General features: G+C 43.9%; 5 protein-coding genes across 15 annotated transcripts; 3 read left to right on the top strand and 2 right to left on the bottom strand.

Moving 5' to 3' along the window:
• The first annotated feature begins 15402 nt into the window (after positions 1-15402).
• LOC109907183 (otolith matrix protein OMM-64-like) lies at positions 15403-31491 on the top strand. 7 transcript variants are annotated; one of them, XM_031795129.1, is made up of 21 exons: positions 15403-15514; positions 16300-16361; positions 16905-16928; positions 17354-17419; positions 17528-17569; positions 18730-18765; positions 18884-18937; positions 19758-19802; positions 22648-22761; positions 23552-23584; positions 23710-23775; positions 23879-23944; positions 24173-24607; positions 24710-25378; positions 28604-28642; positions 28795-28851; positions 28973-29026; positions 29112-29171; positions 29690-29755; positions 30534-30615; positions 30710-31491. In XM_031795129.1, exons 1-20 carry the CDS (start codon positions 15504-15506, stop codon positions 30560-30562), a joined length of 2028 nt encoding a protein of 675 aa, XP_031650989.1. In that variant the 5' UTR covers positions 15403-15503; the 3' UTR covers positions 30563-30615; positions 30710-31491. The 7 variants fall into 7 exon arrangements, with proteins under 7 accessions (XP_031650989.1, XP_031650991.1, XP_031650988.1 ...); XM_031795131.1 differs by having other exon boundaries at positions 24173-24760; positions 24893-25378; XM_031795128.1 differs by having other exon boundaries at positions 24173-24811; positions 24893-25378.
• A 17497-nt stretch (positions 31492-48988) lies between these two features.
• On the top strand, positions 48989-67293 carry LOC116354484 (cylicin-2-like). Its single transcript, XM_031794952.1, has 5 exons — positions 48989-49108; positions 58444-58505; positions 64701-64736; positions 64855-64899; positions 65054-67293. Exons 1-5 carry the CDS (start codon positions 49098-49100, stop codon positions 65989-65991), a joined length of 1092 nt encoding a protein of 363 aa, XP_031650812.1. The 5' UTR covers positions 48989-49097; the 3' UTR covers positions 65992-67293.
• A 33727-nt stretch (positions 67294-101020) lies between these two features.
• LOC109907182 (heat shock factor protein 1) lies at positions 101021-126873 on the bottom strand. 4 transcript variants are annotated; one of them, XM_020504996.2, is made up of 14 exons: positions 126476-126873; positions 123373-123481; positions 121428-121564; positions 120751-120875; positions 116622-116697; positions 111177-111238; positions 110982-111078; positions 110344-110480; positions 110028-110252; positions 108858-108932; positions 108054-108159; positions 107638-107691; positions 106453-106513; positions 101021-103869 (listed from the first exon to the last, which is right to left on the bottom strand). In XM_020504996.2, the coding sequence occupies exons 1-14, from the start codon at positions 126599-126601 to the stop codon at positions 103682-103684; spliced, it is 1578 nt and encodes a 525-aa protein (XP_020360585.1). In that variant the 5' UTR covers positions 126602-126873; the 3' UTR covers positions 101021-103681. The 4 variants fall into 4 exon arrangements, with proteins under 4 accessions (XP_020360585.1, XP_020360584.1, XP_020360586.1 ...); XM_020504995.2 differs by having other exon boundaries at positions 101021-103872; positions 126476-126851; XM_020504997.2 differs by lacking the exon at positions 108858-108932 and having other exon boundaries at positions 101021-103872; positions 126476-126868.
• On the top strand, positions 125854-216860 carry LOC109907180 (ribosome biogenesis protein bop1). 2 transcript variants are annotated; one of them, XM_020504992.2, is made up of 17 exons: positions 125854-126546; positions 127142-127328; positions 127744-127998; positions 141321-141461; positions 194190-194344; positions 194495-194612; positions 197285-197386; positions 198829-199041; positions 199319-199480; positions 199635-199715; positions 200380-200449; positions 211500-211632; positions 212063-212243; positions 214389-214680; positions 214964-215048; positions 215192-215299; positions 215800-216860. In XM_020504992.2, the coding sequence occupies exons 2-17, from the start codon at positions 127230-127232 to the stop codon at positions 215951-215953; spliced, it is 2349 nt and encodes a 782-aa protein (XP_020360581.1). In that variant the 5' UTR covers positions 125854-126546; positions 127142-127229; the 3' UTR covers positions 215954-216860. The 2 variants fall into 2 exon arrangements, with proteins under 2 accessions (XP_020360581.1, XP_020360582.1); XM_020504993.2 differs by lacking the exon at positions 125854-126546 and having other exon boundaries at positions 127157-127328; positions 141324-141461.
• On the bottom strand, positions 155427-163271 carry LOC109907181 (basic helix-loop-helix transcription factor scleraxis-like). The gene is made up of 2 exons (XM_020504994.2): positions 162106-163271; positions 155427-156161 (listed from the first exon to the last, which is right to left on the bottom strand). The coding sequence occupies exons 1-2, from the start codon at positions 162703-162705 to the stop codon at positions 156126-156128; spliced, it is 636 nt and encodes a 211-aa protein (XP_020360583.1). The 5' UTR covers positions 162706-163271; the 3' UTR covers positions 155427-156125.
• Positions 216861-243121: the final 26261 nt, after the last annotated feature.

The raw sequence follows: 243121 nt of genomic DNA, 5'->3' as shown, positions 1-243121 counted from the left end.
ACTGCTCTGTTTCTGACCTGAAGCTTCCTGTGTTCTGAATACCAATCCTGGAGTCACTGCTCTGTTTCTGACCTGAAGCTTCCTGTGTTCTGAATACCAATCCTGCAGTCACTGCTCTGTTTCTGACCTGAAGCTTCCTGTGTTCTGAATACCAATCCTGGAGTCACTGCTCTGTTTCTGACCTGAAGCTTCCTGTGTTCTGAATACCAATCCTGGAGTCACTGCTCTGTTTCTGACCTGAAGCTTCCTGTGTTCTGAATACCAATCCTGGAGTCTGCCAATATGAGTCTTGAGCTTTTCTCCAGCGTAGTATTACTCTGGCATGCACTGTTTTAACGTTTCCAAACTACCTAGTGTATATATTTGACATTAGTGACCCCATTATGTGTGACTGCACAGAAAGTGGGTAACCCTACTCGAGGTTGCTTCTAGTGTAATGGGATTTTTCAGCAACCTGAAATATAGTCTGACTTTTAATCCCCACACTGAGCCATCAGAGTTATGAACCACCAATACAACAACAGCATTACCTGTTCTATTCCCTCCATAAAGGTCAAGCCATTCTCAGTCACACACTGAAGCTGATACTCACCCGCTACTGGACACCCCTGACTGTTTCCCTGTGACGTCTGCAGTCCGATACGTTCAACTTCTGGTGCCGGCACGTTCAACTTCTGACACCCGAATCCCACACCACCATGCAAGAAGGTTTAAGAGGACAAGCCTCCAAGCCTATCTTATGAGGCATTAAGACTACCTCCACTCCCCATCCTTCACTCCATCCTCACAGATCTTATATTTTCTTTGAGGGGTTTGACTTCTAATGTGACACACAAACACACACCGGCAGGACAAAACAACACTCAGCCCGGTTCCTCCAGATTCTGTCGACCTTTTATGGGTCACTGGTCTCCGGTGTCACCTTCCTTTGCTGGGTTTCCCCCTGCTTCGCTGCGACCACAAAACGGCCTGTGTTGCAGGTATATCTCAGTGAGGAGAAGGCTCTATGTTTATCTCTCTGTACCACCTCAGTGTGTTTCTTGGTTGTGTTAGAATGTTTCATGAAAGGTTGTAAAGGTTTGCAATATTTGAAAGAGGTTAACGACAAACCTATCCTGCCTTATACAGTGCATTTGGAAAATATTCAGACCCCTTTGATTTTTTCCACATTTTGTTATGTTACATCCTTATTCTAAAATTGATGACATTTAAAAAAATGTAATCCATCTAAACATAATACCCCATAATGGCACAGTGAAAACAGTATTTATGAAATTCTTGCAAATGTATTAAAGATTTAAAACAGAAGTAACTCATTTACCTTAGTATTCAGACCCTTTAGCTATGAGACTCGAAATTGAGCTCAGGTGCATCCTGTTTCCATTGATCGTCCTTGAGATATTTCTACAACTTGATTGGAGTCTACCTGTGGTAAATTCAATTTATTGGACATGATTTGGAAAGGCACACACACCTGTCTATACAAGGTCCCATGTTTGACAGTGCATGTCAGAGCAAAAACCAAGCCATGAGGTCGAAGGAATTGTCCGCAGAGTGAGACAGGATTGTGTTGAAGCACAGGTCTAGGGAAGGGTACCAAAACATTTCTGCAGCATTGAAGGTCCCCAAGAACACAGTGCCCTCCATCATTCTTAAATGGAAGAAGTTTGGAACCACCAAGACTCTTCCTAGAGCTGGCCACCCTGCCAAACGAAGCAATCGGGGGAGAAGGGCCTTGGTCAGGGAGGTAACCAAGAACCCGATGGTCACTCTGACAGAGCTCCAGAGTACCTCTGTGGAGATGGGAGAACCTTCCAGAAGGACAACCATCTCCGCAGCACTCCACCAATCAGGCCTTTATGGTAGAGTGGCCAGAAGCCACTCCTCAGTAAAAGGCACATGATAGTCCGCATGGAGTTTGCCAGATGGCACCTAAAGGACTCAGACCATGAGAAACAAGATTCTCTGGTCTGATGAAACCAAGATTAAACTCTTTCGCCTGAATGCCAAGCGTCACTTCTGGAGGAAATCTGGCACCACCTCTACGGTGAAGCATGGTGGTGGCAGCATCATGCTGTAGGGATGTTTTTCAGCGGCAGCGACTGGGAGACTAGTCAGGATCAAGAGAAAGATGAAATGAGCAAAGTACAGAGAGATCCTTGATGAAAACCTGCTCCAGAGTGCTCAGGACCTCAGACTGGGGCCAAGATTCACCTTCCAACAGGACAAAGCACACAGCCAAGAAAATGCAGGAGTGGCTTCTCGACAAGTCTCTAAATGGCCTTGAGTGATCGAACATCTCTGGAGAGACCTGAAAATAGCTGTGCAGCGACGTTCCCAATCCAACCTGACAGAGCTTGATCGGATCTGCAGATTAGGAGAAGATTAGGAGAAACTCCTCAAATACAGGTGTGCCAAACTTGTACCAAAGAAGACTTGAGACTGTAATTTCTGCCAAAGGTGCTTCAACAAAGTATTTATTTAGCAAAAAAACAAACACCCCAAAAATATTTTGCTTTATCATTATGGGGTATTGTGTGTAGATTGATGAGGAAAAACAACATTTTAATCCATTTAGAACAAGGCTGTAACGTAACAAAATGTGGAAAAAGTCACGGGGTCTGAATACTTTCAGAATGCACTGTACACTCCCTTAGAGATGAGTAGAGTTGTGCAGAGGAGCTCTAGCCCAACAGCAGCCTGTGTGGAATGGTATAGCGGTAAAAAAAAATGGTGGGTAAACTCTAATCGCCGGTCTCTGTGAAAAAAGTAACGCTTCCTCTACTTTCAATGCATTTTTCTGCAAAACGTGGGTAAACTGTTGGGCAAAACAAAAAGTGGGTAAACTGTGTTTACTTGCATTTACCCTCCACTACACCCCTGCCTGTGTTCCTTTTGTGCCCATTGACAAACTCCTCATGTCGGCCATTTAGATTGCCGGTCCTTCATAGAATCCCTTCCTCTGTACATACAGTATATGTGACAAAGGAAATCTGAGAAGAGCTCCCAAATCAATATAGGAAACAATTCAACTTTCTATCTTTGCTACGACTTGGATTAATACGTTACATCCTAAAACAGCTTTAAAGGTGAACTGACTAGCTAAAGTTACAACAGCATCAATTAAACTCAGCACAGACTCTGAACACAACAACTTTAAAGATGAACTGACTAACTAAAGTTACAACAGAATCAATTAAACTCAGCACAGACTCTGAACACAACAACTTTAAAGATGAACTGACTAACTAAAGTTACAACAGAATCAATTAAACTCAGCACAGACTCTGAACACAACAACTTTAAAGCGGTTTAAAGCTCCATCTCTCCTTTCTCTGATGTGCTGTCATTCAAAAACCTTCCTAACATGCACTAGGTGGTAGAAAGACAAATATGCTCTGTTGCTCTAGTCTTTCACTTAACTCACATGAAAAAGGATCAAATGAAAAAGTATATGTTAAACATGAACATGCTCCCTGAAGTATCACATGTCAAACTGACACAGGATCATAGAAATATCTCCTGCATGTTTGTATTTTGTCCAAGGTTTTTGTAGGGACCCAATTCTGAACTGAATTCAGAAAAGGATGTAGCTACTATAAAGTTCAGCTAGTATGTCCCATATGAAGTTTGAGTAAGCCAATCCGTACACAGTTCATCAGGTGGGGGCATCACTGCTGCCCCCTGCTGCTCCTGGGAAGTATTGCTGACAAGTAAGATAAAGTGATTCCATTCTTTCCACTGAATTTAGTAAGACAGCATTTGTTGTCCTAGCTTTTCACATCACAAACCACAGTGAATACAAATTAAACAAGGGTGAAGAACTAATATCATAATCACACATACTAAATCAAATGAAGAGCTACTGTTTTTATATTTGTATTAGGCCTTCTTAGAGACCAGGCCAAATACAAACTTCAGAAAAGTTTATTGCTCACTGAGGGCTGTAAAATATAAAAAGGCAAACCAGTTTCTCTCTGCGTGACTTCACCATCATTAAACACGGACACTGAGGTAGTTACGATTAGTGCCTGGGAGGGGGGCATTAGTCAGAACTAACTGGTAACTTATTTTCTCTCAGGCTGGAGGCATACCTCAACCACCCAACACGGTTGCTATGAACACCCAACAACAAGAACAGGGGTAAGGTGTAGTATAGTAGTGGGATGTCGACCATGTCCCAGTCAGTTAGGCCTATAGAGAAAGAGGTGGGACTCTTGTTAACCAATACCATTTATTATGTTAACTCTTCTGCGGGATCTGGGGTTTCCAAGTCCTGAGTAATCTCTCTTACTCTCATTAAGAGCAGTTTGCATGCATTCCACTGGCTTCCAACTGGGAAGAAAACAGTTGAGGAAACCGAGCAATGAAAAGAGTTTGGCTGGCTAGCTTGTGCTTTCACTGAATGTTCCCCATCTTCTAACAGAGGTGTCTGTCTTCGAGATTTACCTTTCTCTTTTTTAGTGGATCTCTCATTTAACCTCACTTTGTTGTTGTCTATTTTCTGGGTTTTCTGTCCAGGCCTGTGACTGTAGCTTTATAGGGCATGGCTACTGAAGGGTATGGCGTGCAAGCAGTCAGCTAAAGGAACAAGCCTTTCCTTATGACGCTGCACATTCACAGGCAAGGACTCTGTTTCCAAAGAGGGATTAGCTATACAGGACTGGTTTTCAAAAGAGGGATTTCTACAGCTCATATATATGCACATTTATCATTTGTTCCTGGTCTCAGCCATGATCACAGAGAGAACCATGACAATACATAATGAATTCCATAAAAACAACCACCCTTCATAGGCCACGGTGTTATTTTTAAAAGTGATAAAATATTTGGTATGGCCCTTCCAAATGGGCACAAACAATGTTCTTTCCACGTCTTTTCAACAAAGAAAAAAATGTATGTTTTTCATTCTTAGGACATTGAAACAACATGGAAAATGAATTGGATTTGCAAAAAAAATCATAATTATCGTAAAGGATGTTTTTGCATTTTTGTTTTTTATTCACCCAACTTTGAACCGAAATCCAATGACATGGTTCACATGTTGGTCGATTTCACTTTGAATATACTTTAGTTGACAACTCAATCAAATTGACGTCTGTCAATACATTATTAATACAAAGTAAATATATTGAATTCAATGCAAAAAGGTATGCTTCAACAGTATTGATGCTTAAGTAAATACACTGCATTCATTGCAAAGAGCTATACAAGAGTGCTGACTCATACGTCAATACTTTGCATTCAATGCAAAATAGGTGGTGATAAAGCTGCAATGAGTAAATTCGTTTCCTATTTGATGACATTACAACAATATATTTGAAAATGTCACAAAATAGATACAATCTGGCATGTTCCTCTCTATTTCCAGTCAACACTTGCCTAACCAAGAAGTCCCTTGACATAGTAAATTATTGTCTGACAGAGATGTGGCAAACATAGCCGCTAACATTACAATGGCTTGCAAAAGTATTCACCCCCCTTGGCATTTTTCCTATTTTGTTGCCTAACCAGGAAGTCCCTGGAATTAAAATGGATTATTGGGGGGTTTGTATCATTTGATTTACACAACAGGCCTACCACTTTGAACATGCTAAATATTTTTCATTGTGAAACAAGCAAGAAATAAGACAAAAAAACAGAAAACTTCAGCGTGCATAACTATTCACCCCCCAAAGTCAATACTTTGTAGAGCCACCTTTTGCAGTATTTACAGCTGCAAGTCTCTTGGCGTATGTCTCTATAAGCTTGGCACATCTAAGCACTGATATTTTTGCCCATTCTTCAAGGCAAAAACTGCTCCAGCTCCTTCAAGTTGGATGGGTTCCGCTGGTGTACATTAATCTTTAATTCATACCACAGATTCTCAATTGGATTGAGGTCTGGGCTTTGACTAGGCCATTCCAAGACATTTAAATGTTTCCCCTTAAACCACTCAAGTGTTGCTTTATCAGTATGCTTAGGGTCATTGTCCTGCTGGAAGGTGAACCTCCGTCCCAGTCTCAAATCTCTTGAAGACTGAAACAGGTTTCCCTCAATAATTTCCCTGTATTTAGCGCCATCCATCACTCCTTCAATTCTGACCAGTTTTCCAGTCCCTGCCGATGAAAAACATACTTACAGCATGATACTGCCACCAAGCTTCACTGTGGGATGGTTTTCTCAGGGTGATGAGAGGTGTTGGGTTTGCGCCAGACATAGAGTTTTACTTGATGGCCAAAAAGCTCAATTTTAGTCTCATCTAACCAGAGTACCTTCTTCCATATGTTTGGGGAGTCTCCCACAAGCTTTCTGGCGAATACCAAACGTGCTTGCTGATTTTTTTCTTTAAGCAATGGCTTCTTTTCTGGCCACTCTTCTGTGAAGCCCAACTCTGTGGAGTGTACTGCTTAAAGTGATCCTATGGACAGATACTCCAATCTCCGCTGTGGAGCTTTGCAGCTCCTTCAGGGTTATCGTTGGTCTCTTTGTTGCCTCTGATTAAGGGGGCTGAGAACGCACCCTTGTGGGGACCCATTGTTGAGGATCAGCGGGGTGATGTTGTTTCCTACCCTCACCACCTGGGGGTGGCCCGTCAGGAAGTCCAGGACCCAGTTGCACAGGGCGGGGTCGAGACCCAGGGTCGAGAGATTAATGACGAGTTTGGAGGGTACTATGGTGTTGAATGCTGAGCTGTAGTCGATGAACAGCATTCTTACATATGTATTCCTCTTGTCCAGATGGGTTAGGGCAGTGTGCAGTGTGATTGCGTCGTCTGTCGACCTACTGGGGTGGTAAGCAAATTGGAGTGTGTCTAGGGTGTCAGGTAGGGTGGGGGTGTTATAATGTTCCTTGACTAGTCTCTAAAAGCACTTCATGATGACAAAAGTGAGTGCTACGGGGTGATAGTCATTTAGCTCAGTTACCTTAGCTTTCTTGGGAACAAGAACAATGGTGGCCCTCTTGAAGCATGTGGGAACAGCAGACTGGGATAAGGATTAATTGAATATGTCCGTAAACACACCAGCCAGCTGGTCTGCGCATGCTCTGAGGACGCGGCTGGGGATGCCGTCTGGGCCCGGCAGCCTTGCGAGGGTTAACACGTTTAAATGTTTTACTCACGTTAACTGCAGTGAAGGAGAGCCCGCAGGTTTTGGTAGCGGGGCGTGTCAGTGGCACTGTATTGTCCTCAAAGTGAGCAAAGAAGTTGTTTAGTTTGTCTGGGAGCAAGACATCGTGGTCCGTGACGGGGCTGGTTTTCTTTTTGTAGTCCGTGATTGACTGTAGACCCTGCCACATACCTCTCATGTCTGAGCCGTAGAATTGCGACTCTACTTTGTCTCTATACTGACGCTTAGCTTGTTTGATTGCCTTGCGGAGGGAATAGCTACACTGTTTGTTTTCGGTCATGTTTCCGGTCACCTTGCCCTGATTAAAAGCAGTAGTTTGCACTTTCAGTTTTGCCCAAATGCTGTCATCAATCGACGGTTTCTGGTTGGGGAAGGTTTTAATAGATGCTGTGGGTACAACATCACCGATGCACTTGCTAATAAACTCACTCACCGAATCAGCGTATTCATCAATGTCATTGTCTGACGCTATCCGGAACATATCCCAGTCCACGTGATAGAAGCAATCTTGAAGCGTGGAATCTGATTGGTCGGACCAGCGTTGAACAGACCTGAGCACGGGCGCTTCCTGTGGAGTCGTGGTCAGATTTTCCGAAAGGAGGGCAGGGGAGGGCTTTGTATGCGTTGCGGAAGTTAGAATAACAATGATCCAGGGTTTTGCCAACCCGGGTCGCGCATTCGATATGGTGATACAATTTAGGGAGCCTTGTTTTCAGATTAGCCTTGTTAAAATCCCCAGCTACAATAAATGCACCTTCAGGATATATGGTTTCCAGTTTAGATAGAGTCAAATGAAGTTCTTTCAGGGCCATCGATGTGTCTGCTTGGGGGGGATATACACGACTGTGATTATGATCGAAGAGAAGTCTCTTGGCAGATAATGCGGTCGGCATTTGATTGTAAGGAATTCTAGGTCAGGTGAACAAAAGGACTTGAGATCCTGTATGTTGTTATGATCACACCATGTCTCGTTAATCATAAGGCATACACCCCCATAACTATAGGACTGACAAGAGCAGGGTCAAAGATCAAGCACTGATCTCTATCTCTCTAGCCAAGTTGAAAACCTTGGATCTTGAATCTGCATTAACACATTTGTCAGTATGTTTAAACTGGAAGGTTGTTGAAAACGTGTAAGGTCATACCTCACACTTGATAGTCCACACCCATGTTGGGAAGTTATCTGTTATTTCAAATTGTATTGTTGAGGACCTTTCAAAAGCCAACTAGTGAACCACTGAATATGGATAAATATGTCATCTGACACCATTGATATTGAAACCCACTTTAATCCATTCTACCACAATATCTTCATTGCTCTGTTTTGTCTAATCACAAGAGTCTGACAGACTCTATGTCGTCATTATACAACAGCATCCCTCCTCAACAGATCAGCTTGTTCCATCAAAACTGAACATTAAACAAAGACGTTTGATTGGGTCTGCTACCTCCCTTATTTACAGTTAAGCTTTTTTCCCGAGAGATTTCAATAGATTGAATTGTAATACGATGCAATTCGTTTGAAATGCCAAGCAAGCAACCTGGTAAGCAAAAACCTGAGTTCACTCCCATGTTCATTCACTGAAATGTTGTGTGACTGAAAATAACAAGGAATGAGGACTATTGAGGTGTTCTGAGAAATCTCCCGGGGGTTTCCAGGCATCGAGAATCAGGAAGAAGCAAAGGAGAAAGAGAAAGATATCAAATGCTTATTTGTTACACAGGCTAACTAATTGACTGTGTCGAAAAGCTTAGTCCTACCGCCCATTATAGGGTGGAAAAGCCCCTTCTGAAAGATAGCATCTGTACCAAGCTTATTAATGGTACTGAGTCATTTAAATGAGCCTCTACAACCTGACTATAGCTCTTTTGAATTGTCTGCAACTTAGGCCCACTAGTATAGGATGGAAAGACCCTTCTTAGTCAGATATGGAGGACTCATTGTGGGCCGTTGCCAACACAATGCTAAACTGAAGACCCAATGAAGCTAACAAAATGAAGCTAGCTAATAATCTATTATTCTGTTACACCAGTGATCTATTATCTTTATCTCAGTGATCACCTATTCACCCATTTACCATACAAACGGTTAGCATTAGCATCAGATTAGCATCTGAAACAATCCCCAATCCTCAAAAGAGTTGAATCTGACCAGACAAGTCCCATTATAATCCTGCCAGTGTGGTCTCTTGCATGTGAAAATGTCATATCTGACTGTTTTCATCAGGTTAGTAGAAGAGTTTTTTAGTTGTAACAAAGAAACGTTCTGACAAGAATGCAAGAACAGTTTCGGTTGGTTCGTTCTCTTCAAATGCGGCTTATAAAAGTTGCCTCAGAGTGTGAGTGTAAGTCTCTGATGCAACTTGTTTGGTGTGAAATGATAAGGTTGATAATGTAACATCTGTTTGTCCATAGGGATAATACTAAAGCTCTCCGTGTTTATCTTTACATCAAAGTCTTAAAACGTAGCACGCTGAATAATAATCATCACTAATGAAGTGAGAGTTGAGTGGGGGGAATAAAGTCACAGACTATCACAGAGGAGCATAACGTCTGTTAGAAGTCTTCATTAAAACCTTACAAAGCTTTAAACATGTTACAAAGCTCGTAAACATGGAAACATCAAGGCACACTATATGCCTTGATGTCTGTGTCATGTTCTCTGTTTCAACCATTATAAACCTCATGAACAGATTCTCTCTACTGCTTTAGGAAAACGAAGAAAGACTGAAGGTTTCTCAACAATATAATTTTCCCAACAAAGGATTTGAGGAAGTATTTTTTGTTGTTGTTGAAGCAACCCGTTCAACACAAACACTGAGTATACAAACATTAAGAACACCTGCTCTTTCCATGACATAGCCTGACCAGGTAAATCCAGGTGAAACCTATGATCCCTTATTGATGTCACTTGTTAAATCCACTTCAATCTGTGTAGATGAAGGGGAGGAGACAAGTTAAAGAAGGATTTTTAATTCTTTAAACAATTGAGAATTGGATTGTGTATGTGTGCCATTTAGAGGGCGAATGGGCAAGACCAAACATGTAAGACCATTTGAATGGGGTATTGTAGTAGGTGCCAGGCGCACCGGCTTGTATCAAGAACTTCACGCTCAATAGTTTTCCATGTGTATCAAGAATGGTCCACTACCCAATGGACATCCAGCCAACTTGACACAACTGTGGGATGCATTGGAGTCAACATGGGCCAGTAACCCTGTAGAACACTTTCGGCACCTTGTTGAGTCCATGCCCCAACGAATTGAGGCTGTTCTGAGGGCAAAAGGAGGTGCAACTCAATATTAGGAAGGTGTTCCTAATGTTTGGTATGCTCCATCTATATTAAATTAAAGCGATGAATCCTGTGCCATTGTTCGTTCCATAAACTTCATAAATAGCCTGTTCCTCTACTGCTATGAACTCTCAGATCAGAGGGGGACAGGGTTAGTGTGTAAGCTATGAGTGTGTGTGAAGGGCTGAGGGGCTTTAATGGGAGATATGGGGGTAGATTCAGATCAGAGGGGGACGGGGTTAGTGTGTAAGCTATGAGTGTGTGTGAGGGGCTGAGGGTTTTTAAAGGGAGATATGGGGGTAGATTCAGATCAGAGGGGGACGGGGTTAGTGTGTAAGCTATGAGTGTGTGTGAGGGGCTGAGGGTTTTTAAAGGGAGATATGGGGGTAGATTCAGATCAGAGGGGGACGGGGTTAGTGTGTAAGCTATGAGTGTGTGTGAGGGGCTGAGGGTTTTTAAAGGGAGATATGGGGGTAGATTCAGATCAGAGGGGGGCGGGGTTAGTGTGTAAGCTATGAGTGTGTGTGAGGGGCTGAGGGTTTTTAAAGGGAGATATGGGGGTAGATTCAGATCAGAGGGGGACGGGGTTAGTGTGTAAGCTATGAGTGTGTGTGAGGGGCTGAGGGTTTTTAATGGGAGATATGGGGGTAGATTCAGATCAGAGGGGGACGGGGTTAGTGTGTAAGCTATGAGTGTGTGTGAGGGGCTGAGGGTTTTTAAAGGGAGATATGGGGGTAGATTCAGATCAGAGGGGGACGGGGTTAGTGTGTAAGCTATGAGTGTGTGTGAGGGGCTGAGGGTTTTTAAAGGGAGATATGGGGGTAGATTCAGATCAGAGGGGGGCGGGGTTAGTGTGTAAGCTATGAGTGTGTGTGAGGGGCTGAGGGTTTTTAAAGGGAGATATGGGGGTAGATTCAGATCAGAGGGGGACGGGGTTAGTGTGTAAGCTATGAGTGTGTGTGAAGGGCTGAGGGTTTTTAAAGGGAGATATGGAGGTAGATTCAGATCAGAGGGGGACGGGGTTAGTGTGTAAGCTATGAGTGTGTGTGAAGGGCTGAGGGGCTTTAATGGGAGATATGGGGGTAGATTCAGATCAGAGGGGGACGGGGTTAGTGTATAAGCTATGAGTGTGTGTGAGGGGCTGAGGGTTTTTAATGGGAGATATGGGGGTAGATTCAGATCAGAGGGGGACGGGGTTAGTGTGTAAGCTATGAGTGTGTGTGAGGGGCTGAGGGTTTTTAAAGGGAGATATGGAGGTAGATTCAGATCAGAGGGGGACGGGGTTAGTGTGTAAGCTATGAGTGTGTGTGAGGGGCTGAGGGTTTTTAAAGGGAGATATGTGGGTAGATTCAGATCAGAGGGGGACGGGGTTAGTGTGTAAGCTATGAGTGTGTGTGAGGGGCTGAGGGTTTTTAAAGGGAGATATGGAGGTAGATTCAGATCAGAGGGGGACGGGGTTAGTGTGTAAGCTATGAGTGTGTGTGAGGGGCTGAGGGTTTTTAAAGGGAGATATGGAGGTAGATTCAGATCAGAGGGGGACGGGGTTAGTGTGTAAGCTATGAGTGTGTGTGAGGGGCTGAGGGTTTTTAAAGGGAGATATGGAGGTAGATTCAGATCAGAGGGGGACGGGGTTAGTGTGTAAGCTATGAGTGTGTGTGAGGGGCTGAGGGTTTTTAAAGGGAGATATGGGGGTAGATTCAGATCAGAGGGGGACGGGGTTAGTGTGTAAGCTATGAGTGTGTGTGAGGGGCTGAGGGTTTTTAAAGGGAGATATGGGGGTAGATTCAGATCAGAGGGGGACGGGGTTAGTGTGTAAGCTATGAGTGTGTGTGAGGGGCTGAGGGTTTTTAAAGGGAGATATGGAGGTAGATTCAGATCAGAGGGGGACGGGGTTAGTGTGTAAGCTATGAGTGTGTGTGAGGGGCTGAGGGTTTTTAAAGGGAGATATGGAGGTAGATTCAGATCAGAGGGGGACGGGGTTAGTGTGTAAGCTATGAGTGTGTGTGAGGGGCTGAGGGTTTTTAAAGGGAGATATGTGGGTAGATTCAGATCAGAGGGGGACGGGGTTAGTGTGTAAGCTATGAGTGTGTGTGAGGGGCTGAGGGTTTTTAAAGGGAGATATGGAGGTAGATTCAGATCAGAGGGGGACGGGGTTAGTGTGTAAGCTATGAGTGTGTGTGAGGGGCTGAGGGTTTTTAAAGGGAGATATGGGGGTAGATTCAGATCAGAGGGGGACGGGGTTAGTGTGTAAGCTATGAGTGTGTGTGAGGGGCTGAGGGTTTTTAAAGGGAGATATGGGGGTAGATTCAGATCAGAGGGGGACGGGGTTAGTGTGTAAGCTATGAGTGTGTGTGAGGGGCTGAGGGTTTTTAAAGGGAGATATGGGGGTAGATTCAGATCAGAGGGGGACGGGGTTAGTGTGTAAGCTATGAGTGTGTGTGAGGGGCTGAGGGTTTTTAAAGGGAGATATGGGGGTAGATTCAGATCAGAGGGGGACGGGGTTAGTGTGTAAGCTATGAGTGTGTGTGAGGGGCTGAGGGTTTTTAAAGGGAGATATGGAGGTAGATTCAGATCAGAGGGGGACGGGGTTAGTGTGTAAGCTATGAGTGTGTGTGAGGGGCTGAGGGTTTTTAAAGGGAGATATGGAGGTAGATTCAGATCAGAGGGGGACGGGGTTAGTGTGTAAGCTATGAGTGTGTGTGAGGGGCTGAGGGTTTTTAAAGGGAGATATGGAGGTAGATTCAGATCAGAGGGGGACGGGGTTAGTGTGTAAGCTATGAGTGTGTGTGAGGGGCTGAGGGTTTTTAAAGGGAGATATGGGGGTAGATTCAGATCAGAGGGGGACGGGGTTAGTGTGTAAGCTATGAGTGTGTGTGAGGGGCTGAGGGTTTTTAAAGGGAGATATGGGGGTAGATTCAGATCAGAGGGGGACGGGGTTAGTGTGTAAGCTATGAGTGTGTGTGAGGGGCTGAGGGTTTTTAAAGGGAGATATGGAGGTAGATTCAGATCAGAGGGGGACGGGGTTAGTGTGTAAGCTATGAGTGTGTGTGAGGGGCTGAGGGTTTTTAAAGGGAGATATGGAGGTAGATTCAGATCAGAGGGGGACGGGGTTAGTGTGTAAGCTATGAGTGTGTGTGAGGGGCTGAGGGTTTTTAAAGGGAGATATGGAGGTAGATTCAGATCAGAGGGGGACGGGGTTAGTGTGTAAGCTATGAGTGTGTGTGAGGGGCTGAGGGTTTTTAAAGGGAGATATGGAGGTAGATTCAGATCAGAGGGGGACGGGGTTAGTGTGTAAGCTATGAGTGTGTGTGAGGGGCTGAGGGTTTTTAAAGGGAGATATGGAGGTAGATTCAGATCAGAGGGGGACGGGGTTAGTGTGTAAGCTATGAGTGTGTGTGAGGGGCTGAGGGTTTTTAAAGGGAGATATGGGGGTAGATTCAGATCAGAGGGGGACGGGGTTAGTGTGTAAGCTATGAGTGTGTGTGAGGGGCTGAGGGTTTTTAAAGGGAGATATGGGGGTAGATTCAGATCAGAGGGGGACGGGGTTAGTGTGTAAGCTATGAGTGTGTGTGAGGGGCTGAGGGTTTTTAAAGGGAGATATGGGGGTAGATTCAGATCAGAGGGGGACGGGGTTAGTGTGTAAGCTATGAGTGTGTGTGAGGGGCTGAGGGTTTTTAAAGGGAGATATGGGGGTAGATTCAGATCAGAGGGGGACGGGGTTAGTGTGTAAGCTATGAGTGTGTGTGAGGGGCTGAGGGTTTTTAAAGGGAGATATGGGGGTAGATTCAGATCAGAGGGGACTTTAGAACATGAGCTGTTTGAAAACACGAAGGTGTGAGAGCCTCACGCTCAACCCTGTTTTAAACTAGTTTAATGCTAGCTGTTCTTCTGCAACGCCTCTGTCAATTCAATTCAAAGGGCTTTATTGGCACGGGATTGTAAACATAAAAATATGCCAATGCCAAAGCAAGTGAAATTGACAATAAACAAAAAGGGAAATAAACAATCATAAATTAACAGTAAACGTTACTCATAAAAGTTTTAAAAGAATATAAACGTTTCAAATGTCATATTATCACTATGTACAGTGTTATAATGATGTGCAAATAGTTAGAAAGATAAAATAAATAAACATAAATACGGGTTGTATTTACATTGGTGTTTGTTCTTCACTTGTTGCTCTTTTCTTGTGGCAACAGGTCACAAATACTGCTGCCGTGATGGCACACTGGTATTTCACCCAGTAGATATGAGAGTTTATCAAGATTATTTTTATTTTTATTATTCTTCTTTGTGGGTCTGTGTAATCTGGGTGAAATATATGTGTCACGGCTGGCTGAAGGACGGGACCAAGGTGCAGCATGGTAAGCGTACATTTCCTCTTTATTAAAAATGACGCCGACAAAACAAAGAACAAAACCAAACCGTGAAGCTTTGGGCTATGTGCCCTGAACAAGGTCAAAGTTAACTTCCCACAAAACAGGTGGGGGAAAAGGGTACTTGATTGAGAAGTATGGTTCTCAATCAGAGACAACGATAGACAGCTGCCTCTGATTGAGAACTACACCCGGCCAAACACATAGAAATAGAAAATCATATAACATAGACTGCCCACCCAAATCACACCCTGACCAAACCAAAATAGAGACATATCTCTACGGTCAGGGTGTGACAATGTGTCTCTAATATGGTCGTACATTTGCCAGGAGGTTAGAAAGTGCAGCTTGGTTTCCATCTCATTTTGTGGGCAGTGTGCACATGGCCTGTCTTCTCTTGAGAGCCAGGTCTGCCTACAGCGACCTCTCTCAATAGCAAGGCCACACTCACTGAGTCTGTAAATAGTCAAAGCTTTTCCTAATTTTGGGTCAGTCACAGTGGTCAGGTATTCTGCTACTGTGTACTTTCTGTTTAGGGCCAACTAGCATTCCAGTGTGTTCTTTGTCTGTCAGTGTGTATCTGTGGCTCACAGGCTCTGCCCCCTAGGAGCAGAGGGGGTCGTGAAAGTATAAAACCTCTTGGGCTCCCTCCAGCCAGACTGTAGACCTACTGGAAACTATAGAGACACCTGAGTGTCGCCCCACTGGCTAAACTATCCCGTCACAATGCTGTCACGGTAAGTGAGCACTAACACAAGGGTGGATTGCATTGGGTATTTGGTTTTGACTTACGTGTGTGTACTGGAACTTTTAAAATGACACAATCTATTTGGCATATTTGGACAGCTGTATTCTTGGGGGAAGTGTATTTGTTAGTCTACCTGTAGAAGGAAACTTGAGACGTTTAGACCTGCTGAGGGTATTTCAATGATAGAGAGAGGCAAACCTTTTAATTCATTGTTTTTGTGGGATCGCAATAGCTTGGCAATGTGTGTGTCATTTTTGTTGTTGTTCCAGATTTCCTTTTTTCTTGTTCAATAACAATAACTTTACAACTGATATCAATGTTGATACTGGTACAAGATAAAGGGACGGGACTCTAAATAGTCTTTAAAAAGATTTTGAGAATTTACCTTTAAAGTCAAAATAGTTCACAATAATCCTTTATTTGACTTTTCATGATATTAAAAGATGAAAAGTATATCATGTTACCAACATATCATTGATTAATTTTTTATGAACTTTTCATTGATAATTCATTATCCATAATATATATTGAACATAAGAACATCCATAAGATACATGCCATTGCTGCAAGTTACACATATTCTTATTATAATGTAATGAGCAGGAAAAAAACACAGTTCCTCCTACCTGCTTCCATTCAAATACTCTTTTTCCTTTTCCACTGCCACTATGACCTTAAGATGGCTTCTGGGAGAAGTCATTACATCTGTTTGACTAAAGTATTGTTTTAAAAGTGTACTGACCAGTTCTATCTCTGTGTTCTTCATTCTAACAGAACGTTGATTGTTCCTTTGATCTTTGCTATGGCTGGTCTTGCTCTCTCAGCCCCCATTACTGGTAAGAAAACATTCAATTAAACCTTCTGTTAAATCTTATAAATGTTGGGGAATGTATAATATTTCCATCAGTAACTACAGCTTAATAATAATGTACATTTTCTATAATAAGTGAACAAGATGTCTAGAGACGACGGTTTCCATTTTAGTTTAATTTCAGTTTCAACGCAATGACAAAACATGCTTCACCTTTCCAGTGATCCAGTCTGTAAACTACTATAAGCTACTCTAAGCTACACTGCAAACATCAAGTGAGCAAACATCTCAACCAAAATGACCATTACATTATGTTTAAGGAGGCCTTTGCAATGTATACGACAACCTCCATCCATCCCATTGAATCACAATGGGAGTCCTCTGCTTCTCCACAACGGTAGTGTAATCAGAACCCAGGTCACTCTGTGGAGACACAAAAGAGGTCTGTTCTCTTGTGCCTGATGTGGGATAGAGAGAGAAGTAGGGTGGGCCTTACATATGGTCTATTCAAATGGAGATAAATCCCCAAACCACTAATCATGCTCCCCTATGCATCTTTCATTTGCAGATGGAACAGAGGGAGATAATGATGGTAATGTATAATTTGTGTTTTATCATGACGTTCATAATTACCACAACAGTTAGAAAATTACAGGCTAATAAGCTTTGTTAATTATAAGTAGTGTATACACATGAATGTATTTGTATTTAGTCAGAAGTAATGTTTATGATGGAACAATGACACCATTCATTGTGCTGTGTTTCAGAGAGAGCTGCTGCTTTGCTAGAGCACCTTAATGTTAAGCACACTGACAAGCCCTCCAGTCAAAGCCTACACACATAGGTCACATATGGATCACTTCCGATATGTGCTTTGTCTTCTGATTTCATTTACATTCATTTACAAAACACTGGACTGAAACATTAAGATATTGAGTTTTATAGTTTGGTATTGGCTTAGCTGGGTGATCATTGGCAACTGACAAAATGGGTGCTATGATACTTTTCTGGTCTCAGGTGCCAAAGATGGCGAAGGCCCCACTGGCAGCCCGGTAGGTGCAGCAGCAGCCGGAGACTCTGTAGGTTTGTATTGACTCCAATGTATCTCCTACCCAATACCTAGTTAAACACACCAGGTATGTACCATTTCATATCGACGGAAACTAAACAGAAAACCTCTGTTGTTCACAGGGACCACAGATGCGACTGACTCTAGTAAAGAGCTGGCTGGAGGTATGAGTGGCTGGGTTTGGGGACTGGGGGAATCTGTCTTTCTATCAAGGAAGAAGTGTATGACGTAGAATCAACTCAACTCTCAAGGAAACCAACTCTGTAGATTAGAACAATAATTACGATGGTGATTCCCCCTGAAAGTAAAAACCTTAACTTCACAGTACCAGTGAAGGACGTTCAACACGAGAGAATTAAAAACTGAGCTGTTGATCGTGACGCTAATTTATTTTTAGGTAGCAGACAACATGGGCCTGCTTTGAGACTATCATGGAGACACTTAACTATCCCCAATAGAGGAACTGTAAAATTGGACACTCACATAAACCTGTATGTAAAATTGGACACTCACATAAACCTGTATGTAAAATTGGACACTCACATAAACCTGTATGTAAAATTGGACACTCACATAAACCTGTACACTATAACAACAGTACCCATGAAACATATCTAGACTATTGCTTTCTAGACCAGACATGAGTAAATTGTCAGAGTTTCACCTGTCCCCAGAGAGCGGCAGAGACCGCCCTAGAGACTATTATGACACTCAGGTGTTTTTTGTTCATAATTATGATTCCCTTTTAAGTGAGGTGTGTTTTCTGTTACCCTTTGCAGAAGCTTGATTTGTTTTCTGTGTGCATTGTCTCCTTAGTAGTTATCGAGTCTTAGTGTTTGTTGTTTTCCCAGTTTTGCATGGTACCTACTGTTGAATGTTTCCCAGTAAAGTATTTACATTTCTTCTAAACCAAGGGTTCCTCGATTGGTTCTCTTCTCTGCTCCTGGGTCCTACCTCATCATGCCCCATAAATGTGTCAGAGTCTGACTATTTGCTGTGGGGCCATGCTGAAGGTTTAGACAGTTGACAGAATAAACCAAAGGCTTCTCAAATCTAAGCCAAAGTTATATCAATTCCCCAAATCTTTTCATGCCATAAAACATTTTACTTACTGCCTTCTTCAAACACACATTCTATAACATCCACTTTAAACACTATTTGAAAGACAGTAAGCCCAATCAAAATCATTTACCAATTAAAAAATATATAGTAATATTGATCTTGTCCAGACCAATTTTATTACTGAAGAGTCCATGGCTAAAACAAGTTCAATGGCCAGAAGACGAACTCCAACTCACCCAATGTTTTCTTCTTCATTTATCAGATGTGAGTAGCAGTGATACATCCACAGACCCAAGCAGTGAGTCACCAATTGATTTGAATGGAAATGAAGCACACTGACTACTGGGGATTTCCTGATAATTACAGTAATGGTGACTTCAATAACAGCATCAAAGTCACCCGTCCTTGTCTTCTAGATGGAGATACCAGCGTGGAAACCACAGGCAGTCCTGATGCCCCTGATGCCCCAGGTGAGGCCTAGGAGTAAAATACACAAAGGTCAAATGTCAAAGATAAGGGTTATGGCCAAAGGTCGAAATCATTCAATAAGAATGAGCCGGTTGACGTTTATTGTCATGAGTCTTGTCCTGGAGGAAGAACTGAGAAATTCCCCCTTAGAGTGGCAAGCTGCAAAGTCAAAATTGGCTATATTGTAAAAATTAATGGTCTTAATTTCAGGTTAGGGTTATGCATCAGGGTTTTCATTGTGGTTAAGGTTAGGGTTAGAGTTCAAATCAGATTTTATGACTTTGTTGCTGTGCCAGCTAGTGACTATTCTGCAGAGCTGCCTCCAGAACAAGATTCATCACGAAAAATGCTAACCAGCTGGTCAAAATATGTGATGTCCCTGTTGATGATGAGGATTTGTTATTTCAATTCATGCAGTAAAATATTTTTTGCCCAGGCGAGTGCGGCATCCTGTCACGTGCTGTGCCTTGAAGTGCACATAAAATATATACATTACCGTTCAAAAGTTTGGGGTCACTTAGAGATGTTCTTGTTTTTGGAAGAAAAGCTAAAATTGTTGTCCATTAAAATAACATCGAACAAGGATATTTCTAAGTGACCCCAAACTTTTGAACGGTAGTGTATATACTGTATACTTCATCTGCATGTCCACTTTAAAGTCACTCCGAATTGGATAAAGCTGTGAGAGACAAACTTTAGCCTCATATCTATTGTCAACAAAAACAATGGCCAAAATGTTGTATAGTTGTATAATCAATAACAAGGTAAGAAATTTCACAGTATTTTCAAGCCTTCCAATAACACTAATGTTATTATGTTTAGATGCAGCTGAAGCAGCAGGCAGCCAAGATACAACTGATGCAGCTGGTGAGTGAAGCGATAATGTCATTATGTTAAGATGCAGCTGAAGCGGCAGGCAGCCAAGATACAACTGATGCAGCTGGTGAGTGAAGCGATAATGTCATTATGTTAAGATGCAGCTGGTGAGTGAAGTGATAATGTCATTATGTTAAGATGCAGCTAATGCAGCTGGTGAGTGAAGCGATAATGTCATTATGTTTAGATGCAGCTGATGCAGCTGGTGAGTGAAGTGATAATGTCATTATGTTAAGATGCAGCTGGTGAGGGAAGCGATAATGTCATTATGTTAAGATGCAGCTGAAGCAGCAGGCAGCCAAGATACAACTGATGCAGCTGGTGAGTGAAGCGATAATGTCATTATGTTAAGATGCAGCTGGTGAGTGAAGCGATAATGTCATTATGTTAAGATGCAGCTGGTGAGTGAAGTGATAATGTCATTATGTTAAGATGCAGCTAATGCAGCTGGTGAGTGAAGCGATAATGTCATTATGTTTAGATGCAGCTGATGCAGCTGGTGAGTGAAGCGGTAATGTCATTATGTTAAGATGCAGCTGGTGAGGGAAGCGATAATGTCATTATGTTAAGATGCAGCTGGTGAGTGAAGCGATAATGTCATTATGTTAAGATGCAGCTGGTGAGTGAAGCGATAATGTCATTATGCTAAGATGCAGCTGGTGAGGGAAGTGATAATGTCATTATGTTAAGATGCAGCTGGTGAGGGAAGCGATAATGTCATTATGTTAAGATGCAGCTGGTGAGGGAAGTGATAATGACATTATGTTAAGATGCAGCTGGTGAGGGAAGTGATAATGACATTATGTTAAGATGTAGCTGGTGAGTGAAGCGATAATGTCATTAGGTTAAGATGCAGCTGGTGAGGGAAGTGATAATGTCATTATGTTAAGATGCAGCTGATGCAGCTGGTGTGGGAAGCGATAATGTCATTATGTTAAGATGCAGCTGGTGAGGGAAGCGATAATGTCATTATGTTAAGATGCAGCTGGTGAGGGAAGCGATACGTTTTGAGAGATGTTCTTGCCACCCAAGGCCACAGCTTCCTCGTTCTTTTGTGTACAACAGCTACTTTTACCCCCAGAAAGTCTAAGCACAGCTGGGTACAACAGCTACTTTTACCCCCAGAAAGTCTAAGCACAGCTGGGTACAACAGCTACTTTTACCCCCAGAAAGTCTAAGCACAGCTGGGTACAACAGCTACTTTTACCCCCAGAAAGTCTAAGCACAGCTGGGTACAACAGCTACTTTTACCCCCAGAAAGTCTAAGCACAGCTGGGTACAACAGCTACTTTTACCCCCAGAAAGTCTAAGCACAGCTGGGTACAACAGCTACTTTTACCCCCAGAAAGTCTAAGCACAGCTGGGTACAACAGCTACTTTTACCCCCAGAAAGTCTAAGCACAGCTGGGTACAACAGCTACTTTTACCCCCAGAAAGTCTAAGCACAGCTGGGTACAACAGCTACTTTTACCCCCAGAAAGTCTAAGCACAGCTGGGTACAACAGCTACTTTTACCCCCAGAAAGTCTAAGCACAGCTGGGTACAACAGCTACTTTTACCCCCAGAAAGTCTAAGCACAGCTGGGTACAACAGCTACTTTTACCCCCAGAAAGTCTAAGCACAGCTGGGTACAACAGCTACTTTTACCCCCAGAAAGTCTAAGCACAGCTGGGTACAACAGCTACTTTTACCCCCAGAAAGTCTAAGCACAGCTGGGTACAACAGCTACTTTTACCCCCAGAAAGTCTAAGCACAGCTGGGTACAACAGCTACTTTTACCCCCAGAAAGTCTAAGCACAGCTGGGTACAACAGCTACTTTTACCCCCAGAAAGTCTAAGCACAGCTGGGTACAACAGCTACTTTTACCCCCAGAAAGTCTAAGCACAGCTGGGTACAACAGCTACTTTTACCCCCAGAAAGTCTAAGCACAGCTGGGTACAACAGCTACTTTTACCCCCAGAAAGTCTAAGCACAGCTGGGTACAACAGCTACTTTTACCCCCAGAAAGTCTAAGCACAGCTGGGTACAACAGCTACTTTTACCCCCAGAAAGTCTAAGCACAGCTGGGTACAACAGCTACTTTTACCCCCAGAAAGTCTAAGCACAGCTGGGTACAACAGCTACTTTAGTCAAAACAAAGATACAAAGTGAAACACAAATTCTTCAAGAGTTATTATACATTATACAAAATGGTAGTTAGAGGTGATGTTTGGATCCCCAATTTCCCCTTCCCTGATACATGTGTAAATATTGTACTATAAATTGTGCCTTTCAGTATTATACTTAGTGTCTTCAGAAAGTTGTCATACTTATTCCAAATGAGGTTGTGTTACAGCCTGAATTCAAAAAGGATGTTTTTTCTTCTCACCCAGCTACACATAATGACAAAAGTGAAAACATGTTTTTAGAACATTTTGTAAATTTATTGAAAATGTAATACAGAAATATCTAACTTACATAAGTACTCATACCCTGAGTCAATACTTTGTAGAAGCTCACCGATTACACCTGTGAGTCTTTTTGGATAAGTCTTTAACCTCTACGGGATGGTTGAGCTAATGTAGACTAATGTGATTAGCATGAGGTTGTAAGTAACAAACAAAAAATCCCGGGACATAGACATGATGACAGTGAGAAGGTGTCAGCAGAGGTTTTGGGTAAGACATTTTCTCTCTGAATTCCTTGTTCAATAACCAAGCTCTGACTTCCCTGATCATCAGAACATAGTATCATTATAACTGTAACAAACATCATCAGTGTAATAAACATTGCCATAAACATCAACAGGCAGACTTAAAATATATAATACATCTTTGTTGCTTTAAATGATTTCAGAATCAGCAGATGTGGATAAGTCTCCAGAAGATGACTCCACAGAGTCTCCAGAGAGTGATTCCACAGAGTCTCCGGACAGTGACTCCACAGAGTCTCCTGACAGTGACTCCACAGGTAAGTGTTAAAAACAGACTGATTCAAAACCAAAATCTGTAAGTTAAAGTACATGGCAGCTGGTGAAGATAAAGACAGATGAAAAACATGCCAAAAATACGAGGACAGTATGATGTGGAAAAGTGCACAGTACCCAACATTAACGTTGGAGATACAAATCTAAGAGTATTTTTCTTTGTCCATCAGATCAGTGTTTCCCAACTCCAGTCCTCAAGTACCCCCAACAGTACACATTGATTCAACTCATTGAGGTCTTGATGATTAGTTGACACATTGAATCAGATGTGCTTGTCTGGGGCTACACCAAAATTGTGTGCTTTTGGGGTTCTAGAGGACTGGAGTTGGGAAACTGCATTAGATGGCAATAAAGAAGAAAAACAGTCAGATGATGCCTCTGAGGATAAGGGACTAAAGACTTGGATTATGTATCTACAAAAATAAATACTTGGATTCTGACATTAACTAATCATAACATAACATGAGGCAGGTGAACTCCTTGCTGAGAAAGACAAAACATAGTTATCTTCACAGTATTTTCAATAGGAAGCGCTGGCAGTAAAAAAAAGTTCCTTTGTTTTGGTCGTGAAGAACTAGAACGGTCGCAGTGCAGTAGGTCATCCTCTGTCATTCCACAGACAAGGACGACAGGGACGATGCTGTAAATACCGCCGTTAATACTGTACGCCCCCCTCAAAGCATTGATAAATAGACAATACATGACCCTGTCTAATGAAAACATGATTAGGTACTCATAATAAAACACACAATGAACTTTGTGTTTCTTTTTAAGATCAAGTGTTGACAGATGTGCAAGCTGACTCTGGTAAGTATGAAGAACAACGTCAAGGTTTTCATCATAATGTCGTACTAGACAGGTTCATTGGCAATACAACGACATCAAATAATAGGTTGCGAAAGTTTGATTACATAAATCATGTGTGATTGTAGACGTGACCAGTGATGACACGGAGCAGGCCATGGAGACAGACAAAGATGACGACAAGAGTGACTCAGGTGTGCTAAATTGAAAATTCTGAACTGAATATTCATTGTCTGGGAAACTGTCATTTGAGCCATTCTACCCATCAGTTGGTCATAAACCTGTTATTTTCTTCAGCTCAAGAGGATGCAGATGGGAAGGATACTGCAGGTGAAGAAGAAATATTCGATAATGACTCTGCAGGTGAGTCTGCTCATTGAAGGTTGTGCATCTCTCACCAACAAAGGGTCATTATAGGGAAGGTCTCTCTACTGTTGTCCCCCAGGGCTCAGTACTATGACCTCTTTTGTTCTCACTACTGGTGTCCCCCATGACCTCTCTTGTTTTCAATTGGTTCAGAACTACATATTCTACGTCATATACCGTAATAATTAATTACCAGAATGTCTAAACACTGTCACTTTTCTGCAGATGCTGCCACAGACAAAGACGATAGTGATGAGGATAAGGACATTGAACTAGATGGTAAGGCTCCTGCAGAAGAGAAGGACAGCGCAGAAGACACAGAGACAGAGGAAGCGACGGACAGCGACAGCAAACAAGACGACGCAGACTCAGACACTAAGGATGACAAGCCAGACAAAGACGACAAGAAAGACAGCACAGATGACAGCAAAGACAGCGACAGCTCAGACGACCGCAAAGACAGCAGCGAAGAAGAGGCCCAGGTTCCGGAGGAGGAACCAGAGCACCAGGAAATAGAAGAAAAGGACAGAGAGAGCCAACAGGACACCTCAGAAGAAAACGACAAGCCAGACAAAGAAGATGAGAAAGACAGCGACAGCTCAGAAGAAGATGAGAAAGACAGCGACAGCTCAGAAGAAAACGACAAACCAGACAAAGAAGATGAGAAAGACAGCGACAGCTCAGACGAAAACGACAAGCCAGACAAAGAAGATGAGAAAGACAGCGACACCTCAGAAGAAAACGACAAACCAGACAAAGAAGATGAGAAAGACAGCGACAGCTCAGACGAAAACGACAAGCCAGACAAAGAAGATGAGAAAGACAGCGACAGCTCAGACGAAAACGACAAGCCAGACAAAGAAGATGAGAAAGACAGCGACAGCTCAGAAGAAGATGAGAAAGACAGCGACAGCTCAGAAGAAAACGTCAAGCCAGACAAAGAAGATGAGAAAGACAGCGACAGCTCAGAAGAAAACGTAAAGCCAGACAAAGAAGATGAGAAAGACAGCGACAGCTCAGACGACAGCAAAGACAGCAGCGAAGCGGATGTCCAGGTCTCGGAGGAGGAACCAAAGCAGCAGGAAATGGACATGAAGGAGAGAGGTGACGTGGGGGAAGAGCAGGCCAGCCCTGAAGACAACATCAAGGAGGGAAGCCCTGTAGGGAGCCAAGACTTTGAGCCTCTACAGGATTCGGAGGAGGAGGCGGAGATGGAGTCAAAGGAGGAGGGGAAGCTGGAGGAGGCGGAGAAGGAGGAGGAGGAGCTGGATGCGGAGATGAACCTAGACACAACAGAGTCTGACAGTAAGGAGGACAGTAAGGATGACAGTAAGAATGAGATTAAGGATGAGAGTGAGGATAAGACTGAGGCTGACGCAGACTCCAACAGTGAAGAGGACACTGATGATAGCATGATGAAGGAGCCCAAAGGTGCGGTTACCACTACTAAACCATAGAAATGTAGCTAATAATTAGGCCATAATGAAATGTACATATGTGATTCCCTGTAAAATGGGCTCCCTAGTGACCCAGCGGTCTAAGGCACTGCTTCTCAGTGCTAGAGATGTCACTACAGACCCTGGTTAGATTCCAGACTGTATCACAACCGGCCGCGATTGGGAGTCCCATAGGACGGCGCACAATTGGCTCAGCGTCGTCCGGGTTTGGCCGGGGTAGGCCATCATTGTAAATAACAATTTGTTCTTAACTGACTTGCCAAGTTAAATAAAGGTTCAATAAAAAAATATAAAAGCACTAAGTACCATGTTGTGAGTGGTAATGGTACCATGTTGTGAGTGGTAATGGTACCATGTTGTGAGTGGTAATGGTACCATGTTGTGAGTGGTAATGGTACCATGTTGTGAGTGGTAATGGTACCATGTTGTGAGTGGTAATGGTACCATGTGAGTGGTAATGGTACCATGTTGTGAGTGGTAATGGTACCATGTTGTGAGTGGTAATGGTACCATGTTGTGAGTGGTAATGGTACCATGTTGTGAGTGGTAATGGTACCATGTTGTGAGTGGTAATGGTACCATGTTGTGAGTGGTAATGGTACCATGTTGTGAGTGGTAATGGTACCATGTTGTGAGTGGTAATGGTACCATGTTGTGAGTGGTAATGGTACCATGTTGTGAGTGGTAATGGTACCATGTTGTGAGTGGTAATGGTACCATGTTGGAGTGGTAATGGTACCATGTTGTGAGTGGTAATGGTACCATGTTGTGAGTGGTAATGGTACCATGTTGTGAGTGGTAATGGTACCATGTTGTGAGTGGTAATGGTACCATGTTGTGAGTGGTAATGGTACCATGTTGTGAGTGGTAATGGTACCATGTTGTGAGTGGTAATGGTACCATGTTGTGAGTGGTAATGGTACCATGTTGTGAGTGGTAATGGTACCATGTTGTGAGTGGTAATGGTACCATGTTGTGAGTGGTAATGGTACCATGTTGTGAGTGGTAATGGTACCATGTTGTTGAGTGGTAATGGTACCATGTTGTGAGTGGTAATGGTACCATGTTGTGAGTGGTAATGGTACCATGTTGTGAGTGGTAATGGTACCATGTTGTGAGTGGTAATGGTACATGTTGTGAGTGGTAATGGTAACCATGTTGTGAGTGTAATGGTACCATGTTGTGAGTGGTAATGGTACCATGTTGTGAGTGGTAATGGTACCATGTTGTGAGTGGTAATGGTACCATGTTGTGAGTGGTAATGGTACCATGTTGTGAGTGGTAATGGTACCATGTTGTGAGTGGTAATGGTACCATGTTGTGAGTGGTAATGGTACCATGTGTGAGTGGTAATGGTACCATGTGTGAGTGGTAATGGTACCATGTTGTGAGTGGTAATGGTTCCATGTTGTGAAGTGGTAATGGTACCATGTTGTGAGTGGTAATGGTACCATGTTGTGAGTGGTAATGGTACCCTGTATTGTGAGTGGATAATGGTACATGTGTGAGTGGTAATGGTACCATGTTTGTGAGTGGTAATGGTACCATGTTGTGAGTGGTAAGGTATACTATGTACCATGTTGTGAGTGGTATGGTACCATGTTGTGAGTGGTAATGGTACCATGTTGTGAGTGGTAATGGTACCATGTTGTGAGTGGTAATGGTACCATGTTGTGAGGGTAATGGTAATTGAGTGGTACCTATGTTGTGAGTGGTAATGGTACCATGTTGTGAGTGGTAATGGTACTATATTGTGAGTGGTAATGGTACCATGTTGTGAGTGGTAATGGTACCATGTTGTGAGTGGTAATGGTACCATGTTGTGAGTGGTAATGGTACCATGTTGTGAGTGGTAATGTACCATGTTGTGAGTGGTAATGGTACCATGTTGTGAGTGGTAATGGTACCATGTTGTGAGTGGTAATGGTACCTATGTTGTGAGTGGTAATGGTACCATGTTGTGAGTGGTAATGGTACCATGTTGTGAGTGGTAATGGTACTATGTTGTGAGTGGTAATGGTACCATGTTGTGAGTGGTAATGGTACCATGTTGTGAGTGGTAATGGTACCATGTTGTGAGTGGTAATGGTACCATGTTGTGAGTGGTAATGGTACCATGTTGTGAGTGGTAATGGTACCATGTTGTGAGTGGTAATGGTACCATGTTGTGAGTGGTAATGGTACCATGTTGTGAGTGGTAATGGTACTATATTGTGAGTGGTAATGGTACCATGTTGTGAGTGGTAATGGTACCATGTTGTGAGTGGTAATGGTACCATGTTGTGAGTGGTAATGGTACCATGTTGTGAGTGGTAATGGTACCATGTTGTGAGTGGTAATGGTACCATGTTGTGAGTGGTAATGGTACCATGTTGTGAGTGGTAATGGTACCATGTTGTGAGTGGTAATGGTACCATGTTGTGAGTGGTAATGGTACCATGTTGTGAGTGGTAATGGTACCATGTTGTGAGTGGTAATGGTACCATGTTGTGAGTGGTAATGGTACCATGTTGTGAGTGGTAATGGTACCATGTTGTGAGTGGTAATGGTACCATGTTGTGAGTGGTAATGGTACCATGTTGTGAGTGGTAATGGTACCATGTTGTGAGTGGTAATGGTACCATGTTGTGAGTGGTAATGGTACCATGTTGTGAGGTATGGTACATGGTTTAATGGTACCATGTTGTGAGTGGTAATGGTACCATGTTGTGAGTGGTAATGGTACCATGTTGTGAGTGGTAATGGTACCATGTTGTGAGTGGTAATGGTACCATGTTGTGAGTGGTAATGGTACCATGTTGTGAGTGGTAATGGTACTATATTGTGAGTGGTAATGGTACCATGTTGTGAGTGGTAATGGTACCATGTTGTGAGTGGTAATGGTACTATATTGTGAGTGGTAATGGTACCATGTTGTGAGTGGTAATGGTACCATGTTGTGAGTGGTAATGGTACCATGTTGTGAGTGGTAATGGTACCATGTTGTGAGTGGTAATGGTACCATGTTGTGAGTGGTAATGGTACCATGTTGTGAGTGGTAATGGTACCATGTTGTGAGTGGTAATGGTACCATGTTGTGAGTGGTAATGGTACCATGTTGTGAGTGGTAATGGTACCATGTTGTGAGTGGTAATGGTACCATGTTGTGAGTGGTAATGGTACCATGTTGTGATCACTGAAACACCGCTTTCTGATACAGATTCTGATGATGCTGACAAAGATGACAAGGATGCCTCTGGTATGTCAATCTATCTTGCATGTCACTTGATCCCCTTGCTTGTTAATCAGCTGATCCATGCAGCACTGAATCAAAGAGCCTGGAGTCATTTGTATCAAACGTTCCATCATTTCATACTATTTCTCGATGTTATGCACATTTTCTTTTCATAGACTCAGAGGATGACAAATCTGAATCTGATGCAGAGCCAGGCACAGATTCACACAAAGGTTTGTTTCCTCTTATCCTGAATCATATCACCTGTGCTTTCAAATGGCTTGGTCTTTAGCTGTTGTAACGTTCTAATTCATTATTGTGGGTCAACATCATGTATATTAATCTGGTCTTTAGATGAGGATGAGACCGACGAGGATTCCCATGATGTGTCAGAGTCCATGGCGAAAGGTTAGTCAAAGCCATACAAACAAACGTTCACATTTGAATAATTGAAATAGTAAAATAAAGTCTGTTTCGTGTTTTTCCCCCTCAGATGACGATATGGATGATGATGACATGATTGGGGCAGAAACAATGGCTCTAGATTCAGAAGGTAAAGAACAAAACTGACTTACATCTTTGGGTAGTTACCAATGAAAGGCCCCATCATTCTAAGGCTTCCTCGACCAGGGGAGGAAACAGTGCATGTGTGTGCACCAACCAACTCAGTCAATGTGCCATGAAGTAAACATATCTTTTGTCCCTGTGACTTCTCTGATCAGATGTCTGTTTGTTTGAACAGAGATAATGAAGTCTGATCAGATGTCTGTTTGTATGAACAGAGATTACATTTCACAACATTATGCAGACACAAACACACATGCACACACACACACACACACACACACACACACACACAAAACACCACACCACACCACTCTTAACACTGTGCAGGGAGTTATCTGACTCATTTATCCAAACACATGAGGTACAATGACAAGTATGAGGAAGAGAACAACACAAGGATGAAAGAACGTTAAAAAAAGACATATAAACCTGCATACTGGGAGCACTTAACAGAGCTTTACTGGGAACAGTGTGGATTGGAATAAACATCCTTTTCTCCCTCAGCTGTTCCAGCTGACATTCTGGACCAACCAGACCAACAGGATTACATGACACAGGGTGCCTCTCACGGTAATGTCAGCAGAACATTATGTTCCACCAAGCCACATTAGCACATTAACATATCATATATGCAATTTAGCAGACACTTATTTTCCTCAAATAATCTGTACCCACACACATTGACTCAGTACCGGTACCTCCAGTATTTTTTTATTTAACTAGGCAAGTCAGTTAAGAACAAATTCTTATTTACAATGACGGCCTACCGGGGAACAGTGGGTTAACTGCCTTGTTCAGGGGCAGAACGGCAGATTTTTACCTTGTCAGCTGTGCGATTCAATCTAGCAACGTTTCGGTTACTGGCCCAACGCTCTAACCACTATACTACCTGCCATCCCTCCACTCTAACCACTAGGCTACCTGCCACCCCTCCACTCTAACCACTAGGCTACCTGCCACCCCTCCACTCTAACCAGTAGGCTACCTGCCGTCCCGTATATAGCCTCGTTATTGTTATATTATTAGTGTTCTATGAATTTTTACTTTAGTTTATTTAGTAAATATTTTTCTTAACTCTTATTTTTCTTCAAACTGCATTGTTAGTTAATAGCTTGTAAGTCAGCATTTCACAGAAAGGTCTACACCTGTTGTATTCGGCGCAAATACAATTTGATTTGACTTACAGGCATGTGTGCTAACATTTGAGTACATCTCGCATCCGTTTCAGACATATTTAACCCATCTGTCACTCTCTGACATAGAGAGAGATGGAGGGGATCCATTATACTGTATGATGCTTTCAGATTGTATTCACTTCTATGTACTGTATATGTCATTTTGTTTACAGGCGCTGATGCACTGGCAGCCCAGTCTTAGCCCCGTGGGTTGAGGCCACATGACGCTGTGAATGGAAGCAGACAGTTTGATAGGTAGCTAAAGGCATATCCATTGATTTGTACTTACTATAAGAGGAGAGGTACATTGAATCATTTTTTGACTTCATTCCATCTCTTTTCATTGCAGTCCCATCATGGTGAATCCCACTTAAAAACCAACAAGTCCTCCTGTAGTCATGACAACAAACAGCGTGAAATAAACTTACGTTCCTTAACCCTCTCTTGCCACTCAAAATGGTGAAGGTGTCAACGGGGATGCAATTAAATTATTCTACTGTTTTGGTGTACCTTACATTTTTACCCACTTTTTGACTGCATTGTTGTTTTTTTGGCATCTCAAGGGTAGTTTAATATTTGATCATGGAGAATATATATTTTTTCAACTTTGTTTTTTGTTAAAGACAGTTTATTTAAGTTGTGACATCATCATTATACAAGTTACACCCCTGTCTTATCAACTAGCGTGTTGATAAAATGGTCAACATGTTGCCTTACAATGCCCTTGAAAAAAACAGAAGTCTGTTTTTTTTAAGATAGCATTCAGTCGTTGTAGGTTTGCTAGGTTTCTGCAGGTTGTGGGTTACTACAGGTTTCCTCCCGCTTTCATATGATGCATTGCTGTCTCAGTCCTTGACAGAAAGCTCAATTGGCACTTTTTCCTTAACCGATAATGGCTGCTACATTTGAAAAATAACTCCTACTGGCTCAGTTCAACATTCATTTTAAAGTTATGAGTAACATAAGGTTCTTTATAAAAAATGAAGTGTACATACAATGTCTTTGATTAAGTATAATCTACATTGGATGGACAAATGGTAAAATAACAATTGCATAGACATCATGAGAATTTAATTTCATAACTGTATGCACACAGGGGGAAAATCTAATAAATATTGAGTTGTCAGATCATTTTGGGGGGGCGAGTTTGTTGGGATAAAAAGCAGTAGGTGTGTGTTTTTGTGAATGTGTAAAGGATGTGCTGATGAAACAAGAAGCAAGTAAGAAGCCTACTCACTGACTACCAGGACATTACAATAATATCAACTATAAATAATATGATAATACAATGAACAAACAAAATATAATGTCATAATAATAATCAATGGAGTTACATTGTGATACATTGACAATTGAAATACAGACACATGTCAAGTTCAATACTAGCGTACAAAGTCCTACATCCAGGGTCTGGGATAATATACCACATTAGTAACCAACACAGCAGATAACCTTTTCAGACATTGTAACACTACAACAACACTGAATAACAACACTGTAATAAAATAGATTATGCCAATGATGACATGAAGAAGAGGTTTCACAAGAACACATTTCTCCTAAATGATATCTTGAGATACCATATTCCATCAATTGTTTTTCATGTCTTCCAGTATATGCTGTTCAAAACTCCTATTTCTGACAAACTTTTCATTGTGGATGATGAGTATTTCCAGGTAATGATATTCCTTTGGCCTTTTTTTCTTTCAATTCAACAGTGTCACTGTGGCTGTTGTCTTATAAGAAAGCATCATGGTATTGCTTATTTTCTCCTTCCTTGGCCCTGTTGACAAAGCGAGCCACTTTGTGGTGGTTTCTGAAAGTGGCGCAACTGTCCCAGCGTCCTGGTAAGAGGACGGAAATGACCAGTAAGAGATAGATGTACAGAACACACGTTTATTGCAACACTCAAGACATGCACACACACACACACAGCAAACAGGATGTGGACTAGGTGGAAGTGAAAGTGTTGTAGTGTAAGAGATTTACGGTCAAAGATGCCCTAAATACCAGTCAGGGAATCCAGAAGAAGCATTGTACATGTGGATGTGAGTTGAGGTAGAGGACAGGAATTTCTTGAGGTTATTTCAACCTGTCCTTGAGACAACTTAAGAGTTCAGGGACCAGGTCAGCTGACTCTGTTCTCTGGCAACCTGGTCCCTAACACATACTGTAGTTGTGAAGTGGCCTTTCGGCAGCAGGACAATAGACTCAAGGCGTCTGCATGCTTCCCAACCGAAGCAATTCGTAGGAGTTTGTGCATATATTATGACGACGTTGATTTATATTTTTATTATCCCTTTTTCTCCCCAATTCATAGTTATAGTCTTGTTCCATCACTGCAAATCCCGTGGGGAGTCAGGAGAGCTGAAGGTCGAGAGCCATGCGTCCTCTGAAACACGACCCTGCCAAGCTGCACTGCTTCTTGACACACTGCTGTGTCGCAGCCGGCCGCAACCGGGAGACCCATGAGGCGGCGCACAAGTGACCCAGCGTCATCCGGGTTAGGGAACGGTTTGGATGTCCTTGTCCCATCGTGCTCTAGCGACTCCTGTGGCGGGCCGGGCACATGCATGCTGACATGCTCACCAGTTGTACTGTGTTTCCTCCAACACGTTGGTGCGTTGGAAACAGGAGTCGCTAGAGCACGATGGGACAAGGACATCCAAACCGTTCCCTAACCCGGATGACACTGGGTCACTTGTGCGCCGCCTCATGGGTCTCCCGGTTGCAGCCGGCTGCGACACAGCCCGGGATCGAACTTGGATCTGTAGTGACACTACAAGCACTGCGATGCAGTACCTTAGACCACTGCGCCAGTCAGGAGGCCCCTATTTTGTGACGTTTTGTCAGTGTTGGACTTCGGTGAGGCTTTTTCAGATGTTTGGGCCCGTGAAACCTGGGGGTCTTCTCACATTACAAATAAACCAAACCTGGTGGTCCAGACAGGACCCAGCATGCATGGAGAAGAGGAGGAGAAAGAGGAGGTGTCACACACTGATCTGTTTCACCTGTCTTTGTGATTGTCTCCACCCCTCTCCAGGTGTGACCCATCTTCCCCATTACCCCCTGAGTATTTATACCTGTGTTCTCTGTTTGTCTGTTTCCAGTTCATCTTGTTTGTCAAGCTAACCAGCATTTTTGTGTCAGCGCCCGCTTTCCCCAAATCTCTCCTTTCTCGTCCTCCTGGTTTTTTACCCTTGCCTGTCCTGACCCTGTACCCACCCACCTGACCACTCTGCCTGACCTGACCCTGAGCCTGCCTGCCGTCCTGTACCTTTACCCCTGTTGCGTTAATAAACATTGTTACTCCGACACAGTCTGCATCTGGGTCTTACCTTGATACCTGATAGGAAGAGATGGAAGAGGAGGTGAGGGGAAGTGAACCAAAGACAAAAGCCTCCAAACTGCTCAGAACAAAAGGTCTGTGCCCTGCCAGAAGACAAAGTAGAAGGCTACATATTTTCCTCTGTGTGAAGGGCTGGTCACCTCTAACCTGAGTGGTGGTCTGGTTGATGAAACAGAGAGTGGTGGTGGTACTGGAGCGTACAATGGGGACTACACCTGTAAAGACAGACTACATCTCCACTGGTTAACCTTTGAGGTTGATGCTGGATCAATCCACCAGCCCACCAGGCCTCTAATCTAGGCCGTTACCCAAGCTTGGCTCCAAGGCCACTTTCAGCCCACAACAGGAACCCATTGTCCCAGCCCAAGGAGCCTAGCGGTCACATGATGTGGGGAGGTGGGACATGGATCTAGCTAAGAGGAATCTTGGCAAAAGGCTGACAGGGTCCATAACATGCTGACCACACCACCTGTGTGTGAACATGGCAAAATAAATGTACACATAGATGTTATTCAATCATTGCATCCACACTCCTTGTGCACGTCAATGAGCGTCTGCGTAGCCAGGCACTAAAATTGAACTTGTTTCTGTTTGTGACGCATGATGCACTGCAAGATCCGCCTCTCCCATCTACTCATTAGGTTTTAGGAGCATATACCCACGTGGGTGATTGAAAGACAAACTGAGGTCCACACTCCAATCCAGTTGGTGGTGGTAATGCACCTTAAAGTTGGTTGCTAACCGCTATATAAAGTCAAAAGAAGAAGAAGAAGCGTGAAGGAGAAGAGATTACTAGAAACTAACTTGGTTAACCCTTTTATCTGTGAATTAATTGTCAGATTAGATGACCTTGTGCATTTCAGGTAAAATAACTACCTAATGTTTATATCCCAGGACAAATTAGCTAGCAACAGCAAGCTAGCTAGCTAAATTGCCATAAATGTTTAATGCTTTTCGACCTGTCCACAAAATAATATAGTTGGTTCAGGGTTCGTTTTGATATTTCAACCTGTATGTTCTGATGGTGTCTGGTGCGGGTGGACAAAATCAACATGCACGCGATGGCACACACCCGGTACAGTCAGCATGGAACACTATAATACGGCAGCCTTTCTATATGTTCTCCCCATCAACCCTGTTATTTTGATATCCAAAGGGAGGAAGGGTCGCATGTCCTGCAGACACACTTCCTCCCAGTACCAGTCAGTCCCAAACGTTCTAAAGAGAATTAGGCCATAGTGCTGGTTCTGTTCAGTTAAATTAGAAAATAGGGTGGCTAAATAGGGTGGCTAATAGGGTGGCTGTGCCCTCCACTGTCAGAATTAGAAAAAGTAAAGTCACGGTTGTTGCTAAATCAACATTTCAAGTAATGGGGCGATTGATTTAGAAACGTGTATAAAAAAGATATGAATCATCGTATACAGATGAAGTTTCTCTGTGCCACTGAAGTCTATAGAGTTATTGGGTTGATCAAGGGAACATTTGGTCTTATATTTCAGTGGACAACAACAGCGGTCTGTTTTAATGGCAGAGGTAATTACTTTTATTATGAAAGATATATTTATCCAGTTTATCAGGAAGAATTTATTAAACCAATAAGTCTCTGAGCCTCGAGATATTAATGACAGTGTAAAACAGTCTGTCAGCTGGCGTTGACCTGGGCTGGGACTGATGTGAATTAGCAAGATCAGCAGGAATGCAATCACCCAATACTGGAGAAGAGGGATGAATTAACAGTGGCTCTCTGGACACCATTGGGTGTAATGTACTATTCTAGTTAGCAGACAGAGGAGGGGCTAAACAGCAGTGTGCCCCACCTAAGAACAGCCCTTAGCCGTGATATATTGGCCATATACCACAACCCCTGTGCCTCAGGCTCCTGAGTGGCACAGCGGTCTAAGGCACTGCATCTCTGTGCAAGAGACGACACTGCAGTCCTTGGTTCAAATCCAGGCGGAATCACTTCCCATAGGGCGGTGCACAATTGGCCCAGTGTCGTCCAGGTTTGGCTGTGGTAGACCGCCATTGTAAATAAGAATTTGTTCTTGACTAGTTAAATAAAGGTTAAATAAAAATTGCTTCATTATAAACTGGGTGTTTTGAGCCCTGAATGCTGATTTGCTGAAAGCCCTGGTATATCAGACCATATACCAAGGTCATGACCACAACATTTATTTTACTGTTCTATTTACTTTGGTAACCATTTTATAATAGCAAAAGGCACATCAGGGGGTTGTGTTATATGGCCAGTATACCACGGCTAAGGACTGTTCTTAATAATCCCGTCCTCAGAAACACCACTGCTGAGCTTTTCACCTCTTGTCTGTCAGCGAACAGGAAATGAGAACAGAATGCAGAAGGCTGCTCTTTTTCATTTCATAAGAAGGGTGGCTGTGCCCTCTACTGTCAGAAGGGTGGCTGTGCCCTCTACTGTCAGAAGGGTGGCAGCGCCCTCTACTGTCAGAAGGGTGGCTGTGCCCTCTACTGTCAGAAGGGTGGCTGTGCCCTCTACTGTCAGAAGGGTGGCTGTGCCCTCTACTGTCAGAAGGGTGGCTGTGCCCTCTACTGTCAGAAGGGTGGCAGCGCCCTCTACTGTCAGAAGGGTGGCTGTGCCCTCTACTGTCAGAAGGGTGGCTGTGCCCTCTACTGTCAGAAGGGTGGCTGTGCCCTCTACTGTCAGAAGGGTGGCTGTGCCCTCTACTGTCAGAAGGGTGGCTGTGCCCTCTACTGTCAGAAGGGTGGCTGTGCCCTCTACTGTCAGAAGGGTGGCTGTGCCCTCTACTGTCAGAAGGGTGGCAGCGCCCTCTACTGTCAGAAGGGTGGCAGCGCCCTCTACTGTCAGAAGGGTGGCAGCGCCCTCTACTGTCAGAAGGGTGGCAGCGCCCTCTACTGTCAGAAGGGTGACTGTGGACTCCACTGTCAGAAGGGTAGCTGTGGCCTCCACTGTCAGAAGGGTGGCTGTGGCCTCCACTGTCAGAAGGGTGGCTGTGGACTCCACTGTCAGAAGAGAGGCAGCGCCCTCTACTGGCAGAAGGGTGGCTGTGGACTTCACTGTCAGAAGGGTGGCTGTGGACTTCACTGTCAGAAGGGTGGCAGCGCCCTCTACTGTCAGAAGGGTGGCTGTGGCCTCCACTGGCAGAAGGGTGGCTGTGGCCTCCACTGGCAGAAGGGTGGCTGTGGCCTCCACTGTCAGAAGGGTGGCTGTGGCCTCCACTGGCAGAAGGGTGGCTGTGGCCTCCACTGGCAGAAGGGTGGCTGTGGCCTCCACTGGCAGAAGGGTGGCTGTGGCCTCCACTGACAGAAGGGTGGCTGTGCCCTCTACTGTCAGAAGGGTGGCAGTGCCCTCTACTGTCAGAAGGGTGGCTGTGCCCTCTACTGTCAGAAGGGTGGCAGCGCCCTCTACTGTCAGAAGGGTGGCAGCGCCCTCTACTGTCAGAAGGGTGACTGTGGACTCCACTGTCACCCTTCTGGGTGGCCTCCACTGTCAGAAGGGTGGCTGTGGCCTCCACTGTCAGAAGGGTGGCAGCGCCCTCTACTGGCAGAAGGGTGGCTGTGGACTTCACTGTCAGAAGGGTGGCAGCGCCCTCTACTGTCAGAAGGGTGGCAGCGCCCTCTACTGTCAGAAGGGTGGCTGTGGCCTCTACTGTCAGAAGGGTGGCTGTGGCCTCCACTGGCAGAAGGGTGGCTGTGGCCTCCACTGGCAGAAGGGTGGCTGTGGCCTCCACTGTCAGAAGGGTGGCTGTGGCCTCCACTGGCAGAAGGGTGGTTGTGGCCTCCACTGGCAGAAGGGTGGCTGTGGCCTCCACTGGCAGAAGGGTGGCTGTGGCCTCCACTGACAGAAGGGTGGCTGTGGTCTCTACTGTCAGAAGGGTGGCTGTGGCCTCCACTGGCAGAAGGGTGGCTGTGGCCTCCACTGGCAGAAGGGTGGCTGTGGCCTCCACTGGCAGAAGGGTGGCTGTGGCCTCCACTGGCAGAAGGGTGGCTGTGGCCGCCACTGACGGAAGGGTGGCTGTGGCCGCCACTGACGGAAGGGTGGCTGTGCCCTCTACTGTCAGAAGGGTGGCAGTGCCCTCTACTGTCAGAAGGGTGGCTGTGCCCTCTACTGTCAGAAGGGTGGCTGTGCCCTCTACTGGCAGAAGGGTGGCAGTGCCCTCTACTGTCAGAAGGGTGGCAGCGCCCTCTACTGTCAGAAGGGTGGCAGCGCCCTCTACTGTCAGAAGGGTGGCTGTGGCCTCTACTGTCAGAAGGGTGGCTGTGGCCTCTACTGTCAGAAGGGTGGCTGTGGCCTCTACTGTCAGAAGGGTGGCTGTGGCCTCTACTGTCAGAAGGGTGGCTGTGGCCTCTACTGTCAGAAGGGTGGCTGTGGCCCCCACTGTCAGAGCAGTTTAACTGTTGATCTCAGAGCTGAGAGGTTAGACTAGAGGTATAGAGGTTACAGGTCATGTCAGGGGGATTCAAGGAAGGCAAGATGGTTGAGCAACCTGGCCCGTTTTCTCTCCCCTAACTAGGCTTACTCTAGTCTATCTGGCTTCATATTGAACTTTGAGATTGCTGAAATGCCAATATCTTTGGCAATGACAAGGAGTGACAAGGAGTGGAATGTTATCTACAGAGACTGGTACTCAGGATTACTCTTCATCACTGTCCAGATCTGTCCACAGTCTCACTCTCAGCAAGATCCATCAGTTAGAGACTGCCTGCCTCAGGGTTTGTTTGAATAAATTGAATGCTCATATTGGAATTACTTTTTTAAAAATGATTCCTGTTTGTATCTCTAGCTCTAATGTTAATGTGTTTTAGTAGTATGTTCACCTGTAAGGAAAGAAACCTAGCTAGGGAGTAGCTGAGCTCAATTGGTAGGGGCTGGGGTGATCCCACAAGTCCTGCCCCTTCCCAAGAAGGGGGGATGAGAGGGTATAAAACATATAGCAGGCAAGCTTAAGGAAGTCTAAAACCCCGTGTGCTACAGTTGCCTGCTGTGGTGGTTAATTTCTTAACTATGGAATGAGGAGAGACAAACTTATCACACAAGTCAGAGTTATACTAAACTAAATCTTTAATCACTTATTAATAAGGGAGCAGGTCAATTCAACGCACACATATAAAGTGAATCGATTGAGTGCTCTACGAAAATGATGGCTGGTCATGGCTGGTCGACAATTCACGCTCAGATGATTTGCTGAGAGCCCCGAGACAAAAGTACAAATGTATTTTATAGCCAAGATACACCCCTTTCAACTGACATAACGAACAACAGATATATAGAATGGGTCACAAGGTTAAGATTTATATGAAAGATACCTACAGTGCCTTGCGAAAGTATTCGCCCCCCTTGAACTTTGCGACCTTTTGCCACATTTCAGGCTTCAAACATAAAGATATAAAACTGTATTTTTTTGTGAAGAATCAACAACAAGTGGGACACAATCATGAAGTGGAACGACATTTATTGGATATTTCAAACTTTTTTAACAAATCAAAAACTGAAAAATTGGGCGTGCAAAATTATTCAGCCCCCTTAAGTTAATACTTTGTAGCGCCACCTTTTGCTGCGATTACAGCTGTAAGTCGCTTGGGGTATGTCTCTATCAGTTTTGCACATCGAGAGACTGAATTTTTTTCCCATTCCTCCTTGCAAAACAGCTCGAGCTCAGTGAGGTTGGATGGAGAGCATTTGTGAACAGCAGTTTTCAGTTCTTTCCACAGATTCTCAATTGGATTCAGGTCTGGACTTTGACTTGGCCATTCTAACACCTGGATATGTTTATTTTTGAACCATTCCATTGTAGATTTTGCTTTATGTTTTGGATCATTGTCTTGTTGGAAGACAAATCTCCTCTAACCCTAACCCTAACCCTTAAAACAACCATTTGATGCAATAAAAGTATTAGAACACATTTTTTTTGAGCAATTTTTCCACCATACTGCTCTATATTTCTGCTTCTGTGTTTCCCACATAGACCTTAACATGTTGCCACAGTGAGTAAACAATGAATAGCTGCAAATGTTGCGTATAATGAATCCTGTAATTGGTCATATTGGTAATGAAAGAATGCATATTGGTCCAGGCTTATTGTTTTGTTTTGTTCAAAGCATGAGATTTTGGTTAGGCCTTGAATATGATTATTGTTCTGTAATGCTGATGTAATTGATCAATGTATGATTTGCCTCTCTGGGTTGGTATCCATCCACACAATGAACAATTTACTGCATTGACATTTCATATGATCGAGGTAGTTGGTTTTCAAGCGCTTGAGAAATAATTGATAAAACCTAAATCCATTTTTGCTGTTGGTATTGTTTTTGAAGATGACATCATATCTGATAAAATAGATGACTCTGATTCTCAGTTCTAGTCTTGGCTTTATTGGCTTGGTTTGGCCCTCTTTCTTGATTCTTCCTCTTAATGTCATACAATTGATATGATTGCTTTGGAATACTGCGCCCTAGTGACATATGTATGCACTGAGGACATAAATATGACATGGATGTACTGTAGGTTTATGGCAAATTTATCAATCCACAATGAAACTTCACTTCCATCTGCAAAACTGTATTTCAATTTAAATCATACACTTCAGATCGAAGGAATATAATTGATCCTTGATATTAAACTGTTGATATACACTTATACATCCCTCCATCTTTTGATATACATCTTTTTTCTGCAGAAATATTTTAATTACTTCTGTGGTTGTCTTTTTGGCAACAACAATTTCAACTGCTCCCGTGGAAGGTATGGAAGAAGCTCATTGAATTAAAGTTGTATTAGTATTCATTGTGATATTTGAACAGATAATCAACTTAATACCTTCTTTCTTTAGAGAAAAAGCCGGAGAAGATAGAGATTGAGGTAGAGGAGGGTGAAGTGGAACTCTCAGAGGAAGGGGTATGAGATGGGAAGGGAGGGAGGGAGAAGGAGGGGAAGGCAGATAGTTGTGTCAGGATACCACAGGACCAGCCAGTGCTGGTGAGACGAGGATAATGCTATGCTAAATTTGACATTTTAATGCTATTAACAAACTAAAATGGTGTCCTCAATAATCCCAACAACAAACAAAATATAAAATTTAAAATCTGAATATGATAAAGTTACAATACAGGACATAAGAGTACATTTCAAGTAAATTATCACATATTCTTGGTTAAAAAAACTGTCATTAATCACATTCCTCTCCAATAGAGTATTATACCATAAGGTTTTTTGTTTGTTGTTTAAATTGATAAAGATGTAATCATATGAGTCCCTATGTGGTGAAGGGCTATGAGTTGTGTTCCCTCATGTACTTTCTGTATTGATTTGTTGTTAATAATAATTTAAAAATATAATATAAAGGGATAACTATGAGCATCTGACCAATCAGAGAATGCGTGATCAGTGCATGGACAGAGTCTGATTGGCTGAAGCCACGAGCGTGTGGGTGATCGATATCGCTCAGTAAGGAGGGAGGACGTGTACCCGCCTGGTCTCAGTCGCAGCGGTGCCCGACAAGGGTGCAGGGGCTGGAGTATGGACCGCGGTTTTGGGCTTCGTGTGTAAACGTAGCCATGGTGGCACTGAATGGCCTGAGGTGTTTCTGTCTGCTTCAGGTGGTGGAGGTGGTGAAGGACATGGTGGTAAAGGAGGACGTGGTGGAGAAGGAGGAAGAGGAGGACTTGGTGGAGGATGACGTGGTGTAAGAGGAAGTGGTGATGGTGGTGTAAGAGAAGGTGATGGTGGAGGAGATTCACATGCTTCACCCTCTGTCCCCAACTCCCATGGTAAAGCCTTGTTCTGTCATCTACTGACTATCCCCATGTTATTACCACTTTATTCTAGGCTGTCATGTTAAGTGCTATGAGGAGTTTCATTTAAACAATCTGTTTTTACTGACCTCTTAACCTCCCCTGTCTATCAGATGCTTCTTTGCCTGCACATGCAGGTTCCTCTTTAGATACCAGTATTGCAGGTAAAATGACTTTTTATATTTTGAATTATCACAGAATTAGCTTAATTAATCAAGATGTATAATGATTGAAGTGATGTGTATATTGAATCTAATAAATGATTTTGTCTTATCTACTGGAATTTTTAAAGCTGTCTTGCATTAACTTCCGCTACCTGACCCAGTCTCAGGGATGGCTAACTCTGGAGATCTCTGATCTCCACTGAGTTAGGTAAATCAGATTTTCACTAAATCAGCTTTTCACTTTCATAAATACACCCAGTCATTACAAAAGATACAGGCTTCCTTCCTAACTCAGTTGCTGGAGAGGAAGGAAACCGCTCAGGGAGTTTAAAGGCTGTGATATGAGAAAACTGGAGGATGGATCAACAACATTGTAGTTACTCCACAATACTAGCCTAAATGACAGTGAAAAAGGACTCCTGTACAGAATAAAAAATATTCCAAAACATGTATCTTGTTTGCAACAAGGCACTAAAGTAAAACTGTGAAAAAATACAAAGTGTTATATTTGGGGTCAATCCAACATCACTGAGTACCACTCTTCATATTTTCAAGCATGGTGGTGGCTGCATCATGTTATGAGTGTGCTTTTCATCGACGATGAAATATAAAAAGAAAGGAATAGAGCTATAAAAAGAAAGGAATAGAGCTAAGCACAGGCAAAATCCTAGAGGAAAACATGGTTCAGTCTACTTTCTAACAGACACTGGGAGACAAATTCACCTTTCAGTAGGACAATAACCAAGGCCAAAATTTAGAGTCCAATATACACTGGAGTTGCTTACCAATACAGTATTGAATGCTTCTGACTGTCCGAGTTACAGTTTTGACTTAAATCTAATAGAAAATATATGGCAAGACATGAAAGTGGTTGTCTAGCAATGCTCAACAACCATTTTGACAGAGCTTGACATTTTTTGAAAAGATTAATGGGCAAATGTTGCTCAATCCAGGTGTGTAAACTTCTAATCGCTGCCAAAGGTGCTTCTACAAAGTATTTACTCAGGGCTGTGAATACTTATATAAATGAAATATTTCTGCATTTAATTTTCAATAAATTTGCAAAGATTTCTAAAAACATGTTTTCACTTTGTCATTATGGTATATTGTGTGTATATGGGTGAAATGTCAAAAATATATATATTTTGAATTCAGGCTGTAACACAACAAAATGTGTAATAAGTCAGCTGTGTGTACGGCTGCATTCACATAGGCTTTGCAATAGGTGAATAACCTTATCTATCTATCGTGAGTGTTCTCACCTGGACTATACAGATGAGTGTTCTCACCTGGACTATACAGGTGAGTGTTCTCACCTGGACTATACAGATGAGTGTTCTCACCTGGACTATACAGGTGAGTGTTCTCACCTGGACTATACAGGTGAGTGTTCTCACCTGGACTATACAGGTGAGTGTTCTTACCTGGACTATACAGATGAGTGTTCTCACCTGGACTATACAGGTGAGTGTTCTCACCTGGACTATACAGGTGAGTGTTCTCACCTGGACTATACAGGTGAGTGTTCTCACCTGGACTATACAGATGAGTGTTCTTACCTGGACTATACAGGTGTGTGTTCTTACCTGGACTATACAGGTGAGTGTTCTCACCTGGACTATACAGGTGAGTGTTCTCACCTGGACTATACAGATGAGTGTTCTCACCTGGACTATACAGGTGAGTGTTCTCACCTGGACTATACAGATGAGTGTTCTCACCTGGACTATTCAGGTGAGTGTTCTCACCTGGACTATACAGGTGAGTGTTCTCACCTGGACTATAAATATTCTGGTATATTCACTTGCTTCTCCATCATTTCTTCACTTAATTGCGTATTCTCATTCAGGTATTATCGAGGCACAACTTCCTCATTGGTGTAATAGGTGAGTGTTTGTGTGAACTTATTGTTGACTTTTCTTTTAAGGTGCTTAAAGTTGGTTCTTCATCAACTGTCTGTCGTTCCAGGTAGTGTGGAGCTTCTTTATGGTCCTGATATCCATATTGACATCTCAGGTGGGTTTGTCGTAATAGCCTTTCTGTGTCTGCTTTCTGTTGAGTCTTTGCTGACCACCCATAAGTAACACTGATGGTGTTACTATAAAGAATCTGTTTTTCTTTGTTCAATCAGAAACATCTAACCAACTCTGTTCTATTAATAGATGACACTGGAATGACTTCTCAATTAGATTCAACAGGTACAGTTGAAATGACATGGAAACAATGTTGATTCAACCAGTTTTTGCCCAATGGGATTTCAGTAACGGGTGCAAAACATCTAACTAACTGATTGGATTAGTTTAGAAAAATATATGTCATGTATCTTTGTGTTGCATAATATTAATCAATCAACCAATGTACATGCAAAAACACAGGTATTATTATTATTTATATAAACAACCTGCAGTAGAGCATGCTGGGAAATATGATGATGCTAATATGGTACAAATTTGCCACACCAGTGACAAAGCCGTTAGTTCCTTTAAAGTGGCAGAAATGTATCCCTTTTTTTGAGAGTGTGATGAAATAGTCAAACAGTTTAGTATTTTCCTGTTTAAAAACATATTTTTGTCAGTGTCATATCAGACAGTGTCACGCCCTGGCCTTAGTATTCTGTGTTTTCATTATTATTTTGGTTAGGCCAGGGTGTGACATGGGGATTTATGTGGTTTGTTTTGTCTGGGGTTGTTTGTAGGTATGGGATTGTGGTTAGAGTAGTACTCTAGGTAAGTCTATGGTTGCCTAGAGTGGTTCTCAATCAGAGGCAGGTGTTTATCGTTGTCTCTGATTGGGAACCATATTTATGCAGCCATATTCTTTAGGTCTCTTGTGGGTGATTGTTCCTGTCTTTGAGGCACCAGATAGGACTGTTTTTTATTTTATTTTATTTAAAAAAAAAAAAAATTTAAGAAATGTTTTAATATATAATATAACGTTTCTTGTTTTGTAGATTGTTGTATATTCATCTTTATTAAAGATGTACAAAACTAACCACGCTACATTTTGGTCTGCCTCTCTTTCACCAGAAGAAAACCGTTACAGACAGGTCAGAGGCAGTAGTGATGACAATGCATTATATTGAAAGGTGTGTGAATCAGACCGTATTGTTGTCCTTCCTGAGCATTCTAAATGTAACTACTACTTTTGTGTGTCAGAGAAATTGAATGGAGTAAAAAGTACAGATTTTCTATAGGAATCTAGTGGAGTAAAAGTAGTCTAAAATATAAATACCCCCAAAAATTATTTTACCTAGTTACTTTACATCACTGAATTTGTTAGTTAACTTAAAACAAATGTTTGTCTAATTAGTTGGCTGTTTTCTATATGACGTATTAGATTGGACCTGATCTTGTCTTGAGCACAATTGTCTTATAGAACTAATGACTATAACGGTTTTCTTGAGTTGAAGGAGAGGCAGACCAAAATGCAGCGTGGTTACTTGTATACATCTTTAATAAAGCTGAAACCACGAACAGTATACAAAAACAAACATGACACAACCTATCTGGTGCAAACAAACACAGGAACAATCACTCACAAAACCCAACACCAAACAGGCTACCTAAATATGGTTCCCAATCAGAGACAATGACTAACACCTGCCTCTGATTGAGAACCATATCAGGCCAAACATAGAAATAGACAAACTAGACATGTAACAGAATGCCCACTCAGATCACACCCTGACCAAACAAAACATAGAAACATACAAAGCAAACTATGGTCAGGGTGTGACAGACTACCTAATAAATAACAAAACAATTTACATATGTAGCTTCCAGACAATGTCTACACACCAAGTCTAGAGTCTCATCTTTCAGAACTGAGTTGATCACCCATATTGCCTAAATCAGGTATGTAAGATTAGCTCACAGATTTCTCAGCTTCTGAGTATCACAGAAACACAACCCTTTGATTGAATAACAGACAAATGTTCATAACAAGTGGCTATGGAGGAAATTGATCAAAATATTTGTTGAAAACATTCAATTTGTTTGAAACATCAAATTTGACTATAATTGTGTGGGATTTTTAGAATATATGATATTTTAAGGAATTTAAACAATTTACCATTAATTTAGGGTCTAAAATTACCCTGTTGGTGCTTTTAGGGTTAAAAAAAAAGTATAGGGATGAAAATTCCCAGAATGTCTATCTATCAGAGTAGGCATAATGTGTATAGTATTTCCTAGTATTTCCAAAATGTTAGCCATCACCACTCACCGGTCAGTTTTTCTTTGTCCCTTTCCTGCTGGTGAACATGACCTCGTCTTTCATCACGACAACATGACAGGTGGGTCCTACCTACAGGTGTAGGATCTTCATTTTGCCTATATTGTCACAGCAAAAATAATCCTGCAGCGACAGGATATACATTTTTTGTCCATAATGTTGCTTGATCGGTGATTAGGCTATTAGCTGGCCAAAAGTAGGCTACATTAAAAGTGAAATACTGTTAATATAACCGTGTTTTAGTGTGTTTATGTAAAACACAAAGCTCATTGGGATTTCCCGCGGTGTAGGAAAATGATCAGCAACAAAAGAGTGATCAAATTAAGATCTGTAGGGTTGCAAAATTACGGCAAATTTACCAAAATCCCCTGGTCTTCCTGATTCTGGGAATCTTCGAATAGGGGTTTCTGGATAAACTGAATTTGGGGAATGTTACTGGAATTTTGTAACCCTAGTCCTACAATAATGGAATCAATGGTGCAAGGTGTCCTAGGGATTAGAGGGATCACTTTTTTACAATGCACTGTAGTTGTACTAGATTTTGCAAAATACAAAATTGTTTAGGCTATATTTAATTTGCCACGATGTTCATTTCACGACTGAATGTGTGAAGCGACGATGATGCGCCACAGTTTGGGGGTTCGCGCAGTAGGCTACGCTAATTTTGCGGTATATCAGCTTTTAGTGTGAAAGTCATAATTATGCTCTATCGGCCCTCAAACAGATACTAAAGGTAAACCACCGCCTTGAAACCTTGAGATTACAGTGAGCTTTTTAGCAAAGGCCGAGACTGTGGATCCGTCGGTAACCGCGTCACTCCACCCCCATCTCACTCCCCCTCCCTTGGAGCTCCTGGAAATATCTGTATCATGTATTTCTTTACCTCTACTTTATGCAAAACATTTTGTGGACACTGTAATAGGAATTTTCAAGGTGAATAAAAGAAAAGTTGCAAATAGTAAATCAAAATGAATCTGGTTTAATACAATTAAATCAATGTGGTTTATTACAAGTTGCAACAGGGAGACAAACTCCAGCATGAGAAAATGTCTAACTCGCCCTCTCTAAGCAGGCCCTTATATTTTAATATTCCATAAACACCCACGAGAGTCTTGTAGGAAGTCACAACATAAGCTGCTACAGAATTACACAGGGTCACAGAATGTAATAACAATCAGTGTCCTTGGTTCTTGTTCCTGGAGTCTGGCGTCAACCACTATCAACAGACACGAGAACAATCCATAACATTCAGTATCAAGTCTAGTGACCATCAACCCATACACAAATGAGTGTCTCAAAGTAAACTGGAAATCATGTGTATTATTTATTGGGTAAACCTGAAGGCACAGTGATGCCGAAACATTGGTGTTTTACCCAGTAAATTACTGGGAGTTTATATATATATATTTATATATATATATATATATATATATATATATATATATATATAGAGAGAGAGAGAGAGAGAGAGAGAGAGAGAGAGAGTGTGTGACTCTCTTTATTTATTTTTATAGCTTCCAGTTTATTAGAATCAGGGGGTAGATTCAGATCAGAGGGGGACGGGGTTAGTGTGTAAGCTATGAGTGTGTGTGAGGGGCTGAGGGGGTTTTAAAGGGAGATATGGGGGTAGATTCAGATCAGAGGGGGACGGGGTTAGTGTGTAAGCTATGAGTGTGTGTGAGGGGCTGAGGGGTTTTAATGGGAGATATGGGGGTAGATTCAGATCAGAGGGGGACGGGGTTAGTGTGTAAGCTATGAGTGTGTGTGTGAGGGGCTGAGGGTTTTTAAAGGGAGATATGGGGGTAGATTCAGATCAGAGGGGGACGGGGTTAGTGTGTAAGCTATGAGTGTGTGTGAGGGGCTGAGGGGTTTTAATGGGAGATATGGGGGTAGATTCAGATCAGAGGGGGACGGGGTTAGTGTGTAAGCTATGAGTGTGTGTGAGGGGCTGAGGGTTTTTAAAGGGAGATATGGAGGTAGATTCAGATCAGAGGGGGACGGGGTTAGTGTGTAAGCTATGAGTGTGTGTGAGGGGCTGAGGGTTTTTAAAGGGAGATATGGGGGTAGATTCAGATCAGAGGGGGACGGGGTTAGTGTGTAAGCTATGAGTGTGTGTGAGGGGCTGAGGGTTTTTAAAGGGAGATATGGGGGTAGATTCAGATCAGAGGGGGACGGGGTTAGTGTATAAGCTATGAGTGTGTGTGAGGGGCTGAGGGTTTTTAAAGGGAGATATGGGGGTAGATTCAGATCAGAGGGGGACGGGGTTAGTGTGTAAGCTATGAGTGTGTGTGAGGGGCTGAGGGTTTTTAAAGGGAGATATGGGGGTAGATTCAGATCAGAGGGGGACGGGGTTAGTGTGTAAGCTATGAGTGTGTGTGAGGGGCTGAGGGTTTTTAAAGGGAGATATGGAGGTAGATTCAGATCAGAGGGGGACGGGGTTAGTGTGTAAGCTATGAGTGTGTGTGAGGGGCTGAGGGGTTTTAATGGGAGATATGGGGGTAGATTCAGATCAGAGGGGGACGGGGTTAGTGTGTAAGCTATGAGTGTGTGTGTGAGGGGCTGAGGGTTTTTAAAGGGAGATATGGGGGTAGATTCAGATCAGAGGGGGACGGGGTTAGTGTGTAAGCTATGAGTGTGTGTGAGGGGCTGAGGGTTTTTAAAGGGAGATATGGAGGTAGATTCAGATCAGAGGGGGACAGGGTTAGTGTGTAAGCTATGAGTGTGTGTGAGGGGCTGAGGGTTTTTAAAGGGAGATATGGGGGTAGATTCAGATCAGAGGGGGACGGGGTTAGTGTGTAAGCTATGAGTGTGTGTGAGGGGCTGAGGGTTTTTAAAGGGAGATATGGAGGTAGATTCAGATCAGAGGGGGACGGGGTTAGTGTGTAAGCTATGAGTGTGTGTGAGGGGCTGAGGGGTTTTAATGGGAGATATGGGGGTAGATTCAGATCAGAGAACATGAGCTGTTTGAAAACACGAAGGTGTGAGAGCCTCACGCTCAACCCTGTTTTAAACTAGTTTAATGCTAGCTGTTCCTCTGCAGTGCCTCTGTCTATCTTTCTGTCTCTCAGTGTGTCTCTGTGGCCCTCTAGGAGTAGAGGGAGTGGTGAACGTATAAAACCTCTTGGGCTCCCTCCAGCCAGACTGTAGACTTACTGGAAACTATAGACACCTGAGTGTCGCCCCACTGGCTAAACTATCCCGTCACAATGCTGTCACGGTAAGCGAACACTAACACAAGGGTTGCCACTTTTGGGTATTTATTTTTGACTTACATGTGTGTACGGGAAATTTTAAAATGACACAATCTATTTGACATATTTGGACACCTGTATTCTTGGAGGAAGTTTATTAGTCAGTCTACCTATAGAATGAAACTAAAGATGTTTACAGCTGCTGGGGGTACTTCAATGATAGAGAGTGGTGAACAGTTGAATTCATTGTTTTTGTGTGGGTTTTTGTGTGTGATCACAATAGGTTGGCAATGTGTGTGTCATTTTTGTTATTTCAGACTTCCTTTTTTCTTGTTCAATCCTAAACTTCAATAACAATAGATTTACAACTGATATCAATGATGATACTGGTACAAGATAAAGTGATGGGACTCTAAATAGTCTTTAAAAAGATTTTGAGAATTTGGGAAAATGCTCAACTCTTAGTCAAAAAAACATCCTTTGTTTTTGACTTTTCATTATATTACAAAGATGAATTGTATAATGTACCAACTTTTCATTGATAATTCATTATCCATAATATATATTGAACATAAGAACATCCATAAGATACATGGCATTGCTGCAAGTTACACATATTCTTATTATAATGTAATGAGCAGGAAAAAAACGATTGTCTTTTTGCTTAGTCCTATTTGCTTTGCATTTTCCACTACCACTAACTACCCTAAGATGCTTTCTAGAAGTCATTATCTCTGTTGGACAAAATTACGGTTCTCTTTCAAGTAATCGTTTGGTGTCTCACAACGGGAATTTGCTGAATAAGCTATTCACTACGGAAGATCCAATCACACGACATCTGGAGTAGCTGTTATGATTTATGTTGTCCTTGATGTTTTTTGCATTGTTTTCTGTTTTCCTTAGGGGGGGGATCTTATTTTCTCGGATGGTTGAGGGGTAGCTCTTGGGGAACTGTGGGGGGGATCTGGGAGGGCCGGTGGCCTGGCGGTTGTGAGCGTGGGCCCTTGAGCAGGGTGTTGACCCTGGTTGCCTCTGTGTGTCGCTCTGAATCGGAGTCTGTTAGATGACTAATACAATGTAGTTGTTGAGCGGCTTCACAGCAAGTATATTGTATGTTTTAGCCTATAGACAGAAACTAAAACAGGAAACCCCAGTACTCAGGTCTGTCAGCTTCTATGTCAAGGCCATCAGACTGTTAAACAGCCATCACTAACATTGAGTGGCTGCTGACAACATACTGACTAAAATCTCTAGCCACTTTAATAATAAATAATTGGATGTAATAAATGTGTCACTAGTCACTTTAAACTATGCCACTTTATATAATGTTACATACCCTACATTACTCATCTCATATGTATATATTCTATACCATCTACTGCATCTTGCCTATGCTGTTCGGCCATACTCTACATTACTCATCTCATATGTATATACTGTACTCTATACCATCTACTGCATCTTGCCTATGCTGTTCGGCCATCGCTCATCCATATATTTATATGTACATATTCTTATTCATTCCTTTACACTTGTGTGTATAAGGTAGTTGTTGTGAAATTGTTAGATTATCTGTTAGATATTACTGCATGGTCGGAACTAGAAGCACAAAGCATTTCGCTACACTCGCATTAACATCTGTTAACTATGTGTATGTGACCAATAACATTTTATTTGATGTTTTAAATATAAAAAGGTGCCACGGTATTTGTCACACTCTTTCTAGCAAAGATCATTACACTCTAAGCTCTCCTCAGCATGACTTGGTCCCTGTCTACACCACGAGGTTAATGCTACCGAACGTAGGACCTCAACCTCTATATATACAGTGGGGCAAAAAAGTATTTAGTCAGCCACCAATTGTGCAAGTTCTCCTACTTAAAAAGATGACTGAGGCCTGTAATTTTCATCATAGGTACACTTCAACTATGACAGACAAAATGAGGGGAAAAAATCCAGAAAATCACATTGTAGGATTTTTAATGAATTTATTTGCAAATTATGGTGGAAAATAAGTATTTGGTCAATAACTAAAGTTTATCTCAATACTTTGTTATATACCCTTTGTTGGCAATGACAGAGGTCAAACATTTTCTGTAAGTCTTCACAAGGTTTTCACACACTGTTGCTGGTATTTTGGCCCATTCCTCCATGCAGATCTCCTCTAGAGCAGTGATGTTTTGGGGCTGTTGCTGGGCAACACGGACTTTCAACTCCCTCCAAAGATTTTCTATGGGGTTGAAATCTGGAGACTGGCTAGGCCACTCCAGGACCTTGAACTGCTTCTTACGAAGCCACTCCTTCGTTGCCCGGGCTGTGTGTTTGGGATCATTGTCATGCTGAATGACCCAGCCACGTTTCATCTTCAATGCCCTTGCTGATGGAAGGACGTTTTCACTCAAAATCTCACGATACATGGCCCCATTCATTATTTCCTTTACACGGATCAGTCGTCCTGGTCCCTTTGCAGAAAAGCAGCCCCAAAGCATGATGTTTCCTCCCCCATGCTTCACAGTAGGTATGGTGTTCTTTGGATGCAACTCAGCATTCTTTGTCCTCCAAACACGACAAGTTGAGTTTTTACCAAAAAGTTATATTTTGGTTTCATCTGACCATATGACATTCTCCCAATCTTCTTCTGGATCATCCAAATGCTCTCTAGCAAACTTCAGACTGGCCTGGACATGTACTGGCTTAAGCAGGGGGACACGTCTGGCACTGCAGGATTTGAGTCCCTGGCGGTGTAGTGTGTTACTGATGGTAGGCTTTGTTACTTTGGTCCCAGCTCTCTGCAGGTCATTCACTAGGTTCCCCCGTGTGGTTCTGGGATTTTTGCTCACCGTTCTTGTGATCATTTTGACCCCACGGGGTGAGATCTTGCGTGGAGCCCCAGATCGAGGGAGATTATCAGTGGTCTTGTATGTCTTCCATTTCCTAATAATTGCTCCCACAGTTGATTTCTTCAAACCAAGCTGCTTACCTATTGCAGATTCAGTCTTCCCAGCCTGCTGCAGGTCTACAATTTTGTTTCTGGTGTCCTTTGACAGCTCTTTGGTCTTGGCCATAGTGGAGTTTGGAGTGTGACTGTTTGAGGTTGTGGACAGGTGTCTTTTATACTGATAACAAGTTCAAACAGGTGCCATTAATACAGGTAACGAGTGGAGGACAGAGGAGCTTCTTAAAGAATAAGTTACAGGTCTGTGAGAGCCAGAAATCTTGCTTGTTTGTAGGTGACCAAATACTTATTTTCCACCATCATTTGCAAATAAATTCATTAAAAATCCTACAATGTGATTTTCTGGATTATTTTTTCTCATTTTGTCTGTCATAGTTGAAGTGTACCTATGATGAAAAGTACAGGCCTCTCATCTTTTAAGTGGGAGAACTTGCACAAATGGTGGCTGACTAAATACTTTTTTGCTCCACTGTGTATATATATATATATATATATATATATATATATATATATATATATATATATATAAACTCAGCAAAAAAAGAAACATCCCTTTTTCAGGACCCTGTCTTTCAAAGATAATTCGTAAAAATCCAAATAACTTCACAGATCTTCATTGTAAAGGGTTTAAACACTGTTTCCCATGCTTGTTCAATGAACCATAAACAATTAATGAACAGGCACCTGTGGAACGGTCGTTAAGACACTAACAGCTTACAGACAATTAAGGTCACAGTTATGAAAACTAAAGAGACACTAAAGAGGCCTTTCAACTGACTCTGAAAAACACCAAAATAAACATGCACAGGGTCCCTGCTCATCTTTGTGAACGTGCCTTAGGCATGCTGCAAGGAGGCATGAGGACTGCAGATGTGTCCAGAGCAATAAATAGCAATGTCCGTACTGTGAGACGCATCATCGGACTGAGCTTGTTGTCATTGCAGGCAATCTCAACGCTGTGCTTTACAGGGAAGACATCCTCCTTCATGTGGTACCCTTCCTTCAGGCTCATTCTTACATGACCCTCCAGCATGACAATGCCACCAGCCATATTGCTCGTTCTGTGCGTGATTTCCTGAAAGACAGGAATGTCAGTGTTCTGCTATGGCCAGCAAAGAGCCCGGATCTCAATCCCATTGAGCACGTCTGTGACCTGTTGGATCAGAGGGTGAGGGCTAGGGCCATTCCCCACAGAAATGTCCAGGAACTTACAGATGCCTTGGTGGAAGGGTGGGGAAACATGACACAGCAATAACTGGCAAATCTGGTGCAGTCCACGAGGAGGAGATGCACTGCAGTACTTAATGCAGCTGGTGGCCACACCAGATACTGACTGTTACTTTTTTTGTTGACCCCCCTATGTCCAGGGACACCTCATTCCATTTCTGTTAGTCACATGTCTGTGGAACTTGTTCAGTTTATGTCTCAGTTGTTGAATCTTATGTTCATACACATATTTACATGTTAAGTTTGCTGAAAATAAACACAGTTGACAGTGAAAGGACGTTTCTTTTTTTGCTGAGTATATATATATATATATATACAGTGCCTTGCGAAAGTATTCGGCCCCCTTGAACTTTGCAACCTTTTGCCACATTTCAGGCTTCAAACATAAAGATATAAAACTGTATTTTTTTGTGAAGAATCAACAACAAGTGGGACACAATTTATTGGATATTTCAAACTTTTTTAACAAATCAAAAACTGAAATATTGGGCGTGCAAAATTATTCAGCCCCCTTAAGTTAATACTTTGTAGCGCCACCTTTTGCTGCGATTACAGCTGTAAGTCGCTTGGGGTATGTCTCTATCAGTTTTGCACATCGAGAGACTGACATTTTTTCCCATTCCTCCTTGCAAAACAGCTCGAGCTCAGTGAGTTGGATGGAGAGCATTTGTGAACAGCAGTTTTCAGTTCTTTCCACAGATTCTCGATTGGATTCAGGTCTGGACTTTGACTTGGCCATTCTAACACCTGGATATGTTTATTTTTGAACCATTCCATTGTAGATTTTGCTTTATGTTATGGATCATTGTCTTGTTGGAAGACAAATCTCCGTCCCAGTCTCAGGTCTTTTGCAGACTCCATCAGGTTTTCTTCCAGAATGGTCCTGTATTTGGCTCCATCCATCTTCCCATCAATTTTAACCATCTTCCCTGTCCCTGCTGAAGAAAAGCAGGCCCAAACCATGATGCTGCCACCACCATGTTTGACAGTGGGGATGGTGTGTTCAGAGTGATGAGCTGTGTTGCTTTTACGCCAAACATAACGTTTTGCATTGTTGCCAAAAAGTTCAATTTTGGTTTCATCTGACCAGAGCACCTTCTTCCACATGTTTGGTGTGTCTCCCAGGTGGCTTGTGGCAAACTTAAAACGACACTTTTTATGGATATCTTTAAGAAATGGCTTTGTTCTTGCCACTCTTCCATAAAGGCCAGATTTGTGCAATATACGACTGATTGTTGTCCTATGGACAGAGTCTCCCACCTCAGCTGTAGATCTCTGCAGTTCATCCAGAGTGATCATGGGCCTCTTGGCTGCATCTCTGATCAGTCTTCTCCTTGTATGAGCTGAAAGTTTAGAGGGACGGCCAGGTCTTGGTAGATTTGCAGTGGTCTGATACTCCTTCCATTTCAATATTATCGCTTGCACAGTGCTCCTTTGGATGTTTAAAGCTTGGGAAATCTTTTTGTATCCAAATCCGGCTTTAAACTTCTTCACAACAGTATCTCGGACCTGCCTGGTGTGTTCCTTGTTCTTCATGATGCTCTCTGCGCTTTTAACGGACCTCTGAGACTATCACAGTGCAGGTGCATTTATACGGAGACTTGATTACACACAGGTGGATTGTATTTATCATCATTAGTCATTTAGGTCAACATTGGATCATTCAGAGATCCTCACTGAACTTCTGGAGAGAGTTTGCTGCACTGAAAGTAAAGGGGCTGAATAATTTTGCACGCCCAATTTTTCAGTTTTTGATTTGTTAAAAAAGTTTGAAATATCCAATAAATGTCGTTCCACTTCATGATTGTGTCCCACTTGTTGTTGATTCTTCACAAAAAAATACAGTTTTATATCTTTATGTTTGAAGCCTGAAATGTGGCAAAAGGTCGCAAAGTTCAAGGGGGCCAAATACTTTCGCAAGGCACTGTATATATATATCTGCCCCGGTCAACTGTAATTGCTGTATTGTGAAGTGGAAACATCTAAGAGCAAAACGGCTTATCCACAAAGTGGTAGGCCACACAAGCTCACAGAATGGGACCACCGAGTGCTGAAGCTCGTAAAATTTGTCTGTCCTCAGTTGCAACACTCACAACTGAGTTCCAAACTGCCTCTGGAAGCAACATTAGCACAATAACTGTTCTTCGGGAGCTTAATAAAATATGTTTCCATGGTCAAGCAGCCGCACACAACCCTTAGATCACCATGCGCAATGCCAAGCATCGGCCGGAGTGGTTTAAAGCTCACCACCATTGGACTCTGGAGCAGTGGACACACGTTCTCTGTAGTGATTAATCACGCTTCACCATCTGGCAGTGTGACACAAGAATCTGGGTTTGGCAGATGCAAGGAGAAGGCTACCTGCCCGAATGCATACAGTCAACTGCAAAGTTTGGTGGAGGAGGAATAATGGTCTGGGGCTGTTTTTCATGGTTCGGGCTAGGCCTCTTAGTTCTAGTGAAGGGAAATCTTAATGCTACAGCATACAATGATATTCTAGACGATTCTGAGCTTCCAACTTTTTGGCAACAGTTTGGCGAAGCCCTTTCCTGTTTCAGCATGACAATGCCACCATGCACACAGTGTAAATGCTTTGTCGAGATCGATATGGAAGAACTTGACTGGCATCCATAGAGCCCTGACCTCAACCCCATCGAACACCTTTGAGATTAATTGGAACGCCAACTACGAGCCAGGCCTAATCGTCCAACATCAGTGCCTGACCTCACTAATGCTTTTGTGGCTGAATGGAAGCAAGTCCCCGCAGCAATGTTCCAACGTCTAGGGGAAAGCCTACCCAGAAGAGTGGAGGCGGTTTTAGCAGCAAATGGGGGGGACCAACTCCATATTAATACCCATGATTTTAGAATGAGATGTTCGACGAGTAGGTGTCTACATACTTTTGGTCATGTAGTGTATACACTACTATTCAAATGTTTGGGGTCACTTAGAAATGTCCTTGTTTTTGAAAGAAAAGCACATCTTTTGTCCATTAAAATAACATCAAATTGATCAGAAATACAGTGTAGACATTGTTAATGTTGTAAATGACTATTATAGTAGGAAATGGCAGATTCTTTATGGAATATCTACATAAACATACAGAGGCCCATTATCAGCAACCATCACTCCTGTGTTCCAATGGCACGTTGTGTTAGCTAATCCAAGTTTAGAGGGAGGAAGTGTCTCCAAGTGTTTACTTCATAGGCATGACGCTAAGGCAAATAATTTTCAGACTAGAGGTCGACCGATTATGATTTTTCAACGCCGATACCGATTATTCGAGGACCAAAACAGTCGATACCGATTAATCTGCCAATTTTTATTTATTTATTTGTAATAATGACAATTACAACAATACTGAATGAACACTTATTTGAACTTAATATAATACATCAATAAAATCAATTTAGTAAATAATGAAACAAGTTAAATTTGGTTTAAATAATGCAAAAACAAAGTGTTAGAGAAGAAAATAAAAGTGCAATATGTGCCATGTAAGAAAGCTAACGTTTCAGTTCCTTGCTCAGAACATGAGAACATATGAAAGCTGGTGATTCCTTTTAACATGAGTCTTCAATATTCCCAGGTCAGAAGTTTTAGGTTACAGTTATTATAGGAATTATAGGACTATTTCCCTCTATACCATTTGTATTTCATTAACCTTTGACTATTGGATGTTCTTATAGGCACTTTAGTATTGCCAGTATAACAGTATAGCTTCCATCCCTCTCCTCGCTCCTCCCTGGGCTCGAACCAGCAACACAATGACAACAGCCACCATCGAAGCAGCATTACCCATGCAGAGCAAGGGAAACAACCACTGCAAGGCTCAGAGCGAGTGATGTTTGAAACGCTATTAGCGCGCGCTAACTAGATAGCCATTTAATTTTGGTTACACCAGCCTCATCTCGGGAGTTGATAGGCTTGAAGTCATAAAGCCCAATGCTTGACGCACAACGAAGAGCTGCTGGAAAATTGCACAAAAGTGCTGTTTGAATGAATGCTTGCGCCTGCTTACCACCACTCAGTCAGATACTTAGAAATTTGTATGCTCAGTCAGATTATATGCAACGCAGGACACGCTAGATAATATCTAGTAATATTTTTTATTTTATTTTATTTTACTAGGCAAGTCTGTTAAGAACAAATTCTTATTTTCAATGACGGCCTAGGAACAGTGGGTTAACTGCCTGTTCAGGGGCAGAACAACAGATTTGTACCTTGTCAGCTCGGGGATTCGAACTTGCAACCTTTCGGTTACTAGTCCAACACTCTAACCACTAGGCTACCCTGCCGCCCCGTGTGTAGTTAACTAGTGAATATGATTGCTTATGATTGATTGATTGTTGATTTGTATAAAATAAGTTTAATGCTAGCTAGCAACTTACCTTGGCTTACTGCATTCGCGTAACAGGCAGAGTCTCCTTGTGGAGTGCAACGAGAGAGGCAGGTCGTTATTGCTTTGGACTAGTTAACTGTAAGGTTGCAAGATTTAATCCCCCGAGCTGGTGAAAATCTGCCCTTCTGCCCCTGAACAAGGCAGTTAACCCACCGTTCCTAGACCATCATTGAAAATAAGAATGTGTTCTTAACTGATTTGCCGAGTTAAATAAAGGTGTATATAAAAAATATTAAAAATCGGCGCTCAAAAATACAGATTTCCGCCCTAATTATTCGGCCATTCCGATTAATCGGTCGACCTCTATTTCAGACACTGGTTTTCTATGGCTTTATATACCCCTGATTTTCACAGAAGGTCTGGGCCTCTGAGGGATGAATCTGTCCGATTATCCTGGCTTTGGAGAGCATATGGGAGTTGGCTACATCACATTGTGAGGTGGCAAACTATTATTACTTATGTAGCCCCGGTTCTCTGAGTGAGTATCTCACTGCAGTTCCCTGCTTGCAAGAGCGCAAGGAAGAGGGACATGCTTTAGAATGACCAGAGAGCAGCTCCATGGCACTTTTTATTGAGGAGGATCCCCTCCTCATTGGCCACGTGACTTATCCGTCCACGACAGACGCTGTGTGATTGGATCTTCCGTAGTGAATTGCTTATTTAACTAATTCCCATTGTGAGACACCTCTATTATCAGAGAACTGGGGTTACGCAAGTAACCTTAAGTTTTAAAAGTGGTGTGACCAGTTCTATCTCTGTGTTCTTTATTCTAACAGAAAGCTGACTGTTCATTTGATCTATGCTTTGGCTGGTCTTGCTCTCTCAGGCCACGTTACTGGTAAGAAAACATTCAATTAAACCTTATACATCTTATAAATGTGGGTGAATTTAGAACACTTCCATCAGTAACTACAGTTTAACAATAATGTCAATTTGTATAATATGTGCACAATATGTTGTCTAGAGACGATGGTTTCCATTTTAGTTTGATTTCAGGTTCAACGCAATGACAAAACAATGCATTACGGATTTCCTGCTTCACCTTTCTAGTTATCCAGTCTCTAAACTACACTACAAACATTAAGAGAGGGAATATGAGACTGTCATGGAGACACTTAACTAACCCATATAGAAGAACTGCAATGTCGGATACTCACATAAACCTGTATATACACACCTTTACTTTTTCCGCATTTTGTTGTCTAACAGACTGGATTTAAAATGGATTCGATGGATTTTTTTTGTCACACCCCATAATGTCACAGTGAAATTATATGTTCATTTTTTTGGACTAATTAATACAATATGAAAAGCTGAAATGTCTTGATTCAATAAGTATTCAACCCCTTTGTTATGGCAACTGTAAATAAGTTTAGGAGTAAGACTTTACGGAACAAGTCACATAATAAGATGCATGTGTGAAAGAATAGTGTTTAACATGATTTTTTTAATGAACACCTCATCTCTGTACCCCACACAATGCAAAATAAATGTGGCAAAGCAGTTAACTTTTTGTCTTGAATACAAAGTGTTATGTTTGGGGCAAATCCAATACAACACGTTACTGAGTACCACTCTCCATATTTTCAAGCAGATTGGTGGCTGCACCATGTTATTAGTGTGCTTGTAATGGTTCAGGACTGGGGAGTTTTTCAAGATAAAAAAAGAAACAGAATGGAGCGAAGCAGAGGCAAAATTCTACCTGCTTTCCACCAGACACCGGGAGATGAATTCACCTTTCTGCAGGACAATAACCTAAAACACAAGGCCAAATCTACACTGCAGTTGCTTACTATATTGACTCAGGGTAAAAAAAATCATTTTTTACGTTGTAGAAAAAAGAAGAGTGAAGACATCAAAACTATTAATTAACATATGGAATTATGTAGTAACCAAAAAAGTGTTTAACAAATCAAAATATATTTTAGATTTTACATTCTTCAAAGTAGCCACCCTTTGCCTAGATGACAGCTTTGCAGACTCTTGCCATTCTCTCAACCAGTTTCATAAGGAATGCTTTTCCAACAGTCTTGAAGGAGTTCCCACATATGCTGAGCACTTGTTGGCTGCTTTTACTTCACTCTGTGGTCCAACTCATCCCAAACCATCTCAATTGGTTTGAGGTCGAGTGATTGTGGAGGCCAGGTCATCTGATGCAGCACTCCATCACTCCTTCTCGGTCAAATAGCTCTTACACAGCCTGGTGGTGTGTTGGGTCATTGTCCTGTAGAAAAACATATGATAGTCCCACTAAGCGCAAACCAGATGGGATGGCGTATCGCTGCAGAATGCTGTGGTATCCATGCTGGTTACGTGTGCCATGCAGAGATCATCCGTTCACATACTTTGCGTATTACAAAGACATGGTGGTTGGATCCAAAAATCTCAAATTTGGACTCATCAGAACCAAAAGACAGATTTCCACCAGTCTAATATCCATTGCTCGTGTTTCTTGGCCCAGGCAAGTCTCTTCTTATTATTGGTGTCCTTTAGTAGTAGTTTCTTTGCAGCAATTCGACGACCATGAAGGCCTGATTCACGCAGTCTCCTCTGAACAGTTGATGTTGAGATGTGTCTGTTACTTGAACTCTGTGTAGAATTTATTTGGGCTGCGATCTGAGGTGGCGTTATCTTCCTTTCCTGGATCTCCCTTTCCTGTGACGGTCCTCATGAGAGCCAGTTGTCATTGCGCTTGATGTGTTTTGCGACTGCAATTGAAGAAATTTTCAAAGTTCTTGAGATTTTCCGCATTGACGGACCTTCATGTCTTAAAGTAATGATGGACTGTCGTTTCTCTTTGCTTATTTGAGCTATTCTTGCTATAATATGGACTTGGTCTTGGTCCAAATAGGGCTATCTTCTGTATACCACCCCTACCTTGTCACAACACAACTGATTGGCAAACACATTAGGAAGGAAATACATTCCACAAATGAACTTTTAACAAGGCACACCTGTTCATTGAAATGCATTCCAGGTGAATACCTCATGAAGCTGGTTGAGAGAATGCCAAGCGTGTGCAAAGCTGTCATCAAGGCGAAGGGTGGCTACATTGAAGAATATAAATTATAAAATGTATTTGATTTGTTTAACACTTTTTTGCTTACGACATGATTACATATGAGTTATTTTACAGTGTTGATGTCCTCACTATTATTCTACAATGTAGAAAATAGTAAAAATAAATAAAAAACTTTTGAATGGTACTGTATATACAGTGGGGCAAAAAAGTATTTAGTCAGCCACCAATTGTGCAAGTTCTCCCACTTAAAAAGATGAAAGAGGCCTGTAATTTTCATCATAGGTACACTTCAACGATGACAGACAAAATGAGGAAAAAAAATCAAGAAAATCACATTGTAGGATTTTTAATGAATTTATTTGCAAATAATGGTGGAAAATAAGTATTTAGAACTTGCACAATTGGTGGCTGACTAAATACTTTTTTGCCCCACTGTATGTATATACAGTGCCTTGTGAAAGTATTCGGCCCCCTTGAACTTTGCGACCTTTTGCCACATTTCAGGCTTCAAACATAAAGATATAAAACTGTATTTTTTTGTGAAGAATCAACAACAAGTGGGACACAATCATGAAGTGGAACGACATTTATTGGATATTTCAAACTTTTTTAACAAATCAAAAACTGAAAAATTGGGTGTGCAAAATTAAGTGCAGCAAACTCTCTCCAGAAGTTCAGTGAGGATCTCTGAATGATCCAATGTTGACCTAAATGACTAATGATGATAAATACAATCCACCTGTGTGTAATCAAGTCTCCGTATAAATGCACCTGCACTGTGATAGTCTCAGAGGTCCGTTAAAAGCGCAGAGAGCATCATGAAGAACAAGGAACACACCAGGCAGGTCCGAGATACTGTTGTGAAGAAGTTTAAAGCCGGATTTGGATATAAAAGGATTTCCCAAGCTTTAAACATCCCAAGGAGCACTGTGCAAGTGATAATATTGAAATGGAAGGAGTATCAGACCACTGCAAATCTACCAAGACCTGGCCGTCCCTCTAAACTTTCAGCTCATACAAGGAGAAGACTGATCAGAGATGCAGCCAAGAGGCCCATGATCACTCTGGATGAACTGCAGAGATCTACAGCTGAGGTGGGAGACTCTGTCCATAGGACAACAATCAGTCGTATATTGCACAAATCTGGCCTTTATGGAAGAGTGGCAAGAAGAAAGCCATTTCTTAAAGATATCCATAAAAAGTGTCGTTTAAAGTTTGCCACAAGCCACCTGGGAGACACACCAAACATGTGGAAGAAGGTGCTCTGGTCAGATGAAACCAAAATTTAACTTTTTGGCAACAATGCAAAACGTTATGTTTGGCGTAAAAGCAACACAGCTCATCACCCTGAACACACCATCCCCACTGTCAAACATGGTGGTGGCAGCATCATGGTTTGGGCCTGCTTTTCTTCAGCAGGGACAGGGAAGATGGTTCAAATTGATGGGAAGATGGATGGAGCCAAATACAGGACCATTCTGGAAGAAAACCTGAGTCTGCAAAAGACCTGAGACTGGGACGGAGATTTGTCTTCCAACAAGACAATGATCCAAAACATAAAGCAAAATCTACAATGGAATGGTTCAAAAATAAACATATACAGGTGTTCGAATGGCCAAGTCAAAGTCCAGACCTGAATCCAATCGAGAATCTGTGGAAAGAACTGAAAACTGCTGTTCACAAATGCTCTCCATCCAACCTCACTGAGCTCGAGCTGTTTTGCAAGGAGGAATGGAAAAAAATTCAGTCTCTCGATGTGCAAAACTGATAGAGACATACCCCAAGCGACTTACAGCTGTAATCGCAGCAAAAGGTGGCGCTACAAAGTATTAACTTAAGGGGGCTGAATAATTTTGCACGCCCAATTTTTCAGTTTTTGATTTGTTAAAAAAGTTTGAAATATCCAATAAATGTCGTTCCACTTCATGATTGTGTCCCACTTGTTGTTGATTCTTCACAAAAAAATACAGTTTTATATCTTTATGTTTGAAGCCTCAAATGTGGCAAAAGTTTGCAAAGTTCAAGGGGGCCGAATACTTTCGCAAGGCACTGTATATACACACAGTTGAAGTCGGAAGTTTACATACACCTTAGCCAAATATATTTAAATATATTCAGTTTTTCACAATTTCTGACATTTAATCCTAGTAAAAATGCCCTGTCTTAGGTCAGTTAGGATCACAGAATAATAGTAGAGAGAATTATTTGTTTCAGCTTTTATTTCCTTCTTCACATTCCCAGGGGGTCAGAAGTTTACATATACTCAATTAGTATTTGGTAGCATTGCCTTTAAATAGTTTAACATGGGTCAAATGTTTCGGGTAGCCTTCCCACAATAAGTTGCGTGAATTTTGGCCCAATCATCCTGACAGAGCTGGTGTAACTCAGTCAGCATTGTAGGCCTCCTTGCTCGCACACGCTTTTTCAGTTCTGCCCACAAATGTTCTATAGGATTAAGGTCAGGGCTTTGTGATGGCCACTCCAATACCTTGACTTTGTTATCCTTCAGCCATTTTGCCACAACTTTGGAAGTATGCTTGGGGTCATTGTCCATTTGGAAGACCCATTTGCGACCAAGCTTTAACTACCATATTGATGTCGCTTCAATATATCCATAAAATGTTCCTTCCCCATGAGGCCATCTATTTTGTGAAGTGCACCAGTCCCTCCTGCAGCAAAGCACCCCCACACCATGATGCTGCCACCCCCGTGCTTCACGGTTGGGATGGTGTTCTTCGGCTTGCAAGCCTCCCCCTTTTTCCTCCAAACATAACGATGGTCATTATGGCCAAACAGTTCTATTTTTGTTTCATCAGAGGACATTTATCCAAAAAGTACGATCTTTGTCCCCATGTGCAGTTGCAAGCCGTTCTCTAGCTTTTTTTATGGCGGTTTTGGAGCAGTGGCTTCTTCCTTGCTGAACGGCCTTTCAGGTTATGTCGATACAGGACTCGATTTACTGTGGATATAGATACTTTTGTACCTGTTTCCTCCAGCATCTTCACAGGGTCCTTTGCTGTTGTTCTGAGATTGATTTGCATTTTTCGCACCAAAGTACGTTCATCTCTAGGAGACAGAACATGTCTCCTTCCTGAGTGGTATGACAGCTGCGTGGTACCATGGTACTTATACTTTGTACTATTGTTTGTACAGATGAACGTGGTACCTTCAGGCGTTTGGAAATTGCTCCCAAGGCTGAACCAGACTTGTGAAGGTCTAAAAAAATCTGATGTCTTGGCATATCAGAAGCTTCTAAAGAAATTACATAATTTTCTGGAATTTTCCAACCTGTTTAAAGTCACAGTCAATTTAGTGTTTGTAAATGTCTGACCCCCTGGAATTGTGATACAGTGAAATAATCTGCCTGTAAACAATTGTTGGAAAAATTACTTGATGTTCTAACCAACTTGCCAAAACTATAGTTTGTTAACAAGAAATTTGTGGAGTGGTTGAAAAATGAGTGTATGTAAACTTACAACTTCAACTGTGTATATATATATATATATTTATAATAAATTTTGAATTTAGTCTTTAACACAACAAAATGTGGAATAAGTCAAGGGGTTTGGATACTTTCTGATGGCACTATATGAATACACTATAACAACAGCACCCCTGAAGCATAGTTTGACAAATGCTTTCTAGACCAGACATGAGTAAATGTGTCAGTCTGACTATTTGCTGTGGGGCCATGCTGAAGGTTTAGACAGATGACAGAATAAACCAAAGGCTTCTCAAATCCAAGCCAAAGTTATATCAATTCCCCAAACCTTTTCATGCCATAAAACATTTTACTTACTGCCTTCTTCAAACACACATTCTATAACATCCACTTTAAACACTATTTGAAAGACAGTAAGCCCAATCAAAATCATTTACCAATTAAAAAATATATAGTAATATTGATCTTGTCCAGACCCATTTTATTACTGAAGAGTCCATGGCTAAAACAAGTTCAATGGCCAGATGACAAACTCCAACTCACCCAATGTTTTCTTCTTCATTTATCAGATGTGAGTAGCAGTGATACATCCACAGACACAAGCAGTGAGTCACCAATTGATTTGAATGGAAATTAAGCACACTGACTACTGGGGATTTCCTGATAATTACAGTAATGGTGACTTCAATGACAGCATCAAAATCACCCGTCCTTGTCTTCTAGATGGAGATACCAGCGTGGAAACCACAGGCAGTCCTGATGCCCCAGGTGAGGCCTAGGAGTAAAATACACAAAGGTCAAAGATAAGGGTTAAGGCCAAAGGTCGAAATCATTAGAGTGCAGGATGTAGTTATTACGATTAGTTATGAGGATGCATGGCAATTTGTATTTCAATTGAATGCAGTAGAATATTTTCTCACAGGCAAGTTCTGCATGCTGTGCTGTACTGAAGACTGCATCGAGGAAAGCAGCCATGTCGGAAGCCAAGGTTGTTGGGTGCCCTGTATGGAGGCATGTTGGAAGGAATGTATGGAGCCCTATATGGATCTCTGTATGGAGCCCTGTACACAGGATTTGTCAAAGGTGTGCAACAGTAAGGGGGACATTAATGAGGACGGTAAGGGAGACAGTAAGGGAGACACTGAGGACAGTACGAGGGACGGTAAGGGAGACGGTACGAGGGGCGGCAAGGGAGACGGTAAGGGAGACAGTAAGGACGACAGTAAGAGGAATGGTAAGGGAGGCAGTAAGGAGGACAGTAAGGAGGACAGTAAGAGGGATGGTAAGGGAGGCAGTAAGGAGGACATTAAGGGAAACAGTAAGGAGGACAGTAAGAGGGACAGTAATGAGGACAGTAAGAGGGACAGTAAGGAGGACAGTAAGAGGGACAGTAAGGAGGACAGTAAGAGGGACAGTAATGAGGACAGTAAGAGGGACGGTAAGGGAGGCGGTAAGGAGGACAGTAAGAGGAATGGTAAGGGAGGCAGTAAGGAGGACAGTAAGGAGGACAGTAAGAGGGATGGTAAGGGAGGCAGTAAGGAGGACATTAAGGGAAACAGTAAGGAGGACGGTAAGAGGGACAGTAATGAGGACAGTAAGAGGGACAGTAAGGAGGACGGTGGGAGGGACAGTAAGGGAGACAATAAGGGGGACAGTAAGGAAGTCGATAAGAGAGACAAAAAGGGGGACAGTAAGGGAGACAGTAAGGGAGACAGTAAGGGAGACAGTAAGGGAGACAGTAAGGAGGACAGTAAGGGAGACCGTAAGGGGGAAAGTAAGGTAGACAGTAAGGGAGACAGTAAGGAGGACAGTAAGGGGGACAGTAAGGTAGACAGTAAGAGGCAAAGTAAAAGACAGTAAGTGTGAGTGTAGTCTAACATTGCTCTTAAGTTCCTTAGCCCTCCCTTGGCCCTCAAAATGGGGAAGGTGTCTACAGAGATACAATTGAATTATTATGCTGTTTTGAGGTGGATAACATTTTTCCCCACTTTTTGACTGTATTGTTGTTGTTTTTAACTTCCTGATGTTTTGAGATCCTCTCTAGTGTTTACAGGACATAGGGGTCTGATTGGTGAAATCAATGCTAGCAGTAATATACAGAATGACAATGTATGAGAAGTAATGTGTCGCTGCAATACTGACAAGAAATGTATCCAATTCCAATGATAATGAGTACATGATGCGTGAGATGTTCAATAAAGAATCATTTCTGTGATGTGGATTTTTGCCACTATGCACAACCTCCAGGGCTAAGCCTCTACCCCTTCAGAAGAAGGCCTCTGTCAGGTTTATTATGGGTTTTATGGTATAAAATCACATGTTTTATAATGAAGTTCACTGCTTTACTTTGAGTTTATTTTGATTTCTCGGTTCTCTTTGTTTTAAGATACTTAGTATGTTGCATTTATTCAATATAATCACTTATGACAATCAAAGTTGTAACACTTAAGATAAGAACGATTGACAGGTAACATGTTTTTTGTTTATGGTTGTTTATTGATTGTTTAAAGCTGTTCAGGATTTCCCCTTCTGCTATACAGATAATGCTATGCCTGTTCAGTGCATTTTGGTTCATGGAAGACTGTTTGCTCTCCCACTGCAAGATGTGCCCCGTTACAGTGCTGGATGAAGAGGCACGTCTGTCAATCCACTAATGAAAAGTATGGGATGTTGGATTCAAAATTCTTGGTGCCCCTTAAATTTGGTTAACCTCTCTTAGGTCAGGAGTCTTCTTCTCAAAAACCCATTGGAGGATTAGCTCAGAGGGGAGGTACCTCTGGCTTTCTTATCCAATGGGTTTTGTGAAGGAGACGAGGAAAGAGAGGAGATGACATGAAGAGTGTGCAATTGAGATCTTCCCAATGTATCCTAGGTGACCCACCTGAGTTCAAAGGCCAATGGCTGTAATTCAGCTATAGGTAGTTTCAAGTGATAGATATATCTAATATACGGTATTTTCTGACCAAGAGGGTGGACAACATTGACTAAATGTTTTGACCAGGGTCTAGGCACTTGGAGAGCAAACAGTGATAGGATGGCTTTGTAATGATGATTTTGTCCTTCAATTGTTGGGATATTGGTATGAACCTTCCAAGGAACCTGCCTGTTTCCCCATACGTATATTTGTCTAGTAAACAGTTAAACATATAGAATCTGTTTGCCTTATCCTTGTATCCGGCATTTTCCAAACCTTGAACAAATAAATTATTCTCAACAATCTCAAAGGTATTTTAATATTTGATCATGGAGAATCAAACTTTGTTTTTGTTAAAGACAGTTTATTTAAGTTGTGACATCATCATTATACAAGTTATGGTCAGTCTAAGTCATGGAAAGAGCAGGTGTTTGGTATTCTCAGTGTATTTCCACACTACGAAGTTGGAGTAATACTGTATTAATAATACTGTATTAATAATACTGAATAATACTGTAGTAATAATACTGAATAATACTGTATTAAAAAATACTGAATAATACTGTATTAGTAATACTGAATAATACTGTATTAATAATACTGAATAATACTGTATTAATAATACTGTATTAAAAATACTGAATAATACCGTATTAATAATACTGAATAATACTGTATTTAAAAATACTGAATAATACTGTATTAATAATACTGAATAATACTGTATTAATAATACTGAATAATACTGTATTAAAAATACTGAATAATACTGTATTAATAATACTGAATAATACTGTATTAAAAAATACTGAATAATACTGTATTAATAATACTGAATAATACTGTATTAATAATACTGAATAATACTGTATTAATAATACTGAATAATACTGTATTTAATAATACTGAATAATACTGTATTAAAAATACTGAATAATACTGTATTAATAATACTGAATAATACTGTATTAAAAAATACTGAATAATACTGTAGTAATATGTCACGCCCTGACCTTAGTTCTCTGTTTTCATTATTATTTTGGTTAGGTCAGGGTGTGACGAGGGTGGGTATGCTTGTTTTGTCTTGTCTAGGGTGTTTGTATATCTAGGAGTTTTGTAAGTCTAGGTAATTGTTTGTCTATGGTGGCCTGAATTGGTTCCCAATCAGAGGCAGCTGTTTATTGTTGTCTCTGATTGGGGATCCTATTTAGGTTGCCATTTTCCCTGTGGTTTTGTGGGTTCTATTCTATGTTGAGTTGCCTGTCTGCACTCGCCATATTAGCGTCACGGTTCGTTTTGTTATTTTGTTAGTTTTGTTCAGTGTTAATTCGTTAAATAAAGAAGAATGTACGCTTACCACGCTGCGCCTTGGTCTCCTCCATACAATGAACGTGACAGAGGAACCCACCATAAAAGCAGCGTGAAAAGGAGGAGCAGCGTTTGATGGAGCGGACAGCATGGACATGGGACGAAATACTGGACAGTAAAGGATCCTGGACGTGGGAGGAAATATTGGCAGAAGAGGATCGCCTACCATGGAGGCAGGTGGAGATAGCACGGGAGAAACGGCGACGATATGAGGGGACACGTTTAGCACGGAAGCCCGAGAGGCAGCCCCAATAAATGTTTTGGGGGAGGCACACGAGGAGATTGGCTGGTTGGAGACCTGAGCCAACTCCTAGTGCTTACCGTGGGGAGCGTGTGACTGGTCAGGCACCGTGTTATGCAGAAATGAGCACGGTGTCTCCAGTTCGCATTCATAGCCCGGTGCGATCTATTCCAGCTCCTCGCATTTGCCGGGCTAGAATGGGCATCCAGCCAGGATGCATTGAGCCAGTTCTACGTTCCAGATCTCCAATGCTTGTCCACGGCCCAGTGTATCCTGTGCCTCCTTCCCGCACTCGCCCTGAGGTTCGTGTCCCCAGCCCGGTACCACCAGTTCTGGCACGACGCACCAGGCCTCCAGTGCACCTCCAGAGTCCAGTACGTCCTGTGTCTCCATCCCGCACTCGCCCTGAGGTGTGTGTCCCTGGCCCAGTATCACCAGTGACGGCACCACGCAACAGGCCTCCAGTATGCCACCAGAGTCCAGTAAGTCCTGTGCCTCCTCCCCACCCACGCTGAGGTGAGTGTCTCCAGCCCGGTACCACCAGTACCGGCACCAGGTATCCAGTGCCACTCGGCAGTCCAATACGTCCTGTGCCTGCTCCTCGCACTCGCCCTGAGGTGCGTGTCTCCAGCCCGTACCACCAGTACCTGCACCACGCACCTGGTATCCAGTGCGATTCGGCAGTCCAGAGCTTCCGGCGACAGTACCCAGTCCAGAGCTTCCGGCGACAGTACCCAGTCCAGAGCTTCCGGCGACAGTACCCAGTCCAGAGCTTCCGGCGACTTTTCACAGTCCAGAGCTTCCGGCGACTTTTCACAGTCCGGAACCTCCAATGATGGGGCCACAGTCCGGAAACCTCCAACGCCTTTGCACAGTCCGGAGCCTCCAGCAACGATCCCCAGTCCGTGCCTCCAGCAACAGTCCCCAGCCAGGGGTCTCCGGCGATGATCCACAGCCTGGGATCTCCGGCGACGATCCACAGCCCGGGATCTCCGGCGACGATCCACAGCCCGGGGTCTCCGGCGACGAGCCACGGTTCAGCTCTACAAAGGCAGAGGGACCAATGTAAAGAAGGGGGGCGGCGTCCAGAACCAGAGCCGTCACCGAGGCTAGATGCCCACCCGGACCCTCCCCTGTAAGTTCAGGTTTGCGGTCGGGAGTCTGCACCTTTGGGGGGGGGGGGGCCCTGACCTTAGTTATCTCTGTTTTCGTTATTATTTTGGTTAGGTCAGGGTGTGACGAGGCTGGGTATGCTTGTTTTGTCTTGTCTAGGGTTTTTGTATATCTAGGGGTTTTGTAAGTCTAGGTAATTGTTTGTCTATGGTGGCTTGAATTGGTTCCCAATAAGAGGCAGCTGTTTATCGTTGTCTCTGATTGGGGATCCTATTTAGGTTGCCATTTTCCCTTTTGGTTTCGTGGGTTCTATTCTATGTTGAGTTGCCTGTCTGCACTCGCCATATTAGCGTCACGGTTCGTTTTGTTATTTTGTTCGTTTTTTCAGTGTTCATTGGTTAATAAATAATGAAGAATGTACACTTACCACGCAGCGCCTTGGTCTCCTCCATACAACGAACGTGACATAATAATACTGAATAATACTGAATAATACTGAATAATACTGTTATTGGCAAAGAAGGAATTCATCTGATCACTCTTCATAATATTCTGGATTATATGCAAATTGCCATTTTACAAACTGAGGCAGCAGACTTTGTGAAAATTAATATTTGTGTCATTCTCAAAACTTTTTGATTAGGTATAATCTACATCGGTTGGAAGAATGGTAAAATAACAATTATATAGACATAATGAAAATGTCATTTAAATATGTACACAGAGGGGGAAATCTAATAAAGATAGAGTTGTCAGAATTTTTGGGGGGCAACTTTGTTGGGAAAAAAAGCAGCATGTGTGTCTTTTTGTGAATGTGTAAAGGATGTGCTGATGAAACAAGAAGCAAGTAAGAAGCCTACTCACCGACTACCAGGATATTACAACTATAAATAATATGATAATACAATGAACGAACAAAATATAATGTCATAATAATAATCAATGGAGTTACATTGTGATACATTGACAATTGAAATACAGACACATGTCAAGTTGAATAGTAAGCATACAGCCAAGACAACGCAGGAGTGGCTACTTCTGTAAATGTGACGTTTCAGTTTTTTATTTGAAATAAATTTGCAAAAATGTCAAAAACCTTGTTTTTGCTTTGTCATTATGGGTTATTGTGTGTAGATTGATCAGGGAACATTTTAGAATAAGGCTGTAACCTAACAAAATGTGGAAAAAGTGAATGGGTCTGAGTACTTTCTGAAGGCACTGTATAAGAACAATACTAAAGAGTCTGCAGCCTAGAGATGTTAAGGTCAGAATGTTGTGAGGTGGTTCTACTAAGATTATCTGAAAAGAAAGCTACCGTGGGAGTGTTTGTTTGAGTTAGTTTGTCCCTAGCTGTTCTTTGTATTATTTTAGATATTGTTTTTGTGTTATGTTCTTTTATTAATCTCTTTTACCGCTTTCTGATCTACTTTATTTTAATGCTTTACGGCACTTTAATTAAAGTTTGATTTGAATTTCATTCCTCCTATTGAGATTAATTACAGACTGATATATGACCAATTGAGAGCAACTCTACTCCACTTCAAAACATCTCATCATATCCCATTACTACAGAGAATGACTCCTTAAGGAGGATCAGAGGTGGCTCGTGATCACCAGGACAACAAAAAGCCTTCACAGGATTTGAGATCAATTTGAAATGGCATGGAGTGGAGTGGAGTGGAGAGGAGGATAGATGTGGAGGAGAAGAGAGGTGGGGTGGGGAGGCAGAGAGGAGAGATGGGGAGGGGAGAGGATGGGGGTGGTGGGGAGGCAGAGAGGAGACGAGGGGAGACGAGGGGAGAAGAGGAGAGGTGGGGAGGGGAAGGGAGAGGAAGGGAAGGAGAGGGGAGTGGAGGAGAGGGGACAGGAGGCCACAGAAAACTCCATCTGAGTGTCTGTCTCTCGGTGGCTCAGGAGAACCAGTCTCTACAGATGAGTATCACCAGCTCAGTTCCATTTTCAGCAGGGGAGACACTAGTTCTAACTGCAAACAATCCACAATCCCGTCCTCACACCACTGCTGCACATTTCACCTCTCCTGTCTGTCAACAAACAGGAAATGAGAATAGAATGCAGAAGGCCACCCTTTTTAATTCCACTGTCAGAAGGGTGGCTATGGCCTCCACTGTCAGAAGGGTGGCTGTGGCCTCCACTGTCAGAAGGGTGGCTGTGGCCTCCACTGTCAGAAGGGTGGCTGTGGCCTCCACTGTCAGAAGGGTGGCTGTGGCCCCCACTGTCAGAGCAGTTTAACTGTTGATCTCAGAGCTGAGAGGTTAGACTAGAGGTAGAGGTTACAGGTCATGTCAGGGGGATTCAAGGAAGGCAAGATGGTTGAGCAACCTGGCCCGTTTTCTCTCCCCTAACTAGGCTTACTCTTCTCCACTGTCCAGATCTGTCCACATCAGGTCTCTCTCTCAGCAAGATAGAGACTGCCAGACTCAGGGTTTGAATAAATTGAATGCTCATATTGGAATTAACTATTTTTCTCTCTAATGTTAATGTGTTTTATTAGTATGTTCACCTGTAAGGAAAGACACCTGGTGTTAAGCGGAGCGACACAAGGGAACCCAAGAACAGACTCAGATGAGGAAACAGGGATGAATGAACCAAAATATTTATTGTTACACAGAGAGATATGGAGGGAAACGTCCAATATATCCAGGGAAGCTTGGATGAGTTGCAGAAAAACCAGATGTGGAGACTGAGGTTGGAGTTGGCTGAGTAGAACAGGGTAAACAGGTCCTGAGGGGAATCCAAGGTAGGGGTGGCGAGTAAAATCCAGAGCAAGGTAGTTGGGTGGTGTAATATGGAATATGAGCCAGTTGCAGAGCGATAACTTCCCCTGTACACTCTCTCTCTCTCTCTCCCTCATATGTATGCACTGAGGAGAGGATAAACAGTGTCAGGCAGGGAAACATGCACAACAGAGTAACAGGATCTTGAGTAATCATAAATGGCTAGAATCATGAACTGACTGAGCAGAGATTACAATCTGGCAGAGTGGAATTGACAGGACTGAGTATTTGTAGAGGTCTTGATTATGGAACGAGTTGCAGCTGGTAGGGATCTGCTCTGACTCCAGCACACCTGTCTCCAACCACACAGAGAGGGAGAAGGAGAGAGAGAGAGTGTACAGGGGGAGTAACTGCAGGTCAAGAAGACACCGGATGAGCACCAGAGGGCGTAGCAGGAGCAGATGTGACACCTGGCTAAGGAGTAGCTGAGCTCAATTGGTAGGGGCTGGGGTTATCCCACAAGTCCTGCCCCTTCCCAAGAAGGGGGGATGAGAGGGTTTAAAACATATAGCGGTGCCCAGTCAAGTTTAAGGAAGTCTAAAAACCCGTGTGCTACAGATACCTGCTCTATATTCCTGTTGCCACGGTGAGTAAACAATGAATAGCTGCAAACGTTGCGTATAATGAATCCTGTAATTGGCTTGGTTTGGCCCTCTTTCTTGATTCTTCCTCTTAATGTAATATAATTGATATGATTGCTTTGGAATACTACGCCCTAGTGACATCTCATATGTATGCACTGAGGACATAAATATGACATGGATGTACTGTAGGTTTATGGCAAATTTATCAATCCACAATGAAACTTCACTTCCATCTGCAAAACTATATTTCAATTTAAATCATACACTTCAGATTGGAGAAGGAATATAATTGATCCTTGATATTAAATGGTTGATATACACTTATACATCCCTCCATCTTTTGATATACATCTTTATCTGCAAAGATATTTAATTACTTCTGTGGTTGTCTTTTTGGCAACAACAATTTCAATTTCGATATTTGAACAGATAATCAATGACTAACCGTCTTTAAAAAAACTATAAAGTTATTTTTGAAGGGCACCACTCAGACCTATAACGTTAGGACCAATTTCCATCGCTCAGACCTATAACATTAGGACCAATTTCCACCACTCAGGCCTGTAACGTTACGACCAATTTCCACCGCCCAGACCTATAACGTTAAAACCAATTTCCATCGCACAGACCTATAACGTTAGAACCAATTTCCATTGCTCAGACCTGTAACTGTCACGTTCTGACCTTTATTTCCTTTGTTTTGTCATTTAGTATGGTCAGGGCGTGAGTTGGGGTGGGCAGTCTATGTTTGTTTTTCTATGATTTGGGTATTTCTATGTTTCGGCCTAGTATGGTTCTCAATCAGAGGCAGGTGTCATTAGTTGTCTCTGATTGAGAATCAAACTTAGGTAGCCTGGGTTTCACTGTGTGTTTGTGGGTGATTGTTCCTGTCTCTGTGTTTTGCACCAGATAGGACTGTTTTGTGGTTTTCACGTTTCTTGTTTTTGTAATCAGTTGTTCATGTGTACGTTTACGTATTAAAAGAACCATGGACACTTACCACGCCGCATATTGGTCCTCTGATCCTTTTCGCCTCTCCTCTTCGGAAGAAGAGGAAATCCCTGACAATAACGTTAGGACCAATTTCCACCGCTCAGGCCTATAACATTAGAACCAATTTCCACCACTCAGACCTATAACATTAGGACCAATTTCCACCGCTCAGGCCTATAACGTTAGAACCAATTTCCATCGCTCAGACCTATAAAGTTAGAACCAAGGAGGATGAGGAAGTGGAGGAGGAGGTGGTGGTGGGTGATGTGGTGTAAGAGGAAGTGGTGATGGTGGTGTAAGAGAAGGTGATGGTGGAGGAAGAGGAGGTGGTGGAGGAGATTCACATGCTTCACCCTCTGACCCCAACTCCCATGGTAAAGCCTTGTTCTGTCATCTACTGACTATCCCCATGTTATTACCACTTTATTCTAGGCTGTCATGTTAAGTGCTACGAGGAGTTTCATTTAAACAATCTGTTTTTACTGACCTCTTAACCTCCCCTGTCTATCAGATGCTTCTTTGCCTGCACATGCAGGTTCCTCTTTAGATACCAGTATTGCAGGTAAAATGACTTATTATTAACAGTTAGGGCTGTCAGAGTTTATCAGTTAACTCTAGTTAACTTTTTGTAAAACATTTTCTTTTAATTTACATAATCTATACATTTAAAAGCAACAATGCTATGTTAAAACAAGGTCAAAGAAAGTGTGTCTTATCAATTTAATAGATGTTACTAAATATTACTTATTTTTTTTAAATCAGGATGTCAATATTGTTGTAATGCTTTTGGTATAAAAAACATCTTTAATTACAGCTCAATTTCAGCAAATTAAGAATTTGGGTTTTAATTGTTATTTTTAGCATTTCAAATCTATATTAATGGTTAATTATCACACAATTACCTTAATTAATCAAGTCCTATAATGATTAGTGATTTCTCTATAGAAACAACAGGTTGTTTTACAAGCTCTGTCTGAATGGCTGTGGTTTGCCTCTATTCAAGAGATTGAACTAACAATCTCTTAGTAGGTGCAGGGAGTCATAGCAGTTCAGTGTCACAAGTGCAAGCCCTAGGTAATCTCTCTGCCTTGCCTTGGTTCAATTAGATCTGCTCAGCATTACACCTCTATAACAATAGTCCAATAATGCATTACATAAATCCTGGATAAATTGTATTGACAGTAGACCAAAAGGAATCAGAAACTTATTTTAGGAACAGTGGTTGTCCACCCAAGAACAGTGGTTGTCCTCTCAGGAACAGGGGTTTTCCACCCAAGAACAGTGGTTGTCCTCTCAGGAACAGGGGTTGTCCACCCAAGAACAGTGGTTGTCCTCTCAGGAACAGGGGTTGTCCACCCAAGAACAGTGGTTGTCCTCTCAGGAACAGGGGTTGTCCACCCAAGAACAGTGGTTGTTCTCTCAGGAACAGGGGTTGTCCACCCAAGAACAGTGGTTGTCCTCTCAGGAACAGGGGTTGTCCACCCAAGAACAGTGGTTGTCCTCTCAGGAACAGGGGTTGTCCATCCAGAAACATCGGTTGTCCACCCAGAAACTGGGGTTTTCCGCCCAGAAACAGGGGTTTTCCACTCACAAACAGCGGTTGTCCACCCAGGAATAAGTCATATGTGTCTAAATGTACACTGCTCAAAAAAATAAAGGCAACACTAAAATAACACATCCTAGATCTGAATGAATGAAATATTCTTATTAAATACTTTTTTCTTTACATAGTTGAATGTGCTGACAACAAAATCACACAAAAATTATCAATGGAAATCAAATTTATCAACCCATGGAGGTCTGGATTTGGAGTCACACTCAAAATTAAAGTGGAATACCACACTACAGGCTGATCCAACTTTGATGTAATGTCCTTAAAACAAGTCAAAATGAGGCTCAGTAGTGTGTATGGCCTCCACTTGCCTGTATGACCTCCCTACAACGCCTGGACATGCTCCTGATGAGGTGGTGGCTGGTCTCCTGAGGGATCTCCTCCCAGACCTGGACTAAAGCATCCGCCAACTCCTGGACAGTCTGTGGTGCAACGTGGCGTTGGTGGATGGAGCGAGACATGATGTCCCAGATGTGCTCAATTGGATTCAGGTCTGGGGAACGGGCGGGCCAGTCAATGGCATCAATGACTTCCTCTTGCAGGAACTGCTGACACACTCCAGCCACATGAGCATTGTCTTGCATTAGGAGGAACCCAGGGCCAACCGCACCAGCATATGGTCTCACAAGGGGTCTGAGGATCTAATCTCGGTATCTAATGGCAGTCAGGCTATCTCTGGCAAGCACATGGAGGGCTGTGCGGCCCCCCAAAGAAATGCCACCCCACACCATGACTGACCCACTGCCAAACCGGTCATGATGGAGGATGTTGCAGGCAGCAGAACGTTCTCCACGGCATCTCCAGACTCTGTCTCATCTGCCACGTGCTCAGTGTGAACCTGCATTCATCTGTGAAGAGCACAGGGCGCCAGTGGCGAATTTGCCAATCTTAGTGTTCTCTGGCAAATGCCAAACGTCCTGCACGGTGTTGGGCTGTAAGCACAACCCCCACCTGTGGACATCGGGCCCTCATGGAATCTGTTTCTGACCGTTTGAGCAGACCCATGCACATTTGTGGCCTACTGGAGGTCATTTTGCAGTGCTCCTCCTGCTCCTCCTTGCACAAAGGCGGAGGTAGCGGTCCTGCTGCTGGGTTGTTGCCCTCCTACGGCCTCCTCCATGTCTCCTGATGTACTGGCCTGTCTCCTGGTAGCGCCTCCATGCTCTGGACACTACGCTGACAGACACAGCAAACCTTCTTGCCACAGCTCACATTGATGTGCCATCCTGGATGAGCTGCACTACCTGAGTGTGGGTTGTAGACTCCGTCTCATGCTACCACTAGAGTGAACGCACCCACCAGCATTCAAAAGTGACCAAAACATCAGCCAGGAAGCATAAAAACTGAGAAATGGTCTGGGGTCACCACCTGCAATGTCTTGCTAATTGCCTATAATTTCCACCTGTTGTCAATTCCATTTGCACAACAGCATGTGAAATGTATTGTCAATCAGTGTTGCTTCCTAAGTGGACAGTTTGATTTCACAGAAGTGTGATTGACTTGGAGTTACATTGTGTTGTTTAAGTGTTCCCTTTATTTTTTTGAGCAGTGTATTTGTATAAGCATATCTCAATGGTCCTTTGCAGATTAACTTCGTATCATATTCAATGTGTTTACCTTATAGGCTCAATGGAACAAGCAGGAGGGGGCTCCACTCTCATCATCATATATGAGACTCATCCACTACATACAGCCTCACAGCTTTACCTCGTAGCTATGACCACATCACAGCCATGATAAAAAATGCCATAACACATGGACATGAGTGTATTATTGGTTTTATACAACAGGTTACCAGCATTAAAAATCAAGATTATTTTCAAAACCATCCATTTTTCAACAAAACGTGATGCTACATTCACTAAGACTTGTTGTCAAGTGACATTTTAGGCGTTCTATTGTCGTTAGCGCTATTCGTATTAACTGCCATGTAAAGCAAAACTACCCCAGAGCTGGTTGATAGTTCCAGAACCTTGGTTTCTAGGAACGCTGTCCATGGTTCTGAAAACAGCGCTGAAACATTGTAGCAAAGACATTGATACAACAGATCAGAATAGAAACCACAATGTCACATCAGTGACTGCTATGTATTTTTGATACTGAATTGCACACTTCCACGGGGCAGAGCTCCTTCCCTAGGGACTCATACACGCAGCCACAACGATTCTCTCTGTCTCTTGCCATTGGATTTTTGTGGTTCTTGGTTTCTTCATTTTTTTTAATTTTTTTTTTTATTACAAATGAGTCTGGCTGCAGTTTGCGATTTCCTTCTTTGCCACTTCGGCCAAAGCGCAACTGCAAATCAAACCACACCCTATTTAGTAGGTGGCTAGACATTCTGGAGAATATTACCCTTCTCCTGGTTTGAAACAATTGCCAGATTGATGTTTATCCCCGTTTCTAACAGCCATTCCAGAAATCACTTCACTGCCCAGTTGGTTTGTCTTGATGTAGCTAGCTTCTTCATTTTCTCCTTTTCTTTCAAAGTTGTCTATAGCAAAGTCCTCCTCCTCCTCTTCTTGTTGGAACCATTCATTAAACGTTAGTGGATAAAACAAATCAAAAGTAACTTTAAAATAATTTATGACGAGTTAGGTGGTAAGACTAGTAGTTGTAGTTGTGGTAGTGCGTTGCTTGGTAACAATGTAAACAATGCCAATTTATATGAAAGTGGCCAATGTGTTTGCTGTCTCATATACAGTTGAAGTCGGAAGTTTACATACACCTTAGCCAAATACATTTAAACTCAGTTTTTCACAATTCCTGACATTTAATCCTAGTACAAATTCCCTGTCTTAGGTCAGTTAGGATCATCACTTTATTTTAAGAATGTGAAATGTCAGAATAATAGTAGAGAGAATGATTTATTTAAGCTTTTATTTCTTTCATCACATTCCCAGTGGGTCAGATGATTACATACACTCAATTAGTATTTGGAAGCATTGCCTTGAATTGTTTAAAACTTGGGTCAAATGTTTTGGGTAGCCTTCCACAAGCTTCCCACAATAAGTTGGGTGAAATTTAGCCCATTCCTCCTGAACGAACTGGTGTAACTGAGTCAGGTTTGTAGGCCTCCCTGCTCGCTTTTTCAGTTCTGCCCACACATTTTCTATAGGATTGAGGTCAGGGCTTTGTGATGGCCACTCCAATACCTTGACTTTGTTGTCCTTAAGCCATTTTGCTTACTTTGGAAGTATGCTTGGGGACATTGTCCATTTGGAAGACCCATTTGCGACCAAGCTTTAACTTCCTGACTGATATTGCTTCAATATATCCACATCATTTTCCTGCCTCATGAGGCCATCTATTTTGTGAAGTGCACCAGTCCCTCCTGCAGCCCACAACATGATGCTGCCACCCCTGTGCTTCACGGTTGGGATGGTGTTCTTTGGCTTGCAAACCTCCCCCTTTTTCCTCCAAACGTAACGATGGTCATTATGGCCAAACAGTTCTATTTTTGTGTCATCAGACCAGAGGACATTTCTCCAAAAAGTATGATCTTTGTCCCCATGTGCAGTTGCAAACCGTAGTCTGGCTTTTTTATGGTGGTTTTTGAGCAATGGCTTCATCCTTGCTGAGCGGCCTTTCAGGTTTTGTCGATATAGGACTCGTTTTACTGTGGATATAGACACTTTTGTACCTGTTTCCTCCAGCATCTTCACAAGGTCCTTTGCTGTTATTCTGAGATTGATTTGCACTTTTCGCAACCAAAGTACGTTCATCTCTAGGAGACAAAACGCTTCTCCTTTCTGAACGGTATGACGGCTGCGTGGTCCCATGGTGTTTATACTTGTGTACTATTGTTTGTACAGATGAACATGGTACCTTCAGGTGTTTGGAAATTGCTCCCAAGGCTGAACCAGACTTGTGGAGGTCTACATTTTTTTTCTGAGGTCTTGGCTGATTTCTTTGGATTTTCCCATGATGTGAAGCAAAGAGGCACTGAGTTTGAAGGTAAGCCTTGAAATACATCCACAGGTACACCTCCAATTGACTCAAATTATGTCAATTAGCCTATCAGAAGCTTCTAAAGCCATGACATAATTTTCTGGAATTTTCCACGCTGTTTAAAAGGTACAGTCAACTTAGTGTATGTAAACTTCTGACCCACTGGAATTGTGATACAGTTAATTATACGTGAAATAATCTGTCTGTAAACAATTATGTAAACAAAAATTACAAACCAACTTGCCAAAACTATAGTTTGTTAAATCTTCTTATGGCTGGGGGGCAGTATTGAGTAGCTTGGATTAATAAGTTGCCAAAAGTAAACGGCCTGCTCCTCAGTCTCAGTTTCTAATATATGCATATTATTAGTAGTATTGGATAGAAAACACTCGAAGGTTTCTAAAACTGTTTGAATGATGTCTGTGAGTATAACAGAACTCATATGGCAGGCAAAATCCCGAGGAGAAATCAAAACAGGAAGTGAGAAATCTGACCTTGGTATGTATTCACCACAGTTCTCAATGAAATCCCCTTGAGATATTAATGATGTTGCACTTCCCAGGGCTTCCACTAGATGTCAATCGTCTATAGAAATTTGAATGAGACTTCTACTGTGTTGTGGGACTGAATGGGAGCAGAATCTATCAGGTGACTGGCAGTCAGTCATTTTCTGATCACGCACATTCCTCATGATATCCACTTGCGTTCCATTGCTCATCAAGACACAAAGGAATACTCTGGTTGGAACTTTATTGAAGCTATATGTTAAAAACATCCTAATGATTGATTCTGTACTTAGTTTGAAATGTTTCTTCGACCTGTAATATAACTTTTTGAAGTTTTTGTCCGACATAAAGCTGTCCAGAATGAGCGTTTGGATATGTATACCAAACGCGCTAACAAAAGGAGGTATTTGGACATGAATAACGGACATTATGGAACAAAACAAACATTTATTGTGGACCTGGGATTCCTGGAGTGCTTTCTGATGAAGATCATCAAAGGTAAGGGAATACTTATCATGTAATTTCTTGTTTATGTTGACGCCAACATGGCGGCTATTGTGACTATTTTTCTGAGCACCGTCTCAGATTATTGCATGGTTTGCTTATTCCGTAAAGTTTTTAAAAAATCAGACACAGCGGTTGCATTAAGGAGAGGTATATCTATAATTCCATGTGTATAACTTGTATTATCATCTACATTTATGATGAGTATTTCTGTTGAATGATGTGGCTATGCAAAATCACTGGATGTTTTTGGAACTAGTGAATGTAACTTGCCAATGTAAACTCATATTTTGATAAATATGAACTTTATCAAACAAAACATACATGTTTTGTGTAACATGAAGTTCTATGAGTGTCATCTGATGAAGATCATCAAAGGTTAGTGATTCATTTAATCTTTATTTGTGCTTTTTGTGACTGCTATCTTTGGCTGGAAAAAATGGCTGTGTTTATTGTCGTTTGGTGGTGACCTAACATAATCGTTTGTGGTGCTTTTGCTGTAAAGCATATTTGAAATCGGACACTGTGGTGGGATTAACAACAAGATATCCTTTAAAATGGTGTAAAATACATGTATGTTAGAGGAATTTTAATTATGAGATTTTTGATGTTTTGAATTTGGCGCCCTGCACTTTCACTGGCTGTTGTCATATCGATCCCGTTAATGGGATTTCAGCCCTAAGTTAACAAGACATTTGTGGAGTTGTTGAAAAACAAGTTTTAATGACTCCAACCTAAGTGTATGTAAACTTCCGACTTCAACTGTATCATGGGAAGAAGAGGCTCTAACAATATATGTAAAGTACAACACAAAACGGTACACAATTGTCATGCTTCCCTTGTTTCAATCAGGGCAGTTTTGTTTTGTTATTACAGGTGTCAGTACCCATACATGTGATGCAGCTGTCTCTAGTACTGAGGCTCCAAGTAAATTCATATTAACAATAAAGAAGCAGACACTGAATGAATGGCAAAACATCAGTTATATATATTACAATAAAGAATAACACAGGCACCCTACTGTATGTAATACTTTTACAGGTACAGGTTTTCTGGTAGCTTTCTTGCACTAACTCTTGAATTTTCTTACTACAGATGTAGGATCTTAATTTGAGCCAGTTTGCTACAGCAGCAAAATAATCCTGCAGCAACAGGAAATGTGAATTATGTGGATTATAATTCATCTGCATTTTTGTAGGGGTTGATAGATTTTCCATAAGACAAAATCAAGTCAGAAATTTCAAATTGGAAATTACAAACTTCTGAAGCCTTTTTAAACCTCATATACACTACAAGTTTGAAATGTTCTCCATTGCAGGGAAGTTCTCCTGAAACATGGTGATCAAATTAAGATCTTACATCTGTAGCACTGACTGCAGATAGCTGCTTTATTGAGTACACATTTTACTTACTATGACTGTGATATGTGGTTGTTCTACCTAGCTACCTTTAGATGAATGCAATAACTGTAAGTTGCTCTGGATAAGAGTGTCTTCTAAATGACTCTAAATGAATGTTAATATGATTGATTAGCACATGTATTGTATATGTTTCAGGAAGTGAGACTGAAATAGTTGCCTGAGTATGACATACCTGAGTCTTAACGGTAAATATCTCAGATAAGCCATTTTTCTGTTTATTTTAGCCACATCATGTACACCGAGTATACAAAACATTATGAACACTTGTTCTTTCATTGACAGACTGACCAGGTGAATCCAGGTGAAATCTATGATCCCTTATTGATGTCACTTGTTAAATCCTCTTCAATAGATGTAGAGGAAGGGGTGGAGACAGGTTAATGAAGGATGTTTAAGCCTTGAGACAAATAATACATGGATTATGTATGTGTGCCATTCAGAGGGTGAATAATATTTATGTGCCTTTGAACGGGGTATGGTAGTAGATCCAAGGCACGCCGGTTTGTGTCTAGAATTGCAACACTGCTGTTTTTTTTTTATACACTCAACAGTTTCCTGTGTTTCAAGAATGATCCACCACCCAAAGGACTTCCAGCCACTGTGACTCACTATAATCTTACATTCCTTGGTTTAATCCTACAAAAAACAGAGCTACGCACCGAAAATGTCATGGTATTTAATGGACCTCAATGTTTGTTTCCAAGGTAACGGTCACAAGCTACTGATTGGAGGAGCAGTAGACAATGGACATGCAGGTAAGGAGAAGGACTTCATTGCCCTTGATCTGAAAACATGGTAGAGTTTGGCATTTGTGATGCCATTATGATTGTAAATGTCTTTGTGTCTCCGCTATACCAGTAGTCACAGACCTCATCGAGGGCACAACTCACATGGATCCCAAAGGTAATGTAAGACGCTGCTGAGAATCCGATAAAGTTGAAGTCATGGGCTTGCTTGTTTACTGATAGGGGCAAATGAGTAGAAGATAGAATGTCTTGACACTTTTCCATGGGTTCAACATTTCAGGTGCTATGGATCCACTTGGTGTAAGTTCTCACCTGGACTATACAGGTGAGTGTCCAGGTGAGGGTACCATGTTTCACACCTGTATATTCACTGTAACTCTGAAGGTTATACTAAAATACAGAAGGGTACAACCAGGGGTAGATTATTTGCACTTGATTGGGCAAAACAAATGTCATCATTTGAGAGGCACTGAGGTTCTGAATCAGTATTGTGCTTGATATACTGAATTCATGGGGTTGTTTTATTACAATAGGCCCAAATCAAAATATACCAACGTATGGGTAGGCTATGACCATTTCCTTACCAGAGCCATCAAAGCATCTTTACAAGCCTATTTCAGCGATTTTACAAGCCTATTTGGTAGTCACAACACATTTGTCTAGTTGACAGCTGTTTGTGAACCAATGAATTGCACCCGTTCTGGTCTTATGTTATGTCTCAACCACAATTGTCTCTAAAAACTTTGTGGAAAATAAGTGTCATGATAGAAAGTAGGCTATAACAAGGCCAGTGCTGGCAAAATAAATTCCTCCATTAATATAAGGGCACAAGGCGAGACCCAGATGCAGACACAGGAGGCAGATGGTTATATTCTTATTCAAAAAGGGGTAGGCAAGAGAATGGTTGTGTACAGACAAAAGGTCAAAACCAGTTCAAAGTCCAGTAGGTACCAAAAGGCAGGCAGGCTCGAGGTCAGGCAGGCGGGAATGGAGTCCAGAAAACAGGCAAGGGTCAAAACCGGGAGGACTAGCAATGAAGAGAAAAAGGAGTATGGGGAAAAACACACTGGTTGACTTGACAAACATACAAGACAAACTGGCACAGAGAGACCCCAGCCCCCCAGGGGCTTCACCTGGTGCCCTACCTGGGCGCATACCTGGCTGACCGGGGTGTCGGGGGTGAAAAAATAATAATAATAAAACGGCGATGAGGGCCGGGTCCAGGATGTCTTTAGCAGGGAATCAGCCCCTCTTCTCCGGGCCATAACCCTCCCAGTCAACCATGTACTGGAAACCCCTGCCCCATGGTCGAACCCTCAGGAAGCGTCTCACCGTATACGCTGGCTGGCCATCAATGACCCGGGGGGGATGGGCCTAGAAACAGAAGACAAAAGGACTGTGAGACACAGGCTTAATCCTAGAAACATGGAAAGTAGGGTGAATACAGAGGGTACGGGGTAACAAGACAGCAGTGGAACTAGGGACTCTAGAGATGGTGAAAAGGACCAATGAAACGGGGGGACAGTTTGCAGGACTCCACCCAAAGGGGCACATCCTGGGTGGAAAGCCATACCCTCTGCGGTAGTGGGGAGTCTGGCGATGGTCAGAGATACCTGGAGTTGGTCTTAAGTGCCACACGAGCGCTTCTCCAGGTACGTCGACAGTGGTGGACATACATCTGGGCCAAGGGTACACTGACCTCGTGCTCTTGTTCCGAGAAGAGTGGAGGTTGATACCCCAAAGAGCACTCAAAAGGAGAGAGTCCTGTGGCCGAACAGGGAAGGGTGTTCCGGGCATACTCCACCCAGACCATTTGTCGGCTCCAGGTAGTGGGGTTGGTTGAGACCAGGCATCTCAGGGTGGTTTCTAGGTCCTGGTTGGCTCGCTCTAACTGGCCGCTGGATTGGGGATGGAATCCGGAGGACAGGCTGGCCGACGACCCAATAAGGGTGCAGAACGCCTTCCAGAACTGATGTCCACCGGGAGTCCATGGATCCGAAAGACGTGCTGCACCATAAGCTGGGCCTTCTCCTTGGCAGAGGGTAGTTTGGGGAGAGGGATGAAATGGGCGGCTATGGAGAATCAATCCACTACAGTCAGAATGACAGTGTTGCCATCAGATGGAGGGAGCCTAGTGACAAAGTCCATAGAGATATGGGATCAGGGACAGGTAGTGGCTCAAGGAGGCCAGAAGGAGCTTGCCACGGAGTCTTATTCTGAGCACACACTGTGCATTCGGCAACGAAGGCAGAGACGTCAGGAACCATTGTGGGCCACCAGAAACATTGTCGGATGAAGGCTAGGGTATGACTTGAACCTGGATGACAAGTCAGCCTGGAGGAATGAGCCCATTCCAGGATCCAGGACCGGACTGAGTTAGGAACAAATAACTGGTTAGCCGGGCCCCCTTCAGGTTCAGGCTGGGAACGTTGTGCCTTGCAAACCAAGGTTTCAATACCCCAATCCACTGAAGCTGCAAGGCATGAGGTAGGGAGAATGGTTTCGGAGACCGAAGGTGTGGCAGAGGAACTGTATATGCGGGAGAGGGCATCCGGCTTCACATTTTTGGACCCTGGGCGGTAGGAAATGGTGAAGTTGAATCGTTTGAACAATAAAGCCTGCTGGGCCTGCCTGGAGTTAAGGCGCTTGGTTGTACGGAGATATTCCACATTTTTATGGTCAGTCCAGACCACGAAGGGCTGTTCTGCTCCTTCCAGCCAATGCCTCCACCCCTCCAGCACCAACTTGACAGCCAGGACTTCTGTTGCCAATGTCATAGTTCCTCTCTGCCGGTCTGAGACGATGGGACAGGAAGGCACAGGGATGGAGCTTCTGGTCCTGGGCAGATCGCTGGGACAGGATGGCCCCCACTCCAACATCAGAAGCATCAACCTCTACCACAAATTGACGGGATGAATCCGGATGGACGAGGATGGGTGCTGTGGTGAACCGATGTTTCAGGTCCACAAAAGCTTTTTTGACCGCTGGAGAGGTACTTTGGAGAGGTGAGTGCCGAGAGGGGGGCCGCCAGGGTGCTGTAGCCCCGAATGAAACAGAGGTAGAAATTTGCGAATCCCAGGAAACTTTAACTGCTCCCTGGATGTATATTTAGGCCACTACCACTGCTTTCACTTTTTCTGGATCCATTTGGACATTTCCATCAGCGATGACATATCCCAGAAATTAGATTGTTGAGTGGTAAAACTCACATTTCTCTGCTTTCACAAACAATTGGTTCTTCAGGTGACACTGAAGGACTTGTCTGACATGAAGAACATGTTCTTGAACAGACTGGTAAAAACAGGATGTCATCCAGGTAAACGAACACGAAGCGGTTTAGCATGTCCCGGAGCACATCGTTTATCAGAGCCTGAAAAACAGCAGGGGCGTTGGTGAGTACAAACGGCATGACCTGGTACTCAATGTTCACTGGCTGTATTAAAGACAGTCTTCCACTCAACTCCTTCACGTATCTGAACCAGGTGGTAGGCATTCCGAAGGTCCAGTTTGGGAAAAAAATGGTGGCTCCCTGGAGAAGTTCGAAAGCCAGAGGAGAGGAGTGGTAGGGGATAACAATTCTTGATTGGTAAATCATTCAGACCCCGGTAGTCAATGCAAGGATGCAGGGTCATGTCCTTCTCCACAAAGAAAATACCTGCGCCAGCTGGAGATGCAGATGGACGGACGCCTCCAGTAGTAAGAGAATCCTCAATGTACTCCTCCATGGCCTTGGTCTCCGGCCCGGATCGAGAATATAGCCGACCACAAGGTGGTCTGGTGCCTGGGAGGAGATCAATGGCACAATCATGAGGACGGTGTTGTTGAAGAGAAGTAGCCCGTGCCTTAATGAAAACCTCCAGGAGGTCATGGTACTCAGTGGGGAAGGCAGAGACATCCGTGGCTTTGCTTACGTCCTGAGGGGAACGTCTCAAGGATGGCTGTGTCGCTTTAAGACAATGAGAATGACAAGACGGACTCCATCCCATCCAGTCAATAACCGGATTATGTTTCTGGAGCCAAGAAAAGCCCAACACCACAAGAACATGGGGGGTGGGGGAATAAAGAAATGTAAAAAAGGGAGGAGGAGCTGTATGGTCTCACTGTGGTTTCCCGATACCCGTATCTGAACGGGCACAGTGCTATGGATGACTCCAATAGAACGGCCATCCAGTGCCCTTGCATCCATGGGGACAGTGAAGTTGAGTGTGAATACCTACTTCAGAAACCATGATAGCATCCATAAAACTTTCATCAGCCCCAGAGTCAATGAGCACTCGGAGAGACTTCGATTGGTCTCCCCACAGCAAAGCACAAACAAAGGTGTGCGGGGAGTTAGCAATACAATGTCCTGCCTCGCCACAGTATAGACAACAGTTAGAACTCAACCTTTGTGAGCGTTCCCTAAACGATAACCGAGCTCTGCCCAGTTGCATAGGCTCAGGAGTATCCAACACCCCCGTCGTAGATGATTCACAAGGGGGCTCGGGTGGCTTTGGATCCTCTCACGGGTGTTTTGACGTAATTCAAGAAGTTTACTGGCCGCCTCTCTCCCAGATACCGGAGAATCAAATACCTTCCTCACCTCTGCCATGAAATCCTCCAGATGACAACAAAGGGTGGATTGTTGCTCCCAAACAGCCGTGGCCCAGGAGAGCGCCCTTCCCGGCATTAGCATAATAATATAGCTATCTTCAATCGGTCCGAAGGAACTGAAGATGGCTGTAGCTCAAAAATAAGAGCGCACTGAGAAAGAAAACCCAGACAGGTACCAGGATATCGCTCCGGGGGTAGGCTGTACCAACTCACCACTAATAGGAAAAAATGTACCAGGTGGTAGGGGGTTTCTCAGGGGAGGCAGACAGCCTATGCGTTAACTCCCTAATAGCGCCATAGTAGCCTTAAACAGATCGGGGTGTGATAATTAAAAAGGGTCCAGGGATGAAAATTCCCAGGAAATCCAACTGTCAGAGTAGGCCTAAAGTGATAGGCTTTTCAAAAAGGTATTTCCATGATGTTAGCCATCCCCACTCACAGGTCAGCTTTTCTGTGTCTCTTTCCTGCAGGTGAACATGGCATTGTCTCATATCATGACTACATGGCAGGTGGATCCTACCAAAAATGGAATCAATGCTACATTTAATTTGTTAAGTTAAACATTTCAGAAGGTGTCCTAGGAATTTGAGGGATCACTTGACTTTTTACAATGTTGTAATAGATTTGGCAAAATAACATTGTTTAGGATATTTATAAACGGCCTGCTCCTCAGTCTCAGTTTCTAATATATGCATATTATTAGTAGTATTGGATAGAAAACACTCGAAGGTTTCTAAAACTGTTTGAATGATGTCTGTGAGTATAACAGAACTCATATGGCAGGCAAAATCCCGAGGAGAAATCAAAACAGGAAGTGAGAAATCTGACCTTGGTATGTATTCACCACAGTTCTCAATGAAATCCCCTTGAGATATTAATGATGTTGCACTTCCCAGGGCTTCCACTAGATGTCAATCGTCTATAGAAATTTGAATGAGACTTCTACTGTGTTGTGGGACTGAATGGGAGCAGAATCTATCAGGTGACTGGCAGTCAGTCATTTTCTGATCACGCACATTCCTCATGATATCCACTTGCGTTCCATTGCTCATCAAGACACAAAGGAATACTCTGGTTGGAACTTTATTGAAGCTATATGTTAAAAACATCCTAATGATTGATTCTGTACTTAGTTTGAAATGTTTCTTCGACCTGTAATATAACTTTTTGAAGTTTTTGTCCGACATAAAGCTGTCCAGAATGAGCGTTTGGATATGTATACCAAACGCGCTAACAAAAGGAGGTATTTGGACATGAATAACGGACATTATGGAACAAAACAAACATTTATTGTGGACCTGGGATTCCTGGAGTGCTTTCTGATGAAGATCATCAAAGGTAAGGGAATACTTATCATGTAATTTCTTGTTTATGTTGACGCCAACATGGCGGCTATTGTGACTATTTTTCTGAGCACCGTCTCAGATTATTGCATGGTTTGCTTATTCCGTAAAGTTTTTAAAAAATCAGACACAGCGGTTGCATTAAGGAGAGGTATATCTATAATTCCATGTGTATAACTTGTATTATCATCTACATTTATGATGAGTATTTCTGTTGAATGATGTGGCTATGCAAAATCACTGGATGTTTTTGGAACTAGTGAATGTAACTTGCCAATGTAAACTCATATTTTGATAAATATGAACTTTATCAAACAAAACATACATGTTTTGTGTAACATGAAGTTCTATGAGTGTCATCTGATGAAGATCATCAAAGGTTAGTGATTCATTTAATCTTTATTTGTGCTTTTTGTGACTGCTATCTTTGGCTGGAAAAAATGGCTGTGTTTATTGTCGTTTGGTGGTGACCTAACATAATCGTTTGTGGTGCTTTTGCTGTAAAGCATATTTGAAATCGGACACTGTGGTGGGATTAACAACAAGATATCCTTTAAAATGGTGTAAAATACATGTATGTTAGAGGAATTTTAATTATGAGATTTTTGATGTTTTGAATTTGGCGCCCTGCACTTTCACTGGCTGTTGTCATATCGATCCCGTTAATGGGATTTCAGCCCTAAGTTAACAAGACATTTGTGGAGTTGTTGAAAAACAAGTTTTAATGACTCCAACCTAAGTGTATGTAAACTTCCGACTTCAACTGTATCATGGGAAGAAGAGGCTCTAACAATATATGTAAAGTACAACACAAAACGGTACACAATTGTCATGCTTCCCTTGTTTCAATCAGGGCAGTTTTGTTTTGTTATTACAGGTGTCAGTACCCATACATGTGATGCAGCTGTCTCTAGTACTGAGGCTCCAAGTAAATTCATATTAACAATAAAGAAGCAGACACTGAATGAATGGCAAAACATCAGTTATATATATTACAATAAAGAATAACACAGGCACCCTACTGTATGTAATACTTTTACAGGTACAGGTTTTCTGGTAGCTTTCTTGCACTAACTCTTGAATTTTCTTACTACAGATGTAGGATCTTAATTTGAGCCAGTTTGCTACAGCAGCAAAATAATCCTGCAGCAACAGGAAATGTGAATTATGTGGATTATAATTCATCTGCATTTTGTAGGGGTTGATAGATTTTCCATAAGACAAAATCAAGTCAGAAATTTCAAATTGGAAATTACAAACTTCTGAAGCCTTTTTAAACCTCATATACACTACAAGTTTGAAATGTTCTCCATTGCAGGGAAGTTCTCCTGAAACATGGTGATCAAATTAAGATCTTACATCTGTAGCACTGACTGCAGATAGCTGCTTTATTGAGTACACATTTTACTTACTATGACTGTGATATGTGGTTGTTCTACCTAGCTACCTTTAGATGAATGCAATAACTGTAAGTTGCTCTGGATAAGAGTGTCTTCTAAATGACTCTAAATGAATGTTAATATGATTGATTAGCACATGTATTGTATATGTTTCAGGAAGTGAGACTGAAATAGTTGCCTGAGTATGACATACCTGAGTCTTAACGGTAAATATCTCAGATAAGCCATTTTTCTGTTTATTTTAGCCACATCATGTACACCGAGTATACAAAACATTATGAACACTTGTTCTTTCATTGACAGACTGACCAGGTGAATCCAGGTGAAATCTATGATCCCTTATTGATGTCACTTGTTAAATCCTCTTCAATAGATGTAGAGGAAGGGGTGGAGACAGGTTAATGAAGGATGTTTAAGCCTTGAGACAAATAATACATGGATTATGTATGTGTGCCATTCAGAGGGTGAATAATATTTATGTGCCTTTGAACGGGGTATGGTAGTAGATCCAAGGCACGCCGGTTTGTGTCTAGAATTGCAACACTGCTGTTTTTTTTTTATACACTCAACAGTTTCCTGTGTTTCAAGAATGATCCACCACCCAAAGGACTTCCAGCCACTGTGACTCACTATAATCTTACATTCCTTGGTTTAATCCTACAAAAAACAGAGCTACGCACCGAAAATGTCATGGTATTTAATGGACCTCAATGTTTGTTTCCAAGGTAACGGTCACAAGCTGCTGATTGGAGGAGCAGTAGACAATGGACATGCAGGTAGGGAGAAGGACTTCATTGCCCTTGATCTGAAAACATGGTAGAGTTTGGCATTTGTGATGCCATTATGATTGTAAATGTCTTTGTGTCTCCGCTATACCAGTAGTCACAGACCTCATCGAGGGCACAACTCACATGGATCCCAAAGGTAATGTAAGACGCTGCTGAGAATCCGATAAAGTTGAAGTCATGGGCTTGCTTGTTTACTGATAGGGGCAAATGAGTAGAAGATAGAATGTCTTGACACTTTTCCATGGGTTCAACATTTCAGGTGCTATGGATCCACTTGGTGTAAGTTCTCACCTGGACTATACAGGTGAGTGTCCAGGTGAGGGTACCATGTTTCACACCTGTATATTCACTGTAACTCTGAAGGTTATACTAAAATACAGAAGGGTACAACCAGGGGTAGATTATTTGCACTTGATTGGGCAAAACAAATGTCATCATTTGAGAGGCACTGAGGTTCTGAATCAGTATTGTGCTTGATATACTGAATTCATGGGGTTGTTTTATTACAATAGGCCCAAATCAAAATATACCAACGTATGGGTAGGCTATGACCATTTCCTTACCAGAGCCATCAAAGCATCTTTACAAGCCTATTTCAGCGATTTTACAAGCCTATTTGGTAGTCACAACACATTTGTCTAGTTGACAGCTGTTTGTGAACCAATGAATTGCACCCGTTCTGGTCTTATGTTATGTCTCAACCACAATTGTCTCTAAAAACTTTGTGGAAAATAAGTGTCATGATAGAAAGTAGGCTATAACAAGGCCAGTGCTGGCAAAATAAATTCCTCCATTAATATAAGGGCACAAGGCGAGACCCAGATGCAGACACAGGAGGCAGATGGTTATATTCTTATTCAAAAAGGGGTAGGCAAGAGAATGGTTGTGTACAGACAAAAGGTCAAAACCAGTTCAAAGTCCAGTAGGTACCAAAAGGCAGGCAGGCTCGAGGTCAGGCAGGCGGGAATGGAGTCCAGAAAACAGGCAAGGGTCAAAACCGGGAGGACTAGCAATGAAGAGAAAAAGGAGTATGGGGAAAAACACACTGGTTGACTTGACAAACATACAAGACAAACTGGCACAGAGAGACCCCAGTCCCCCAGGGGCTTCACCTGGTGCCCTACCTGGGCGCATACCTGGCTGACCGGGGTGTCGGGGGTGAAAAAATAATAATAATAAAACGGCGATGAGGGCCGGGTCCAGGATGTCTTTAGCAGGGAATCAGCACCTCTTCTCCGGGCCATAACCCTCCCAGTCAACCATGTACTGGAAACCCCTGCCCCATGGTCGAACCCTCAGGAAGCGTCTCACCGTATACGCTGGCTGGCCATCAATGACCCGGGGGGGGTGGGCCTAGAAACAGAAGACAAAAGGACTGTGAGACACAGGCTTAATCCTAGAAACATGGAAAGTAGGGTGAATACAGAGGGTACGGGGTAACAAGACAGCAGTGGAACTAGGGACTCTAGAGATGGTGAAAAGGACCAATGAAACGGGGGGACAGTTTGCAGGACTCCACCCAAAGGGGCACGTCCTGGGTGGAAAGCCATACCCTCTGCGGTAGTGGGGAGTCTGGCGATGGTCAGAGATACCTGGAGTTGGTCTTAAGTGCCACACGAGCGCTTCTCCAGGTACGTCGACAGTGGTGGACATACATCTGGGCCAAGGGTACACTGACCTCGTGCTCTTGTTCCGAGAAGAGTGGAGGTTGATACCCCAAAGAGCACTCAAAAGGAGAGAGTCCTGTGGCCGAACAGGGAAGGGTGTTCCGGGCATACTCCACCCAGACCATTTGTCGGCTCCAGGTAGTGGGGTTGGTTGAGACCAGGCATCTCAGGGTGGTTTCTAGGTCCTGGTTGGCTCGCTCTAACTGGCCGCTGGATTGGGGATGGAATCCGGAGGACAGGCTGGCCGACGACCCAATAAGGGTGCAGAACGCCTTCCAGAACTGATGTCCACCGGGAGTCCATGGATCCGAAAGACGTGCTGCACCATAAGCTGGGCCTTCTCCTTGGCAGAGGGTAGTTTGGGGAGAGGGATGAAATGGGCGGCTATGGAGAATCAATCCACTACAGTCAGAATGACAGTGTTGCCATCAGATGGAGGGAGCCTAGTGACAAAGTCCATAGAGATATGGGATCAGGGACAGGTAGTGGCTCAAGGAGACCAGAAGGAGCTTGCCATGGAGTCTTATTCTGAGCACACACTGTGCATTCGGCAACGAAGGCAGAGACGTCAGGAACCATTGTGGGCCACCAGAAACATTGTCGGATGAAGGCTAGGGTATGACTTGAACCTGGATGACAAGTCAGCCTGGAGGAATGAGCCCATTCCAGGATCCAGGACCGGACTGAGTTAGGAACAAATAACTGGTTAGCCGGGCCCCCTTCAGGTTCAGGCTGGGAACGTTGTGCCTTGCAAACCAAGGTTTCAATACCCCAATCCACTGAAGCTGCAAGGCATGAGGTAGGGAGAATGGTTTCGGAGACCGAAGGTGTGGCAGAGGAACTGTATATGCGGGAGAGGGCATCCGGCTTCACATTTTTGGACCCTGGGCGGTAGGAAATGGTGAAGTTGAATCGTTTGAACAATAAAGCCTGCTGGGCCTGCCTGGAGTTAAGGCGCTTGGTTGTACGGAGATATTCCACATTTTTATGGTCAGTCCAGACCACGAAGGGCTGTTCTGCTCCTTCCAGCCAATGCCTCCACCCCTCCAGCACCAACTTGACAGCCAGGACTTCTGTTGCCAATGTCATAGTTCCTCTCTGCCGGTCTGAGACGATGGGACAGGAAGGCACAGGGATGGAGCTTCTGGTCCTGGGCAGATCGCTGGGACAGGATGGCCCCCACTCCAACATCAGAAGCATCAACCTCTACCACAAATTGACAGGATGAATCCGGATGGACGAGGATGGGTGCTGTGGTGAACCGATGTTTCAGGTCCACAAAAGCTTTTTTGACCGCTGGAGAGGTACTTTGGAGAGGTGAGTGCCGAGAGGGGGGCCGCCAGGGTGCTGTAGCCTCGAATGAAACAGAGGTAGAAATTTGCGAATCCCAGGAAACTTTAACTGCTCCCTGGATGTATATTTAGGCCACTACCACTGCTTTCACTTTTTCTGGATCCATTTGGACATTTCCATCAGCGATGACATATCCCAGAAATTAGATTGTTGAGTGGTAAAACTCACATTTCTCTGCTTTCACAAACAATTGGTTCTTCAGGTGACACTGAAGGACTTGTCTGACATGAAGAACATGTTCTTGAACAGACTGGTAAAAACAGGATGTCATCCAGGTAAACGAACACGAAGCGGTTTAGCATGTCCCGGAGCACATCGTTTATCAGAGCCTGAAAAACAGCAGGGGCGTTGGTGAGTACAAACGGCATGACCTGGTACTCAATGTTCACTGGCTGTATTAAAGACAGTCTTCCACTCAACTCCTTCACGTATCTGAACCAGGTGGTAGGCATTCCGAAGGTCCAGTTTGGGAAAAAAATGGTGGCTCCCTGGAGAAGTTCGAAAGCCAGAGGAGAGGAGTGGTAGGGGATAACAATTCTTGATTGGTAAATCATTCAGACCCCGGTAGTCAATGCAAGGATGCAGGGTCATGTCCTTCTCCACAAAGAAAATACCTGCGCCAGCTGGAGATGCAGATGGACGGACGCCTCCAGTAGTAAGAGAATCCTCAATGTACTCCTCCATGGCCTTGGTCTCCGGCCCGGATCGAGAATATAGCCGACCACAAGGTGGTCTGGTGCCTGGGAGGAGATCAATGGCACAATCATGAGGACGGTGTTGTTGAAGAGAAGTAGCCCGTGCCTTAATGAAAACCTCCAGGAGGTCATGGTACTCAGTGGGGAAGGCAGAGACATCCGTGGCTTTGCTTACGTCCTGAGGGGAACGTCTCAAGGATGGCTGTGTCGCTTTAAGACAATGAGAATGACAAGACGGACTCCATCCCATCCAGTCAATAACCGGATTATGTTTCTGGAGCCAAGAAAAGCCCAACACCACAAGAACATGGGGGGTGGGGGAATAAAGAAATGTAAAAAAGGGAGGAGGAGCTGTATGGTCTCACTGTGGTTTCCCGATACCCGTATCTGAACGGGCACAGTGCTATGGATGACTCCAATAGAACGGCCATCCAGTGCCCTTGCATCCATGGGGACAGTGAAGTTGAGTGTGAATACCTACTTCAGAAACCATGATAGCATCCATAAAACTTTAATCAGCCCCAGAGTCAATGAGCACTCGGAGAGACTTCGATTGGTCTCCCCACAGCAAAGCACAAACAAAGGTGTGCGGGGAGTTAGCAATACAATGTCCTGCCTCGCCACAGTATAGACAACAGTTAGAACTCAACCTTTGTGAGCGTTCCCTAAACGATAACCGAGCTCTGCCCAGTTGCATAGGCTCAGGAGTATCCAACACCCCCGTCGTAGATGATTCACAAGGGGGCTCGGGTGGCTTTGGATCCTCTCACGGGTGTTTTGACGTAATTCAAGAAGTTTACTGGCCGCCTCTCTCCCAGATACCGGAGAATCAAATACCTTCCTCACCTCTGCCATGAAATCCTCCAGATGACAACAAAGGGTGGATTGTTGCTCCCAAACAGCCGTGGCCCAGGAGAGCGCCCTTCCCGGCATTAGCATAATAATATAGCTATCTTCAATCGGTCCGAAGGAACTGAAGATGGCTGTAGCTCAAAAATAAGAGCGCACTGAGAAAGAAAACCCAGACAGGTACCAGGATATCGCTCCGGAGGAGGTAAGGGGTGTTCTCGGGGAACTGGGGTAGGCTGTACCAACTCACCACTAATAGGAAAAAATGTACCAGGTGGTAGGGGGTTTCTCAGGGGAGGCAGACAGCCTATGCGTTAACTCCCTAATAGCGCCATAGTAGCCTTAAACAGATCGGGGTGTGATAATTAAAAAGGGTCCAGGGATGAAAATTCCCAGGAAATCCAGCTGTCAGAGTAGGCCTAAAGTGATAGGCTTTTCAAAAAAGTATTTCCATGATGTTAGCCATCCCCACTCACAGGTCAGCTTTTCTGTGTCTCTTTCCTGCAGGTGAACATGGCATTGTCTCATATCATGACTACATGGCAGGTGGATCCTACCAAAAATGGAATCAATGCTACATTTAATTTGTTAAGTTAAACATTTCAGAAGGTGTCCTAGGAATTTGAGGGATCACTTGACTTTTTACAATGTTGTAATAGATTTGGCAAAATAACATTGTTTAGGATATTTATTTCCCCACTTTGTTGACTCACGACTCCATGTGTGAAGCGACTATAATTTGGCACAGTTTGTGAGCTTGCGCGGTAGGCCTAGGGTACACTACTATCGTGGGTATCATTATCATTTTTGCGATATTTCAGCTGTTACAGATGGCGTCACTGTTCAGCATCATGATGACGTTCACACCGTCAGCCCTCAAACAGACACCACAGGTACTTAAATATTTATGCAAAGCTTTAGCAAATCAGGTTAACATGGCGTTCTACATGTAGAGGGAAGGTGTGTAGCTAGGTCAGACAGCCCTGTTTATAGAAACATTAAACACATTATGCCTAATTCAACCAATTTCCTAAACGCTCAATGCAGGCTTCAAGGTTAAAGCGGTGCATAAATATTTAAGTTACTGATAATGGAGAAATTAAAACAGTTTTTAAAAAACAACTTCAAGTAGAGTGAAATATTCTGTGCACAGGTACACTGATACAGGTGTCAATGTGTGAACAGGTGCGACCGAAGAACTCGTAACCAGCTCACACACTCAGATCTCTGGTAAGGAATGGACTTGCATGGTACATTTCAGCCCATCTATTTACTACTATACTGTAAATTGTACACATTTACAAGATAAATCATAATCATCCCATTATTACACTGGGTGACATCTTGTAAAAAATATTTAGTAGGCTAGTCAACCAAATGGATACTCAATCAAGTCCATGTAAAGGTAATTTATTAACTCACATGTTCCTCCCTAGCCGTCACAAACACAGTGTTTTCTGGGAAACAGCATTTCACAACCCATTTCCTTAGATTTTCTCTGGAACAGTGTTCTAGAATGCTAAGAAAGTTTTAGAATAGGAACACATTCCTAATATTTTTATTACATTTTTTACAATATAACAATGTAATATCTCCTCTTATTTTAAACGGGGTTAGTTGATGTGGTTGTGGACTAAAACTCTACAGGTTTGTTTTAACCAATGACATGCATGCACACAAATAATACTCACGCGATGACACACACACACAAATGTCCAGGCGACTAAGGTGATAAGTATACCTTTTTCCCATTTAAGATTCTTGGCTTGGATTGGGACATGACAGTAGAGGTAAGGTTCCATCTACTACAACATATTAGAAGTGCTCCCCCCCTGTAAATAGTCCTTTGATCTGGGAGGGAGAGCCCAGAGCAGGGGTGTCAAACTCACTTCCTGGAGGGCTGTGTGTCTGCTGGTTTGGCTTGTAATTCCTTTCAATTAATATCCAATTAGTAAGGGAAGTTCCTAACTAATCAAATACAGTCAATCATCAATCATGTACAAGAGAGGAAAGATAACTTAGACACTAGGCCCTCCAGGAATTCAGTTTGACACCCCTGCCATAGATCAATCAATCAATCAAATTTATTTACAGCCCATTTTACAGCAACAGTTGTCACAAAGTGCTTCACAATTCATCATAGTCTAGGTAGTGATGTAATGGTGTGAAACGCCGATGAGCAGTGACATTGAAGACAGACAGCCCTGGTTGTCCTGTTCATGCTGGTCTCCCCCTGCTCTGTTTGTTGGGTCTGTGTTCATGTCATTTCTTTGTCCAAACAGGTCATCCTGGTGTAACAGAACAGCCACAACCTGCTGGTAAGCTTCATGGGAGTTCAGGTTCAAACTCTGTTACACGCCTACGTTTACACAGACTGCCCAATTTGGATCTTTTTCCACTAATTGGTCTTTTGACCAATCAGATCAGCTCTGAAAAAGATCTGAGGTGAAAAGATCTGATGTGATTGGTCAAAAGACCAATTAGTGGAAATAATGTGTAAACACAGACATATAGATGTCTCAGTAATGTTGATATCTAGCTACCTATCAATTTCACTACAACGGCTACGTTTACACAGGCAGCCCAATTCTGACCCTTTGCCAAAAGAACTGATCTGATTGGTCACAAAAACATTAGGCTGTCTGTGTAAATGCAAACAACGTCATTGAAATGGTGTAATGGATAGATGTGAAATTTAGCCGTATTAGTAAAGGTGATATTTCGCTGTACCGGCTTAAATTATTAGTAAGGCCGTTAGCTTGTTATTTAGCACAGGATTGCCACAGCTTTCAGATATTACAATGATAATCAAATCAAATAATTGTATTTGTCACATACACATGGTTAGCAGATGTTAATGGTAGTGTAGCGAAATGCTTCTGCTTCTAGTTCCGACAATGCAGTAATAACCAGCGAATAACCTAACCTAACAATTCCACAACAACTACCTTATACACACAAGTGTAAAGGCATAAAGAATATGTACATAAAGATATATGAATGAGTGATGGTACAGGACGGCATAGGCAAGATGCAGTAGATGGTATCGAGTACAGTATATACATATGAGATGAGTAATATAGGGTATGTAAACATATTAAGTGGCATTGTTTAAAGTGGCTAGTGATACATGTATTACATAAAGATGGCAAGATGCAGTAGATCGTATAGAGTACAATATATACATATGAGATGAGTAATGTAGGGTATGTAAACATTATATTAAGTGGCATTGTTTAAAGTGGCTAGTGATACATTTTTTACATCCAATTTCCATTATTAAAGTGGCTGGAGTTGAGTCAGTATGTTGGCAGCAGCCACTCAATGTTAGTGGTGGCTGTTTAACAGTCTGATGGCCTTGAGATAGAAGCTGTTTTTCAGTCTCTTGGCCCCTGCTTTGATGCATCTGTACTGGCCTCGCCTTCTGGATGATAGCGGGGTGAACAGGCAGTGGCTTGGGTGGTTGTTGTCCTTGATGATCTTTGCAGGTACTTTGCCCCCGGTGATGCGTTGTGCAGACCTCACAACCCTCCGGAGAGCCTTACGGTTGTGGGTGGAGCAGTTGCCGTACCAGGCGGTGACACAGCCCGACAGGATGCTCTCGGTTGTGCATCTGTAAAAGTTTGTGAGTGCTTTTGGAGACAAGCCGAATTTCTTCAGCTTCCTGAGGTTGAAGAGGCGCTGCTGCGCCTTCTTCACCACGCTGTCTGTGTGGTTGGACCAATTCAGTTTGTCTGTGATGTGTACGCCGAGGAACTTAAAACTTTCTACCCTCTCCCCTACTGTCCCGTCGATGTGGATAGTGGGGTGCTCCCCCTGAAGTACACGATCATCTCCTTTGTTTTGTTGACGTTGAGTTTGAGGTTATTTTCCTGACACCACACTCTGAGGGCCCTCACCTCCTCCCTGTAGGCCGCCTCGTCGTTGTTGGTAATCAAGCCTACCACTGTAGTGTCGTCCGCAAACTTGATGATTGAGTTTGAGGCGTGCATGGCCACGCAGTCGTGGGTGAACACGGAGTACAGGAGAGGGCTCAGAACGCACCCTTGTGGAGCCCCAGTGTTGAGGATCAGCACCCTCACCACCTGGGGGCGGCCCGTCAGGAAGTCCAGTACCCAGTTGCACAGGGCGGGGTCGAGACCCAGGGTCTCGAGCTTGATGACGAGTTTGGAGGGTACTATGGTGTTGAATGCTGAGCTGTAGTCGATGAACAGCATTCTCACATTGGTCTTCCTCTTGTCCAGATGGGTTAGGGCAGTGTGCAGTGTGCAGTGTGGTTACTATTGCGTCGTCTGTGAACCTATTGGGGCGGTAAGCAAATTGGAGTGGGTCTAGGGTGTCAGGTAGGCTGGAGGTGATATGGTCCTTGACTAGTCTCTCAAAGCACTTCATGATGACGGAAGTGAGTGCTACGGGGCGGTAGTCGTTTAGCTCAGTTACCTTAGCTTTCTTGGGAACAGTAACAATGGTGGCCCTCTTGAAGCATGTGGGGACAGCAGACTGGGATAAGGATTGATTGAATATGTCTATAAACACACCAGTCAGCTGGTCTGCGCATGCTCTCTGAGGACGCGGCCGGGGATGCCGTCTGGGCCTGCAGCCTTGCGAGGGTTAACACGTTTAAATGTTTTACTCACACCGGCTGCAGTGAAGGAGAGTCCGCAGGTTTTGGTGGCGGGCCCTGATAGTTTGCTGTCTTGTCCATAGACTGCTTACAGGGTAATGAAAGAAATATGTGATTTTGTTGTTTGGTTGAATTATTCCTTTAAATCAGCATTTGAAGGTAGTTGAATTGCAGGTGTCAGTCAGACTAAAATGTATCTTCACTTCTGAAGGTGCAGAAAATGTGGAACTGGAGGACATCTGCTGACTTCCGTATGAAAACTTGTGTCAAGTTTCTACGCTGCAGATTTCAGTGTACTGACCAGTCGGCAGGGCAGAGAGACAGTGATCAAGCCCACTAGCAAATCTAGTTGTTTGTGTTGGTCTATTTAAACTTAAAGATGACACTGTATGTAAACTTTTTGCGCAATTATATAGAAGTTATCCTGTACGTTGTATTTTATTTGTTGCATAAACGAAAGATAAGAGGCTACCAAAAACTGATTCAGATGAACACGGATCATCAGTGTTTTAATCCCTGTGAAAATTGTACAAAAGCTCAAACAATATATTCAATCTTTATGAAGGTTTGTTATTTTGGAATTTCAGAAAGTACTGTACTTCCAATTATAGAAAATGTGAGAAATATTCATCTCCACTGTCAGAAACGGTACATTGCTAAATGTATGTTACTTGAAAGTAAACTCTACATTAAAAGTAACATCTATTTTTCACCATCAAACTGTCTCCATATTTTTCATGTTCTGAAGGGGGAGCACTGTTTGTTCTCCAATTGCCTGTTCCACAGATTACTCAATCAATTGCAACTACAATATCACCTTAAATGCAGCAGATAATGTACAATTCATTTATTTTATTTGAAACATACCATATACAAAATATTGTTCTCATGCGTAATTTGGGATTCTCCGGCTGTGACATTGTGCTACGGTAAAATTGGTAAAAGTTCTTAACCCAAAATTCCGCACATCAATACACTCCAATAATTCCCCCTTCTCCGCCTTAATAAAAAATAAAAAAAACTAGTTTGAACAAACTCAATGACCTCCGGGGGCAGTAAAAGTAACATTTCACAAAGTTCCTCACACTTGAACCAAGATTGAATTGTTTTCCTAGAAAAGGATTTGACAAAAAAAAAAGAAAGCCTGAAGGAAACAGGCTTCCAAATGAGGACCATATGACTGAGTAGACATTGAGGGAGGATAAACATGTAATCCTGCTTTAAGTTAAACTATTTTCCAAAAAGCAACTCATAATGGGATGTGCTGCCTCGCAAATAATTCACTCGGGGATATTATGTCCGTCTCTTGTCATTAGACAGAAAGCATCCTAAAAGCAGTCTTAATTCGAGCCAGTCTTAATTCAATGGATTTGATTTCAAGACATGAATACTTGCTGTGAACAAAAGGGTTATCCACTAAGAGGGTTCAAACGCATTCCTGACTCCCCCTCCCGTTTTGGTATTTGCCCTAGAACTGCACTGCTGATTCCCTGCACTAGAACAGTGTTCCCCAACTCCAGTACCACCAACAGCACACGTTTGCTCCAGAGAATCTCACCTGATTCAACACAGAGGACTTGATGGTTAGTTGGCAAGTTGAATCAGGTGTGCTGTTGGGGCTCGCATGGTCCAACCCAGGTATTAGATGGATGTACCTAATAAACTGGCCAGTGGGTGTATATACACTTTAAAGCTAGAGTCCTTAATCAAAACAAAGCCCCCCCCCCCCGGATTCTGTATTGGTAAAAAGCTGAGGTATAGGCCTAGAGAAATGTAACCTCTCAACTTTATAGAGCTGAAGATGCAAGGACCCCAATTAGAGATCCCAATTAAGTTATTCCCCCCAATTTCGTGTTATCCAATTGGTAATTACAGTCTCATTGCTGTGACTCCCGTACGGACTCGGGAGTCGAAGGTCGAGAGTCATGCATCCCCCGAAACACAACCATGTTTTGAGGCTATATAGTGTTTGTTTACAGTTACACTGAACAACAATATAAACACAATATGTAAAGAGTTGGTCCCATGTTGCATGAGATGAAATTTCCCAGAAATGTTCCAGAAAAGCTTATTTTTCTCATTTTCTGCACAAATTTGTTAACATCCCTGTATTTCTCCATTGCCAAGATATTCCATCCACCTGACAGGTGTTGAATATCAAGAAGCTGCTTAAACAGCATGAACATTATACATGTCCAACTTGTGCTGGTGATAAAATGCCACTTTAACATGGGCAGTTTTGTCACAACACAATGCCACAAGTGTATCAAGTTTTTAAGGGAGTCTGCAATTGGCATGCTGAATGCAGGAATGTCCACCAGAGCTTTTGCAAGATAATTGAATGTTAATTTCTGTACCATAAGCCACCTCCAAAGTAATTTTAGAGAATTTGGCAGTACGTCCAACCGGCCTCACTAAAGCAGACCACGTGTAACCAGGCTAGCCCAGGACCTCCACGTCTGGCTTCTTGTCTGAGACCAGTCCCCCAGACAGCCGATGAAACTGAGGAGTATTTCTGTCTAATAAAGCCCTTTTGGGGGAAAAACATATTCTGGTGGGCCTCTACACTCTCCAAGGCCCATTCATGGCTACACCCCTGCCCAGTCATGTGAAATCCTTAGATTAAGGCCTAATTCATTCCAATTGAGTGGCTCCCTTATATGAACTGTAACCAATACAATCTTTGAAACCGTTGCATTTATATTTTGGTTCAGTATACATTGTTTACAAACAAAACAAGATTTTAATTTGGGGTTCTGATGGGGAACGGCAGTTGAAACTAAGCTCATGAGGCATTTCTAAGTTATATTCTTCTAGAATGCTTAGATGTAGCAACTAAAGGATTCTATAATTAAAACCTCAATAACTTTAAAGGTGCTGAAATACCAACAGCATTCCATTATGAATTATGCAATGAAAACATGTCAAAGAAAACACAAGATATCAAGATAATGGTGCAGTACAAATATTTAAAAACACTTAGAATTATAAAGGTACTACCATTATATCAATAGGTAAAAGAAAATAACCCCTCCTCTCCAGAAAAAATTGAAACAAAAAGATTAAGTGTTTTTTCCCTAGAAACAGTAATGTACTGGATCTATGCCCTGTGTTACAACAATTATTCTGAATACTTCCACTTTTATTTATTAAAAGGAACTTGGTGATCAATGCTTAAAACTTGACCTGGTAATGATGAAGCTTTTAGGGAGTTTTATTTAAGGCCCGCCAATAAGACCACAGATAATTCAACCCTGGAAGTCATTTCCAAGAGCTGAACAAACCATTGCAGTAATTTAAATCTGTTTCGATTCATCTAAAGCAAAATTCTTTCACTAGGAAGTTTAAGCCTTGAAATGAATGAAGCTCAATAGCTCAGAGAATAGTGAAAAACCATCATTTGGATTCAACCGGGTTGATTTGTCGTCATCTGCACATGAACACGACAAAATTAAATTAAACATACTAGTACATCCCTTTTTATAAAGTTTCTTCAGGATAATTTGGGCTTGTCTGGTGCTGCTATGTCAGAGGTGAGTGAGATGGTAGGTTCCTCTTCAGGGTCCTGGCTGAAATACAAGTCCCCCTCCAGCAGAGTGGGGAGGTCCGCCCCCCCGTTCTCATTGGTCAATGGGTCAGTCAGTAGCATTGGCTGGGTGGTGTACTGGACAAGCTGCTTCCCTGCTTTAATCAACATATGAAAACACATGAGATCATCATTATTTTTTTGCATAGGAAAAGAAGCATAATTAAATATAATAGCTGAGCATTGTATAATATAAATCAAGGAAAATTGGAAGCACAGTGTAGTTTATTTTATTGACTACTGGAGTTAACGTAATCCCTTGACAGTGATACGCTTGCTGGAGTTAGTGTTGATAACTGGAGTTGATTGAGAGGAGTACGTTTAACTCCATAAGAGTAACCAGAGACAGGGAGAGATATCCATGGGGTGAGTATCCACAGCCCCTTTACACATCTTTGGAGAATACAGCAAGAAGTTTAAGTTGCACATTTTCAGAGTTGACTCAACCGTGTGAATTTTGGCAGTATGTAGTATGTATTAAAGCAACTCGGAGAAGCGGCAGCTCCATTCTACATGCCCCATTTGCCTGCTTCCCATTCTTAAGTTTCATTTTTCACAGCTGAAGGGTTTTTCCTCGGCTTCAAACAGCTGATAATACGATATTTTTGGTTATCGAAAACATATTTCACAGTGGTTTAAATGATACAATGATTCTCTGCACTGCTTGTTCTGTCACAAACTTAAATTAGGCGAACAGTTGCGAATTTTTAGCAACCAGGAAATGTTGGGAGCAAATTCCCAGCATGCTCTTTTGCAGGTAGATAAAAAAAAGAATTCAAAGTTTGTTTTTGTTCATTGATCATTATTAACCTTATGGTATACAAAGATATATATACACATTTTTCTAAACTAACCCAATTTTTAAGTGGTTGGAATTATTGCAGCCGTTAGTATACCTGTTCTAGGTAGTCATTTAAAATGACACCTTTCAGTCTGGCAATAGAAGTGGCGGTACTATCAGCAGTAGTAGAAGTGAAAGCGGTGGTACTATCAGCAGTAGCAGAAGTGAAAGCGGCGGTACTATCAGCAGTAGCAGAAGTGAAAGCGGCGGTACTATCAGCAGCAGCAGAAGTGGCGGTACTATCAGCAGCAGTAGAAGTGGCGGTACTATCAGCAGCAGTAGAAGTGGCGGTACTATCAGCAGCAGTAGAAGTGGCGGTACTATCAGCAGTAGTAGAAGTGAAAGCGGTGGTACTATCAGCAGTAGCAGAAGTGAAAGCGGCGGTACTATCAGCAGTAGTAGAAGTGAAAGCGGCGGTACTATCAGCAGCAGCAGAAGTGAAAGCGGCGGTACTATCAGCAGCAGCAGAAGTGGCGGTACTATCAGCAGCAGCAGAAGTGGCGGTACTATCAGCAGCAGTAGAAGTGAAAGCGGCGGTACTATCAGCAGCAGTAGAAGTGGCGGTACTTTCAGCAGCAGCAGAAGTGGCGGTACTATCAGCAGCAGTAGAAGTGAAAGCGGCGGTACTATCAGCAGCAGTAGAAGTGGCGGTACTTTCAGCAGCAGAAGTGGCGGTACTATCAGCAGTAGAAGTGGCGGTACTTTCAGCAGCAGAAGTGGCGGTACTATCAGCAGTAGAAGTGGCGGTACTTTCAGCAGCAGAAGTGGCGGTACTTTCAGCAGTAGAAGTGGCGGTACTTTCAGCAGCAGAAGTGGCGGTACTATCAGCAGCAGTAGAAGTGAAAGCGGGGTACTACCAGCAGCAGTAGAAGTGGCGGTACTATCAGCAGCAGCAGAAGTGAAAGCAGCGGTACTATCAGCAGCAGTAGAAGTGGCGGTACTATCAGCAGCAGCAGAAGTGAAAGCAGCGGTACTATCAGCAGTAGTAGAAGTGACAGCGGCGGTACTATCAGCAGCAGCAGAAGTGGCGGTACTATCAGCAGCAGTAGAAGTGGCGGTACTATCAGCAGCAGTATAAGTGGCGGTACTATCAGCAGCAGTAGAAGTGGCGGTACTATCAGCAGCAGCAGTAGAAGTGGCGGTGCTATCAGCAGCAGCAGTAGAAGTGACAGCGGCGGTACTAACAGCAGCAGTAGAAGTGGCGGTACTATCAGCAACAGCAGAAGTGAAAGCGGCGGTACTATCAGCAGCAGCAGAAGTGGCGGTACTATCAGCAGCAGCAGTGGCGGTGCTATCAGCAGCAGTAGAAGTGGCGGTACTATCAGCAGCAGCAGTAGAAGTGGCGGTGCTATCAGCAGCAGCAGTAGAAGTGACAGCGGCGGTACTAACAGCAGCAGTAGAAGTGGCGGTACTATCAGCAACAGCAGAAGTGAAAGCGGCGGTACTATCAGCAGTAGCAGAAGTGAAAGCGGCGGTACTATCAGCAGCAGTAGAAGTGAAAGCGGCGGTACTATCAGCAGTAGTAGAAGTGAAAGCGGCGGTACTATCAGCAGCAGTAGAAGTGGCAGCGGCGGTACTATCAGCAGCAGCAGAAGTGGCGGTACTATCAGCAGCAGCAGTAGAAGTGGTGGTGCTATCAGCAGAAGTAGAAGCGACGGTACTATCAGCAGCAGTAGAAGTGGCGGTACTATCAGCAGCAGTAGTAGAAGTGACAGCGGCGGTACTATCAGCAGCAGTGACTGCGGCGGTACTAGCAGCACATGGTCACTCCCATAAAACACCACATAAAAATGAAATGGATATTCAGCATGATATACAGTATATTAGGAGTTCTTACCGGTGTAGTTGTCACTTCTGTCAGCCCCTTTAGGTGGATCTGATGAAAGCAAGTCCTGGATCTAGAACAACGGGGGCCACAGTGAGACTAACTTATTTCATGAACAGCAGTAAACAGCTAAAGACACAATCATCTTACCCTGCCAAAGCAGAGGGTCTATATCCATACCTCTTCCACCCCCTCAGGTCAATCACAACCAAAACCTCCCACCACCAAAACAGGTCCTTCCCTTGTATAGTGGCCCTTACCAACAGGGCCACAGTGATCTTCTCATTCATGGAGTACAGTTTACTATTCATCCACTGTCTATGCATCCTGAGTAGCGCAGTGGTGTAAGGCACTGCATCTCAGCTAGAGGTGTCACTACAGACCCTGGTTCGATCCCGGGCTGCATCACAACCGGTTGTGATCGGGAGTCCCATAGGGCGGTGCACAATTGGCCCATAAAAAGTGCTAAAAAGTGCACCCGTAAAGTGCTTTATTTACACAGTCAAATCTTAAGAACCTTGCTAATATTGAGTTGCACCCCCCGTTTTTTCCCTCAGAACAGTTTAAATTTGTCAGGGCATGGACTCCACAAGGCGTCTAAAGCATTCCACAGGGATGCTGGCTCATGTTGACTCCAATGCTTCTCATAGTTGTGTCAAGATGGCTGGAAGTCTTTTGGGTGGTGAACCATTCTTGATACACAAAGGAAACTGTTGAGCGTGAAAAACCCAGCAGCATTGCAATTCTAAACACAAATCAGTATGCCAGGCACCTACTACCATACCCCGTTCAAAGGCACGTAATTTGTCTTGCCCAATCACCCTCTGAATGGCACACATACACAATCCATGTCTCAAGGCTTAAAAATCCATCTTCAACCGGTCTCCTCCCCTTCATCTACACTGATTGAAGTGACATCAATAAGGGATCATAGCTTTCACCTGGTCAGTCTGTCATGGAAAGAGCAGGTGGTCATAATGTTTTGTACACTATGTATACATCTGTATGCGCAACTCATAATGCAGCTTAGTGTTGTCTGTAGATTTTAGCCTGATGTTCATTGTGTACATAAAGTGGATTGTGTAAATTCTGTCTGTATATTCTGTTCATTGTCGCAGCACCATTTCACAGAGTCAAATTCCTGTACATGCAAATGTATTTGACGAATAAAGGTGATTTTGATTCTGTCTAACTTACACTGTCAAGGCTCTCCAGGTCAAATTCAGAGCCAGGCAGGGAAGAACTGAAGAACTGAAAGACAAGTAGTGGAAGAAAACATTATTATCCCCTGGGGTTCAGATGAAGCAGATGAACAAAAACAAGACAGCGGAGGAATTAGAAAATAGACATGAACCATAACTCTTGTTGGTTTCATCTAGTCATTGTGCTCACTCACACCAGGTTGACCATCCAGCATCAACCTTCACAAAGCCACCGACCCTTTAAAACACACCTAGAATTGTCCAGCAGCGACAAATCTCTAATCTGACCGGTTAGTTCTCCACATAGGAAACGCCACAGCATACTGTTGTTGGGACAGAATATAGCAGCCCGATGTCGATCTGGTCCCACAAACAGATCCGGGATCAGGCTAAGAAAAAGGCAAAACTTACTTCAAAGAAGGGTGAGGACTCAAAATTGATGGACTGTGCATTCAGGATAGTCTGGAGGTTTTCCAGGCCATTGTCGATGCTGTCCAAATGGTCACTGAGCTCACTCCTACACCAAAAAGAGAAATCAACATGGTTCATATTCATCATTGAACATCTCCCTGACTAAGCACACGCATTAAAGCAAATTAGCTGCTTAAAACGAATGGTAGTTAAATCAACCAACAACTTGTTTCATTTGAGCTGCAGAAGCCATTGGAAAAGCAATGAGTGGGCCACACAATCACTGAGTTGTGAACCTGATGCCCAGAAAGTGGAATGGTTTGCCTATAGTTCACTGGGCCCGTCACATTAAAACCACTCACAGAATGATTGCCGTTTGACCTAAATGGAAGGTAGCCTTTGTGGTTGAGCCGTATGCAGTTAGATGAACATTTGGACAAACCATGCTAAATCAGCCATTTTTCCAAGCCCATGTGTGTTCAAAACATTGTTAATAATCAACCATGACACAAGTTGGTGCCAAATACTGAGAAGCACGATCCACGTGTAGACTAAGGGAAAATATTGTTACATCCAGGGATATGGTAAACTATTAGAAATGATACAAGCCTCAATAATGATTCAATATATATTTGCTCAATAGATACACAAATCACTTTGTTTATTTCTCTTACTACAGACCACACAGGCTTGACAGTTCGTTTTCTGGGCTTGTTGCTGGTGGCAATGCCAGGTACAGCAGCGGCAATCAAACATTCTGGGAGATGACAACAACAGTGTTTGTGGGCCAACTGAAATGCTAACCCTGGGATAGGTCTGAGGTGTAGAGACGAGGAGGGGCAGGGGAAGAGGCGGGAGACCTCTGACTTCTGTGTAGAACTGAAAAGATAAAAGAACAACAGCTGGAAAGAGGAGAGCAGACTACTACACACGGCACCCCATAGGTTGACTAAAGCCCAGGGGTGGGGATTACATAGGCTACGCGGCTTCTCATTGGCTGAAAATTAGAATAATGGGCATTGGGGGCACAGGGACAGAATTCACAGCTGGTTTAAAAAGGAATCCTGTAATAAATAAAAAGATGTACGGACAGTCTAGGATACATGTATTTTATCAGAGTACGATTTCAATAAAACAAACACTTCAGCAGTGACACCCAAACTGTACAAGTCATTGACAGACAACAACCCCCCCCCCCCCCCCAAAAAAAAAGAGGTAAAAAAAGAATGAGGATGTTTGAGTGAGAGATGAACAGCATCGCTAATATATCATAAATCCATCTACATGAAGATAGAGTAGATTAAGATATCCAGTATGCATTAGTTTGATTAAACATTGAGCAGTTTATTATGTACCGTTAGTAGCAACAGCCAGGATCCTACAACTAAAAAGCCAAGATGAAATGCAACAAATAAACAGAACTATGTCTAAAATGCCAAATAATCCATGTTTGGTTTGAAAGAATTAGCGAAGTCTTTGAAGTGTATACTTAGCAACACTCGGGACAAGCCAGTGGGTTTGTTTATGTAGAGCTTGTTGAACGACGGTGCTTCTTAAACTAGCATAAAGTGCTAACAGCTGCCCTATTTATCAGTGGAGAGATGCTTTGCGTCGCTAGCACATCCTCCTGATGCAATGTGACGTGATACACACAGAGATGGTGGCGCATGGGGAGAAACCTAGGGCATTAGGCTGGCTGCAGACGTCGACTGGCACGGGACAACAGAATATAAAAGATAATGAAAGGCTAGTGTGATGCAAGTGGATCGATGGACACACCCCGCGACGACCAACGGTTAAAAGCCCCGGGTGAAGTTCCTATCACAAATTTGAAATACAAGAAGTGAAAAGAAAAAAAAAAATAGAGAACTAGGCTCGTTGTGGTAACCTGTTACTAGGTGTTCGGTTGGAGGGGCTGAGGGACAGACTGGCAGTGGAACCTGGACACGGTGACATAATCTGGGGATTACTCACTTGTCTAGACAGGCGAGGCTGAGACACTTCTGCTCCGTAGGGGTCGTGGGGGCGGGGGCGGCATTAGGCTCGTTGCTCTCCTGCAGGATGGAGTTGATGAAGTTGATGGGGGACAGAGGCGTGTCAACCTGGATCCCTGCCCCCCCGATCACAACCTCAGCAGGACACACCTCCTCCAACATGTGACTGGACGGCTCCTCTTTTATGTGGACCAATGGGCTCATGCTGAAGACAGGAAGAGAAATTGACATTTTTTAAATTAGTGTATATTTGGTATAGGGTCAGGAGCTGTTCCTGAATTTTAACCGTCACTAACCTTTCCTCCATCCACTCATTGGTGACCTCCACATGGCTGGCCTGAGCCAGGTCAGTGACATCTGAGATAATGGGGCCGTTGTTAAGTGCCGACTCCGCCGTGAAGAGACCTGTACTGGTGAATGGGGAGCCCGAGGGCTGGGAGTAGGACACACGTTCACAAGAATACTAAATCTGCCCTGACATCCTAACAAGATCAGTTATGTAACAAAGGCTTAAATAACATTACACCTTATTGGTGCTCCAGCAACCACACCTCCTGGAATGCATTACCTCTGGCTGGTTAAGAGCCTGAAAAAAAAGTGACTTACAGTAGCTACATTCTCATGTCTGAGATATGAGTTGTTCATCTTTCCTGGGGAGCGTCACACTTCTTGGTAACTTCACTAGCCTACATCAAAACATGCCTTACAAATCCCTTAAATTGTAAAGTACAGCTGTATCAATAGCATAATTTGGCCTAAATATATTACTGTGAATTCAAATCAGCCTGACCCCCCCCCCCCCCTCCAAACTCACAATACAAGAAGAGTGCTTTCTATCTGATATTACTACAGTATTTCAAGAGTGCAGGCCTGTTCCATTTCTACCACCGGAAGGTGCCAATCTAGGCTAGGTTCCAGGAGAAGGTGAACTCACAGAGATAGAGGACGAGGCCTGAAGGTGTTCCAGAGAGTACTGCCTGCTGTACTTGGGCATGGAGTGGGCGGAGCTGCTGTCGTTCAGCATCAGGGGACTGTAGTACCAGAGAGACCAGACAAGAGTCAGACAAAAAAAAAAAAAAAAAAGACCACTATTTGAGTGAATGAGAGGTTGCTATTCTAAATGACTTGCATCTTTCTCTTCATCCCCAGGACTCTGTTGGACTGCACCAGGGTCACTAGGAACTGGATGAGCTGGGGGAGACATTAGCACAGTAAGCAGTTGAACAGGGTGATATGAACAAAAAAAAACATTTCACAATACATTTACTGGATTATCACAATAATGATAAATAGAATGTTAGGTTTATAACATGAATGTGAACTGAGTTAGGCTACTTGTGTATATTACTGTACCCATAGTACTACCACCACCTTTGAATATGGTTGTTAAAACCTCTTTAGGCTAGGGGGCAGTATTTTGATGTTTGGATGAAAAACGTGCCCAAAGTAAACTGCCTAAACTGATATGGCAGGCAAAAACCTGAGAAATCCATCCAGGAACTACTCTTTTCCATTGCAAGCCTATCCTCTATTTAAAGGGATATCAACCAGATTCCTTTCCCTATGGCTTCCACAAGGTGTGAACAGTCTTTAGACAGTTTCAGGCCTTTATTCTGAAAAATTAGCGAGAATGATCACATCGCGTCAGTGGATAGTCAGATGTCCTCAGATTTGTGCATGCGTGCGCACCTGGAGCGAGGCCTTTTCTTTCTATTCTGTTGAAAAGACTACCGTCCGGTTGAAATATTATCGATTATTTATTGTAAAAACAACGTGAGGATTGATTATAAAAAACATTTGACATGTTTCTACGAACTTTACGGATAGTATTTGGAATTTGTGTCTGCCCGTCATGACCACACGAGCCTGTGGATTACTGAACAAAACGCTGTGTCTCTGTGTTTGAATTAGTTCATCGATGGTGCTAATCTCAAGACGAAGTCGTTTCTCTGTGACAGACTTGGTTGACTTGACAGCATCAACTAGGGAGAGTAGTAAGTTGCCAGTGACAAACTACAGTTGAGAACAGATGTGTCAAAAAGATGGCATAGCCAATTCCATCCGCAAGAACAAGGTTTTTTCCAGCAAGTGTGCTTCGGACAACCCTTCTGTTCCGTTTTGACTGCAGATAGGTGAGAAACTTCCTCCTTCACCCATTAACACGATTATATGTCCACCTTGTGTGCCTCCATCTGTAAGGTTCCCTAGGGAAGCATCACTAAAGACAACTAGTTTCAGAGTAATCTTTTCCAACATGCTGAAACTTCAGTCACTTGTTTTGATTTCAGTTTACGAACAACTTTGTTTGCCCCATGGATGGTTTGTACAGTGGCGTGTTGTGTTGGCTGCCAAGTTGCAGTCAAACAATACACGAGACCTACTCTGTCTAGCAACCCATAGAATTTGACCTCAATTGATCAGCTTCAATTCCACAGAGAGGGGAATTCCTTTGTACGGCTCTTGAAGTATCCATGTGGATGGGTTGAAGATTCTTGACATAGCTTTCCTGTTGCATCAGTATAGTTTATTCAACTGTAATAAACTCTATGCCAACATACAGCTTTGAGGTGTGGAATCACAGTTGTCGCAAAGGTCTGTTGAGCCACCCAAGATGAAGTCATCAGCATGACCGGCAAATACTTCAGTCACATTGCAGTCTTGATCAAGCCAATAGAAGACTGCAGGATCCACCTGTGGCATTTTCCCACCTGTACTCAGCCTTGTTGCCTCGACTTTGTTGTACCAGTAGAGTGATTCATCTGCCAGGCCCCACACACACACTTATTTCGTTTCCAGGCAGAAGTTAATGTGAATTTCCCTTGACAGATCTGTTCCCTGCAAAACTGCAGATTTGATGTCTGTGGAATAAAGTTTCCATTTATTCTGGCAGATCATCGTCGGCAGCAATTGGAGTGATTCTGAGGCGCATGTCAGTGAGTCTTTTGGGAGTCCATTAGCAGCCAGCGCCTCAAAACCTCTAGCCACTAGACATGTTTTTGGCACAATTCCAGTCAAGGATTCTTTAAGGGTACAAGCCCACCTTGTTGAGTCACATTTTTGGCCAATGCCTGACTTCCACAAACACTAAATTTTTCCTCCAATTACTGAGCTCATCTAGTTTAGCGGAGTCAAATGACACGTCCTTGGTTTTAAGTATATCATTTTGAATGTCATTCTACTTTTCTCGATTTTCCATTGGTTCAATTCTGAGATGGTCTACAAGTGACAGGTCAGCTGACCCCGTTGAATTTTAATTTTACCTTTATTTAACTAGGCAAGTCAGTTAAGAACAAATTCTCATTTTCAATGACGGCCTAGGAACAGTGGGTTAACTGCCTGTTCAGGGGCAGAACGACAGATTTGTACCTTGTCAGCTCGGGGGTTTGAACTTGCAACCTTCCGGTTACTAGACCAACACTCTAACCACTAGGCTACCCTGCCGCCCCAGAAAGTGTAGCTGGTTCAGAGTACTGCAAGCTGTACCAATTCCTGTGTTTTCCTTTGGATTTTCCTGCTCGTCCAACAATTTGTCCAGTTTTTAGATTGGAACAACCATGTAACTGTTGAACGTTTTCCTAATTTGAATCCTCAACAATATTACCTGTATCATGGTTGAAGGTCTCTGCTCCATTTCCTGTGTCAGTTTCCATATCATTGGATGCGACATCTGATAGGTTTGTGTCTGATAATGTGTCGTTGTCATTTTCAGTAGGAGGCGGATTCTCAGCAACAGCAATCGTGAGTGATGCACCAGGACACTGGTGCCTCACAAATATCACCACACCATCTTGGCCAATGACTACTCTGGGTCCTTTCCACTCTTGACAGTCAACTCGTTTGTAGTACACTTTGTTTCCAGTCTCGTACCTCTTATCTGTGGATCGAAGCAGTTGACGCAGAGCCCTGCCCTCTGAACACACTGCTTCAGTGAATGCTTTTGTCACTGCATGTAGTTCTGAAAATGTGCGGTCCCATCCATGCACTCACACTGGTCCCTTCTAGTGGTGGTAGCTTGTCAACCAGTACAGAGGGAAGATTAGGGTTCTGTCCGAACACTAGTCGGTATGGGCTGTAACTACGAACATTGAGTTTCTGGCCATCAAAGCCCAATCTAAGACGGTTTTCCAGTCACACCCATTGTCTTGCTTCATTTTCAGCATGATCTCTGTGAGTGTTTGATTGTGTCTCTCCACAAGTCCATTGCTACATAGACTGTATGCGGCAGTTGTCTTTACTGCCATGTTGAATTTCTCAGCCATTTCTCTTATATCATTATTATTGAATTCTCCATTGTCACTGTACAATTTCTAGGGTGGGCCATGCACACATATCCAGGAATGAATGAAGTGCTTGAAGATTTCACTGGGTTTCTTTTTATTCACAATGCTTCCAGCGCCGAAACGTGTGAAGTGGTTGATTATGTGAAGGTTTCACACACTTGGTCCCAACTCATGTAGACCTACAGCCACTGGTTCATTGTATTTGGAAGCCAGTGGCAAACCAACAGCTGGTCTGGGCTTAGGTTTGCTGTATTTCTGTTAACTATCTGCCATAGAATGGAAGTACTCTCATCATCATTATTCCCAAAACTGCTGAGTAACTTCTGAAGTCTGTCAACTGTAGCATGTCCAAACTGTTTGTGAAGTTAACAATACTTAGTTTTTCTTCTGTGGCCATGTGCTCCGTGTCCCTCAGAATCGCCATGTGCTCCGTGTCCCTCAGAATCGCCATGTGCTCCGTGTCCCTCAGAATCGCCATGTGCTCCGTGTCCCTCAGAATCGCCATGTGCTCCGTGTCCCTCAGAATCGCCATGTGCTCCGTGTCCCTCAGAATCGCCATGTGCTCCGTGTCCCTCAGAATCGCCATGTGCTCCGTGTCCCTCAGAATCGCCATGTGCTCCGTGTCCCTCAGAATCGCCATGTGCTCCGTGTCCCTCAGAATCGCCATGTGCTCCGTCAGAATCGCCATGTGCTCCGTCAGAATCGCCATGTGCTCCGTCAGAATCGCCATGTGCTCCGTGTCCCTCAGAATCGCCATGTGCTCCGTCAGAATCGCCATGTGCTCCGTGTCCCTCAGAATCTCCATGTGCTCCGTCAGAATCTTATTCTTACACGGACTCCCCCATCTCCAAATATGAAAGCTCTGTTGTGTCAATTATATTTTGTACTTCATATTTAGTTCACTTACATAACTATCAAGACATTTTGCACCACACACTGTTGTACATACAGTATCAATAACAGCAGATCAGAAGGATTCAACTATAAAGATCTCAGTATCAGAAGCAGATTCATTTGAAAACAGTGTAATGTTACACTGCTCCATCTGTGTTCACATTTCCTGTTAGTTTAACCTGTTCATTTTTATAAGGACAGTCTTTAACCCAATGGTAAGTGCTTTGACAAATACCACATTTTGATCTGCTTCCATACCTGTCCAGTGGATTTGTGTTGGGCAATGGCGCGCTCATCTGGTTGTCTTGCAAACGTTTTAATGCCTTTTCTCTGCTGCTCAGTGTAATATGCCGCGTCACTCACTTGCATTCCATCAGTTATTGGCGTGACAGACATCGTCTCACCAAAAATCATTTTTAGTGCTGACTTGAATGACGCAAGTCAGCACAGTACAAACAGACAACTGTTTCTCGCTCCTATCCAGACAGGCAGAATATAGCAACTTGAAAACTAACACGGCATCCGGGAGAACCATGTCGTACTTGCGCATCCTATTGCTCAAGTACAAAATAAATTATGTAGTCCATTCAAAATCAATTATGTAGTCTGTCATTGCAAACACAGAATCCAGTGCCTTGATCAAAGTTATCATACCGTCATCCTTGTTCAAATCCTCCACCGATATTTCCAGTGCTGTGTGTCTCACTCTTCCCTCAAGTGATAATACCACTGCAAGTGCTTGCTTTCTGTCTGCTTTCTGTCATCCAGATTAGTAACCTGTGTCCAGATTCCAAGTTAATTTTTCTAACTTTCATACGACCTCTTCTCATCGAAGCGAGGTGGCACATTGTAGTTATTAGCCATCCTCTGCTACCAATGTTAACTCAAAATGACACAACAACTAGGTTCCAGTTTAACAATGTTTACTTCACCCTAGTACATAGTTGCCATCACACTCAGGCCAGGTCCATCTAGTCAGACTACTGGGCAGGCGTACTAATATCAGAGTGATAGCACCATAATAACAGAACTATAGGGATACTTAAAACATGAACTTAACAGTTGTTACTATCACATCTCTCTAGTACAGGCTACTTATCGTGACTTCCGATATCAACAAAACGGACTCGATAATTGGTTGGTATGGTCTGTGTTGATAATGCTCAGTTTATGGTCCCAGCTCTAGTTAACAGGAAAATATTTGTTCATTTACACTGAACAAAAATATAAAAAACACAACAAGTGTTGGTCCCATGTTTTATGAATCCTTATTAATAAATCCTTATTTCCATAGTGAACGTCATTCCAAGAGTTATCACATGAACTACTATGTTAAACATAGAAGAGCCTACTTGTTCTGGGTGGTCAGAGAAGAGGCAGGTAACGCAACTATCTTTTACCTTGTTGACGACTTTCTGTTGCTGGACGTGTTTCTGTCGGAGGCTGGCCACCTCTCTCCACAGAGTTTCATTCTCACTGGAAAGACAAAGGGGATACTCGTTTACAGATAAATAAACCACACATAACAAATCCATTGAACTTAAAATGGAATACAGGGACAGTACATTTCCCTTCCATTCCTATGACATCCTCTAAGGGTATGTCATGGATGCTTGCTGTAATGACAGCAGTCCTTGACATTGTGATGTCGTTTCCTACGTCAAAGTTGAATAGCCTAATAACCCGTTGTAAAGCATATTTGAAATAAATAAGTAAAAATCTCAGAACAGCAAGTCATCCCTAACGGACCTAAATCTCCACAGTACATGTAGCCAAGATTGGGGGGGGGGGGCTTAGGCTCTCATCTTCAAGACCCACCCATACTGTGGAACACCTATCAAGGCACAGCAGATTTTTTACTGCGCTGGTAAAGATTGGAGGAATAGTTGAGGCAGTTTATTTTGTTAAGTTAATGGCTATTGAAAGATCTTAGCGCGATGTGTTTATTCAGCTTTTTTTGTGCAGTCTATAAAGACCCTGCCCCTCCACCTGGCTCTTAAAGCCTGGCTCCTCAGACTAGTTCAGATACTTTGTAGGTGTGCTCATGGGCCTGATTCATCCATACACATGTCTCACATTAAATTACATGCCCTGGACTCGGACAACACCAAGCCCAGTCCCACATCTATTTGTGCTGTCCTGCAATCTCCTATGGTCTCGGTCCCACTGGAGTTATCAAACAGAGTAAGCAGTTCTAGAACCAGGCCAGAACCAGGCTAGACAATACCTTGGTGAAATATGTCAGATCGAGTCTTCTGGCTCCATCATAAAATATTTAAGAATCAAAATCTTTATTTGCAAAGTACATCAACATGTACCAAGAATTTGACCTGGTGAAATGGTGCTGCCACAATAAACAGAATACACATTTTTAGATATTTCAGAGTTTGTTTAGCATTTTAGTTTTATGTCTTTATTAAAGGCTACTCTCAGATTCTGCAAATGAAACTATTCTAGACCCCCCCCCCCAAAAAAAAAAATAATAATCAAAGCTTAGGCCTTACATCCTGGCATTGTTACAGAGTAACGCACGTTAACCTTAAGAACCTCCAGCACACTGATGTGATATTAAAACCGTGACCAAACCAGGGTTGAAGGACATGAGTACTGGGGTGCCATCGGAGTGCTACAGGGCCCCATACTTCCAGTGTGGGAAAGAGAGGTCCTTTATCAGCGGTCTCTGTTGCCTTGTAAACCCACTCTGCCCTGTAAAAGCCCACCATCTGTGCTGACCTCCCTGTGGGGCAGACGAACAGGGATTTATAGGGTCAGGTGTGGATTCCTCACCATAGGCCCCAACCCAGAACACCATTCTAACCAATACTGAGGGATTATTTGACATGTGAACGGGATCAGATAATTGGAAACATACCTATTACTTTTTGGCGCGTCAGATTTGTTCAAGGGTCAGAGGGGAGGTGGAATGTGGTAATAGAGAACAATACAGTTTTTTTTTCTCCCTAAGAAAGCGTGAGAGCCACCCACCTCAGGTGATGGACAGCCATCATTCTTGAGTAACATATCTTAATCAAATAGGCAAATTGGATAAAACAAGGTAAATAATCCCATCTAGTCTAAGACATGGTGAGAGACTGTCATGCTGTGCCGATGGACACGATGAATGAGGTCACAATCAAATCTGCTGTGCGTATTGCATCATGGTACCATGCAGAAAAAGTCTGGTTTATTAACCAGTTTGGGACAGGAGAGAAAGCCCTCGGTGGCAATGAAGAGTCCAAGGGTGAGGTCCAGCTGGAGAACCCAAACGCGCCTGTGTGCGCGTGTAGGAAGGATTGTAATAATGATGTGGGTTCTGACATGCACCCGGACGGGCTACAGGCAGCTGGCGAATAGCACACCCACATCATCCCAGCTGCATGAGAAGAACCTCATGCTTTTAGAATGGCAACGTGGTGTCCTGAAAGATGAGCCACCATTATATTGTCCCAGAGTGGGGCACACTGACACAACCCAATGGGTTATCCCACATAACTGCTACAAAATGGGAACTCTCCACTTTGAAACCACATCTGATGAAGACATTATAACCAATAACTAACCAGGCTGAGTTATGTCAGTATCCACATCATTACAGCTACAAAACATGGAACTCAGTCTGATCGAGTCATCCAGAAAAAGATCACACAAAACAAACCCTAATTCAAACCAAACCTGGACACACACTTGATCACAACATGGAAACAGACCAGGTCCAACTCTCAATTGAATGTTTTTTGTTTTGTAGATTAAATAAGTAATTTAGCATTTTTAAATATTGGTTTTATGTTCTACCACCATAAGAATGTATATCAATAGACACTATTAATAATTGTTTAAAGCTGGTGAAAAATGTTTTGAAAGCTATAATTTATGATAGCTCTGTAGATTTAAACAGCACACGGACATAGTCAGGTGCCAGCATTAGTGGATTCGGCTATTACAGCAGAAAATCCAGGACATAGCCATGCAATCTCTATAGACAAACATTGGCAGTAGAATGGCCTTACTGAAGAGCTCAATGACTTTGTGACGTAGAAGTCAGTCACTGGCCGCGGGCAGCATTTGGTACTTTAACCCACCCACACATTCATCACTCCTCCCCGTTCCATTATGAGATAAGTTAACAATGTGGGTCGACACACAAATTAACTTCTGTCTTAGTACATATATTTCACACTTATGTCAATGTTCATAGTTAAAATAAGCAATATGTATTATACTTATCTATGTTGTGGATGAGCGCTTTGTTTGTTTGTTCTGTTCCTCTCTATCTCTGTATCTCTGTATCTTCCGGGTATGCTGGGTAAGGACCCGAGCTAAGGGAATTGGGCCTACTTTGTAGTGCCTGTCCCAAATGGCTCATGAATGTCATTTTATAACTGTTGTTGTGATATTGTTTCATAAACACGTTGCAATTTATATACTTTAGTATGTTTAGTTAATGGAAAATGTAGGTTTGACGAGTTAATTGCTTAATTAATTGGTGTTAATTGTTCTGAGGGGAGGGGCTAGCCCTACAAAAGGAGCCTCTTTCAGTTCATGGAGAGGCCATTTTGGATTGAGCTGTGAATGGGGCAGCATTGTGTTTAGCTGGCCCATAAGGTATACGTTTGATGGCAGTACTGTTGTTTTTGTTCCGGAATCAATTTGTAAATAAACACCCTGAAGCACAGAAGAACATTTGGGGCTCCGCCATCTTTTTATTTTGACAGAAGTTAGGTTTTCCAGTATAGCCTTCTGGCCTACTCTACGTGACAGACTTTCAATGTGGCATTATCAGATGCAAGTCAGTTCATCAAATTTCTGCCTTGGTTAACTAAGTGCTGTTATTGTCAAGTGGAACCGTTTAGGAGCAACAACAGCTCAGCCGTGAAGCGGTAGGCCACACAAGCTCACAGAACCGGACTGTCGAGTGCTGAAATGCTTAGCGCATAAAATTGTCTGTCCTCGGTTGCAACACTCACCACCGAGTTCCAACCTGCATCTGGAAGCAACGTCAGCACAAGAACTGTTCTGCAACTCCACATTAATGCCCATGATTTTGTAATGAGATGTTAGACGAGCAGGTGTCCACATACTTTTTGTAACGTAGTGTGTATATACAGTACTTCAGCCTATGACAGGCCTTTCAGAATCCTGCCTCATGCAGCCTAATCATCAGCTTTAAATAAACTGGCTTACACCGCCTTAATGGAGCATGGTAGGCTACTGCAGCCCTATAGGGACACACAGTATGCATACTTGCTAATATAGCAACATGGCAGCAAGGGGGTGGGGGGATGAGAGAATATCTAATTGTGTGGAACTTAAAGGGTAAGCTGGTGAAGAACATTTTTGCATCATTCAAGGGGCAGTCAATTCTGAAACTGTTTTTGAATCTTGCATCTATGTGGACTTGGGGGTTTGTACTTTGTACTATGGTTTGTTAGACATGGTTTGATTTGGTTCCCTTCAATGTATTAGTTAAGCTGAGTCGACCGTCTAATATGCATGAGATTGAATCAGAATATACCTCTACGTTTCACTTACTGCTTCATGGCGGTGATTTGGGAGTCTATGGTCTCCTGCTTGCCTTTTATGTTCTGCACGTTGGTCAGGATTTTCGAGACATCGTCTGAGCTCATCTTGAGGTCTTCATGTTTAACATTGGACACCTGAAAGGGAGAGAGAACATGACGAAATGGTTAAAGCAAAGAAAACTGCTAAAGCAAAAGAAAAGTATTAAAGTGAGGAGGGAAAGAGATAAAAACGAGCCTTCAGTGTAGGCCTTGGCCCCGACTGGAACCCTGAGGGATAGACAATGGAAACACAATGAAAAGAGTATGATTTGGTTATCAGCTTTTAGCCTGAACTGATCAGTTGGCCCGAGGCAGACTATATCAAGGTGCAGATGGAAGCGGCTGTAAATAAACAGACTGAGCAGAGTAGAAAGTGGCTGTGTCAGGCAACATCAGATTACCATCTCCCTGGCCTGCCTTCTCCAATCCTCCCATCCTCAGCTCAACCTGGCCTGGGAGGAGAGCAGAAGAGCAGGCCAAGAACTTGGAGCACATGCTGTCTGACATGCTGTCTGTCTGAGGAGCCTGACTATACATTTTATATATTGGTAATACTGTCTAGGCTATGTCAAGCCCAGTATGACGAAAGGTTTGATAGGCGATTCAAGACACATGTCACACGATGCCATCTCATCGTTTTGCACTTACATTGGTAACTTTGCGCTTTATATTTTCAAGTAGAGGCTCCTGTCCGCGGATGAAGTAGGGATGCTGGAATTCCATGTCGTCCTTCTCAGGCTTCACCAGACCGCCCTGCTCAATGTGGACTACTTTGCGGAAGCCGTCTGTAGAAAGTTATAACAACAACTTACAGTTGACTATGGCACTACCATTCAATTTCTAGATACGTGGCAATTACCTTGCCTGTATTTACAGTTTCTAAAATGTGACTGGTTTCTAGGTCATTGCATGCAATTATATCTTCCTCTTCCAAGTCTTCTCAGTCTTAATAAATAACGTAAGTGGATTATATAACCAATTATAAATTAGGTGGTTCGAGCCTTGAATGCTGATTGGCTGAAAGCCGTGATATATCAGACCGGATATGACAAAACATTTATTTTTATTGCTCTAATTACGTTGGTAACCAGTTTATAATAGCAATAAGGCACAAGGGGGTGTGCTATAGGGCAAATATATCACGGCTAAATGCTGTATCCAGGCACTCCGCGTTGCGTCATGTATAAGAACAGCCCTTAGCTGTGGTATATTGGCCATAGCCTTATTGCTTAAAGACACAAACAAAAAGCACAAGGCTTTCACAGTATAAGAAATACATTTTAACATCTACCTCAACTTCAGAGAAATAGCATCTATTAAAAAAAAGGTCCTCCGTTGAGTCTAATTAAAGCAGGGACCAGCGGGCCAGATACCGCCCAAGAAGGGGTCTAATCAAATCAAATCAAATTTATTTGTCACATACACATGGTTAGCAGATGTTAATGCGAGTGTAGCGAAATGCTTGTGCTTCTAGTTCCAACAATGCAGTAATAACAAACAAGTAATCTAACTAACAATTCCAAAAAAAACTACTGTCTTATACACAGTGTAAGGGGATAAAGAATATGTACATAAGGATATATGAATGAGTGATGGTACAGAGCAGCATAGGCAAGATACAGTAGATGATATCGAGTACAGTATATACATATGAGATGAGTATGTAAACCAAGTGGCATAGTTAAAGTGGCTAGTGATACATGTATTACATAAGGATGCAGTCGATGATATAGAGTACAGTATCTACGTATGCATATGAGATGAATAATGTAGGGTAAGTAACATTATATAAGGTAGCATTGTTTAAAGTGGCTAGTGATATATTTACATCATTTCCCATCAATTCCCATGATTAAAGTGGCTGGAGTAGAGTCAGTGGCATTGACAGTGTGTTGGCAGTAGCCACTCAATGTTAGTGGTGGCTGTTTAACTAATCTGGCCCATGGGAAGTTTGTTTTTACTCAAACTCAATATACATTAAAATTACTTAAACCAAATGGAAACTGTGGAGTAAGGATAATGGACCTAGAGTCATATAGTTTTTAAATCACTACAGTTAGGGAGCATCGGAAATTAAAACAATTATGGATGGAGGACTTTTCCCCCCAACTTTGACTGCAAGGAAACATAACCAATTTTTGGTGCGGCCCTCTGGACCTCGTTGAAGACCGAATGCAGCCCCTGGGGCAAAATTGGTTTGACACCGCTGGTTTAAAGGCTCATCATAATATAAGCAAATAATTAGGTAGAATCTACCAAAACACCCAGAACCAATCAGTGTAGATGCTGGAGGCAAATGTAAAAGTGTAGATTTACATGAGTAAAATCTCTCTTCAACATAAGATTTTCTACTTTTCGGTTTACACTATACTTACTTTAGCCTTGTGTGGGATGTGGCAATTACTACATCATGTGTCATACCATAAATACCATTGTCTATATACTAACAAAATAAGGACAGCAATTCAAACTATACAGGAGCCTCTCATCTAAACGATATTGCATATAACGTAGCACACATGATTATGACGGCACGTTTTAATTCCATGGCATTGCCATGCCTAACATGTTACATACATGAATGACAACTCACACATATTGAGCTGGCGTACAAAGCTGGTCATGTTATTGTGTTTGAAATACTTGGGAAGCACGTCCTTGGAGAATTGGCCCTGATCAAACACATGGAAGCTGTTGCCATTCTGTAAAGGAAGAGAAAGAACAGTAAATTATTTTGGCATAAAGACCTTTATCTACTGTATCCCTTTAAATAAATAGTGCACAACCCATTTACCTTGGCTAGGCCTAGAATTATAACCACGGCTCATTTGTAAAAGAGACATTGGTTTCAACATGACTCCCTGGCAAAATAAAAATGGACTAAAGTAAGAATCAAGTTAAGCTGCTTTGCCTGGCCTACGACAAAGCTAAACTAATTCACTACTTTGGGTCTGATAAAGGCTCTACTTACACTGATTATGGAAGGTAGAGAATGGTGTGAAGTCTAAGGCAATGGACAAGTTGGATCATGACGCAAGAACTTACTGATTATGTAGGTTAAAGAGAAAACAATGACGCCGGCCGCTAATGGCAATGCATCCTAAAAACTTAATCAAATCAGTTAAGAAAATGTCCTAATTAGTAGATTTGCTTGTACATAATCTCAATATTCTGGGGTTAGTTCACACACACAAAACCTCCTACAACTTCACTTGTGAAGCAATTCCTGTGCAATGACGGCTGAAATGATCCAGTGCCAAAGCGCAATAGAAGTGTTTTGTCTGAATGTTTGTCAGTTATTTAGCTATTTATTCACTTTCGGGGAAAAGGATGCACAGATAGAAGTCCGCTGTTTGGACCAGAGTCCATAAACAGAGGATGCCCTTGGATAGACAGCGTATCAACACACACAGGATTGTCTCCTACCCCATAGTAAGAGAAAACATAATTATGACTGTCTATGCTTTCACCCTCAGGGTCAATGAGTGCAAAAGGTAGAGGCCAGATAATTCCTTATTAGTCAGCAACATCATTTGACATTTAATAAAATAAGAATAATAAATTGGCAGGTAGCCTAGCTGTTTGAGCGTTGGGCCATTAACCAACAAGGTAAAACAAAATTTGTCGATGTGTCCTTGAGCAAGGCACTTAATCCTAATTTGTTCCACAAAACAACACATTTCACAACACCTATCCAGTGTATGACAAACCCTCCTTTGACAGGATTGTCAAATCACAGATCTGGGGAAGGGTAAACAAAAATGTCTGCACCATTGAAGATCCCCAAGAACACAGTGGCCGCCATCATTCTTAAAATGGCAGAAGTTTGGAACCACCAAGACTCTCTTCCTAGAGCTGGCTGCCTGGGCCAAAAAGTGCCTTGGTCAGGGAGGTGACCAAAAACCTAACGGTCACTCTGACAGAGCTCCAGAGTTCCTCTATGGAGATGGGAGAACCTTCCAGAAGGACAACCATCTCTGCAGTACTCTACCGATCACTCTCAGACCATGAGAAACAAGACTCTCATGTCTGATGAAACCAAGATGGAACTCTTTGGCCTGAATGCCAAGCGTCACATCTGGAAAAAACCTGGAACCATCTCTATGGTGAAGCATGGTGGAGGCAGCATCATGCTGTGGGGATGTTTTTCAGCGGCAGGGAGTGGGAGACTTGTCAGGATTGAGGGAAAGAGGAGCTGAGCAAACTACAGAGAGATCCTTGATGAAAACATGCTCCTGAGTGCTCAGAACCTCAGACTGGGGCGAATGTTCACCTTCCAACAGGACACTGACCCTAAGCACACAACCAAGACAACACAGGTGTAGATTCGGGACAAGACTGAATGTCCTCGAGTTGCCCAGCCAGCGCACCGACTCGAACCCAATTAAAAATCTCTGGAGAGACCTGTTAATAGTTGTGCAGCAACCCATCCAACCTGACAGAGCTTGAGAGGACTGGCGGAGAATGGGACAAGCTCCCCAAATAGACATGTCAAGCTTGTAGCATCATACCCAAGACTCAAGGCTGTAATCACTGCCAAAGGTGCTTCAACAAAGTCCTGAGTAAAGGGTCTGAATACTTATGTAAATTTGATATTTCCATGTATTTTTTAAACTGGCAAATTTCAAACCGTTCATTTATCAACTATGTTGTTTTAGATTAAGGCTTCAACATAACCAAATGTGGAAAAAGTCAAGGGGTCTGAATTCTTTCCAAACGCACTGTACATACAGGTCTACCTCAATTACCTCGTACCCCTGCACATCGACTCGATACTGGTACCAAGTTATCGTTACTCATTGTGTATTTATTCCTCTTTTTTCTATTCATTGTTGGGAAGAGCCGGAAAGTATTTAACTGTTAGTCTACAGCTGTGGTTTATGAAGCATGTGACAAAAAAATGGATTTGTGAACATAAATTATAAGATTTGTTTTTAGACATAATGACCCGGCGTTAGCTGTACAACTTAGAGTAACATCAATTTATTGGCTACTGAGAATTCCAACCTTGCGGCTAGCAAAGGGAAAAGGCTGTCAAATTGTTTACACAGCCACACACCCCTTTTCACACACCCCCTTTTCTCATTACAATGCTGTAGCTAACCTTAGCGAGTTTCAATTTGTTTTTTTTGCATGGCTTTTTAGACACACAGACAGCTACATACGGTCTACACTCACAGTTAACCACATTAAGTAGTTAGCTGCAGACAGGTGGCTTGCTAACATAGCTAGAAAATGATCATTGACACCCAGGAACAGCTGACGCGTGGACTAACAAAACCTTCCGCCACGAAGCTCCCCGGCCCTTGGCCTAGTTTTTTTTCGCTGATTAATTGCAGCTGAATAAATGTATCACCTTCACGATTGACCAAATTAGCTAAATTGTCTAGTTAGCTAGCTGGATAGCTAACCTACCTACATCTTTCGGACTCAAGAGTTCGTTACTCGTATAATCTGGTTAGGAAGTTAGGTAACGCTAGATAATCTAGTTAACGTTAGTTCACTGTAGGTTTTATCATATAACTAACGTTAACTATATATAAGTGATGCCCCGCTAACATCACATATGAAATGTGAAACCATCTTGATTGACAAACTGTCTATAAAGCGAACCAAGTCTATGTTAATTTACTTAATGTCCAGCAGCTAGCTAGCAGGTTAGATAACTAGTTTGCTAGCTACTAATGCTAACTCACTGGGCTCCAGCAGATCAGAGGATCGGTGTCCGGATCCTCAATAAGAGTCCAAAGTTTCGTAAGAAATGCAGGTACGTTACTGCCACTGACAACGACCCCACCAGACCCACCACCGTGGAAATCCATATCAACGAAAAATAATAACTTCAAAAGTTGATCAACTTAAAAAAAAAATAGCACAAGGGAAAGAAGTCCAGTGCTCTTGACAGTTCGATATTTGCTGTAACAATTCTATAATTCCGTTTGGCAATGACGGAAACGAGTGAATATATGACTTATAATTCAGAAACTATTATGAACGGAAATTTCCATCAACAAGACACAGCTACAAAGTGCGTAGAAAAAGGCCATTGCACAGGCGCATGGTGGTCGCCATTGTGTGACATCATCAAGAGCATGAACAATATTAATATATCCACAAGTCACAACTAAAATGTCATGAATTAAATGCCAAAATATTATATAGTTAACTATTAGTATTTATAAAATAATATAACACAAGATGCAACGATAAAATATAAAATACACCAAAACTATTTTTTAAATGTTTGACTTTGACCTCAATTAACAATTTGCAACGTATTTAGGCTGAATCGCTTTAGGTATAAAATTATGTTGTTATGTACAAAAAAAATCACATCATCTATATTTTTATAATCGTTCTAGGAAACCGCAGTTTTAAAACAGACGTTCAACTTTCAACTTTGACCTCTTACCGGAGTCCCACATGGTCGGCTGTTGACGTTCAAGAAGCATGCGTACGGTGAATCTTGAATCACAGAAAAACGGCACCATGAGTAAAGCTAAAGAAAAGAGTGCGAAGAAAAGAGTTGTTGAAGAGGACGATGACCAGGTACGAAAGTATTTTTGAAATGTATATGCGGTAAAAGGGTAACGTTAGCTAAAACATGTAATTCGGAGCTAACCAGCTAGCTAGGCTAACACGTTGGCTATGCAGGAAAATATGTATGTGCAGGCTAAAACACTGCCGGTTTTTTTCTAACTAACTTTTGTGTGTTAATCACAGCCCCCTGATGTATTTGGTAATAAAATAAGTACGGATGTTTTTGTATATATAGTATCTAGCGAATTGTCTGTCTGTCACCTTGATCAGCTAGCAAGCATCCCTGTGCTAATGTATCACTTCGGTCAGGTAACTAGCTAACGTTCGAAGATTCTATATTCATTTTGTGTCCGTTAAAGTGCTTACATTCATGTTTCGCCCATCAAATCTGTATGTGTCTGTTTTTCTGTCTCTGATATTTCAGCTTCCCATATTTGACAAAGATGTCACTGAGAAGAAGGCTGGGGAGGAGGACGATGCAGACCTCTCAGATAGCGAGGAGAGTGTGTTCTCTGGACTGGAAGACTCTGGGAGTGACAGCCACGATGAAGAAGAGGATGCTGAAGAAGGGGATGATGAAGATGATGATGATGCTGTAATTCTTGATGAGATTCTGACGAAGAGTAGTGGTGTTGAAACAGCTACTGAACCGCCTGCAACAGATAAGAATACACCTACGGTGAATATGGGAGTCTTATTTCTTTTACAGAAGCAATATAGTAGGGTCCAGAGTTTTTCATACCCACGTGACCTCGCCAGGAAAAACGTTAGGCTAGTTAAAGGCAGTTTGATTGAGTGCAAACGTTTTGACCTAAAGGTCTTGACTTTATCAGACCTTGCACTCAATAAACTGTGATCGCATTCAACGGTGTGCAGGAATCTATTTAATTTTGTGACTTTACTTTTTGTACCTTGGCTGCTCTGGACTCAACAAGGTGACATATTTGTGTGCTTGCAAAATACATCTAGACCGAACAAAAATATAAACGCGCAACAAGTGTTGGTCCCATGTTTCATGAGCTGAAATAAAAGATCCCAGAAATTTTACAGATGCATAAAAAGCTTCTCTTAAATATTGTGCTCAAATTTGTCTACATCTCAGTGAGCATTTCTCCTTTGCCAAGATAATCCATCCACCTGACCGGTGTGGCATATCAAGAAGCTGATTAAACAGTGTGATTATTACACAGGTCAAAAGGCCACTCTAAAATGTGCTGTTTTGTCACACAACAATCCCGCAGGTGTCAAGTTTTGAGGGAACGTGCATTTGGCATGCTGACTGCAGGAATGTCCACCAGAGCTTTTGCTTGTGAATTTAATGTTAATTTCTCTACCATAAGCCACCTCCAATGTTGTTTTAGAGAATTTGGCAGTATATCCGCAGACCATGTGTAATCACGTGTGTAATCACGCCAGCCCAGGACCTCCAAATCAGTCTTCTTCACCTGCGGGATTGTCTGAGACCAGCCACCCGGACAGCTGATCCAACTGTGGGTTTGTACAACCGAAGAGTTTCTGCACAAACTGTCAGAAACCATCTCAGGGAAGCTCATCTGCGTGCTTGTCGTCCTCACCAGGGTTGTAACTGACTTCAGTGGGCAAATGCTCACCGTCGATGGCCGCTGGCACGCTGGAGAAGTGGGCTGGTTTCAACTGTACCGGGCAGATGGCAGACCGTGTGTATGGTGGGTGAGCGAGTGGTTTGCTGAGGTCGACGTTGTGAACAGTGTGCCATGGTGGGGGTATGGGCAGGCATAAACTACGGACAACAAACACAATTGCATTTTTATCAATGGAAATTTGAATGCACAGAAATACCGTGATGAGATCCTGAGGCCCATTGTTGTGCCATTTATCCGCCACCATCACATCATGTTTCAGCATAATAATGCATGGCCCCGTGTTGCAAGAATCTGTACACAATTCCTAGAAGCTGAAAATATCCCACTTCTTCCATGGCCTGCATACTGACTAGGCATGTTTGGGATGCTCTGGATCGACGTGTACGACAGCATGTTCCAGTTCCTGCCAATATCCAGCAGTTTCGCACAGCCATTGAGGAGGAGTGGGACACCATTCCAAAGACAACAATCAACAGCGTGGTCAACTCTGTGAAGGAGATATCGCGCTGCATGAGGCAAATGGTGGTCACACCAGATACTGACTGATTTTCTTATATTTGACCCTACTTTTTTATTTATTTAAGGTATCTCTGACCAACCAATGCATATCTGTATTCCCAGTCATGAAATCCATAGATTAGGGGCTAAGGAATGTATTTAAATACTGTTTTCCTTACATGAACTAACCTGGTCAAATCTTTGAAATTGTTATGTTGTGTTTTTATTTTTGTTCAGTGTATACATTCTTTATTACAGCAGTAAATGGCTATTCATTAATTGCGGTGTTGGTGGATGGGTGAAGTGAGTTGTGTGATTACAAGCTGGGTAATACCAGACTGCTGGTTTGCAAATTTGTTTTCTCTCCGAGTGCTCAGAGCACAATGGACATTCTGGCCGAAATGGTGGATTTCGGAGTGTTTTGATTTCTCCAATGTAAGGAAGAAGCACTATTCTTACATGCTAAAGTATGCTACTTCCATAAATCAGCATTTCGTAAAGTTTGGGTCGCGGACATGTCAGAGTAAAATTGTAATATTGTTTTCTTGGAAATTCGTCGGTCTTAACTCAATGTTGAGAGTTAAAATAGTAGAATACACAAGGTGCAATATAGTAATGTGGTTCTTTATCAGCAGTTTTTCTTATGTCAGTCGTTGATAGTCACTCAATTAGCCATGTCAGCCAAACATTTTAGATTGGTAAGTTAGGCTTGCCAGCTATCTAATACTGACCTGGCCCATGCCCAGGGGCCCTGACTTCCAGGGGGTCCCCATTTGATTTTGTTAGTCACTCTCACTCAGATATCATATTAACATGACAGAAGTTATAGAATTGCAGGAAATTAGCTTGAAAACCGCAAAGATTTCTCTCCACCCCATGGCAAGATGTGTAGGATTGCAGGAAATGTACTGTAAAATTGAAAGATGTTCTCCACCCTATACTTGAGCTATCAAGGAATGTTAGCCATTTCGTTAGACCCGCGTGTGACATTTTCCACCCAGGCATACATATCTTTGTCTGATAAATCTGTGTGGATATCAAATGCTAGAAATACATTCAGAAAATTTTGACCCACAGTCAACCACCCTTTGGTTACTACAGAAACATAATATCCAGTGACATGTACCCTCAGGGGAGCTGCAGAAGTAGAGCTTGTCATATGCTCTATTGACATCCCAGAGAATTTTTATTTGCCAGGCATAACGATATGAAAAATCTAAATGACCGTATATTTGTTAATAGATCTTTTTAAAGTGTTATTTATAACACATTATGCTAGGTGGATGGGGGCGATCTGTCTTAAAGCTAAAACATTTACCTTCATCTTGAGTTCCACTCTTCAAGGTACATTTGGGTGACGCCAATGTTTTATTTTCAGTTAAAAATTCGGCAGGAAAATTCAGGAGGTGGTTTCGATCGTATTTCAGAGACTTCTGAGTATAGTGACACTGACGTTGCACCCTTGCAGGCTCGCTCTGAATGGGGGCGAGAAGAGTGGAGGGCTGGGGTCAAAGGCCATGGTAGCAATAAAGGCTTGCGGCTGAGAAGCATGGTGCTGAAACACCATATCTCGACAGAAATGACAGTGTGGAGGACAAAGGTGTGCAGCAGCAGAGGACTGTCTAAATCAACCAGATATTACAAAGCAGTTGAAGAATTTGTTTCTGACCTTAGAGATTATTGACACGATTGCGCTGGAAACAAACAGAAGCTAAATAAAGAATACATGAACTGAAGAAGTGCCATCCCTGAAAAAAATCTACATCTACATTTTATTTAACTAGGCAAGTCCGTTAAGAACATTGTTACTTACAATGACAGCCTATTGGTCTTTTGATTTATAGCAGGATTGTTCATAAATGAGACTCAAACTTCCCTCTGGTCAGAAGCTGACGGCAGACCAGTGTTTACTGCAACTATGTCCTGGAAAGATTCCAACACATTATGAAATACATGATGTTTGACGACAGAGCAATGAGGCATGAACAAATTGCAGCAGACAAGCTTGCCCCTTTCATGGATATCTAGAGCATCTTTGTAGCCCAGCTACCAAAAATATCTTATTCCTTGTACAGGTCTGTGTGGATAAGCAGCTCTTTATTTTCGGGGGTTGATATAGTTTCCGACAAAGCATCCCATTGAAGCCTGACAAATGTGATAAAGATCTGGTGGAACTGCGACCGAGACAAGCTTCCCCGGGCCTGAGCTACCCTCAAAATAGAGACATACCTCGGGCAAACCACATGGAAAGACACACATTTGCTCTAAGTAAGTTCTCAAGGGCTTGTGGCTCCTTGGTGCAGAAGTGAAATATCACCACAGAGAATTATACATCGGTACCATTATCTGAAAAGCTTCTTAACTTCTTGATGCACCCATCCCGTTAGCGGGATCATTTTCGTCAAACACCGCTGAATTGCAGAGCACCAAATTAAATTACAAAAAATGTGTAATTTTTATGAAATCACAAGTGCAGTATAGTAAAACTTAGCTTGTTGTTAAAAAAGCAATAAATTAAATCGCTTACCTTTTGATCTTCAGCTGTTTGCGCTCACGAGACTCCCAGTTACACAAATGTTCCTTTTGTTCAATAAAGATTATTTTTCTATCCAAAATACCTCCATTTGGTTGGCGAGTTATGTTCAGAAATCCACAGTCTAGACATCGCAGACAAATTCCAAATAGTAACCGTAATGTTCGTAGAAACATTTCAAACGTTTCTTCTAATCAATCCTCGGGTTGTTTTTACAATATATAATCGATAATATATCAACCGGGATCTTGGCTTCTTGAATAGGAGAGAGAAAATGGCTGCTCCAAGCTGTTGTTGCATACAAAATGCTGCTGGCACCCAGCCATACAATGACGCGATGTGATCTTTCTTGCTAATTTTTCAAAATAAAAGCCTGAAACTATGTCTAAAGACTGTTCACACCATGGGGAAGCCATAGGAAAAGGAATCTGGTTGATATCCCTTTTTAAATCAAATCAAATGTATTAATATAGCCGTTCGTACATCAACTAATATCTCAAAGTGCTGTACAGAAACCCATCCTCAAACCGCAAGCAATGCAGGTATAGAAGCACGGTGGCTAGGAAAAACTCCCTAGAAAGGCCAAAACCTAGAGAGGAACCAGGCTATGAGGGGTGGCCAGTCCTCTTCTGGCTGTACCGGGTGGAGATTATAACAGAACATGGCCAAGATGTTCAAATGTTCATAAATGACCAGCATGATCAAATAATAATAATCACAGTAGTTGTCGAGGATGCAACAGGTCAGCACATCAGGAGTAAATGTCAGTTAGCTTTTCATAGCCCATCATTAAGAGTATCTCTACCAAAGAAAGAGAGAATTAGAGAGAGCATACTTAAATTCACACAGGACACTGGATAAGACAGGAGAAGTACTCCAGATATAACAAACTGACCGAAGCCCCCCGACACAAACTACTGCAGCATAAATACTGGAGGCTGAGGCAGGAGGGGTCAGGAGACACTGTGGCCCCATCCGATGATACCCCATGGACAGGGCCAAACAGGAAGGATGTAACCCCACCCACTTTGCCAAAGCACAGCCCCCACACCACTAGAGTGATATCTTCAACCACCAACTTACTATCCTGAGACAAGGCCGAGTATAGCCCACAAAGATCTCCGCCACGGTACAACCCAAGGGGGGGCACAACCCAGACAGGAAGATCACGTCAGTGACTCAACCCACTCAAGTGACGCACCCCTCCTAGGGACGGCATGGAAGAGCACCAGTAAGCCAGTGACTCAGCCCCTGTAATAGGATTTGAGGCAGAGAATGGTGGAGAGGGGGGAACCGGCCAGGCAGAGACAGCAAGGACGGTTTGTTGCTCCAGAGCCTTTCCGTTCACCTTCACACTCCTGGGCCAGACTACACTCAATCATATGACCCACTGAAGAGTGGGTCTTCAGTAAAGGTTGAGACCGAGTTTGCGTCTCTCACATGGGTAGGCAGACCATTCCATAAAAATGGAGCTCTATGGGAGAAAGCCCTGCCTCCAGCTGTTCGCTTAGAAATTCTAGGGACAATTAGGAGGCCTGCATCTTGTGACCGTAGTGTACGTGTAGGTATGTATGGCAGGACCAAATCAGAACGATAGGTAATGTAATGCTTTGTAGGTTAGCAGTAAAACCTTGAAATCAGCCCTTGCCTTGACAGGAAGCCAGTGTAGGGAGGCTAGCACTGGAGCAATATGATCAAACATTTTTTGGGGTTCTAGTCAGGATTCTAGCAGCCGTATTTAGCACTAACTGAAGTTTATTTAGTGCTTTATCCGGGTAGCCGGAAAGTAGAGCATTGCAGTAGTCTAACCTAGAAGTAACAAAAGCATGGATAAATTTTTCTGCATCATTTATGGACGGAAAGTTTCTGATTTTTGCAATGTTACGTAGATGGAAAAAAGCTGTCATTGAAACAGTGATATGTTCTTCAAAAGAGAGATCAGGGTCCAGAGTAACGCCGAGGTCCTTCACAGTTTTATTTGAGACGACTGTACAACCATTAAGATTAGTTGTCAGATTCAACAGAAGATCCCTTTGTTTTTTGGGACCTAGAACAAGTATCTCTGTTGTCCGAGTTTAAAAGTAGAAAGTTTGCAGCCATCCACTTCCTTTTGTCTGAAACACAGGCTTCTAGCGAGGGCAATTTTGGGGCTTCACCATGTTTCATTGAAATGTACAGCTGTGTCATCCTCATAGCAGTGAAAGTTAACATTGTTTTTGAATGACAACCCCAAGAGGTAAAATATATAGTGAAAACAATAGTGGTCCTAAAACGGAACCTTGAGGAACACTGAAATGTACAGTTGATTTGTCAGAGGACAAACCATTCACGGAGACAAACTGATATCTTTCCGACAGATAAGATCTAAACCAGGCCAGAACTTGTCCGTGTAGACCAATTTGGGTTTCCAATCTCTCCAAAAGAATGCGGTGATCGACGGTATCAAAAGCAGCACTAGGGTCTAGGAGCACAAGGACAGATGCAGAGCCTCGGTCTGATGCCATTAAAAGGTCATTTACCACCTTCACAAGTGCAGTCTCAGTGCTATGATGGGGTGTAAAACTAGACTGAAGCATTTCGTATACATTGTTTGTCTTCAGGAAGGCAGTGAGTTGCTGCGCAAACAGGTGTCCACATACTTTTGGTCATGTAATGTGTATGTGTACAGATCTCTCTACCTACCGTGGGTCAAAACAGTATTTAGTTAGTCACCAATTGTGCAAGTTCTCCCACTTAAAAAGATGAGAGGCCTGTAATTTTCATCAGGTACACTTCAACTATGACAGACAAAATGAGAGAAAGAAAATCACATTGTAGTATTTTTTTAATGAATTTTTTTGCAAATTATGGTGGAAAATAAGTATTTGCTCACCTACAAACAAGCAAGATTTCTGGCTCTCACAGACCTGTAACTTCTTCTTTAAGAGGCTCCTCTGTCCTCCACTTGTTACCTGTATTAATGGCACCTGTTTGAACTTGTTATCAGTATAAAAGACACCTGTCCACAACCTCAAACAGTCACACTCCAAACTCCACTATGGCCAAGACCAAAGAGCTGTCAAAGGACACCAGAAACAAAATTGTAGACCTGCACCAGACTGGGAAGACTGAATCTGCAATAGGTAAGCAGCTTGGTTTGAAGAAATCAACTGTGGGAGCAATTATTAGGAAATGGAAGACATACAAGACCACTGATAATCTCCCTCGATCTGGGGCTCCACGCAAGATCTCACCCCGTGGGGTCAAAATGATCACAAGAACGGTGAGCAAAAATCCCAGAACCACACAGGGGAACCTAGTGAATGACCTGCAGAGAGCTGGGACCAAAGTAACAAAGCCTACCATCAGTAACACACTACGCCGCCAGGGACTCAAATCCTGCAGTGCCAGACGTGTCCCCCTGCTTAAGCCAGTACATGTCCAGGCACGTCTGAAGTTTGCTAGAGAGCATTTGGATGATCCAGAAGAAGATTGGGAGAATGTCATATGGTCAGATGAAACCAAAATAGAAATGTTAAACTCAACTCGTCGTGTTTGGAGGACAAAGAATGCTGAGTTGCATCCAAAGAACACCATACCTACTGTGAAGCATGCGAGTGGAAACATCATGCTTTGGGCCTGTTTTTCTGCAAAGGGACCAGGACGACTGAGCCGTGTAAAGGAAAGAATGAATGGGGCCATGTTCGTGATATTTTGAGTGAAAACTTCCTTCCATCAGCAAGGGCATTGAAGATGAAACGTGGCTGGGTCTTTCAGCATGACAATGATCCCAAACACACCGCCCGGACAATGAAGGAGTGGCTTCGTAAGAAGCATTTCAAGGTCCTGGAGTGGCCTAGCCAGTTTCCAGATCTCAACCCCATAGAAAATCTTTGGAGGGAGTTGAAAGTCCGTGTTGCCCAGCAACAGCCCCAAAACATCACTGCTCTAGAGGAGATCTGCATGGAGGAATGGGCCAAAATACCAGCAACAGTGTGTGAAAACCTTGTGATGACTTATAGAAAACCTTTGCCTCTGTCATTGCCAACAAAGGGTATATAACAAAGTATTGAGAGAAACTTTTCTTATTGACCAAATACTTATTTTCCACCATACTTTGCAAATAAATTCATTAAAAATCCTACAATGTGAATTTCTGGATTTTTTTTCTCTCATTTTGTCTGTCATAGTTGAAGTGTACCTATGATGAAAATTACAGGCCTCATCTTTTTAAGTGGGAGAACTTGCACAATTGGTGGCTGACTAAATACTTTTTTGCCCCACTGTGTGTGTGTGTATATGTATATATGTGTATATGTGTAATGATCTTCAGAATATATATATATATACATTCCTGTTCAAATGTTTTAATCAACTTTTATTTTACCAAAATGTGACTTTGTTTTACTTTGGTTATTTGAAGTAGAATCCATTTTCTTGTCTTAATAAAGAACTTGTGCTCTTGCAATAAAATCAAATTATTTTTTTTCAAAGCTTTTCATGATCATCAACTCACACATTTGTCTACAACTCTAGATGAGTCTAGATAATAATATCCATCATCCAGTTCTACACTGGATGAAAGATCTATCAGTTTGTGTGGATTTAATATATTACTCTTTACTACCCCGTAGTGGAAGTTGTATTTATTACATTCTTTGGAATCAGGAACAGGCAAGTGTCTATTGGTCTCTATTCTCTTGCCAGTCTACAGTAAAGCCTACATCTGCCATAGTACCATCTACCCTCCTTCTGACTCCATCTTCAAATGCAGAAAGTCCTCTGTCAGAAGTGGTTTGCAAATTGAGATGTAGCCACTCCAACTATGGGAGGGGAAATGGATAGGATTAATAGGTAGGGGGCAGGTGTCTGGTACTTCCTGGGATAGTTGCTATTTTTATCAGCCAATGTTAAGCTCATTGTTCTGTCTGGTGGCGTGTTCAAAAATCTCCAACTGTCATGCAAACGGCTGGGAATGACTTCATTGTATTACGTCAGCTTGTCCTCCCCGACACCTTCACTGTATTACGTCAGCTTATCCTCCCCAACACCTTCATTGTATTACGTCAGCTTATCCTCCCCGACACCTTCATTGTATTACGTCAGCTTATCCTCCCCGACACCTTCATTGTCTCTTAATTGTAGAATTGAGACTGGTCACAAAGTTATGTTTATTGTCCCCCCGCGATGAAATCAGGGAGGGGACTGGATCCGTCTCCGTTCATTCTTTAGTCGAACGAGCAGTCTCCGACAGCACCGGCCTGGTTTTGACAACTTGGGTGAATGATGCATCTTTCCATAGAGATAAATTACACTGATTGGCGAGCTGGTGGCGCTATAACAAGAGTTTGTATTTTCAAACTTTGAAAGGTCATGTCCCTCACCCCATTTGACCTAAAGTCATGAAATTCGGGACATAGGTCCCTCTCCTCACAAGGAACAAATTTGCCTCCGGGACTCATAAGGTCTGCTATGGTGGATTTTCCACCATTTAGAATTTTGTGAGAAACACAACGCTGCTCTACTGGCACCAACTGACCAATCTGCATGAAACTTGATGTGGAATTTTGGTTCAAAGTTGTCAGACTCGTACCTAAAACAACATGGCTACTGTTGATCAATAAGTATTCACGTAGGTGTGGTCTGGCAAATAAATCACACGAAGATATTCGTATTTTAACGATTTTGTTGCAAACGCTGTCAAGACTTAACATATGCAAGAGCATTCGTATCAACCACATGGTGGCGCTATAATGGGTGGATGTTTATATCTTGATCCGTTTGCCTCGGTGCTGAAATTTTGCACACATGCTCAGGGATATGAGTCTAACCCGCGGCGATATCTGACACCACTGGCTCAATTTTGACAACTTGGATGAATGGTACGTCTTGCAAAATAACAATGATTGGTACAAGGGGCCTTGCATCATTCATCAGGGACAACATGTTTACTGTTGACTTTTATTTTATTACTGCCATGTGGATTTTAGCACCACACGCATCACTCAAATCAAACACTGGTCTTGGCTGTTTTTAAGTGGGCAGTCCTTCAAGTAAGTTTGGCAATGCCAAGAGATGCAAACAAAGGACAAAGTTTTTAAGCAAAAAAATAATTGTATTATGTTATTGCAGAGGCAATTTTGCGAATTTGAAACCTTAATCATCATGTGCTGTTGTCTGGTAGCGGGAGGCACATCTGTTCCCCGCTGCAGCCTTCTAATCCATCCAGACTCATTTAGTTTTTTCTCTTTTCTCCTCCCTGTTCTTGTGAATAAAGAATCTGGGCCTTCAACACACCAGGCAGAAGTTAATGTGGCTGCTGGAGGCTTTATGATCCCTGTGAGAGTCCCCTGGTGCAACGGCCGGCTGCGGCCAGCTCACTTCGATCGGGGCAGCCAGCTCTGCCGTTGGCCGGCCAGCCGATCCGCGCTCTCGGCGTGTGAGTGGGTGGGAGATGCCGATTAGAGTGGGGGAGGAAAGGGTAGACTTTGACTGGGGGGGCTCATCTTACAGTAACCAGGAAGGCTTTGCTCCTAATGCACCCACGCAGGAGCTCTGGTCCTCAGACGTGTCTGGGCCACTTCCACCGTGGGTTACACATGTCTCCTCCATCCACCAGCCGTTAAAGTTTTGGAGAGGTGGAGGGATGTGAGGACAGGGGTCAAAATGATGGTGGACATGGGGGAATGGTATCCCAGACAACGAGACAAAGTGCATCCCCTTTGTTTACTCGATTTTAGTCCCTTAAAACACTTAACTCCCACCCCCACTAATACAACTCCCACCCCCACTAATACAACTCCCACCCCCACTAATACAACTCCCACCCCCACTAATACAACTCCCACCCCCACTAATACAACTCCCACCCCCACTAATACAACTCCCACCCCCACTAATACAACTCCCACCCCCACTAATACAACTCCCACCCCCACTAATACAACTCCCACCCCCGCTAATACAACTCCCACCCCCGCTAATACAACTCCCACCCCCGCTAATACAACTCCCACCCTGCTAAGTTTTTCCATTTTTCCCTGGGCCCTGTGTGAGGGTTGTGTAGCAGAGTTCACCCCAGGATGACCCCTCTCTCTAGATGGAGGTGCTGCAGCAGGCCAAACCAGGGACCGGGAGCCTAGGTGGGCTTATCGTTTGGGTTTTGCTCCCAATTAAGTGGAAGTGTGAATGCAACGTGAAGTCCTTCTGATGGATCCATTCAGGCTTCACCCTGTAACTCAAAGGATGCAGCAGGGTATTGGGGAACCTGGGGCCTGCTTGCGTCCGCTTTGGAGCATTAAAAACAAGTTGTTGGGCAATGTGTGGAGAGTGTTTGTGTTTGAACCACTGTGTGTTGGCTTACACGTGAGTGTGTGTGAATGTGCTCGGAACCAAAAGGCCTGCAGGCGGTTCAAGCCAGAAATTATTAATTTCACAGATTTTGTACATTACCAGCTATAACCCTGGTAATGGCTGTATATTTGGCTCTGTACGCCAATTTATTTTGAGTATCAAGACGTTCATTTGAATGTCCCTACTAAGAGCATTAATTATGGGGGAAAATAATGGCCTTTGCATTTGGCTTCTCCTAAATGACTCTGTGCAGTGCCTTCTAGTCCTCAGCCTCTCTCTCTCCTGACTGACTGTGCAGTGCCTTCCCAGCCTCTCTCTCTCCTAAATGACTCTGTGCAGTGCCTTCTAGTCCTCAGCCTCTCTCTCTCCTGACTGACTCTGTGCAGTGTCTTACAGTACTCAGTCTCTCTCTCTCCTGACTGACTCTGTGCAGTGTCTTACAGTACTCAGTCTCTCTCTCTCCAGACTGACTCTGTGCAGTGCCTTCCCAGCCTCTCTCTCTTCTGACTCTGTGCAGTGCCTTCCCAGCCTCTCTCTCTCCTGACTGACTCTGTGCAGTGCCTTCCAGTCCTCAGCCTCTCTCTCTCTCCTGACTGACTCTGTGCAGTGCCTTCCAGTCCTCAGCCTCTCTCTCTCCTGACTGACTCTGTGCAGTGCCTTCCAGTCCTCAGCCTCTCTCTCTCCTGACTGACTCTGTGCAGTGCCTTCCAGTCCTCAGCCTCTCTCTGACATTTTATCCTCGTCGGCGGTTGTGGTCACATGGGCTTTGGGCCAAGCTCAGCTGGAAGTCCAGCCCACTTCTTGTTTTCAAGCTGTATGATCCACTCTGCGAGCCCTTCTCTTTTGGCTGATCTGTCGCACATCATCTGGACAAGTCATCTGTCGTGGTCTCACTCTCTCCCTCCACCCCTGCCCCGCAATCTCCTCATCCCTGTAACAGTAAACAGATTAGCTTGGCCATCCTCCATCAGACTTGTAGCGTAGCCAGGAAGACCCACTCTTCTATCTGGTCTGCTATTTTACAAGCGTTGGCTTCTGTGTTGTGAAGTAAACAAGGTTCCCTCTTGGCTTTCTTAAACAGCCTCCTACTCAAACCCCACTTCACCTTGTTTGTTCAGTTCAAGAGGAGGCTACAGCAGAGCGAAACTCAGGTCTGACTGAAATCCCCTGGGTGTAAAAATGCATTTAGTATTAAAACTGGGCCCAGGCAGCTCTGTCTTGATGGGGATTTAACTAGGCATCAGGGAGGAAGTGTTTCACTTAGAGCTGCAGGCCAAAAGATACCGGGACCCATAGGAGGCATAAATCATAGCAGGTTACTCACCTGCCTGTCACTGCCTCTAGGGAAATGAGACGGCAACCTCAAAGAACTTCTCTCCCTCCCTCCCTCTATACCTCTATCTCCTTGTCTCAAACAGTTCATTCCCCCTTCCTCCATGCATCCATCCCCCCTCCATCCATCCACCCTTCCTCCATGCATCCATCCCACCCTCCCTTACATCCCTCTATCCCTTCATTCCTGTTAAGAGAGCCTTTGACGGCTCTGCATCTGTGTGACTGATGGCTCACAGTAAAGCACGTCTAGTGGTGGGTCCTTGGATCCTTTCATCCTCGCTGGCCTTCCACTCACACAGGATGTGCCTTTCTGGTGACTGCTCCTCGTGTGTGAGTGTGAGAGAATCATGCAAAGGAAGCTGTGTAAATAAATGGGAATCCTAAAACATGGAAACTGTCATTGAGCCATTTTAAGGGCATCAAATAATCAGTCGTCTCTTCAAGCCTGCAGGAGGTTTAATTTCCTAAAACTGCTTCTATTTTACTTACAGGTCTGACAGAGTTGATTGGCTGTCACGCATAACTTTTTTTATTCTTAGATATTTAGACAAAAATGCCTTTAACAGCACCAAGCAGGGAAGTAATTCCCCCCTAAACTCAATAAATGTACCAGAACTTGTTCGCATAGCAACCGGTTGCTATGAACTCTAAATGTCAATCCTTGGTGTCTTGTTTTCATAGCAGCCAGACGTTAAAACTGCACCAAAGCAGAAGAGGAAGATGAAAAAAGGCGAGGGAGTCGCCATGGACGACGGAGGAGAGAAGGGCCTGATCAACACCCGGCATGGGGACGAGTATGAACACGACACCTCCGATGAAGAGGTAAGGTCATTGTTTTAACATCAGTCAACTTGATACCCAATCATGAAAATGCTGCTGAGACAAACCCTGCATTTGTCACTCAATTTGTTTTCTTCCACTGGACCTCCTTTTTATTTGAGTAGTCATTTGACTAGCATTTCTGGATCTATTTGGATGCCTAACATGTTGGGGATTTGGTGTACAAATAAGCTGATAATTTACACTGAAGGCCATGAACTGCTGTTCTTTACCTACCCACTACAGAGTTCGTTGGAGTAATGTGCTTTTTCAGAACCATCGCATATTAATTGTCCTCAAAGTTTGTACGGATATTTGGTCCATGGAATGTCCACCAGTGAGAACACACACACATTTTCTAATGTCCTATACTCTAGAAATAAGATGCATTCTGTCTGCGGCTCAAACAGAATAGAAAAGAACAAGGGACAATTTCATTGATTTGAATGAATAGATTTAGCAGATTGTAGTGAAACGCACTAACCACCATGCATTGTTGTAGCTATAGTACAAGGTGATGAAACATCTCATGTGTTCCTGCTGTAGTGCTTCCTAATACACTGCTGTTCTGATCCCTGCAGTCTGGTGAACATGTCCTCCAGTCTGTCTGTAGTCAGAGACTCAACAGATTGGCTTCCACTCGTTTCTCATTATTGGGTTAAAACAGACACACAGTACTTTTTATGGTGTTGCTTTTCAAGTGAGCTCAGAAGCAGCGTATGATGATGTAGTCGTGTGCTTCATACCACCGCAACCAAGCAGGAGATCTGCAGGACGGAGATTTTTTTCCTTATTTGCATGTTGGCCTATTAAAGCCTTATTTTTGTACTCTGCTATTTAATTTACAGGGTCCGTTGAGAAGCGTTGAACCCTGTGGTTTAGATCATTTGCCAGGCCATACAACCTTGAAACTGTCAGCCATCCAACACTGTTTCTGGCACTTGGCTTCTAGATGAGGAATGTGTTGTAGCTAGTGAAGGGGCCATATTGTTCTTGGGAAGGGCTTTGCTTTTAAAAGAGAGTGAGGTGGGTTTAATGCCCTGTGAAATAATATAGGACACAACTGGAATCAAAACTGCTTACTTGATTTAGTTTCTAAAGAGACTTCAGCAGAGCTTTTGAAAGCTGAGGGCTTTTTAAGAGACCCGGGGCTTGTTTAAACAGAGGTATTTCAGATTCAAGTCACTTTGTCCATAGTGGGGGGGGCATCATGTGTGCGAGCCGGAGCCCACAGGTGTCTGTGGTACTATGACTCGGGGGGTGGGGCGGTGTGTGTGGAGAGGAAGGGGGGGTCGGGGGTGAAGAGGAGGGAGAGAGAGTGTGTAATGGGTGAGGGAAGAGGAGGTGTTCCAGAGGGGCAGAAACTCATCCCACCCTAAACCTGATCCTTCCACTGATGGCATTATCCTCCCCTACACAGTCTAACAGTGTCAGAATAGTCCTCTATGGCGAGATGGAATGAGTCTCTTATTTCATTAAAACAGATGTTCCTTGTGTTCCCCTCCCTCAACTTAAGTTCCTCTTATTTAAGGATCTACTATCTTCAACCCTTGTTAGAGTTTAGGGTTTACCGACCGTCCGACGAGAGGACATAGGAAATGGAAAACATCACTGGTTCCATCTTGTCATTCTGATCATTTCCTCCAGTAGCCGGCCTGACCCTAGACTGGCCAGCCTGACTCTAGACTGCGTGGTCACTGTGTTGCTGCTGCTCCACATGAGTGGAACCATGGTGGTCCTGGCCCATTTGGCCTGCGTTAAGTTAGTCCCCTGCCTGGGAACAGGAGATGGGATTCCTCCTCGGCCGTCCTGTTGCAGGCAGCCTGTCGGCGCACAAGTTATCTACAAACAAACCGGCGGATGGTCAAAAATGTTGCTAGTTTATTCTTCTTCTCCTTCCTTTTGTAATAAAGGGCTATTTCCTGTTTCGCGGAGTGAAGGGGGAATACGTGAGACTGCAGCAGGGCCTGTCCGAGGCCTCCTCGCCCGGCAGGAAGGGGCTTTTTCTCCCGCAATTGCTTTTCCATGTGCTCTTTGAGATGAATGAAGACACATTGTGGAATGGAGGGGAGGGAGAGAGAACCCTGGATCCCCACTACGCCTCCTTCTTCCTGCCTCTGCATAGCTACTGCTCAACGGGACCTGTGCACAATGCAGGAGAACTCAATTCGGTAGCACACTAGACCGGGAAGGGTGTGCATGTGCGAGTGAGTGAGAGACGGGGAGTTCAGGGGGAAATGCTCAATTGGGAGATTGGCAAACAGGGTTGGCAGGGCTGCCAAAGCTCTTAACAGGCTGGGAGTATTAGTGAGTGCATGTGTGCCCCCTGCCTTGTGCATGTGGCTGTGCTCACTGCGTAGTAGGCTTGTGGCTGTGCTCACTCTGTAGTAGGCTTGTGGCTGTGCTCACTCTGTAGTAGGCTTGTGGCTGTGCTCACTGCGTAGTAGGCTTGTGGCTGTGCTCACTGCGTAGTAGGCTTGTGGCTGTGCTCACTGCGTAGTAGGCTTGTGGCTGTGCTCACTGCGTAGTAGGCTTGTGGCTGTGCTCACTGTGTAGTAGGCTTGTGCGGTATCCAGATGGTCATACCATCATACCGACCTTGTGCCATACCCGGGATATTCGGTAATACCGGCACTGAACACAAGGGGCGCTGTGTAAACATTTAATTGTTAATTCCATACTGTAACTAGGTCACTTGGTGAATGCTGCATGACAGTGAGTGACTCACAACGCCATCTTCTTTATCTCTTAACCTATTGAATAAGTTGACTGCAGGTCTTCACTACAAATATTGACATTTGATAAAAAATTGTATTGTTTTGATGGTATTGAAAAACCATCCTGTGTCTTTTTCCAAATACCCATACCTGCCCAAGCCTACTGCGTTGGTTGTTCTTGTGGCTGTGCTCACAGCGTAGCCTCCTGGTTGGTTGTTCTTGTGGCTGTGCTCACAGCGTAGCCTCCTGGTTGGTTGTTCTTGTGGCTGTGCTCACAGCGTAGCCTCCTGGTTGGTTGGTTGTTCTTGTGGCTGTGCTCACAGCGTAGCCTCCTGGTTGGTTGGTTGTTCTTGTGGCTGTGCTCACAGCGTAGCCTCCTGGTTGGTTGGTTGTTCTTGTGGCTGTGCTCACAGCGTAGCCTCCTGGTTGGTTGGTTGGTTGGTTGGTTGGTTGGTTGGTTGTTCTTGTGGCTGTGCTCACAGCGTAGCCTCCTGGTTGGTTGGTTGGTTCTTGTGGCTGTGCTCACAGCGTAGCCTCCTGGTTGGTTGGTTGGTTGGTTGTTCTTGTGGCTGTGCTCACAGCGTAGCCTCCTGGTTGGTTGGTTGTTCTTGTGGCTGTGCTCACAGCGTAGCCTCCTGGTTGGTTGGCTGTTCTTTTTAAGCTCGGCACGGGAAGTTAGCGCTCTTTCGAACGACAAGGCACACACCCGGGAATTTGGTGGACCACAGACAAACCTAAAATGTGTGGGTCCTTAGGCAGACACTTTAACGGCTCTCTTGAAGGCTGCATTGATATTTAGGACATCCATGATGTAGGCCCCCACCTCTACACTCCCCATCCCAGATCCTGTCTACTTAGTTTGGGTACCCCTGCCAAGCTTCTCCTATGATGAAAACTCCATCATGGTGGGCCTCTTGCATACCTGAGCTCTTGTGGTGCTAGTAGTAGACTGTAGACATGATGAAATCAGTATTATTATTTTTGGTTTCTCTCTGTAAAGCTGTTTTTGTGAGACTACGGCTCAAGGGTACATTTACATCACAACATTTCCGTGTTTGGTGCACTCAACTCTTTGACATGGCATAATATCAATTTTAGTGTGCGCATTACTGACGGAGCGGACAGGGGAGATGGAGATGCATACTTGGCAGCCATTTAAACTCTCCGCCTGACAACCTTAGATTACCCTGCAAGGCTGTGCTGCCTGACTTACCAGCAGGTCCACAGGAACAGAACACAGTTCAGCCAGGCTTTTGAGTGCACCATTCGGTGTAGAAGCAACATCATGCCAAGACGTGAGTTTCCTGAGAGTGAATTCGTATCAACACGCACGGCACACCATCACGTGTGCTGTGCTGGGAATAAAAAAAAAAAATGATACTTTCCTCACCATGTTCTGGTCAAATCAAACCTTTTTTCACAACCTCAAGGTAGAAGTTCCTTGAATCGCCAACGTCTAGGATATGTTAGTTATCTTCCTCTGGCTTCTCCGGCATGTGCTGAGACTTAAAAAAAAAAGTTTTCCTGAAGCCCTTGACCCCCCCCCCCCCCCCCCTGTTATTTCAGCCTAATCAACGATAGGATGATTCAGATGTGGACTGGCTTTAATTGTGTGATCCTATCTGTTTCAGGAAGGCTGTTCCTCTGTCAGAACTCTCAGGTGCTCAGTAGCAAGCAGCCTGTAGGAGGAGGCTTCTTTTCATTTCATTACCAACCATAACAAATAGGCTCTCTACGTTGTGACATGTTGGGTGTCCCGTTTAACCATGAGCTAAGAGACCAGACTCGTATTCTTCTCCACGTCCTCCTCCACCCTCCTCTCGAAAATCTGATGAAACCAGATTTTGAAAAGGGGGTTGGAAATAGAGGTACTCATGTCTGGAAGTGAGGGTTTTTTTCTTCCGCAAAATGTTAGTAATCCCAAAGTTTAATTTTGTGATTGGGATGTCTCCAGGTGGTGGTTTCTAATGCCTTCCAGATGGTATTCACCACAATCCCAGTCCAATTCGTGATGGCAGTTAATTTCTTTTAAAGCAGGGATTTTCAGACTTTCTTTCGGACTGGGACTGGCGGCTCTCTGACTGGATGAGGGGAGACCAGACCACAGCGTCCTCCTCTCTGTTTTTATTAGCACCTCTGATTGACAGCAGACAGGGAGAGAGTGGTTCTATTTCCAGTGTTGACATCTGGGCCCAGCTCGAGAGGACAGGACACGGTGTAATCTGGACCCAGTGTCCCTTTGACTGAGGAGGTCAAACTCTCTCCTTTGTCTCTCCGCTTTTCCCTCTCTGTCACTCTGTCTCCATCTCTCCTCCCTCTCACTTTATCACTCCCTCGCTCTTTTCTTCCCTCCCTCTGTCCTCCGTGCTCAGCCACAATGCGCTGATTGAGCCAGAGTCTCATTGGGAACAGCTTGTTACCTAAAGCAGTCAAAATAAATGTATTCACGTTCCTCCTGGGTGTAGTAGCTGTGGTAAAATGTAACAAAAACCTGCCTGTGTGGATTAGGAAAAAGAGAACCGGATATCAACTCTGATTTCAGGAGAGGCTCAGAGGCATGTTTAGCTATCAGTGCTTCAGCATAGTTTGCTGGCTGTTTGTATTGGCTAAACTGAGGCCATGGGCATTGGTCTTAGTCCCTCCATAGCTTCTCCCATGTCCTTCTTCCCCATTATTGAGTTAAAAGCTGTCATGGAGGGCGGTCCATGGTTTCCTCTGGTCGTGTCGCTGCGTTCCAGCCATGAAATTGAATCGATTAAGGGAACGTGGACTAGGGGGGTCTATTTCAACACAACCTTAGCCCAGGAAAGGGCCTGAGGAGCGGGCCCCTCCTCCATTACATCTACTGGGAGTCTACTTCTATTATCTGTCCTAAATGTTCCTGAAGACCAGCACCTATAGCCTGGGTGTGAGTGTGGCCTTTTTAATTGGGGAAAGCAGAGGACCCATACATGTGTGAGACTGGAGAACATGTTTCATCTATGTATGTATGCATGTATGGAGAGGTTGTTTCAACGCTGGTCTGGTCTTGTCGTGGTTAAACGGATAGCCCCATGCCCTGTACAGACTGCTAGTCTACAGTGTTGAACTATGATTCTTTACCCCCACTCCTGTTCATTCAATTAATTTCACTCCAACCAACCTCCCTCCCCAAATATTAAGTATTTTTACAAGCAGTAATGTCCATGTTGCCATACACCGCCAGCCAGGTACATCAGCAGCGGTCGGAGAATGGGGCCTTGCGTTCGACGGCTGAAATGAAATAACCATTGCCAGCCCTCAGCGGCCACTAAAACTTCCTTTATGGAAGTCGATGTAGCCGACAGGAATGGTGGAAGTGCCGTTGGTTGGTTACGCCTTAACCCAAAGACATAATCAACCCTACTTTTCCAATATCTGCGTCTGATTTCAACTGAAACCCACCGCTTATTCGCTTAGTGGATTATTCCCTTGTTTTTTCTTCTCATTTTATTAGAGGAACAACCAGACCTGACATTTAAATAGAGTATAGGATCCTTTGTTTCGCTTTTTTGTCCCTCAGCCATTTGGATGACATTTTCGTGGGAGAGAAACAAATGAGGAATATATTTTGTGCTTCGGGAGACACGGCCATGGTTTTTATGAAATGTCTGCTGCGGCGCTAGAGTGGTTTTGTTCTAGAATCCATTCTTAAAGATTGATCAAATGTAACCTGATAGAACGGTGATCTGTTGACCAGCATTAGACAGTAGGATATAAAATAAGGAGCCATATAGACCCCTCTGACTACCTCTCTCATACTGTTGCCATCCAGATGGCTGTCATAACCAATATTTCTCTCTTTTTGAGGGTGTTAATCTTAATATATTATGAAGCCAACTATACTGAAGTAGAGTAGTTTTTCTAATCCAACCCATTTGAGGATTGTTACCCGGGTAAAGAATCTTCCTTACCTATCTGTGACCGAGAGATTTCCACTTGGTACAACTCATTTTTAACACACATTTTTGTCATTGACTCAAATGGCTTCCCGTCCATAGACTTGTTGGAAATGATCTAGACCTCCTCCCAGCCACTTGGTCTCATTTTACCTCCTACAATAGTTAGCCCATACCCAGCCAGTATGGAATTTATGTCCATCCACATTATATTTAATTTTTTTAAGTAGTCAAGTCAGTTGACGGCCTACCTCGGCCAAACCCTAACCTGGACGACGCTGGTCCAATTGTGCGCCACCCTATGAGATCCCCAATCACGGCCAGTTGTGATACAGCCTGGAATCAAACCAGGGTCTGTAGTGACGCCTCTAGCACTGAGATGCAGTGCCTTAGACCACCGTGCCACTCGGGAGACTCAGTGTGGTCAGCTGAATGCAACTAGCCCTACGGTTGGTGCTGACGTGTTTTGATATGGACCCTGAAACAATGTCATGATTGATGGAGTCACCTTAGCAGGTTACCTCTAATATTGTTCAGTGAACCCTGTGCGCTGTGCTGCCCCCGGGCCAAACAAAGGGCTGTGAGAGGTCTCCGAGGAGAGGACCAGGTCTGCCATTTGTATTGGCCCAGGATAAACTACTTACCAAACCGTTCCTGTCCTAGGGACACAAAGATTTGCATTCAAGCTCCACTACACTGCTGAAATCAATATGGTGATAAAATGAACAGACAGGTAGTAAATGATGTGTAATCTTGGCCTGTCACTGCACTGTCAGCAGGAAATCTCTTTTTAATAGTCTATTTAAGGAGACGCAGGGTTGTGTTTTTCTAAGTCAAAGGCGGGGATGTTGATCCAGAGTCTGGGTGGATGGGGGGGGGGGGGTCTTGAGAAGTGGCTGGGTGAATTGCGTGCTGCTCCGAGTCTAAACCTGGGCCGTGGCGCGTCGGACCCTTGCAGGTGCGCGGAGGTGGGGGGGGGTGTGTGAATGTGGGGCTGCCAGAGCAGCCACCTGTCGTTCCGTAGTTTTTAGGACTTCCTTTTCATCCGGTCTTCAGCACGGCTCCCAGTTGGCCCAGTGTGTGTCCTGTTGCCAGAAGGCCTGATTGAAACCAACTGCCAGCGGGGGCTGCCATGTGTTTCAGTTAGAAGGGGGAAGTTCCGAGATGGAGGGGTGGGATTGTGAGGCGAAACCCTGGAGTGGGAAGCGGGGGACGGGGTTTGAGTGAAGAGGTGGGGGGGGGGGGCATGCTGAAAGCTTGAAGCTCTCATCTTCTGCACAGCTGAGAGATGAGATGTCTAGACTGCTTTATTTTTCATTTACACCATGTTGCCCCCCCCCCCTCTCAGAGCTGCAGAGTTTCTACACAGAGACTGGGGTTGTAAAAATCTATTACGGCAGCTCTGGGTGAGGAAGAGCATAGTGTGGCTGAAAAGCTGTCCCCACCTCGACTCCCTTCTGTCTTTATCCCATCTCCCTCTTTTCCTCTCGTAAAAATGTCTTCCCTCTATCTATGTACTCTGGCAACGGCCCCCATTTTTCACCTGAAAATATGCGTTTGTGCCATTGAAACCTATGGTGGTGGCTGCCGTGGCGAAAGTGAATGGAATTGACATCACTGGGATATTGGAGTTTATGGTTAGTTGGGAAATCTGCGTTCTCAGAGGCAGGCAAGCGAGGGATCGCCTGGTTCTCTTTTTTACCCAATGTTTTTCTCTTCTGTCATAACTGCAAGCTTTAGCAGAGTGGAGGGGAAAGGGAAGCTTCAGGACATCATTAGATATTTAATTCCCAATAAATAACTACTTTCTCTGAATGATGTACCGGACGCTTTCCCCCAGGTGGAAAAACCATTTTCAAATCAACCTGGACGGGCTCAGTCGGAATGCGAAGTTTCCACATGCCGTACACACTCCAAGGTTAAACGGCGTGTACGAGGATCCTCCAGAGTGTTTATCAAGTCAGCGTGTCGTGTGGTCCTCACAGTGGCCTCGGCAAGCAGCGACTAGACTCAGCCTCACTATGAATAATGAGTGCCTGACCTCGTCGTGACCTCTGAAATTGTGGTTTTGCTTTTTTGCGAAATAATGAACAGATACATTTTTATAGGCCCCGGTTCCTACAGTACGACCGTATAGTATAAGACGTTGGAAATGAAAAGTGGGAGGAGGAGGTTGGGACTCCTGGTCTCCAGCTGCAGTGTCAGATGAGGGATTCGTCTGGCGGAGCTAAGGGCCTTCTGCGTCGCTAAGTCTGGGTTCCTAAACCCCCCTGTGGTTATCCCTAGCCCTGTGTAGGGTAAGTCTGGGTTCCTACACCCCCTGTGGTTCTCCCTAGCCCTGTGTAGGGTAAGTCTGGGTTCCTACACCCCCTGTGGTTATCCCTAGCCCTGTGTAGGGTAAGTCTGGGTTCCTACACCCCCTGTGGTTATCCCTAGCCCTGTGTAGGGTAAGTCTGGGTTCCTACAGCCCCCTGTGGTTATCCCTAGCCCTGTGTAGGGTAAGTCTGGGTTCCTACACCCCCTGTGGTTATCCCTAGCCCTGTGTAGGCTAAGTCTGGGTTCCTACACCCCTTGTGGTTATCCCTAGCCCTGTGTAGGCTAAGTCTGGGTTCCTACACCCCCTGTGGTTATCCCTAGCCCTGTGTAGGCTAAGTCTGGGTTCCTACACCCCCTGTGGTTATCCCTAGCCCTGTGTAGGCTATGTCTGGGTTCCTACACCCCCTGTGGTTATCCCTAGCCCTGTGTAGGCTAAGTCTGGCTTCCTACACCCCCCTGTGGTTATCCATAGCCCTGTGTAGGGTAAGTCTGGGTTCCTACACCCCCTGTGGTTATCCCTAGCCCTGTGTAGGGTAAGCCTCCACCCCTGGCCTCTCTCACGGTCATCCTCTCAGTGGGCTTTGGCTGGAGAGGAGCCGGCTGATGTTGAACAGAGCTTCTACAGTCTTTAGACATGAGTCTCAATGGGCTGGCTGCTAACTGCTAACCATTCCCTATGCCAGATTGGGACGCATGGGGACTTAGAAGAGACAGACCAACCAACGGCACCATTTCCAACCCCATATGTTGAATCAGAGTAAGCTTCCTAACTGTCATCAACGCCATGCAGAGACAGTACTCTCTGGTGTTCATCTGTCTGGGGGACTTCACTTGTTGTCTGATTACTCCTGTCCTGTACTCCGTCTCTTTGAAGCGGCTCTACACCAGGAGACTGAGGAACAGGAGAACAGACAGTATTTTACTACAGATTATTTTGTCTTTGTCTCTATAGCAGGAGACAGAGGAACAGGAGAACAGACAGTATTTTACCACAGATTATTTTGTCTTTCTGTCTCTATAGCAGGAGACTGAGGAACAGGAGTAGCGTGTGTTTTACTTGGAAGTGTAACAGGTGAAACCCATGTACTTTAAACTTGAAGTAGTAAATTCCGCCACCCAGTACATTCGCAATGGCTTCCCAGTGTTGGTGCCACAACGTGGGCTGAAGTGATCTCTAGATTGCTCTACACAAAGGAACAGTAGCTAGGTTTCCATCCAATTGGCAACAGATTTTAATGCAAATATGAAAAAATATGCATCAAGAAAATGTGTGCATTTCCCACCAAACGGACTTGTTGTGGATAAAAACCAGTGTGTGATGATATGGTCCACACACAATGTACCATTCACTTCATTTTTGCATGTACCGAATTAAAATTCAAAGTTCATTGTGTTCGAAATGATGGTTGGTATATCAATATTTGCAAATCACGTCGTTTCCACCACCATTTCTTGCATAAATCATTTTACAGACGCAAAGAGAGCCCACCATGGAAACGTGGTTAGTGTCATGTTCTTAATGTCAATTTCAGCTTTTAACGCAAATCCTGAATGCATCTTGGCAGCAGGTAGCCTAGCGATTAGAGAGGCGTGCCAGGAGCTGAAGGGTTGCCAGTTCGAATCCCGGGTCAACAGGAACAATTTGTTGGGAATTGAGCTGGCAAAGGGGGGGTTGCTGGTATCAAATCCTAGATGCCATTGCCTTCGGTTGTGCCCTTGAGCAAGGCACTTAACCCCCTACAACAACAACAACTCCCTGGGCGCCCAGAGTGGCAGCTCCCCCCGCATCTCTCCAATACCACGTATATGTGGTTGGACGTTGTGTTAAGTTGACTAATAAAGTGAGAGGGCGAGGGAGAATTTTTGCAAAGATAAAAGAACTGAGAGATTTTGTTTTTCTTCCTTTCCAACATAACATTTGAATCTATGGTCATAGTGTGCCTTTTAAACATTACTTTGCAAATATTTATTTTAGTTGCCATTAGAAAATGTGCACACGTACACAGAAGGTTAGTGGGCTCGTCCAGATTGTCATGAATGAACGGAAAAAGAGCAGCTAACCTGGCTCCCAGCGGTCGTGAACATTTCCACATTTAGTTTCCACCGCTGACTGTGACAGGGCTGATGGGTGAGAGTGACAGCAGGGGTCAACCAAGAGGCCAGGCCCCAGTGGGTGGCAGCCCTGGTGGGGGAGAAAGACAGGAGGGAGCAGAGGGTGGCCTTGAGGTCAGGGAGTAGGGGACACACAGCTTTTTCTGGTGAGACCGACAGACTGAGAGAGACAGATTGGGAGACAAACCTTTTGGATTAGCTGGGGAGAAGGGGTGTTTTTTTTAGGGGCGTGGAGAAAATGGGAAGGAATTCCAGACGTGTGCAGGCTTCCTTTACAGACAGATGGCATGGTCTGTGCTGGGGGACAGTGTGGATGCCAGTGTTAATTTCGTCAACAAAAGTAGCGACTCAAAATAGCGACTCAATTAGTTTTTTTTTATTGATGAGACGATAAGTGACTAAATAGACCCTTTAAAAATAGAACTAAATTAATTATTTTTAATTTCATTTTACTAAAATGAGACTAGAGTAAATGATCTCTCTGACTAAAATCTGACTACTAAATGGACTAGACATTTTTGTAGAGATTGAGAGCTTTTCAGCGGCACAGATGCACAGCGCAGTTCTGTTCTACAGTGGCAAGGACGTGTCCGGAGAACAGCCTACTCAGCTGGTGAGCTGTGAGGAAGCCATGAGTGTAGGCAGACCGGCTCTGCCTCCAATTGTAGCCTACACATTCACCACCAGCCTTCTAGTTAGCAACCCTGGGCCTGGTTAAGAAACACGAGCTGCTTTACAAAAGTAAAAAAACAATAGCAGCATTGAGTTTAAAAGTAAAACAACAGTCTAGCTATGTTTTTATCTCCCTTGAGTAGGCCATAGAAAAGTAAATCAAAAGTTTTGAATTTGTATTCTTGCACAACACTTCAATTTTTTCCCCCCTGCATTTCATATACTGGTTCTGTAGCCAAGACGCACTCTTTTCCTCAGAGGAAATGTCTTGATTGCACCGTTCAAAAGACATGACCCGTAATACCGACGCTACGTTTTGGTCTATCTTACATTGGCGGCTGCATTTTAAATTCCTGAAACGTATCACGGGCCGTTCTTAAAGTAGGCTACTTGTGGACCGGATCGGTAACCTTCAATCAGGTTACCTCATTATCTAGCTATAACTAACAACCAGGGGGCGCGTTCAGCAGGATGCATGTTTGTTCTACATAGAATATTTCTGTCTGAAATGGTGAGTATGGAATAAATAGTTAGAAATTCTATCTGCAACGTTCAATAATGTTTTGTAACTGAGCGTGGCCTGGTAACATTACCAGTAGCCTATGTGCAAACACTTGGTGGTGCAGAAAGAAAGGAAAATGTATAGCCAACAATTTGACTAAATTCCCCTTGCCTCTACACTATATCTGACTCGGAAAATAACTTTATTTTCAGTTCATGTGGAACCAGTGACTCAGAGTTGAGCACTTGGACCAGGATTCCAGCAGAGTGACTCAGACATCAGCCATAGGGACTCGGACTCAGGCGCAGGGACTTGGGACTCGATTAGAGTTTTAGTGACTTGACTAAATCAATGGGCAAAGCAGCCTTTAGCTCCTGATGAGCCATTAGCTACTGATGAGCCATTAGCTCCTGATGAGCCATTCGCTCACGTTGAGCCATTCGCTCACGTTGAGCCATTCGCTCACGTTGAGCCATTAGCTCCTGTGCCTACTTGTGGATGTAAATGCGGCTGCAGCGTCTGGGTAACGCAGATAACAATGGCAATGACGCAACCGAGTGATGGAGGTGCAACCCATACTACTTAGCCAGTACTTTGCTGGTGATTGCTCTCTCGCACACTCTCGCTCTGTATGTTGTTGTTTTTTATGTGATGTGGGCCGAAATTAGGAATTCACATGGCCAGATAATTCTCCTATAATATTCTTCCTACATGTTTCTGCTATTGAGAAGAATAGGATCTTATTCAGGAAAATATGTTGGTAGGACATATGTGTATATGCACAAAAGTCTGATTTTATGTTTACTATAGGTTCATGAGGCAATACAAATGTGATGTGACTAAAATGAAAGGACATTAAGTTGACACGCATGGCCCACTGTCTTCATCATTTTGCCAATAACTAGACTGTCATTGTTGAAATAGCAAAAATGTGACCAAAGACTTAATTGCATTTCAGTCAAAATGATTTAGACTAGAGTAAATCTTTTTTTTAAAGAGTGCCATAATGAACACTGGTGGGTGCAAGGGGGGAATGGGCTGGGGGACAGTGTGGGGGCTGTGGCAGCAGTAAGGACCCTGTACCTGCAGATCCAATCATCCCCCGCTAACCCACACAGCTGACCCTTAAAAGGCCCGAGCAACCGGGACTGCAGCACCTCGTAGCCCTCCCTCCTTAGTGTGTTAGTCTGTAGAGACAGTAGCTTACTCCTGTCTCTACGGACTAAGAGAAGGCTGGACAAATCACCTGGCTTATTCGAAAAACTAAAGTTCTGTTTGTTTCAGTTGTTGACTCCTTTACTGGCCAGTCTAGTTTTCAATAGTTGCAATATGATATTTTTGTTGAAGAAGCTAGATGTGGTCTTAAAAAAATCCCAGTCCCATTTCAGGTCTCTCTCCAGTATATTAAGGGCTTGAGTGAACAGCTGTGTGCGTGAGTAGTGAGGTGTGGGAAAGACAGTAATCTAGCTAGAGAGAGAGAGAAGAGAAGGTTGTGGTTCCTTCCTTATCACGTCACTGTTTTCATAGCTGTTTGTAGTGCTATAAGATCCTCTTGACCTGATTGGTGTTTGTTTTGACCCTTACTAGTGTTCCATACAGTACGTCGTCAAACCCATCGGCAAAAAAGATTTATCACCTTAAGGGCCAGACTTCAAATATCTAGAAATGTAATTTTGGGTCTTGCAAAATAACAATAAAATAAAGGAAACTTACATGTCTGAAATAAACGTAATTAATTCACAAGCATATTTATTTATTAACATGAATTTGAACAAACATCATTGAACAGCATATGAAATAGCATCAAGCCGCTGCATGTTGTCCTATCTTCTTCAGGAGAAAGGCAGTTGTCCATGGGTGTAGAAACTCACTGTCCACAAGTTACAGCTGTTATATATTTGGCTTGTTGGAACAGTTTGGTCATTTTTCAGAAAGTAACCTGATAGCCAATCATCAGTTCCTGTTTGGCCTGCCCTTGTCCTTGAAGTCCCTCCTTACCACACCTCTAAGTAACTGGCGCTTCTCAGAGTCCGTCTCATGCAGAGGCTGTTGTGGTTCTAAAGTTTCAGCATTATCAGTCTGCGTATGCAGATGTTCTCAGGTAAAGAAAAAATAAGACCTCTTTTTGTTCTCTTCAAGTCTTTGTGAGGTCATGGAATCAGAAGTGTAGAACTTATTTTTTTTTTGAGGAAAAATTATTCTTCGTACTTTGAGTCAGGGCATGCTTCCACCGTCCAAGAAGTCCCACCGTCTCTTTCAATCAAACATGATTACCTCTTCAGAAACTAAACTTAGCAGTCCTGAATTATAATTTGTTTCTGTTTTTTGGGGGGCATATAATTAAATACCGATTTTTGATATTTATGTACACCTTAAGTGTGTCAAGTTCTTTGTCCACAGTTCTGGTCCATATTCTGTCGTCCTCCAGATATTAACTTCTTAGAGCATTTTTTTGCCTGTCTTTGCTCTGAAAGGAAGAAGACAAACGGTTACAATTTCTCGTCGGCTCTTTATAGTCAACAATGCAAACACTGATGTGAAGAATACATTTCCTGGATTGATTCTAACTCCTAACAATTTTACAATACACTTATTGTTGAGGTAAGTAAAGAAAATAAATTGTTTAATTTATTTTGTATAAAGTCTGACGGTCCTTTGAGTGAGTGCACGGCTCGCTACTGTCAGTCTGGCCTAGTTCTAGTCTAACCCCCAATGTGTTTTTTTAAATGTTTTTATTTATTTGACCTTTTATTTAACTAGGCAAGTCAGTTAAGAACAAATTCCTATTTACAATGACGGCCAAACCCGGATGACGCTGGGCCAATTATGTGCTGCCCTATGGGACTCCCAATCACAACCGGATGTGATACAGCCTGGATAATGCCCACTGGTCCAGGCTGCTGTGGAGGCTGCCTGTAGGGCTGTGTGGACTGGGGATGGATGTGTGGAGGCTGCCTGTAGGGCTGTGTGGACTGGGGATGGATGTGTGGGGGCTGCCTGTAGGGCTGTGTGGACTGGGGATGGATGTGTGGAGGCTGCCTGTGGGGCTGTGTGGACTGGGGATGGATGTGTGGAGGCTGCCTGTGGGGCTGTGTGGACTGGGGATGGATGTGTGGAGGCTGCCTGTAGGGCTGTGTGGACTGGGGATGGATGTGTGGAGGCTGCCTGTAGGGCTCTGTGGACTGGGGATATTTGCTGGTCTGGGGCTGTAGCATTGCCATGGGGAGGTATGATGGCTGTGGGCTTAAGTATTGCCTTGGTTCATGTTTTCCTCCTCTCACCATATACTGAGTGGCAGCACTAGCATTAGCACACCTGGCTCACGGAGACCATGGAATGCAACTGTTTCCACGGCTACATCTGACGTAGGCGGGCCCGGGCACTCGCAGTCAACTATCGGATTGATGAGGTCAGGCATTTGAAAACAAACGAACCAGGAGCTTTTTTTTCTATTTTATTTTTTAGTGCCACTTTAAAGTCGCAATTTCTTCAGCTCCAGGGATCACTTACACCCAACTAATATGATTTTTGTTTAACAATTGTTTTTCATATCCTGTGTAACACATTGTAAAGATGTATAAGGGTTAATTCTGCCGCAGCAGCTGAAGCGTGAGGCTTTGTTGATTGAACTTGCAGCTTTTTCTCTCTCCTATTTTTAAAAGGCTTCCACTTTGTTTATACAGTATCTAATGGCATGGGAAGGTTTTGTTGTTTTCACGAATACAAGCAACACAACATATTACATTTCCACAGACACAGAAGCCGATCTGTTTTTTTCTCTCCTCAGTTGTCACCTCAGGCTTCATTCTTTAGGCAAATATTTGGTTTGGTCTCGGCCTGACGGGTAACGTTGGCAGATTGGTTCAAGATTACAATGGAGGCACTTGTCAGCTGCTCTCACTGCTGGCCTGCGTGTGGGTGTGTAGATTTTCAGACATGTAACTCGAGCCCTAACAGACGATTCATCTGTTTGGGTTATTAAACGCAGCCCCCTTCTGTTCATCCTAACTATTCTGAGTGTGGGTTCTTTACACCCTCTGTTTTGTCTTTGGACAAAAGTTGGCCGTGATATTGCGTGTTATTGAACAACTTGGACAGGTGTTTGTGGGTGGGTGTGTGTGACAGAGTGAAAGTGTCCATTTTTATTATCACATGGGATTATTTTACAGTTGGACCGGTAGATTGAAGATGAAATATTGAGTTGACACACTATTCAACTTCAAGTACTCTTTTTGTTCTGGCTTGCTCTTCAATCCACTGTTTGGTTCACACTGGGTAATTTCATAATGTGTTACATGTTCACACTGATTGGCTCCTGTTGCGGGGAGAAACGCTGCTCTAATAACTTCCATATGGCTGTAATGAAGGAACTCGAGATAATTACAGTACATATGAGCCTTGGGCTGCTAGGCTAGCGCATCGCATTGGGAGTGGACTCTGAGGCTGACTGACTATGCTCAATTAGTAATCCATTGGGTTACCCCCAGTCCCAGTACACAGAGAGAACTCGCCAAGTCCTTTCCCCTGCACTCCTCGAAACCGTTCCTGTGCACGTACCTTCCATTTGACTAGGGTTTGTCTGCCCCTGTGTGTCCCGTTATGCAATCCCCTCATCGTCCTTCATAACCCCTGTCTTCACCTGCTACAGCTATTAGGGAGAAGGAATGCTCCCTTTTTTTCTAACGAACTGTGCTTTGCAGCCCCCAAAGAAAGAGGGGGTGGGGGAGAAACACAGCCTCAATTTTGCTGAATTTCTGACTGTCTACTTATGGGGGCTGTAGTTGAAATGTGCTTTTACACAATTAATTAGCTGTCAATAGAAATGGAAGATGTAAAATGTTTTGATGGTCTGACTCATATTGTGTGTGTGTGTGTGTGTGTGTGTGTAAGCATAAGATATTTAGCTCATCTATGTTACATAAATTATATATTCCACTCAGTCCAAGCAAGTCAAATCTGTGCCAGATGGATAACATTTTGGACTGGAAAACATTGTATCTGATAAGATCACAAACACACACATCTGTTAGCCACTAATTGATAACTCTGTGTGTGTGTTTTTTTTTTTTTACACAAATTTGCCTTTGACTTCAGAAGCTTTTTCCTGCCCCTATCATTCAATGTGAACGTATGACTTTGTGTCTCTGTTGATATAAAATGTCTGATATGACGGCTGATCCGAGGAGTAGATTATAAAAGACCACATTGGGAGCACGTTAAGTCCAAAACACTAACAGGTGAAATTCAAACAGTATGCTCATTTATTAATGAAGCATTTTAGCATCTTCTAGATCAGACAACAACTCTGGAGTGGTGTACTTTTTCACCATCCTGTCCTCAATTTGTTCTGTCAGAATTGAGAAACTGTTTTGGCAGCATATCGTTCAGTCCATTTTAACGTGTTCTACAGTACCTCAATGGGTTCCTCTTTATTTTATTTTCATCTTTCTTTAGAAACTATAAAGAAATGTGTTGGCCGAGAAATGCCTTTCAGAGTAATGAGCACACAGTACGGGTAAAGAGCAATGTGTTTCACGGAGTAATGAGTGCTAAATACGGGTGAAGAGCCATGTGTTTCAAGGAGTAATGAGCACATAGTACGGGTAAAGAGCCATGTGTTTCACGGAGTAATGAGCACATAGTACGGGTAAAGATCTGTGTTTCACGGAGTAATGAGCACAGTACAGGTAAAGAGCAATGTGTTTCACGGAGTAATGAGCACATAGTACAGGTAAAGATCTATGTGTTTCACGGAGTAATGAGCACATAGTACGGGTAAAGATCTATGTGTTTCACGGAGTAATGAGCACATAGTACGGGTAAAGATCTATGTGTTTCACGGAGTAATGAGTGCTAAATACGGGTGAAGAGCCATGTGTTTCAAGGAGTAATGAGCACATAGTACGGGTAAAGAGCAATGCCTTTCACCGGGTAATGAGCGCTAAGTACGGGTAAAGAACCATGCCTTTCACCGGGTAATGAGCGCTAAGTACGGGTAAAGAGCCATGTGTTTCACCGGGTAATGAGAGCTAAGTACGGCTAAAGAGCAATGCCTTTCACCGGGTAATGAGAGCTAAGTACGGCTAAAGAGCAATGCCTTTCACCGGGTAATGAGCACTAAGTACGGGTAAAGAGAGCAGTGTGGTTTGGAGCGGGTCGCTTCGATTCTTACGCCTCAACTACAAAGCTGAGGCCCAATCTGTTTCAAATATCGTCCCGGCTCAGCCCTCCTATAGACAGGCCTTTAATTCAGAAAACTCTTAAACTGCCATTATCTCATTTGCTGCTTTGTTCTGCCTCACTGAAATCACTGAAATGGAGGAATAGAATTGCTTCCAGTCGAGGCAAATGTTGTCCATTTAGTTTTTATTTTATTAATTGTGTGACTCTTGCATCTCTGCTTCCATGCTCTTTTTAAAGGCCTTTTATAGCAGTGAAGAAACTGGAAGGAGTCTGCAGAGCATTACATTAATAGTTGGCTTTAACTTGAATTAGTTTGGATTGATTTATTATTCACTCCTTGGTGACACTGTAACTAGGTTGATCCAGATATGGTTCACGGTGGAGCGGGCTTGTGCTATTACACTTGTGCTATACACTAGTGCTATACACTAGTGCTATTACACTTGTGCTATACACTAGTGATATACACTAGTGCTATTAAACTTGTGCTATACACTAGTGCTATTACACTTGTGCTATACACTAGTGCTGTTACACTTGTGCTATACACTAGTGCTATTACACTTGTGCTATACACTAGTGCTGTTATACTTGTGCTATTACACTTGTGCTATGACTAGTGCTATTACACTTGTGCTTTACACTAGTGCTATTACACTTGTGCTTTACACTAGTGCTATTACACTAGTGCTATTACACTTGTGCTTTACACTAGTGCTATTACACTTGTGCTATACACTAGTGCTATTACACTTGTGCTATACACTAGTGCTATTACACTTGTGATATACACTAGTGCTGTTACACTAGTGCATAGTTTTTCTCTTAGATTTGTCTGGGGTCAGGAGTTGTGACTTATCACTTTTTTTCATCATAAAATAAATCGCTAATTTCCAGTACATTTCAATACATGAATCAGTGAAGAATACTCTAGGGTTCTGTGGATGTGCAAATGAACATCTCTAGTGAGTTGGTGGTGTTGTCCAGAATGACAAGTCATTATAGTCTTCTTCATTATTTATTTAGGAAGCCGGAGGGGGGGTTGTTAACATTGTTATTAATTGGACACCTAAGAAGAGCCTTAGGTCAAAACAGGATGTGTGTATAAATCGCTCAGGATGGCTCACTGGCAGATTTGGGAATACAGCAGATGTTCCCAGAATGCTTTGGACTGGCGATCTACCTCTTGGTAAGCGCTTAACCATAATCTTATGTTGTGACTTTGCTCCACCAGGAGCCAAAGGGAATGTCAAGTGTCTTCTTTTTTAAAGTTTAGGCTATTTGTCATTTTAGAGGCCTAACAAATCACTCAAACCACATTCAGCTCTAAATACATTGTACACTCCAGGCATTTTCCTCTGTGCTTTTTTCAATGAAATGGGTTTTGGACCTGCTTCAAGTTTGAGGGTAGAATACATATTGTGGTGGTTATATACCTAACCAAAAATGTTCCAGTGTCATGGTTGACTCTAATTATTTTGGGCGTATGGTGTATTTCAAGTTTGAAAGCTGCTTTGCTCTTGTGAGTTGAAATGACAGTTTCCCCCTCTGTTTTTGGTTTTGGTTATTGCGTTTCCCATGCTGTGATTTAGGGTTTTATTTTGAATTCGGCGTGGTGTTGGCTTTATGAGCCAGAGTCTGCCCAGGCGAATGCTGAGGAAGAGAAATGGATGTGTTTGTGTTCACTGTGACAGTTCCTTGTTTTCCGTTAGCCTTGGTTCAGTCGGTCTCTCGCTACTCAGACCAAAGAGACAAAGGGAAGTGCTACTGAATGCCGGCACCAAATTGAGATGTCTGGGAGAATTGTCTCAGCATTTGGGATTAGGGTCTTACTGTTAGGAGGTTTTAGTTGAAGCTTGCCTACTGAGCCTCCTCATCTCACTGTCTCAGAGTATTGAGGGGCTGTTCTCGTACCCTTTGGGACAGCAGAGACCATATGATACTCTATAAATTCACATTTTGAAAAGGTTTATTTTTTGTGGGTGGAATTTTCTAAAGGTTGCTTCGAGTAAGTTTGAAAGCCATTTTTTAGTCTGAAATGTTTTTAAAGAATCAAATAGGAACAACCATTCACGAAACCATGAAGCGTCATAAGTAAGACTCCCACTTGCTGGATATTACTGCCCTGAAGAGATTGGAGTTGTGTGGTGTTTTGTTGTCCTAGTTGTGACACAATGGCAAATGCATGGTGAGGACAGATGGGACATCTACAGCCAAACTCAACTCACCATTTTCCTCTGGTTGCTGAGGCAGAAGGTGCAGATCTGTTTGGGCTGGGAGTTCTCTGCGTCGCGGCCTGGCGATCCATGGTGATTTAGGTAGTGAGCAGAGGAGGTTGCTCCACCGTGGCAGGGCTGCCCATCCCCACACATCTCCCCAACCAGCAGCACATTGCCCAGGTGGGAGATGTAGCTGGACGCCAGCCGCAGTGTCTCGATCTTGGACAGCTTCCTGTCGGCCGGTTCAGTGGGGATAAGGGTCCTCAGGGCGGTGAAGGCTGTGTTCACACTGTTGGTGCGGTCCCGCTCCCGAGCGTTAGCTGCGTTGCGTTGCCGTGGCAGCCCGCTCGTCGGAGAGATGGATCCGTCTGAGACCTGGAGGTGTGACATCTGGGGCGGGAGCTGGCCCCCCCCCAGACGGCCCCCTCCGACGCTTCCAGGCTTCCTTTTGCGCCCCCCGACCTTTATGTCATAACCTCTGGCGTCCAGCCGGAAGGAGCGTTCGTCGGAGCCCGAGCTCTCGTTGCCGTTCTCTTCGTCCTCGGACAGCATGGAGATGTCGGAGTACAGGTACCGGTTGGGCGCCGGCCGCACCATGGCGAAGGACATCGTCAACGTTACCGTGCTCTGCTGTTCCACCAATTAGCTAACTCTGCTCTGGGCTTTGTTTACTACTGTGACACCTGGACTCCCCACTGCTGCTCACACATGCATGGATAGTTAAATAACACAGTTTTACCTCAGTATACTTTTCTAAGTCCTTAGCTGCCAGTGCACTACAGTCCAGTATCACAGGCTCCTCTGTCATTAAAGTCCCATGTAGAGTTTGGACTTTTCCTTTGGTGGGAAAAACGAAACCAAATGGCTGAATGGCAGGTTCCACTGTGTCTTTCTCAGGTCCTCTTAGGATATGGTTGGTCTTTATTTCTCTCTTGCTCTCTCCTCTCAGATCGTCTGTCTCCCTCAACTCAGTTCCACATCTGTCCCTCGCGCTTTCTCTTACCCTCCCTCCTGCTCTCTCTCCCTCTCTCCCAGTGCTCAGATCCACGTGTGGTTTCTGTCTGAGCGTTTCAGTATGGTTGGGCTTTATAGCCAGTGGGAGTGTCTGGTGCAACCTCCCCCTTCCCTCTTTCTCTCCCTCCTTCACTCCGTATGCAAATGTCCCAGCTGGCTGTGGGAGCTTTGGGAGGGAGTCCAGCACAGTGTGGATCTTCTATCTGCAACTTTCTGCTTCCTTATTTAACCCTTCCAATACTGGATCTTCCATATTTAAAGGCGCAATATGCAGAAATCGCTCCACCAAATTCTAACATTTTGCCTAATTTCAGTTTGTGACAGTACAAGAAATGTAGAGAATTGTTTTACCACTGTGAGATATCATTTCAAAAGCAAAAATATAGTATTTTCAGCTGTTTGAAGCTGGTGTACAACACTGAATGGAAAAGACATAAAAATGAAACTTAAGAATGGGAAGCATAGAAATAACACACACACAAAATATTTACCACTTCTTAGACTTGATTTCAATGACAGATACAATAGGTATTCAACCCCTTTGTTGTGGCAAGCCTAAATAATTCAGGAGTAAAAACTATTTGTATGGACTCTCACTCGGTGTTGATTTTTGTATTACTACCTCATCTCTGTACCCCAGACATGCAATTATCTGTAAGGTCCCTCAGTTTAGCAGTATATTTTAAACAAAGATTCAACCACAAAGACCAGGGAGGTTTCCAATGCCTCACAAAGGGCACTTATTGGTAGATGTGTAAAAATGACACTTTGATGTATCAATTCACCCAGTTACTACAAAGATACAGGCATGCTTCTTAACTCCATTGCTGCAGATGAAAGGAAACTGCTCAGGAATTTCACCATGTTACCAATGGTGACTTTAAAACCTGTGATAGGAGAAAACTGAGGATGGATCAACAACATTGTAGTTACTCCACAATACGAACCTAAATGACAGCGTGAAAAGAAGGAAGCCTGTACAGAATAAAAAATATTCTAAAACATGCATCTTGTTTGCAATAAGGCACTAAAGTAAAACTGAAAGAAATGTGTCAAAGTAATTTACTATGTCCTGAATACAAAGCATTATGTTTGGGGCAAATCCAACACATCACGAAGTACCACTCTTCATATTTTTAAGCACGGTGGTTGCTGCATCATGTTATGTGTATGCTTGTCATCGGCAAGGACTAGGTATGGCAAGGATAAAAAATTAACGTAATACAGCTAAGCATAGGCAAAATCAGGAAAACCTGGTTGTCTGCTTTCCAACAGACACTGGGAGACAAATTCACCTTTCATCAGGACAATAACTTAAAACACAAGGCCAAATATACACTGGAGTTGCTTACCAAGGCTACATTGAATGTTCCTGAGTGGCCTAGTTACAGTTTTGACTTAAATCGTATTGAAAATCTATGGCAAGACTTGAACATGGCTGCCTAGCAATAATGTGCAAATACTGTACAATCCTGGTGTGGAAAGCTCTTAGAGCCTTACCCAGAAAGACTCACAGCTGTAATCGCTGATAAAGGTGATTCTAACATGTATTGACTCCGGGTTGTGAATACTTAAGTAAATGAGATTTATGCATTTCATTTTCAATAAATGTTCTTAAATTTAGAAAAACAAGTTTTCACTTTGTCGTTATGGGTATAGATGGGTGAGAGCGAGAAATCAATTGAATCCATTTTGAATTCATACTGTAACACAACAATGTGGAATAAGTCTAGGGGTATGGATCACATTTCTATGTGAATTTGGTCAGGTTGCCCAAAATGTTACATAATGCAGCTTTAGCCATTCAAATACTGGATCTTCCTGATTGAACCCTTCCAATACTGGATCTTCCTGATTGAACCCTTACAATACTGGATCTTCCTGATTGGATCTTCTTGGGAAACGCCCTGTTAAAAAAAAAGAAATGAATACAAATAAATCTTCCTGAAACCAGTGCTTGAACGAGGGCGTCAGGTTGTTTCGTTGAGGAACGGCTGCTCTGGGCTTTCTCTGTTACTGACAGATTGTGTGTGAGAGCTGGACACACACCGGGTGTCTCATAAGAAGCCCATAAAATCCTGCAAAGTTCAAGATAGATTAAATGTCAGTGGTTCAAAGTGGGAACCCCTTTCCTCATCTTTTTTTCTTTCCCTAAATTTGGGGCATAGCCCCTAAATTACCCCCAATGCAGTCAAGCCGGGAGTTGAAACCTCTTACTTAGCTAGACAATGTGTCATCATTCAACTCCATCTCTTCCTCCATCAATGTTTTCCTCCCTATGACAGAGTGATTTGTTTTGGTGTTTTATTTAGGTAGTGAAAGGACTATACTCCCACTGTAAAGACCTGATGCTGTCACTGTGTCTACACAGCTCCTCTAGTTTAGGTCCCCCACAAGACCTGATGCTGTCACTGTGTCTACACAGCTCCTCTAGTTTAGGTCCCCCACAAGACCTGATGCTGTCACTGTGTCTACACAGCTCCTCTAGTTTAGGTCCAACCCCCCACAAGACTGATGCTGTCACTGTGTCTACACAGCTCCTCTAGTTTAGGTCCCCCACAAGACCTGATGCTGTCACTGTGTCTACACAGCTCCTCTAGTTTAGGTCCCCCACAAGACCTGATGCTGTCACTGTGTCTACACAGCTCCTCTAGTTTAGGTCCAACCCCCCACAAGACTGATGCTGTTACTGTGTCTACACAGCTCCTCTAGTTTAGGTCCCCCACAAGACCTGATGCTGTCACTGTGTCTACACAGCTCCTCTAGTTTAGGTCCCCCACAAGACCTGATGCTGTCACTGTGTCTACACAGCTCCTCTAGTTTAGGTCCCCCACAAGACCTGATGCTGTCACTGTGTCTACACAGCTCCTCTAGTTTAGGTCCCCCACAAGACCTGATGCTGTCACTGTGTCTACACAGCTCCTCTAGTTTAGGTCCCCCACAAGACCTGATGCTGTCACTGTGTCTACACAGCTCCTCTAGTTTAGGTCCCCCACAAGACCTGATGCTGTCACTGTGTCTACACAGCTCCTCTAGTTTAGGTCCCCCACAAGACCTGATGCTGTCACTGTGTCTACACAGCTCCTCTAGTTTAGGTCCAACCCCCCACAAGACTGATGCTGTCACTGTGTCTACACAGCTCCTCTAGTTTAGGTCCCCCACAAGACTGATGCTGTCACTGTGTCTATACTGGTTCCACCACACTGGGGTGGGAGTGAGTTGTTTCTCATTTATGAGTTCCTCCGGTTAACTCGGTCTGGATCCATTTAGTCATGCTGCTTGAAGCAGAAATATACAATCTGGTCCAGAGGGACTATAGGTCAGGTAGTTTGTCTAGCACACCTGTTTGTCACTGAATCATCCCGTGGCAGAAAGACGAATGGAATAACCGTTTTAAAGACTCATTGTTAGGTTTGCACAAATACATTGCATTCGCAAAGTATTCAGACCCCTTGACTTTCAATACTTTGTTACATTACAGCTGTAATCTAAAATTGATAATTTTTTATATATTGTTTTTAGACAGGTTTTTAGACATATTTTTTTGCAAATGTAAATGTGATTTCAGGTTTTTATTTTAAATACAGTATTCAGACCCTTTACTCTGTACTTTGTTGAAGCACCTTTGGCAGCGAATTAAGCCTAAAGTCTTCTTGGGTATGACGCTGCAAACTTGGCACACCTGTAATTGAGGAGTTTCCCCATTATTCTCTGCAGATCCTTTCAAGCTCTGTCAGGTTGGATGGGGAGCGTCGCTGCACAGCTATTTTCAGGTCTCTCCAGAGTTGTTCGATCGGATTCAAGTCCGAGCTTGGGCTGGGCCACTCAAGGACATTCAGAGACTTGACAGTGCACGCTCTGACACATTGTCAACTGTGGGACCTTATATAGACAGGTGTGTGCCTTTCCAAATCATGTCCAATCAATTTAATTCACCACGGGTGGACTCCAAGTTGTAGAAACATCTCAAGGATGATCAATGGAAACAGGATGCATCTCAGCCCAATTTGAGTCTCATAGCAAAGGGTCTGATTACTAAGGTAAATAAGGCATTTCTGTGTTTTATTTTTAATACATTTGCAAAAATGTCTAAAAAGCTGTTTTGACTTGTCGTTATGGGGTATTGTGTAAAGATATTGTATTTAACTAGGCTGTAACCATTTTAGAATAAGACTATAACATAACAAAATGTGGAAGAAGTTGAGGGGTCTTGAATACTTTCGAATCTACTGTATATGACAGATGTCGGCCCTGCTGTTTGTGTGATTGGACGTTGAAACATTGAGGATGGTTATGTTTCGTCATTACTGAAAGCAATTTGAACTCATGTAGACTAAGTCTTAATGTTCCAGAAGCCCCAGAGATATTTTCCTGTTGCCTGACACCAGACGGGCATTAAACAGATTGTTCTTGTAGCGTGAAAATTCTCAATTACTCACAGTACTATACGTAATGTTTACACACAGACTGGGACAGATTGTAAGGGTTGACGGGGTCATTCTCATAGGGTTACGAAATGTTTGGTAACAAACATTAACTTCGGATGTGCCCAGTACTTTCTAACTCTTTCACAGGGATATCATCCAACTGCTTTCAATTGTGTCAGTTGAAAGAATATACAATTAATTTCACTGGTCAAATTATTAAGGAAGTCCTTCAAGTGACAAAACCAAACATTCTAATCTTGTCTGAATATTCTAAAGTTTGTGACCAGCCCTCTCCCCTCTTTGTCCTTATAATTCATATCCTTTATTCCGGTCCGTCGGTTCAGGGCTAGACGGCTAGTCTGACTAGTCCTTTTTAATGATGTGGTGTCTCTTCGTCTGTCTTAACAATTCTTCACAAATTGATGGCTTTGATATTCAATTTAATAATGGTGATTCAAAAAAAACTTCAACCCAAAGCCATTCTGGTTTTGGGATTGCCGTAAATCCACTTAAATGGCAAGTCTGGTTCCCACTTGGTCTGAGCCGACCGAGCCTGTACCGTCAGCCTCTTCCTGATGTGACTTGGAGTCTAACCGGGCTGCTGGCCTATAGAGGACAGGTCATTTCCAGGGAGGATGGTGACGCTCCTTTTGTCTAATTCTTTGTATTAATCTAGTTCTACCAGGGACAATCCCTCTCTGGCTTCTCCTACTGAACGTACAATGTAGCCTGCTGTCCACTTTAAGTCCTATTTTCTACATTTCATTAACACTTTAGGTAAGATGTTTTATCGTTTTGTCAATGTCACTGGTAAGTGAACTTGTTTTAACAAGGTTGGGACATAAAAATGCCATTTCAAGATTTCATATTTATATCCACTCCTGAATTCAATAGAGATGTTGTCTATTGTAATGGTTGGAAGAACAAGTTGTAATGTGTTATTAAAGAAGGGATGCTTGTTATATTTGCAGCAGTAAATAAACACTTTCCTCGTGTTGGAACATGTCCTCCGATTAGCCGGTCTTTGGAACAAGATGGGCTAACCGGAGGACATGTGTAGAACAAGGTGGGCTAACCGGGGGACATGTTTAGAACAAGGTGGGCTAACTGGGGGACGTGTAGAACCAGGTGGGCTAACCGGAGGACATGTTTGGAACAAGGTGGGCTAACCGGAGGACATGTTTAGAACAAGGTGGGCTAACCGGAGGACATGTGTAGAACAAGGTGGGCTAACCGGGGGACATGTTTAGAACAAGGTGGGCTAACCGGGGGACATGTGTAGAACAAGGTGGGCTAACCGGGGGACATGTTTAGAACAAGGTGGGCTAACTGGGGGACATGTGTAGAACCAGGTGGGCTAACCGGAGGACATGTTTGGAACAAGGTGGGCTAACCGGAGGATATGTTTGGAACCAGGTGGGCTAACCGGAGGACATGTTTGGAACCAGGTGGGCTAACCGGAGGACATGTTTGGAACCAGGTGGGCTAACCGGAGGACATGTTTGGAACCAGGTGGGCTAACCGGAGGACATGTTTGGAACCAGGTGGGCTAACCGGAGGACATGTTTGGAACCAGGTGGGCTAACCGGAGGACATGTTTGGAACCAGGTGGGCTAACCGGAGGACATGTTTGGAACCAGGTGGGCTAACCGGAGGACATGTTTGGAACAAGGTGGGCTAACCGGAGGACATGTTTGGAACAAGGTGGGCTAACCGGAGGACATGTTTGGAACAAGGTGGGCTAACCGGAGGACATGTTTGGAACCAGGTGGGCTAACCGGAGGACATGTTTGGAACCAGGTGGGCTAACCGGAGGACATGTTTGGAACAAGGTGGGCTAACCGGAGGACATGTTTGGAACCAGGTGGGCTAACCGGAGGACATGTTTGGAACAAGGTGGGCTAACCGGAGGACATGTTTGGAACCAGGTGGGCTAACCGGAGGACATGTTTGGAACAAGGTGGGCTAACCGGAGGACATGTTTGGAACCAGGTGGGCTAACCGGAGGACATGTTTGGAACCAGGTGGGCTAACCGGAGGACATGTTTGGAACCAGGTGGGCTAACCGGAGGACATGTTTGGAACCAGGTGGGCTAACCGGAGGACATGTTTGGAACAAGGTGGGCTAACCGGAGGACATGTTTGGAACCAGGTGGGCTAACTGGAGGACATGTTTGGAACAAGGTGGGCTAACCGGAGGACATGTTTGGAACCAGGTGGGCTAACCGGAGGACATGTTTGGAACCAGGTGGGCTAACCGGAGGACATGTTTAGAACAAGGTGGGCTAACCGGAGGACATGTTTGGAACCAGGTGGGCTAACCGGAGGACATGTTTGGAACAAGGTGGGCTAACCGGAGGACATGTTTAGAACCAGGTGGGCTAACCGGAGGACATGTTTGGAACCAGGTGGGCTAACCGGAGGACATGTTTGGAACAAGGTGGGCTAACCGGAGGACATGTTTGGAACAAGGTGGGCTAACCGGAGGACATGTTTGGAACCAGGTGGGCTAACCGGAGGACATGTTTGGAACCAGGTGGGCTAACCGGAGGACATGTTTGGAACAAGGTGGGCTAACCGGAGGACATGTTTGGAACCAGGTGGGCTAACCGGAGGACATGTTTGGAACCAGGTGGGCTAACCGGAGGACATGTTTGGAACCAGGTGGGCTAACCGGAGGACATGTTTGGAACAAGGTGGGCTAACCGGAGGACATGTTTGGAACCAGGTGGGCTAACCGGAGGACATGTTTGGAACCAGGTGGGCTAACCGGAGGACATGTTTGGAACAAGGTGGGCTAACCGGAGGACATGTTTGGAACAAGGTGGGCTAACCGGAGGACATGTTTGGAACCAGGTGGGCTAACCGGAGGACATGTTTGGAACAAGGTGGGCTAACCGGAGGACATGTTTGGAACCAGGTGGGCTAACCGGAGGACATGTTTGGAACAAGGTGGGCTAACCGGAGGACATGTTTGGAACAAGGTGGGCTAACCGGAGGACATGTTTGGAACCAGGTGGGCTAACCGGAGGACATGTTTGGAACCAGGTGGGCTAACCGGAGGACATGTTTGGAACCAGGTGGGCTAACCGGAGGACATGTTTGGAACCAGGTGGGCTAACCGGAGGACATGTTTGGAACCAGGTGGGCTAACCGGAGGACATGTTTGGAACAAGGTGGGCTAACCGGAGGACATGTTTGGAACCAGGTGGGCTAACCGGAGGACATGTTTGGAACCAGGTGGGCTAACCGGAGGACATGTTTGGAACAAGGTGGGCTAACCGGAGGACATGTTTGGAACAAGGTGGGCTAACCGGAGGACATGTTTGGAACCAGGTGGGCTAACCGGAGGACATGTTTGGAACAAGGTGGGCTAACCGGAGGACATGTTTGGAACCAGGTGGGCTAACCGGAGGACATGTTTGGAACAAGGTGGGCTAACCGGAGGACATGTTTGGAACAAGGTGGGCTAACCGGAGGACATGTTTGGAACCAGGTGGGCTAACCGGAGGACATGTTTGGAACAAGGTGGGCTAACCGGAGGACATCTTGTTCCAAATACACGTTTCCTTTTTTTTTTTTTTGTCAAAGCAATTGGAATAGAATCTTGAGTTGTCTGATTTCGTTTTTTATTTCCCTGTGAAACCAATTTTGAAATAGAATGGATTTAACAGTCAACGTTTTATAATGCTCTCCGCAGACTAAAAAGTATCAATTTGCCCTCATAGGCTGAAATACAGTATTAGTCTTATTCCATAAAGTTAAGTAGGCTATAAGTCAATGACAATTGAGGTATTTTTATATACTTATTTGTCTCTTGTTCATTGCAATTTATTTTGACAGAGATATGTCTAACAGTGGGTCCCCAAACAAGCAAGGTCGTAAATCGTGAATGTTTTTCACTCCAAATTTTCAGCACTAAATATTTATGATCGTTTTTACAGTAAAGAGAAATGGGCACCATTTATTGAGAATGCTGAATGCATCTTTTAATCCTCTTGATGGATTCATAGTGCTTGAAATTGGCAATCGATGACCAACATCAGATCAAATGCATGTGGTCTGACTGCAGTCATATGTAGCATATGATTCAGTTCGAGTAACTAAGTTCAGAAGTTTCTCATTTGACCAATACAATCCATGATCTCTTTTTAGGGTTGAGCTAATGCCCCCTCACCTCCCCCCTCTCCTCCCCCATCTTGCTGTCACAGACAGAGGGCCATTTATCTGGCAGCACTCAATTAACAAGGGAAGGAATCGTCTCATAACGTGACGGCATTCATTGAGGCTCTGCAGCCCTACTTAGGTCCTCTTCTTCAGATGTCTCGTTTTGTTACCTCATAAATGCTGACATGCGGAGTAACAAATGACAATGCTTATTATCTCCCTGTCACAGAGCGGCCCTCCCACTCTTTCCTTCCCCCTTAAAGGGGAAATGCAGTCAGTCTGCCATCTGACAGTCATTAGCTCCATAACCTCCTCTTCCACGGTGCGACATCTAATCCAGTCCCCCATCTGTTGAAAGCACTCTCAACCTCCTCCATTCCCCCTGCCACAGACCCCCCTTCCTCCCTCCCTCTAGCCAGACACCAGCCCCCTCGCGTGGGTTTGTCTCAGGCCAGAGTCCTGTCAGGAGTCGGATACGACTCCCACTCTCCCCCGTGCCTGACCACAGCTGGCCCCAAACGGCCCATCAGAGAGGAGACTTAGGCTGCTGCCCGGTGCGACGTGCTGTCTCTTTCCTCTATCGCTCTCTTGTGGGCTGCTGGACCTGTGGGTGTCTGTCTGGTCTGGACGGGCCAGAGCCGAGTAAAGGGCCTGTATCACATTCAGCCTCAGTACTGCTCCTAATGTAACCCAGACGACATAGCGGCGAGAGCAGCTGCGCTTATAAAATAAAGTACAGAGTGGGGCGGCAGAGGACCTGTTAGGGTCACAACAAACCATGACTTCAATTCATTTATTCAATGGGGACGAGGTAGGTTCAAACCCCTGGAAAAAAAAATTGCTTAAAAAATGCAATTAGGTCGGACCTTTTGTTCTCGAGTTTGAAATGGTTCTTACTCCTGCTTTTCCGTCGTTAAAGTGTTCTCTTCTGACCCTTTTTCTTTTACGGCGTGTTTTCTCTCGGGTACATTTACAATCCATTAAGCATATAAACAGGCTGGAAATACAAGGGAACAAGAGCAATACTGCTCAGTTCTGTTGGTCCAAAGGTCTAGTAATAATGAGAGCTGGAGAAGAGGGGACCACATTTGGACCTAATCGTCTTGATGTGTTCTGTCCAGTCACCCATGGATCAATCTACCCTGTTACAGTTTAATGATCAAGAGTGTCTTTTTAACCGTAGGTTGGCTTTATTTAGTTGTATTTATGAGATATCATACAGAGGAATTACATTTATTCAATTAAGATAAGGCTAATAAGAGTAACACATTTTTTATAGCGCCTTTTCAAGGACCCAAAGTCAAAATGCATTCATTTTCCTCTGCAAAATATATTGTGGAGATCTCAAGAGTAAATTGACACAAACTCTCAAAGCACAGTTGAATGTCTCAGTCGTTGAGATGAATTATGGTGGTGGTTTTCATATTTCAGTGATGCATGTAGGTAGCATCACTGTTCTTCTGTCTAAACTGCAGCAGCATATCTCTTACCAGAAGGATCTTGCTTGCTGCAAGCACCAGACCCTTAAATGGACCTGAAGCAGTTGTAATGTGAATCTTTTCCCCCTGGAGTGTTCTAGGCCCGTGTTGATTTTCACGTATTATTCATGCATACTTCTTGGGTTTTGGATATTATTCTATGGTCATTTTCCAGTTTCATTTTTCCAGAGGCTGTTCGTGGTGGCTGTAAGCGACAACTCTAATGGGCTGCGTGCTGCTGCCACTCACAGAAGCCACACGCTCGCTCGCTCGCTCACATGCAACACACACACACGCACTCTATAACACACATCGCACAGGCGCACTCCACACACATTATAATACACACAGCCACATCGTACACACCAGTAACACACACACACACAGTAACACGCGTTTGCACATGTTCTTTCAGCCGGCGCATCCTCCTGTTCTGGATGGGCTGAGTGGAAAGTGTAGGGGTGGTTAGATTCCTTTAGTAGAGATTACTGGGATTATAAATGATCCCATTAGAGGGAAATGCAAACCTACATTTGTGGAGGGAGGAGGAGGCTGAGGCAGGCTGCTGTGTCTGCACATGCCTGTTCCCAGTGACTACATCTAGCTATACTCTGAAGAATGGGCTTCAGAAAGCGCCCATCTAAAGTAGCCAGGCGCCCATCTAAAGTAGCCAGGCTCCAACTGCTACTTTTTAATGGAGCTTTTCCATTTGCTTTTCAGTCCAAGACTAGGCTCAATCTGCGTCCAGGCAGAAAACCAGCCATATCTCCGAGTAGCTAAACCAAGTAACCATGAATGTACATAATCTTCAGCTTCAATGCATTTCCATAGATGGCTACTGTATGTGTGACGTCAATTGAACTGACCAAAGAGGACCTGCCCAAACCAACCAGCCTGGCAGTGCCCGTATAATTAGGCCCATTTCAGCAACTGGGAAGGGAAAAAACATGGAGCCCGCAGACACAATTATAAATCATATCTGAACATGTCAAGACTTCAAGTTTTCTAACACTTTGCAAACTTTAAAGCTCTGTACTCTCATATTGCTTATACAATATTATTTGCCCCAATAAATCATTAAATGTAGTTCCTTTCATTTTTCACTTTTCTTTTTTGTGTGTGAACAAGATGGCCAACCGGTCCAAGCAAGCAGAGCAATTTTTCGAAGTTCAAACCCCCTCACTAGTTATGCTCTAATCCATCCAATCCCAACTTAAAGTTGCTCATACAGGGCTTTCTTTATATTACAGACACTGCAGTCAGAGAGAACTGTTGCATGTGACTGTGCAGCCTAGCCTACTGGCTGTTATTCACAATAGGCAATACAAGTTTAAATTTGTCATGGTCATGACAGCCTCAAATCTTGGTTGTTTAAGAAGCAAAAGCATATTAATGACAGACTGCACAGGCAGATCAGGAGACTAAAAATGCATAGAGACCATATTCAAGGTCATTCCGGTTAATCCTGAATGCTTGGATAACGTGGTCACAGGTGCAGTCGAGGTGGAGACGGATGGTCATGGTTCTCATCAGAAGGCCACAGGAGCGTGATCGGAGGACTAAAGAGGAATGCATGCGATGATGTCCCTTTTTAACTGATGTCCCAGTTAAAATACAAATGAAAGGGGACATTTGTGACCATTTGAAACAGTGGCTTTGAATAAACAAATCCTCCCCATCTAATAAAGTTGTCTCAGTCATTGAAAAGAAAATGAGGAGAAATGTGTGGTTGGTTTTATATCAGGCCAGCGTAGCATTGCAGAGCGGGGACTTTCATTATTGTTTGATCAGTTGGAGATATGGGGGGGGCGGCAATGAAAACTTTATTTTAAGGGTCCTTAATATACCATTTTATATGACATTTATAAATTGTTTTCACCATTTATTAATCATCATTCCCATGTTTATGAACCATTTACTGATCATTAATGTGTTTTTGCTGTCCCTAATCTTTAGCGAGCGTTTGTTGTTTATTAATACTTTATACATGTTTTCAGTGTAATTCCTCACAAAAAGATTGCCTCACTGATTTTACAGGTTTAGGGCTTAATGTAACATTCCTACAGTGCTAGACCAGTCATTTCTTCTAAGTTATTGTTTTTTGTCTTAAAAAAAAAACACCACTTATGTCTTAGTAGGATAATGTGGATATGATTTAATGCTGTTGACTTGCTTTTCTCTATGGTTGTCTGTCTTCTATAGTAACTGTCTGTCACTTGACAACCAGTAAGACAGCAGCTCTGTCTGTTCCCCGGAGGGTCTGTTCTCCTCTGTTCCCCGGAGGGTCTCGTTCTCCTCAGCCTCAGAGACCGACATAAACGTCTGAAATATCAAACACACTTTGCTAATAGACTTCTGTGGTTGTGCAGGGCCCAGGGAACCCGGACCACAAAACCTGCAACACAAACCGGCACATCCACCCTCTCGTCAGCTGGTGAAAGCATTAGCTAGCCAGGGGTCTGGTCCTGATTCCTGTTGTCTTTCATATCTGTCCCTTCTTTTTTTACGTGTTAAATCAGGAAAGCAGCTTAGTTTTACAAACTCTCATGGGATAAGCTGGATGTTCTGAGAACTAAATGATCTGGGTTATCATGATGTGCCCCTGTCGTTATTGGGGAACCATGACGTCAGTTGGTCCAGAACCACGACGTCAGTTGGTCCAGAACCACGACGTCAGTTGGTCCAGAACCACGACGTCAGTTGGTCCAGAACCACGACGTCAGTTGGTCCAGAACCACGACGTCAGTTGGTCCAGAACCACGACGTCAGTTGGTCCAGAACCACGACGCCAGTTGGTCCAGAACCACGACGTCAGTTGGTCCAGAACATTGTTCTAGTGCAGAAACACTGACCAGTGGGTTGGACCAGTGGGTTGGACTTGAGAAACTGTCTGCAGGATCAGTTGAGTTCCATGGTAGTTCAAGTCGGCATAACAATTTGTTCGCTGAACCAGAACGAAGTTTTGTCAATTTAATGGATCCCCTAGACTAATGGATCATCAACTAAATTCAGCTGCAGGACCATTTTTTAAATTGAGAGGATGGTATATTTATCTATACTTGCCAATTGATCTTCGTTTTTTGATTGTGCAGGGCTCGCTTGCAAAATAGACCGACTTTAGTCTCTGACATCCCTGTTGAAATAAAGTTTTTTTTTAAATGATGTCCAAAAAAACAAACTAAAAACTTGGGGAACCAATGGATCCACTTGCTGAGTGGTGTTTTTATTGCAAATAAGTAATCTGGGCAGTGTCACTGGGTTGCACAATGACTTTGAGGCGGGTCTGAAATCACTTAGTGGAGAGAGAAATCAAACAGACCTGTTGCAGTGGGCGGCCATGTTCAGACGTGTTTCTGACTGCGACGGACAGACAGCGGTCCAGAGGGCTGTGACAATGGCAGAGGGAACGTCTTGGAGCAGAGCAAAGCGTATGGCTAAACCTGCTTCGGCTACACAGCTACATCATCTTAGGGGAGAGACTTGGGAAGGGGTGGAGGGAGGGGATGGGACACCCCCGGGAGAATCCTTAGACTTTTCTCTAGGGACCAGCAGAAGCATCTCTCATATGCAGAGCCACTCGTCTAAAATCCAGGCTCCTCTACACTGCTATACTCAGCAGGTCTGGCTATAGCCTACAGGATCCAAAAGGAGAAATGGACTTTTACTTGGGTGAGTTGTTGGGAAGAAGTGATGTCAAGCGGGAACTATTGTGCCCATCCAGAGTTTGTTCACCAGTTTGTCTCAGTTACCTACAGTCCAGTCACTTTATTTTTAGGGAAGCTATTTTCGAGAATTCTCAACCAAAAAAATTCAGCTTCCAGGATTTAGCCTTGCCGGAGAGCCGGGAATGCTGCACGTGTTCCAGGAATGTGGCTCCTGGTCCAAAAACAACTTCCAGACTAGTGGTCCCAAGTGACAGCAGCCTGGCGAGGGAGGGAGAGGAGGGTAGCTAAAGAGATTTGTTGGTTTCAGGTCATACGGTAAAGGGAATTTTCTTCTGTCTAGTGATGTGGCTCTGTTGCAGACAAACACTATCCCTCTGACCTCTGTCTCATTGATAGACATAGACCTTTGTTCTTCACTAGACATAGTATGTAGGCTAGAGGTAGAGTTCAACATTTATTCCAAAATTACAAGATTTTCATGAAATCCTGGCCTTAGGATTCCTGGAATCAGGGGGGATTCAGTGTGAAATCAGGAAACCTCTAGCCAGAATTGTGCAACCCGAGCTAGACTGAACAGTAATGTTGAATGAGTCTTCAGACTGAGATATTTCTAACCAACAGTCACATACATGTGTTGATGATTTGCTGGTTCCACTGAGTCATTGGGTACGGGGCTGATTCATTCCCTATGACACACAGTGGACTGACTGGACTGAGACATCAGCCATCCCTGTGACCTTAGATTGTCATTCCTTCTTTCAGACGAGTGATAAGCTAGTGTCTTTCCATCGCAGAGAGAGAACCAGAGAAGGTGAGAGTAATAGGCTAGTATTAGCTGCGGCCAAGGCAAAAGTTACTCTTCCTGGGGCCCTAACATATGAAGGCACTTACATCACACATAAAACAAAAAGAAAACAGTACATCATATAACATTATTACACCACAACATATCTACAATACAAAATGTATAATACCACCATACAACAATATTACAATGTGTGTGTAGAGTGTCTTACCATCGCAGAGATAAATGAGAGCCTAAAGGTCATGACCCCCTCTGACATCAAATTCACCTCTGTCTGATTCAGGATGGCACCACTGACCACTTCATTTCCCACTAAGGATCAATACAGTTAAATGTAATTGTTTACATGATAGAACAGATAATCATGTTGGTCTACTAGTCTATCTGCTCTACTAGCCAGAAGGTTGATGCTTTTGATTGTGATAACACTATAAACTACTACACTGAACAAAAATATCAACACAACATGTGTAGTGTTGGTCCCGTGTTTTCATGAGCTGAAATAAAAAAAAATCCCAGAAATGTTTACATATGCACAAAAAGGTTATTTCTCTAAAATGTTGTGCTTACTTCCTTGTTAGTGAGCATTTCTCCTTTGCCAAGATAATCCATCCACCTGACTGGTGTGGCATATCAAGAAGCTGATTAAACAGCATGATCATTACACAGGTGCACCTTGTGCTGGGGACAATAAAAGGCCACTCTAAAATGTGCAGTTTTGTCACACAACAGAATGCTACAGCGGTCTAAAGTTTTGAGAGAGCGTGCAATTGGCATGCTGACTGCAGGAATGTCCACCAGAGACTTGAATGTTCATTTATTTTCCACAAGCCGCCTCCAAAAGTTGTTTTAGAGAATTTTGGCAGTGCGTCCAACCAGACTTGTAACCGCAGACCACGTGTGTGGTGTCATGAGGGCAAGTGGTTTACTGATGTCAACATTGTGAACAGAGTACCCTATGGTGGTGATGGGGTTATTGTATGGGCAGGCATAAACTATGGGCAATGAACACAATTGCATTTTATTGACGGCAATTTCAATTTCAAATACCGTGATGAGATCCTGGCCCATTTTTCCTGCCATTCATCTGCCGCCATCGCCTCATGTTTCAGCATAATACTGCACTGCCCCATCTCGCAAGGATATGTACACAATTCCTGGAAGCTGAAAAATGGCCCAGTTCTTCCATGGCCTGCATACTCACCAGACATGTCACCCATTGAGCGTGTTTGGCATGCTTTGGATCGACTGCGTGTTCCATTTCCCGCCAAAAATCCAGCAACTTCACACAGCCATTGAAGAGTGGGACAACATTCCACAAGCCAAAATAAACAGCCTGATCAGCTCTATGCAAAGGAGATGTCGCGCTGCATGAGGCAAATGGTGGTCACACCAGATACTGACTGATTTTCTGATCCACACCCATACTTAAAAAAATACATGTATCTGACCAACAGATACATATCTGTATTCCCTGTCATGTGAAATCCATAGATTAGGTCCTTTTGAATTTATTTCAATTGACGGATTTCCTTATATGAACTGTAACTCGGTAAAAACTTAAATTGTTACAGTTATGCTTTTGTTCAGTATATGTAAAAGTTGCTATAGCTGTTTTTGTTTTTCAAAGGGCCCTTCAGCTTCACTCTGGCTTGGAGCTGTGCTCACTCTGGAAAGCACTAGTAGGCGTGAAGAGAGAGGCTCATTGGAGCACTTTGATGCATTTGGTAGCAGTGAGCCAGTCTGCTTCCCCCCTCTGTCTAGACAGAATCAGGTTATAGTCCATTTAAATAAGTGGTTGTGAGTGAGCAATATGGAGTTTTTTTCTCCCTCTGCCTAGTGGAATAATGGGTACATTAGTGATGTCATTTCTGTCCGAGAGAGGAAACGGGAAAGGAACCATGGGATTTAGTCAAGAATTGACAGAAAAGTCTCCTCGTCATCTGGTGTAATCTAAATCTCACACACACACACACACACACACACACACACTGCTTCTCTAGTCTCTAAATCAGACACACGCATCTTCTCCTACTATAAATCCTAAATCAATCACCCCACACCCACTCTCCTTAGCAAATATGATTGACATTTTAACTCTGCGTTATAGGGAAGGGGCATGTAAGTAATCATTTTATGTTTGTCTACACCTGTTGTATTCGGTGACCAATAAAATGTGATTTGATTCTCTAGTGTTAATCTATACTGAACAACAATATAAACGTAACATGTAGTGTTGGTCCCGTGTTTCATGAGCTGAAATAAAAGATCACAGAAATGTTTCATATGCACAAAAAGCATATTTGTCTCAAATTCTGTGCAAACATTTGTTTCCATCCCTGTTAGTGAGCATTTCTCCTTTGCCAAGATAATCCATCCACTTGACAGGTGTGGCATATCAAGAAGCTGATCATTATGATCATTACACAGCTGCACCTTGTGCAAGGGACAATAAAAGGCCACTCTAAAATGTGCAGTTTTGTCACACAACACAATTCCACAGATGTCTCAAGTTTTGACGGAGCATGCAATTGGCATGCTGACTACAGGAATGTCCACCAGAACTGTTGACAGAGAATTGCATGTTCATTTGTCTACCATAAGCTGCCACCAACAACATTTTAGGGAATTTGGCAGTATGTCCAACCAGCCTCACAACCGCAGACCACATGTAACCAGACCAGCCCAGGACCTCGATGTCTGGCTTCTTCACCTGCAGGATTGTCTGAGACCAGTCCCCCGGACAGCTGAGAAATACTCCTCAGTTTCATGTCTGTAATAAAGCCCCTTTGTGGAGGAAACCCATTCTGATTGGCTGGGCCTGGCTCCCCAGTGGGTGGGCCTATGCCCACCCATGGCTGCGCCCCTGCCCAGTCATGTGAAATCCATGGATGAGGGCCTAATGAATTTATTTCAATTGACTGATTTCCTTATATGAAATGTAACTCAGTAACACAGTTGAAATTGTTTCATGTTGCATTTTATATTTTTGTTCAGTATAAGTCATCTTTTTGTTTTAGACCAACAGGAAAATGGCGACGGTGGGAATGAGCCCTCATTAAGTCATCAAAACGGATACAAACCAAATGTGTTCTTGTTTATCAGCAAGACAGACTGGGAGGAAGCCTGGGTACTGTTATAAATTGTCCCATCATGTTGGTCCTCATACTTGGTATTCTGTTTGTTCAGATGCCCCATTTCTCATTTTTCTAAGAACTCCCTAGGCCCCTGTTCCATCCACACCCCTTTTAAAATGGTAGCTCTATGTGCCCACCTTTTTATTTGTGACCCACCTACTGGATTCGGTCCTATGTAGCTAAATTTGAAATATTATTTTCTACATTGTATAAAAGTAGAGTCTCTGAACTATAGATGGTATATCATACACTGCAGGTGAGGAACAATGCGAAAGTAATTATTGCCCCCTTGAATGTTTTGGTATACTTACTAAAGAGCTCTTTGTCTACACCCATTCTGTGTAGTTCACACCCTCTTAAGCCCCACCCATCTCTTTAAGGATTCACATGTGAGGCCTTGTGCTAAACAGAGTGAACAGAGTGTAGTAAACAACCAAAGGTTTCAAGACAAAGTGGTAAAAGTAGTAGTCTATAATAGAAATACACTGTATCTAGTCCTTGGCCTATATCCTAATCTGACTTTGGTGCAGGTCATGTTGTTGTTCACATTACCATTTCTGGTAAACACACACTAGAGGGGCGGGGGGATATGCCTTATGATTAACGAGACGCGGTGTGATCATAACAACATACAGGAACCCAAGTACTTCTGTTCACCTGACTTAGAATTCCTCACAATCAAATGTCGACCGCATTATCTACCAAGGGAATTCTCTTCGATTATAATCACAGCCGCATATATTCCCCCCCAAGCAGACACATCGATGGCCCTGAACGAACTTGATTTGACTCTATGTAAACTGGGAACCACATATCCCGAGGCTGCATTCATTGTAGCTGGGGATTTTAACAAGGCTAATCTGAAAACAAGACTCCCTAAGTTCTATCTGTATATCAATTGTGCTACCAGGGCTGGTAAAAACCCTGGATCATTGTTATTCTAACTTCCGCGACGCATATAAGGCCCGCCCTCCTTTCGGAAAAGCTGACCACGACTCCATTTTGTTGCTCCCTGCCTATTGACAGAGACTAAAACAGGAAGCTCCCTCGCTCAGGCCATGTTTCTGTGAAGCAAAGAACGTTAGTCTCTGTCTCTCTGGAATGCTACCCTTGCTCGGATTTCATCAACCTTGTTGTCAAGAGACTGGACATTGGCGAGTAGTATGCTAGGGAATGGTGAGGTATGTGGCAGGGTCTACTGTCAATCACGGATTACAAAAAGAAAACCAGCCCTGTCGCGGACCAGGTTGTCTTGCTCCCAGACAGACTAAACAACTTCTTTGCTCCGCTTGAGGACAATACAGTGCCACTGACACGGCCGCTTCCAAAACCTGCGGACTCTCCTTCACTGCAGCCGACGTGAGTAAAACATTTAAACGTGTTAACCCTCGCAAGGCTGCAGCCCCAGACGGCATCCCCAGCCGCGTCCTCGGAGCATGCGCAGACCAGCTGGCTGGTGTGTTTATGGACATATTCAATCAATCCTTATCCCAGTCTGCTGTTCCCACATGCTTCATGAGGGCCACCATTGTTCTTGTTCCCAAGAAAACTAGTCAAGGACCATATCACCTCCACCCTACCTGACACCCTAGACCCACTCCAATTTGCTTCCCGCCCCAATAGGTCCACAGACGACACAATCGCAACCACACTGCCCTAACCCATCTGGACAAGAGGAATACCTATGTGAGAATGCTGTTCATCGACTACAGCTCAGCATTTAACACCATATTATCCTCCAAACTCGTCATCAAGCTCGAGACCCTGGGTCTCGACCCCGCCCTGTGCAACTGGGTTCTGGACTTCCTGACAGGCCACCCCCAGGTGGTGAGGGAAGGTAACAACATCTCCGCCCCGCTGATCCTCAACACTGGGGCCCCACAAGGGTGCGTTCTGAGCCCTCTCCTGTACTCCCTGTTCACACACGACTGCGTGGCCATGCACACCTTCAACTCAATCATCAAGTTTGCGGACGACACTACAGTGGTAGGCTTGATTACCAACAACGATGAAACGGCCTACAGGGAGGTGGTGAGGGCCCTCGGTGTGTGGTGTCAGGAAAATAACCTCACACTCAACGTCAACAAATCAAAGGAGATGATCGTGGACTTCAGGAAACAGCAGAGGGAGCACCCTGAAATGTTTACTTGCATAGTAGCCAGTGGTGGAAAAAGTACCCAACTGTCATACTTGAGTAAAAGTAAAGATGCCTTAATAGAAAATGACTCAAGGAAAAGTCACTCATTTAAAATACTGCTTGAGTAAAAGTCAAAGTATTTGGTTTAATATATACTTTAGTATCAAAAGTTAGTGTAAATCATTTCAAATTCCTTTATATTAAGCAAACCATATTTGTATTTACGGAAAGCCAGGGACTTTTGATTTGACGCACTCCAACACTCAGACGTAATTTACAAACGAAGTGTGTTTAGTGAGCCCGGCAGATCGGCGGAGGTAGAGATGACCAGGGATGGTCGATTGATACGTGTGTGACTTTGCTAATCATTCAAAATTGAACGAGTACTTTTGGGTGTTAAGGAAAGTATATGGAGTAAAAAAGTAAAATATTTTCTTAAGGAATGTTGTGAAGTAAAAGTAGTCAAAAATATATAAATAGGTAAGTACAGATACCCCAAAATACTACTTAAGTAAAAAATACTTTCAAGTACTACTTAAGTACTTTACACCACTGATGGTAGCAATACAAAAAATTGAACGTGTTCAGATCAAAATATTTTATTATTATTAGATGATGCTTACCCAGACAATTGTTTTTAAATTGATGGGTCATGTGAAATAAATGTTATAATCAACCCCTAGCCACATCACTATTGTCTCTAGACAACCCCTAGCCACATCTAGCTAAGTGTATGGGTCACTATTGTCTCTAGACATTCATGTTTCTGAAAAACAATAGATGGCTGTAATCACCTCCAGATACACCTCGCTAACTTGATGTAATCATCTGGTGAAGTGGAGTCTCTTGTTTAGACATGTAGCTGTCTAGCTAAACAATGAACCAGAATAATCCCTACTACTACCAATACAAACATTGTCATACCTGCAGATTCGTACTACAGCTATCTAAAAATAAGCACCACCATTCAATGTTATCTAGTGAACATTAGGCTATAACTAGCAATGCAAATGGCTGTCTGATTCAAATCATATAACAACATAGCTCATACATGTAACCTTAGTTAGCAAGCTAGAAAGCTAACGTTCGCTAGCTAGGTAACAGTATGCTTTAACTTGCCATGAAAACAACTTTCTGACAAAATTTGAAACTTTTACTATCTGAAAATGTAGCTAGCCTCTTACCCGTTTTCATGGATGAACGCTTCACGGCAGACTGGAACCATTTAACACTGCGTTGTTTGTAGCTGCATCTTGTTGGGCCAGTGTTGTCAAGTCACTCCAGTTCACACTGACCGTGGGGTGTGGAGAAAGTAGCCCATCACAGTTTTTTCCAACTGATCTGTTGATAGCACCTGCTAAATTCAGAACATTAATGTTTTTGAGAAAAGTAGCTTTAGTAGTTCTCAATGGCTAACGTTATATCTTTAAAAAAACGCTGCAGTAGAATGGACTATCAACACGTACTGAGCAGCTCACATGATAGACAGAAGCATGCTACATGGCAGTCTAATCCAAACTCCTCCCGGCATTTCCAGCCCAGCCATTATCTCAATCATGGCTAGCAGGAAGGTTCCTGTCTTTTTCTGTGGCTAAACCAACTAGGGTCATAATTTAACATATCATTTGTATTTACAGATGGAATACAAGTTTTTATTTTATTAGGGCACATCAAAGTGTGGATGTTCCAGAAGACATTTCTGCCATTTTGATTAAAACATTTGTTTTTTCAAATGCCTCCTGTGAAGTAGTGACATGTGACATACGCCTAGCTTCCTGAAATGGGTCATATTAGACTATTCCAATATTGGTGGACTGTATAGTGATTTTACTTTGCCTTCCAGCTTTCACTTTCAGTTGCTTTTTGGCCATCCTCTGTGTCCACATTTGTGTTGATCTGTAGAGTACTGTCTATCAGTGACCTTCAAATGCACACTGACTGCACTACACTATGTCACCACTGGGATAACAAGCAACAGTGAGGGGAGATAATTTATCTTAGGTGCCTTGACAATCAAAAAATACCTGAAGGCATATCTTTCTATTTGTAATGAAGGATGAAGTCATGCTCTTACCCACATTGCATGCTGCAATCCCCCTGTTATTCCTGCAGCCAAGGAATTCCAGCCACTGTGAGGAGGAAGAGGTCAGCGGCACAAAGGAGTGGAAAAAGTGAGACTCGCTCCCTCCATCGTTATGGAGAGAGAGAGAGAGAGAGACAGACCTGGATTTTCCTCCACCAACCGCAGCTGGTCTGCTCTCTGACAGCAGCACCAGCTTACCCCTCCAAAGCTGCAGGCTGGGGGCCCTAACCAAAGCTGCAGGCTGGGGGCCCTAACCAAAGCTGTAGGCTGGGGGCCCTAATTAAGGCTGGGGGCCCTAACCAAAGCTGCAGGCTGGGGGCCCTAACCAAAGCTGCAGGCTGGGGGCCCTAACCAAAGCTGCAGGCTGGGGGCCCTAACCAAAGCTGCAGGCCAGGGGCCCTAATTAAGGCTGGGGGCCCTAACCAAAGCTGCAGGCTGGGGGGAACAGATTAGGGGACTCAGTGTATGTTTATAATTTCTTTCTCTTTCATTCTCACCCTCTTTCAGTGTCTTCTCTTTCTTTGTTTCAGTCTCTTTCCCCTTTCCCTCTTTATCTTTATTTCTCTCTTCCTTTTTCTCTTTCTCTTTATTTGATGGTTGAGGTTTTGGGACCTAGTAGTAGAGGTCGACGATTGATTTTTCAACGCCGATACCGATTATTGGAGGACCGAAAAAAAGCCGATACTGATTAATCAGCCGATTTAAATAAATAAAAAATAATAATAATAATTTTAAAAAAATTTAAAAATGTTTTTATTTGTAATAATGACAATTACAACAATACTGAATGAACACTTATTTTAACTTAATATAATACATCAATAAAATAATTTTAGCCTCAAATAAATAATGAAACATGTTCAATTTGGTTTAAATAATGCAAAAACAAAGTGTTAGAGAAGAAAATAAAAGTGCAATATGTGCCATGTAAGAACGCTAACGTTTCAGTTCCTTGCTCAGAACATGAGAACATATGAAAGCTGGTGGTTCCTTTTAACATGAGTCTTCAATATTCCCAGGCCAGAAGTTTTAGGTTGTAGTTATTATAGGAATTATAGGACTATTTCTCTCTATACCATTTGTATTTCATTAACCTTTGACTATTGGATGTTCTTATAGGCACTTTAGTATTGCCAATGTAACAGTATAGCTTCCGTCCCTCTCCTCGCTCCTACCTGGGCTCGAATCAGGAACACATCGACAACAGCCACCCTCGAAGCAGCGTTACCCATGCAGAGCAAGGGGAACAAATACTCCAAGTCTCAGAGCGAGTGACGTTTGAAACGCTATTAGCGCGCACCCCGCTAACTTGCTAGCCATTTCATATCAATTACACCAGACTAATCTCAGGAGTTGATAGGCTTGAAGTCATAAACAGCTCAATGCTTGAAGCATTGCGAAGAGCTGCTGGCAAAACGCACAAAAGTGCTGTTTTGAATGAATGCTTACGAGCCTGCTGGTGCCTACCACCGCTCAGTCAGACTGCTCTATCAAATCATAGACTTAATTATAACATAACACACAGAAATATGAGCCTTTGGTCATTAATATGGTCGAATCCAGAAACTATCATTTCGAAAACAAAACCTATTATTTCAGTGAAATACGGAACCGTTCCGTATTTTATCTAACAGATGTCATCCCTAAGTCTAAATATTGCTGTTACATTACACAACCTTCAATGTTATGTCATAATTACGTAAAATTCTGGCAGATTAGTTCACAATGAGCCAGGCGGCCCAAACTGTTGCACATACCCTGACTGCATGCAATGAACGCGAGAGAAGTGACACAATTTCACCTGGTTAATATTCCCTGCTAACCTTTCTTCTAGCTAAATATGCAGGTTTAAAAATATATACTTCTGTGTATTGATTTTAAGAAAGGCATTGATGTTTATGGTTAGGTACACGTTGGAGCAACGACAATTCTTTTTCGCGAATGCGCACCGCATCGATTATATGCAACGCAGGACACGCTAGATAAACTAGTAACATCATCAACCATGTGTGGTTATAACTAGTGATTTATGATTGATTTATTGTTTTTTATAAGATAAGTTTAACGCGTAACAGGCAGGCTCCTCGTGAGGCAGGTGGTTAGAGCGTTGGACTAGTTAACCGTAAGGTTGCAAGATTGAATCCCCGAGCTGACAAGGTAAAAATCTGTCATTCTGCCCCTGAACAAGGCAGTTAACCCACCTTTCCTAGGCCGTCATTGTATATAAGAATGTGTTCTAACTGACTTGCCTCGTTAAATAAAGTTGTAAAGAAATATATATTTAAATCGGCAAAATCGGCTTCCAAAAATAACTATTTCCGTTTTGTTATGAAAAATTGAAATCGGCCCTAATTAATCGGCCATTCCGATTTAATCGGTCGACCTCTACCTAGTATAGTCTGTTGGCCTGTCTATGGCAGACTTTGTACCACCATGTCACCCATGAGCCCTGGCGGCCTGGCATCATAGTCAGCATAATCAGCGCTGTGGATGAAGGCACGCCTACAATGCTATTCTTATGGGAAATGCTGTCCCATTCAAGTTGTTGGCCGTTGTTATTCTAAACCCAGGTTGGGTTAAGTTGGATGTTTGTTTGTTTCACGATTTTCCTTTGCTTCCTGAGACAAGTTTCAAACCAAAACACATACAACAAGTACACCGCTGGATGGTAGTGCTGCATTCCTCAGACATATTGCTGTCATTGAAAACCATTGGTTTAGCTGAGTTTAGCTGAGTTTTGGATGCATCAGTTTGCCTGGTAGCACCCTATACCATTACTGGGAGCTGAACCAAGTACCATAGAAGTCGTGATTCAGTTATGATTGGCCCGTTGGGTCCTATCTTATTTCAAGTTGTCATCACCCGTCCTCATGTTGTGTCTCTCCCCATAGGCCTGTGAGAAGTGTTGGCATCATGTTTTTACGGATAGAGGTGGCTAAACATTCTCTGTTCTCGTTTGATAGATGACTTGATAATAGTCATGATTATACAGTGATCAGGCTGGGTGACTTACCCAGTGTTGTGGTAGAAATGGTGTGGCCCCAGTCTTGAGGGAGGTGGTCACACAAATGTGCATACACATACACGGATACACCCTGGAAGGGGGTCAGAAGGACCTCTTTTAAGAGCAGGTCTTACTGAAAACAAGGGGTGTCAAGTTGCACTCAATTGTAAGATCTGTGAGAACGCTGAGGTGTCTGTTTTGATGTTGTCATCTCATTAAGACACTGGTTTGGCTGAGCTGGCTATGACACACTAGCTGAAACATTGTAAAGAATAAATCAACCTGAGAGGAAATTGGTAAAGTTTTAATACAGTGAGCTCCAACAGTATTGGGACAGTGACACGTTTGTTGTTTTGGCTCCGTACTCCAGCACTTTGGATTTGAAATGATACAATGAATAGGTAAAGTGCCAACTGTCGGGTGAACCGTTTTGAAATTAGTGTGTGTATGCATGTATACATGTATACATACATACATACATACATACATACATACATACATACATACATACATACATACATACATACATACATACATACATACATACATACATACATACATACATACATACATACAGTTGAAGTCAGAAGTTTACATACACCGTAGCCAAATACATTTAAACTCTTTCTTTTTTTATTTTACAATTCCTGACATTTAATCCAAGTAAACATTCCCTGTATTAGGTCAGTTAGGATCACCACTTTATTTTAAGAATGTGAAATGTCAGAATACTAGTAGAGTGATTTATTTCAGCTTTTATTTCTTTCATCACATTCCCAGTGGGTCAGAAGTTTACATACACTCAATTAGTATTTGGTAGCATTGCTTTTAAATTGGGTGAATTTGGCCCATTCCTCCTGACAGAGCTGGTGTAACTGAGTCGGGTTTGTAGGCCTCCTTGCTCCATGTGCTTTTTCAGTTCTGCCCACAAATGTTCTGTAGGATTGAGGTCAGGGCTTTGTGATGGCCACTCCAACACCTTGACTTTGTTGTCCTTAAGTCATTTGGAAGTATGGTGGGTGGAGTAAAGGACCTGGCCTGGTGGGTGGTGTACAGAGCCTGTCCTTAAGTCAACTTTGGAAGTATGCTTGGGTTCATTATATGTTTGGAAGACCATTTGCGACCAAGCTTTAACTTCCTGACTGATGTCTTGAGATGTTGCTTCAATATATCCACATACTTTAAATTCCTCATGATGCAATGTATTTTGTGAAGTGCACCAGTCCCTCCTGCAACAAAGCACCCCCACAACATGATGCTGCCACCCCCGTGCTTCACGGTTGGGGTGGTGTTCTTCGGCTTGCAAGCGTGCCCCTTTTTCCTCCAAACAACAATGGTCGATATGGCCAAAATGTTCTATTGTTGTTTCATCAGACTAGAGGACATTTCTCAAAAAGTACGGTCTTTGTCTCCATGTGCAGTTGCAAACCGGAGTCTGGCTTTTTATTGTGGTTTTGGAGCAGTGGCTTCTTCCTTGCTGACCGGCCTTTCAGGTTCTGTCGATATAGGCCTCTATTTTTCTGTGGATATAGATACTTTTGTACCTGTTTCCTCCAGCATCTTCAAGGTCCTCTGCTGTTGTTCTGGGATTGATTTGCACTTTTTGCATCAAAGTACGTTCATCTCTAGGAGACAGAACGCGACTCCTTCCTGAGCGGTATGACGGCTGCGTGGTCCCATGGTGTTTGTACTTGCATACTATTTTTTGTACAGATTAACGTGGTACCTTCAGGCGTTTGGAAATTGCTCCCAAGGATGAACCAGACTTGTGGAGGTCTACAACTTTTTTCTGAGGTCTTGGCTGATTTCTTTTGATTTTCCCATGATGTCAAGCAAAGAGGCACTGCGTTTGAAGGAAGGCCTTGAAATACATCCACAAGTACACCTCCAATTGACTCAAAGGATGTCAATTAGCCTATCAGAAGCTTCTAAAGCCATGACATCATTTTCTGGAATTTTCCAAGCTGTTTAAAGGCACAGTCAACTTAGTACATTTCTGACCCACTGGAATTGTGACACAGTGAATTATAAGTAAAATAATCTGTCTCTAAACAACTGTTGGAAAAATTCCTTGTGTCATGCACAAAGTAGATGTCCTAATCGACTTGCCAAAACTGTAGTTTGTTAACAAGAAATTTGTGGAATGGTTGAAAAATGAGTTTTAATGACTCCAACTTAAGTGTGGGTAAACTTACAACTTCAACTGTACATACGTACATACATACATACATACATACATACATACATACATACATACATACATACATACATACATACATACATACATACATACATACATACATACATACATACATACATACATACATACATACATACATACATACATACACACACACACACACACACATCCACACACACTGTCCAGCTGTGACAGTCAAAGTCCTCTCAGGCCCACAGCAGTGACCAGTCCAGCAGTGACCAGTCCAGCAGTTACTCCCATCAGCACAGTCTGACACTCAGTCCTGAAATCCCATCCTAACAGCAGCCAGCCAGGCAACAACCAGCAGCCTTTTGTAAGTGCTAAAAAAAAAAATACATTGAGTAAAGCCAGCTAATAACCTGGGCAGTCAATATAAGAATAGTTCTTGGCGACATGACTGTGTGAGGGTAGAGTATGCAATCTCAGTTCTTCTGTGTTTTTTTGTTGATTCTCGTTGCTTGTTGGCGTACTAACTCCTTGTCTCTTGTCAACCCTGGGATCAAATCATTTTGTTCTAAGTCTATTTAATATCTATCATTTCCAGCTGAATCCTATTGGGTTGTCATGTTTGCTTTTCTTTGTCCCTGTAGTGTTATATCAATGTATTGGAGTCATCCTTACCATAGTAAAATAAACGGTTGCGTTTGAACGTTGAGGTTAAGAAAACAGGAGTTAACATTCTGGCAACACGTCGGAAACAATGATGCATAAATCACGAATCTAACCCATCTTGTTGAATCTCATTTGCTTCGCTGGCTTCCTCTCGGTGCATTGGAGGAGGTGAGAGCCCACTCTTTGGCGAAACTCGATCCCCCGGACCGAAACACTGTCTCTCTTGCCCAGAAGTCATGTGTGATTCTAGAGCTCGTCAAATGGAACATTTTGTCTGTCGTTGACCCCGTTACACTCTCTCTTTCCTCCAGTCTTCCAGGCCCCAGTGAAGCAGGGAGGCATTGGTGACAGCGACACAGGCCAGGGGGACTGGGGTTGGTTGGAGTTGACCATCGGGCTGTGTCGTGGTGGGGGGGCTTGCTGACTGGTCCTTCTCTCATTCGCTTCTCCTCAGTTTAGTAGCTTAAAGTGGAGGGTCTGGGCCTCGTACAGTTTAGCATGTTGACTGTAGCTTAAAGTGGAGGGTCTGGGCCTCGTGCAGTTTAGCATGTTGTGAATGGTCCACTAACTTAGTACTACAAGTTCAGGTTAAGTGCTAACCAGGCTACATAAATGTGAGGGATGCAATTAGATGTGGATGTTTGAACGGCAGTTTTGGTTATGCATAGAGATTGAAACTGATCCAGGCTAGTGTTGGGGAGATAGACAGTGAATATACAAAACATTAGGAACAACTTCCTAATATTGAGAAGCTGTTGCACTTGACAAACCCAGCAGCGTTGTTTCAGTTGTAGACACAGATCCAGTGCACCTGGCCTCTACTACCATACCCTGTTCAAAGACACTTCACTCTATAAATAGCAGACATACGGGCCTCCCGGGTGGCGCAGTGGGCTAGGGCACTGCTAGCTCTGCCACCAGAGACTCTGTGTTCGCAGCCGGCCATGACCGGGAGGTCCTTAAGATCCTTCTTTAATGTGTCTCCTGATTTGAAGTGGGTTTAACAAGTGACCACTAGGCAGCATAGCCTAGTTGTTAGAGCCTAGTGGTTAGAGCGTTGGACTAGTAACCGGAAGGTTGCGAGTTCAAACCCCCGAGCTGACAAGGTACAAATCTGTCGTTCTGCCCCTGAACAGGCAGTTAATCCACTGTTCCTAGGCCGTCATTGTAAATAAGAATTTGTTCTTAACTGACTTGCCTGGTTAAATAAAGGTTAATTTATTTTTACAAAAAATTGCTTCCACCTGGTCAGTCTGTCATGGAAAGAGCAGGTATACCTAATGTTTTGTGCACACAGTATATCATATCAGTGTATTTATCAGATGCACAGGACACAGCAGGTGTAAACAGTACAGTGAAATGCTGACTTGCAAGCTCTTTCCCAACAATGCATTATTTCATATCAAAGACTGTCAGCAGGGTAAATAATACACATTTTAAAAAATATATAAAAAATGTTTGACCTATATTTAACTAGGCAAGTCAGTTATGAACAAATTCTTATTTAAAATGACGACCTACCCCGGCCAAACCCTAACACGGACGACACTGGGCCAATTGTGTGCTGCCCTATGGAACTCCCAATCACGGCCGGTTGTGATACAGCCTGGAATTGAACCAGGGTCTGTAGTGATGCCTCTAGCACTGACATGCATCGCCTTAGACCGCTGCGCCCCTCGGGAGCCCATACGAAGTGCAGCAGTGTATATGGAGAATGTGTGTGCATGTTTGAGTCTGGAGTTTTGTGTGTGTGAGACGAGGCTAGGTGAAGGGATAAGGTCAGGCATACAGTCAGTGAACCACCACACGGAATCATTCTACATGTTTTGTTTTTGCAGTAGCATGTAGTTCTGTCTCCAGAGGTGGCGTGATAGCTCTCTAGAGGTCTGGACTTAGCAAGGCAGGGTGACCTTTTATAGAGGTCACCCATTAAGAACCAGCCAGTTAGATTGTGTTTCCAGACAGGAAGTATCACAATAGTATTTATTCTGTTTCTGCTTCCTGACTGTCACGTTTCTGTAGTCGCAACAACACAACCTTCTCAACCTCTCAAGGGTCACCTGGAGCTAGAGTTGGTGCCAATGCCCATTCTCTGTGTGTGTGTGTGTGTGTGTGTGTGTGTGTTGAGTGGGGCTTTGAGGATGGACAGTGTGTGTGGGAGGGTCTCCCCAGCTGGCTATGAGAAAAAGCGTGCCACCTCTGCCCAATCCCTTCTAATTGGATCTGGTGTTTTTATTGCAATCACTCACAGGTGCAGGCTCTACATTAAAGAGTGGCTCACTACTTCTGAGAGCTTTCAGCTGTGTGTGTGTGCGAGCGCGTGTGTGTGTGCGAGCGCGTGTGTGTGTGCGAGCGCGTGTGTGTGTGCGAGCGCGTGTGTGTGTGTGTGCGAGCGCGTGTGTGTGTGTGTGCGAGCGCGTGTGTGTGTGTGTGCGAGCGCGTGTGTGTGTGTGTGCGAGCGCGTGTGTGTGTGTGTGCGAGCGCGTGTGTGTGTGTGTGCGAGCGTGTGTGTGTGTGTGCGAGCGCGTGTTTGTGTGTGTGCGAGCGCGTGTGTGTGTGTGTGCGAGCGCGTGTGTGTGTGTGTGCGAGCGCGTGTGTGTGTGCGAGCGCGTGTGTGTGTGTGTGTGTGTGTGTGTGTGCGAGCGTGTGTGTGTGTGTGTGTGTGAGCGCGTGTGTGGCTCCACCCATCAGGCCAGGCCCTGCTCTGTACTCTACCCGCCAGGCCAGGCTCTGTACTCCACCCACCAGGCCAGGCCCTGCTCTGTACTCCACCCGCCAGGCCAGGCTCTGTACTCCACCCACCAGGCCCTGTACTCCATCCACCAGGCCCTGTACTCCATCCACCAGGCCAGGCCCTGCTCTGTACTCCACCCACCAGGCCAGGCCCTGCTCTGTACTCCACCCACCAGGCCAGGCCCTGCTCTGTACTCCATCCACCAGGCCAGGCCCTGCTCTGTACTCCACCCACCAGGCCAGACCTTGTACTCCACCTGTACTCCACCCACCAGGCCAGGCCCTGTACTCCACCCGCCTTACCGTCCCAGGCCTCATCCAGCCAATAGCATTCATAGAATGGAGGAAAAGGATGATGAGGGTGAGAGTGTTTGCAGGCTAGTCCAGCCTGAGGGTCTATTCATGAGGGTAAAGAAAAACTCTATTCCCAGAGTACAAATATCCACTCCGTATTCCACTAGGCCAGAGGGGGTTCTATGAAAAGTGATATATGAAGGACTGTAACAGCCCTTGTGCAAGCTTGTCTAATGCTAAGACAAACATTTAGTCCTCAAGTGTTTTTCGACACTGTTATTGACACGGTTCTCTCTGTCTCTCCTTTCTCTCCCAGGACATTCGTAACACGGTGGGCAACATTCCCATGGAGTGGTACCAGGACTACCCTCACATCGGCTATAACCTGGACGGGAAGAAGATCTTTAAGCCCATCAGGAACAAAGACGAGCTGGATGAGTTCCTGGACAAGATGGAGAACCCAGACTACTGGTGAGATGAGGAGAGGATGAAGATGAGCTCTCTCGTATGTGTATACCTGTTTTCTGACCTGGCTTCTCTCTCTTTCTCCCTCGCTCCCTCCGTCCCTCCCTCCGTCCCTCCCTCTGTCCCTCTCTCCCTCCCTCCCTCCATCTCCACCAGGCGTACGGTCCATGACAAGACGACAGCCTCAGACATCCGTCTGTCAGACGAGCAGGTGGACCTGGTGCACCGTCTTCAGAAGGGCCAGTTCGGCGACGTCAACTTCAATGAGTACGAGGTAAAGACTCGGGTCATGTTATGACTGCTCTCAAGTCTGCTCGGCACCAAGGTCCTATTCATCAGGGCCAAACGTAGCAAAACGTTTTGCAACGGCAAACGTTTCTTATTGGATAACGTTTGAAGTATTCCCTCCCTGTTTCAGTTCGTCCGTCCCCTGTTTGGTGTGTAGGGAATATGACCCAGTTTTGACTTGACGCGTCAGCGGCTGGTGGCTCTGTTCAATGACTGAGCAGATAATGACTACAGCATACCCGCCATTAGAGAGGGCAAACTAGACCTCAGTCCATTAACCACTTATGTTCCTAACGTAACCCAAACCTCGTCTGCACTCCCTGCTCTCTTCACCACTTAGAACAAGTCCTTCGAAAGCAGACATGGGTTCAAATACAATTTGAATACATTTCAGGTACTTTAGCTGTGACTGAATGAGCTTGCTTGTTGCAATGGAACCAATTCAAGTGTCCCACAATTGTAAACCCTGTCCACCTGGCACTGCAGGCAGACTGGCGCATAGAGTCTGTTAAAGAATTTAAGTAGTATTTGAACCCACAACTGGAGAGGGAAGAGTTGTCCTGTACTGCAATAAGCAGGGTTTGCTGGAGAGGTTTTAATTGGGTTACATGCATGCACACACACACACACACACTGAATTGTAAAGGCCCTGCTGTAGTGTCTGGAACCTAGATGGTGTCATGGATGTAATGCCTCAGCTCTCTGTCTTGTGTTAATGCCAGTGGGATTACAGAAGCATGTAAACTAAACCGATCACTGCAAAGCAAGCGACAGATGATTCACTTGGTCCCGTGTGTCTGTTGGTAGAGCATGGCACTTTGGGAGACCTGTACAAACATATATGAAAATGAATGCACTCAGTACTGTAAGTCACTCTGTATAAGAGCGTTTGCAAAATAACTCAAATGTTAAAAAATAAAAATAACTTTTAACACCAGAACTGTAAAATAAAGAAAAATCCCAGGCTGTCAGTCAGTCATGTCGTCATCAGCTGCTACCTGTCTTGAACCTTTGGTGGTCCAATTATTCTAGTTCAGTCAATTGGGCTGTCTATTAAACTTCCCACAGCTTGTGATATACACTGCTCAAAAAAATAAAGGGAACACTAAAATAACACATCTTAGATCTGAATGAATGAAATATTCTTATTAAATACTTTTTTCTTTACATAGTTGAATGTGCTGACAACCAAATCACACAAAAATTATCAATGGAAATCTAATTTATTAACCCATGGAGGTCTGGATTTGGAGTCACACTCAAAATTAAAGTGGAAAACCACACTACAGGCTGATCCAACTTTGATGTAATGTCCTTAAAACAAGTCAAAATGAGGCTCAGTAGTGTGTGTGGCCTCCACGTGCCTGTATGACCTCCCTACAACGCATGGGCATGCTCCTGATGAGGTGGCGGATGGTCTCCTGAGGGATCTCCTCCCAGACCTGGACTAAAGCATTCGCCAACTCCTGGACAGTCTGTGGTGCAACGTGGCGTTGGTGGATGGAGAGAGACATGATGTCCCAGATGTGCTCAATTGGATTCAGGTCTGGGGAACGGGTGGGCCAGTCCATAGCATCAATGCCTTCCTCTTGCAGGAACTGCTGACACACTCCAGCCACATGAGCATTGTCTTGCATTAGGAGGAAACCAGGGTCAACCGCACCAGCATATGGTCTCACAAGGGGTCTGAGGATCTCTTCTCGGTACCTAATGGCAGTCAGGCTACCTCTGGCGAGCACATGGAGGGCTGTGCGGCCCCCCAAAGAAATGCCACTCCACACCATGACTGACCCACTGCCAAACCGGTCATGCTGGAGGATGTTGCAGGCAGCAGAATGTTCTCCACGGCGTCTCCAGACTCTGTCACGTGCTCAGTGTGAACCTGCTTTCATCTGTGAAGATCACAGGGCGCCAGTGGCAAATTTGCCAATCTTGGTGTTCTCTGGCAAATGCCAAACGTCCTGCACAGTGTTGGGCTGTAAGCATAACCCCCACCTGTGAACGTCGGGCCCTCATACCACCCTCATGGAGTCTGTTTCTGACCGTTTGTGGCCTGCTAGAGGTCATTTTGCAGTGCTCCTCCTGCTCCTCCTTGCACAAAGGCGGAGGTAGCGGTCCTGCTGCTGGGTTCTTACCCTCCTACGGCCTCCTCCACGTCTCCTGATGTACTGGCCTGTCTCCTGGTAGCGCCTCCATGCTCTGGACACTACGCTGACAGACACAGCAAACTTTCTTGCCACAGCTCGCATTGATGTGCCATCCTGGATGAGCTGCACTACCTGGGCCACTTGTGTGGGTTGTAAGACTCCGTCTCATGCTACCACTAGAGTGAAAGCACCGCCAGCATTCAAAAGTGACCAAAACATCAGCCAGGAAGCACAGGAACTGAGAAGTGTTCTGTGGTCACCACCTGCAGAACCACTCCTTTATTGGGGGTGTCTTGCTAATTGCCTATAATTTCCAACTGTTGTCTATACCATTTGCACAACAGCATGTGAAATTTATTGTCATTCAGTGTTGCTTCCTAAGTGGACAGTTTGATTTCACAGAAGTGTGATTGACTTGGAGTTACATTGTGTTGTTTAAGTGTTCCCTTTATTTTTTTTGAGCAGTGTATATCTCTCTCCTTTTTGCTCTCATAAACTGTTTTTCTTTTAGCCGTCAGTGGACTTCTTCACCAACGAGGTCATGATCCATCCGGTGACCAACAGGCCCCAGGACAAACGGAGCTTCATCCCCTCGCTCATAGAGAAGGAGAAGGTTCTCTCTCTCTCCTCTCCCTCGTTCTCGCTCTCTTGTTCTCTCTCGCTCTCTTGTTCTCTCTCGCTCTCTTGTTCTCTCTCGCTCTCTTGTTCTCTCTCGCTCTCTTGTTCTCTCTCGCTCTCTTGTTCTCTCTCGCTCTCTTGTTCTCTCTCGCTCTCTTGTTCTCTCTCGCTCTCTTGTTCTCTCTTGTTCTCTCTCGCTCTCTTGTTCTCTCTCGCTCTCTTGTTCTCTCTCGCTCTCTTGTTCTCTCTCGCTCTCTTGTTCTCTCTCGCTCTCTTGTTCTCTCTCCTCTCCCTCGTTCTCTCTCGCTCTCTCTCGTTCTCTCTCGCTCTCTCTCGTTCTCTTGTTCTCTCTCTCGCGCTCTCTTGTTCTCTCTCTCTCTGTGTCTCTGTCTATCTGTGCCCCCTCTCTCCCCCCTCAATACCCCTCTGTTCTTCTCTGTCTGCTCACTCAACATCTTTGTTTTATGCTGTAAATCTGTATTTATATTAACAGTAAATAGTGGGAGTAAAATGAAAATGCTCACATTACCTCCAGTTTGACTCCTAACTGCACCCACATGTGGCATTGTAATGTAATGATCCCCTCATAGTTGAAGTGCAAGCAAAGGTGACATTTAGTTAAAATGGGGATTCTGAAATTGGAGGCTTACAGACCCCACGCTTGCATTATAAATCGTAGCATTATTAACCCACCAGTACATTAGAGACTCCCCTTGCATTATAAACCGTAGCATTATTAACCCACCAGTACCATTAGACTCCCCTTGCATTATAAACCGTAGCATTATTAACCCACCAGTACATTAGAGACTCCCCTTGCATTATAAACCGTAGCATTATTAACCCACCAGTACCATTAGACTCCCCTTGCATTATAAACCATAGCATTATTAACCCACCAGTACCATTAGACTCCCCTTGCATTATAAACCATAGCATTATTAACCCACCAGTACCATTAGAGACCCCCCTTGCATTATAAACCGTAGCATTATTAACCCACAAGTACCATTAGACTCCCCTTCCATTATAAACCGTAGCATTATTAACCCACCAGTACCATTAGACTCCCCTTCCATTATAAACCATAGCATTATTAACCCACCAGTACCATTAGACTCCCCTTCCATTATAAACCGTAGCATTATTAACCCACCAGTACCATTAGACTCCCCTTCCATTATAAACCATAGCATTATTAACCCACCAGTACCATTAGACTCCCCTTCCATTATAAACCATAGCATTATTAACCCACCAGTACCATTAGACTCCCCCCCTGTTTGCATTATAAACTGTATCTTTATTAACCAATACCGTCGATACCTTCTATTCCATTTTTTGACATTATTATTATTATTATTATTTGTGGGAACACACACACACACACACACACTTAAGTTTCACCACTACTGTTGTCCTCTCTCCCTCTCCCAGGTTTCGAAGCTGGTCCATGCCATAAAGATGGGTTGGATCAAGCCCCGTAAGCCCAAAGAGACCACCCCTCAGTACTACGACCTGTGGGCCAAGGAGGACCCCAACGCCATCCTGGGGCGCCACAAGATGCACGTCCCCGCCCCCAAGATGAGGCTGCCCGGACACGAGGAGTCCTACAACCCTCCACCTGAGTACCTGCTCACAGAGGAAGAGGTAAATAGTTCATTATGACTAATTATGAAAGTATTTGCTGCACACACATACTTGGACATATATTTTTTTTGCAACATCATGAATGACCTCATTCTCTTTGTAATTTGGCAAAAATTGTACTGTAGCAGATCAATTGGTAGCATAGAACAACTGTAGCATTTTGGTCCCGAGTTCCCTCCTTGTAACTACAGTCACAGTACACAGACCAATCATTAACCAGTGTACAAGCCAGTCATTAGTATACTCACCCACCATTGGTTCATTATCCCCATGTCAGAGAATGGCGTGGGAACAGCAGGATGCAGAGGACAGGAAGCTCCCGTTCCTCCCCCAGAAACACTCCTGTCTGAGGGCCGTGCCCGCCTTCTCCCGCTTCATCCACGAGCGCTTCGAACGCTGCCTCGACCTCTACCTGTGTCCCCGCCAACGCAAGATGAGGGTGAGACTACAGACCCTGCCTGAATGTCTGGTTAAATAGGACATTGATTTGTAGATGCTCATAAAGAAAAGCAGCTCATTTTGAAGGACCCATCTATGGTCAGTTGGTTCTCAACACGTTCCTCACCTCTATTCATCTCACTTGGTCTCCACAGGTGAATGTGAATCCAGAAGATCTGATCCCCAAGCTGCCCAAACCCAAGGACCTGCAGCCCTTCCCCACCACCATGTCCCTGGTAGGTCAACCACTGAAACGGCTGGGAATATATTTTGTCCTGTATTTTGCGCAATCATGTGACATGCCTGGATTTGAACCTTTTTTGTTAAAAGCTTTTTCATCAACTTGTCCCCTTCTTTATGTCAAATGATCCAGCACCATTCTCAGAAAATTGCTTTACATGTTTGGTCTAATTGTCATTTCTGGATAAGCCTTAAAATACAGGATAATTTATTATTTCATTAGAATCCCCATTAGCTGTTGCCAAGGCAGCTCCTCTTCCTGGGACCCAAACAGGAAACTACATTACATCAAACAAAACAATGTGCATTATACAAATGTTCATTTCTCCACTATTACATTACGCAATTACAATACTACATTACTAAGATGTGTGTGTGTGTGTGTGTGTGTGTGTGTGTGTGTGTGTGTGTGTGTGTGTGTGTGTGTGTGTGTGTGTGTGTGTGTGTGTGTGTGTGTGTGTGTGTGTGTGTCTTTTCACAGTCCTCTTTGAGATGTTGTTTTATGTTTTTTAAATCTGATTTTACTGCTAGCTTGAGTTACCTGAGATGGAAGACTTCCATGTATTTGTTAGAAAATCTTGCTATGTCACATGGTGGGGTGATGATCTGAAATAAGTAAGTTAAGTCAGTACCAATCATAATGATGTGTCCTCTCAACAGGTGTACATTGGCCACAGCAGTCTGGTGCGTTCCATCAGTGCATCTCCCACTGGCCAATGGCTGGTCTCAGGTCAGTGTTAACGCCCTATTCATCTTTCATGTGATGTAGTAACATCTCTGACTCAGCTGCTGCTTGGCTAGCTCATCAGTTTGCCTTTTTCTTAGTCAGTAGCAAACTGTCTTGCTGGCACTCTATTTCTTTATTGTGCCTGTTTCTGAGTCAGTAGTTAACTGACCGCTTAAATCGTCCTGAAAGTGTGAGCCATGATGTCATAATGACTGTGTGTTCCAGGAAGTGTCAGTGAGTGAGGGAGGGAGGGAGAGAGAGAGGGGCAGGCCATACTTACTTTCTGGCACACATCTAGAAGGATAAATCAATCACAGATAGCTTCCTATAGCCGGTCTCCTTTTCCCCTCATCCATCTTAGACTTAAATAGTCTTTGTCTTTTCTAACTTCTGGCTAGCTGGCTGTTCTCCACGGTCAGTCAGAGAACAGTAGGCTAAGACTTTACTTGGGTTGTGAATGTTAGTACTATGTAGAACAGGGATCATCAACTAGATTATTTTTTTTCTTGAGCGGATGGTCGGTGGGGGTTGGGGCTGGAACATAATTGCAAATCATTTCTAGAAGGCAAATTGACTGCAAGAAGCCCAAACGGATATAATATTTGACTAAAACATAATCTTTTGTCATACCTTGGTTACAGTTGCATACGATCACTTCTCTCTCTTATCCGTGGGATTACTTGGGAAGTGTTCCTAAATTAAAATCACTTACAGCTGATTTCACAGTCTCTTATGTATTGTCTCTGAAAACCAGTTTGGCCCACGGGCCGCCAGTCGAGGATCCCTGATGTAGAAAGTCATCCCTAATTGTTCTCCTTTTGGTGATGAAGAGTAGCCGTTAGAAGTAGATGTAATTATACACATTGACTACAGATTCTTACCAGGAAAACAACGTACGATTTCAAAGCAGTAACACTTGATAGACATGGATGTGAATTTTAATAACATGGAGGTGAGGGAAGGAGGGTCTGTAGATTACTCACTCAGTGTTGGCTAGGTTCCCTCAGTTTTATATGTTCTGAGCCTGGGGGACACTGTCAGATATGAAGTAAGGGCCCCAGCCATATAAAATGAGGGTGGCTTTGTCTTTCCACAGTCATGAGGTATTGCTGACTGGAGATTTGAACTCTTTACTCAGCACCAGGACAAAGGCCAGTGTAACTTGGTCTGAATAGGTAAATTATTGTAGTAACTGTACAGTATGAAAAGTTCAGGACGTATTGAGAAAAATATACATTTATGAAATACACTGAACAAATATATAAACGCAACAATTTCAAAGATTTTACTGAGTTACAGTTGTGTGTGTGTGTGTAAATATATATACACGTATGTAAATATATATATGTGTGTGTGTGTGTGTGTGTAAATAAATATATATATATATATATATATATATATATATGTGTATATATGGATTTCACATGACTTGGAATACAGATGTTGGTCACAGATACCTTTAAAAAAGAAAAGGTAGGCGTGTGGATCAGAAAACCAGTCAAATTCAAAGTTCAGGCATAGAAGTAATATATTGGCTTAGTCCACTATAATCCAAAGCAATATGTGACCAATACCCTCCTGCAGCGCAACACATCTCCTTCGCGGATAAATGGCACGACAATGGGCCTCAGGATCTCGTCACGGTATCTCTGTGCATTCAAATTGCCAACAATAAAATACAATTGTGTTCCTTGTCAGCTTATGCCTGCCCATAACATAACCCCACCGCCACCATGGGGCACTCTGTTCACAACATTGACATCAGAAAACCGCTCACCCATACAACACATACACGTGGTCTGTGGTTGTGAGGCCGGTTGGACGTACTGCCGAATTCTCTAAAATGACGGAGGCGGCTTATGGTAGAGAAATTAACATTCAATTCTCTGGCAACAGCTCTGGTGGACATTCCTGCACTCAGCATTCCAATTGCATGCTCCTTCAACTTGAGACATCTGTAGCATTGTGCAGTTTTGTCACACAACACATTTTAGAGTGGCCTTTTATTGTCCCCGTCACAAGGTGCAGCTGTGTAATGATCATGGTGTTGAATCAGCTTCTTGATATGCCACACGTGTCAGGTGGATGGATTATCTTGGCAAAGGAGAAATGCTCACTAACAGAGAGGTAAACAAATGTGTGCACAGAATGAGAGAAATACGCTTTTTGTGCATATGAAACATTTCTGGGATCTTTTATTTCAGCTCATGAAACAAGAGACCAACCCTTTACATGTTGTTTAAGAACTTTATTCCCTGGCCTTACTCTTCTATGACAGCCATGGAAATCTCTATTCCCCAAGCTATAGTCATACTGTAGGGATGTTTTACTGAATGGTATGTAGTTTAATATCAGCACTGAATTGACTGGTCAGTCGCCTACAGGGACGACTACAAAATGGTGGCAATAGCACCTGTTTTGATTACGTTTCCGTTCACACTAGTACCAGGCCCTCCAAGTCGAGGGAGGAGTGGGAGAGGGGTGACGTGGGCTAGTCAGAGAAAGACTGGAGAGGGAGGTGAAGAAGGAAGGATAGAGTGAGTGAGTGAGTGAGTGAGGCTGCCTGGCAGCAATTTAGTGGCAATATCTGTTAAGCCGTCCATAATAAAGGATTCATAAAGACCCATATGCAAAACCACTACAGTCAGCGGCACTCTTTTGTATTGCTGTAAAATATATTAAACCAGTCGTAAAACCCTCTTTCCCACAGTAAAAATGGCAGTTGACAACCTCCCAGGAATTGCAGCTCCCCCTTCTTCAATTTGTTTTCCTATTGTGTGAGGGTTGACAGATAATTCATTCCATATCTGTGTGTGGTGCTTTTTAATGATGGCTGTTTCTTCGACCCACCCTGTCTCCAAATAGGGGACTGTCTGGCGTAGTGCTAGCTAGCGCAGGGGGCTAACGCCAACCCCACCAAGCCTGTACTCGCTGCTCACTAACTCAACCACGATAAAGTTGGAAAATGCTATTACGAAGAAGCTACCTAGGCCAACAGCAGTAAAAACACAGCCAGACAATGTCCCCATGTAAAAAAATATATATAAAAAATCAACAACAAAAAAACCACTTGTAACAGGAAACCAAAGTAATGCTGTGAAATCATTTGTCGGTTGTGTCATACATTCTTCTGGAGACGTCCAAAACTGTAAAACATGACTATGACCTACCCCACACCCAGCATGCCCTCTCTTCTTTCAGGACTGGAGTGACATTTATACACTTTATAAGTATGCCAATTGTTTTTTAACTGTTGTTAGAGGCATTCCGAACCTCTTACAACCGTTATAGTCTCAGTCCCAAGTGGAATCCTCTTCCCTATATAGTGTACTACATTTTACCAGGGCCCATAGGTACCAACCACAGGGCTTAGGTCAAAAGTAGTGCACTGTGTAGGGCACTGTTTCCCAACACTGGTCCTTGAGTACCCTCAACAGTACACATTTTTATTGTAACCCTGGACAAGCACACTTGATTGAACTTGTCAACTAATTATCAAGCCTTCAGTGAGTTGAATGAGGTGTGTTTGTCAAGGGGTACAACGAAACTGTGCAGTGTTGGGGGTACTGGAGGACCAGGGTTGGGAAACACTGATGGAGGGAATAGAGTGTTATGAGACACAGACGTGGGACATTGTACTGATCATCCTGGGCTTGACTCTGTGTACTGTATATTCACACCCACACTCCCAGCAGTAAACAAACTGGGGTTCTGGTGTTCCCAGCTCCACATTCCATACTAATGATGTGGCCACAATGGGTAACTTGGTGTGGTGGCAGCTACTCCAGCTCCAGCCCTGCGGGTGGTGTTCCCTCTGAACTCTGGATAGGGCTGAACACTCAACCTTCAACCCTTCCCTGGTGGTTATGAACGGGAAGGACGGAATGCCTTCCTCCACACGCTGGTCGGGTTGGGATTAGAATGTCACTGGCTTTTTATGGAACTACAGAATCCTATGTATGGAACAGGTTTGTCTCATAGAAATGTAGCCTGCCTTTTACTAACCACATCTGGTTGGGCCAGAGCTGGCCCCTCACATTTTGTTTTGAAGGACCTGTGCCATCATAGACACTAAGGTTAGGTTAACTCCCCTAGTTAATCCCCTTCTCTCTCTTTCTCCTATCCACAACATCAAACCCAGCTGAATATAGCTAGTCATTCTTGTAAAAGAACACACAAGTGTTGCTTTGGAACACAACTGCAAATTATCTGGGCTGGTTGTGGACATGTGAGTGGTCCGTCCCAGGCGGGCAGCCCAGGGACAGAGGCCTCTGTGAGGTCACAACAGGAAGAACACAGCCCTGAGAACCAGAGGGAAATGACACCCACCAGCAGCACCACTACCAAGATGGTACCATAACGAACTGATTGTCATGTTTTTGTGAGTTAGTTGACTGTTTCTGTGAGGGTCCTTGTCAGAGATGTACAAAACATGAAGAACACTTGCGCTTTCTATGACAGACTGACCACGTGAATGCTATGATCCCTTATGTCACTTGATAAATCCACTCAAATCAGTGTAGATGAAGGGGAGGAGAGCGGTTAATAAAATATTTTTATGCCTTGAGACATGAAGGGTGAATGGGCAAGACAAATGTATTTAAGTGCCTTTGAATAGGGTATGGTAGTAGGTGCCAGGCGAACCGATTTGTGTCAAGAACTGCAACGCTACTGGGTTTTTCATGTCTATCAAGAATGGTCCACCACCCAAAGGAACCTGCCTACACATGGTTGGAAGTACAATATACCAACATAGCTACTGTGGGTCAAAGCTGTGTCCTTTGAAAACTTTTCGTAGCACATGGTTGGTGCTCATGTAAAATGTCCTTTTATTTTTCAGCGTCAGACCAATGCCTACTTCTGTTTTTAATGTCCATGGTTTTTACATTGGAAGGTGATGATACCAGGGATTTGTCTGCCATATAAATCATTGGGCTGCCCGCCTAAGCCGACATTGTTATGGAAAAACACTTTCAGTGTAAACTTAAGACAAAAAAACAAATAAAAGTATGTAGAAAAGAAAATGGACCTATATATTGTTTTATAAGATTCACCAAAATAAAAGCTTAACAATCAGGGGAATTAAATTTAAAAAACAATTAATTTAACCGTGTTGATTTTTACGTTTCAGCAAAAGAACACTGCATTAGCCATGGGAAAATGCATAGAATTGTGGCTACGTGGTAGAATGTGTAGAGTTTCAGGAAATGTACTATAAAACTGATAAAGGCTTTTTTTTTTATATGGGTGGCCTCTAAAATGTTGGAAAAGTTCTGCTGCACCCACTGCCACCGCCCACCACCTAAGGCCCTTTTTGATCCAGAAAAAAACTGGATTATACAACAAATGGCAACAGAAATAATGTAGTTGATATGTATTTATTTCATTAACTACTGATTTTAAAGGTAAACAAAAAAAAATGAAAAAAATGTAAGCCAATCAGTAAATGACAAAGCGAAAACAGATTTTAGCTAATTTATTAAAAACAAGAAAAATACCTTATTTACATAAGTATTCAGGCTCTTTGCTATGAGACTTGAAATTGAGCTCAGGTTCATCCTGTTTCCATTGATCATCCTTGATGTTTCTACAACTTGATTGGAGTCAACCTGTGGTAAATTCAATTGATTGGACATGATTTGGAAAGGCACACACCTGTCTATATAAAGATCCCTCAGTTGACAGTGCATGTCAGAGCAAAAACCAAGACATGAGGTCGAAGGAATTCTCCGTAGAGCTCCGAGACAGGATTGTGTCAAGGCACAGATCTGGGGAAAGGTACCAAGCCCATTTCTGCAGCATTGAAGGTCCCCAAGCACACAGTGGCCTCCATCATTCTTAAATGGAAGAAGTTTGGAATCACCAAGACTCTTCTTAGAGCTGGCCAAACTGAGCAATCGGAGGAGAAGAGCCTTGGTCGGGGAGGTGACCAAGAACCCGATGGTCACTCTGACAGAGCTCCAGAGTTCCTCTGTGGAGATAGGAGAACCTTCCAGAAGGACAAGAATCTCTGCAGCACTTCACCGATTAGGCCTTTATTGTAGAGTGGCCAGACGGAAGCCACTCATCAGTAAAAGGCACATGACAGCACACTGAGTTTGCCAAAAGGCACCTAAAGAGTCTCAGACCATGAGAAACAAGATTCTCTCGTCTGATGAAACCAAGATTGAACTCTTTGGCCTGAACGCACAGCATCACGCCTGGAGGAAACCTGGCACCATCCCTACGGTGAAACATGGCGGTGGCAGCATCATGCTGTGGGGATGTTTTTCTGCAGCAGGGACTGGGAGACTACTCAGGATCAAGGGAAAGATGAATGGAGCAAAGTATAGCGACATCCTTGATGAAAACCCACTCCAGATTTCTCAGGACCTCAGACTGGGGCGAAGGTTCACCTTCCAACAGAACAACGACCCTAAGCACACAGCCAACACAACGCAGGAATGGCTTCGGGGCAAGTCTCTGAATGTCCTTGAGTGGCTCAGCCAGAGCCCGGACTTAAACCCGATCGAACATCTCTGAAGAGACCTGAAACTACCTGTGCAGAGATGCTCCCCATCCAACCTGAGAGTTTGAGAGGATCTGCAGAGAAGAATGGGAGAAACTCCCCAAATACAGCTTTACAAGCTAGTAAAGTCATACCCAAGAAGACTTAAGGTTGTAATCACTGCCAAGGTACTGAGTAAAGGGTCTGAATACTAATGTAAGTGTGAGACTTCAGCGCTACATTTTTAAAAAACTGTTTTTATGGGGTATTGTGAAGATTTGAGGGGTAAAAACGATGTAATACATTTTAGAATAAAGTGGTAATGTCACAATGTGGAAAAAGGTCAAAGGGTCTGAATACTTTCCGACGGCACTGTACAATTCAGGGATGGTCTCGATGAACCGCCGAGGTCTCGGTGAACAGCCGAGGTCTCGGTGAACAGCCGAGGTCTCGGTGAACAGCCGAGGTCTCGGTGAACCGCCGAGGTCTCGGTGAACCGCCGAGGTCTCGGTGAACAGCCGAGTAGTAGAATCAGGTGTGGTAGCACTGGGCTTGAACAAAAAATCCTGCATAAACCTCTGGCTCATCAATAGCAATTTTGGTAACTCCTGACACACTAATAAAATCATTAGACAACTACAAAACAATACATATTTACAAAACTGACAATGGATAGGTGTTGTAAATCCTTTATCTACAAACGTGCTTAGTAATGCTGTACACAGTGGCAGGTAGCCTGGTGGGTAGGAGCATAGGGTCAGTAACAGTACAAATATGTTATGTCCCTGAGCAAGGCAGATAACCCAGTGTTCCCTGGGCGTCGATGGCGTGGATGTTGATTAAGGCAGCCTCCCCGCACCTCTCTGATTCAGAGGGGTTGGGTTAAATGCGGAAGACACATTTCAGTTGAATGCATTCAGTTGTACAACTGACTAGGTCTCCCCCTTTCCACAGCTGTCCAACTCCACTAAAACAGCACAAATTCCCAAATGGCATGAAAACAGATGGGAGTACTCACAGATTTGGAACAGAACACACATACATACTGATAGTGTGCAACGTACTGTGTGCTTATTAATAAGCATAGGTCGTTTGTCAGCTCCACTTGGGCCAACTTGACACGTTTCTTAGCTTCTCAAATGACAGAAAGTGGCGCCTGAAAAGGATTGTTTACAACCTGTGCAATTTATCTCGTGCATTTGTACCGTAGGGATGGTGTGTATCTGACGGATGAGGACAACGTCTTCCTTGAGAGTTTGAGAGCATGTGTCCACTGTTCTGTCCTCCGTAGTAGCAAGACGTGCGTACTAGTACACACCACACTTTTAAGAGACACATAGTAAATTAGAATAAGCGCAGACCGTGCATTACATTATTTATTTATTTTTTTGCATGTGCGCGCCTGTGTGTGTCGGGAACGGGGGTCAAAATAGCCAGGTTAACGAACCCACGGTGGTGATGCTCACCGTCACAAACCATGTTATGGCTACGTCTACTTTTAACACTTTAAATGGACAGTCCGGTGATGACAAAGTGTTTGTTCATTCACTCAGTACTGATTTAACGTTTATTTCTCTTGCTTGGTAAAAAAAAAAAAAAACGTCAACCAGTTGATTTGTTGAAAACAGTTTCATTTTATCACATAGCTAACCTAGTTAGCAGCATGCCGTTTTTTTTGGGGGGGGGCGGGGGCTACACGTCGCGCAAGCAAGCAATTATCATTGATGTTTTACCTGGATGCTTCTTGTGCAACCTGCTACTTTTTACTTGTGGAAAGCAACTAAGTTACAGGTTTTCATGGAACACATTGAAAAGTAACTTGACACTGTGTTGGTAAGTCTGCTAATTTGAAATATAGTGACAACAAGAAAATGTAATTGACAGAGGGAGCATACTGAATCTCAATGGATCTTCAAACAGCGACACGTCTGTTCTGGTGTGTAAATGTATTATAAATTAGCAGCATGTCAGTTTTCCAAACGTTTGGTGTTTCTAACTGGCTATAATGTCAGCCAATGACGTTCACTAGCTTATTTGTTTGTGCTTTGATTTAAACCTACTATAGCCATATAATGTTATATAGAACTACTACTAGCCTTCTAACGTATTACTACCTAGCTGCTACTGTTGCGCTTAAGATTCGTCTGTGAAGATGTTAGCTTTGTCAGCACATCGTGTAGTGAGAGGGATGCATTGTGAATTGAATACATTTTTGCCCCTACAAATGCATTCAGTCCAAATGAGCCTAATTGTCACACTGTAGCCTCATTTTAATCTGATATCAAGAATTTGAGTTAGGTTTGGGCAATAACAAAAAATCTGACGCCCCAATGCTTACGACCCTGTCAAAAATCCGCTATATTGATTCTCGGTAGAAGAATAATGCTGTTGCTACATGGCTTTCAAACCAAGGTGCCCTAGAAAGTCCTCCGTCCGTCATTCCCTCCGCCTGGAGTCAGTTGATCGTCTCCTGTCTGTTGACTTACATTGTGGTTTGCACTCGTCCACTGTGCCTTGAACTGTGCTTTGATGTTACAAACCACGCGTATGTTTTAGTTTTATTATCTAATTTTGCTAAATGTTCTTAACCTGCCCAGTGACACAGCCTTGTATTTATGTCAGATTGATGTCCATAGCCCCCCCCCCCCCCCCCCCCCCCCCAAAGAAAAAATATCCTTGTCTATTCTCAAGTAGGTGAGTAAGCGCACTCCAAACTCTTGGATCTGCCCCAGTTATGTTTTTCTAAGTAAACCTTTGACATTGATCTATAATTGAAGGAAGTCCCCTCAATAGAAAAGAAGAGGATCCTTCTTAACCCAGTGTTACAGCCTTAGACCTCTCCCTCTCCTCAAACACAAGTGTTGAGTTTCCAATGTGTCCACATGCGACTCCCTCGACCCTTCGGCCAATCCACCGGCTGAACCACAGCTATGCGCTGCCAGACGACTGGTCTCGCGCTCATACTCTCTCTCTCTAAACCGCAAGCTGGACACAACCTCACCGCCGGGCCGGGTCGGGCCTGTCCCTCCAGTTCTATATCTGTCGCTGCCGCAGGGCTCAGTACTTAAAAAGTGATTATGGTTTTTCGAGTTATTACACTCCACCCTCCGGTCTGGAGCCTCTTCCCCCCCCCTTGTTTATGGAGCATGCAGGTATAAAAGTAAAAATAAGACATTTTATGTGACTTCTACTGCCTCCTGCTCATATGTTGGTGTAGCATAGCGTCTGTGGTGTTATCGAAGGTGGTTGGTTTGCCGTAGTGCCTGCGGGTTCACAGTTTTCCTTATTGTGTGCCAGCAGTAAGGAGAGATGTGGTATTGATTGGGACCTCTCTTTTTTCACTCTTTCTCAACAAACCCCCTAACAGGAAAAGGGAGACAAACATAAGCAGGGGTTCATTCATGCCAAAGTATTGTCCAAAGAAAAAGTATATTAGAAATGTCAGTGCTCCGTTGGCTCCTAACAGAGGTGTGGTGGCAAACCAAACAGCAAAAGCAGACCAGTACAGGAGGTTGCCAAAGATTCTAGAAAGATCTATTTGAATATGACTGCTCCATGGCTAGTGGACACATTATGACAAAGAAAAACATGTCAACCTGAATGCAAATTATCTTTTGGCAGTGCTCTTCAGTGATACTGCATACACTCCCAGAAGGCATTAGTCCCAAATGGCATCCTATTCCCTACATAGTGCACTACTTTTTACCAGAGCAGCCCATACGGTCGTACGATGTAGGGAATTGGAGCGCGGCCTTAGTGGGTCCAGATCGGCCAATGATGTGTCAGGCGGCGGTGGTTTCACAGGCAGTTGGAGAGGAGAGGCAGAGCGAGGGAGCGAGAGCTGCGTTCAGGAAGAGCGTCTGTTTTCACTCTGATGAGCAGCGGGCAGCCCAGGAAATCTGTATCGTCCCTCTGTATGGCTGCTTATCAACAGACACACACACACACGGATCACTTTTGAACGCATGTGAACCACACAGAAACATACAACTTTACACACACACACACAGTTAATTGATAATGTATTTAAGAGGCGTACGTTCTATTTTTGTTATATAAAGATGAGCTACATTACCCTGAGGTAATGTCTGAACTTCTCCTACTATTACTGTGTATCTTATTATTATTATTATTATTATTAATCAACACAGGCTGCTTCCCAAATGGCACCCTATTCTCTATATAGGGAACTATTGTTGACCAGGGCCCATAGGATCTGAAGTAGTACCCTACGTATGGAATAGTATACGAGTTAGGACGCGTGTGCAGTCTCCCATAAACTAACCCCTGTCTAAGCTGTGACACAAACCAGGCCCAATCCCCCTCTACCCCTGTGCCATTAGTTTGTGATCCCCTCTCATATAGGTTAGTCAGCCTGCTAGCCTCTGAGCTCTCCCGGTTTATTTATAGGCTACTTTAACACTTTCACGCTGTGGTAACTCAACGAGGCCTGGTGTCCAGAGACCACACTTTCTGCCAGGGCACACACAGTCACACACACTGCTGTTATGGGCCCCCTGTTGTCTCTGGTGGTCTGACCTTTGACCCCTCTCTCTCTCCCTCCAGGCTCAGACGACTGTACGGTGCGCTTCTGGGAGGTCAACACGGGGCGATGCATGAAGACGCTGGAAGTGGGCGGAGCTGTGAAGAGCGTGGCGTGGAACCCCAACCCGGCCGTCTGCCTGGTGGCTGTGTGCTTGTAAGTCTCCTCCTCCAACAGTCAATTTCCTCCTAATGGTTGTTCCACTCTTTCCTATGTCCCGAGTTCTCCTCTGTGTCTTCATCACTGAACATACAGTATACTTTGTATGTGTTCACAGACCGAATGATTTCATAGTGTAGTTTCAGAGGTTAACCAATAACCACTGCAACCAGTTTATAATTGTAGCGAGACTGTTCACAACAGAGTGGCTTTCTTCCGGTTAAACACGACCCAGGTATGTGGTACTACTGATGCCCCTGTCAACAAACATTGAGAGAACCTTTCCTCTTTACTGCTGTGACATTATCGTGACGTTAGCAACCTAACTTCTAGATAACCCTGTAGGGTCCTATAGTCCACTGTCACTCTGACTCTTTCTCTCTTGGTCTCTTTCTCCCTATCACTCCCTCCTCCCTCTCTCCCTCAGTGAGAGTACAGTGCTGCTGTTGAACCCAGGTCTGGGAGACAGGCTGGTGGTGAGCTCCACAGACCAGCTGATTACCTCCTATGAGCCCCCAGAGGAGGACAAGGAGCAGGCTGTTACGTGGGCTCTGTCTGAGGGCCCGGAGCACGACAATGGCCACCGCCTCACCCTCACCCACCCCAAGGTAAGAGTCCTGAACCTACCCTCACAGACTAACCCTCACCCCACCCCAAGGTAAGACTCCTGAACCTACCCTCACAGACTAACCCCCACCCCACCCCAAGGTAAGAGTCCTGAACCTACCCTCACAGACTAACCCTCACCCCACCCCACATTTCCTATGTGCAGTGGTTGTATGAATTTTGGATCTGAGTCAGTTTTTTCCCCGTAGACCCCAAAAAAGGACGACTGGACACCATTAATTCTGAGCCCAGGAGGGAATTATGTTATAAAGATATTAAAATAATTTTGGTTGTAAATGTTCCAATATTTTATAGGCTGCCCAACCATCCTCCAGGAGAGCCTTATTAAAGGGGCAGTGTTGTATTTCGATGCAGGCTTGAATATGCAAAGATCCTAAAGGCAGAGTTTAGGCTACATTTTGTCTTATTCTTTATGTTATAAAATATAGTAATGCATTTTAAGGGGTTCATTGCATCATACAATGATGTGAAAATGGTGTTACTTGAGCTTTTGGGGACAAGTAAAACATCTGTCCTCATTGTCTGAAGGAAAGCCCTGCCTCACCCACCCCAAAGTATGGCCCCGAAACACTCCCAATCCATGTTAAATCCCCCTCACTCATTCGCTCCCACCCAACCCTTAGTTTAGTACCCTTTCCCTAACCTTCCCCTTAGCACCTCCCTAGGAACCTGCCCAAGGTTTATCTAGTACCTCCCTAGGAACCTGCCCAAGGTGTATTCTTAGTACCTCCCTAGGAACCTGCCCAAGGTTTATCTAGTACCTCCCTAGGAACCTGCCCAAGGTTTATCCTTAGCACCTCCCTAGGAACCTGACCAAGGTTTATCCTTAGTACCTCCCTAGGAACCTGACCAAGGTTTATCCTTAGCACCTCCCTAGGAACCTGACCAAGGTTTATCCTTAGTACCTCCCTAGGAACCTGACCAAGGTTTATCTAGTACCTCCCTAGGAACCTGCCCAAGGTTTATCCTTAGTACCACCCCAGGAACCTGCCCAAGGTTTATCTAGTACCTCCCTAGGAACCTGAACAAGGTTTATCCTTAGTACCTCCCTAGGAACCTGACCACGGTTTATCCTTAGTACCTCCCTAGGAACCTGACCACGGTTTATCCTTAGTACCTCCCTAGGAACCTGACCACGGTTTATCCTTAGTACCTCCCTAGGAACCTGACCACGGTTTATCCTTAGTACCTCCCTAGGAACCTGACCACGGTTTATCCTTAGTACCTCCCTAGGAACCTGCCCAAGGTTTGTCCTTAGTACCTCCCTAGGAACCTGACCACGGTTTATCCTTAGTACCTCCCTAGGAACCTGCCCAAGGTTTGTCCTTAGTACCTCCGAATACCAGATAGAAACATATTCCAATGGAGATACTGGGAACCCCTGTGATGACGATCAGACATAGGTTTACTGGGGTAAAGACACAAACGTTCTAACATGTGAGTTGTAGCTTGGATGCCTTTCAGGATTGGCAAAACCGTAGTAGATTGTGGTTAACCTTTTTCCTCAAGTAAATGGAAGAAAAAAAATTCTCCCAATTAAAACAAATATATATTTTATTGTCACAGAATGCTTATGGCATTTGGAAAGCCTACAATACTAATAGAAGCTAAAATAACTGCAGGGAGATTTTCAAGTGTCTGGAGAGGTTATCATTGGATTAATGTACCATAGCTGTAGTCCTAGATGCACTATAAAACATGTATTATAATGTGTTACTATAATAGTGTATAGTAAGTAGTAATATCTCCTCCTGCTTTCTCTTTTTATCCCTCTCTCCCCCTCCCTGCTTCCTTCCTTTTCTCTCTCCCCCTCCCTGCTTCCTTCCTTTTCTCTCTCCCCCTCCCTGCTTCCTTCCTTTTCTCTCTCCCCCTCCCTGCTTCCTTCCTTTTCTCTCTCCCCCTCCCTGCTTCCTTCCTTTTCTCTCTCCCCCTCCCTGCTTCCTTCCTTTTCTCTCTCCCCCTCCCTGCTTCCTTCCTTTTCTCTCTCCCCCTCCCTGCTTCCTTCCTTTTCTCTCTCCCCCTCCCTGCTTCCTTCCTTTTCTCTCTCTCCTTCTCCCTCTCGCTCCTCCCTCCCTCTCGCTCTCCTTTTCCCTCTCTCGCTCTCTCCTTTTTCCTCTCTCCTCCAGGCAGTGAAGCAGGTAGTTTGGCACGGTAAGGGTGACTACCTGGCCAGCGTCATGCCTGACAACAGCAGCAACCTGCAGGTGCTCATCCACCAGGTGAGCAAGCGGCGGACGCAGAATCCCTTCCGCAAGAACAAGGGCCTGGTGCAGTGCGTCTCCTTCCACCCGCTGCGGCCCTACTTCTTTGTGGCCACGCAGCGCTACGTGCGCGTCTACAACCTCATCAAGCAAGAGCTGACCAAGAAGCTGATGACCAACTGCAAGTGGATCTCCAGCATGGCCATTCACCCTGGAGGTTAGTGCCGCGCCAGAGGTCACAGGTCACCCTCAGAGAATAATTATGTTGTACTGTAAAGAGTGTGGAGTGAAGGTGAAATGCACTTTCAATAAAGTTTGATTTGAAGTTCATTCTCAAGAATTCAAAGTGTTAATATGATCGATAGAGAAGTCTGAGATGAGTGGAATATCTGGACCACAAATTGTTTAAATACGTTTTGATCTACGGCTACTTAGAGAATCCAGGATATTGAGTTGTTCTGACCCATCTCTACATTTCCCTCCTTAATCTTCCTGGTCAGGTGATAACCTGATCTGTGGCAGCTATGACTGCAGACTGGCCTGGTTTGATCTGGACCTCTCCACCAAACCTTACAAGATGCTGCGGTGAGTGAACACCATCCATTCACTTATTCATTTGGAATTATTGACAATGAATCATATTTTCTGATCATGGGTTTTTGTTAAATGATGGTTATTCGTAAGATCTGTGTTTTAGTGGTTCTGAAGTTTTGTCTGTTTTGTCCCAGGCACCACAAGAAGGCTTTGAGGGGCGTGGCCTATCACAAACACTACCCCCTATTCGCCTCTGGTGCTGATGATGGCAGTGTGATCATCTGTCACGGCATGGTCTACAAGTGAGTCATCACACCTACCGTACAATACAATATTACCTCTTCCCTCTCTCTTTAATCTTCCTCACTTCTCTCGTCTGTCTGTCTCTCCAGTCTCGCTCTCTCTCAATGTCTCTGAACCCATTTTTGGCTGTCCTCCATCACATATCCACAACCATAGAGCCAGTTAGGTCATAAACATCTATTTTAGTAAGGGGTAATGAAGCGTGTACCGTAAGGGCAACACATCTCTCGATCCAACCCCTTCACCAGTCTCCCTCTAATTAGTTCTCTTTAAATTACAACCAAAGATGGAATGGTTTTTTTGGCCCGTTTCCAACTCGCCGAAATGTGGATGCCTATTGTACAGACTGCTTCCTGTATTCTACCTTTTTATTTAGACAGTATAACCCACAACGGCTGTGTTCCATCTTCTGCAGTGTTCTGATGTCATAACTCATCTCTATCCATCTATCTTTCTTTCGTTATCTCCCTCTTCCCCTACCTCTCTCTTTCTCTCACAGTGACCTGCTCCAGAACCCTCTCATTGTTCCAGTCAAAGTACTCAAGGGTCACCAGATCACCCACGACCTGGGGGTCCTAGATGTGACCTTCCACCCCACCCAGCCCTGGGTGTTCTCCTCAGGGGCTGACGCCACCATCCGCCTCTTCACCTAAACCATCTCTACTGTCACCTTGGTTACGTCAAATTACTCCATATTCCCTATATAGTGACAAAAGCTGTGCACTATATAGGAAATAGGGATACCTCCAGTTACATCTCAAATGGCACCCTATTCCTGAGACGGTGCGCTACTTTTGAACAGGGCCCCTATGTGGGTGGAGCACTATGTAGGGAACATAGTGTGACTTGAGCCAGACCACATTGAAGTACCTGACCGCAGATTGTTTTAACCTGCAGCCTCACCTGAAAACAAATGACCAACAGAGGCTGATTTTGAGATATGTGTGTATTTAAGATGCTTCCCAGACTCCTCCCCTGTCCTCTGATAGCTATCCCTGAGGGAAGAATCAATCAAGTGCCTGATTTCATGCATATTATCCACATGTTTAGTAGCCATGTTAGTATTTGTCCAAGCTAAGAGAACACCAACCACACAGCCATAATCTCTCTCTCTCTCAGTGAAACTGAGACCGTAAAATCATGTCATCTGGACTGGGCAGGAAAGCCCATTTCCGTCTCTAGCTCTGTACAGCTGCCTCATAGCAGCGCATAAGAGTGGAACCACTAATGCTTGGACACTTCAGACATCCCATGTGACAAAATATACTGTATATCCAGAGAAGGAACTTGCCAATAGAAACAACTATGGAGAACAAAGCTGTTGTGGGCCCCCAGAAGGACCCTGTCCTATAAGTATATGTGTAAATCTCTCTGAGTGTTCGCGGTGAATGTCCTGTTGAGGTTCCGGAGGGCTACTGTCAATGACATCAGACTAGTGTTACGATTTAATGAGTCTTTTTTTTTTTAACCTCGTTTGAATTGTAAAACCTTCTGACTGCTTTTCACAACAACTTTGTCTGCTACAAGTATTTCTTTATAATTACAACTGGTGTTCCCTGAGGCGTCTGAAGTGTGTTTTGTTTGAGTCTCGCTCTTCATTCTCTTTTGCATCGCCGGGTCAGGAAGGGTGAACTCAAAACCTCTGAAATAAATGCAAACATGGATGTGGGTTTTCCTGCTCATCTCGGCCCCAGACGAGAGCCATCACAAAGTGGTAGATTATAGATCCGTCTCTGTCAGGGCCGTGCTGTGCTACACTGCACACCTGTGTTTCTATCACACACTCTCACAGCGCTCTATCAGAGACTTTGCCTGAAATTACACCCTATTCCCTATGTAGTGCACTACTTTTGGCCAGGGCCCATAGGCCTCTGAAGCACTACATTTAACAAATGGGCTCTGGTCAAAAGTATTGCACTATATAGGGAATAGGGTGCCATTTGGGTCTCAGGCCAGTCCAGTGGATACAGTGTACTGCACTGCTGTCTGAGCTGGTTAAACATTCATGGCTTCACTGTACATGGTCACAGAAGGTTTCTGGCTCAGAAACGGTCAATGTTTTAGCTATGGTCGGACTCTGAAAGCATTGTGCATCGAAATGTGTTTTGAGAATTGTTGATATTGTCTTCAAAGCAATGATTTATGCGATGTTCTAGATTACAATACGAACAATGACAACCGCGACCGTGGGGGAACAGAAGTAGATGGTACAGCTGAGTGATACGCATGTTCTAGATAATGTCTGTGTATGTTCTAGCCTGGGCCCTAGATATTTGTACCTCAGCTGTTGGAGTCATCTCAGCTGTTGGAGTGTTATGTTGTTTATCGCAATGTATGGCCATGAATCAAATGCCAGGTCATTTTATAAACCGTCTAGCATTTCTAGCCGTTAACCCTACATTTCCTCTTACACCTAATCAGTTGGTTTTTGGAATATCCTCTCTTCCTGGTTTGTGGGTTAGGTTTGCTCTCGTGGATTGATTTGGCCAATATTGTGCCAGGATTTGTATTGAAATCACTAACACTCATACTAGTCATTGGCCAATATTATGCTAATATTCAAAGAGTTGATTGATCCATAAGGCTTTTAACACACTTGGCATGTTCACAATGGGGAGGAGGCTTTTAATGGATTTGGGGAATACAATGCAATTGGTTCACTTCAAACCACTTGTCTACAGCAGCTCTGACAGATGGCAGTTTGTTTCTTCACTGAACACCATATATACATGTAGAATGACTCGGGTGGTCTTCAAATCAACTCTCAATAGGATCCAAATGGAAATAAATAAAAGCCAACTACTTTAAACCACAAAACTGTTTGACAGGACAAATATAAGGTTGTTTTTCTAGTGTTAGTTTAGATGAAGTTTCTTCATTCCCTTTGTCCTGGAAAGCATGCTAGAGCTAAAGAGATGGAAAACTTTAGCTGTTGCCACGAAAGCCCATTCAGAGGGCAGTGACATTAGTTTCCCCCGAAGCTTCTTGTTGCTGACGGGGAACAAAAAATGAGAAGATCCATTTAAGGAGCAGTCCGAGTAGGTATGGAAGGGCTTTGATATTGCACACATGCATGAGATTGGTGAACAACTCCAATGCCTCAAAGTGTATTTCAGTCTCTCCCTCACCATTTAATCTGTTTCCACTCTTGAATTTCCACTTTCAAAAAAAAGCAAAGCAGGAAAATGTTGGCCTTGGTTCGTTTTACCACATTTATCAATTAACACTGGCAGTAGCCTGGGAAACCATCATATTGATTGCAGCTGCCCCCGTTTTGAAGTCCTGTTTTTCCCAGGTCTCCCAAGTCGTACCGGGACAGAGGAAATGGACACGCATAAAAATAAATATCAACGCAAAGGGATTGGTCCCATACATGGCATAAGAAAATCAGAGGGTTTCACAAGGCCATGTGGGCTCAGTCAGAGCATGTTATTAGCTGATGGGTAGGGCCTCCTGAGTGGCACAGCGGTCTAAGGCACTGTAGACGGTGCACATTTAGCCCAGCGTCATCCAGGTTAGGGGAGGCTTTGACCGGCCAGGATTTCCTTATCCCATCGCGCTCTAGCGACTCCTTGTGGTGGGCAGGGGGCCTGCAAGCTGACTCGGTCGCTTGCTGGATGGTGTTCCCTCCAACACATTGGTGCGGCTGGCTTCCGGGTTAAGCCGAGCAGTGTGTCAAGAAGCAGTGAGGCTTGGCTCTCGACCTTCGCCTCTCCCGAGTCCATAGGGAGTTGCTGCGATGGGACAAGACTGTAACTACCAATTGGATACCATGAAATTGGGGAGAAAAATAAATGTAATAATAATTTGCTGGTCGGTTGCCAGTACCCGGAGAGACAGGTGGAACTCTGTAAGAACATCAGCCCAGGCAGGGCCTCAAGGCTGAGACTGGGTTCGGTGGGATGCACCTCCTCGACCTACATCAAAACTGAAAATGGCACGAGACAAATTCCAAAGGGAAAACCTCTGTCTGAAACTCTGAGATGACGTCAGACTTAAGACTTGATGACCTTTTAATGACTTTCTGCTCTGTTCCTCTGACTCACCACTGCCATACCACTTTGAGCCCTGCCCAGAGTCCCCACCGTTACACTCACACATACTCTGAGCAGGGGCCCCACTGCCACGGAGCTTTGAACCTAGCCCTGCCTGCATGGGGGCCCCACCAAGAGCCTCCATTGTAAATGTGTTGTCATGGCCCATTATTATGTGTGTATGTTTTGTGTTGTATGTGGGTTCCTATGTAAGATAAATGCCCTGTGTGTCTCTGTAGTTGTCATTACGGTTCTCCTCCGTTTCTGTGGAAGACTAGACAGTGGCACTGAAGAAGTCTGAAAAGCACAGACTCTTTGGAGAGGCCTTGGATGTCTGTTACTGTGTGTCTCACCCACAACACTGAGCTGTGTGTGTGTGTACCTGTGGTTTTCCTGTCAGTGAAACCCAATAACACTCCCATTGCATCACTCTGAATAGTTTTTAAATAAATTGCTGCAGTTCTGGCAGACGGCAAGTGTTTCCATCGCTCTTTCTTGCCTTCTCTTCCTCCTTTTCTGTTTTTTTTTCACCCTAAGGGAGCGTGATCAAAACAAACAGCAAATATGTGGTCGGTGTAGAGAAACTGGGCTTGGGAAAGGTCACATTCCAGGATAAGTGGAAAAAATTTGAGCCCCATTCTCTCCTGCCTGTGTTCTGAGGCTCCTTGAGATCTCGCTTCCACAAAGTTAATTTGGGAACCTAGTAGCTCTGGGGATTGGTTGCCCCAATAGGCTCTCTGGGTTTTCTGTGATTGTCAGCAGCTTTGGACGAGGCTGCCCATGTGGGTATTCCATTGCTGGCTACCATTCAGACTAACTACAGAACAATGGTGTGTTATTTCAGTGTCATAATGAACTAGTTTTGGAATTCACGTCTTCACTACAAAGTGGTCTACACTGAACAGGCAAGATTTGAACCATCTGTGTAATGATGTTGAACAATGTGGTGATTTGTAGTTATTGGGGTGTTTTTAGTGGCTTCGTCCTCTCTCTGAGGTAGCCAGCAACGATGAGGAATGAACGTACATGACAGGAAGAGAAATATGAGCTAAAGATGCAGAAAAGAGAGAGAGAATGCAAAAAGAGGGTTGAAATCCAGATTTTTAAGAGCCTTTGCTATTCAAACATTGAGTCACTCCAAACGGTAGCAGCCAAACAAATTACTGACATTATGAGGGCACATTAATATTTTCCTTGCATTTGATGTTTGTGGCCCTGTCTTTTCCTTCGTTGTTTTTTACTTCATCAAGACCACCGCTAAGAGATGAGGTTTTCCTTTTGGAATCTCTAGGATTGGAACTATGAGCCACTTTTGGTTTTGAATGGTTTTTGGTGAGCCTCACATTTCTTCCTCACTGAGTTAATTTTTTATCATAGGTCTGCGATGACATACACCACACTCAGCTAGCCCTATTGGTACAATATGTATGAACAAGACAGGGTCCTGCAGAGTCCTTTAATTATAGCACCCACTCACCTCAATAAAATAAGTCTTTAGCTACTATACCAGCGACTAAGTTTTGTTAACTTCGACGGGCACATTTGATCACAGATTCTGCCCCAAAATGGACCTCATCTATCATGTGTCCCTGGACCAGGAATAGACTCCCTTATAAACAAAGCTCTCATAGAGGGATGGGACGCACGCATGCGCACACACACACACACATACACAGGTTGATCTGGTCTTTCCCAGAGGCTTGGTGACACAATAGTCGACAGATAGACAGACAGTCTGAGGCCCAGGCCAGTGTACAGTAGGCCAGGCCAAGGCGTTCTCTTTCACAGGTCTTCAATCTTGTTTCGTCTGTCTGCTTTCCCTCGCTGACAATGGAGCCCTTCTTCCACTTTGAAGACTTTGGCAGATGTAGCGTGAAAAACATTCCTGTGCTATTTTCTTTCTCTCTCCTTAGGGCGGGAGGGGTTACTAAAAAACATGCGAGGAACCAAAGCCCCCACAGGCAGTTGAAACGGGTTATCTTTCATCGAAAGACAGAGAGTGGCCAGATTTGATACTCCTTGACCCCAATTTGCGGCACCTGCAAAATCCAAACTTTTGGGAGTTTACAGTCTTTAATTGGAGGGAAAACAGCTCTGTGAACTCTTGGCAGTCAGCTTAATTTAGATCTGTTATAAATTACCCCTAAAAAGGGCTAACCTTTTTTTTGTGCTCTGCCTGCCTGCACATGTCCTTACTACAGCCCAGGCCCGATGACATCATGGTGCTCCAGCCGTGCAGACGGTGGTGGAAGTAAACCACAGTGAAATTGAGTTGCCTGAGCTCATCTAAAGAAAAGTAAAAGGCCACTCTCTGGTTACTTTAAGCACCACATTTGATATGGAGGAAGGGCAGGTCAGGCCCAAGCTGATGCAGCAGTCTCCTGCCCTCCGTGTGCCAGTAACGAGGGCTGCACCCAGCAGCAGTCTCCTGCCCTCCGCGTGCCAGTAAAGAGGGCTGGCGGCACCCAGCAGCAGTCTCCTGCCCTCCGTGTGCCAGTAACGAGGGCTGCACCCAGCAGCAGTCTCCTGCCCTCCGCGTGCCAGTAACGAGGGCTGGCGGCACCCAGCAGCAGTCTCCTGCCCTCCGCGTGTACAGTAACGAGGGCTGGCGGCACCCAGCAGCAGTCTCCTGCCCTCCGCGTGCCAGTAACGAGGGCTGGCGGCACCCAGCAGCAGTCTCCTGCCCTCCGCGTGCCAGTAACGAGGGCTGGCGGCACCCAGCAGCAGTCTCCTGCCCTCCGCGTGCCAGTAACGAGGGCTGGCGGCACCCAGCAGCAGTCTCCTGCCCTCCGCGTGCCAGTAACGAGGGCTGCACCCAGCAGCAGTCTCCTGCCCTCCGCGTGCCAGTAACGAGGGCTGGCGGCACCCAGTAGCAGTCTCCTGCCCTCCGTGTGCCAGTAACGAGGGCTGCACCCAGCAGCAGTCTCCTGCCCTCCGCGTGCCAGTAACGAGGGCTGGCGGCACCCAGCAGCAGTCTCCTGCCCTCCGCCTGCCAGTAACGAGGGCTGGCGGCACCCAGCAGCAGTCCCCTGCCCTCCGCGTGCCAGTAACGAGGGCTGGCGGCACCCAGCAGCAGTCTCCTGCCCTCCGCGTGCCAGTAACGAGGGCTGGCGGCACCCAGCAGCAGTCTCCTGCCCTCCGCGTGCCAGTAACGAGGGCTGCACCCAGCAGCAGTCTCCTGCCCTCCGCGTGCCAGTAACGAGGGCTGGCGGCACCCAGCAGCAGTCTCCTGCCCTCCGCGTGCCAGTAACGAGGGCTGCACCCAGCAGCAGTCTCCTGCCCTCCGCGTGCCAGTAACGAGGGCTGGCGGCACCCAGCAGCAGTCTCCTGCCCTCCGCCTGCCAGTAACGAGGGCTGGCGGCACCCAGCAGCAGTCTCCTGCCCTCCGCCTGCCAGTAACGAGGGCTGGCGGCACCCAGCAGCAGTCTCCTGCCCTCCGCCTGCCAGTAACGAGGGCTGGCGGCACCCAGCAGCAGTCTCCTGCCCTCCGCGTGCCAGTAACGAGGGCTGGCGGCACCCAGCAGCAGTCTTTTATTATCTGGACACAGAGGTCTTCCTCCAGGGGGTTGAGGGGGAGTGCAGCCGAGGTGAACGGAAAGAGGGGGAGAAATGGGGAGGCAGCTTGGGAGACATTCACACTTACACTGGCATCCGTCAGGCTGGTTTTGTGTGTGTGTGTGTGTGTGTGTGTGTGTGTGTGTGTGTAACTCAACAGGGTTTCAGATCGCTTTTATGTGTTTCCTATATGGTAGCAAATCTGTTATTGTACTGTAGGCCTATACTGTACCATATGTACATACTGTATCAAAAGTGTATTTTGTTAATTTAAATGGAACCACACTTTAACTTTAATTTTTACAATGTCAAATTGTCTCCCCCTTACCCAAAATATGGAACTGTCACTAGTTCATTTCTATGGTGTTGTTTTGAAACCATGATTGTATTTATCTCATACCAGTGAAATTATGTAACTTTGAGCAATAACCTGATTGTCACAGATTGATTATACATGTGGACTAGCTAGTCAAATTAAAAAAGGTAGAGTACAGTTCACCTCTTCTAGGTCTTTCATCATATCTTGAAGGCAGGAACAGGGAGGGCTGTTACAGTCTGGGTTGTGGCTTTAGGGGAGTATTAGGAGTTAGCTGGAGTATTAGCCAACCGACAACCATAAAAATACCTCGGTACCCACTACTGGGCACGATCCCTCTATGACGGCCATGATTCTTCCGTAAATTGACATCGGCATCTCTCTCAAAACAGGATGTGGGTAACTAGCTTAGCTATAGCACTCATGAATCCAGCAGATGACCAGCTTTCACCAGGCAGCTCTTATATGGCTCTGTGTATATCAGAAGCCTGCAGCCTGCTTGGGTCCCATTCATGTTGTCCCAGGCTGTGTCCTAATTCTCCACCCTTCACCCTTCTCTCCTCTCTTAGATGTCAAAGCATTGGATTCGTGTAATAATTGTCTGGAAGGGGTTTCAAATCCACAAGAAGAGCACAAGTGCACACGTTGGAAAGAAGGTGGAAAATCAGGACGAAGCCCCAAATTACATCCCAAATGGCTCCCTACTCCCTATATAGTGCACTACTTTGGACCATTTGGGGCCGCCACATCAAATCAAATTTTATTAGTCACATGCGCCGAATACAACAGATGCAGACCTTACAGTGAAATGCTTACTTACGAGCCCCAAACCAACAGTGCAGTTTCAAAAATACAGATAAGGATAAAAGATAAAAGTAACAAGTAATTAAAATAACAATATATACAGGGGGGTGCTGGTACAGAGTCAATGTGCGGGGGCACCGGTTATTGAGGTAGTATGTACATGTAGGTAGCGTTAATTAAAGTGACTATGCATAGATGACAACAGAGACTGGCAGTGGTGTGGAGAGGGGAAGGGGGGGAAATACAAATAGGCTGGGTAGCCATTTGATGAGCTGTTCAGGGGTCTTATGGCTTGGGGGTAGAAGCTGTTTAGAAGCCTCTAGGGGGCCTCCCGGGTGGCACAGTGGTTAAGGGCGCTGTACCAGAGACTCTGGGTTCGCGCCCAGGCTCTGTCGTAACCGGCCGTGACCGGGAGGTCCATGGGACGACGCACAATTGGCCTAGCGTCGTCCGGGTTAGGGAGGGTTTGGCTGATAGGGAAATCCTTGTCTCATCACGCACCAGCGACTCCTGTGGCGGGCCGGTGCAGTGCGCGCTAACCAAGGTTGCCAGGTGCACGGTGTTTCCTCCGACACATTGGTTCGGTTCGCTTCCGGGTTGGATGGCGCTGTGTTAAGAAGCAGTGCGGCTTGGTTGGGTTGTGTATCAGAGGACGCATGACTTTCAACCTTCGTCTCTCCCGAGCCCGTACGGGAGTTGTAGCGATGAGACAAGATAGTAGCTACTAAACAATTGGATACCACGAAATTGAGGAGAAAAAGGGGTAAAAAAAAGAAAAAAAAGAAGCCTCTAGGACCTAGACTTGGCGCTCCGGTACCGCTTGCCGTGTGGTAGCAGAGAGAACAGTCTATGACAAGGGTGGCTGGAGTCTTTGACAATTTTCAGGGCCTTCCTCTGACACAGCCTGGTATAGAGGTCCTGGATGGCAGGAAGCTTGGCCCCAGTGATGTACTAGGCTGTTCACACTACCCTCTGTAGTGCCTTGCGGTTGGAGGCTGAGCAGTTACCAAACCAGGCAGTGATGCAACCATGCTCTCGATGGTACAACTGTAGAACCTTTTGAGGATCTGAGGACCCATCTTTTCAGTCTTTTGAGGGGGAATAGGTTTTGTTGTGCCTGCTTCACGACTGTCATGGTGTGCTGGACCATGTTAGTCTATTGGTGATGTGGACACCATGGAACTTGAAGCTCTCGACCTGCTCCACTGCAGCCCCGTCGATGAGAATGGGGGCGTGCTCGGTCCTGTTTTTCCTCTAGTCCACAATCATCTCCTTTGTCTTGATCACATCGGGGGAGAGGTTGTTGTCCTGGCACCACACGGCCAAGTCTCTGACCTCCTCCCTATAGGCTGTCTTGTTGTTGTCGGTGTTGTGTCATCTGCAAATGTAATGATGGTGTTGGAGTCGTGCCTGGCCGTGCAGTCATGAGTGAACATTTCAGACATGGGCAGAAAGTAGTTGTATTTTGTAGTTTATTTGAAAAGAACAACTTTTCCAATACTCAAGGTAGTCTAATATGGTATATGTAGAGATTCAATTAAAAGGCAACTATTTTCTTTGATATTGAAATACAGGTCTCAGAGAAGAGTATTTTGAATACCTCTCAGACACCCGTATAATATTTGAAGGTAATAGATCAGGTGGACCTTCACGCTTCAGGAGGAATGCACAACAACAATGACAAAAAAATCATGAGAAGGGCTTACCAAGAAAAAAACTTCCAAGAGGACTAATTCGAGGCAGAAAGGAGTTGGAGCCCTCCACAAAAAAAAAGTCAGAGATTGATTTATTTTAGCTCGCTTTAATCCATTGTACAGGACCTTTCTGCCTCGAATTTGTACTTTTTAAAGTTTATCTTGGAAAGCCATTCTCAATATTTGAAGGTGTTTTCAGAAAGTATTCATATCCCTTGACTTATTCCACATTTTGTTGTGCTACAGTCTGAATTCAAAATGTATAAAAAAATTAAAAATTCTCACCAATTTACACACAATGACAAACTGAAAACGCTAGATTTTTTTTGTGCACATTTATTGAAAATGAAATACACAAATATATCATTTACATAAGTATTCAAAGCCCTAAGTCAATACTTTGTAGAAGCACTTTTGGCAGTGATTACAACTGAGTCTTTCTGGGTAAGTCTCTAAGAGCTTTCTACACCTGGATTGAGGAACATTTGCCCATTATTCTTATAAAAATGTCAAGCTCTGTCAAATTGGTTGTTGATCGTTGCTAGACAACCATTTTCAGGTCTTGCCATTGATTTTCAAGTAGATTTAACTCGGCCACTCAGGAACATTCACTGTCTTCTTGGTAAGCAACTCCAGTGATAGATTTGGCCTTGTGTTTTATGTTATGGTCCTGTTGAAAGGTGAATTCATCTCCCAGTGACTGTTGGAAATCAGACTGAACCAGGTTTTCCTCTAGGATTTTGCCTGTGCTTAACTCTATTCCATTTCTTTTTATCCTTGCCATCCCTAGTTCTTGCCAATGACAAGCATACCCATAACATGATGCGGCAACCCCCATGCTTGAAAATTTGAAGAGTGTTACTTCGTGATGGGTTGTATTGGATTTGCCCCAAACATAATATCAAATCAAAGTTTATTTGTCACGTGCGCCGACAACAACAGGGAAATGCTTACTTACAGGCTCTAACCAATAGTGAAAAAAAAGGTATTAGGTATTAGGTGAACAATAGGTTAGTAAAGAAAAAAAAACTAAGTAAAAAGACAGGCTATATACAGAAGCGAGGCTATAAAAGTAGCGAGGCTACATACAGACACCGGTTAGTCAGGCTGATCGAGGTAGTTCAGTGAGGGGAAAAAGTATTTGATCCCCTGATGATTTTGTATGTTTGCCAACTGACAAAGAAATGATCAGTATATATACTTTTTTCTATAATATAATTCTATCATTTTAATGGTAGGTTTATTTGAACAGTAAGAGACAGAATAACAACAAAAAAATCCAGAAAAACACATATCAAAAATGTTAGAAATTGCTTTGCATTTTAATGAGGGAAATAAGTATTTGACCCCTCTGCAAAACATGACTTAGTACTTGGTGGCAAAACCCTTGTTAGCAATCACAGACATCAGACGTTTCTTGTAGTTGGCCACCAAGTTTGCACACATCTCAGGAGGGATTTTGTCCCACTCCTCTTTGCACTTCTTCTCCAAGTCATTAAGGTTTCGAGGCTGACGTTTGGCAACTCGAACCTTCAGCTCCTTCCACAGATTTTCTATGGGATGGCTAGGCCACTCCAGGACCTTAATGTGCTTCTTCTTGAGCCACTCCTTTGTTGCCTTGTGTTTTGGGTCATTGTCATGCTGGAATTCCCATCCACGACCTATTTTCAATGCCCTGGCTGAGGGAAGGAGGTTCTCACCCAAGTTTTGACGGTACATGGCCCCGTCCATCGTCCCTTTGATGCGATGAAGTTGTCCTGTCCCCTTAGCAGAAAAACACCCCCAAACCATAATGTTTTCACCTCCATGTTTGACGGTGGGGATGGTGTTCTTGGGGTCATAGGCAGCATTCCTCCTCCAAACACGGCGAGTTGAGTTGATGCCAAAGAGCTCCATTTTGGTCTCATCTGACCACCAACACTTTCACCCAGTTGTCCTCTGAATCATTCAGATGTTCATTGGCAAACTTCAGACGGGCATGTATATGTGCTTTCTTGAGCAGGGGGACATTGCGGCCGCCGCAGGATTTCAGTCCTTCACCAATTGTTTTCTTTGTGACTATGGTCCCAGCTGCCTTGAGATCATTGACAAGATCCTCCCATGTATTTCTGGGCTGATTCCTCACCGTTCTCATGATCATTACAACTCCACGAGGTGAGATCTTGCATGGATCCCCAGGCCGAGGGAGATTGACAGTTCTTTTGTGTTTCTTCCATTTGCAAATAATCGCACCAACTGTTGTCACCTTCTCACCAAGCTGCTTGGCGATGGTCTTGTAGCCCGTTCCAGCCTTGTGTAGGTCTACAATCTTGTCCCTGACATCCTTGGAGAGCTCTTTGGTCTTGGCCATGGTGGAGAGTTTGGAATCTGATTGAATGATTGCTTCTGTGGACAGGTGTCTTTTATACAGGTAACAAACTGAGATTAGGAGCACTCCCTTTAAGAGTGTGTATAAAAGACACCTAGGAGCCAAAAATCTTTCTGATTGAGAGGGAGTCAAATACGTAATTCCCTCATTAAAATGCAAATCAATTTATAACATTTTTGATATGTGTTTTTCTTTATTTTTTTGTTGTTATTCTGTCTCTCACTGTTCAAATAAACCTACCATTACAATTATAGACTGATCATTTCTTTGTCAGTGGGCAAACGTACAAAATCAGCAGGGGATCAAATACTTTTTTCCCTCACTGTATGTACATGTAGGTATCATTAAAGTGACTACGCATATATGATGAACAGAGAGTAGCAGTAGTGTAAAAGAGGGGTTGGCGGATGGTGGGTGGCGGGTGGCGGGACACAATGCAGATAGCCCGGTTAGCCAATGTGCGGGAGCACTGGTTGGTTGGCCCAATTGAGGTAGTATGTACATGAATGTATAGTTAAAGTGACTATGCATATATGAGAAACAGAGAGTAGCAGCTGTGTAAAAATAAGGGTTGGGGGGGTTGGGAGGGGCACACAATGCAAATAGTCCGGATAGCCATTTGATTACCTGTTCAGGAGTCTTATGGCTTGGGGGTAAAACTGTTGAGAAGCCTTTTTGTCCTAGACTTGGCACTCCGGTACCGCTTGCCATGTGGTAGTACAGAGAACAGTCTATGACTGGGGTGGCTGGGGTCTTTGACAATTTTTAGGGCCTTCCTCTGACACCGCCTGGTGTAGAGGTCCTGGATGGCAGGCAGCTTAGCCCCAGTGATGTACTGGGCCGTACGCACTACCCTCTGTAGTGCCTTGCGGTCAGAGGCCGAGCAATTGCCGTACCAGGCAGTGATGCAACCGGTCAGGATACTCTCGATGTTGCAGCTGTAGAACCTTTTGAGGATCTCAGGACCCATGCCAAATCTTTTTAGGTTCCTGAGGGGGAATAGGCTTTGTCGTGCCCTCTTCACGACTGTCACTTCCTTGTTTTTAAGTTGTTGCTTTCTCAGATCTGTATAGTTTTTAAAAAATAGTTACTTTATGAGATCTGTATTCAAAAGGTTTTGAAAAGTAGTCGTTTTTTCACCATCAAAGTAACAATTTGTTCCCCTGGAAGTAGCATAGTTAAAACTATCATTATCTATCTCTGTTTGAAAAGCAGTTCTAGTCATATTGTCCCTGGGCCTGTGGCTGGTTTGGGGATCAGCCTTCCCTCCCCGCGGTGTCTCTCCAGCCCTCCAGGGGCGGTGTGCAACATCACTCACTCTCTGTCGGAGACTCAACACGTTTAAGTACTTGGGGGAGTGTGTGTGTGTGTGTGTGTGTGTGTGTGTGTGTGTGTGTGTGTGTGTGTGTGTGTGTGTGTGTGTGTGAGAGAGAGAGAGAGAGAGCGAGCGTGTGGCTCTAGGCCGCAACCACAGTTTTGGTTTGAAACCCTGACCTTGACTGTTTGAGTTTGTTGTCTTTTTACACAAAAAAATTATGAATGCACAAGGGGTTCGAAATAACTAATACAGAGAAAACCCCTGTAGGGCTTTATTCAACTCTCTGATTGTAGGTTTTAACCCTGGTCAATTCTCTCTTACTCTCTTGTCCTCTCATCCCTTCCCTTCCTCTCATCATCCCCTCCTTGAGTTTTGAACAAAAGTCACTGATTTATCCCCCCACCATTCCCAAACCTTCCTTCCCCAGCCCTGGGTCTAATCCCCAACCCAGCTGTGGGGTCCCCCCAGGGCCTTAAATCAGAGACCCTAAATCCTTACCTGGACAGCCCCCTGAAAGTGCTCTCCCCTCAGGCAGGATTCAGGAAGACTGGGGGTGGCTGGGGTGGAAGTGGGAGATGGATCCTGAGCTAGCCCTTTGAATGAATCACACCATCAGAGAGCGAGAGAGAGAGAGAGAGAGAGAGAGAGAGAGAGAGAGAGCTAGTTCCCCTGTCCTCTTAAACACACAATGCATCTTTCATACCAATGAAAGCAGACAGACTCAGTCTGTCTGAACTCTTTTAAGGTGTCTTCTTTGTGGAGCTGTGTTCTCAGTTAGGTGATGCTAGCTAACTGCACTCTGCGCTGGGCTAGCCGGTCCAAGTCCCTGCAGGGTAAGTGAGCTCCTTATTGCTCTGCTGGTCTAGATTCTTACTGTTTTGTGAGGAGATGCTTACAGGAACAGGAAGCAGGTTCTCTGTTTGTTTGTTTTTGTTTGCCCAGCGCTCCCTCCCGCTGCTCGTCCTGGGATCAGGGCCCAGGGTTGGTGCACAGGGAGGGGAGAGAGGGGGGCGGGAAGAGAGAGGTCTGGAGCTGGGTGTCAGTTACCGGTGAGTGCTCACGCGACCTGTAGCGGATCACTGAAAATGAAGCATGTGTTTGTTGGACAGCAGCTCTTTCGCTGGTATGAAATTAAGTGAACGTGAGCATGGAGCAGGACAATTCCCCTGTTTAGCTAGCTAGCACCAGACTAAGTCACACAGTACTGAACTGTCCCATACCAGGGCAGGTGTTACACTTGTAGCCAGCGCAAGACTGAGGATGTGTCTGAAATGGCACCCTATTCGCTATATGTAGCACTTCTTCTGCAAAAGTAGTGCACTATATAGGGTGCCATTTCAGACACAGCTTTAGGTGGGCTCTACTTTAGGTGAGGCAGAAGGATCATGCCTACCGTTGGTTCTTCTATCCTTGTGGGGATCTGAAATCCCTCAAAGCCCCCACAAGGATAGTAAAACAAGGACCATTATATTTTAAGCTAGGTATGGGTAAGGTTACAATTAGGGTTAGGGGTTAGGGTTTAGAATTTAAATCAATTTTAGGTCCCCACGAGGATAGAAAAATATGTGTTTGTGTGTGTGTGCATTCTTGTGCGTGTGTGTGTGTGTGTGTGTGTGTGTGCGCGTGTGTGCGTGCGCGCGTGTGTGAGTGTGCGTGCGTGCGTGCGTGTGTGTGCGCGCGTGCGTGAGTGTGTGTGTGACCCCACACAGCTTTAGAGGACTCAGGCTGATCCCTCCAATAAAGAGGGATGGGTTAACAGGATAATGATGGGATACTCTTACATCCAATAACCCTTCATTTACCCAGGGTTCTCATGAGAAAGCACTCTCCAGAGATTGTGTTACTGCATTTGTCATAAGATGATATTTCTTCAGTATGATTGAGTTTTACTGTCTTATCATGTTGAATGTTTATTCCATAAGAGGTTTGGCTGATTTACACTGAACAAAAATATAAACACAACATGTTGGTCCCATGTTTCATGAGCTGAAATAAAAGATCCCAAAACGCTTCTTTCTCTCAAATTTTGTGCACAAATTTGTTTACATCCCTGTTTGTGAGTATTTCTACTTTGTCAAGATACTCCAGTCACCTCACACGTGTGGCATATCAAGAAGCTGATTAAACAGCATGATCATTACACAGGTACACATCGTGCTGGGGACAATAAAAAGCCACTCTAAAATGTGCAATTTTGTCACACAACACAATGCCACAGATATCTCAAGTTTTTAGGGAGCGTGCAATTGGCATGCTGACCGCAGGAATGTCCACCAGAGCTGTTGCCAGAGAATTGAACGTTCATTTCTCTACCATAAGCCGCCTCCAACGCAATTATTCAATCAGATTCCAACCGGCCTCATAACCACAGACCATGTGTAACCACGCCAGTCCAGGACCTCCACATCCGGCTTCTTCACCTGTGGGATCATCTGAGACCAGCCACCCGGACAGCTGATGAAACTGTGGAGTATTTCTGTCTGTAATCAAGCCCTTTTGTGGGGATAAAATCATTATGATTGACACCCATGGCTGTTCCACTGCCCAGTCAAGTGAAATCCATGGATTAGGGCCTCATTTTTTAAATTTCAATTGACTGATTTACTGTAACTCAGTAACATTGTTGAAATTGTTGCATGTTGCGCTTATATTTTTTGTTCAGTATAAAAGATACCTCAACGGCTGTGTTTGAAGAAAAAAAGAATCTCAACAATTATATGCATTTACAATGGCTGTAAATCGACCACTTGATGTAGGGGCTAAGTGAAATACAATTCATATCGAATGCAATCAATCTGGCCACCATAAGATGTGGGCGCGATGGTGCTGAAGCCTGCCTGGCTCAGGGGGGGGGGGAGGGGGGGGGGGGGGGGGGGGGGGGGGGGGATTCCAGAGGGGCTGTTAAGGGCCTGTATCGTACTGGAGGAGGGAGACAGATGCTAAATGGGAGACAGATGCTGTCTTCCTCAGACTGGCCCTCTGAGTAGTCTACACAGTTATAGCAGGACCACAGGACATCATGATGAGAGGGCCCGCTCTGACAACATCAATATTGTCACTGGTATTGGTATTGTCACTGTTTCACTAATGTGAAATGGCCTGTCATGAGAGAAAGTGCAGTTTGCTGAGTTTGAGTCTGTCATTGTGTATTTACTGTAAGAGAAAATACAGGACACATGTCTGGGATTGCCTTCAACAAGATCTGACGGTAACATGTTGCTTTACAGCAGTGGTTCCCAAACTAGAGGGGGTCGCGGAACACGTCGATATTACTGGTGAAAACAAAGAGCCGAGCACAGAACTCAGAGATACACTGCAGCAGGTAACTTTGATTGTAAACCACATCAAATCACATCTACTGCGTGCGCCTGTTCACTAAACTATGTGGAGATACGGGATCAGAGTGTGCGCCTGTTCACTAAACTATGTGGAGATACGGGATCAGAGTGTGCGCCTGTTCACTAAACTATGTGGAGATACGGGATCAGAGTGTGTGCCTGTTCACTAAACTATGTGGAGATACGGGATCAGAGTGTGCGCCTGTTCACTAAACTATGTGGAGATACGGGATCAGAGTGTGCGCCTGTTCACAAAACTATGTGGAGATACGGGATCAGAGTGTGTGCCTGTTCACTAAACTATGTGGAGATACGGGATCAGAGTGTGCGCCTGTTCACTAAACTATGTGGAGATACGGGATCAGAGCGTGACAATGTTCTAGTTCACACTAAGGCTTGGTGGTTATCGAGAGGGAGTGTTGGAAAGATTATTCACATTGATAGAGGAACTGTTGTCATTCACAATGGATGTAAAATGTGTGTCCTTGCCTACATAACAGACATATTTGGAAAACTGAACAAACACAAGCATACAGGGGAAATACAAAAACTATCTACAGATGAGTGACCGAATCAGTGGATTCTGAGGAAATCATTCTTATTGGAGAGAGAGTCATTCAAAAGCCAACCGTGCCCCCTTCCCTCGGCTGTGCATGTTTCTAACAGAAAACAGCATCAGTAAGTGTCCCACACGAGTGATGACTGCTCACCTCCAACGCTTGGAAGAGCACTTTGGGACCTATTTCCAATCCGTTTGAATGTGATCCTGGCTCAGTAGACATGCCTGTATGTGAAATCGAACAGCTGATCGAGCTGTCATGTGACCGAATACATTCATGCGTCACTACGGAGGAGTTTTGGTTCCTGACTCAAAGGGAATAAATACCATTCCCTCTCCCTCTGGGCATTAATGCCGTGTTCAAGACAACTGGGAACTGGAAACTCAAAAATCTCAGTCTTCCGACATCAGTGTGTTCAAGACAACTGGGAACTGGAAACTCAAAAATCTCAGTCTTCCGACATCAGTGTGTTCAAGACAAATGGGAACTCTCAGAAAAAAAAATCCAAGTCGGGAACTCGGGATCTCTTTCTAGAGCTCCGACTTTTTCTCCCTAGGCCCAGCCTCTCCCTAGGCCCATCCTCTCCCTAGGCCCATCCTCTCCCTAGGCCCATCCTCTCCCTAGGCCCATCCTCTTTACAGTCTCTCCCCAGGCCCAGTCTCTACCTAGGCCCATCCTCTCCCAAGGCCCATCCTCTCCCAAAGACCATCCTCTCCCAAGGCCCACCCTCTCCCTAGGCCCATCCTCTCCCAAGGCACATCCTCTCCCAAGGCCCATCCTCTCCCAAGGCCCATCCTCTCCCAAGGCCCATCCTCTCCCAAGGCCCATCCTCTCCCAAGGCCCATCCTCTCCCTAGGCCCATCCTCTCTCCAGTCTCTCCCCAGGCCCATCCTCTCCCTAGGCCCATCCTCTCCCTAGGCCCATCCTCTCCCAAGGCCCATCCTCTCCCAAGGCCCAGTCTCTCCCAAGGCCCATCCTCTCTCCAGTCTCTCCCCAGGCCCAGTCTCTCCCTAGGCCCAGCCTCTCCCAAGGCCCATCCTCTCTCCAGCCTCTCTCAAGGCCCATCCTCTCCCAAGGCCCATCCTCTCCCAAGGCCTAGTCTCTCCCAAGGCCCATCCTCTCTCCAGTCTCTCCCCAGGCCCAGTCTCTCCCAAGGCCCATCCTCTTTCCAGCCTCTCTCAAGGCCCATCCTCTCTCCAGTCTCTCCCCAAGCCCAGCCTCTCCCCAGGCCCAGTCTCTCCCAAGGCCCATCCTCTTTCCAGCCTCTCCCCAGGCCCAGTCTCTCCCTAGGCCCAGCCTCTCCCAAGGCCCATCCTCTCTCCAGCCTCTCTCAAGGCCCATCCTCTCCCAAGGCCCATCCTCTCCCAAGGCCTAGTCTCTCCCAAGGCCCATCCTCTCTCCAGTCTCTCCCCAGGCCCAGGCCCTCCCCAGCCTCTCCCCAGGCCCAGGCCCTCCCCAGCCTCTCCCCAGGCCCAGGCCCTCCCCAGCCTCTCCCCGGGCCCTGCCTCTCCCCAGGCTCTCTCCAGCCTCTCCCCAGGCCCAGGCCCTCCCCAGCCTCTCCCCGGGCCCTGCCTCTCCCCAGGCCCTCTCCAGCCTCTCCCCAGGCCCAGGCCCTCCCCAGTCTCTCCCCAGGCCCAGGCCCTCCCCAGCCTCTCCCCGGGCCCTGCCTCTCCCCAGGCTCTCTCCAGCCTCTCCCCAGGCCCAGGCCCTCCCCAGCCTCTCCCCGGGCCCAGCCTCTCCCCAGGCTTTCCCCAGCCTCTCCCCTTGCCAAGCCCCTCCCCAGCTTCCCTCCAGCCTCTCCTTGAAGTAATCAGATGGTGTTTGGAGCGGAAAACCAAAGCCACAGAGTCAAAGCTGCAGAACACTGTGTATCTTAATGTATCATAGAGGAAGCGTGCAGCGGAGTGCAGTACACAGACCCTTCTAATCTAGAGCACTTTGGGCCATAATAATGAGGGAATAACCCTGGCGCTGACCCTCCCTCCACTGTGGACCTTCTATCCATCTTGATCAGCCCTCTGTGACACAGTCCGTTCACAGCTCTACAGGATGTCGAACCTGAGACCTCGCCAAGCCAGGTAGCGGACCCCTCAGCTGTGTCACTGTCATTTACCCCTGGCGAAAGGCCAGCGAGAGCAGGCAGATCAGGAAGTGAACCTCGACAGAGCAGAGTGACTCAGGACTCAGACCTAATATGATGCTAATAAGCTACACATGTGGCTTTCATATGGCTCACCGTTTCAGGCAGCAACAATAGGAATAACTTAGTGGTAGGTAAATAAATAATGAATAAATAGATAAACGACCTGTCTGTCCAAACAACTGGATGGACGCAGGCCTCCTATGGCGTTTTCCCAATATTCTTTTATGTTTAACAATGAAATCTAACTCCATCCAATGTTTTCTAATGCAGTGATAGGTAAATAAATAATTCATATATAAACATCCTCTTATGGAGTTTGCCAGATATAATTTTATGTAAAACAATGAAATTAAAGACAAAGGTATCAGTAACAGTACATTTTAAGGGCCTTTAGTAACCAATATAAATATACTCTTTTCCTCAAGTTAGGGGGAAGAATGAGTTATTGCTTTTGGAGATTCAACCTCTTAGATGTTAAGTCCCCTATATGAAGGACTTTGAGTGTTTCTGGACTGGTTCCGACAGACATTTTGGTGTACAAAGAACTCTGTAAACGTCGTAGGGTCCCGTGCCTTTTAGTGCCACAAAGACCCATTTTGACCTGGCAATTAAGGGCTTGGTTATCCAAACACTATTACTCATCACAACATGTTTCATTCAGACTTTAGACAGGCCAGGATCAGACATCACTGGCGGATTGTGTCATTTATAGTTTAGTTGACACATTTAACCAGAGTGGGAACAGTGGCTCATTTGCAGCATAACAAATATTTAAGATGAAATTCAGTGGTTTGGGAACTGGCAGGGATCACTTAGTGAGGCAACTGGGAGAGAACTGGGTCTGGGTGGGACCCCCGTTTTTCACAAAGTGTTGACGGTACTCCAGAGATAGCGAATTGTAGTTAACAGCTGTTTAAACACAAAGATACATTCTCTGTGGTCAATAAGCGAAAGCCCAATTAGGTAGTAAAATAGTGCAGTAAAAAAGGGTATCTAAGTCCCCGAACTAGTGGTGCAATGCACAGTGAGTTGGCCAGAAAGTAGCCTTGAGTCAGTCTGGAGCCATTTGGCAAGGAAAGACACTGCCTGAGTTTCTAGGAGAAACAGGAGCTCTATAGGCAAGGCCCAAACTGGTGTTCCTCAGATTTATGGAAGGACAGGGTTTATGATATGTCAAATTTAGTTCACAACTCATGAGAAGGTGAAGGAGAATTTCAGAAGTATATCACTCGTTGCCTCTGCTCAGTGTACGTTCACAGTTAGGGTGCTCAAATTGGACGGCACAGTTTTCCGAAGCATAACAATCAGTATTTGGGTCTTGGAGTCAATCAGACTTTGTTCAAACAGACCTGATGTAACCTTGCTGCTTGCTACTTTGTCAATGAGCCTTTTCTCTATTGCATACACCCTGTTTGCAGTGACGTGCGGTGAGGTCTGAGGCCTGGTGGGCCCTTTCTATGAGCCCTCCCGGTTCCCGTCTCTCACTCACACACACACACTCAAACATAAAGGGGATTTTTGTTACGCTGTTTATCGTTTTGTTTATCTTGAAGTAGAAATATTTTGAGAGCGTCCCCTGAGCCATCCCCTGAGCTATGTTCTCCAGAGAAGCAATCTGGGTCACCCCCTCAGGGATGGTCCTGTGGCTGCGGCTGAAATGGCAATCCTATTCCCTATATAGTGCACTACTTTTGAAATGACAACTTTTGACCATACTCTGAAATGGAACTGAAATTGCATTTCTGAAATGAAAATGGTACTGAAATGGCATTTCAGAGGCAGCCCAGGTCTCTCAGGGGAGGCAGCATCTCTTCCTGTGTGAGTGACTGATACCACCCGTCTTCAGGGAGGGAGGGAGGGAGGGAAAGACAGGGTGGAGGGGGTACATACCAAAGGAAAACAGAAGTATCACAACCTACACCTCCATAACCCTCCTGAAAAAAATAAAGAAGCTAAAAAAGCTAAACCTATCCGATGTTTACTTCAGCAGCTACCTGATTTTACTTACTTTATGTCATTTGTCATTCTTCCTCGTTTACCCTGCCGCATGAATCGGAGGAGATTGTTTTTGGTGGCGTGTGTCCATCTGGTTTCCGACTTCTTTTTGGATAATACTCTTACCACCTGTTCCATCTCCACATTTGTTTGGTCTACGTCGTTACTCTTTGCCTTAGCCCTATGTTGAGGAGAGTTGATCAAACCGCAATTTCACTGTAAAATACGGGGACTGCTCAAAATGGGTCCCCACAAAAACCTAATAGTATTGATGATTTATATGCAAAACAAAGGTTTTTTTTTTTATCAAGGTGGAATCACAAATAAGGGCAGGAATTTCTCCTGACTATGTGACCTGTCTTGACCCTGAAAAACTATGGGCCCTCCCTGGTTGTAGCACAGTGGATCTGGGCCGATTCCGGCTGAGAGTTGGGGCACTTGCCGACGTCATGTGGCCAGAGTCTGGCCCGCCTTCGGCACTATTACTTATGAGAAGGATGCGGGGATTGAGCTCGGGACGATTCTGGTGTGAGTTATCTGGCCCAAATGTATTAATAACCCTCTCTATAATCTGTCCAGTAATGTTAAGCCAACCCCTCTCAATAATATGTCTACTGATGTTAAGCCTATGTCACGCCTTGGTCTTAGTGTTTTGTGTTTTCGTTATATATTTTGGTCAGGCCAGGGTGTGACATGGGTTTACGTGTTGTGTTTCGCATTGGGGTTTTATAGGATTGGGATTGCTATGATTAGGGGTGTGTCTAGTTAGGTTTGGGCTGCCTGAGGCGGTTCTCGATCAGAGTCAGGTGTTTCTTGTTGTCTCTGATGGGGAACCGTATTTAGGTAGCCTGAGTTTCGCTTTGTATTTCGTGGGTGATTGTTCCTGTCTCTGTGTAGTGTTCACCAGATAGGCTGTAATAAGTTTCACGTTCCGTTTGTTGTTTTTTTGTATTCATTAGTTATTTCATGTATCGTCATATTTCCATTAAAATCATGAGTAACCACCACGCTGCATTTCGGTCCGACTCTCTTTCAACAAACGAAGAACGCCGTTACAGCCTACCTGTCTCTAAAATCTGCCCAGTAATATTAGGCCTACCCCATTCTATAATCTGTCCAGTGATATTAGGCCTACCCTTCTCTAAAATCTGCCCAGTAATATTAGGCCTACCCCATTCTATAATCTGTCCAGTAATATTAGGCCTACCCCTCTATAATCTGTCCAGTAATGTTAGGCCTATCCCTCTCTATATTCTGTCCAGTAATGTTAGGCCTATCCCTCTCTATATTCTGTCCAGTAATGTTAGACCTATCCCTCTCTATATTCTGTCCAGTAATGTTAGGCATATCCCTCTATAATCTGTCCAGTGATGTTAGGCCTATCCCTCTATAATCTGTCCAGTGATGTTAGGCCTACCCCTCTATAATCTGTCCAGTAATATTAGGCCTACCCCTCTATAATCTGTCCAGTGATGTTAAGCCTACCCCTCTCTATAATCTGTCCAATGTTGTTAGGCCTACCCCTCTCTATAATCTGTCCAATGTTGTTAGGCCTACCCCTCTCTATAATCTGTCCAATGTTGTTAGGCCTACCCCTCTCTATAATCTGTCCAATGTTGTTAGGCCTACCCCTCTCTATAATCTGTCCAATGTTGTTAGGCCTACCCCTCTCTATAATCTGTCCAATGTTGTTAGGCCTACCCCTCTCTATAATCTGTCCAATGTTTTTAGGCCTACCCCTCTCTATAATCTGTCCAATGTTGCTAGGCCTACCCCTCTCTATAATCTGTCCAATGTTGTTAGGCCTACCCCTCTCTATAATCTGTCCAATGTTGTTAGGCCTACCCCTCTCTATAATCTGTCCAATGTTGTTAGGCCTACCCCTCTCTATAATCTGTCCAATGTTGTTAGGCCTACCCCTCTCTATAATCTGTCCAGTAATGTTAGGTTTACCTCTCTCTATAATCTGTCCAGTGATGTTATACCTACTCCTCTCTATAATCTGTCCAATGTTGTTAGGCCTACCCCTCTCTATAATCTGTCCAGTTATGTAAATCTACCCCTCTCTATAATCTGTCCAATGTTGTTAGGCCTACCCCTCTCTATAATCTGTCCAGTTATGTAAATCTACCCCTCTCTATAATCTGTCCAGTAATGTAAATCTACCCCTCTCTATAATCTGCCCAGTTATGTAAATCTACCCCTCTCTATAATCTGTCCAGTAATGTAAATCTACCCCTCTCTATAATCTGTCCAGTTATGTAAATCTACCCCTCTCTATAATCTGTCCAATGTTGTTAGGCCTACCCCTCTCTATAATCTGCCCAGTTATTTAAATCTACCCCTCTCTATAATCTGTCCAGTTATTTTAGGCCTACACCTCCCTATAATCTGTCCAGGGATGTTTGGCCTACCCCTCTTTATAACCTATACAGTAATGTTATGCCTACCCCTCTCTATAATCTGTCCAGTAATGTTAGGTTTACCCCTCTCTATAATCTGTCCAGTGATGATAGGCCTACCCTTCTCTATAATCTGTCCAGTAATGTTAGTCCTACCCCTCTCTATAATCTGTCCAATGATGTTAGGCCTACCTACCACTCTCTATAATCTGTCCAGTGATGTTAGTCCTACCCCTCTGTAATGATTTTCTTCCTGGGAAGGAGAGGAGGACCAAAATGCAGCGTGGTTATTTATAAACATCTTTAATGAAAGATGAAAACGTGAACCATATACAAAACAAGAAAACGTGGGGAAAAAAACGAACCAGTCCTAACTGGTGCAAAACACAGAGACAAGAACAATCACCTATAAGAGACCTAAAGAATATGGCTGCCTAAATATGGTTCCCAATCAGAGACAACGATAAACACCTGCCTCTGATTGAGAACCACTCCAGATAGATAACTTCCGGCGCCGACAGAGATGGCCGCCTCGCTTCGCATTCCTAGGAAACTATGCAGTTTTTTGTTTTTTTACGTGTTATTTCTTACATTAGTACCCCAGGTCATCTTAGGTTTCATTACATACAGTCGAGAAGAACTACTGAATATAAGATCAGCGTCAACTCACCATCAGTACGACCAAGAATATGTTTTTCGCGACGCGGATCCTGTGTTCTGCCTTACAAACAGGACAACGGAGTGGATTCCATGCAGCGACCCAAAAAAACGACTCCGAAAAAGAGGGTAACGAGGTGGTCTTCTGGTCAGACTCCGGAGACGGGCGCACCGTGCACCACTCCCTAGCATTCTTCTTGCCAATGTCCAGTCTCTTGACAACAAGGCTGATGAAATCCGAGCAAGGGTAGCATTCCAGAGGGACATCAGAGACTGTAACGTTCTTTGCTTCACGGAAACATGGCTCACGGGAGAGACGCTATCCGAAGCGGTGCAGCCAATGGGTTTCTCCACGCATCGCGCCGACAGAAACAAACATCTTTCTGGTAAGAAGAGGGGCGGGGGCGTATGCCTTATGGCCAACGTGACATGGTGTGATGAAAGAAACATACAGGAACTCAAATCCTTCTGTTCACCTGATTTAGAATTCCTCACAATCAAATGTAGACCGCATTATCTACCAAGATAATTCTCTTCGATTATAATCACAGCCGTATATATCCCCCCCCAAGCAGACACATCAATGGCTCTGAACGAACTTTATTTAACTCTCTGCAAACTGGAAACGATTTATCCGGAGGCTTCATTCATTGTAGCTGGGGATTTTAACAAGGCTAATCTGAAAACAAGACTCCCTAAATTTTATCAGCATATCGATTGCGCAACCAGGGGTGGAAAGACCATGGATCATTGTTACTCTAACTTCCGCGACGCATATAAGGCCCTGCCCCGCCCCCCTTTCGGAAAAGCTGACCACGACTCCATTTTGTTGATCCCTGCCTACAGACAGAAACTAAAACAAGAGGCTCCCATGCTGAGGTCTGTCCAACGCTGGTCCGACCAAGCTGACTCCACACTCCAAGACTGCTTCCATCACGTGGACTGGGAGATGTTTCGTATTGCGTCAGATAACAATATTGACGAATATGCTGATTCGGTGTGCGAGTTCATTAGAACGTGCGTTGAAGATGTCTCCAGAGGGTAGTGAGGTCTGCACAACGCATCACCGGGGGCAAACTACCTGCCCTCCAGGACACCTACACCACCCGATGCTACAGGAAGGCCATAAAGATCATCAAGGACATCAACCACCCGAGCCACTGCCTGTTCACCCCGCTATCATCCAGAAGGCGAGGTCAGTACAGGTGCATCAAAGCTGGGACCGAGAGACTGAAAAACAGCTTCTATCTCAAGGCCATCAGACTGTTAAACAGCCACCACTAACATTGAGTGGCTGCTGCCAACACACTGACTCAACTCCAGCCACTTTAATAATGGGAATTGATGGGAAATGATGTAAACATATCACTAGCCACTTTAAACAATGCTACCTTATATAATGTTACTTACCCTACATTATTCATCTCATATGCATACGTATATACTGTACTCTATATCATCGACTGCATCCTTATGTAATACATGTATCACTAGCCACTTTAACTATGCCACTTTGTTTACATACTCATCTCATATGTATATACTGTACTCGATATCATCTACTGTTATCTTGCCTATGCTGCTCTGTACCATCACTCATTCATATATCCTTATGTACATATTCTTTATCCCCTTACACTGTGTATAAGTAGTTTTTTGGAATTGTTAGTTAGATTACTTGTTCGTTATTACTGCATTGTCGGAACTAGAAGCACAAGCATTTCGCTACACTCGCATTAACATCTGCTAACCATGTGTATGTGACAAATAAATTTGATTTGATTTGATTTGATTTGGCAGCCATAGACTTACCTAGAACACTCAACTGAACACAAGCCCATAGACTACAAAACCGCTAGACAAAACAAACACATAAATCACCCATGTCACACCCTGGCCTAACCAACATAATAAAGAAAACACAGAATACTAAGGCCAGGGTGTGACACCCTCTCTGTAATCTGTCCAGTTATGTTAGTCCTACCCCTCTCTATAATCTGTCCAGTGATTTTAGGCCTACCCCTCTATAATCTGTCCAGTGATTTTAGGCCTACTCCTCTCTATAATCAGTGATGTTATACCTACCCCTCTCTATAATCTGTCCAGTGATTTTAGACCTACTCCTCTCTATAATCAGTGATGTTTTACCTACCCCTCTCTATAATCAGTGAAGTTATACCTACCCCTCTCTAAACTGTCCAGTGATGTTTTACCTACCCCTCTCTATAATCTGTCCAATGTTGTTAGGCCTACCCCTCTCTATAATCTGTCCAGTGATTTTAGGCCTACCCCTCTCTATAATCTGTCCAGTGATGTTATACCTACCCCTCTCTATAATCTGTCCAGTGATTTTAGGCCTACCCCTCTCTATAATCAGTGATGTTATACCTACCCCTCTCTATAATCTGTCCAGTGATGTTTTACCTACCCCTCTCTATAATCAGTGAAGTTATACCTACCCCTCTCTATAATCTGTCCAGTGATTTTAGGCCTACCCCTATCTATAATCTGTCCAGTGATTTTAGGCCTACTCCTCTCTATAATTAGTGATGTTATACCTACCCCTCTCTATAATCTGTCCAGTGATGTTTTACCTACCCCTCTCTATAATCAGTGAAGTTATACCTACCCCTCTCT

This window comes from Oncorhynchus kisutch, linkage group LG17 (assembly GCF_002021735.2).
Source record: "Oncorhynchus kisutch isolate 150728-3 linkage group LG17, Okis_V2, whole genome shotgun sequence".
Taxonomy (NCBI): Eukaryota; Metazoa; Chordata; class Actinopteri; order Salmoniformes; family Salmonidae; genus Oncorhynchus; species Oncorhynchus kisutch.
The sequence above is the reverse complement of the archived record's forward strand: the minus strand, read 5'-3'. Positions and strand labels throughout refer to the sequence as shown.

Bases quoted from the DNA above. Each gene is read 5' to 3' on its own strand.
- LOC109907183 (XM_031795126.1), top strand. The intron at 18,766-18,883 runs GTGAGTCACCAA...CTTGTCTTCTAG, and splicing joins TACATCCACAGACCCAAGCA to ATGGAGATACCAGCGTGGAA. The intron at 23,945-24,172 runs GTGAGTCTGCTC...ACTTTTCTGCAG, and splicing joins ATTCGATAATGACTCTGCAG to ATGCTGCCACAGACAAAGAC.
- LOC116354484 (XM_031794952.1), top strand. The intron at 64,737-64,854 runs GTGAGTCACCAA...CTTGTCTTCTAG, and splicing joins TACATCCACAGACACAAGCA to ATGGAGATACCAGCGTGGAA. The intron at 64,900-65,053 runs GTGAGGCCTAGG...ATTTTCTCACAG, and splicing joins AGGCAGTCCTGATGCCCCAG to GCAAGTTCTGCATGCTGTGC.
- LOC109907182 (XM_020504995.2), bottom strand. From the start codon at position 126,601: ATGGATTTCCACGGTGGTGGGTCTGGTGGGGTCGTTGTCAGTGGCAGT. The intron at 121,565-123,372 runs GTGAGTTGTCAT...AACTTTCTACAG, and splicing joins TGTACGCCAGCTCAATATGT to ACGGCTTCCGCAAAGTAGTC. The intron at 103,873-106,452 runs GTAAGAACTCCT...TGTTGATTAAAG, and splicing joins CAGAAGTGACAACTACACCG to CAGGGAAGCAGCTTGTCCAG.
- LOC109907180 (XM_020504992.2), top strand. From the start codon at position 127,230: ATGCGTACGGTGAATCTTGAATCACAGAAAAACGGCACCATGAGTAAA. The intron at 199,716-200,379 runs GTAGGTCAACCA...TCCTCTCAACAG, and splicing joins TCCCCACCACCATGTCCCTG to GTGTACATTGGCCACAGCAG. The intron at 200,450-211,499 runs GTCAGTGTTAAC...CTCTCCCTCCAG, and splicing joins TGGCCAATGGCTGGTCTCAG to GCTCAGACGACTGTACGGTG.
- LOC109907181 (XM_020504994.2), bottom strand. From the start codon at position 162,705: ATGTCCTTCGCCATGGTGCGGCCGGCGCCCAACCGGTACCTGTACTCC. The intron at 156,162-162,105 runs GTGAGTTGAGTT...TCTTCCTTTCAG, and splicing joins TCAGCAACCAGAGGAAAATG to AGCAAAGACAGGCAAAAAAA.